The sequence below is a fragment of the Mustela lutreola genome, chromosome 5 (assembly GCF_030435805.1).
Source record: "Mustela lutreola isolate mMusLut2 chromosome 5, mMusLut2.pri, whole genome shotgun sequence".
Taxonomy (NCBI): Eukaryota; Metazoa; Chordata; class Mammalia; order Carnivora; family Mustelidae; genus Mustela; species Mustela lutreola.
Genome location: NC_081294.1, coordinates 27,131,148 through 27,339,780, shown reverse-complemented (window position 1 = coordinate 27,339,780; position 208,633 = coordinate 27,131,148). Strand labels below are relative to the sequence as shown.

At 43.8% G+C, this 208,633-nt stretch overlaps 1 protein-coding gene, 1 long non-coding RNA gene and 1 pseudogene across 8 annotated transcripts; 2 read left to right on the top strand and 1 right to left on the bottom strand.

Annotated features, from left to right (window-relative positions):
- Positions 1-988: 988 nt before the first annotated feature.
- Positions 989-144,941, bottom strand: RAI14 (retinoic acid induced 14). Of its 7 annotated transcripts, none has more exons than XM_059173759.1 (18): positions 144,872-144,941; positions 119,013-119,093; positions 54,474-54,604; positions 34,037-34,125; positions 24,377-24,441; positions 20,807-20,864; positions 20,011-20,081; positions 18,542-18,648; positions 17,619-17,797; positions 17,334-17,362; positions 16,169-16,255; positions 15,176-15,262; positions 12,457-12,514; positions 9,411-9,529; positions 7,209-8,744; positions 5,943-6,092; positions 2,833-2,898; positions 989-2,245 (listed from the first exon to the last, which is right to left on the bottom strand). In XM_059173759.1, the coding sequence occupies exons 2-18, from the start codon at positions 119,046-119,048 to the stop codon at positions 2,168-2,170; spliced, it is 2,946 nt and encodes a 981-aa protein (XP_059029742.1). In that variant the 5' UTR covers positions 119,049-119,093; positions 144,872-144,941; the 3' UTR covers positions 989-2,167. The 7 variants fall into 7 exon arrangements, with proteins under 7 accessions (XP_059029742.1, XP_059029743.1, XP_059029741.1 ...); XM_059173760.1 differs by lacking the exon at positions 144,872-144,941 and adding an exon at positions 143,507-143,639; XM_059173758.1 differs by lacking the exon at positions 144,872-144,941 and adding an exon at positions 143,043-143,178.
- Positions 88,341-91,521, top strand: LOC131831642 (uncharacterized). Its single transcript, XR_009353741.1, has 2 exons — positions 88,341-88,635; positions 89,851-91,521. It is a non-coding gene; the product is annotated as an uncharacterized LOC131831642 (long non-coding RNA).
- LOC131831641 (large ribosomal subunit protein eL31-like) lies at positions 141,020-141,381 on the top strand (annotated as a pseudogene).
- Positions 144,942-208,633: the final 63,692 nt, after the last annotated feature.

The window sequence follows — 208,633 nt, the reverse complement described above, 5'->3', positions numbered from 1 at the left end:
TAGGGGCTGAGCTTGGGGCCCACCCGAGAGGCAGTTTTGAACTGAAGAGCCATGAGACAGCTGTGCACTAGGGGCTGAGCTTGGGGCCGAGGTGCTAATCACCGGACCTAAAATAAGGGTCCTCCTGGGTTATCTGGGTGGGCGCCATGTAATCAGAGGGGTTGTCTAAAGTGGACAGGGGAGTCCAAGTCCGAGATTAAAGATGCTACGTCATGGCAGGGAGGTGACAGAGGACCACTGCTTGCCACAGCTTGTGACTCGGTTAAAAAACACCATCACACCCCAGCGCTACTGACCCACTCCTCGGGAGCCACATACATATGCTCATGAATGCACCAAAACTCAACAACAGAGATGCAAAATGAAACAAAGTTTATTTTCTGCAATACCTTCTGTAAATTACAAAGGCAAAAATGCTAAAACTACAGTATATAACTTTTCAATATTTAACCGGAGTACTTATAATAAATATGCATCCTGAAACAAGATGAAAGGCTACACTTTGTCAGGCATCCTACAAAATGTCTCAAGTTTTATACTCTGCAGCATTTCTGCGTGGGGGCAGGAGCAGGGAGGGCTGCTTGTATTAAGGGCTGTGACAAAAAGTCCTTTTCACATTTCTTTGGAGCATTTTCGAAACGGCTGAACTATAAACAACTTCAGAAAAGCAACACCAAGCTTGAAAGCCATTTCTGCTTTGCTGTCCTTGGTCCTCGTCCAATAGAGATGAACATATCTTCCCCAACAGCCGAGCACCCTGTGCGCCCAGGCGGCCCTACGGTGCGTGGGGCCCTGTCAGGCCAGGCCTCTGCCCCTTCAGTTACACACGTCGGAGCGGTCTGTGCTTAGCCGACATCCCTCCTTAACAAAATGCCATAAGGAAGCTGCAGGCAAGTTTAAACACTTTTAACCTGAAAGTAAAGTGAACAGAAATATCCCCCCACAAACACCTTTGCTCTGCACCATCATGTGTACCGTATGGGGAAAAGAAATCGGTACTAACAGTCCCTCCCAGGATCGTTTATGGGCGCTGGTAATGCTGGGGCATTCAAAGATTCGGGGTAAAAGGGAAGGTTTACCGTATTCAGAAATGTGCTACAGTTCTAAGGACACAATGGCAGAAAGTCTAGGGATACCGGTGGCAGCTCACGTAGAGGTTGGAATAGGAATAAATACATAACCACCCCTGGCTATAGCGGAAAACTCTGAAGAAAGAGTTAGGCTTTTAAAAAAGTTGCAAGCACGGTTACCTAAAAATACTTTGTTAATACAGTCTAATGTAGATTTTGCTTATTTGGGGGTTTAGCTATGAAAACATCTTTAAGAGCCAATAAAAATATTGTAGAGAAAAAAACAACACTTTTAAAAAATTGAGGTTATGAACCATGAGGCATTTCATTTGTCTGTAAACACGCAGTTTACTGTCCCTTGTTGAAACACCAATGTCTGGATTCCTGAGCTTCACGGATAACAGCAGGAGGCCAGTTTGCATAGAAAATCTGCAATATGTCAACAATTTGCTTAAAAAGAACTTCTCAGGGCAATCGGCTTTTGTCTTTCAGCTTCAGATTTGAGTGAACAGGGCTCACCACACCGTGGGGCCTGGGACCGAGGCGCAGCAAGCAACGTGATGAGCTTTCTAAGGCAGATGGGGGGAACGACGGAATAAGTTTTAGAATCCACAGGATATCATGATAAAGGCTCTTCAGCCTGCATGCCACAGAACTAGAGCCAGACTAATTGGATCGGAAGCTGAATCGTGTTTTAGGATTGGAAACCAAAGGCAAGAAGAGCCCCCCAGTGCTGAACACCCCGGCTTGAGTGCGGGAACGAAAGCAACCAAGGCCGTCCGCTGGCCAGCCACTGACGGGGGCGCCCACCGGCCAGCACCAGGACCAGACCCCCGGGTGTGGCTGACCCCAGCTCCGGAATCTGAAGGGCTAACACCGTGTGTCACCTGTGCTGCTCTGAAGTCTCTAAGCAGTTCGGAGGACAGTCTTCCCCGGGGCCTCAGAAAGTCTTCAGAAAGCTGCCTTTGGAAAGGGAAAAAGCTCTGCGAGGCTGCGGGGCAGAGCACGAGTGAGGGCAATGGCAGTGGTTGCCAACAACTCCAGATCTAACACAAAGATGGACAACAAGGGGGCAGTGTCCTGCCAAGGAATCCATTTTACTTCTTCTGGGACTGGTTTTTACACATGGTAAGGATTTGCTTCAGTACTTTCTGGACATCTTCATCCATCTGGCCCTAGGAAATGCAACCAAAAGACAATCATTAGAATCGAAGTTGAGTCCTGGCAGTCTCCCCGAGGGAATGAGATGGCTGGCTGAGATGAAGCCCTTGGCTTTCCCCCAAATCATCCAAATCCAAAGGAATGTTAGTCCTATCACTTCCCACATTTCTGTGTGGGACTGAGAGAAAGAGGGCCCTGTGCTTTTCCCTCTGGAGGCTGATGAGGCTGGATCTACCAGACCCACCAGCAAAAGGTTTCTGGGTCTCAGCTGCAAATGTAAGCCCAGCTAGCCAAGCCGCCTAGAGTCATGGGGGTGAGAGCGTGCTGACGGCTGTGAGAATACGGGTGGGCCTGAAAACGAAGCCTGGGCTGCTGCTCCTGGTGGGGGTAACAGCCCCTTCCTCCTCCATTTCTCAACAAATGCTGAGGCTACTTTCCAACAATGGCGTCGGGCTCCCGACAAAATCCAAAGCAAAGCAATGAGCTTTTTAAAACTTCTCAATGTAAACGATTCCCCCCTAATTTTCATTTGTTCTACTAGGTGAATGACAGGAGTCTGGGTGACATCTGCTCTGGTGTTTCTTTAGGATATTCAGCATACCTGCACAGCATACAGAAGATGCATTCTGTAAACAGATATGACCTCCTGGTGTTGTTTCTTACATTCCTGGGAAGAGACAATGTGACAGTGTTAAGAGCTTAGGAGACCGGTAAAGAACAAAACCAAATACCTATGAGAAAACTGTGGCCAAATGCTACCCAAAATTACTTCCTTCAGCAAATGCTAGCATATGAGGCTTTTAAAACCGTTGTGGGCTCACTGGGTTGTATATTTCTGAATACCTATCGCTATTCTCAGGGAAACATTTGCTGATATTCTTCAAGGGGGACGAATCCACCTATTTCATATTTTGGCATGTCAACCTTAGAAGAAAATCTATGAAAAAGCAGTTGTTACGTAATCCCACCTTTGTTGCAAAAAATATATGTATACATACTTATGCAAATACACAGTCACATTCACACAAAGTAAATGGTGCAAAGAAACTATCAAATGCAAAAGGGGACCATCTCTGAGTGGTTGGATTATGGACCATTTTTATTTATAGAAACTTTTCCAGAGTCTTCTGTATTTTCCAACTTTTCCACAATAACCAAATATTTATTAATTTTAAAAATCTGTTCTTTTGAAAGGAGCTACTGTTCTTTCCCTATACAGCCAATCATAGAGTCCCCCAGGGAGCTCAGTTACTCAGCTGTCGGTATACTGGTGTACCCCGGAAACCAACAGGGTGGTGGCACCAGTCTCAGCCGGTTCCTCAGTACAGCTGTTCATGCTTGTTTCTCCTGGTTGAGCTATTGTTCCAATTCCTCTCAGTAACCGTTTCAAGAATCTTCACTCGCCTCTGAACTTTTCTGAGGAGATGGTTTTCCATGACGAAAACTGAGACTATCATCTACAAATTACTTCCAAAGTCTACAAAAGCCCATCAGTACCCTTCTCACCTCCTTCCCACGAGTGTCGGAATATGAGGTGTCCTTCCTATTCGAGGAGAACCTTGGAAACCTCAGTCCTTTGATGGTCACGCCATTAGAAGGTGGGCTTAGGACCTTCCTCTGTGTCATTTCCTCTCAGCTTTTAGATACCTCCACTCAATCATTTAAAACTTCGTCTTCTGATCACCATCCTCCTTTCCATCCTTGTTTCTGTCATCATTTGGGTGACTGCGATATCCACATGCCTGAGCCCCAAACACCTCGGTCTCTCAGTTTCCTCAACGTCCACCTCAATGACTTGCTCCTCCTCCTCGCAGCCATGCACTCTCAAGGTCACAGCCCTGTCTCTGTCATTGCCTCTGAAATCTTGAAAGAGAGCACCTCACCCTCTGGTCACCAGATCCTTTCTTTCTAGCAAATCTACTTTAGGCTTCCCCTGCCTCCTGCTATGGTTCTTCAGCCCCATCAGATACTTGGCCCCTTGGTCACTTTTCTAGGCAGCCCACTGAGGTTCAGATTCCATCCATCACTCCACTGGGACTGTCCCTGCCGAGGCTGCCAAGGGCCATCTAAATGCCACATCCCATTCCTTGCTGCCTCGTACCTATCCATTTGAGACTCAGCACAAGCATCACATCCTACAGGAAGCTTTTCGAGACATTTCCTCTGTATGCCCGGAGCATGCTGGTCTTCTCTCTACCAGTGGAGGCTGACCACACTGAGAATATGGAAAGTTCACTGAGTATAAACTCGGTGAAGGCGGGAACTGTGTCATATTCACTTTTAGATCATTGGCGCCATACATTAAAGGTGTTGAAAATTGTAAAAACGATTGTATGAACCATCAGCATTTTGTCTACAAGTCTGAAAACCACTTCATCAGAAAAATGACCTGCGGAACCCAACAGGGAGCCTCTTCCCCTCCCCTGATCGCTCCTTCACTGCTAGAGCTGATAACACAAAAAAGCTGGTTTTGTACTCTGGCCAGCCAGCGTTAAGGATTGCAGAAACCTGAATCCACCAGTATCAAGTCTGTACTGAAGAAATCCTACATCCCAGGTCCCGCCTGTCAACAAAACTAGTGATACTCCACGGCAGATGAACCCTTGGCTTCACGTGGAAAAGGTAACATCTCATGTCAACTAAAACCTTAAATGCAAGGGGAGGTGAAATGGTGGCCCTCCAAAGATATCCACGCAACAATGGCCGGAACCTGTGGAATATTACTTCTGTGGTGACAGGAACCTTGCTGTTGTGATTAAGTTAAGGATCTTGAGAGGGAGGAAAAGTTTATACTGACTATCCAGGTATCACTTAAGTGTAATCACAAGAGTCCTTATAAGAGAGAAGGACTGGGAGATGGGAGGGCAGAGCCAGAGGTGGAGTGATATGCTTTGAACTGGAGGTAGGACCCATGAGCCAAGGAATTTGGGTATCCTCTAAAAGCTAGTGAAGGCAAGGAAATGGATTCTCCCCTAGAGTTTCTAGAAGGAACCAACCTTGCTGGTACCTTGCCTTTAGTGAAATAGATTTCATACTTATCTCCAGAATTTTTTTTTTAAAGATTTTTATTCATTTGAGAGAGAGAGAGAGAGAGAGAAGGAGCGTGAGCAAGCGCGATGCGGGGGAGGGGAAAGAGCAGAGGCGGAGGGGAGAGGGATAAGGGCACTCTGCTGAGCACAGAGCTCCACGCAGCTCCAGCCCAGGCTCCTGCGATCACTACCTGAACCGAAAACCAAAAGTGACACTTAACTGACTGAACCACTCAGGCACCCCGGGTCTCCAGAATCTTAAGAGCACAGATTCTTGTTTTAAACCAGGTTTGTGCTGGTCTGTTCCAATAGCCATGGGAAATAAATACAGTTATGAGAGGACTTTCCCAGGTCAGACAAGGAGAGGGGCCAAGCAGCAGCTTCAGGTGCACAGACACACACCCATCAGAGGTCCCGGCCCCTAGTAAGTTCTTGCCGCTGCCGGACACTGTGGTAGAAAGCCAGAGTGGGGGGCACAATCCGTGGATGTGTAACCATGAGGCCTGAGCCACGGTCCTGCCAATTCCTCTCTTAGAGATAGAGGTGACTCACCTTGTTGCAGGTGATGCCTGGGACTCTTCTCCCCCAGCCCAGATATGCAGGTGACATAATCTGCCTGGCCTGGCCAGCCATCCCCTGCCCTCCCACCCCCACCGCAGGCAGCGGAGAGAAGCCCACTCACAGCCAGCTGGTTCTGGAGCTGTTTGACCTGCTGCTGCAGCGCCTCGAGCTGCTGACTCTGCCTCTTGGACGAGCTCGCGGAGTAGGAGAGCTGCGAGAGGCTGTTCAGGGCCTCCTTCAACTTGGTGACTTCCTTTGACATCTCACTGATCTGGCGAGAAAGGAAAACTATCAGTAGGCAAGAAAGGGCCTGCCGAAGCAAAATTCCAGAGAGTTCTAAGCCTTCAACAATGGCCTCTTGTTGGCCTCTGGGCCAACAAGACTTTGGAAGAGTTTCTTTTTTATTTTTTAAGGAAAGTCCATAAAGTGAAATCGGTAACAAAATCAGCAACCCCACATGGCCCTCTAAGGCCATTCTATTCAAATAAGGGCCCAGATTAAATGTGTACTTTGAGGCATGAGGGTAACAAACGCTAAGGCACTCATTTCCTTTTTTACTCTGGAAGGGGGTATTGTTGAAAAAAGAAATCAGAACCAGGAATGTTGGGCATTCTTTATTTGGAGACAGCTATGTCTTGCTCAGTAGCACTGACACAGGCAGTCAGGAAGCAGTTCCGGGAACCCTGATTTCTCTGGGCATCTTGCTTCAAAGTAGTCACAACTCCTCCCTGCAACCCGGCCTCTGCCTTCTGACTCCCTGACCCCTTGGCCTTGGAAGCTCTTTTTGAAATCTTCATTGTATTAAAGGAATAAATGACCCCCAGTGCTCTGACCAGTGCCCCCCAGAACACCTGACCCCGGGATGCAGAGGGCATTCAGGCTCCGCCCTCTTTCCCGAGCCCCCCTTTGTTTTCCTCCTTCCTCCAAGCCACACCCAGCCGGTGTCTAATCACCTACTCCCCACACACCCCCTCCTGTCCACCTTTGCCAGGGAGAGCCAAGCAGGACAGTTCTTCCACTGACTCAGGAAAGCTCCCGGGGCTTAGGGAAGCAGGATGAAGTCTGGGAGTATTTGGGTTTCCTTATCATGGAAGAATCTGTCTGGATTCCATGAGCCCTGCCACTAGGCAAAGTTTCTGTAAAATCATTTTAAAAGAGAAAACAGGTGCCACATAGGTGAAAAAGGCTTTAAGGAGACTGACAGACGACTCACTTTTTTAAATAGAAATGTCCAACCTACTACTCTTAATGTGGTCATGGGGACAGAGGGAGTCACGTGGAGAGCTTTTGTGCCTTCACAACAGGTCTGTGCTAACCAACGCTAAAAACATTAACCACAGTAAAGGCCTGCTAACTAGAAACGCAACAGCAATGGAAGCCCACCAACCTTCTTGTCTTTATCCTCCTCCAGTCTGGAAGAGCTCTCCGACTGTCTCTTCCTTTCTGCCAGCTCTTCCTGAGCGTCCTGGAGCTGTTGCCGGAGTTCATCCGCTTCCTGCTCTTTGGCCTTTAGGAGAGCCTGAATATTCTCCTTTTCCCTTTTCGTTTGTGACACCTCGCTTCTCGTCTGTGTGAGCTCCAAATGGGCCTTCTCTTTCTCTTTTACCGAATCCTTCAATTTTGAGGCCAACACACTCACCTCGCCTTCTAACGACGACTGCAGCTTTGCGTAGGCGGACCTGGGCACCATGGCGTCGGTCATGGCAGCCTTCTCTTCCAGGAGCTGCTTCTCCAGCCTTGCCACCTCTCCTTCCTTGCTGGCAAGGTGCTCTTTAAGACTGCTGATTTTTTCCTCCATCTCTTTGGCCGTTGCCCGCAGTGTGGTTATCACTTGCAAATGTTCCGTGATGGACACAGAGTTCTCTTTCTGGGCGTCCACGAGCTGTTTGAGCTGGGTCAACTCATGCAACACCTTTGAGTACTGAGACTTCATTTCGGATAGCGCCTCTTCCGCCTTAGCTCTGGATACGTTCGTCACGTGCAGCAGTTTCTCATGCTCCGCTTTATGGATATAGTCGGCCGTCACGTCTTCTAGAGACTTCCTCTTCCTGTAATCCTCCAGCTCGGCCTGGGCTTCTTTGTACAGCTGGGACAGCTCGCTCACCTGTTTGTTGAGTTCATCTATCATCCTGTTCATGGCCTCTTTCATGTCCCCAGCTTCGTCGCCAGCGTCTTGGGTGACCTGACTCTTCAGGGCATCTTTTAATTTCATGATTTCTTCTTGGGCCTCTTGGTACTTCTCAAACAAAAATGCTTTCTCCTTATTCATGTTCTCAATAACAGAGCAGTATGAGCTTTTCATTTCCTCGTACTCTTCTATAGGAGGCTTAATAACCATATCTTTCTCCCTCTCTATAAGTTTTTCTTCCAACTCTCTCACCTTCTCTTTATTTCTTTCACTTTCTTCCACCGCATTCTGGAGGTCCTGCTTTAGCACATCTATTTCCTCCTCGGTGATCCTCAGTTCCCGGAGATGTGAATAACTGTCCACGCTTTCGGGCGAGACGAGGCCCAGTTTCATCTGCTTCTGCACGTTGAGGACTTCTTTCATGGCCTCCTCGTACTTGCTCTGGGTTTCTTTCAGTTTCTGGCTGAGGTCAGAGCCGTTCTCGGAAATCTCCGCACTGTTGACGCACACCGATTCGGCCCTTCTGGACCGGAGCTCGGCCTGGAGCTGCTGCTTCTCTGCTTCGGAGCTCTCCAGCCTCTTCTGCAGGTCCTGCAGGATCTCTTGTAGTTGCTGAATTCGGCCATCGCCGTCGAGAGTGGATCTACTCGCAGACTGTGGTAAGACAGGGGGAGATGATTTGGAGTCTGAGAGAGAGGTGTCACTGGGTTTGCCCAGGGGTGGGGCCAGGTCCGTCTGAGTGGAATGGTAGGAGTCAAAGCTCACGTCTGCTTCTGCCTCCTTGGGTGATTTGGCCTGGGAAAAAAGGCAAGAAGGGAATGGCACCAAAGATGAAGTCAGGTGAGCAAGCAATGGGAAGGAGAGAACAAATCCAGAGCTTCTGTATGGGAGAATCGCAGGGTCCCTTTTGTACTTGTGCCCCGTGACAAAATACTGTCCAGGACATGAGAGGCAGATTAATGACACGAAGCTTATTCTGTCCTCTAATTAGGACCGCTGATGTGTGCCACTTTCGAAACACAAGATTTGTGTTGGTTCTAAAGCCTCTGACTCATAATTTTTCTTTTGCTTCTCATATTATTGCAGTTACCAAAAGGGGAGATGGGCACAAGTACAGCTTGTTCTTACTGAAGATCTTAAATCCGCTAAATGATCAGCTCTACTACATGAATGGGTAATTACACGTGCACTAGCACACATATACATGTATGTCATCTATAACAGACTAAGTATATAATCATATGTAATTGACCAATTTAGCAATTTACAGAAAGGGAGTTAATGAATACCTCTTCTTTCAACAAAGACATAATTTGAAACTATAAAATACTTGAGGCTAACTATATTTTAAAAAAGAAGAAACTTTTGGAGATGTTTAAAACAAAGTATCATCTGACTAACCTGAAAAAAAGCCATAGTCTGACCCTACAAAGAGTCCGTGGTAGCAATCTCTGTGCCCACCTGTAATTTATCCTGTAATTCCTTATTGTGCAAGGTAAGAGAAGCGACTTTTGCTTGCAACAGGGCAAGAAGATCTTGTTGGTCAGCTTCAGAACTTACATCCAATAAGCTATCAGCACCTTGGAAAAGTGAAAAGCAATTTACAATAATATTTTAAAAAATCAAACCAGTCTTTCTCTGACCTTTAACCAAGTGGCTTTCTACCTAATCCAGGGCTTCTTCCTGGTCCTGATGATGAATGAAAGCCCCTAGCTTGCAGGTAAATGAACAGCAATTCTCAGGTCCTGGGCTTTCCTTCCTGGGGTCTTCCCAGCACAGGACCAGATGCCTGGAGACATCATAAGCTCATCTGAAAACTGATGGGATTTGCTCATACATTTTCCATTCACCTGATTAAGTGTCATATCTGGGTTGTTTTTTGTTCCTCCCATGCCTAGTAAGTCCCATTTCTGTGAATCCTTTCAGAAATGTCCTGGTTCACTTTTTATCCCTACCACTGTTCCTCTAGTTCAAACTTTATCACTGGCTCAAAAACCCTGCAAACAGCCCAGAAACAAAGCACGCACACGCTCTCGCATGTCCCCCTACCCAATAGTAAAAATAGAGCCTTGCCCAGGCTAATCTTCCTGAAACATGCTTTGATAGGGTTAGTCCTGTGGTTCAAGTGCTTTAATCACTCTCTCTCTCCAGAATTGATCTCCAGACTCCTTCCTCTGGGTTAATGTCTCCATCATCTGGTGCCAGCGTACTTTTTCAGGCATATGGCCCATGATCTCTAAAAACACATCTTCCTCAGATTCCAACTTTCCATCATCCCCCTCTAGATTCTCAACACAAGGTTGCTGTGTAATTCTTCCTGCAGATGACTGCCCCTGCAGCATCTCTTGTTGGCAAGGTCACTTGTAGGCATCTTTCAGGACCCACGTCAAACTTTGCCTCTTCCTCACAGCATTGGATGACCCAATGACTGGGGACCCCACCATGAAATGGTCTGCTCTGAATCCCACAATCCTACTCTTGGTAGGATTTTTTTTTTTACATCCTCGTGATTATCATGCTGAAATGGCACCCAAAGCTATGCTACTCAACGTGGCTCACTGAGACAAAAACCTTGTTCCAGAATGTCATTCAGCACACCGCCTCCTTCATGCAGTGTTCCTATGGGGGAGAAGAAAAGACTACTGGACAAAACAGTGTGCTTAGCAGTATTGCTGGATGGCTTTCTGGTGCAAATTCCTTACTTCCTGTAGACTGGCAACAGTTAACAGACCACCGTCTGAACGGCACTGACCTCCATTCTTCACTGTTATTTTATTATTTTCTCACAGCCATTTAATCCAAAGATGAAAAATTTAATCTTAATTTGGAAGGACGCAAAAAGACATTTCTTCCTAGAAATGCTTACTTCAACGTCTGGTGCCTAAACCACAGCTTTATTAAAGAGTCTCCTTGACATAATGTATGGTGAGTTTAGAATAAACCAGAGGACTGAGAACATGACAGTAATTCTAAGCTACAGAAAGTACTTCTCAAATACAAAGGAGGAGCGTGTGGGTGACTCGTTGGTTGAGTGTCTAACTCTTGGCTTCAGCTCAGGTCATGATCTCAGGGTCCTAAGATTGAGCCCTGCCATCGGGCTCCGGGCTCAACAGGAAGTCTCCTTGAGATTCTCTACCCCCCGCCCCTCCCCCTGCTTGCATACACATACTCTCTAAAATAATGTTTTTAAGATTTTATTTATTTGAGAGAGAGAGAGGTGAGAGACAGCATGAGAGGGGAGAAGGTCAGATGGAGTAGATTCCCCGTGGAGCTGGGAGCCTAATGCAGGACTCGATCCCAGGACTCCGGGACTACAACCTGAGCCAAAGGCAGTCGCCCAACCAACTGAGCCACCCAGGTGCCCTAAAATAAATTAAAATAAATAAATAAAATAAAATAAAATAAAATAAAATGGATGGTTTTTAAAGAATAGAATGTAACAAGTATTCAGTTAACATGGATCAGTGCCAGGATGGGTATTTCTAAATTCTGTAAGCTAAAAGTGCCAAACACATGAAATGCATAATAGGGTTAAGAAAGTGAATGCTGCAGCCAAAGGAGATTTTGAAATCCTTTACATGACATTTTAAATGGTCTCTAGGGATACTGCACTATATTCTTGGAGAGTAAACCCCTGGGATGGACTCTTAAGGCAATGAATTAAACCCTGTCTTGGTGACGAGAGTATGACTGTGTGTGAATTCATTAACACTGTGTCTTTGCATATATCTATTTAAAAACTAAAGTAGGAAAGTTAGACTGTGAAGCCATGGAGGGGCTCAGCTGGCTCTCCCTTCAGTAGATAACCTACTGCCTAGTGGCAAGGAGTGCTGCAAAACAGTGTTTTATTTAAAATGTGGGGGGGGGGGTGCCTGGGTGACTCAGTCTGATAAGCGAGGGACTCTTGGTTTGCGCATATAGGTCATGATCTCAGGATCATGGGACTGAGCCCCAGGTTGGGTTCTGCATTCAGGGGGAAGTCTGCTTGAATATTCTCTCCCTCTGCACCCCCACTTGCGTATGCACACACTCTCTCTCTAAAATAAATACGCAAATCTTTAAAATAAAATAAAACGCGTAAAAGAGAATACCCAGGCTATTGTAATTTCAGAGCTGATTTTGTAATACACAAATAACCGTATCTGGCAGCAGGTCTAATAACTGCCATAGTTCTAGTAAAGAGACAGTAAATGATATTTCCAGATACCCACAGTAACTGTAAGGTGACCTGACATTATCTGTGAAGTCTCTTGTTGGAGAGATGGACAAATGAAAACGGATATATATTTTTTCACATCCACGCTTAGAGACTCCTTAAAATCCAGGTGAAAGCCTCCAGAAGTAGAGAAAGTGTCAGTCTGTGTAGTATCGGCAGCTGTGGGCTGGGAGGCACCCCAGGGTTCTCCGACCTTCCTGCACTCCCTCCCGGCTTGCCCTTTGCTCTCTTTAAACAGCCATGGACTACAGACCTGTCAAAGGAACAGAAACAGCTGCCCCTTCATCTTACCTGTAGTGCTGTCACTTAGTCTGTCTTTGTTCCCCCGTATAGAACTGATCTCAGCCTGCTGGAACACAAAAATAACTTAAAAGAATATTCCTGACTGCAGTATTCCACAAGAGAAGCAAGCAAATACTCCTCCCTGAGTTGACACAGAACAGTTACCCTTCTAGAAAAAGTGAGAAAATCCCCAGGAAAGAAAATACTTTAAAATATAAGTGAATAAAAGTGACAATTATCTACTGAGATATGATCTCTAAAATGTTAGGTTCCAGAGCTTATACTCTCAAAATATTTTTCGGAAATTTCACTTAATAAGTATAATACAAATATCTTTTAATAATATTATAATAACTTTATATCTGTGCCCTAAAACTTGAGATGGCAAATATTACTTTCATAATAAAGTCAAATACAAGTTTCACCTGTCTGGGTAATACATTGAATAAAATACATTACAAGTATTTTTTTAGCTTTACTTTTTTAATAAATTAACTGCTATTAGTTTATGATTATTAATATTTCTAAGAGAAATTGGAGTAAGTAAGAAATTGTCGGGGAAGATAAACGTAATTTTATAAGGGAATAAAAAGTTTTACAGTCATGGATTGGCAATCCCCTGAAGATTTCCTCTAAACTTTTACCCCTGAATATCTGTTCTGGTAAATACATTGCAAAAATCCTTGCAACTTCAAAGCCAGGCTTTCATTTCAAAACAAAATACAAGGAGTTGCCAGAAATTACTATGTTTCATTCCGATGAGCCATAGACCTGATAAGAGAGATAAGTTTTCAGCAAAGGAACTTCTGTGAAAGCCGAAATGCTAAAAATAAAGTGGCTCATTTTTGGCAAGCACTTATCTTTGCAAAAAGCTGTCTTTTCACTTTATAAAAATAGATGTTTAATTTTTAACCACCTTAAGGTACAATAAACGGCATCCACTTAAAGTTTACGGTGTGAGGAGTTCTGGTAGATACACACCCATGGAGCCAGCACCGTAATCGAGACACAGAATGTTTCCATCAACTCTACAAGTTTTCTCCTGCTCCAACACAGCCAGTCCCTGCCCACCTATCCCCAGGCAACCGCCGCTCGCCTTTTAGCATGATCGAGAATTCCTGTAAACGGAATGTCATGGGTATGAATTTGTGTCAGGCTTCTTTCAATCAGCACGATGACTTTCAGATTCACCTACATTGCTGCGGGGACAGCTCTGCATTTTTTTATGGTTAGGCAATAATTAATCATATGGACGTATCTCATTATCCTCAACCTCTCGCTTGCTGACAGATATCTGGATTGTTTCTAGTTTTGGGATATGCGAATAAAGCTAATACAAACATTTGTGTATATAATTTTTTGAGATACACATTTTAATTTCTCTTGGCTAAACATCGATGAGTGGACGGTTAGATCATATGTTAGGTGTGTGATCAACTTTTAAACTGTCAGTTTCCCGATTTTGCCACTTTACATTCCTACCAACAGAGTAGGACAATTCTAGGTTCTTCCACATCATCACCAACATCTGTTATTTTTAAACTTTAGCCATTCTAAATGGTGTTGCTTTTTATCTTTTGTGTGTGTGCGGGGGGGGGGTGGGGAGGTGGCAGCTAAAGAAATGAGTCTTTTTACACTCTACTTCTGAAAATTGTAATTTGTGATACTATTCTTTGGAATGAGTTGCATCCTTTGAGCCATAATTACATTAGAAGATAGCAGGGTACTAATTGTAAGAACATAACTCTCTTTCCTTTCCTTGCATAGATATTCATCTTAAGAATTTATTTCTTATAGAAATAAGAGTTTATAAACTCTAAAAAAGAATTTATAAACTCGAAAGTGGGGGAAATGTCAGATTGACAGAATCTTTTTCAAATTGTTGTGCATCCAAGTTCAAAGAAAATCCATCTTTAGTGATTCTTAGATGGGGGAAAGCAATATACAATGATACCACTGCAATTTCATTTTAACAATTACAAATTTTGGGACGCCTGGGTGGCTCAGTTGGTTAAGCAGCTGCCTTCGGCTCAGGTCATGATCCCAGCGTCCTGGGATCGAGTCCCACATCGGGCTCCTTGCTCAGCGGGGAGCCTGCTTCTCCCTCTGCCTCTGCCTGCCATTCTGTCTGCCTGTGCTTGTTCTCTCCCTCTCTCTCTCTCTGATAAATAAATAAAATCTTTAAAAAAAAAAAAAAAAAAAAACAATTACAAATTTTATTTTCTTTCCAAGTGTAATTTCCTAATGACGGTTAGGTAAACAGATAGTAAATTGAAATATCCTCCCACTTCTAAAAATACTTTCCAACAGCAAATGTGGAGAATCAGGTAGCATGGATTTTCTAAAATTAATGCACATTAATTAAAAAAACAATTAAAAATATATGATTACTTGTCAGTAAGACATCAGAGAATAATCAACAGGTTTTTCTTTTTTGATTGGCATTATATCAACTAGATTTAGTAAGAAGACGGGCTATCAGTTTTTATCTTTGTCCCTTTTTCTAAAAGGAAGAAAATTAGTTATTACTTAATTAATGTAATTTATTCATTCTTTTCTTTCTGTGTGGAGCCCAGACCAGGAGAAATAATTAGTGTGGTGCTTTATGATGAAAAGGTGGTGAACCAATTGCTGGGAAGTCTATTCTGTTTTGCCCAATGCGTACCACTTAAATCCATCTATTCTGTATCTTAAGATTCAAAATTAATTGGACACAGAAGGGAATTACCTTGAAGGGTGGTTCGGCAAAAAACACGGCTTCCTTTCCCGAAAGTGGTGTTGAAGTTATTGATCTTGGGGAAGACACATCACTTAACTTAAAAAACAAAATGAAAATCACAGATAAAGAATGCTTCTTCAAGGTCTTTTCTTCTCCAGTGCCACGGAATTCACCTACTTAACCAATGCAAACAAATCTAACAGTAACTGTCCTTAGTCTCAATGAATTCATGGGTATTTTCAACTTAATGCAGCCCCTCAAAAGACTTTCTGAAAGTTTGCAGAGTATAACTAAGTAACTCTGTTCCTTTAGACACAAGAAGCAATTTTCAAAACCTATCAAACCTCTGTGGCATGTTGAAAATATTATCAGAGACTATGCTCACATAATTACTATAACTTATCAGAGGAGATATTCCTCTCAACTACTTGAGAGATTTCACAGACATTTGAGCTTCCTCCTCTAGGCAACAGTCACTATAAGCTCAGAAATGAGAGCCACTTTTAATATTAGCCAACTTTGCATGTAATTAGAAAGGCAAATATATTTTAGCAGAGTTTTAAGAAACCAACTAAAATTCATCTTCAGTTAACTGCCTCACCAGCTACCCATTCTCCCTGCCGTTATTTGAGCTATTAATGTGAGGTCCTAAAAGTAGACTGAGCTTCACCTAAGGAAGCAGTTTCTGTCATAAGATTTTGAGAAACTTCCCTGAGGCTTTTATTTATTTTTATTTTTTTTTTCTTGAGGCTTTTAAAAAAAGACACTGTTCAATTCCTCAGCCTTGCAATAAATAAGAATCAACATTATTTCCCTACTAATAGTCAAAATCCTTTATACCGCTATCTGTGATTTAAAATCAGTATGGAAAACTTCAAATATGCATTTAAGAGTCAATTCTAAAACATTTCTTTTGGGCCTAAACACAAAATGACAAAAATCACAGCTTTTGGTTGTTGTTGGCTTAAGGTTTGTTCACTGTTGGTTTGCTTTTGTCTTTACCTGGGTAGGACTGATAGGAGGTGGTGGAGCTTTGCGTTTTTTTGGAGTTCCACTTCTTTCTGAGCTTATTTTAGAGACTTGATCATGCTGGAAGTTATCACAGTCCAAAGAACGGAGGTGGGTTAGTTCGGTTAGTAAAGTCTGAACAAACAGCTTCATCAAACAAATGAGAAAAACCTGAACAGTTCATGCATTTCTTACTTTATCAAGATCTGACACCTGCTACCAACATAAAAATAAGTAATATGCATGCTCCAAGTGTTCTTCCAGCAGCCCATGCTTTAATAGCCAGAAAATATAAAACACAAGACAAAACCAGATTAAGTTGGTGTAGAGAACTGGGAAAGTGGAAGATGGACAGCTGTCTGCCCTAGTTTAGAACCCAGGATACATTCCTCATCTAGCTTCCATCTTGATGCAAAGTGGTGGTATTTCCACCACTTTGCATTATTTCCACTCCTTTTCTTAAAGAATGTTGATATGGGAGCAAGGGGAAATGTCATCTCTGAATCTCTGAAGGTTATAAATAAGTAGCCCAGTTAGTACCTAATAAATTCAGTATCGACTATTTCCTGTTGATGATACTTTCTGAAGAATTTTCACATATAAGTAAATAAATATAATAGCCAACTATACAATTCATCAAAAAAGGAAACAACATTAATGATGTTTTTAGGAGAAAACTCCAAAATCACAGGGCAATCTTCTCAATTTCTGTCTGTAATTCTAATGGCATTTTAGAAGAGTTCCAATTAAAATGAAAGGACAAGCTAAACCTCTTATGTTCATTAAATATCTAACACTGCCATGGGCAGAGGTCTAAAATCCATGGGCTACACAAATATTTAAAATATCATTATTTGTTCACAGAGTTAACCAAACATTTTTACACTGACAGAAAATATTAGTACATTTCAGGAAAAGATGAATATATAAGTAGCAAGTTTTAAAGTCACATGCTTTGGCAACAGGGTAAACCATTAAGGAAACCTTTACCATCTTCTAATGACGAATCATTTATTCTAAAGATTTTTTTTTTACTCCTTAAGTATTTTCAACATAGTTTTTGTCACTTTTCTAGTGGACTACAGAGTGGTTTAATCAGGACATTTTCAGAGTCCCACAAGCTATGATGACAAAAAAATACTCTCCCAAAGATAAATACCTGCTTTGGTTTTGTTGGTGTCTTTGAATCTGTAGAGGAAAAAGTGAGAAAAAAACAAAACAAAACTGTAAGAACCATAACTCACATCCACTTTCAGTGGGAGATACTCACACACACACACTCAACACCCATAACACAACAAACACAATATTTAACATTTCATTTTTCTTCAAGAATATGTTTAAAAGAATAATAGAATAGATCATATTGCACACATTCCTTTACCCTTTGGGGAAAATGGAGTGGATAAATTTAAAACAACACTGGCTATTTTCTTTCACATACCAGAATCCTGAGAGATTTTTGATAATAGAAGGCTTTGAATTCCTGCATTTTCTGAGAGTTTGGAATAATGTAAGGCATTGTGTCCAAGAGAATCTACAAGGTTTAGGTCTGCACCCTTTTTAATTAAGGCTTCCACGATATTAGAGCTGCTGATCTCACAGGCCAGCATGAGAGCAGTTCTAAAGAGAAAAGGAGACACCAAATTAGTACTAACACAATGGGAAAACACTTTCTTGGGAAGTCATCTATCTTAAAAACAAGGGAAAGAGATTAAGTGCAGTTAAACACATATACACTTAATCTTCTAGGGAATTTGAAATGTAGTGCTAGCGAGATGAAATCAGGTATTTTTTTTAAAAAATTTCAGATTAAATCAGAACATTAAACCATATTAGGTCAAATAACATAGATATAATCTTCTAAACATAATCTAAATATGACGGAATTTAATATGACTGGCACAAATCATGTTCTCCTCTCACATCAGGCATTTTAAAGTACCTATAAGTCATTATGACTATTTTAAAAGCAGCCGATATGTTTACTCTTATTTAATTTTGCACAAAAAGCCATTGGAAATGGCCTAGTCACTTTAGTATTCAATAATCTCATCATAGACTCAATGATGTTCCCAGTGGAAACAATATATTAAAATTTTTTTTAAGTCCAAACAGATTCCAGATAATCAAAAGAGGCAGGAGGGGTGCCTGGCTGGCTCAGTCAGTAGGGCACGTGGCTTTCGATCTCAGGATCATGAGTTTAAGCCCCATACTGGGTACAGAGTTTACTTTAAAAAAAAAAGAGGCAAAAAATGAAAAATTAAAACCACTTTCTAACAAATGATCCAAAAGAAAGCTATGTTATTTTGAGACTCCCAGAATGTGGATATCGCCAAAATCCCGTGATTTCTATTTCTGTGGTACCTTCCATTTTTGTCCCTGGAATTTATATCTGCTCCGTGGTCCAGGAGAAAGCGACAGACCTCACTGTGGCCATTTTGTACTGCAAGCAGCAGTGGTATATTCCCGTCCTAGGAGACAAACGGAGACGTTTTGTAGCTCAGACACCAAAGGCCAGAAGGCAAAGGCCCTTGTTCTTCGTACATTTATTCCTGAGCCGTCCTGCCACTGTGACAGTTTGTGTCCCCACTGTGTGCCATTACATCTCTGCACAGCTCTTCTTAGGGAGCGGCACCAACTGTCAGCTTTTCCTCAGGAACCTCAGCCTCTTGGGTGGCTTGTTGCCTCGGTGACCATCACTCAGTCTGGCGATGATGTGAGAGAGAGGGAACACCGAGTATGTAAAGGCTCAAGGCAAGTATATCGTGTTTACTGAGGGATGACTCTGTTTCCACAGGGCACTGGCAGCTCCTTCTGAGCCAACTACACGCTTCCTACCATTCCTCCGACTACTTGTCAGAGGTACATGCTTTCATGACCTTACAGGTAACAAACAGAACATAAATTAAGAGCCTGTCTATTCCTGACACCTGACTAGATAAAAGATCAATGGAAAGAGTGATTAAAGATGACAACTGGCATTCCTTTTAAACAAGAAAATGATGTTGAATCACTATATTACACACTTGGAACTAACGTAACACTGAATGTTAACTACCCTGGAATTAAAATTTTTAAAAAATTAAAAAATAAAAAAGGCAAAAATAAAAAAGAAACAAATAAAATATAGCCAGTGGTTTTAATAGGAGGATTTTTAAAAATATAATTGCTGCTTAAAGATTGAGTCTCTATTTAAAATTGAATTTCAGATACATTTCTAAAAAGTTATCTTTGTGAACTTAAAATACTTTCTGGTTATGAAGTACTGAGATTCAGGGAGTGGGAATTTATCTACAAATTTTATATACTCCCCTAGCAATATTCCCACTAGGTATAATGCATGCATGTCAATTCCCATTCTATGGCAGGAAATTGAACTTTCTAACCAGGAGTGACTTGTAAACTTACTCTCAAAATAGCCCAACAAGGTTAAAATAGGCTAGAAGCAATCTTTGAAGTTGGGAAACCCTAACCAAGAGAGTACCGAAGATGATCCATGGGAAAGAACACAACTAACAGAACTTCTGTTTAGACTTACTTCTTATTTCTACAAACCAAGAAAGTAAGCCTTATTAATATTTAGGCTGATGGCAGACAAGCTCAGAAATAAATATATACATCTGGAAATGCATGTTGCAAAAATGTCTTATTAATGATTTAGGGACCAATGGGGAAAATAATCGAATCCATTTGGCAGAAGAGAACCCAGGTTGGAAAGTACTAGCCTTGCCAAACAATTAGGTCTCTAAATGTCCTCGTGACATTCAGGAGTAGCCCAGAGCACTCTAGAAACCCCTGTTCATCTCCACCTCCAGAAGCTGCCCAATACTCACCAAATCCTTGAGGTTTATGGGGCTTTTGTGCTCACAAAGAGCCTGCACGGCTTGAAGGCAGCCTTGTGCCGCTGGGGGAAGGAAGCAAACAACCACAGCCCATCACAATGCTGCCGGCACAAGGAAAAGCATCAAACACTTTCAGGATGGAACGTTCGTGTCCCACCCAGCTTGCCTATGTTACCCTAGTTGCGCTGAAGAGAAATGGCATCAGGAAGGTTAAGTAAGGTGTTCTCAGTTATTGTTAAATTTCCATATTTCCAGTTGCCCTCGTGCAAATATTCAGTTTAGCGTTTTATAGGACTAGCTTGTCCATCACTAGCACTGATGGAAATTTATAAATGTCATCATTCCTGAGCTCTGTGTCAGTGTTTTAGTACTCGGAGGTATGCTGACAGATAATGACAGACAGTAAGACAGAACACTGATAAATAAAAGTGGGATTTCTTTTGTGCCCCAAATCAAAAAAATCTGTATCACACATTACATGAAATCTGCGAATGCTTAAGAACACCTCTTAGTTTAAATAAGAAGCTTGCGTTAATTAAAATGTAATAACCATGACAATTTTTACTGACAGTTTGGCAGGCAACTGATGAATTCTAGATGTGTTCCTTGATAAAACTCTACACGTTCTGCAAATTGAGGGTAATGGAAATTCTAGGAATGCAGACAGACAACAGCATCAGAAATAAAATGGTAAAAGACCACAGGTTGAATGAGGAAAAGGAAAATTTAGTTTGTTTGTTTGTTTGTTTGTTTTTGGTGGCAGAAGATAAATGAGACTGAAAGTCACCTGCATAATGTAAAGCTGTTTTCCCAGAACTGTCAACGCTCTCGGCTGGGCATTTAGACTAGAAGACAAAAATAAATAAATACACATAATAAAATTCAGTTCTGTTTAGTTTATCCTTTTCCAGCAAGGTTATGATATGTCTTATTAGGAAAAGTATAAATAGGAGTAAGCCCCGATTGCTGTGCTCTAGCCTACAGTCCCCTACTGGGGCGCTGGGAACGGGACTCATTTCCACATAATGGTGACCCAGGCAAAAGGTCACCCCTTTGTTGTTCTGGCCGGCCTGTCCTCTCTCTCACACTGGCACCCCATGACCAGCAGACCATCCCCACCAGCTAACACATATGCTCTAGGAGTTCTCATCTTTCCCCCCATTTCCTGCCCTAATTCTCTAACCCCCTTCACAAAACCAACTTTCTGTCAAGAACGGCCCATGTGCAACCCATGCTCTCTCACTTCCCATTCACCTCCAAACCCGGGGCAGCTGCGTGCTCTTCTCCAGACTCCACGGAGATGGCCCTAGTTGGTCACCACCAACCTTCATGTTTCCCATGACAACAGACATGTGTGTCTTCCTCTTACTGCGATCCATGCCCTTCTCCAAGGGTTCCTAACTCTCAGCTCCTGGAGCCCACACTAGCCTGACCCCCAACCCCTAGAACCCTGTTCTGGCCACTCCCCCTCTGTTAGCCAAACAGAACCTTAGGGTTCCTCGCTGCTCTCCTCCTTCATGATCTCCTCCACACCCATCTAGAGGCTGATGACTCTCAAATGAAAATTGTAACAATAACCACCACAACAGCATGTATTAGCTATCGCGGGCTGGGCACTCTTCATGGAACCGTCTTTGGGCTCCTCACCACCCTAGGGAGATACTATTAACACTCGCATCTTCACCTGAGGAAACTGAGATACAAAGTAGTTGATAATTTGCTCAAGTCACAGGAAGTGGCAGAGCCAGGACTCAAACCCCTTTCCCAAATGGCACTGGATTAGAGCCTGTGATCTTATCCGCACACAACAGACATCAGCTCCCAGCACCCGTCTGGACGTCCCACTGGCTACTTCACATTCCTGCTCGTGTAGGCACCTCAAACTAAACTTCCTAAGCCCAGCCTAAACTTCGGTTTCCTGTCCCTGACACTTCCCTTTGTCAACAACACCATCACGGAACCAGTCAACGGGCCAGAGACCATGGGATCGTCTCCCTCCCCTCCACCGCCATGTCTTGTCAATACTGTTCCCCCTCCCCACCCACCACAAGCAAGCCAGCACTCTCTCATCCAGACAAGCGGTGGCGGCCTCCCAGTGCTCTCCGCAGCTCTGCCTTTGGCCCTATTCTCTGTAGGACTAGAGTGATCCTTTAAAACTGTGAATATCATCAGGCCTTCCTTAAAAGCCACAGTTCCACGCCGCGCTCAGATGAGTTACAGTCGTCTATCAAGCCACACAGGCCGGCTCTCTGTGTCCTGCTTTCTCCTCACGTGTTTTGCCCCAGCTTTCTTTGCTCCCTGACTAGAGCCCTTCCTCTGACTAGAGCCCCTCCTACCAGAGGCCTGGGTACTTGCTCTTTTGTCTGCCTGAGATGCTTTTCCCTTGACTCTTTCCATCATTTTCAGTTTAAATATCACCTCCTCCAGGAGGCCTTCCCTGAATATCCACCCAACATTCCCCTCCCTCAGTTCTCTGTTAGTTTTCTTCAAGATGTGCAATTTATGAGATGTGCCCTGGGGATTTGTTTACAAGATGGCCAGTTCCACCGGGAGAGGGGTTGCACTGTTCTCTGCTCATGAGCATATACTCGATACTAGACACAGTGCATCGTGCCTGTGGGGGCACTTGTAAAAGGGGGGGCACTAGGGAGCTCTTGGGGGAGGGAGAGAGTTCATTTGAATTTGAAGAATCTCACAAGAATCTCTGTGCTCAGAACTTTAAAATGGCAGCCACTGGAGAAGAGACGCCTAGAGAGCCTAGAGGGGATTAAGTACAGAGGGTAAGGCAGGGCAGGAGGTAGCAAGAGTCCCCTCACAGAGGGCAGGGGATGCCAGGGCACATGTGAAGAATTGGCTAGAGAGGTCCAGGACGCAAGGAAAGCAGCCCATTAGTAGGACATCAAAGCCTCAGGTTTTAGCAACTATTCAGAAAGAAGACCAGCAAGTCTGCAAGTTAGGGGCAAGAACAGGCAATGTCAGAGTGAAATGTCTGTCTGCCCTTCAGTGGTAAGAAGAATGGAGATCAAGTTACGACTTACCATGCCTTGGCCTAATTTTAGACTAGCACAAGGAAGTGTTTAAAGGCTTCAAAGATTCCAGAGAAAAACCAATCCATTTGCATAACCAGATATAAAATTACATTAGAGGCTAGAATATCTGTTCCCTGCCAATGAGGACTTCCAGCTTGTCAAGTTCATTCTTCTTGAAAATCAGAGCCAGATGCAAAGTCTGGATAGCCAAGCCAGACTGGGAATGTAGATTTAAAATACAAGTAAGTTAAAGAAATTAAGGGAAGGCCAAGGGTATGGAGGCAGGATGCTGGGACAAGTCAGTGATCTGTCATTTACCCAGAGTGCCGGGTCTCAGAGACGTCCTAGTTAACCGTTTCTAGAGAGATGCCTCATAATAAAAACAAAAATAATAATCACAATCCCAGATGTTGATCTATTTTTTTGAATTTCACTTCAAAGACCTGTTAAGGTGATGCACGGCATTGGTGGTAGCCTGCATCATGATTAATGCAAGACAAGAAGCTGTGTGATCAACAGAGCGCAGCAAGTTGAAGAATGTGACCACATTTTGACATTAGAATTGCAAAGCCAAATTAAAGCAAGATGCCAGGTCCCACACGGCGCCCACGAAGGCTGAGATAACAGTGCAGCGGAACAGTCCTCCAAGCGCAGATTTTATTGCTCTGTGCCCTTCCTGAAAACCACCAGCCTGCATTCTGACTGGCAACCACTGGATGTTATGGTATGGACCGAGATCGAGAGTTCATTAAATATTCATCTTTAAAGATTTACAGACGTTGTCCCCCTCCACGATCGTCATAAATGGGCAAGCTTGGCAAACCAGGGAGTTGGCTTCAAATCATAAGGAAGAGTAAAACCAAGAACTTAAACAAAAACTAAGAGCCGAAAGCTCATTAAGAGATACACAGAAGGAAATAATGGTTCTATTTCTCAAGGAGAGTAGTATTCTACCAATGACAGAAGGAGAGGCTACCAGGAGATTGGAAATCCCATATTGCAAAGATCTCCAAGAGCAAGGAAGAAGTTTTTAAAAATGGACTGTGTGAAGGATACAAGGCTTTCAGAAAAGAAAATGGGGAGCTGAATAAAGGAGAGAAAAAGGCTGGATCCCCGGAAGACACTCCAACTTCTTCCCAGTGCAAGTGCTATGGGAATAACGCACTCCTTGGTTAGCATTTCAAGAATGAGGCCTGTTACACACGCAGATTCTGGGATGGTATTTAAAGGAGCGTGCGTGTGTTTGTTCTTTCACAGATGAGGGTACTCGTAAATTTAAAAACTGGCATCATTTTAAACATTTATCCTATGAGGGTATTCCCTGTTACCTGAAGGAGCTTCCGGATGCATTCATGGTGGCTGTTCTTGGCTGCGAGGTGCAAAGCACTGTGTCCTAAATGGAGGATAAAAAGAAAATTTTTTTTGGAAAAAAAGGTCACACATTTTAAATCCCTTTCCAATCTCTGTAAGGAAGACAACTATGAGGAAATAAACTGGTCTCCAACAAAGACGGGATTGTTACTCTCGAGGGGAAGGCCTCAGCTTCTTATCTGTAAAGTTCAGTGACAAAAGAGCGGAGAACACAGAGCATCCCACCCACTGGCTAACATTCAGGGTCTACTCCAAAGCTGTTCTCTCGGGGTGCCATTAAATCTGAGCTAGAAGCTTGCAAGCGACTCACGATAGGGAGCTCAGCTCTGCTTCCGGCTGTCAGTATGGACGCCAAATGTCCTGCACGCACACCGGGCTACGACCACCACAGGCCCAGGAGCCCAAGCGAAGCCGCTTGTACCTCAGCTGAGAACGTTCGAAACGCCCACACACTTAAATCCCGATTTTGGATCTTTCATATTTCCCTCTCCTCCAAATGTGCTCCAGCCCCTGCATGGAAATTACCTGGAGTTTTCAGACACTCAAAATCCTTCTGTGGAAGAAGGGAGAGAGCTGTAAAACCAGTAATACTCCATGGAAGTGGTATTTCTTTACGTTCCCTTCACAGAACGGGAGCCCGACATGAGGCCCTCTGATGCCTTGGAGGTCAGCTTCGGGAAATCCTCATGCGGGACCCAACTCTCGCCGCTGTCTAATGAGCCACAGAATTTCTGTGGAAGAGGGCCTGAGGGGCGGCCTCCGCAGAAGGTATGGCTCCCAGCCCGGCAGGCTCCCACCGGAGGCCCTGCCCCGCTGCTCCGGGCTGAGCTGGGAATGGCTTCCTGCAGATCACCACAGGCTTACTCTCTCACCACAGACGCCCCCGAAAGGGTGCTTTTGAATGAGGTCTTCCTTGGCCTCCACTTTCAAAATTCCCATTCCTCCGCCCTTTTAATCCTTACTCCCTGCTTCATTCCTGTTCTTTAGGGCACTGAGCACCGGCCCACACTCCCTTGCCACCCCACCCCCTCCACACACACATATATACAACACACATATACCACACAATGCACATACCACACAGCACACACATACCATACAACACACACATCAAACAACACATACATACCACACACACACACACACACACACACACACTGATGGAGATGCCTGTGTTTCTTTCCCCACTAGAGTATAAATTCACTGAGGACAGGAAGTTCTATCTCATTCCCGGTGTTGTCTCTAGTCCAGCACCGACAGTGCTTAGCAGGTTCTTAATACACACTTGTTAATTTGAATTAGAGGGTATACTCCTTCCAAATGTCTGGGGAGGTGGTTTGAGGGGAGGGAACCAAAATTACCACTGCTAGCCAACCCAGCACACATAGTTAACTCTTAAATCCTTCATTTCCCAAACCTTTTGGCCAAGATATGCCCAATGTAACACCTGTAAACAATGCATACTTTGGGATGTGCTTCCAACATGGTTCCTTAGCCTCGGCGCTATTGATATTTCAAGCTGTGTATGTTGAGGGGAGGGAGGCTGTCCTATACATTTTAAGGTAATAAGCAGTACCTCTGGTCTCTACCCATTATATGTCCATTTCTAACGATTAGAAATGTCTCCAGACATTGCCAGATACCCCTTGGGAGCAAAAATCACCCCAGGTAAAAACCACTGGCTTAGAGGGTGGTCTACAGGGTGGTCCAGGCTCCAAATATCGTTTCTGCTTTTTTTTTTTTAAAGATTTTATTTATTTCACAGAGATCACAAATAGGCAGAGAGGCAGGTAGAGAGAGAGAGGAAGGGAAGCAGGCTCCCCGCTGAGCGGAGAGCCCGATGTGGGGCTCGATCCCAGGACCCTAAGATCATGACCCGAGCCGAAGGCAGAGGCCTTAATCCACTGAGCCACCCAGGCGTCCCTCGTTTCTGCTTTTTAAAACAGTCTTAACTCTGTAACTCTAACTAAAAAAAAAAAAATTATTATTATTTTTTTTAAGATTCTATTTATTTCAGGGGCGCCTGGGTGGTTCAGTGGATTAAGGCCTCTGCCTTCGGCTCGGGTCATGATCCCAGAGTCCTGGGATCGAGCCCCGCTTCCTCCTCTCTCTCTGCCTGCCTCTTTGCCTACTTGTGATCTCTGTCTGTCAAATAAACAAATGAAATCTTAAAAAAAAAAAAAAAAGATTCTATTTATTTCAGAGAGAACGAGAATGCACACGTGCACAAGTGGGAAGGGAAGGAAGAGGGAGAAGAAGAAGCAGGCTCCGTGCTAAGCAGGGAGTCCGATGCGGGGTTCGATCCGCGTATGTGGAGGACCTGAGCCGAAGGCAGACTCTTAACTGACTGAGTCACCAAGTCTCCCCCTGACTATAAATCTTTAATTATTAGAGAATCAAACTGCTAGGAAATACATACTTAAAAATTAAAGGGTTTTAGGATCCCAGTGAGCTGCACAAAAGCACATGTAAGGTCAGAAAATCAGATTCCTACTTTTCTGAGACCAGCTGAACTAAAGGATTCTAAGGGTATCGTGAGGGGGAGCTGTTTAGATGGTAAAGAACACATAGAGGCAGGAAACCCTCTAACCCCGCCCAAATGGGTGAGGATGAGGAAGATCAGGAATGGAGACCCTTGGAAGTAGGAAGACCAACCTCTTCTCTTCCTCTGCCTCCTTTCCCTGCATGAGACCCCCTCCTTCCAGGATATGCACTGCATCATAGAGTTCGGTAACAATATGCATTAAATAGGCTTCGGTGGGCTAGCCAGGCCCCCAACTGTCATCTGTAGTGTTTCTAAGGACAAACACATCCTGAATTTTAAACACATGCCTTGCAGATGAACTTCTGGAAGCCCTCCTGACCGTAAGTAGAAGGTTGATTATGTCACGTGTGAAGTGCGTGAGCTTTCGTCTGTGCGGTGGACAGAAGCTATTCTACATAAGGAGCACCCACTGGAAAAAGACACAATTCTCCAGAGACAAGAGGTAGGGAGATTTAAACAACTCAGCGATAAAATACACCACAGGGCTTCACTGCACTCCAAGTGTTCTAGTCATACCTGGAAGTAAGTGCTGTGTTTCTAAAGAAACACAATTCTTTTATTCCCTGGCCCTGTGTGATGTTTTTCTAAACCAGGAGCACAGCAGTCTTTTCAATTCAAATAGTCTCAAAATCCAAATAATACATCATTCTCTAGACGTTACACTGAAGTGAGAGGTCCCTCACTGCTATGGTTAAAACAAAATCTTCTTTCCAAATGCAAATTTTTCTGGAGAGAATACATTGTGTTAGCGACAGAATCTCAGTGCAATGAGACAGTGTCTAAGTCTGACCCCATTCAGCTGTGGATCTGTCTGGAATATCAGGAAACAAATTCCCAAAAATAAATAATATGGCAACCCTAATCCAGGACATTCTGGCAGAACTCTGCCTGTAAGTAGAAAGACGAGTGTTATTTGTAAGTCCAGAGTTGCAGACTATTACAGGTAGTATAAAAATCCTATTAATGAAAGGAAGTCTAAAACGATGGCCCAGGAGCACCTGGCCAGATCCATCAGTAGAACGGGTGACTCCTGAACTTGGGGTCATGAGTGTTGAGTCCCACACTGGGTGGTGAGATGACTTTAAAAAATAAAAATAAAAGTAAAACGGATGGCACAGCCATTCTCGCCATGGAACGCCTTCTCCCCAGTGACCTCAGACAATAACCATTTACTCAATTCTTTAAGATCACTGGAGAAAACAGAAAAGAATTAACGAACAGAGGACTTATTAATGTACTCTTCAAGTATATGTGAAAAATTTTGAGACTAATGAAGTCAGAAGATACAGATAAGCTAACAAGGGCAAAGTCTGAAAAATCATAGTTTTAGATAATATAAAAAGCTTTAGAAAAAGAGAATAATACTCAACTAGATAAGATTTAAAATATTTTCTTAGAAATCAGAGTTTCAGAATGCTGACCATACTTAAACAACAAAAGTATAAACAAAAGTATAAATCTGGTTCTTATTTATAATTTTAAATTTTAAATTTTAATTTAAATTATAAATTTAAATTTTAAATTTTAAATATATTTAAACATCATTAGTCTTAGTAATCCTCAACTTTTCATCAAATTGTCATCACTGAAGTGCAGGTCCATTTACCTTGTTATATCCTCAGGAGAGGATCCAAATATGAAAGATGTATTTATAACCACTATTTTTACTATTAGTTAATGGGATTATCCTTTAGTCCCCCTAGTATAGATCTGTACAGCATTCCATATAGAATTAAAAGACTTCCTTGCATGGGTATATACCATCTGAAATACTTTCATAGTGAGGTTAGGTTGATGGTTGTATATGGCTGACCTTTCTTACTGCCCATACACAGGTCCATAGCAAGTAAAGTACTACAGATCATATAATCCTATCTTGTTTGTTTGTTTTTCCTTATTCCAAATGAAAATACGAAATACACTTCCTTGGCTATAATTTGCACTTACAGTTGAATCAACCCATTCTCTTAAATGCCTAAATTCTAAGATGGATAGATACTACCTTGTGTGTCTTTACATGGTATCAAATTTGAGTGGGATTGGGGGAGCACCAAGAAAGTCTACCTGGACTTTCTTCAAAACAAAAACCTCAATAAGCCCTTGGAAACCCCAGAAAGAAGTCAGGGTTTTCAAGCATTCCGTCTTCTCAAGACCATGCATTCTGAGGTTTGCATACCTCAGTTCTCACTCTCCTAAGTTGCTCTTCTTCTGTGAAAAAGGACATTTTATTTTGAAGGTTAAGTGTGCAAAGGGATCAGAGAAAATTTCAGCTATGGGTATGAGATACAAAATGAACATTATCCTCTAACCCCTGCCTCTACCCCCTTGTGTGACAAAACCTTTGGTATTTTTAACTGGCCACAGTGCTGCCTAGATTCCCCAGCTTCCCAGAAAGCCAAGTGTGGCCACAGATCACACTCTGTCCAATGAGATCTAAGTGTGTGTCATTCATGGGCTGTGCTTGTCCTTACCCTTGTGGCTACTGGGACACAGACTCGGGGGAAGCCATCCTGGGCCACAAGGACCAGAGCCACACCCCGGATGGTGGAGCAACCACATCTGAATCCTTCACAGGGCGGAGCTGAGGTGCCATACCCATTTGTAACTTTCAACTGAGAGAGAGAAAATTCTATGTGTTTAAACCACTCTTACTTCGGTATCCTCTCCCATTGCGCCAAATGTATGCACACACTAATACAGGCGGTCTGAAAGCTTCAGGGAAGCACTGATAACAAACAGAAGAATCTTTGGTCTTCTTCAATCTCCTGTTCATGCTTCTGTTCAATCTTGCCTCCTCCTCCAAGGTGCTAAATGCAGGTATCACCACTCCCGACCCTCAAAAAAATCCCAAAAGCCCATTTTACTATTTATCCGGAAGAAATGTTTTCTAAGGAAACAGACAGAAATGCCAATCCTTACATCGGTGAAGAACCAGAGCAAACAAAATAAAAGATGCTAGACAAGTAACATAGATCCACTTCCAAGATGGCGCCGTGAGCTCGGGAGCCAGCTTTCCCCACGTGATCAGGACATGCCCCTGTGGTGGTGTTGGCAAACAGGCAAGTAAGGAATGGGGGAACCTACAAAACCAAAAACGTACAGTCACGAGCTTCTACCAGTCTGGGTTTTCTTTTTCTGATTTGTACCATGAAAGCAGCTGGCTTGGTGATTATAAAAAACATAAAGATGCGAAACCTTTTCAAAAGTCTCACGTGTAAAAGATAATAAAGGTGTTGTGGTGAAGTGGGAGTCATCACGATCATCTAGAAGCCAAACGCTGGGAACCCTAACGGTGTCCTGGGCACTGGGACGGCCACACTGACCATCTCACTGAAGCCTCAAAGGACATTCATCTAAAATGATAGGATTGTTCTTGTATTGGAACCATACCCAAGGCCTTATCTTCTGACAGTGCTTTGCTTGTAAGATCACTTATAAAGCATCCATAAAAATTCTCTGGTCAGACTTCTAAAAGTTTCATGTGGAAAGATAGTTGTTTAAAAAAAAAAAAAGTAGTTAAAAATACTTTGCTTCTTAAAACCCCTTTTCAAATCTAGTCACTGGTTTTAAAAATAGGAAATTATACCAGTTCAGTCATCCTGTAGCCTTGGTAGATAACACTAATAAAAAGGGTCAGCATAGTATATTTTGAAAGGTTTTTTCCCAAAAATTGTTACAGGGCAGTGTGATGTACAGTTAACAGATTCCTGCACCAGTTCTCAGTGGGTTTTTGGATTGAAGTTGGCCATTTCTCATTAATAATGTGGCAGTGTTTAAGTAGGTTTACTAAAAAAAATAACATTTCTAAGAGCTGAGCCATTTAGTTCCTCCCTCAACCACCATAAAAGGCACAGTGACTAATGAATTGTTCTGTTCTTCCTTCCTTTCCTTTTTCCTTTCCTTTTCTTTCTTTCTTTTGGGATTTTATTTATTTATTGGATAGAGAAGAGTGAGAGAGAGAAAGCAGGGGGAGAGGAAGAGGGAGAGGAGGAAGCAGGCTCCCTGCTGAGCAGGGCCTGATGTGGGGCTTGATCTCAGGACCCTGGGATCATGACCTGAGGCAAAGGCAGACGCTTAATGACTGAGCCACCCAGGTGCCCCTGTGCTGTTCTCTCCTGAGAGAGAAAGATGGGGGTAGGTGATACAGCAACCCGAAGGACTCAGGCACGGGCAGTAAAAGCCGTCATGTTTACCTTGTTTGTTGCGAAGGACAAAGTCTGAGGAGTGTTGTTGCTCTAGATAACACAACCAACATCTCCCTGTACATTTTCCTTGCAGCCTTTTCCTTCTTTTGTTCCTACCTTTCTCTGCATGCTTTCAAAGAAATCGTGAGAGGTCAGTGTCTCATTCAGACAAAAGTAAAATGATAAGCCTAAAGATCGAAGTGCTACCCTCATTGCTAAAAATGTTAGTGGGGAGGGAAGTGACTGGCAGGTTTGAGACATTTTTACCTCATCGAATGTCTGGACAATGTTCTGGGCCCACACAGTGCCGTGGAGTCCACTAATTTCTACCAGGGTTAAAAAAAGATGGAGTGTGGCAGTGCCCACTGACCGGCACAGAGAGCAGCCGGGAAGAGTCTGCAGTGTCCCCTCTGGTGTTGCTTATGGGAGATGGTGTCATCTTAGTCAGCAAGGCAGTGGGGGCTACACTAGGGTGTCCAGGTCTCAAAGACCGACACTTCATCAGGCTCTTAAAAACTGAGTTAGTGCTCTGGTAGGAAATAAAGACTCTCCCCAATGTGTTATACGATGGCACAATAATGTTAAGAGCTTTAAGTGTCTGAAATGATACTGGTGGAATTTTGGAGGGCGGGGGAGGCAACCTGTAGAGTATATTATATAATGTGATCTCAACTACGTAAAACTGTGCCAGGAAAAATCTGGAAGGAAATGTAGAAAAATAGTAAAAGTTTTCTCTTCTTGTTAAGAGTAGAAGCAATGGGAGGGGTGCCTGGGTGAATCAGGCTGCTGAGCAACTGACTCTGGTTTCAACTTGGGTTACAGTCTCAGGGTCCTGGGATTGAACCCCATAGTGGGCTCCATGCTCAGCAGGGAATCGGCTTGCGGATTCTCTCCTTCTCCCTATACCCCTCATCCCACTTGCACTCTCTCTCTCTCAAATAAATAAATAACATCTTAAAAAAAAAAAAAAGTAAAAGCACTGGTTAACTTCTCAGTAGTTTTCTATATTTCTTTAATCTTCTACACTAAGCATTAGAGAAACATATTTTCCCTATTAAAAAAAGACAGGGGAAGAGATATTTGGTTATGATAGAGATAACTAGATTCCTATTTCTTTTTTAAAAAGATTTATTTATTTATTTGGGGGGGGGAGCAAATACATACATGGGGTGGAGGGGCAGAGGGAGAGGGAGAGAGAGTCTTAAGTAGACTCTGCACTGAGGGTGGAGCCTAATATAGGACTTGATCTCACAACCCTAAGATCACGACCTGAGCAAAACCAAGAGTCCAATGCCTAACCATCTGTTCCACCCAGGTCACCCTAATTTATTTTTTAACATCCAATGCAATTAAACGAATCTGTATTATAGCTCTGATTTATTCACTCAAACTAATTCCTTTAGATTAGGAAAACTCCATCTACTTACAATGATACACTTCTCATCAAGGGTACTTAGGTGATCACACTGCCCTTGCCTATACATAGCATGACTTTTAAGGTTATAACAATTAACTTTTAAAACAAACAAAATTAAGGACGACTTTAATCAGTACAACATAAATCAGCATCTCCCTTCAGGTAGTTACTTAAGGAAACCATTCTTTCATTGGTATCGACAACTCTCAAAGGTTTTCTGGGAGGTTTGTTTTTGGTTTTGGGGTTTTTTTGTTTTGTTTTGTTTGGAGCTTTCTGTGGTACTGCTCAGGAAAATCACTCTGTTTCTTCAATCACTCTCTATTTTTGACCAAAAATGGTTTTACCAGTTTGATACCTCAGTTACCTGACTTGACTTTAAGTGGCTTTTAGCCTGTCCTAAAAAAACAGATCTGTTCTCAAAGGATAAAGATCCCCTAACACTGAGATTTGGGAAAAAAAAAAAAAAAAGTAATGCCACAGACTTTTTGAAAATAATTCTAAAACAAAGTCCTCCAACCATATTTTGAGTATTACCATTCTCACAACACATGACTGACCTCCCCCTTCCAAATGATTACTCTGAGGTGGCCAGTGTGTTGGGGGTGAGGGAGAAGGGATCCTTTACTGATGAATGCAAAGCCTAGATAAAGACTATGGAAATAGACTGATTTCATGTTCCAGTAAAAACTAACAAAGGCCTGTCAGAAGGCAGAGGTTTTGAAGTACAATAGAGAAATGAAAAGCCATCAGTAGGCGCTTTGATCTAGCCAGCAGGGGCAGAACCCCAGGCTGGAGACACCAGGGGCTCCTTCTTGTAGAACAATGTTCATAGAAGACATGACTACACTTTCTTCTCTCTCCATTTGCCTTGTTCATCATAGAGCAACACTGGCTTCACATTAGAATCACCTGGGAAGCTTTATAAAAAATCCCAGTTGGCTAGCAAACTTGACAATGGAATCTGAATCTCAGAAGAGAGAGAGTGTGGGTATATATGTGTGGGGGTTTACTCCTGCCCTCCCCGGTGACTCAGAGGCACTGAAGCACGATAAGGGGTGAGGAGACATGGGGCAGCTGGTCCAGAGGAAGACCATGGCTTCTATCCAGAGCTCACCTCAGCTGTCTGACCAAATGAGCTCCTAAGCAACACACCACATTTCATCATCTCATACGATGATTTGTAAAGAATAAAAATTACAAAATATTGTCCATACATATAATCAAAGAAAATGATATTTTAAAACACAGAATAAGAAGCATATAGTTTCTAGTTGGCTGACCACATACAAGATGGAAACACTTGTAAAGGCACAAATGATGAAACCACGTCAGAGCTTAGTCATTAGCGGTGATCCTAGGTTCTTCTTTTGGCGTATCTGCAGACTGGAAATTCTCCACCATGAACGTGTCTCACCTTTGTGATACCTACTATTGTGCTGGCCTGTTGGTTTAAGAGATAAAGACCACATACCGGCAGCATCTTGGGCAGTCACGTCCACGCCATGTGTCATCATGACCCTGAGGCATTCCACATGCCCTTTCGTAGCGGCAAGATGAAAGCTGGAAGAGAGGTAAACACAATCGCCTTAAGATCTCCACTCTCGGGAGTCCAACCCCAATAATACTTTTTGCCTCTTCATGTACACTTTCTCTCACCTGAGCTCCACAACCACCCAGTGAGGAGGTATTATTAGCAACCTCGCTTTAAAGATGAGGAAACTTGAGGCTCCAAGGGGTCTGATAATTTGCTCAGTGACCCTTTTTATTAAGTAAGGGAACAGGAGCTAGATCTTGGGTTTTCCAACCTACAGACCAGGCTTGAAAGAGATGAGATTCTACTATATAATTCATCTCTTTAAGAAACATGAGAGCCCAAATTAGAGTTAATTCCTAAACAATAAGTAATTTATCAACTTTTTTCTGTTGTCTAGTGCTTTCACCAAAGCCATTATTTCTAAGTAACGTACTCTATAAAGAGAAACCTAAGCAGAACAATGATCACGGTCCTTGGACAACATCAGTGTCAAATCCACTGTCGTGCTGTAGCTGAATGATGGTAGTTGTACACAGCTTTTGTTAGTGGCTAGTATGTACCAACCACCTTCTCATTTTTACACATCATCTCTTTTCCTTCTCATAATAGCCTTTGGAGGTGAGTCCTGTCACTGTGTCCATTAGATGGCAGGTGTCTGTACTCAGTCAGGTGGAAACCGCATAAAGGAAAGCCCATAATTGGGCTCCAGTATTCACTGATACTTGGGGGTTCAAACCATGCTCGGCATGTACAGACTCACCATTTAGTGAAGGGATTGCATCGTAATGCCACACCAATCATCCCTGAGGACCCCAAGGGTGAAGAGCACTTCTACAGGCAGAAGTAAAGGACAATTCCACTGGGCATTTGGACTCAGAGGTGAGAAGGCCAAAACCTTGGGAAGATCTCCTCCCTATAGAAGGAGGTTAATGAACCTTCCACTTCTTCCCCTGTCTCAGTTCTATTTGTGGGAGTTACTTTCTCAGGATACTTGTCATGCAGCATTTTACCTGTGAGTTAACACCGTTAAGGTTGTATTTGGGACAGGACCTTTAACTGGGGCCCACAGTCTCACCCAAATTGCAAATCCATGACCTACACTAACGCAGAACCCCAATCTTCTTGACCCCATGCCTCTGCTCTGAAGCATGAGGCTGAGTGAAGGTGGGCAGATCAGCAAAGAGGACACATCAGGTCTGGTTGCAGATCAGCCATACCTTAGCTATGTATCTTGGGGAAGTCAACTTGACTCTATGACTCTAAATTTCCTTCATTATCAAGTGCTGGGATTACGTCAGGTGATATCTGCTACTTCCTCCAGCTCTAACAACCTTAACTTCGTTGGCTCTAATCACACCAACCATTTCTGCATTTGTGTAGCAATTTGTGTGTCATGTTTCCTTCTAGCCAAATCGACTTCGTGGATGATTCCACAGTACGGTCCAACTTTGATCATACGGAGGGACGTGGGACTGTGGTAACTTGTTTTCATGGAACTCCTGGTTAAATACAACTCAACCAAAAAACCTCCCTAGAAGGCAGTACAGTGAAACCCTTGTTTCAGCATTGTTGGGCTAACCTAATTTATAGTAAGTCACCTTCAGGCAAAGTTTCTTTTAACTGATCTGGCTGGAACGTTTCTAAAATTTTTTTAGCATAAGTAACAGTGTATGTAACATGTAACATGTATGTTACATGCCCTGGAGGACATGAAGTCACCATTAAGAACCTCAATTATTGATCTCACCCTCTTAAGGCTCTTAATCTGCATGCCCATGCCCCAGATTATTAATCCCTAATATTCATTAATATTTCTCTTCTTTTCTTCATGTCTGTATGTTTGCTTCTAAGATGTTCACTCTGCCATCTTCTATGACCAGGGGAGAACTAAATCAACTACCTGAGCAAGACAGCCCTATCCTATGCTAGAGATAAAAGTACCAGGATTAGTAATTAGCATGCACACATACAATATATACATACAAGTGTACAGATATGTAACGTCCGATTAAAGTACAACATATGTAAAGAAAACATCACATATCACAATTATAGGGCCTGCTCATTTTCACAAATGGAATATACCCATTTTATTTTCATAAGGACACAGACACGGCCAGAGACCCAGAAGTCCTCCTGGTATCTCCTGCCAGCACTCCCGAAAGCTCTCCACGGGTCCCTTCTAGTTACTAACCCCCCTGCGCATGTGTTATTTGTATTTTTCCTACTCTGAGGCTTCCTGGAGTGTCACTGGGTTGCATACAATATTCCCAGGGGGTTGAAATTACAGAGACATGTGATGAGGAAGCATGACTGTACGTTTCTGCTATACATTGATAGAGGGGATCTGACGAAGGTGCAATACTATTCCACAGATGTAGGGTTCAGGATCTTTATTTAGAAGGTCAAGAATTGTAACAAGAATTGTAAGAAGGCAGGAGAACTGAGGTGCTAGGAAGTTGGGCTCAAAATTCAATCGTAGGCAGAACCTTTCTTAGACATTTCTTTTTAAAATAAAAGTCCTTATACCCATCTTTGATGGCTGTAACACATTTTACTGAGGGATCCAGTTAGTTAAGGTTTCACTGCATATGATTTAATAAATTGTGTGTGTGTGTGCATGGCTTCATTGTACTGTCTCTCATTACAGTCTGGATCAGGGAGTGACTTTTTTCCCTCTATTCTGGGAACCCTCCATCTATTCTCCTGCAGACTACTGTGTCCTACTGAGAAAACAGAATAATGAGATGCTTTCACCACTCTATCCCCATATATTTGACCCAAAATTTCAGCACTCACCCCTCTATAGATAAAATGAACAAAGTACTAATAATTAGAAATAGATTATGTAAGGACAGCTATTCATGTTTGTAATTTTATACCGCATGATGTTTTTAGCTAGTAAAATCATTCTTAATTGTTGTGATTCAACTAAATATATCATGATTTCAAGGTGTTTCTCAGACAAAGGGGATGGGCATGAAAAGCAGGAAAGGGAAGAATTGATCACTTTAGCCAGAAGTTTCTAATTCATTTTTCCAGACAAAGAATTCCACTATGGATCATCATCCTGAGTACGTATTTCCAGGAAATGCGCACAAAGCCAAGAAACACAACATGTAAGTTTGCTCTTAGGGAATATTTACTAATGCTGTGCATCATCTGTTTGCCTCTCCAGATCTGCCCTCCGCCTTTACCCCCTGGGTCAGTGGCCCCGGAAGCACTCCTTTTATGGACTGCGTTCAATGGGCTGCCTTATCCTCTGGCTTCTGGTTGGGTTCCACTAATGGGAGGCACTTATGAGAGATAGGAGGATGAGAAGGGAGAGTTCAGGGCGTTATCCTCTCTGCTCCTTCCCTGCCAGGCCACACACACTGGCTCTCAAGACTATGAAATTCACAGCTCTGGGGGCCAGTTGCCCTGAAGCTGTAGCTCTCTCTTGGTTTTGGGAACTACTCTCTCTCTCTCTCTCTCTCTCTCTCTCTCTCGTACTCTCGGTCCCTTCACGTGGGGGGAGAGGGGCCCGAAGGAGGGGGGAGAATGCTGGAACAGATTCCCACTGTTACCGGCTCAAAGTTCCTTTCCCAACCCTGCTGATTTAACCCTGACCACAATTTTGTAAATACTTCCTTTCTTAAAGGGTCATCCATGATCCTACCTGAGGGGGCTCCTTCTTATTGGGACCTTAGAGGACACCACTGACACCAGGGTATTCTGTGTGTGACCATCCACAGGGTGAACTGTTACGTTCCTCTGGACATTATTTGATTAAATATTTACAGGGGCAAACTACGGCTTTTTGAAAAAGGTTTTATCCCACAGGTAATTCACTACTTAAGAGAGTCGGGCATTTTGGCTAAAAAGCTTTGATGGGAGAATGTGCCAAATCACATTAATTATACAGAATATGATATGGGACTTCAAAAGAGTTTTCGGATATAGTGTCAGGCCAAAGTAGAAATCCGTTTAAAAGATTAAAAAATACAGCTCTGGAAGGATCAGGAAAACAATGGACTTAAATGAACACCACATGCAGTCCAGAATACCCCACCGTGTGATCAAGAAATGCTAAAATTGAGATTTTAAACTGGATTTGGTCTTGAAAGACTATCCACAATATATATGAGCACATATAGTTGTACGGGCTACAACTAGGTTCTCAAATTGAGAATGCTTTCATAAGTTCTATGCAATACACTGTGGAATAACATGGTTCTTCAGTAGTGAGTTGGAAGCAAAAAAAGGTTTAGTAAAATCTTCAATACCATATGCTATATTCTACATTCTGTTTATATACTGTATGGTACTCTACACAGTATATACTAACTGTATCTACTACTCTACTGCACTATAAAATAATCTGTGAACTACATTCAGAAAGAGGAAATACAACCATCAAGACATGTAGCTATTTTGGTATCCGTTGACCACTCTAACTCCTTAAAATAATGTCCCTCTTATCTAATGTGTCGCTGCCACAGAATTTGTCAGAAACTCATTTTACTACCTGACTTGGGACATAGGGTCTATAACGTGAGTTTGCTAAACCAACTACCACATAAAAGAAAACCAAAATGACCAAAATGACCATTGTACTTAGTTTTTAGTTTTTAGTTTTTAGTTTTATTAGTAATCTCTATGCCCAACACAGGGCTCGAACTCACAACCTTCACCAAGATCAACAGTCGCATGCTCTACCCACTAACCTTCACCAAGATCAACAGTCGTATGCTCTACCCACTAAGCTAGCCAGGTGCCCTTAGCTTTTGTCCTGTTTTTATGTAAACTATAAAAATGCAAGAGAAATAAGGCACAGATGAGGCAATGACATGACTTTGTCAGCAACCTCCCAGCAACCCATCTCTTATACACGGGAGCACTAAGAACTAGTTGCCTTACCCTTGAACAGCAACCAACTACCAGCAAAAAGAGTTGTGCCATTGTGTTTAATCCTCCTTAGAGAGAAAGCGGCTGGAAGACAGAGCCCTGTCTTCTTTCTCTCATTCCCCATCTCTGTCCCTAGAAAGAAGTTCTTAATCAGGAGTGGAGTAAATGCCACTATACAGAAGGGTAAGATGGGAAAATGACATCGCTGTTATTGTTGCGTATTTAGTTTGGACAACCAATCATTTTAAAGTTTTTAACTTCAGAATCTCCTTATAGCCATGATTTTGAAAATTAAACAAACCTTCTAACATTACAGCTTTCCTAGAGCTTAGAGGAATGACAAATATATGTAGTCAGATGAGAAAGTATAACCAAAAAATGGGATACTGGGGAGGTAAGACATGTAATATTTAAGGACTCAAACTGAGTGGGTTTCAGTCTGTGCTTTGCCATTTATTAGCATGTGATCTTGGGCAAGAGGTCTCCATAACTCAGTTTCCACATCTGTAAAATGGGCTGTGACGGATCAATGACTTACAAGGAAGAGCACTTAGCAAAATACGAAGCACATGGTAAATTGCCCCCTCCCTCCTCCCCCCACCCTGCCCCGCAAACCACCACTTGCTAGGGCCTCATCAGCAAAAGGCAAGGCTAAGAGTCCAGGATGTGTTGCTTCATAAAAGGATTTGTTTCAATGCTCTAGAAAAGATGGGCTAGAAGTTAAATCAGAACCAGCACTGCTTAGGAAATAAAGAAGGAAAGGGAAAGAATAAAACTGATATGCCTCTCCAATGAATGAAAACTCAGGAACAAAGTTGTAGACGACAAAAAAAGCCATCCAAAGACCAGCTTTGTCTGAAGCTCACACGAGCTGCTAACATTCTGGCACCTTTCACGGAAGTGATAATCCACAAAACAGGATTTGGCAGCAGCGAGTCATTAGCATTTAGCCTCTGAATGGGAACAAAAAGCAGGGCCAATTTTTAATAAGATACTCAAGGGGGAAGTTGGGTTCAGTTGGGTGGAAAAACATGATTAGTCACTGGCAGAACCCGGATTTGTAAATGACAGTGAGTAGGTTTCTTTTCTTACCCAGTGACTGGTAAATGGAGGCGTCCTGGGTGGCAGCCATCCAGGTGACTAGCGGGTTGGGGGCCGCCCTGTCTGGATTGCAGGTGGGCATCTAGGGGTTACCGAAGGCTTAGGGAGAAGATGGTGCCCCCAGTCAGCACACAACTCATGAAGAGCTTGGATCGCAGCCTCTAATGTCCTGGGTCCTGGATGGCTGGTAATGGAAAACACCTCCAAAGAGAGTTTGCAGATCTGGGGGAGGCTGGGGGAGGCAAAGTAGTATAGGTGATAAACGCCACCCTCTCACGCCAAAACAGTCCCGACAAAGTTAATTCTCAGGCCTTGGAGCTAACCCAAGTATCGGATAGTTTTCATATTTCCAGATTTGTATATTTTTGTAAGTACTCCTATAGCTAAATAAATCAACTCACTCATATATTTATACTACGATACCAGGGTATTTATGTGCCAGACAGTGTGCTGAGCATGAGAAACACATGGCAAATAAACAAAGCCCTCATGGGCTTTCTCATGGGGTTTCTCTAAAGAGAAGCCAGTGGTTCTTACTGGGGGTGACTCTGCCCTATCGAAGGGACATCAGGCAACATCTGGAGATATTTTTGATCATTCCTGGGGTGGGTGGTAGGTGGTGGGCGTATTCTACTGGCATCTGATGTGTAAAGGCCAGAGATGCTGCGAAACCTCCTATGATGCACAGGACAGCTCCCAAAGACAATTATCTAGTCCAAAATGCTAATAATGTCAATATGTCAAAATATCGACAGGGCCCAGGTTAAGAAACTCTGATAAACCATAAAAAAAAAAATGTATAATGCTAAAATATAATTCTATTAAAACAAATTAAAGACAGAGAAAACAACATGAGTCGCTTTTAATCTTTTTATTGAGCTATAATTCATATATCATAAAATTCACCATTTTAGAATGTGCAATTCAGTTGTTTGCAGTATATTCACAGAGTTGTGCAACCATCATTACTATCTAATTCCAGAACATTCTCACTGCCCTAAACAAATCCATATGCCCATTAGGAGTCACTTCCTGTTCCCATGTTCCCCTAAGCCTGGCAATCACTAAGCTACCTTCTGGCTCTATGGATCTGCCTGTTCTGGACATTTCACCAAGACAGAATCATATACAATAGGTGCCCTTTTATGTCTGGCTTGTTTTATGTTTGGCATATTTTCGAGGCTCATCCATGTTGTAGCATGTATCTCTACTTCATCCCTTTCTTAAAAATATTCCATTGTATGGACAGGTCATATGTTCTTTATCGATTTGATGGTTATGGACATTTGGGTTGTTTCTACTTATCGTTTATGATGTATCCGTACCTCTAGAGCTTTCCTGTGCAAGCATTTGTGTAGACACCAGAGGGTATATACCTTGGAGTGGAACTGCTGGCCCTGTGGCACCCGCACTGACCTGAGAAGCCCCTGACTAGTTTGTAAAGCAGAAACACCATTTTACAATGCCAGCAACGATACAGGAGGGCTCCAATCTTTCTGCATTCCAGCCAAGACTTGCTATTGCCTGGCAAATTTTAATTTAAGAGATGGGAATTTAATTACAACCTAAATTTTCCAGAGAAGCAACGTTTAAGTCTTTCTTAATGAACCCTTTGAAGTAGTTATTTCAGTTAATTATCAGCTGAAATTTCTCCTTAGAGGAATATAAAAGAGTAAACGCAGAACAAATTCAGAATATCCATTATCTCCACGTGGACTTTTACTCCTCATTAAAAATAGGTGTGGTCTTTCTTTTTGAAGACAAGAAACGTCATTCAAGGCTCTATATATCCTAGGAGAGAGATTTTATTGGCTTGTTTCTCTCTTCAGACCGGTCAAGAATTCAGTGAAAGAGGAAGAAAGGGTATAAAAGTTTTCTACCTGCTCCTCTGACCCCCACCCCTCTCAGCCCGGTGACAGGGACTCTCGTCACTGCCCAGGGACACAGCAGGGTAGGCTCTCCAAGAGCCTAAGTCTGAGCTACTCAGAGTCAAGTTCACAGACCAGGATCTCATTAGAAATGTAGGCTCCCAGGCCCCACGCCACGTCTCCTGAATCCAGAGCCGTGTTTACAACTTGCCAGCTGATCCACCTGCACATTCAAGTTGGAGAACCCCCATTCCCAGTGGAGGACAAGTTAAGAACCTCACACTACCATTTTTGCCACACTGCCCGTTGTTTCAAAGCTCTTGGGAAGGCACAATCCCCTTGGGCTTAAAACCAATCTTGTGGGGTATGTTCCACAAAAAAAAGGAATCTACACTCTTTTAAGTTTCATTGTAATAGGGAATGTTCAGCGTTGCTTCTACAACTCCACTGGGCCATTGCACAGAGAAGTAACTGAAAGGAGCACACACAGAGCAGCCTGAAGACTTACATAATACCACTTTGATCCCTTTGCTGCTTACTGATACCAGGAATTTCTCTGCATTTGTCACTTGGAAAGTTCCCAAGGTTTCTGTGCTTATGAGTTTGGTGACTCCCGATCTCTCTGGCCTCCACAACGAGTTCTGCTTTAACGCATTACATCCCTCAGCCAGCCCAAGGGAAGGATAACGATTATCCCCATTTCTCCCAAGAAGGACTTGGAAACGTTAGCACAGAGGAGTTTGGTAACTTGCCCCAAGTCCCAGCACTACAAAGCAGGGGAACTAACCGAGGCATTCTGCCTCTACGGCTGGCACAGTATCACCGTGTGGGGTAATCACACCATGTTAAATCATGGGCAATGTGGGAAACACTGCAATTTTTAAACACTGCTCTTTAAAAAAACAATGTTGAGGGGCGCCTGGGTGGCTCAGTGGGTTAAGCCTTGCCTTCGGCTCAGGTCCTGATCTCAGAGTCCTGGGATCGAGCCCCGCATGGGTTCTCTGCTCAGCGGGGAACCCTCTCTCTCTCTCTGCCTGCTTCTCTGTCCACCTGTGATCTCTGTCTGTCAAATAAATAAATAAAATCTTAAAAAAAATAAATGAATGAAAATTTAAAAATAATGAAAAACAATGTTGATCCTTTAAAAAAAAAAAGAAAAAAAGAAGTATTTGATCAAAAAAGCAAATACGGTCTCCTCAGTGGGGCAGATTCGGGTTGCGCGTGCTCCCGGACGGCTGGGAAAGCAGTCTCAGCGCTGAAGCAAACAGAGCCCGCCACGGAGCTTCCATTTCCTACAAAAGCACTCAGCGAGTTGTGCAAACCTTCCCGAAATAAATAAATGCCTCGGAACAAGACTGAAATATTTCTCCAGGCTCTTAACCCGAAGAGGATTTGAGCTGTTGCTCTGCAGAAGCCCATGAGTGATGGCCTGGAAAGTTCCTTCTATCTTCCAGAGTAATAAACAATTCTTCTGGTTTCTGACTGCCAGCTGAAACATATATTTGGAGGAAATACAAACTCACAAGCCTCCTTTTAGAACAACTCCAATTTTTTTCAGTGTACTCATTCATAGAGAACTTCTCTCAAACCCAACTGCTGCCCTTCACTGCAACCCCAGCTCCCGATCCCAAAGGGGCTGACAGGTCAAGAATGCAACAGGCTGGGGCACTTGGGTGGCTCAGTGGGTTAAAGCCTCTGCCTTCGGCTCAGGTCATGATCCCAGGGTCCTGGGATAGAGCCCCACATCAGGCTCTCTGCTCAGCAGGGAACCTGCTTCCCTTCCTCTCTCTCTCTGCCTGCCTCTCTGCCTACTTGTGATCTCTGAGTGTCAAATAAATAAATAAAATCTTTAAAAAAAAAAAAAAGAATGCAACAGGCTGGCCATCTCATTCAGCCCTCCCACACCTCCCACTGCCTCTGCAACCAACTCTCACTCCTCAAGTCAAGCAAACAAACCCTCATGCCCACACAAAGAAATAACCACACAGCAAACGGTACCGGCAAGAGCCACATCCAGAGTCCAGAGGGTTAGGAGGTTCCAGAAGGATAGGCTGATCCAACATCCTCATTTCCCAGATGGTGACACTGAGGCTCAGAGAGGTTAGTAAAAATATGTAAAAGAGCAGGACTTGAATTCTCAGCCCTGGCTTGAAGAGCAGTTTCTCTAGAATAAACACATATCTCCTTCTTTCCTTTTAAAACCCTTTATTTCCATGTGGTCCATATATACAATGGAATATTATGCAGCCATCAGAAAGGCTGAATACCCACTATGTGCACTGATATGGATGGAACTGGAGGGGATCATGCTGAGTGAAATAAGTCAAGCAGAGAAAGACGATCAGCAGATGGTTTCACTGATACGTGGAATGTTAAGGAATAGCACGGAGGACCATAGGTGAAGGGAGGAGAATTTGAAGGGGGAGAAATCAGAGAGGGAGACGAACCATGAGAGATTATGGACCCTCGGAAACCAACTGGTTTTGTGGGGAACGGGGGGGAGCAGGGTGATGGGTATTGAGGAGGGCGCATGATGTGATGAGCACTGGGTGTTATATGCAGCTAATGAATCACTGAACACATCAAAAACTAATGATGTACTATACAGTGGCTAACTGAACATAATAAAAAAAGAAACAAACAAACCAAAAAAAAAAAAAAAAAACCCTTTATTTTCCAGAGAGAAGTTGCTATGGTCAGTGAGGTTCAGAAACATTTCATGGCAATAATAACCAGCTTCCCATCATCCTAGAGCGCTTCAGCATCTCCCAAACACCTAAAAATCACCTATCCTTTAATTGCGTTCTTTTGGTGAGACCTATTTCTGGAGGGGGAAGAAAGGATATTAAGTCATATTAAATCAAGGAAGCTAAGTTATTCAGAATAAGGATGTCATTCCAAGTCCTTCCTCTGACCCTCCAGGCTTTACCTGAGGGGGTCTGGCTTCCACTCTGACCTCGCCTTGTAGCTCTCCCCCTGTTTACTGGGCACATCAAACGCTCTCACAACTCAGGGCCTTTGCACCTTGCTGTTCCCTCCCCTGGAACACCAGTTCCAGGAAAGTGCATGGCCTGACCTCTGATTCCACTCAGCAATCCGTTCTGGGGAAGGGGTCTGCTCAAAGAGGCCCTCCTTTTCCAAGCTGATTCAATGTGGCCTCTGGCCCCTTCATTCCCTTCTGCGCACCTGGTATTACATTAAAGAAGCACGCGTCATCTGCCCCAGCTGACCGCACCTTCCACGCAGGCACAGACTTTGTCTTGCCTGTTGCAATTTTCATGGTACGTAGATGTGATTTTTTTTTTTTTTTGATAATGCAAACCTTTAGTTTTGAATTTGCTTTTCCAATCTGAAGTTGCTGTGTTTCCTTAAACCAAGGCACACACATAAGCTGGCATGACAGTGTTTTTCTCAGGTTGTAATCTCAAAACTTAGGTTATGAGAAGTTTGATTTTGTCTCCCAACATCGTATCATACTGTGATTCTCAAAGCGTGGTCCACAAAACAGCAGGATCACATCACCTGATGTATTTGTTAGAAATACAGATTCTTAGGATCCTGTCCAGACCCTGGGGTGGAGGCAGCGGTATGTTTTAAGAAGTTCTTCCCAGGTGATTCTGAGACATATTCCATTTTTAGAACATCTGCATGACAGGAAGAAGTGTGAACTCTTTTTTTCAGTGTTCTTTGGTTTGGGTCTCTACTCTGCCATTCTCAAATATGGCACAGTGAACGGACTCAAATTCACTGGCCTCTGTTTACTCATCTGGTCCCTATGATCAAATGAGACTTAACTCACACTAGGTACTACGGGGGGATAATCCTTAATCCTACAAGATCTGGATCTCCATTTCAGATTATAATCTGAGGGTTAGGAAGGCAGGACTATCTAAGAGCATCTAGTTATAAAAGCCTTGAAAATCAGAATTCTACCCAATCCCAGAGATCAACTCTACAGGCAACAGAGACAAACGCCTGCAGGCAGGGTAGTGCCACCATGTGGCTCCCAGCCATTTCAGAAGCAGCTCCAGCAGGGACCTGCTCACCGCCTCTGTTAGCAATTGATGTGGCAGAAAGTTTGAGGAAAGCAAACACTGGCTGCCTTCTCTCGCTCGATGTTTCAGATAGATATAATAAAAGGTGATTGAGGGACGCCTGGGTGGCTCAGTTGGTTAAGCCACTGCCTTCGGCTCAGGTCATGATCCCAGCGTCCTGGGATCGAGTCCCACATCGGGCTCCTTGCTTGGCAGGGAGCCTGCTTCTCCCTCTGCCTCTTCCTGCCACTCTGTCTGCCTGTGCTTGCTCTCGCTTCTCTCTCTATGACAAATAAATAAATAAAATAAAATCTTAAAAAAAAAAAAAAAAAAAAGAGTCACACCCCTAACCAAATGAGCCACCCACGTGCATTAAAAAAAAAATAAATAAAAGGTGATTGGCATAAAGAAAATAAAGGGTGTAAAAATAGGATTACTGTCCTTTAAGTGCTTACCATGTGCAAACGGAATCAGCAGTGGGGTTTCAGGGACAGAGCTCTCCTGGGGACAAGGCAGAGAGGCACGGGGTGGTTGGGGAGGCGGCAGTACTGAGATGAAAGACCACATACTCAGAGCTAAGAAACTCCATGACATTTAAGCTGGGCATTGGTTCTTTTCCTGCAGGATTGTTTGGTTTCATAAATGTGATCTGGAAATAGCACTTGGGCATTATGAAATCTCCATTAGGACAATGATTTGTCTCTTACATTCATGAAAGATCCCCAGACTCTAGAACCTAGAGCCTAGAATGGGGGTGATTTGCACTAATTCCCAAAGCTTTCTGACCCACACTCTCTGCTCATAAAGTACACCAGGGTGACTGAGAGCATCGTACAAGAAAAACCTATGGGAAACTGACAGGGTCTTTAAAATGGTGAAGGAATGAACAGTTTTTTTGAAAGAATGACACACAGAAAAGTCCCTAGCCGGGCAGTGGGACATGCAATATTAACATGGTTAATAACATCTCCTTTCTTTTAACTGGATAAGATTGGGCTCTAACCCTGATAGTCTAACAACAGGGATAAGATATGTACAGAGGTAACCAAGACCCATCATATCCCTGGAGGTTTAAGGGGGCAACAGTGAGAGCAAGCTCAGCCACTTTGGAAATTAGGAAAGGCTTCATAAAACTGGGCCTTGAATGGTACCATGGCTTGGTGGATGAGTGGTGGTTGGGGGTCGGGGGATTTTGGAAAGTGCGAATTTCAGGACCCCAGGTGAGAAAGTGCAAGTGTTTCTCAAGACCGGGCACTTGCCAAGGGATCTTACAGGCCTCCGACTGTAAGGTGCCTGGCTGCTGTCAGCATGAGAACCTCCTGCTCCAGGAGGGCCCCCCCAACACCACCTGTCTCTCTCTCTCTCTCTTTCTCTCTCAGGTTTAGAATGAGCAGAAGTCACTGCATGCACTGAATCCATGCCCATCCGCCCCTGCTCTGCTCTCTATCACACAGAACCACATTTCCCAGGCTCTCCTGACCTCTGAGTGTGGGGGTCATCCAGCCAGAGGAGGATATGGCCGGAGAAATGGAAGGAAGAGAAAAAGCCAGACTCCCTCAACCTTGAGCCACAATGACCCATTTGTGTGTCTGAAGTCCTTCACTCTCAATATCCTTAACCCAGCTTCAAAAAGGTTTAAACTGAAAAATCCTGTGATCCTACCCATTCCTGATCAACGTTGGAAGGTTTTTTTTTTTTTTAAGATTTTTAAGTAATCTCTACACCCAGCTTGGGGCCCGACCTCCAAACCCTGACATCATATGCTCTGCCAACTGAGCCTGCCGGGCACCCCTATCAATGTAATTCTTAATTTTCAAGTCTATTCTCATCAATTCGCACTACTGTGGTTTCAAGTCTTCCTTTCAAAGCACAATTCTGCATTAAGATCTGCTCAGCTTTAACATACAATATACTATTTCTCTTTAAAAACCCGGTGTCTTATGTTACTTTAACACAATTGACCTTAAGCCCAAATTGTCATTTTATTTTGCGCACAAGCATTACGTATACGTATATGTACACGTGTGCCTGCTGGGAGTGGGAGGTGGGGTGGGAACCACCATGGCTCCCTGGGCCTTCCCCAGCCCACCTGGAACCCACCACTGGGTAAAGCCTGTCAGGAAGCTGGGGGCTATGGAACCTAGGGTCTCAGTGTGGAATGTTACAACAGGAGTTCTCAGTCACCTGGGTGCCTTAAAAAACTCCACACCTTCTGAACCCCCCACCTCTCACATAGGTGTGTTTGAGGGTCACATCAGCATTTTCAAAGCTGTCCCGGTGATTCTGATGGCACTGAAACTCCAATAAGCTCTTAGAGAAGGGAAGGAAACCGTAATTGTGATGTCACTGCTTTCCTTTTCAATGTGGGAAAGGCTCTATTCACGCTATGATCAACACCTACACTGTCCTCCTAGACCCCATACCCACCGCAGTCCGCCCCGTCCACTTCTCAAGGCCGCCTGACATCGCACCCCAGGCAGGAAATGTTTCTGGGCTACTGCGGTGAGGCACCGGCTCTCCCCAGATCGAACCCCTTGCAGTTAGTATTTTGTAGTTCGACACCTAATCATTGTCCCATGTTTTCACTCGTCTTGTCTTCTCCGACACTTGTCTTATCTTCTCGTAGATGCTACGTATTTTGTGGGCTAAGGTGATTTTTCTTCCTTCTTTTGTGTATGCTTACAAGAGTTTGGAACATGCAGGAAAGGGAGTAAGTACCTCCCAACTGGTAGGTTAATTGAACAAACATTTGGGCACAGTGGCAGGTAGGAACAGAAGTTTTATCACCTTCAAAAATCTATGTGGCCCGAAGCAAAGTGGATATGCAATAGAGCGATTAAACCCTTCAGTTTATCCCTCTGTCAGATACCAATAGGGTTTTATGAACGATCTAGGGTGACTTTGCCTGGAAGGCAACTTCCCAGGGAAGGAGGCTGCGGTTAGGCACCAAGTATGTAGCAGTTTTAGGTAAATGAGTTTGGTGGCCCTCTGTGAGAGCTGGAGAAGGCAGCCCAGACAGCGTGATTTGCTGTCTATGACGGAACTGCTGTATCCCTGCTCTGAGAAAACAGGAAAATAGTGCAACTAGCCTCCAGACAGAGAAACCCTTTATTGTCCTGATTTGAATTCAAAGACTACCTCCTCTATTTTATATTTAAGCTCCATGGAGTCATCTAAAAACACGAGCACAAATTTTTGCTTTCAAAACAAAAAGATCAGGTTTCTGAAATGTGGACCACGTATCCTCACCCTATATATGTCTATACACACATGCCTGGGTGGTATTTCTTCAAATACCATAGTCCCAGCAGTGATTATATTTAGTCTGGTTGTTCCTAAGGCAAACATACATAACTTTAATTAAATGCATATCTAAATGTGGGGGGAAGCATCTTGAAGCAATTAGGCTGTTCTATGGTAAGAGTTTTTAGGGCAATGATATCCTGCCACTTCCTCACCTCCACCATGGAGAGAGAACAGATGGGTCAGGGAAGCCAAGCCTGACCCCATAAACACAGGCTGCAGCTATAATTCTCTGCCTTGCTCTATTGTGTTCTCTTCTGGCCCCAAACAGCACCCTTCTTTTACTTAGTCCTAAATGAATTCCAGTCATTCGATTGCTTTTTTTTTTTTTAAACCCCTCTCTGATCAGTTTTAGAGGCAAAAAATTTTCAGACAAAGTTTCTTCGCTTTCCCTAAAGGAAATGTGGCAGAAAGAAACTCAAAGTCTGAAGAATTACCAAACCACCCTTCTGGTCATTGACTTTGGGTTATGGAGGCTTCTGGAGAATGTCCACCAAGATGGCGGCTGTTGCCACCTCATTATTTCCCAGGGTTAGCTGGTTCTCTAGGTAGTAAAGGCTGAGTATTTTTCTCTTTCAACTGTACTGGAAGCAGGGAGAAGGGCAGCTTCAGGTTCTGCTGTCTACCAGAATAGTTCTTTCCCCCTTGAACCCCAAGTTAATCTACTCCTAATCAATTTATCCATGAGGTATCACTACAAAGAGTGTTTTCTCCATAAATGTCATGCTAAAAAGACATTCCACAAAAACTGACTGAATGCCTCTTCTCTGCCAGGAATTGTGGGAGACCCCAACACAACAACAAAAATCATTCTTGACAAGACAGATTCTTGTCTTTAGGGAGCTTACTCTGTTATAAGGGATCCAACCCTTTCAGACAACAAAGGGGGTTTTTCAAAGCTCTACAGCCTTTTCTGTTGTTCTTATTCTTTTGGTAGAATAAGTCAAGCTGTAATCAAGATTCCAGGATTTCAGAGAGAAGAAAAATTTTAAAGGGACTGAGAACATCAGAGCAGAGGCCTTCTGGACTGGACACCAAACCTGGGCCAACAGGAGGGGAGGGCAGGGAGCCAACAGCCCTGCCTCCAGAAGAAGGCCAAGGACAAGAGTAATGGCAGTGGGAGGCAAGTGGAGTCACGGCAGGGCCAGTGGGAGGGGCTGGAAAGCCCAAATCAGGACAAGGTTGTCTAGCAAGAGGGAGAAACATTGTCCATTACCTCAACAGAACTATAAAATGGGTTAGTACAAAAGCTTGTTAGAAAGGAGGCCTCCAGCATAATTGGGTAGGCAGGGGGATAAGTCAAAGAGTAAACCCAAAGGAGTAGGCAGAGAATGAAGCAAGGACCTAACCAAGTGTGTGCCTGGCCTTACCCTTTGGAGACAGCTGCCAACCCCTCCATACATGTCCACAAACAAACGCTAAGCCAGCAAACTCCACGGGGCCAATGCGGCCAAGAGTTTCAGCAGAGGGGACGCGTTGCCTCGCTCTGCCACGGACTCAGTTACTAGCCTGCATGCTACCCAACCAATGCATGTGGCGAGAACGGGACAGGACAAAGAAGAAGTCTCCACAGGTCGAGAAAAATCTTCAAACGTGAGGGAGACACAGGTGTACTCGGGCAGGAATGCATGGATTCGACTAACCCAAACATGGAAGTGCAGACCTCCAGCAGTGAGGGGACAGAAGCCAAGGGAACAACACCGCTTGGGGTTCCTGTTAACAACAGAGCTCTGGGCCAGGCATGATTCCATGCCGCCAAAGGGACAGGAGGCATGGTGTCCAACCCCACAGCGCCCCCTTCTTCTGGATACCAGAACTACCACGTTTGAATGAAACTATGAAGCGAGATAGACTGAACCCCGTGCGGCCTCTGACAATTCAGCCCTTGCAGTTATCACTTAGCAACTTTAATCATCATAAGGACTATGCCAAGCAGAAAAATTAAATGTTAACAGATGATTATTTATGAAAAATCTTCCACTGAAAAAATAATGAAAGACCTTCTCTTCCTTTTTTTAATAGTTCCTCTTTCTACACAGAAGTCATCAAAGCAAAAAAAGAAAAGAAAAGAAAAGAAAAAAGCAGACTTGTAATTATGAAGGCAAGGGTAGAACTTAGAACTGGTTCTGGAGTTAATTCAGGGAGAGGCAGATCCCATGAGCCTTGGTTTTACCATCTGCAAAACAGAGGGGGTGATTTTGGTCTGTCATACTCACTGCTGTCATTAAAAGAAAAGAGAATGGGGCGCCTGGGTGGCTCAGCAGATTAGGCATCTGCCTTTATTTAGCTCAGGTCATGATTTCGGGGTCCTAGATCAGGCCCCACATCGGGCTCTGAGCAGGGAGCCTTATTCTCCCTCTCCTCCCTGCTTGTGCTTTCTCAAATAAATGAATAAAATCTTTAAGAAAGATAATAGAATGAAGAACTGATCTCTGCTACAGCAAGGATGAACTCTGAAAACCTTACACTTGGTTAAAAAAAAAAAAAAACCCACAGCCAAGGGGTCCAATAGTATGATTCCATTTATATTAAATCTCCGGAATAGGCAAATCCACAGAGACAGAAAGCAGATTAGTGGTTGCCAGGGGAAGGGAGGCAGGCTGAGGAGGGTCACTGCTTCGGGAGCCCAAGGTTTCCTTTTGGGACAATGAAGAATTTCTGGAACTAAAGGTTGATGGTCACACAACATTGGGAATGCACTTAATGTCAATGAAAAGACTACTTTAAAATGGTTAAGATGGTAAGGTTGATGTTATGTATATTTTCCCACAACAAGAGAGAGAAATTAACTACCTGGCCATCTACTCGACCCATAATTAACATCTTATTAACAAAAGGTACAAGTTTATTAACACTTGTGGCTAAGCTGCTAACCTAAATTTTCCACTTTCTTTTTTGTGAGTATTGTCTTGGACAAAACTATCAGAAACATCTATCTGCCGTCTCTCTCGGAGGGATGTAGGAGACTGTGGGAGCTGGGATCAGCAGGAGCCCAGGGACAAGAAGCAGACAAGAGTCCAAAACTCTCATAGCAAGTTTAGGAGTGTGGCCTCTGCCTCTGATGCTCAGAAGCCCGGACTCCAAATGGGGCTTCCTGGGGAAAAGGGTAATTAACGCATTTGAGAAATCTTTTTTGAGTATCTGTAAGGGGAGCAGGGGGCTAGATGGTGTCACTATAGGGATGAGCTATAAGGTAAAAAGACCCTTCCGTCAAGGAAATTACAATCTAGACTGCAAGAGGGTTAAGATCAAAGCATTATGTAAGGTTGAGTAGGCAACTCATTCAATAGGATCATTGGCCCACCCTGCTTCCCGCCTCAGAATCCACCAGGACATGGCCCTGGGCCCCACACCCGAGACACGGGCCTCTGCAAAGTTGGGAAGTCAAACTCAGGCTGACAGCGAGGAGCTCAACCTGGGGCTTCAGTGGAGAGCACAAGCCTGGCTCCTAGGGAACCAGACTCCAGTCTGAGTGAGAACACTTCCCTCTTCCCCTTGCCTATCACCGAGCCTGACTGACCCTCAACAACGGAACTGGTGTCCAGGCTGCAGGATTCAGCGGGTTCCAGGAAGAGCATTTCATTGATAAAATTTTCAAATGTGAGGCTCAATCTTCTCCTGAAAATTTGCCTTTTATTCTCACTATCTGTCAATCAATCTAGAGTCAATCTCGTCTCTGGATGATGGTGCTCTCTGGCTGAACTGGATGGGATGCTTTGAAAAATACTGATCCCTAGGCCTCTCCGAGGATGACATGTTTCTGAACATTTGGAGTGCCTGTGGCATCAGTGTGTTTTTAAAGTACCCCACGTGAGTCTTGGCCAGGAGCTGCCAGGATCAAGAAGCCACTCATCGAGGAGAGGAAAGAAAGGGAACTGGCTCGATCAGGTTCCTACTGGGGGCCATCGCCAGCTCTTTACATAGGGTGCCTATAGCTATGAGGTGCCCCTTTCCTAATCTCCTGGAACGGTTCCGCCTGCGATCATAATGGGCCCTAGAAGCAGCGCTCCACCTTGGAGGGACAAGTGATTAGGAACAGAAACCCCAGCTTCCTTGCCCCTTGGGTTGGGTAACTCTCAGGCATATCTGGAACCTGGGTATGAACACTAGTTCTGCAAGGGGCCAGAGAGTCAGTATGCTGAGGTTTGTAAGCCTTAACTCCTCCGATCTGCCTTTGCAGGACAGAAGCAACCACGGCCAATGCTACGTAATGGATTTGGCTCTATTGCGCCCCCCAAAAAACTTTATTTACAAAAACAGACTGTGGGCCAGAGGCCAACCCCTCCTCTGAGTCTAAAAAGAGACTCCCAAAGGTCTTAGCAGGATGGGGTTCCAGCTGCCCATAGCACGAGCCCGTCAGTAACAAACCATTGGGCTTTCAGGCCTTCCTGTGTGCTCCTGGGAGCGCTGGCTAGAGAAACAGCTCACACTCAAATCTTTGTCTCAGAACCTGCTTTTGGAGGTGCCTAACCAAAGTCAGGATCTTGTTTTATATTCAGAATGACCCTAGTGGTTAGATATTATCATCTCCCATTGCAACTGAATAAATTAAGATTCAAAGAGTTCATGACTCATGAGTGACGAAGTCCAGATTAGAAGTCGGCTTAGCTACAAAGTCAATGACCTCTCTACAGTATGACCAGAGTAAGCACGGATACAGATAAACACACACGCGCGCGCAGACACACACGCACACCCCTTAATCAAATCTGTAATTCTAATTATGGCAGGCAAGAGTACCAGCAACGGCAAAGTATAATGCAAAATTCACACGACTCATGTAATCACTGATCAACATTAAGGAAGGGGTTTTAAAAGAAGTAACAATATAAATAATAAGGCCTGAGGGCTATGAAAAAATTACCCTCTTTTATGCTGTTTCTAATGTCGGACAGAATTCCTTCCCCACGTATCACTTGGTTCTATTTCGTCTCTGGTGCAATCTTTGGTTACACCTGAAAACAAACATAGCCACTGACGGTAAAGCCCAGTGTGCAATTTGGAACTTGAAAATCTCCTCCTACCCATTTTAACATGAGGGGTAGGAACCGGAGACGACAGTCATTTCACAAAGTCTCCGTCAAGGCATTTGTGAAGTTCCCTCATGGATCCCAAGGACTCCAGAGAACACTCTCGAGAAGCCAGAATCGCTACAGTTAGCAACCAATCTTTTGAGCTTACGCGGTCTTGCCCTCGCTGTCGTGCTTGGTGGCACTGGCCCCCTTCTTGCCCAGCAGGGAGGCCACCTTCTCGGGATCCCCATTCTCCACAGCCTGCAGCAGCCGGTCATCATTCTTGTTCCACTCGTTGGTCTGCGGAGCAAAGGGGAGACGCAGAGCTAGTGAACAACAGTGGCCGCAGTCACACTGACCAGCAGGACCCCAGTGCTCCCGGTCCCCACCCTCCCGTCACTGAAATCAAAAGCTGTCCCCAAATCGGATACCTTCCCCTTCACTGGGGAGACATTCAAGAAGACCGGTTTCCCAAAGGAAAACATTAGTGGAACAGCAGCTGGTCAGCAAACCCTGAAATAAAGCCCCTTCTTCTCAGTGAGGCTGGGAAAATGAAGCCACTCGAAAAGACCTCGAGGCAAGTTTACACATTAGCTTGTTTGCAGCTAAACTCTGACAGCTGGCTCCTCAGGATACTGGCCTTTGACCCGGGCCACAGCTCACTGGGCCCACGGTGTTACAGAACCAAACCGGCCCACAGCCCAAGGTTACACACAGGGTTTATTTACACACAGCTCTTCGCCTGCTTTCATTGCCACTCTTTCTGGCCTGTTCCCTGGGCCTTGACTTTTGAGCTGCATAATGATTTTAAGTAGCTATCCGGGCTACCAACTCAACAAAGTATCATCAGAAACAAAACTTCAGGGCGCCTGGGTGGCTCAGTGGGTTAAGTCTCTGCCTTCAGCTCAAGTCATGATCTCAGGGTCCTGGGATCAAGCCCAGCATTGAGCTCTCTGCTCAGCGGGGAGCCTGCTTTCCCCCGGCCCTGCCTGCCTCCCTGCCTACTTGTGATGTCTCTGTCAAATAAATAAATAAAATCTTTAAAAGAAAAACAAACAAACAAACAAACAAACAAAAGAAACAAAACTTCTTCCTGAGTGACTTCTTAAACATCAAGTGGCTTGGAGCAAAGCCTCCACCAATGCCAAGCCCAAGCCTCAGACAGAATCATTCTGTGAACCACAGCAACAATAAAGCTTTCATGTGCATAAAAACCGGTTTTTACTCTTACAAAGGAAAAGAGGAGATCTCCATACAAGAGCAAATGGGCCTTGAGTAGAAGAAGGCCAGGAAGTTTCACATGTGAAAAGGAAGCAGTGAACCACTGAAGCCTTTGGAACAGAGGAGAGAATAAAATCAGTCACTGAAGAAGAGTCATGGGGAGGTGCAGGAGGTATACAGGATTAATTCAGGAAGATGAGATCCTGGGGCACATTTTGGGGCCTCTGGGTCACTCTGCAGGCCGGCCTGCCCTCCAGATCTCTCCTAGTTAAGCCTACTTTCCAGCCCCCCTTGCTGTGGATACCAGCACCCTTAGGGAGATTCCTTCACCCTCCCTAGAACTTTCTGCAGGGCTCTCTTGCTTCCTCATGACCTCTTAAGATCAAAAACCTCCAGGCATTTCATTTTAAAGGTTTGCCCATGGACCACTGCATGGAAGCCGATGGAAGAGATACTAGAAATTTAACAGTTAACAAAAAGGAAATTTTACAGGACTACAACCTTCCATGGCCCAAGCAGCATGTTCCCAATCTCTGCACTGATATAACTGGGAAACCCAACAGGGCTCCACTTTCTGAGACAGCAAAGGTGGGTCTACAAGATGTCCCAGACACCCCTCCAACCCCAGCCTTAAAGAAAGCCACAGGTCATGGAGGAGTAAAACAGAGGTGCACAAGGTTAAGGTAAAGAATCTGTTTTGAGGCTCAGGACTGGGCCCTTCCCATTTCTCAGGACTCTGTCCTCCCCAGAGCCACCACTGAGTGCGAGAACATAAGAATGAGGAAATAGGTTGATATGAAAATCAGAAGTCTGTCCTCTAGGCTGCATGAACTAGATTGATACATCCATGCTATGGACGTTAAGTCACCCCAAACCTCTCAATGTTGGGTCGGGGGGCTCCGGGAATGCAGGATGAACAACAGGAATGACTGCTGGGGCGCAGTCGTCCAGCCTCTCCATCCCCCCAGCCCTTTTCCTTAACCCTTGACTCTCCTACCAAAATGATGTATGCCCAGGTCACATCTCCATAGGTAACCCGATACCTATGCAAGAAACAGAAGTATCAGGACCCCCAACGCCATACCCTCCAATCACCAAATACCCTACCATATATGGACGTGGACCCATGCCCTACCTTGGCCCGATAAAAGACCCCCGCCAACTTCCTCAACTTCCCCTTTCCTAGTCGTGGAACCTCGCCCGAGAGTGCCCACCTCCTCCCAGCACGACTTTCCTGGCTCCCCTTCTCCCGAGCCCTGAAACTTCGCCAGAGAGTGCCTTAGATAAATCTTGCCTTGAGCTGACCTTGCCTGGTGTTGTGTTTACCTCACCTGCGAAACTTTATACTCAGTGCCTCAGTTTCCCAGGGCTTTGGACCAGATGACTAATCTGATTCAAGCTCAAAATGCTTAATCTATAAATGCCCCCCAACCAAACTTTGCTGAAGATTATTCTAGAACAGTATTGTCTTGGTTCATGGAAATGTTTTATATCTGTACTGGATGAACTAATAAGCAAGTTATCCTCACCCAGAGAAGATTTTGTTCCTCAGGGGACATGTGACAATCTAGGCAGACATTTTTGATTGTTGTGACTAGATGCTCCTTGCCTCTACTAGGTGGGGTGAGGGATGCTGCTAAACATTCCACATGGCATAGGATGGCCCCCACCCCACCCCAGCAAAGAATTATCAGGCCCAAACGGTCAATATCACATTAGCCACATGCGGCAGCTGAGCAGTGGAAATGTGACTTGTGTATCTAAGGAATTGAATGGTTAAGTTTAGACTTCAAGTGCCAGTAGCTGGAGGCTATCATATAGGACAGCGCAGCTCTACATGACAGCTCTCTAAATATTTTTAATAAGTTAAGAATGCATCTATGCCAATGTCATCCACACTTCTGCAACTATCAATACACTCACAGAGATGACATTAGGTTTTATCTTCAATGATAAACCAGACATACTACTGCAGAAGAGCAACAAAACATACACTGCCTCAAGCACGGGCCTTTGTTGGTAGAATGCGAAGTTTTACTTAAGAGCAAAACGTAGCAAACACCAAGAAACAGACTGACACCAAGAAACAGACTGAAGTTTATTTCCCCCAGACAGCATTTGACAAGCCAAAACAAAACAAAAATTCATCAAAGTACATTCAGGACCAAAGGTTCCTATCTACATGATCCCAAAGCCACATTATTAGTGCTATCTTTAAATCCTTCCCTAATTTCAACTGACCAAATTAAAACTGGATTGGGAAGATCAAAAGGATATTAAGCCTCAGAGGATATGACCAAAAGTACTTAAGCAAAGAAAGGCCACATGAAAGGATTTTCCTTTTCAGTGCTGCTAAGGCACTCAACTTGGGTAAAGAAAAATCTGGTTCTACGGATTCCCTAAAATTAGTTACATGTGGATATTTAGAGAGTTGTTTCTAGAGGGCACAGCAAGAAAGATGCCCCCCATCACCACCTCCGGAGGACAAGGTCAACGGCACATCCCTTGAGATCTAAAATCCTTCTCTTTTATCTAGTTTCTCCTTATTGCAGGCCAAAAGTTACTTGTCTGTTAGAACAGATGAGATGGACAGAACATGGCTACCCACACACAAAGATTTAATAAATAATCCACACCACCGTTCAAATGTCTGTGCTGCAGATGGGGTTCATGGTAAGTGGCAGGAAGGAAATGGATGCTATACATATTGGCCTTAGAGTCTGAGCCAAGAGAACAGTTCAAAACAAACCAGGAAGGCAGGAGCAAACCTGAGGAAGAACTGGGGGAGAACATAGACCACTGGATGGGAAATGAGAAAGAAGAGTTTACTGTTAATTTTTCCAAGTATGCTAAAAGTGGAGGCAAAAAGGATCCCAGCTTGTCCTCTAACCCTCTAACCTCTCTCTAACCCTCTCTCTAACCTCTCTCTAATCTCTAAATCCAGATTTTGAAATGACATTACCCAGACTGTCAGCCAGCACTCACAAGCAGGTGACGTTAACATGACTGAGCTCTCTAGTCCTGGGCCAGGTGAGCAGTGATACTCATAGGCATTCTGATATGCACGGGCTGTACCATGTTTCTTCCAGAAAGCATGGCTTTCAAGGTGCTATCACCTTCTTCTCCTAAACCCGTCCGTGGAGATTATCCCTGTATTTTCTCCCATAAAACCATTCTACCCAGTGCTGCATTCCACACCAAAAATTCCATGGCCATCACAAGATGAGATAAAACAGATGTTTAATAAATACTTTTAATGTCTGTGCTCTGTGAGAATCCAGAAGCAAATTCTTCTCTTCCCTCTATTCCTCTGCTGAGTGATACTAAACTGAAACCAAGCATCAAAAGTTATCTTGGCCAATCTACTGTCTCACAGGAGGGCTGGCCAGAGTAAGGTTGTGATATTGTATTATGAGAATAATAGGTTTGGTTCTGCCCCTGGTTCCTAGCACTGGAGCTTCTAAAATCCATGAATTTCCCAAATGATAGGGGCAAAGTGTATCTTTTGTTATTCATAATAAGCCCCCTTACATGAGCTAATGGTATTAGGGGCTGGAAGCCCCTAAATAGCTTCAGGATGGGGACTGGTTGGCAGGGGAATCAGCCATGTTTAATTAGAGGGTTAGAACTCTGAGCCCTAACTCCACCTCCAGGTTAGAGACTGAGTCAATCAGCAATGGCCAATGACTTAATCCATTATGACTATAAAATGGAACCTCCAGAAAGACTTAACCCACTCTGAAGCCAGAGGGTTGAACTTCGAGGTTGGTGAACACATTGAGGCGCTGGGGGGACGATGACACTGGAGAGGGAGTAGAAGTGTTGCACGTATGCACCTACACACACATCTCCATCTTGCCCTGTGCGTTTCTTCCATTTGGCTGTTCCTGATTTGTATTCTTATGATAAACTTAGTAATACTAAGCAAAGTGCCTGAGTTCTGTGAGCCATCTCACAAATGATCAAATCTGAGGAGTGGGCTGTGGGAACACCCCCCCCCCCCAACAACAACAACTTTATAGCTAGCTGTTCAAATGTCCAGTTGGCCAGGGACTTGCAAACAGTATTTGAAATGGAAGCAATTTTGTGGGACTGAGCCCCTTAACTTGGGGTCTGACGATACTGTAAGGTCATTAGTGTCAGAACTGAAGTGCACTGCTGGGACACCTTGCTGGTGCCGAAAGAGTTGGAGGATTGGCTGTGGGTACAGAGAAAACCATTTGGTGTCAGAAGCAGATCATATGATAGGTGAAGTTGGAAATTTTGCCATAACAACCCAATGTAATTCATTCATACTCTAGAATCGGGACAGGTTTCTAGAGCCCATCACCACACAAACATCCCATTCCCCCCTCACCGCTTCCCATGGAAATCCCCTCCTTTAAGTGGCACTCCCTCCCACAGAGCTGCTTAGCTCTGCCTCCATCCACACTGGGTTCCTGGTACCCTCAGAATGGTGCTATCAACCTGCAAGCGGGTTCATCCCACATCTACAAAAAATGAGCTTGGAGAAAAACAGCAAACATCAGATGCTATCATATTTAATTAAGTTAAATGTTTTATGAGAGTTTTGATAATGTATACATCCTGGGTGGTGACATAAAATATATATTTGTACTGGGGACTCCCGAGAAAACACATCGGATGCCACTGCTTTAGAATGTTCTGTCATGCCATCCGCCTATGAAAAGGTTTCCTTCTAAAGACTACCTGGAGCCCTGCAGGCTCTTCAAGCCCTAGGTGGTAGTCTCTGTCTGCTTCTCTCCTCCATGATGTCTCAGCGGGCCACCTACTCAGCTGCCTGAAGCCCACAGTCTAGACTCGGTGAAATATTGTGTCCTTTGTTCCAGAGCTCGGTGCCTGCTTGTTTTTGTTTCCCTGTCTTTGCCTCCCTGAAGGCACTGACAACAGCCTTTATTTCTTGCCCCTCTGGTACCTAACACATGCTCGGTACGTGTTGCTGATTTTAGCTGGAATACCCTCCTCTTCCTTAACCTAAATCTCTCTTGTCTTAGCAATTTTTTTTTTTTTGCAATTATTAAACTTTCATTCTTTAGCAAACAACTATTCATGTTTTGGGTATTTTTTTTTAATAGGCTAAATAAATCCAACTCCCTTAACTATTCTACTCCCTTAAATATTCTAAAGCCAATTGTCCAATATTTTAATCATAGGTACACTTTTTCCGAGCCTCTTCATAACCACGGGCCAGGTCTTATCAACTCATCGGGGTGAACCCACTGTCTCCCAGTCACGAGAATCACCCATGCCTCCTCCTGGAGACTCTGATCCCCGAGATCTCAGTCAGCACCCTGAACTCAGGTTCAAGTGTGCTCTTTGATTCTTAGTCCAAGTCTGGGGACAAGTGGAAATTATGCAAAGGCTACCCACAGAAGCATGAAGGAAGGGGGTGGGAGACAAAAAGAATTCTTTACTTTCTCCTTGTAGGACTAAATATTTTGTCTCTCACAAAAGCTTAATACATATTATGCTTTCCCTGAGAGTCGCACATGCACCTTGTGTCTAAGATGTGTAGAAGAATTTTAACAAAGGCATTACTCATAACAGGCAGAAATGAGAAATAATCAAATGTCCAATAACAGAAGAAACATTAAAACCTATCAAGCAACAGAAGGAACAAAGTACAGCAGCACACAACAGGGACGGAGAAAAAAACAAGATGGCTGAAAGAGCACGACGTAGAACACTACAGTCCGCTATATGGAGACGTGGGTGACAACAGGGAAGACAGAGCCCTCTGGTTAGGGATGCGTGCTTGGAGGGTAAACCGATGAAGAAAAGCAAGGACCAGTCTGCCTTAAGAGTCAGAATAGGGATTGGAAGGGAGGCCATCTGAGGAGGGAGGGACACCTGGGAGTATCCTAGGGTCCTGTGCTCTAGCTTGTGACCTGGTTAGTGGTTCCACAGAGGTTCACTTGTTAAATGCTACATTCTTGTTTCATGCACCTATCTCTATATGTGATTTATTTCACACACTCGCGCACGCGCACTGTTTAGAAAGAAGGCTTGTGGTTCACTTTCTGGTCAAATCAACAGAGCGCGGAGTGCCTCTGGACAGTCTGTGTTCTACGCACGTGGTTTCCTCGTGTCTAAAAAGGAAGGCAGCAGCCTGGAGCCAAAATCTGCTTCTGGAAGAGGTCTCCCCGATCCCTTTGAGAATCTGCTCAAATTACGGGCTCTTCTCAGAATAAGGCACAAACACGCCAGAGCTCGCACACAATTCATAAGGGTCTTTGGCTTAAATCCTTATCCCCAGTCCACCAATAAGCGAAAGTCCAGAACTGCTGGTGTAGAATGAGAAACGGCTTCAGAGGTTAGTGCTTTTGAGCTGGAATCCCAGCTCCCCACCTCCCACCTAAGTGATCTTGAGCAGGTTATGCGCGTTTCCTTACCTGCAAAATGGGAGGATCTCGCTTCCTTGCAAATTATCCCGAGAATTAAATGTACATGAAGGGCCTGACACAGACTAGGAACTCCAAAAATGGTGACTATTATTATTGAAATAGATCTTCTGTGCTGTTTCTTTGTGATTCATGCTCTATGAATCTTTTAATATTTACAGCTTAGAACTGATGGTCCATTACCCTTTCAGAGGCAGGTAATGCCTTCGTGCAAATTTAAATTTGTAAATTTTCTACTGCAGTTCCTAAAAATAACATTTTAAAGGGCCCTAGAGAAAACATTCGCAGACATGAAATTAACTATCTTATTGAACATGGCTCAGCTTTCCAGGAGACTGTTTAAACAGATGCTAGTTCAACAGAGCACATTTAGGCCATATTTGCAAGTTATAGGAAGCCATATGTTATGCTGCAGAGACATGTGTAATGTGTCAGCTATGAAGGGCAGCACGTGGGAAAGGCAGACCTTACCTACAGTGTAAGCTCCAAACATTCCTGCTAATTTATCACAAATGAGATTTTCAATGGCTGGCCTCTAAGTTTCCTATTCATCAAATCATTTCCAAATGACACTACTTGCTTACAAGTTTTCTCTCGAAGCTCGGCCTTTGGAAAGCCTTGCCTGCCTCCTGCAAGGATAGCAGACACCATGTCGACCGCGTGATGAACGCTGAGGCTTTGGTGACTGGCAATGTCTGCGGTCAGCCAGACATGGCATCACCTTCTTTTATTTTGGTTTAATCATTAGGAAGTGAAAAACCAGTGGAAACTCACTGGTCACAGACATCTGGCTAGTAGGCAAGTTTGAGTTTGGAATAGGTCAACCCAACCAAAATAATCCAGGGCACAGAGCAATCTCAGAAGAGAAAGAGTTTCTTTGACTTTCTGTAGGAAAGACACTAAAACCCTAATCATCACCAATTAGCACAGCTCCTGTTGTATGGCTGTGCTTTGGGAGCCATCTGGACAAGCTTATTTGAGAGATTATCTTTGGAAATGATGCATTTTTCTCCCTCTAGTTTACGAAGTGCAGACTATTTTGCCAATATAATCAGAAAGATGAAAGTTACACAAAGTAGACCGTGTTTTCACTAGAAAGTTTTCAGATTAGTACCATCCAGAGGGAAAAAAGGAAGAAGAAAGAAGAAAAAGAGCACATCTTCATATTTTAGGACAGAGGACAAGAAACCAGCAAGCCACAGGCCCGATGATATTTTCTCATCAATTGCATAGAAAATTCCATAGCTGTTACATTCATTCATTCACCCAACAACTATTTTGTACTTTTTAAATAGTTGGCATAGTTCTTCCTGAATTTTCCATGTAGATAAAGTAAAGCAATGTGAGAAATATGTCAACAAGACAAAACAGGATATGAGAATGATAAAGTGAGCCATACCGTGAATCACAACAAAAGAAGGGAGGGTCTTTTCATGTAGGCAGATAGGGAAGGCTTTTTTAACTGGATAATGAACTATGCCTTGCAGTGGGTAATATTTAGGTTAATGGAGAGAAGACAAGAAATAATGATTGAAAAATACAAGAGATATTCAGTAAACAGTGAGTTGATCCAAGAGAGGCCTTGGAATCAATGGAACAGCAAGAAAATGTCCAGTCCATCATGACATAAACACTAGACCATTTCACAGAGCCCAGCAGTTTCATAAAGAACTTTCCAATCATGTTAATCACTTCAGACCAATACTTATGAAGAAGTTCATCTAAAATGGGTTGGCCCTCTCCCCACACCTCTACTTTAGATTATTCACACACACAGGTCACTCGTCTCTGTCACCCACCCTGAAATCCATCCCCTTTCCCTCAATGGACTGCGTCAGTGATTCCTGAGGTCTTTCCACACAAACACTAAATTCTGTGTCTTGGACATAATGCATAATTCTAAGCACCTCCATCCAGATACAGGCTGGTCTCTCTGCCCCACCCCTTCACCAGGTACCCTATTCCCACTTCCCATTGCTCCTAGCTCTTCCTAGCCACCTGGACCAGGTTAGTTCCTCTAGTTAGGCTCACTCATGCTTCTCTTCCACAGCACTCAGTAGAACTGTAATTAAGTAGTATTTCTGAAGTATCTTTAGAGGTCTGCAGACCATCCCCCACTCACCAGAGTAGGAGTTCCAGGGCATGGCCAATGGCCAGCATCTGTCTTGTTCACCACTAAACCCCTGGCCTCCTGCCCACCCATCGCCTGCCAGATGGTAAGGGCTCAATTCAGAGCTGTTTGTTGAACAGCTTTGTTTTCCCCCTACTTCTTAGGAGCCACTGTAGATTAAACCCTTCTCCACTGATGCCTTTGTCCCAGTCTACAAATGTCCTGAAAGTCTCCACAATCCTATCAGATTCATTTCGTTGACTACGCTGACCAATGTTAAAATGTTATATTTAAAAATCATGTCACAAGCTATAGTGAGCGCTGTGAACTGTGTAAGACTGATGAATCACAGATCTGTACCTCTGAAACAAATAATACATTATCTGTTAATTTAAAAAAAAAATCATGCTACAAGAGGTAAAAGCAGTCTCAAGGGGGTGGAGGTAAGTTTGGCGATAGGTCAAATCACCTTTATCTTTCAGGGGAAAAAATGATTCTAACCAAGTCAACGGAGTTGAAGCACTCATTTATGTGGTGTTTGGGGGACTGCAAGAGGCCAGAAACTCTGGGAAGTCCTCGACAGAGAAAGATGGATATGCAGTAACCTCAGCTCTAAAGGAGTTCACAACTTTTTTTTTTTTTTTTTTTTTTAACAATTGTATTAATTTGAGAGAGACCAAGATGCGGTGGGAGAAGAAGTCCACTTGTTTTCTGGCTTCTGTTTTCTTGGGGAACCAAGAGGTGAAGTGTGTGGGGTCCATGGTGGGCGACAAAGCTGGAACGATGTTCCCAATAGGCTTGAGGGGACTGTTGAATGAGAAAGAAAACCCACTTGAAATGAATAAAGGGGTTTTCCAGCAGTCCCGGAAGTCCAGCCAAGAGTGGGAATGGCAACTCCATGCATAATCCAACTGGGACTGCTGTGTGCTTTTCCCCTGGAAGCCCTGGGAAGGACAGGAACAAGGGGTGGTTAGCTTGAGGACTGAAGACTAGAAAGATGGGTGAGGCAGACATTCCGGGATCAAGAGCACAGGGGGTGCCGGTGAGCAGATATGTGAAGTGACTGTGGGAGCAGGGATAAGAATGAGGTCTAGGAGTCACAAGGTTGGAGAGCGAATGGGTCGTGCCTTATAAATGGCTTCATGGGATTTGCTGAGTTTCTGCTATGTGCCCCTCCCTTCCAGGGGCCATAAGGAACGGATTTAAGTCATTATAATCACGTACACTGGGTTGAATCGTGTCCTCACACAATGCTCATGCCCTCCCTGAACTTCAGGGTACAGCCTTACTTTGAAATAGGCTCTTTGCACACGTAATCAAGTTAAGATGAGGTCATCGTGGGTTAGGGCGGGGCCCACGTCTGGTGAAAGGTGTCTTTCTAAGGAGAAAGAGAGATGAAGACAGGAGACAGAGAGGAAGGCCAAGTGATGCCAGAGACACAAATCCGGAATTTGGTGCCATCAAGCAAGGACTGCTGGAGAGCACCAGGGGCTAAAGAGGCAAGGAAGGCGTCTTCTCAGAGCCGTTAGTGGGCATACGGCCTTGCTGCCACCTTGATTTTGGGTTTCCAGCCTCCATTTAACTGACAAGGAAACTGAAGTCCAGAAAACAGAAGAATTTCACCCAAATTTACAAGGCCAGAAAGTAAAAGAGTCAAAATTCAAAGCCCAGACCTTCAGTGCCCTTTCTACTTCAGTGCTGCCCCTCGCCCCCACCCCTAACCCCCTCCTCCCGATGCCCATCACACGGAGCAGGGCCAGGCAGAACAAACTTCACAGTGTGGTGGGCTGCATGTGCCCGAGGGCAAGACCACAGTCTGGTGACACTGCGACCAGGAACTCTGGGCTTTGAGTCCCTTGTAAATGCAGGAACCACCTCTAAAGCAGACATTATTATGAAATCTGTAGTCCTACAAAAGCATTTAAAGGAGGATTATTTACTTTGGAAGCATGTTCACAGAAAGACCTCCTTGAACAGTAAGCTCTTTCATGATTTTAATAGAGTTTATTATATAATCATATATAATACAGGTCCAGGTGTATTATATAATCACATATAGGATAGGTATGGACACACATAAATGGGATTTGGTTGATGGAAAGAAATACTCACTGCTTAAAGGGCAGTGCGTGTGTAACAATGACCATCTCAAGGCCAGAGCAACAGGATGCTTGGAGACATGTGTGGCTAGAATTCAAGCAAACATCGTAAGTACTTTTCGCATGTTTTTGAGCTTGATAAGCAGCCACAACCCCAGAGCTTTGCTCTTTACCCAAGTGGAACCAGACCGATTTCACAGATGAAATGATTTCATTCACAAAGTCTTAAGTCAAACGCTTAGATGCACGTCAGGTATCTGAACGGCCAGGGTAGAGGATCGGGGTGATCTCTGGTCATGATCATGCCCAGGTGTCATTCTACAAGGCCACACATCAGACTCCCCAACGTCTCTTTGAAAAAAATATGAATACAAACTTTAAAAATGCTCTGTGGGATTCTGTTCAGCCAGAACTTTTCTTCCTGTTACAACAACAAAGATGACAAACCAGCCTGACAGTAACCAAGTTGGCATCTGTTAAAATGCTGAACTAGACAAGACAGTGAATCAACATTCCTATCTTTCTGCATGTCCACTCTTAATAAGCATCCACGGGCAATCAAGATGCCCCCCTGCAGAGAGAAATGGGCCTGAACCAAGCTCCCTGCACCCTCCTTCAGATGAGCCCCTCAGCCCGATGCCCCTGCCTCGGTTAGCAGTGCGGGCACCCAAGCCATAGGGCCCCTCTTCTCTCCCTCCACCTCTCCAGTCCATCAGCTGCTACGGCTGCCCTCCTGGTTCCCTTGCACTGACCTGGTTTCCATTCCTATGGCCAATGCCTTCACTCCACCTCCTCCACCTCAATACCCTTTGGGTTCGGACTTTTGCCAGGCATCATGCTAGACACTTTAGATGGGGCTCTCCTCTTTCCCAAGCTCCTGGGGCACATGGACAGGTTCAGAGCACCAGGAGAGGTTCTGACATTAATCCTGGTTTATCAGAGACACTTCAGTAGCCTTCCCCTCCCCCCACCTTTCCTTTAGGGCTCTTTATAAGCCACTTCAGAAGATTATCCTACTGTTGAGATGATCCCACAGATGCTGAGTTAACAGAAAGTACTGGATCAAAGTCTGAGAGCAGGAGTGAAGCCAGGTCACCACCAAAAAAATTCCCAGCAGAATACTATAAAAAGAAAATGAGTCCTTTTTAGTAGCCTTGAATTCTTTACATTTCAGTTTAGGAACATTAGCTATTGGTGTTTTTAGTAAAACATTTGTCTTTCTAATTATAGGTATTAAAATAAATATTTACATTTGAATTTAAGATAATCAAGGGAGATTTTGTTGATCTAATTTCTCTAACTGCCTGTGGAAAACAAATCACGGATGTCAATCCTTTGAGGTGTATCTGTGTCCCATCTCATTGACTCTGAGCTGACTCGCTAACAGAACATAGCTACGATGACACTCTCTGACTCTCAGTGATAGGTCAGAAAAGGCCATACAATTTGCAGCTGGCTTTCTGGGAATGGACACACTCTCTCTGCCGACTGTCACGCTGTGAGACAGCCAAAGCCAAGTGCAAAGCCATACACAAGCGTCCCAGGTTGAGTGCACCATCTGACCGTCTCAGCCCTGCTGCCATATATGTGACTAAAGAAGTGTCCATCCCGATGACTCTAGTCCCCAGGCTGCGAGTGACCCTCAGGCTTCAACCTGAGTCCCCATCTGAGTCCCCATCTGAGTCCCCATCTGAGTCCCCGACATCTTCAAGTACAGACCTTCCTGCTGCCGCTCGGGCAGCCTGTCTGAACACGTGACCCATCATCTGTGCGCGTAACACAAAAAAGTTTTCGTGCCATGGATTTCCAGGTCATTTGTGACACAGCAACAGTAACTGGGACCTTCTTTGTCCAATATTCTTCCAATTTAAGCAGAAGAAGGCTATTTCTAGGCCAGCAGCCATGCTGTGTTGTACTAAAACTGTGGTTTCATCCTTAGTTCCTGGACTCCTGTCCTGGTTCTTTAGTTCTCTTCTAAGTTCAAAGCTTAGCCATCCTTCTGCTCCTGCGAGCGTGGAGGAGGTGTTATGGGTCTTTCTCCTCCATTTGGGTCTCCTGCTCTCTTTCCTACCTGGAAAGCGCGCCAACAAACAGGACTCTCAAGGTTCTGGATTCCTGGAACCCTGCCCCAGCGCCAAGGCTGCCTCTGCAGGCTCCCAGCAGCCCAGGCCCTGTTTGATTTGCGCGGCTCTTTTATATTCAGATCTAGCTACCGCCTGTTTTTGTAGATTCCAGCGGATTCACATTACTCCTTTGCTTTAAAATGTTTAAATGAAGAAACTATTTGGTGCCCAGAGCATCTGTAAAGTTAATGAGCGCGGAGGCAGGAGAAGCGATGCTCTAGAAGGAACGGGGGTGCCACGGCTCCGCATCCCAGCTCTTCCTCCTGTCTGTAGTCATCCACCGCCAAAAAAAAAAGGTTCTGCGTGGTGGAAGCTTTCAGTGCGTGACTGCAGGCAAGCCGGCTCGCTATGCTGGACTCCTTTTCCCATCCCGAAAGCAGGCATATTAATTGTTGGCTTGTTTAACCTGATGAGGTATGAGAGTAAGCTATGCTTTGTTTTGGCTTTATTTTTTATTTAAAAAATGTAGACCCTCCTTATTCCTTGGGGGGGGGGGGAGAAATGGGTAAAAGGGGGCATACTTTTTTTTTTTTTTTTAATAGAAAATCAATAACCTCTTCACTGGCCTTTCTGTTTCCAGTTACCCCCACTTGCTTTCTCCCTTCTCCTTCCTCTCTCCCATCCCTGTCTCCCACTTCCCTGCTAATTAAAGCCTTTCGCCTGCCACTCTAGCTCACTTTCCTATATAAAGTCAGCTATGGCTGTCCCTGGCCAACAGGAGACCCCATGTTTTTTAGTGCACCCTCCTACACACAACTCAAGACTTTTCTTAATCCAGTTTCAAATCTTAAATTCCACTCTGCTCTGCTCCCCCCACCCGAGCCCCTGCCATACCCCACACTAAAGCTTGGAGCTTTAGCCATCTCCGATTCCTCATTTGTAAAAGGCGAAAGATTTATGCGATCTGAAGAGAAACCAGAGTATGCCGATTCCTCATTTGTAAAAGAGAAGATAGCAGTACATTTAAAAATATTTGATTCCCCGAACAGATCATCTTTGAAGGCAGAAATTTTCATCATCTTCCAAAATGACTCCCCTAATAAATCTCTGAATATTCTTTAATGACTCAGTAATTAAAAAAGAACTTTCCTCCAACCGGAGGGGACCATCCATTTGTTCCAAATTCATCACTACTATTCCAAATTTCTAAAGTGACTTAAATAATCAAAATACTACAGACATCTAAGCACACTTGTCTAATGTTATCAGAGGTTAATTTTAAGTAGTCTGGATATTTTAATATATTTGAGGCAAGAGACACCACTGATTTATTTATGCCAAAATACATAGTTCTCAAGAAAGGGCATATCTGTTATAGCCTTTCTACACTCCAATAATAGCAAGCCCAAAATAAACGCTAATATCCACCCACAGGGGAAAATATCTGGTTCCAAGAAGTTATTTCTTCCTGACATCTAAAGGCAGAGGGCAGCGTTTTTTAAGAGCTCAAGATGAGGGGCTATGATGTTTATCATCAGTCTGATTTCACTAAGGCATCACACGAACTTGTATCTAGATGGCCGTCTTGCACGGCCAGTCCCTGGAAGACATAGGGCTCCCAAGGAAAGCCCAAGAACATGTGACTCTGGAACTGTGCATTTCTTGGTAAGAGAAACAGAAAAACCCAAACTAAGGACACTAGCAAATACTTAAAACTTTGGAAAATTTAACAATGTTCCTATTTGTGAAGGCTCATTCATTACCCTTTTGGATACCACAAGGGACTCTTCTGAACTGTCTTGCCTTAGAATTTTATGACTGAGCTAGATGCCAAGTAAACGCACAGAAAAATCACCGGAAGGGACCAACTTCAGTCATGCAATACTGGAATTCTACTGTGTCGTCTTGGGCTATGGATTTTGACCTTAACATATAGGTCAAGAATCTGCAGTTTGAAAATATACCAAAAATAAATGAGTTCATTTATTATTAAAACAATGAAATAATGGGGCACCTGGGTGGCTCAGTTAGTTAAGCATCTGCCCTTGGCTCAGGTCATGATCCCAGGGTCCTAGGCTGGAGCCCCATGTTGGGCTCCCTGCTCAGCGGGGAGCCTGCTTCTCCCTCTCCTGCTCCCCCTGCTTGTGCTCTCTCTCTCAAATAAATAAACTCTTTAAAGAAAAAAAAAAAAAAAACAATGAAATAAAAACACAGATGGTTTTGAAATTTTGAAGCTCCATTTTCCAGGATATGCTACATACAACTTACTACCACTTAAAATAATTTCTACTAAAAGTCACTTGGTGTACCTCTACTGGTGTCCCATAGAATATGAGTTCAGGGACAGGGCTCACAGGTCTTAGATCTGTATCCCAGGCATCTAGCACAGGATCCGATGTGGCCAGTGATGAATAAATGCTTCTCAAGTGAATGAGTGTTTGCCTGAGCAAAGATACCAGCAAAGCCCGGAGCTTTTTCAAAGATAATGTTGCTAGTAAAAATACTAAGGAAGTAGCCAGCTCTTCTGGTTCCCTCAAGGTAGTCTTTCCTCTTCTCCACTGCGACAATTTAAATGTTATCTTGACATTTTCCTCTTGACACCTCCCTGCACTGGCAGCCATCAGCCGCCTTCCTTCTCTCCATTCCAACAAATCCAAACTCCTTACACCATCAGATTTCCAATCTCAGTCCCACTTGTTGAAATGCAGAACAGCTCCGATCCACCTCGGAGAGCTTGGGCAAGTGACCTAAGCCCTGTGTGCCTCGACAGTAAGATAAGAAGTCATCAGAGTAACCTCTACCATAGAGTCATCGGGAGAGCTGAATGAATCCAATATCTGCTAACTATTCAGAACAGTGTCTGGCACGTGGTAAGCATTCAGTAAGTGTTAGCTAATGTGGTTATTATTCACACTCCTCAGGGAATGCCCACTGCTTTATTTTCAATAGTGGTTCTCTTCCTCTAGGATTGGCTGATGTTCACATTCACAGTATACGCCCAAGGCCAAGCCCAGATTTCCTGACTGGCTAAAGAACAGATGAGATCGGCTGTACACTGTAGGCAATCCAGCAGTTCCAGCTGCAGCTCTATTTGAAGCCAAGCTACCAAAGTGGTTTGGACCCTGGGAAAATGCATCAATGCCTTAAATATCTTGAGCGGCGTATCAGTTTCCTGTTAGAACGAACTGCAGCCTCTAAATGAAGGGAAAGCTTGTATCTGCACAGGAAACTATGGAAAGAGGATATCCACAAGCCAGACTTCAGGGAATTTCTTACAGATTTAGGCAGATCGGATAAGTCTAAGGAAAAGCCAAGAGGACCAAGGACAGATATCCCAGGAAAACTCTACTCCTAGTGCCCAACTCAGAGGGATCAAGGGTGATGGCAAGGGTGGGCCACCATGGAGTACCCCACGTGCTAACAAGACACTGAAGAAGCACAAAGGACCAGCAGCGCAGGCATGTGTGGCCAGAGCCTAAGGAAGGCAACTGTGCCCAGCCCAGAAGGGGATGCTGCCCCAGTGAATTCCAAGCATCCACTGCCAGTGAACTTGGCATAGATCGGTTTCCTGTTGCAGTCAGCTGATCCATAACCTCCTTAAGCTATCAGACTTCCGAATGGCAAAGTGTAGACTGACAACTGTTAAGTTTCCTTTCTTTTTATTTTCTGGCCGGGGCTGGGGTGGGGAGAGGTCGGGGGACACTGAAATATTTGAACAGGAATCTTAAAATATCTGATAGAACCCATCTCTTCCCTCAGTTCCAGATGATCACAGCCTTCACTCTATAAATATTAGCTGAGAGAAACAGCACAGGCCCTAAGTAAAGCTCCCCACAGTCCACAGTCCAAAGGAAGAGAATGTCTTTGAGAATCAGAGCACATTTATTCCTGTGACAGAATGAGTCTTTAAGAAACCAGAGAGGTTTCCTAACGTGTGCTTTCAACTAGATTCAGGAGAAAAATAGGTCTATGAAATTTCCCAATAGAACAATCTGGAATCAAAGAAGACTACATGGAGATACCAAATTTAAAATGGGTTGGGAACAGGGAAGAGAAGACCAAAAAATCTAGAAGATTTGAAATTAAAGGAAAGGACAAACATAACTTGAAGGAAAAAAGACAGTAAGGAGGAGAGGAAAAAATATTTTAAAAGGATCCAGGCAACATAATGTATGTTGGAGAAATCTGAACAAAGTTAAGAAATAAGAGAATAAAAGCAAATTACCCTGAGCTAAAGAAAAGATTATCAAGAAAATGAAATGAGTCTCTAAGCAGTAGCTAGAATGAGTGAGAGGGAAGGCTGGGAGGGAAGAGACATTATCTGAAGACACATTTTGTTGACTTTTTTTTTTTTTTAATATGAAGGATAGAGATAAAAAAAAAAAAACCATTGGTATCCAGATAGAAACTGCTTATTTTCAAAGTCTCCCAAATCAGGCTGGCTCACATTTCTCCAAAACTCTGAATACCCAGAAGACAACGGACCACCACCAACAGAGTTCTGAGAGGAATCAAGCATCACAGAGCAATTTTATCTAACCTACCGTCCTTCAGCTGCGCAGAAAGCAGAAACACGTTCTTAAACACGCAAAGATCAAGAATACACTTACTTAAATGCTCCTGTAGAACTTTTCAAAGACATGGCCCAGTTAGCCAAGGTATGAATAAAGTAAGAATACAAAAATCTAGAAATTTTGGTTGACATAAATGTCATGTAACAAAGAAGAAAGTTGTTCATGTGACTATCAAACAATGAAGATGTAAACTATACTTGGAACCTGAAAACAGGAATGCAAGGCTGATTGCCATTACTCTAGACCAGGCTTTTAGACTTGAAGTTTCAAAATGTCAGACCACCATATGTTCCACCAATAGCCTCTCCTTACATAAAGGGTATTCTGCTGGAAGGTGGTGATCTTGGGATGAATGACAGGGATTAATTCAGATAACCCTGTGATTCCCCCCTAGTATTTATAAAAGCCAAACCATTCTCGGGACCTGCCTCCAACATTTTAGGCTACTACTACTTTCTTGAAGTTCTCAAAAATCCTAGCAGTCCAGCTTAAATACCACTACCTCTACCCCCAGCACATCCTGCCCTTTATTAGAATGATTTGCCTGCTTATCCCACCTCAGAATTGTTCTGTTTGTAGGGACTATATCAATTATAATACTTAGAACATAAATGGGATTCTACAGATTTTACACAATCAAGTAAAATGTCAGCAAACGCTAAAAATCCATTTTTAGGGGAAAAGGAAAAAGAGAGGGAATCAAGCTATGTGACTCATAACTACAGAGAACAAACAGGGTTACTGGAGGGAGGAGGGGGGGGATGGGCTGGATGGGTGGTGGGCATTAAGGAGGGCACTTGTGATGAGCACTGGGTGTTTTATGTAAGTGACGAATCACTAAATCCACTCCAGAAACCAATACTGTACTGTGTGTTGACTAAAATTTAAATTTAAAAAATATAAAATTTTTCATGGGGCACCTGGGTGGCTCAGTCTGTTGGGCGTCTGCCTTTGGCTCAGGTCATGACCCCAGGTCATGACTGCCTTTGGCTCAGGTCATGATCCTCAGGTCATGATTGAGTCCCACATGGGGCTCCCTGCTCACCGGGGAGTCTGCTTCTCCCTCTCCCTCTGCCCCTTCCCTGCTCGTGCACACACTCTCTCTCTCTCAAGTAAATATTCCTTTAAAAATACATATGTAAGATTTTCAATATACGAACTAAAGTTAATTCTCAGAAAATTTTTCATATTACACTAAGGAACTTTTGTGCCTTTTCTCACCACGATCTGAATTTATTCACACCCACACTGTACACAGACTTTCATGTAAATACTCTAATTTAAACTGAATTTCAATATACCTAATCAAAAGGCTTCCCAAGGTGAGTCCATAACTGTGGAATTTTAGGCAAGCTTGGCATCAAAAATATTTAGATTTCTCCCACATTACTATGCATACCCCAGCTCTGTCCCTGTCCCTTCAGAAGAGGTTAAAAGCCACCTGTCCCAAAGAGCAATTGTGCAGTTAAAACAAGATAATGCAGGAAAACCACATACAATGTACCTTGCACATATTAAGTCCTAAATAAATGTCTCCTTGTCATAATTACCTGTATCATCACCTCACTTTGTGCCAGGCCTAGAGGTACCACAGGAAATTAGACTCCAATGCAGGTTCCTAACCCCCACAGCATATAGGTTGATATTTAACTGTCCAGACTGAGAGATACAGATCTGTGATGCCACCATTTCTCCGCCTGCTGAAACTCCATTCTGATTTATGAAGCTGTAGGCACTTAAACCCTTTGGAAATAATTTCCCTGAAACACTTTAGTGATTCCATTAAATTACAAAATAGTCAGGCTATAAGACAGATAGCATTTGGAGGCTCTTACTACGAGTTAAGAGTATTCACATTTTCTAGTCCTCAGACTGAAGGCTATAACATGATTTTTTAAAGTTACTCAGAAGATTTATATTGTAATAAAGGAATTTTTCCAAATTACTACATGCATTTATAAATGCCAAATAATATTCAGGACGTTCAGCTGTTGAAATATAAGCCAGATTGCAGAATAAAGTATTACTTACAAGGCCAAGTATGAAAAAAAACCAAAAGCTTTAATGTTCGGAGACTATGAAATATCAAAAGAAAATCATCTGTAATTAAGGACATAAGCCATCTAAAAAGATGAAAGAGGGGATACAACCATATATTCTAACTTTTCATTAATCGTCCAATACCTTTCAAAAATATTTTTACAGGGGAGCCTGGGTGGCACAGTCCATTGAGCAACTGACTCTTGGTTTTGGCTGGGGTCATGATTTTGGGGTTGTGGGATCAAGCCCCACGTCGGGCTCCTTGCTCAGCAGGGAGTTCTTCGACTCTCTCCCTCTCCCTCGGCATCCCCACCCCGCGCACTTGCATGCCTGCTCCCTCTCTCAAATGAGTAAAAAGGTCTTTAAAAAAATATTTTTATATATGTAAAAAGATTCCTTATTAAAAGGTCAAAAACCACAGAAAAGTAAAAATAAAATAAAATCATGTTTTCTTAATTTTTTTGTATTTGACCAACTTATTTCTCTGCATATAGCAAATGTTATGCCCTATAAGCTACTTTTCTCACCAGGTAATATGTGCTGAACACTTTCCGCGAACAGTAAGGAGCTCTGTCAAAAGTTTTACAGTGAAAATGGTAGTGAGCACCTAGGTTGTTAGCAGCTTTACATGGCTCACGGCTCTGTCTTGAACATCTTTGAACATTCATGTCCAATTAGTGATTTCAGAAATAAATGAGATAATGCACAAATGCTGCTGGAATATTCTCGGCCTGCGAGTTAATCTCCCCAATTCATAAGATTACAATTTGTTTTTAACCCTTCAGACCACTTAGGATGTAACTCAACATACATGCTTTTCCTTCAGCCAAAATGCCTCTAGTATCTAAGTGTCTGTGAAAATCCTGGTATAATTTCTCCCACTGCCTCAGAACTGGAGATCAAAGCCCACTGCTGAGGACAGCGGCCACTAAGTTGACCCAATTTCTAATAAAATTGGGGTCCTATACCTCCTCCAGAGTAATGGAGACAGCCCTGTTAATAGCAGCTTCCTGGTCTCTCAGAATACCGGGGACAGGGAGAGGAAGAGTTTCTTGAGGACTTGGGGGCCATATTCTTCCAGGCTCCACAACCTTTCCAGCTCATTCCCCTGCCCACAAATCTGTGGAGATATCAAATGAATTATCCAGAGAGATGGAAGGTGTCTGCAAGAAGAGAGACCAACATCTCTTCCACTGGTTGCCATTTACTCAGAGACTGGTTGATTCCCTCTGTGTCCTTCAGAGCAGAAGAGAAGGGAATTGGAGAGATAGGAGGGAAGATAGAAGGAGAGGGAGGGGACACCAGGGAAGAAGCCAACACATCCAGTTTGGAGAGACAAGGTCAAGTGACTTTCCTAGGACTCAAATAATACCATGTGACAAAGCCTGCCTGAAGCCATACTGCTCATACCTAACCAAGATGGCTGCCATGGGGTAAGAGGTCCTCATCACAGAAGTGTCCAACCAGAGGCAGAGCCCCTGAGTCAGGGAGCAGAGACCTGGGATGTGCTGAGCCAGCTGCTAGCCAGAGACACAGACTCAATGAGCAGCATGAAAAGACAGCATCTGCTGGCAGTGAAGTGTAAGGATGTCCACCTTCCCTGCCTTATTCCAAGTGCTTCTTTTCTGTCCCCAGACTGGAGGAGGGCTGCTAGACACCAGATAAGCGACAGGAAGAAAGAGCAAAAGAAGACACCTCAACTCTCCCTTTACTTCAAAGGTTGTGAGTCAGGGTCAAGTTGCCCTGGGGAAAAAGGAGATTTAAATCAGTTTAAAGATTGATTTTTTTTTTAAGATTTTGGCAGTCGTCCAACCAACTGAGCCACCCAGGCATCCCAAGATTGATTTTTAAAACTGGATTCATCTCTGGAAGTTTATGGAAGTTGCACGTTATGAAGGGAGGAATGGGAGACTCAGCCTGGCAGGGCTGAACGTGAAGACTGAAGAAATAACCTTTTCAAAGTTATACCTCTTGGACATGAGACAGTTTGATACTGACAACTTGACTGCAGTTAAATGCATGTATTCAATAGGGGATTTATCACACTGGGTTAGGCCTGGGCTCAGAATCTGGCTTGGCCCATTCATTCATTTATTCATTCACTCAGTAGATAGTGGCTGGGCACCTTCTGTGCCCTGGACAGAGCTATGAACCAGAGTGACAAAGGCCCAGTGCTCTGGAAAGCTAAATTCTGGCCACCTGTGCAATTCTGGAAAATCCCTGCACGTTCTTCAGCCTCAGATTCGTTATGGCTACTTGTTCTCATATTCTCTCCCCACTGCCCACTGACTGGCTTCTAAAAATCTTGGAAATTAAGTATAGGGTTGTTGCTTTTGTTCTGGATTTTTTTGTTTTGTTTTGTTTTGTTTTTAAGCAACATACATGCCAGACAACGAAACTGAAATGAACAGCCTGTGGTTCAGAAACTCAATCCCAAAACCACATGGAAGCTTCCAAACACAGAGGACTTTCACCAGGCGCTCAGACGAGGGTACGTGGCTGAGGATGAAGTCAGTAATAGCTGGGGCTGGGCGCCAATTATAGCCTTATTATCACTGTTTTTGGGTATCAGAGAGAAAAATCTTCTAAGTACCAAAACAGGCTATACTAAATAGACTTTAAAATATCAAGCCGGGTAAATATTTTGTAAAACTAAATGCTAAGTACTTTGTCAGGTGAGAGAGACCCAGAAGAATGGTCTCAGTCAAGTCAGGGACAGTAATTCAACACATCCAGTACTACTGTCACCATCTACGTATATCACCAAATCCACGGGCCACATTTTTCTGGTTACTTGTAGACAGTAAGACCCCAGTCTGTAGGCTCTAGCTTAGCATCACTGCACAGCAGGCCACAGACCCCTGCCTTCATGCCCAAATGCCACCTCCCTTGACGAGAGGCCTCTCTGGGTCAGTCCCTGGAAGGCTCTCAGTCCCTAAGCCCTGTGCTGGACCTGCACGTTGTCGCAACGAAGCATCTCCCAGGCACCTCCGTATGGGGACTGTGATGCTCTCCTTGCCACAAATTTAAGAAACAGAAAAAAGCAGGTCGGTGAGGCACTCGCTCCACTATGCACTCCTCCTGCCCCCAATCTTTCATCCTTGAGCACGACATGCCACCTGGGCCGTGTCTGGACTTCTGGAAGGTCAGGCCATTCGTCACTTGGGTTAATCCTCAACTTCCCTGCTTTGAAAACATGCAAACTTCACCCAGCCCGTGCCATGTCCAGGCTTTCAAGTATCTTCTGTCAACATAGGAGACGACAAAGTTCACAAGGAAAGGTTACCAGAGGATCTGCAACCTAACGGGTCCTTTCCTTAACTCAGGTTTCCCAAACTGTTTCCCAAAATGTTGCTTGCTCTTCTTTATTCTCGCTCCCTTTTTCTTTTGAGTCCTGCAGAAAGGAAGCACTTAGGTAATTCAGGGCCAAGAAAGTGGATAATGGAAAAGCAAGATGGAGGACAACTTTGCCAGTGACCTCCACGTAGCCAGGTCAGAAAACGCAAAATCGCCCATGGCTCCAAGACACCAAAGTTATTTTCTTTTACTTTTTCTAAAACAATTAAGTAAATGTATAAAAACGCAAATAAAGAAATGGCTTCTACAAGAGTTCATCTAGACCATATAACTACAAAATAACTGACCCTTTACTTAAAACAAAACTAACCCCCCCCCCAAATATTACTTTGTTCAATAAAGTCTCTTTGTTCTCGGTGAAGATTAAATAATGCAGTTTAAAAATACCTGGGTATATTTTCTCAATTCGCAACACTACATAGTTTCATGAAGTTGTTTTTCTTTTTTTAAAAAACTTTTTAAATTTATCTGACAAAAGCAGGGGGAGCAGCAGAGGGATAGGGAGAAACAGACTCCCTGCTGAGCACGGAGCCTGACTCGGGGCTCGATTCCAGGACCCTGAGACCGCATCCCGAGCCGAAGGCAGACGCCCAACCATCTGAACCACTCAGGCGCCCCTCATGTTGAACATTTAAAAAATATATAACCACATAATAGAAAACTTCAAAAAGAGAGACAAGAGGAATACCCACACCCATAATTTGATACTCTCCCAAAAACAAAGCTGAACACTTAGCTTTATTTCCTTTTGGCCAACTTTCCTAAGTATTTCTTTTCTAGCACAACTGACTTTTGCCCTGCTTTCTTCCACTCTGAGTTGATTAAATGCAACCTGGGGCACCTGGCTGGCTCACACCGAGAAGCATGCGATGCTTGATGAGGGTCATGAGTTCAAGCACCATGTTTGGGGTAGAGATTACTTAAGTTAAAAAAAAAAAAAAAAAAAAAAAAAAAACCCACCCAAAAACTTTAAAAAAGAAAAGCAACCTTGTATGGCAATAAATTGTTATTTTATAAGATATGTAAAATTCCATACATTATTTTAAAAAAATTCACACTCTTTTGTTGTCTAACATTTAGGTTATTTTCAAGGAGGAAATAGAAAGCACACAGCCAGGAACGCATCTGTGCACATCATTTTCAAAGATATCTTAGATAAAACTGCTTTCCATAAAAGGACATTAGAAAAGTATGAGAGCACTGGGTATTATCACTGTACACAATGTTCATAATGCTAGAACAATGGGCAAAAACCAGCAAGTTTTTTAAATTATGTTTAATATTTAAATATACCTAAGAGTAAAGAAAGTAACTTATCTTCTTCAGTGACTATTAACTGGTAGCTGTCTCCTTTCATTTGTACTCCCATTTGATTGACTGACTGATTGATGATTAAAGATTTTTAAAATGTCTTTGTCAGAGAGAGTACACGTACAAGAAGTGGGAGAAGAAAGAAGAGGGAGAAGCAGGCTCCCCCACTGTGCAGGGAGCCCAATGCAGGGCTCAATCTCAGGACCCTGGGATGCTGACCTGAGCCAAAGGCAGACCAGCAACTGACTGAGCCACCCAAGTGTTCCTACACACCCATTTTTTTATTTTTATTTATTTATTTTTTTTAAAGATTTTATTTATTTATTTGTCAGAGAGACAGCGAGTGAGAGCGAGCACAGGCAGACAGGGAGGCAGGCAGAGTCAGAGGGAGAAGCAGGCTCCCTGCGGAGCAAGGAGCCCGATGTGGGACTCGATCCCAGGACGCTGGGATCACGACCTGAGCCGAAGGCAGCTGCTTAACCAACTGAGCCACCCAGGCGTCCTTACACACCCATTTTTAAATACCTCCCTCCCTAGATCATCTGTGGTAAATCCCAGATCACACAGCACAACTTCAATAAGTATTTCAACATGTCTCTACACAATAAGAACTTTTTTTTAGAACATGAGCACAATACCTTATCATAGCTTAGAAAATTATAACAATACCTAAATCCATCAAATATGCAGTCAATGTCCAAATTCTCCCTATGTCTCAGATTATTTTTGGTCTGTTGGAATCAGAATACAAACACGTTTCCTGCAATGTAAATGGTGGTTCTGTCTCTTCAGTCTCCATCTGTAGGTTCACCTCACTTCCCACCCATTTTTGTTGTTTTTGGTGTTCTACCCTGTTTTTCTTTACTTGTTGAAGAAATGAGGTCACTGCCCTACGGAGTTTATGCCGACTGAATCTCATAAAAACATTTAACATGTTTCTCTTTGTCCCGATTTTCTCTGAATTCAATTTTGGGGCAACAATAAATACTTCATGGGACGGGCCGTGTACTTCCATCAGAAAGCACAAAATAGCGGTTGCCTCTTGTTTGAAGTTGGTGGAGTCTTTGGGTTTTGTGTATTTTTAACTCTTTATTATAAAAAAATTACAAACATTTTTTAAAGATTTGAACCAAAAAAGAGGAAAGAATGTGATGAATCCCCATATAAACATCAGTCAGCTTCACCGAATAAATCAACATGTTTCCCTCCCCTTTATTTTATCCAGAGCCTTCCCTCAGTTCCTTTCCTTCCCAACTTAGACCATTCTGAAGCAAACTCCAAACATGGTATATTTTCATCTCTCAGTACTTCAGCATATATCTCTAAAAGACAGCGGCTTCTTGGGGCCCTGAGTGGCACAGTCGGTTAACCGCCCAAGTCTTGGTTTGGGCTCAGGTCCTGATCTCAGGGTCCAGGGATCGGGCCCTGAAGTGGCCTCAGCACAGAGTCTGCTTAGGACTCCCCCCCCCCTTTCACTCTGCTCCTCTCCCTGCTCAGACGCACACAAATTCTCGCTCTCTTTCCCTCTCAAATAAATAAGGTCATTAAATTAAAAGACAGGGATTTAAAAAAAAAAATACCATTATCATTACATCTAAGAGAGCACAAGCAAAGAGGGGCAGAGGGAGAAGCAGATTCCCCAATGAACAGGGAGCCCAATGTGGCGCTCTATCCCAGGACCCTGAGATCAGGACCTGAGCCAATGGCAGATGCTTAAACTGACTGAGCCATCCAGGCGCCCCTACCTACACCTAAGACTTTTGAGAATAATTTCCTGATATCATCAAACATCTGACCAGTTCTCACATTTCTCTGACCGTTGATTAAGACATTTTTGTCTCATTTATTTTAATTGGCAGGGTTTGATTACTGGCAAGTGAAAACACCATTCAATGTGGTCAGTTACTGGCTGTGAATTGTCTTCTGATGTCCTCTGCTTGCTCTGAATTGAGTTGATGGCTTGACAATAATAAAGATGGATGGCCACTTCTGCCACAAATATTTTCTGGGTCTGTTACTTGCCTACTAATAGGATGCGGAGAGGGGCAGTGTGCCTTCCCATCCATCCAATACCAAGGAAGTTAAAGCTAATTTAAGTGTACTTTGTGATTCTTTCTACTGCTTCTGTGCTCAGAAGGCCTTCCTTCTTTCAAAGATATAATGAATATTCAACTCCATTTTTTTTCTAGTTTCTCTAAGTAATCTGTGTTAAGTACATTCCAGTCTTATATCCTTAGAAAGCTATTTGGTTTTTATAAACCAAGAATTTACTTCCATGATCCTTAAATCACAAACAATAGGAAAAAAAAGGGGGCACGGGAAGGGTTCAGGAAAGTGGTACATTCCTAAATGATTTGAATTCTTTTGCAAAATATCTATAGATTTTCACTTGCTCCTAAAGAAGAATAACCATCCCTTCTAGAGAAAGGGGAACCCTGTCACCTAGTTTTAAAGCACTCTAAATAAATAATTAGGGTGTTAATTAGTTTTGTGCAAGAAAGAAAAGTAGCGATGGATTTAAATCACAATGAATATGGTAGGGGGAGGGGCGGTTTCTCGGTTCCTTCTTTAACAGTTACCAACACATTTTAAATAGACGGGGCCCTTTTAAAAGGAGGGCATTTATGCTGCCTAAGTATGGTTACCTAGGAGACCCCCACCTCTCCATTCTACCAGAGCCTGTGGCCTCAGAAAGGCAGCTTCAATTTAATAGACGGCTACTTTTCTGGGCTTCAATCGAATGGACAGTAGGACAGAAGAAAAATTCAAACATTACCTCAACTAGATTTTTAAGCAGGAATTCCCACGGTAGCAAAGCAGGATAATGATGCAAATCCTTTCCCCCCCGCAAAAAAACTAAGTTATAGGTCTCATAGGTTTCCTATATTCTGATTAAGATACCAAGGCAAAAAAAGCATAGACCAAGTGACTTATGAAACAATTGTAGCAAGTGTTGGATTCTGAAGCATAATGTGAACAGCACTTAGCCCACACTGGACATCACACTTACTACTTGTATCATGAACAGACATGTAGACATAATGAGCACACTAGGTTTGAACGTGTGGTCAACTCATTCCTAGGGGCGCCCGGGGGGCTCAGTCCTTAAGCGTCTGTAATCCCAGGGTCCTACATAGGGCTCCCGGCTCTGCAGGGGGCCTGGTTCTCCCTCTTCCATTCCCCTTGCTTGTGTTCCCTCTCTTGCTGTCTCTTTGTCAAATAAATAAACAAAATTTAAACAAAAAAACTTACTCCTATATTAAAACAAAAAGCTGGTTAAAAAGGTCAAGTGAGGCTATCCATGTAAGAACACAACACTATTAATAAAATCATGTGAAAAGTGTGTTTTTATTAAATCATCTGAAATCCCACTTTTCTTACTTCCAAAGTAAGCCCAGCTACCACATTTGCATTAACACCACGTGATGGCTAACTTTCCATGTCAACTTAGCTAGGCAGATATTGAGTCAAACACCAGTCTGGATGTTGCTGGGAAGGTATTTGTTGGATGTGATCAACGATCCAATCAGCAGACTCTGAATGAAGCAGATTATTCTCCATAATATAGGTGGGCCTCATCCAATCAGTTGAAGACCATAAAAGAGAAGTCTGGGATGCCCGCAAAAAGGAATTCTCACATCAGACTTGAAAATGTGTTCTTAACTTCTCCCTGGGTCTGCAGCCTGCTGGCCTGCCCTGCAGATTTCGCACTCGCCAGCCATGTAACTGTGTTAGCCAACCCCTCAGAATCCAGATAGGCAGACAGGCAGGAAGAGGTGCTATCCCTGCTGGTTCTCTAGAGAGACCTGACTCCTACAGACCATCGCCACCACTGGACAGCTGTCCAATAAAAGTAAAATTAAGTTTGTATTTATCTGGCTATTTTCACATTATATAAGCATAGTCAGATTTTCATTAAAATTCAAGGTCACGGTTTACCAAAGCTGCCACTAATCCCACAGACTGAGTGGCTTACACAACAGAAATTTTCTCACCCTTCTGGAAGCTGGAAAGTCCCAGATCAAGGAGCCAGCAGGACTGGTGGCTTCTGAGGCCTCTCCCCTCAGATGGTGATGGCCACCTTTTTGCAGTGTTCTCCATGGTCTTTTCTATAAGCCTGGGTAGCCCTGGTGTCTGTGTGTGTGTGTCCACATCTCCGAAACCAGCAGGACTGGGTTAGGGCCTGCACTAAAGTTTTCACTGTAACTTAGTCACCTTTTCAAAGGGCCGAGCTAATACAGTCATATTCAGCACCCCCAGGGGTTAGGCTTCTGCCTATGAATGGGGGGGTGTCTAAAATTTGGCCCATAACATTCTGCCTATTTGGAAAAATCTGATTTAACATATATGCTCCAAGGCATACCTGAAACTCACTCTGGGGAACTCACTCTGCTTTCCTCCAGAGCAGTCAAAAGTATCCGGTCAAGAAAAACACACAAACATTAGCAGAGAAAGTAAGGAGATGATTTAAATAACAGCCCTAAACCCAAGACATAAAGACAGACCTTCTTCATTTGAGGCACTGATTTGTCACGTGGACAATATTTTGTGTCCTGCTCAGGTGTAGCAAGCAAAAGGGACGCACTGGAGCCTGTTTAACGATCCTCCCCACACTGCTGGTAATGAGGAAATCGGCCACCAACCCCTCTCTAAGTCCAGAGCGGGGCGTGATGCAAAATCCTTGTAAATAGAGATTAAAGATGTAGTTCTGACCACGAGCTGTTCAGTCTCCACATCTGACAGGCAATTATCCGTGGGCATCCAAGGGACACTGCGGGCCTTGGAAAAGACAGAGCAAGAAGAGAAGGGCAAGGCAGTAGGAAGACAAGAAAATAGAAAAGAGGTGAGAGAGAGCGGACCCATAGAGGAAGAAGACAAGAAAGAGAAAAGGAAAGGCTGGGGAGCGGGCTGGAGGGAAGGCGCCTGGGTGGCTCAGTCTGTTAAGCATTTGCCTTTGGCTCAGGTCATGATCGCAGGGCCCTGGCATTGAGTCCCGCATCAGGCCACCCGCTCAGAAGGAGTCTGCTTCTCCCTCCGCCTCTCCCCACTGTGCATGCGCTATCTCAAATAAATAAAATCTGAAGAAAAGAAAAGGCTGGGAAGGCAGGTCTCTGTCTCTTTTCTCAGTGACACTGCACCACTTGAGTCCCACCACTGACTGATGGCAAAAAGTGCCAGAACTTAACCGTGAGTACACGTGCACACTGGCCAAGACCCTTTGCCATGGTTATTCCTCACGCACCCCAAACAGCTTGGTGAGACCTCACAGAAGTAGCATTATTTTTATTTGACAGAGAAAAAACCCCGAGACAGTCATGAAGAAGTACTTGCAGAGTCTGGAAGCAGTGGGACGTTTTATAGGCTAACGGTACCCCACAGAAAAGATAAGAACTACAGCTTCTTTTTACCCCACCATCCGTCCCTCCGACTTCCTGGTTCATACAGAATTGAACTATGGGATATATGTGCATTTTAAAAATTCTGTGTTCACTCTTTGTCTACAAAATTTCTTTTTCTGGCTTATCCTCTTAAGAGTTTAATTTAGCTTTAAGAGTATCTCACTTCAAACAAGCGCAGGCAGAGGTGGTGGAGAAATGATTATTTACTGGGAAAAATGAAAGTAATAATACCAGAAGAACCCAGATCCCAGAGAAGCCAGGTTTTTCCTCTCTCCAGAGGTGAACTTCCAAACACTCCAACTTTTCTAGAACGATGAGAGGTAAAAAAATAAATCACAGGGAAACGTGTAATTGACTGTTCGTTAACGGGGGCAAGGTATGAGAGGTACAGGAAATGGCTCTTGTCGCGAAATATGGTTATAGCACTAGAAGAAGGAAGGAGTCCACCCTTGGCTTCCTGTATGTGTCCAGCACCTCTGAGTTCAGTTACCAACAAGCCACTGGCAACCAGACACATTTCAGTGGCTTTTAGTTAAAAACCCAGGCTCAGGTTCAAAGCTGAAAAGTGATACCTGTCCTGGGACAGAGTTCAAGCCCCTGTATTCCCGGCCTTTATGTTAAGGTCTTGGCTTTTGGTTAATTGCATCTGCTGGCATGCTACTGCAGTAACCCAAGGAACACTCGTGCTAGAAACTTCTGGAAGCTCCTCTGCCTATAAACGTACAGACTGCTCATATACTGTGGCACACTTTATGGCACTTAGCCAGATTTCTGTTCCCAGCTGCTTCCAGAACTTCGCCACCTGCATCCAAGAGGCAGAGTCTGTTTCTCCTCCCTTTGCATCTGGGCATGACTTCATGACAGTTCTGACTGACAGAAGGTGGCAGAAGTGACACCATGTCACTTCTGGGACTAGGTTAGAAAAAGTGACATGGTTTCTGTCTGGTTCTTTCTCAGGACACTTCTCTTGAAATCCAGCTACCGTACTGTGAGGAAGCCCAGGCCACACAGGGGATGTTAGCATTTGGGCCAAAAGCCTCAGCTTAAGGTCTCAGCGGAAAGCCAGCATCAGCAACAGACAATAAGCAAGTGAGCCCTCAGGTGACTCCCACCCGGGGGACCCATCCCAAGAATCTGTGACGGTAATAAATGTTTGCCTCAAGCCACTAAGATTAGTTGTCACTTGTTAAACAGACCTAGTAACTGGAATGTTCGATATAGCTCAAGCTTAATACCCACGGCAGAAAAAAATCATGTGATTGTAACCATTTCTGGCCTTGGGTCTGTCCTGGAGATAAGGATGAGCAGGCAGGAGGGAAACACCCACACTGACGTGCCCTCTTCCTTGTGCCAGGCGTGCTGGGAGGTCCAAGAAAACGTCAAGTCCTCCCAAAGCCTATGAGGTTTAAGTGCGATGTCCATTTAAAGAGGAGGAAGCAGAGGCATAGAAAGTTTTCGTAACTTACCCAGAAATCATACAGGAAGTATGGGAGTGGGACGTCGGAACCCATGATCTGCCCGGCTTAAATTTTCTACTCTCCCAGTAGAGCTCCACTCGGGTGGGGAATGAGAAAATCCCATTAATCCATGAGCACTAGTCATCGTGTGTAATGTGTCCCCCAGCCACAAACAATTAGCAAATATAGTAAATTTCATAGTTACAATTCAAATTCATGTCACATTATTGATCTTGGTTTTCATTATGATCTTGGTATTGGTTATATATCTTCTTGACCAACAGATACTAATAAAATAGTTGCTAGAAGTTAAAGGCCCATGAATTTTCTAGATTTGTATCAGAACAGGGTTTTCATGCTTAAAAATGTCAGGAACCACCAACTGTACACCTCCTTGTGTGTGATTAACATTCATGCCTGGTAAATTGGAAAACTGTGTTACCGCAGGAAAACAGCTGTGAATGACCAACATTCCATCCGTGTTTATTTAATAAAGGTGGTTACCAAGGGATCACTCTTAAATAGTGGGCTTTGAGTGGAGAGGTCCCCTCAGCTGTAACTCATTAATTTGCTAATTGCTCTTCCCACTGAGCACTGGCCAGCATTCATCCCCAGCTCATGGTGATGTATGTGCCTTTCCACTTTGCACACATGGCAGCAAGTGACAGGGATGGCGGCCAGAGAAGAATGAGCCTTTCTCCATCCTCTCCCAGCCTTGCCCCTGTCCTTCAGGATATCCTACTAAGCAAGCATTCACTTCCTGCAGGGTTGGGAGGAGGTGGTGAGAGATCTAGGAACAACTTCATTACCCATCAGGAACGCTGAGCAAGTTCACAGCCCTCCCTGAGACAGGGAAGCCAGTTTAGATCAGATCTGTGTGCAGGAAGCAAGAATGCTGGTATTTAACGCTCCTTAGAAAAGCCTCCTTCAACAAAAGACAGACAACTCCACTGTAGTCCTGTAGTCCTTTGCTCTCAAAGTCACGGGGGAAGCCTAGTGAAATGCAGAGGCCGCCCCAGACTGAGCAAAGGGGAATGCGGGGAGCAGGTGGGGTCAAGTCCCTTCCTAGGCTGCTCCTCAGAGCTCACACCCTTCAGAAAGCCTCGCTTGGGGAGGCAAGTCCTACCGTGTGACCAACCCCAGGCTCCTCCTGCTACCACAAGCTCTTAAATCACTGCATTCCACAAGGTTTTTTTCTTCCCCAAATGGGGGAGAAAAAAGAGGGGAATTAAAATACCTATTGAAGTTGGTCTGTGTCAAAACAGCAAAGAAATCCAACTCCTAAAAACTACATTAAAATCGCACCTAGGGAGACGCCTGGGTGGCTCAGTTGGTTAAGCAGCTGCCTTCGGCTCAGGTCATGATCCCAGCGTCCTGGGATGGAGTCCCACATTGGGCTCCTTGCTCAGCAGGGAGACTGCTTCTCCCTCTGCCTCTGCCTGCCATTCTGTCTGCCTGTGCTCGCTCTCTCTCTCTCTCTCTGACAAATAAATAAAATCTAAAAAAAAAAAAAAAAATCGCACCTAGGGGCACCTGGGTGGCTCAGTGGGTTCAAGCCTCTGCCTTCGGCTCAGGTCATGACCCCAGGATCCTGGGATGGAGCCTACTTCCTCCTCTCTCTCTCTGCCTACCTGCGATCTCGCTCTGTCAAATAAATAAATAAAATCTTTAAAAAAAAATCACACCTAGATTTTTAAAATCTATCGTGCCTACATTCCAAAACCCATGATTTCTACTTGTAAGCTGTTCAGCTCCAGTGAAGTGGGGAGAGAAGAAAACAAGAAATGGGCTTTTAAAACTCTTAAGTCTTATTATTATTTATTTTAGCCATGCGAAACAACTTAAAGATACTCTTTTAAGTAACTCTAAAATATACAGGCTAGGGGCGCCTGGGTGGCTCAGTGGGTTAAAGCCTCTGCCTTTGGCTCAGGTCATGATCTCAGGTGTCGGAGGCAGGCCCCTGGCCAGGGCAGCCTCCGCCATTATAAGATGGCGCCTGGCTAGTTGCCATGTTAGGATTGCCTCGTGAGACTAAGCGGAACGCCCAAAGAGGAAGTAAACAGCATTGGTTGCTAGCGAAGTTGTTCGTTTAGGTGCACAGCCTGATTCGCTCCCTCCTGTACCCTGCTCGCTGATTAGTCATGTAAGCGTATATAAGTATGTAGACTTGCGGAAATAGAGAGAAGATGCATCCGAACCGGGGCGTCTTGTCGCCCTTGCGGGGCGAGGGCGATAAATGGCGCCCGCACCCGGGAACTAAAAAAAGGAATCTTGCAAGGTAATCCGCAGGAAAGCGGGGAGTAAAGGTCCGCAGGTAAGCGGGGACATTAGCCACGTTCAAAAGTGGGAATTCCGTGGTAAAGCGGGGAGTAAAAATAGAAAAACCTTGTAAGGGAGAAGTCCGCAGGTAAGCGGGGTAAAACCACGACAAAAGTGGTGGGAAACTTGTACAAGACCGCAACAAGAAGCGGGGCGGCCTTAGAGCTGGGATTTAGCGAGTCCGCAATAGAAGCGGGGTGGCCTTAGAGCCGGAATTTAGCGGTGAGTCTTTAACGTCTGCGTCTGTTGTCTGTGTGTTCATAATGGGATCTGAAGTATCTAAAGTGCGGTTGGAAGGGTCTTTAGAAGACCTGCTGAAAGCCAATGGACCTCCACTAAAAGCAAAAACTGCTTGGGCCTTTTTGAATACAGTGGAAAAGGCGGCTCCATGGTTCCTAGATGAAGGCTTGCTAAACATACCTCAATGGGACCACTTAGGGGAGGATTTGAAGAAACAGGATGCTTTAACTCTTCGCCTCAAATTTAACATAACAAAAGCACAGGCATGGGACATAGTAGTCTCCTGCAGAAATTGCGTGATCTTACTACCTGCACCGACCTTGGGGGTTAATCCTAAGGGTTTGTTACCTAATCATATATGGCATATGGATGTCACACATGTTTCAGAATTTGGAAAGTTAAGATATGTTCATGTCATGTCTATTCCAGAGCTACCTGCTCTGGAATAATTTTCGCCTCAATGCATACAGGGGAAAAATCCAGAGATGTTATCGCCCATTGCCTACAGGCTTTCGCGCCATGGGGAAAGCCACACCAATTAAAGACAAATAATGGTCCAGGCTACACCTCACAACCCTTTAAAGCCTTCCTACAACAACTTGACATTCACTTGATACATGGAATACCCTATAACCCACAAGGACAGAGTGTTGTGGAGCACGCGCATCTTACAATAAAAAATGCGCTTTATAAACAAATAGGGGGAATAGGGGACACCTTCAGGTCCCCTAAAGATAAGCTCAACACCATTCTCTTTATTTTGAATTTTTTAACGTTGGACAAAACGGGTAAATCAGCTGCAGACAGACATGCAAGTGATGCTGCTGCTTCCCCTAAGCCTTTAGTACTTTGGAAGGACATCCTCACAGGAAAGTGGAATGGACCAGATCCAGTGTTAGTATGGAGTAGAGGGTCTGTATGTGTTTTTCCACAGGAAAAGGAGGCTCCAATTTGGATCCCAGAGCGGCTGGTGCGTGCAGCCTTGCCTCCAAACACCAGTCATGATGCTGAAGATGCTGATGATAACTCTGGGGATGCTACACCTCCTGTGGCAGACTCAAGCCAGAGAGCTGTGGGCAGTGGTTAAAGCATGGCCATATCCTTTACCAGTGACTAACTCTTCTCTCATATTCCCTCCTCTCCCTTTGATGCATGGCAGGTCTGTAACTTGCTAGGAGCATGTACTAATATCTCAGTAGTGTCCATGTTAAATGGTGGCAAATTCCTCAACTGTTCTTATAAACAAAATGACTCTAGTACCTTTGAGACAACAGTTAATGTGTCTTGTCCCAATAATATTACTTATCAGCCCACTCCCATATGGGTCTCGCCACCATTCCTTTTCCTCGTAACAAATGCTAGCGAGCTGAATGATACGTTGAATTGCACTAAGAATTGCTATCTTTCCCAGTGCTGGAATGTCACGGCCTTCAAGCTGGCTGTGATTATGCGTATCCCTACCCATGTTCCTATCCCAGTTTCCATTTCAGAGGACAAGTTACCGGTGGTGCTATCCAGAAAGAAGAGAGATTTTGGTATCACAGCCGCCGTTGTGACAGCATTGGCTATATCTACAGCAGCTGCCAAGGCAGCAGCAGTCTCGCTTGCTACAACTATACCCACTGCGGAAGCTCTGAACACCTTGCAGAAGGAATGGCGGCTGCCCTTCAAACACAGACTCTGATCAATGTACATCTGCAAGCAGGAATCCTGATAGTCAACCAGAGAGTGGATTTGGTTCAAGAACAAGTGGACATATGGGGGGCCCTATTGGGACTGGGATGTATAGTACCCTTCCCGGCAATTTGTGTAACTCCCATAGCCTATACTAATATGAGTGACTAACAGAATGTCTCCCGACAGCTCTCCCAATACTTGCGGGGGAATTAGTCCGCAGAATTCCAAAACTATACTCAGCACCTGCTACTAGGCATAACAAGGATAAATAACACCAGAGTTGAGCTTGCAACCCTCCCAGAGATAATCAAAACATTGCAAGATGTGTTAACCTTTATGAAACAATGAGCTAGCCTAATTGGTCTGATGATAATCCTCGTAGTGGGCTTGATTCTGCTAGTAAGGAAACTGCAAATTTGGAGGCGACAGCAACATAGGCAACAGCAAGCCATGGTGCAGGCCTTGTTAGCTATCGAGTCTGGAACATCCCCCCAAGTGTGGCTAAGTATGCTGGATCGGTAGTCAACGATGGGTAAGATTGGTGGGGGAAATATACCAACCTAAGACAGGACGCAGATCATTGATATCTGCCATCTGATGACGGGTAAGGATATTCCCCGCCACTGACAACCTAAGACAGGCACGATCCCTGCCATAAAAGAAAAAAGGGGGAGATGACGGAGGCAGGCCCCTGGCCAGGGCAGCCTCCGCCATTATAAGATGGCGCCTAGCTAGTTGCCATGTTAGGATTGCCTTGTGAGACTAAGCGGAACGCCCAAAGAGGAAGTAAACAGCATTGGTTGCTAGCGAAGTTGTTCGTTTAGGTGCACAGCCTGATTCGCTCCCTCCTGTACCCTGCTCGCTGATTGGTCATGTAAGCGTATATAAGTATGTAGACTTGCGGAAATAGAGAGAAGATGCATCCGAACCAGGGTTCTTGTCGTCCTTGCGGGGCGAGGGCGATACTCAGGGTCCTGGGATGGAGCCCTGCATTGGGCTCTCTGCTCAGTGGGGAGCCTGCTTCCTCCTATCTCTATCTGCCTACTTGTGATCTCTGTCAAATAAATAAAATCTTTAAAAAATAAAATAAAATATACAGGCTAAAAATAACCCAACAACTAACCACCATTTAATTCGTAAGTGAAGGAAAAGCCTTTCATCTTACTAAGTACGAGAGCAGACTCCATTACACACCCATGTAATAAATGTAGAACTTTAAGAGTCACATATTGGCCATAGGCAGTCAAAGAACATTTTCCCCATCCTAGAGAGGAAGCAGTGCCCCAATTACAAGGGATATATGGCTGGGCAGAGGACAAGGAGGAAGCTTTAGCCTGAGGGTCTCCCATCCTTGCCTAGAACCTCACCAACCTCCCAACCATGGAGGAAGGCTGAAGAGAACAAGTCTCATGGATCTCTGGTCTAACCAGGCTCTCTCTCTTTCCTTCTAAAGAAAAAGGACCTAGAAAGCAGGAGGAGGAAGTGGAAGGTCACAAAATGTGGGAGAACAGATATTATAAGAAATTAACTTCAAATGTATAATTAGCTATCCATAAGAGAAGAGCTGCTGAACTTCCTCGGAGTCTTTTCTGAATGGAGGCAGAAATGTGGACCCAAGAGGTACAAGGGAATAGCCACTGAAGGAGTCACGTCCAAGAAGGCTCTGCCTCACCCAGGTTATCATATCCAAATTCCCACTTATCTCAAAAGACGGGGGCGTGGGAATCCACACATATGTGCCTTTCTGGTGAGAGACTGCGTGGCTCAGCTGGTTAAGCATCTGACTCTTGATTTCAGCTCAGGTCATGATCTCAGAGTCTGGAGACTGAGCCCCCTGTCGGGTCATACTGAGCATGGAGCCTGCAAGGGATTCTCACTCTCCCTCCCCTGTACGCACTCATGCACTTTCTCAAAAACCACCACCAAAACCAAACCAAACCAAACAAAACCCCAATGCCTTTCCTGTAATACAGAGACTGTATCCTATTTGCTGCCTATTTGTCTCATCCTTTGCCACAAATAAGTCCAGATGTATGTTATCGGGCCTTTCCAAGGTCAGAGTTCTTTATGGACTTCAGATTCCTAGAGGACAGGAAATATGGTTGTTTTTCTTGTACTGTACTGCAATTACCCAAATACTACATACAAATACATAAATTTCTACCAGGAAGTTCCTTTAAAAATTTTTTTTAAAAAAATTAAAAACTTCATTTCCTTCAAAGTATCTGGCCTTGTAAGGATTCTGGGAAGACTCATGAAAATCCTAATTTATGAACTGAGGTAACTGATTCACTCATCCATTTATTCATTCATTCAACAAAGATTTCCTGAGCACCTCTTAGGTGCCAGACCAGGGATTCAGCAGTGCGCTAGCCAAAGCCTGCATCCTCATGGCGCTTCTGCTCTAGGAAAAGAAACAGGTCATAAACAAATACATGTACCACAGATAAACAAGTATTATGTCAAAGGTGAGACATGTTCAGTAAGTGAGGATAAGAAGTGACAGAGTATACAATTTTACATGGGGAAGCTGGGACATCAAGAAAGACCTCTCTGGGGGCACCTGGGTGGCTCAGTGGGTTAAAGCCTCTGCCTTCAGCTCAGGTCATGATCTCAGGGTCCTGGGATCGAGCCCCGCATGGGGCTCTCTGCTCAGCAGGGAGCGTGCCTCCCCCTCTCTCTCTGCCTGCCTCTCTGCCTACTTGTGATTTCTGTCTGTCAAATAAATAAATAAATACATACATACATACATACATACATACATACCTTAAAAAAAAAAAAAAAAAAGAAAGACCTCTCTGGGGTCTGAGCAAAGGTCCAGGTAAGGGAGACCTGAAGATACCTGGGGAAGAGCATTCCAGGCTGGGAACAGCAAGGAAAGGCCTTGAGGCTAAGAAGGGCACAAGGAAATGCAAATGAATGTGTTCACCCTGCAAATGCCCCACTTGTGAGGTCAGTGGGGAGTGAGGGGGAGGTGGGGGGCAGGGTGTGTATGGGGTGCGGGTGAATTGCTTGTGGTTTTGGGATGGGAAGCCGCTGAAGGACTCTGGACACAGTACTGACCAAAAAGATCTCTCTAGCCACTGCGAGCAAAAGGAGAAGTAGGGAGGCCCAATCCCCAGGAAGACACGGGTATTGCCTGGACCAGATGCTAACAGGACAACGAGGGACAATTTGCGGACCTATTCTGAAGACAAAACTACTCGGTTTTGCTCTTGCGACAGATGTCAGGTATTTGAAACAGACAAGCTTGGAGTCGAATCCCGAATCCCGACTCTGCCACCTACCGGAGCTGTGGGACCTCAGGGGGGATGCATTAATTTCTCTGAGTCTCGGTTTGTTCTGTAAAATGGAGATAATACTACTTTCACCACAAAGGTATAAAAGTGCTCAAGAGAAGCACCTATTGCAATACCTCGGTACTACTTTAAAAAAATCCACTTTTATCTCTAACCCAAATAACCTCTGACCTCAACAAAACAACATTCTTGTAGGGAAAGGTCAGGAGAGTTTTCATGGTCCCAAGATCCCCTTCCCAGATCTACCCTTGCTCTGATGGCCAGGGCTAACTTTCATTACACATTTATCCTTTCAGTCCAGATGTTATTTTCAAGGTTGAGTTCTTACACTTCTAATCTTAATAGAATCAGCAACCACCACCCATGTCCCTTATCAGAGAGCTGGACACAGGCAGCAAGTGCAAAATAGAATCCTGGGGCGAAGAATTTCTGACAATGCCAGGAAGGTATTTGGAATAGTATTTCTAATTGCACGTTCAAGTCTTCTGCTATGGAAGTCAACAAAAGAGGGCTACTCATTATCACACACTGCCCGTTTAAAGCTGGGAGCTCTTGCTTGCCTCCTTTCCTGGCCAATCATTACCATTAAGCCAGTATTTCTAACTTATGTCAACATAGGAGCAAGATCACATGACCTTGAAATAACAAGAAGTGAAACCACTCAGCCCTGAAAATCAAAAAGGAAATCATTCTCTCTTCTTGGCTAGAATGCCCAGTAGAATTGTGTACATACACTTCATTGTGTTCCCTCCCCTTCTCCATCCCAATTAACCCAATGTCACATGAACATGGTTTCCTCCCTAAAAATTTGAAATTATTTTGCAAACCTCATTTGTGCTTAATGTGACTTAACAGCTTTTCTAAAGAACAATGGGTTAAGGAACAGAAACCATTAAGTGGAGGTTTAAAATGATAGTAATAGATTAAAAATAATAAATAAATCTGATAATAGAGCTTTTATAGTTGAAAATTAGAAATCTATTTCATGAATTCACATTATAAAAAAATTTCAAAAATTAAAAAAAAAGAATTCAAACACAGTTTTTTTTTTTTTTAAGATTTTATTTATTTGACAGAGATCTCAAGTAGGCAGAGGCAGGCAGAGAGAGAGGAAGGGGAGCAGGCTCCCTGCTGAGTGAGAACCTGATGTGGGGCTCGATCCCAGGACCCTGACATCATGACCTGAGCCAAAGGCAGAGGCTTTAACCCACTGAGCCACTCAGGCGCCCCCAAACACAGTTTTAACAGAACTATACCTCATTATTCAAAAGGAAAACTCAAATAGAGCCATAAAGATCAGAAGAGTAGGATCATCTCAGGAAATTATATCCAAGAAAAACATCTAAACTTCCTATTAAACAGATCACTGATGATGATGAAAAAAAAAGTCAAACCTGAGTGTCTTCCTTTTTAAAAGTTTTATTCTGGGGTGGGGGGGCGGAGGGGGATGCCTGGGTGGCTCAGTCAGTTAAAGCATCCAACTCTTGGTTTCAGCTCAGGGCATGATCTCAGGGTCGTGGGATGGAGCCTCACGTCAGGCGCTGCACTCAGCACAGAGTCTGCTTGTCCCTTTCCCTCTGCTCCTCCCCCCGTTCATGCATGCTTTCTCTCTCAAATAAAACCTTTAAAAAATAAACAAAAATAAGTTTTCTTTAACAGCAGTATTAGACAGTACTTCGTTCCAGTGTCTTTGCATATGTTTTATTTTCAGAATACAATGTGTTCACACAAGCCCCCCTCTCTTTTGAATAGAAATGGCAGCCACCAGAGTTCACATGCACCAAAAGACACATATCATGTCCTTTAACCTCATGATGACCCACAAGGTAGGCACAGAGATACTGTCACAAAGCCAAGTTTACTGTAGGATTTGTGGCCAAAACTCATCAGCTTCATTTGTTATACTCACTGCCCATTGCTATGGCATGAACCACAGTCAAACCCTGCTCTGCCATCCCTAACTTATCAAAAGAATCCCTCCTCTTGCCTCTTATTACCATTTGCCCCCATTTAATAGAATGGAACTATCCATTGCCTTTTATCTCTTTCTCATCTGGATGTCCAAAGGGTTTCCAAGTCTACTTCAAAACCTCTTGAATCTATCTAGTCCTTTCTGTCCTTGTGCAGCTTTCTTTTTCTTTTATCCCTTCTCACCTAAGTAACCACCTGCTAACCTATTCTTCCTATGGCCAGACCTAATATCCTCCAAGTCACCTACATTACCCCTCCCACACTAAATTTCCTAAAAGCAAGCATCTAGGACATTACTTAAAAGCCATTAATGACTCCCTAACTAAAGAAGTGAAACACAATCACTTCACCCTAGAAACTCATGGAGCTAGATGCCCCCAAATCCATTTTCTCCCCACTATCTTCCCACAAGGCCACCTCACTACAGACAGAGTGGACCAGGAGACACATCTCACACGGTCCACCTCCACACCTTTGGAAAGGCTAGAGTGGACTCTATCAAGAATGACCTCAGTAGGGGCACCTGGGTGGCTCAGTGGTTAAATCCTCTGCCTTCAACTCAGGTCATGATCCTAGGGTCGTGGGATCGAGCCCCACATTGGGGCTCAGCAGGGAGCCTGCTTCCCCCCAACCCCTGGCTGCCTCTCTGCCTACTTGTGATCTCTTTCTGTCAAATAAATAAAGAAAATCTTAAAAAAAAAAATTTAAAAAGAATGATCTCAGTCCCACCTCTCTGGGAATTCTGCCCATCTGGCAAGATCCTTCCTTTGAGTGAGTCTGCCCTTCCCCTTCCTAACCCTTCTTTTGGGTAGGAGTTATCTTCTTGGAACCCCTTCGCCACTGCCTTGTTCTCCGATCTCATTCCCTGTTATCATTTCCCTCATCCTGACCTACCTCCGTCACCACCTGCATTGTAGGTCTCAGAAGAAAGACACTGTGACTTGCTCACCCTGGCATCTCTCAGAGTCCTCAGGAAGTGCTCAGAAAATGCTTCTTTGATTTATCTGAAAAGCCACTTTGCAAAGATGATGCTTTCCTCTGAACCTTTAAAGCATGTATCTTGTATCACTTATGCAGCACTTCGATACTGCCCTGAATATTAACTCTTCCACATGCAGATATCCCATATCCCCAGTGAAAAGTACAGGTTCTTGGAAGGCAAAGACCATGTCTCACTTTTCACATATGGACCTTGCATCGAAGGTACTAAATATGTGTTCTTATAATATTTGTGTGATCTCCCCCAATAAAGTTGCATTTCTCCAAGGTTGTTCTCTTCCTCAAGGTACGTACTCCAGGGTTTTATAGTAAAAAATATTATCATATCACCCCCCACCACACACACACACACACACAACCTCTCCCCCCACATACACTCTTTTCTTAGAGATTTACAGTGTACATTAAAGCCTCATGGAGACTGAGCAGTCCTGTAATAAAGAAATCGAAACAGAACATTTGGAAACTTACTTGACACAAGGAAACTTCTCCCGCTGATACATCTGTTAACATCTAGCAGTGCCACTTGGAGAAATCAACCTAAAGCATCTGAGGCAACATCTATGTATAACTAAGTGCCAGTGAATAACATACATAAGATGTTTTATGGTTTATATTTTATAGCATACTTTCAATACATTATTATAACTGCTCTCCCTCAATAACCAGACTCATATGCAGGAAAATTATAAGGAAGGGAAAAATCTCAGTCTTCCTTTCCTCCAATCCCCTCTACTTCTCACTCAACATTCCTTTGTTCATGCATGAGATCAACTGAAAATTCCTTTTCTTTAATCCTGTGAGACACTAAAGATACAAGGTGACTCAGTGTCTTCTTCCCTTCAAGGGACTTGTTCCAGTCTTTTAGAACTGAGAGGGTCCGTAAGTATAAATTCCAAATCGTACTCTTGGGGTAAGGAAGGTAGGTTTTAGGGTCAGGAAATCTACCTTGAAGACACAAAGGCCACTTGATAAATAAGACTTTAGCTTGAAGGAAACTCAAAGTTCCAAACTTAGGGCTGTATCAATAAGGATTAGGTTTGACTGCATATGAAAGAAAACCCAAAATAATAGTGGCTTAAACAAGACAGAAGTATAAACTGAGTATAAATATACAAACAGAGTCTGAGAGGAGCCCAGACCTGATAGGACAGCTCCAAGGACATCTGAGATTGGGGCTCTCTTTAACTGTTCCACCAACCTAATACAAGGCTTCCATCTTTAAGATCACCTCAAGGTCCAAAATGGCAGCTGGAATGCTAACCATCAAGTATTTATTCCAAGAAGCAGGGTAAGGGGTGGGGTGGGGGTTTAGAGAAAAAGATGATGGATTAGGCAAAAAACATATAGCTTTCAGCAGAAAGATAAGATACCCTTGTGGAGCCTTTCTCCAATCCATGTCATATCTTATTGACCAGAACCTGGTCACACAGCCAAAACCAGCTCAGAGAATGCTGCAAAATATGGTCTTTTAGTTGAGTACGCTGCATCCCCAATTTTTTTAATGGAGTCCTATTACTAAGAAAGAAAAGTAGAAAATATATCGGGTAGCCTACTAGCAATCTCTACCATAAGGAAAAAGATATTAGAATCCTACTACCTTCAAACACTGGTCAGATGCCCTTTCATCCCATGTTTCTCAAGCTCATTCATTGATAAGAATCACCCGCAAGCAATGGGTGGTGAAGGGGTGGGAGAGGAGACCCTCACTCAAATATAGATTCCCAGGCTCCACCCAGACCTACTGAACCAGAATCTCTAGGGAGAGGACCTGGGGTTCCCTGTTTTTAGCAAGCACCCTAGGTGATTCTTATCATCAAGCAAGTATGGGAAACAATGAAATCTAATCTTCCAACCAACTGGGCAGTCTCTGCAAATTCCTGAGCTTTGGGGCCTCGGAAGCAGTCCGTCCACCCTAGAGCAGCAAGAGACGTAGATGTTCTTTCTCATAGTGAGGCCTATGAGGGCCTACTCCCTGGGACAGAGACCAACGGTGTCTCACCATAAAGAAATTACAAAAGCAATTATGAATCAAGCAACCAAGTGCTTTCGCCAGCCAGATCTGTTACACGAAAAATGAGATCACATAAAAACAGCCCATTTCCTTACCGAAAGCTTTAGGAGGATTGTTTTCCAATTTTTCAGTCTTACTTTATCGACTAGGACATGAGTGTGACAAATTTTAGAGTCTCTCAGGCTCCTTAGCGCCCACAGTGTGTCAGGCAGCACTCCAGCAGGGTGGCCTGAAATTGACTGAGGGCCTTTAGCTTATGAATAGAAAGGTTTCTCTTTGAGAACTCAAGATGAAAGCTATAGATGGAAAGGTACAGTGCCCTTGGTAACATTTAGAAGTCAACCGTTTTGTACTGTTTCCCCTGTCCATTGTGACATCCTTCCTCCAAACAAAGATACTGAGGACATGTTAGTTACTTTCTACTCCAACCATCTTAGCAGTTCTGAAACCAAGGGGGACCTCAGGACAAATGTGATGGATGAACTCTAGGACTGCAGGGGGTTTTGATTTCATTTGCTCTCACACCCAGGCTAAAACTGAGAAAATCTGGTGAGTGCTGGGGTGGGGGGTTGGGGTGGTGTTTAATTATATCAGAAACCATTTATATCTGGCATGACCTTTCCATGGGAGATTTCAAACTATGGTTTGAGGTTTCTTTATAAGTGAAGAATTAAATCCTCGGAATGTAACGAATCAAAGCATGAAACATATTCAAGAGAGACTGTCTTTCACCTACTGGTGTTATGTTTTGAATTTTCTCCAAAAAAAAAAAAAATAGAAAGTCCTAAACTTCAAGACCACAGAAGATGACCTTACATGGAAATAGGATCTTTGCAGAGGAAGTTAAAACGAGGTCAGCAGGGTAGGCATCATTCCAAAGACTGCTGTCCTCACAGGGGAAATCTGGACAGAGAGACACGTATGGAGGGAAGTCAGCCATACAAAGATGGAGGACTGGAGTGAGGTATCTACAGACCGGACTGCCTGAAGATCGCTGCTCACTGCAAGACACAAGGAGGATGTGAGGAAGACGGGTTTCAGAGGAACATAGTCCTGTCCACATCTTGATTTCAGACCTACCCCCCACAACTGTGACACAAGAAATCTCTATTGCACGGAATCCACCCAGCTTATGGCACTTTGTTCAGCCCTAGTAAATGAATACAGTCAGCTTAGTGGGGATACATTTCTTCACCAAGGTCAAATTCTTTACCCCTGGTCTAAGACTGCTGGTATTTGCCTACACAACGCTGAGTGTAGAACAAAAGAAATGCAAATGCAAGACCACTTGAAAATAATGTAAACATAGGCTTTAAATTACATTTACTTTCTCCAGGATGGTTTGAAATCCAAGTTCCTCCACTCACCATCAATGTGGGGTGGGGGGAGGGGCACTACTATAAGGCCTCTCAGATCAGGAAGATCTACAACACTGCTTCCTTCCTACAAGACAGCTTTTTATCCTGGATTGGTGGTTCTAAACACTTTCTGCTCAGGATAATCTTCAGAGGAGCCTTAAAAATACCCAGGCCAGAATGTCTTTTTTGTCTACTGTTAGAGGGAGTTAAGAACTGCCCAAGAATATATGGGTAAAAGGCTGTGTGTGTGTGTTTATAAATAGAGGGAAGAGATAACCCTCTAACTCAGAAATACTAGGAAAACCCATCCTTTGTGAAATTGACATTAAGTAGCCATTGACTTTGAAAGTTGACTTTAGAAATCAAATTTCTATATAATTGTTCCACCACTATCTGATGGGCAATGTTTTAACTAAATGACTCCACACAGGTCTCCGGCATGTAATTTTATCTGTGACATAATAGTCATTTATATTCAATCCTACCCCTCCATAGTTTTAATAGAACATGAAATTTTATTGTTTAAAAAAAAATCTACTGATATTTTCACTATTGCAACTTTGGCAAGACATCCAATTATCTATATCCAAAGGTATCCACCACCATTGAAATAGGTTCCAAGTAAATTTCAGAAAAGATTTTTGCTTTGGTAGAAAGGGCAAGGTAATTATTTGATAGTTGTTCAACAGCTGGCATGATTATATATGGTCAGTACTCTGCAGACTTCTTAAAAACACTGGCATTATCTTTCATAACTGTTTTGTTAAATATGGTTCTAAAGAATATATTAAATTCTATCTTCAGTGATATGTAGGTAAAACTCAGAAGGCAGCTTAGCCATTTTATACCACCTAATCTCTTGACGAGCTAACTTTTCTTTCCTCCACTTCAGAAACCAAACAAATTCATAAATACAGTAGACCAAAAAGACATCAAGAGCCTTTTTCTTCCTTCCTTCCGCTTTCTCTCTTCCTGCCTCTATCTCAACTTCTCTCCTCTTGACATTTGTTCAAAGCTTTGATTTTTTTTCCCCTTTGACAGAAGGTCAGAGACGGAGATTTCCTGTCTACAGCTCTGCTTTGTGCTTAAGGAAATGTGAAAAAAGACCTGCATATTTCAAAGGAGGTCATTAGAGCCACTATACACAATAGGATCACGTTCTTTCCTCCCTGTTTGTCCTTCCTGCGTAGAGATTACAAGAAATGTCATGGGCAAGAGGAAGAGGAGGATACACTTTGACTAGGTACCGAGCGAGCCTTGAACACACACCAATTAAGACGCAGATCCTCTCTTCCAGATGCCCGTGGGACTTTGCACAACTGCAGTAAAAATAAATGTACTGCTCTCGGACTCCATTACAGAAGCAATTACCAGTGGACTCAGAGATGGATGGGAGCGGAGGGGGTTACAAAAAGAGACCTGAACAGGAAATACAGAACTTTAAAGCTTAATGAGACTTCGGAGAGCACCTTATTTTACCCACGTGGAAACCCAGGGAGGGGTACGGACTTGCAGAGCCGAGATCAGTAAACATAGCCTGCTGTTCAGGGCCGCAAAACCGCCTGCCCAGTCTTTCTTGACGCCATTCGGGAGGAACAGCAAGAGGCTGAGCCAGCCTCTTTGCCTCTCTGGCCTAGTGTTTTACATATTTATCACGTCTTAATAGGCTGTAATTGACGGGGGATGGTGAAAGCTGGAGGTCTTGATTGAGTTAGGGCCTCTTGTTAAAAAGAGGGAAAGTTTTTTCTGGAGTGGAAAGAAGATACTTCTCACGAAATGGAATCCACAGCACAAAGTTCAAGGTCAAAGAGCCACATGTGGCCCATTCAGAGGGGCCCGTCAGATGGCACAGATAACCTGGACTTTCATGCAAACAAAAACACTCCTGCTGTAACAGAAGCCAGCAAGACAGCAAGCGACACAGGTCAGGCGTGAAGAGCTTCATGGTACTTGGCAAAACAGAATCACCGACAATAGGCCCAACACCAACGGGATGATGTTCTGAAACGAAAATCCCTTCTGCAAATCCAGGACTCCATGTCTCAAGCACCAGCTTTAAAATGTCAACACCGTGTCTAAATATCAGCCTCAAATCCATTACTCAGCCTGAGATATTTTGAGTAAGGGCCCACCAAATATGGGAAAAATCCCATAAAGCCAGGAAAAAAAAACCCTTAAGTGACATTCTATTTATGTTTACTTTATCAGTTATCTCATTGTGTCCAGTTTAATGAGTAACTTTTAATATGGGAAGATATACGCATTCCACGGGTCATATAAAACCAAGGCTGCTGAAGTGGGCGATTTAACATTTCAAGGAAACGTATGAATTATGTGAAGGTCAAGTCCCTTTTTTAAAAGTATATTAGGAGGCATAACAAAAATAAGGAAGTGGTTATAAATCTGAGTTCCAAGAATGGTAACTCCCTCGTATGGACAGAGAAAAACAGTGGGATAGAACAATTACATTCCTATGCTACGAGAACACTGAAACAGAAGAAAACACACACACACACACAGGCTAAAATCACATTGAAAAAATGTATTTCATTGAGATGCTCCATATTGAAATGAGTGTGGCTTACCCAGAGTTCAAATGTCCCTTGAGTTCAGAGAGCAAAAGGCAGGATATCACTTATTTAAACACAGAGCTTATTTGCACACATAGAAAGAAAAAAGGAAAGTGGCCACAAACTGGTCCCACAAGGCAGAACCTCAGTGGACTGGTCGGCTCCAGACCATGAAGAGGAGCTGGCAGTGTTAAGGGAAAGAGCTCAGGTGACCAGTGTTCAGTCACATCCATTCCTACAGATGTGAGCGCTGTCTTTTTTCAATTTCTGGTTCTCCTATTAGGGTCTAATACCGTGCTATCCAAGAGAAATTTAATGTAAGCCACATTTTACGTTTTTTGATAGCCATATTTTAAAAAATTAAAAGAGCTGAAATTAATTACCTTTGATAAAACTCAATAAAACCAAAATATTATCCTTTCAGCATGAAATCACGATGAAATGAACATGAAAGCGATTAACGGGATAGTTTACATTCTTTTCTCAGGACACGCCATCAAAATCTTGCACGTTTCCAGGAAGTACATCTCAATTCCGATGCTACATTTTTATCAGAAATACCTGACATGCATTTACAGTTCATGAGATTGACCCTCAAAAAAAAAAAAAAAAAAAAAAAAAAATTCACACACTCAAGTTGTTGTTCCAATAAGAAGTTTCCCAATATCAAAAACACACAAGTGTTCTAATATCTGAAGTGAGTATTCTAAAATGTTCATTTATTAAATAAATAAAATTTAAAATTCGCTTTGTCAGTCAGGCAAGCTACATTTCCAGTGCTAAACAGACGCATGTGTAGGTAGGTGGCCACAGGCATGGACAACACAAGTGTGTCCCACCCTCTCAGAAGTCATCTCGGTTTCCAACTTCCCACGGGATAGAAGTCAGGCAACAAAACAAACTCAAAGTCAGTCCATAGGAAGATAAAAATAATTTCCTCATTACCCAAAACCTTTATGAACTCCAGCTTACGGAATACCGAAAAAGAACAAATATTAGTTCTTCAAGAAACAGATTTCCCGGATGAGCTCTATAACCGGGGATAGAAAGTATCTGAGAAAGGGAAATGAGTATCTTGTGCAGTTTTGTCTTATTTAGTCTTCACAATACCCTTAGGAGGGAGGTATTTTTTCTAAAATTCTTGTTTTTACTAAATAGGAAACCGGCTCAGACTGTTTCGGTCTGAGCATAGGAATGTAATTGTTCTATCCCACTGTTAAGAGATAGTTAAGTGGAGCACACAGAATCTCAGCTTAACTAATGAAAGAGACCAACTTTTAGGAGATCCTGGATTTTGTCACAAAACCCAGCCCAGGGAGTCAAGTAATTCTGGATCCTGCCTCCCTAGGAGAGATCAAAAGACAGACAAAGCATACTAATGGGAGTATGCATCTGCACACCCCTCCATTTTTATTCAAAGTGCCATGATCTATAAACCCTTCACCTGAAATGCAGATCTCTTTCGCAGATCTCTCTCGCAGGACACAGAATCTGGGGGTGGAGCCTAGTGATCAGCAGTTGCAAAGGCTTTGCGGGTGACGGTCCCCTATAGTGAAGTTGACAACTATAGGGCCAGATTAGACCTGATCTTCACTTTGCACCAGAATTTCCTGGCGGGGCGTGGGGAGGGCTTGGTTGGGTCCTGCTCCTAGAACTTCCAGGGAGGTAGATCTGGGATGAACCTAGGAATGTACACGTCTAACAATGTCTCCAGGATCGCGGATGGTCCCAGCATCACACTTGGAAAACGACAGAACTATAGAAAAGATAAATGTATGTAAGCCAAAAGAAAAGAACCACACAAATTCTCTTTAGGAATCTGCTCGTTAGGGCAATTTACTAGTCCTGAAAAGTAACGGATGGGATGAGAGAGGTGCTGGATGTCACCGGTCGTAGCCCCTCCTCTTACTTTCAGGTCAGAATACGTGAACATGTACACCTAAACCTTTAGACCTTTTTACCTTAAGCTACTGATGCTGAAACCTCAGGGCCCCTCACATGTACAGGTTCTTCCAAGGCCTAGAAGTATGTGCGCTCTCTCTTCTCTCCTTATCTCTCTCTCACACACACACACTTTTGGTATTTCTTTGTAAACAAGGAGTCCCGTGTATTTTTGTATAAACTGTAGGTTTCCCCAAACTTGGATCTGCCTTTGGAGACCACTTATCCCTATTCATATCCTTCCGGATTATTTTCCTAGGAAGAGAAAAAATATTAAGATTTTTAAACATCACAAATCTGCTTAGCACTTGCTTTTATCCCTTAACATATGAAACTGCTTTAATAGACTGATGCAAGTTTTTAATAGCTTTGTAATATGTACTCCAAAAAGACACTCAGCCAGCAGCTTTATTATAATACGTGATTTCCAGTTTTTATGGATGTAAAAGTATCGCCCTGGTGAATAGCCTTAGAACTAAATATTTTTGCCCTTTCCTATTTCCTCAGTATTCCTCTGAGTAGAAGTGTTGATACGTACCATATGCATTTGTTTCTCATTTGTTGTAATTATAATGTCATATAATTTTGTAACTTGAATCTCTCTCCACTTAACTTATCATAGGCACTTTCCCAGTTGCTACATAATTTAAGCTTAACACATTTAAGGACTCTAGAACATTCTTCTCCATGGATGTAAAATAATATATTTGCCTACTCCTGCAAAATTTGGGTTACTCTTCATTTTTTTTTCCTTAAATAATACTACAAAAACACTCCACATTTCCCACGAGTTCCTTCACAGAGTTTCCCTTAAGCAGGCCAAAAATTGCAACAAGGGCTAACCCAATAGTATTGTTTACAAAACAGAGGTTTGTGGTAAAGTGAAATGTGTAAGCAGGGTTCACAAGGGGCTGGAAAGTATCAGAATCTCAAAGATAAGGAACGGTCACTACATTCTACCTGGGGCCTAAACGGGAGAACTCTGTCTTGAGGGTTTACTTGAACCGTCTGAAGAATTCTTTCAAAACTAGGAGTAAGCTCTCCAGAATCTTTTTGACAAACGTTAGCAAAATGACTCATAAACTGAGTCACTGACCCATAAAAACTGAATAAGAATCCCAGCATCCTTTAAATGAGGTTGAAACAGCTGCCCCATCATAACCAGGGCCCAAGCACTGTTCTGTTTCTGGTAACAAGGAGCCCTGTTCTTAATAATATCAGGCTCTCTTGCGACCAAAGACACAGATGGCAGCCAGTAAACTGGATTTAAACCTGGATAATTTTTGCCTATGGAACACAGGCTAGTTAATTAATGAGCCTACCCCAAAGCTCCTGACTGGTCTCCTTAGCGCAGCCCTCAAAGCATTTAAGCTAAGGAGTTAGGGATACAAAATCATTTCGCAGTTTGGGCACAAAACAAGTCCACAAATGCGTTGTACAGAACAAGCCAGGCCCTCCAATAATACTCGCCAGTGTCAAGTACAATCAAAAGTCGCGAAGAGGACATTCAAACCATACTCAAGGGCACCCATGCAGAAAATCCTCCTGCCCTTCTGTTTCGGGTTCATGACGTGGGGAGAGTAATAAGTACTGAGCGAAGAGGGGCCAGGGGACTGAGGGGTGATGATGAACTGTGGGTATTCTCATGTTGCTCTTATTCATTCCGTGATACCGCTGATACCGCTGACCACGTCAGGGACCGTGAGCTCATCCTATCATGACCCAGACTGCCACCCACCACTCAAAGCCACACAGATGGGGCTTTACACTCAAAAAGGCAGGAATCCATAGTAACAGACTCCCACAGCCGTGGGGCTTAACTCGCGGAACACTCTCACCCACACCAGAGCTTAACAAAACCACCCAACTTCCCACTACTGGCAGGGCAGAGTCAAAGGCCCCAACACCTGTCCCAGCCCTGGAACCACCCCGGGGCTACCATCGGTGCCCCAGATCTTCACAACCACAACTAGCCTTGTCTAATTCATACCCTTTGTCATTTTTTTCCCATCAGAAAACAATACAAACCCTAAGTCTCAGGGTCCAATTTGCATGAGGTCCTCCCCCTCTGATGGACCCATCCCTCCTTAAAACAAGTCTAACCACTTTGCTTTCTCTGTTCTCCACCCAGCTCTTATCTCTGGCACCAAAGGCTTTCTGGCTAATCCTCTGTGTCTGGCTCACAAGCCTCACTGGAACAGGGTTTGGTCAAAGTTTCCCCATGATTATCACCTGTCAGTTGCCACAGGAAAATTGTAGGGGAGACCGTGAAATCCAATCACAGGCTTCACTTGGCTGGCTGAGATCAGGGTTGTTTTTTGTTTGTTTGTTTGTTTGTTTGTTTGAATCTCTGGCAGCAACCCCCTCTTCCCTGGAGGGGCAGGTGTGGTTTCTGCCCCCAGCAACCCGGGAAGTTCCTCCCCCCCACCACCACCTACTTTCCCTCTGGGATTTGGAGAAGTGTTAGAAACTGAATTATGGGTTGAATTCCATCATTCCTGCCTAAGTCTTAACCCTCACCCAATACATCTTGCAACTGTTTGGAAACAAGGGTTGTGGCAGATGTAATTACTTACGGTGAAGTCATTCTGGAAGGAGGAAGGTGGGCTCCTAACCCAACAGGACTGCTGTCCTTCTCAAAAGCAGACATTGGGACAGACAGACCATGGGAAGATGAAGGCAGACATAAGCCAGGGAACAACAATGCCTGCCAGCGAGCCACCGGAAGCATGCAGAGGGCATGGAATGGCATCTCCCTCGAGCCTCACACCTCAATCTCAGCTGTCCCTCCCCTACAAGTGTGCAAGCAAAGCCTCTTTTTTTTTTTAAAGATTTTATTTATTTATTTGACACTCAGAGATCACAAGTAGGCAGAGAGGCAGGCAAGGAGAGAGAGGAAGGGAAGCAGGCTCCCTGCTGAGCAGAGAGCCAGATGTGGAGCTCGATCCCAGGACCCTGAGATCATGATCTGAGCGAGGGCAGAGGCTTAACCCACTGAGCCACCCAGGCGCCTCCAGACAAAGTCTCTTTATTGCTTAAGACGATCCATTGGTACTACTTGCTAACGAACTAACACGGCAAGTCACCAGGTCAGTTTTCTCATCTGTAAAATGGGGAAATGAATGGCCATTCACTAACAAAGAGGAATAAATTATAATTTGTTAAATTGCTTAGATAACCCCTGACACAGAAGTGCATTTTAATATTAAGTAAATAGTCTCCTTTTTTTTTTTTTTAAATCAAGTGGATTCTTTTTTTTTTTTGCTTCCTACCATCTCTTCCCACCAAATGGCACAGTGAAATGCAAGTACAATAAAAAGCCCACACCAGGGGCGCCTGGGTGGCTCAGTGGGTTAAGCCACTGCCTTCGGCTCGGGTCATGATCTCAGGGTCCTGGGATGGAGTCCCGCATCGGGCTCTCTGCTCAGCAGGGAGCCTGCTTCCTCCTCTCTCTCTCTCTCTGCCTGCCTCTCTGCCTACTTGTGATCTCTCTCTGTCAAATAAATAAATAAAATCTTAAAAAAAAAAAAAAAAAAAAAGCCCACACCAGATTTCTCAGGAGATGAGGGTCACTCACACTTGGCTGGCACGCCCAGAACAGGGTGTGGCCCCTGGTGTAGTAAAGGAGTCCAGATTTCCTCCCCGCTCTTCATCTACACCCACACAAAGCACCACATTCCTCCCCACCCCTGCAGCAGCCCCCACCCCAGCGTAGGCCCTTGTCCTGGCCCTTTTTTCTGGGTGGTCTCTTGAAACACCCATTGTCCTTCTGCCCAAAATGCAATCTTCATTAAGCTTCACTCTTCCGCTTCAGCCATTAACCCCTAGCCTTCAGTGTTGTGCAGTCCATCCCTCCTGTCATCTGACTTTATATCCTGTCCTTTACCCACGTTCGTCTCCCTCTTAAGTTAGCACCCCCCACCTCCACACCAGTCCTGGTTTCCTCTGGCAATCCTAACCTACGCAGTCAGAAGCCCAACCCCAAATCCACCTCCTCTGTGAAACTCCCATGGTGTTTATCACCTGCACTCCTGATGTTGTGAAGGCCACAAGCCTTGTACAGCTGTTTCGTGCACATGAGTCCTGGGGCTGTCTGGAGAGTTAACTTTGGAGACCATTCATCACATACCACTGAAGACCTCACTGCTACCAGACACTGGGGTCACTGGTAACATTAGCAACCATTTACTGAGAACGTACTACTTCCCAGATTTTATCCTCATCCTCATGATGATGCTAAGGGTAGGGCTGGCATCACCCAGGTTCACAGATAAGAAGCCCAAAGATCAGAGAGATAATATAACTTGCCCAAGATCACACAGGCAATAAGAAACAAAACTGGGACAAAATAGAAGATAGGACTGAGAAATAGTACAATGGATCGGCTATAACCAGAGCCACAGAATATGGATTAAGGCATTGTCCATTTGGAAGGAGGTCAAAAATTATCACATATATAGGACTAAGTATACACACACACACACACACACTGACATTCTTCCAAATGGACAATGCCTTAATCACCATTATTTGGATATATAACTCTATGTCTTTTTAGATCTGTATCTCTGAAGGCAGAGCTGTTCAATACTTTAATGACTTAAAGAGGCATGCCGACCAAGTCTATAGAGGAAAAAAAATATATATGTATATATATATATTTAAATACATATTTTTATATTTATAAATTTTATATTTTGTATATTTATAAATATATAATATAAACATATAATAATATTATATATAATATATAAATATAAAATTATATATATATAATAATATATTATATGTATTTATATATATATATTATAAGAATCAGAATTTCAAATGATGCAAACACACGTAGAGCAACAGACTTAACCAAACACAATTAATTTTAACTGGGATAATAGATAAATAGAGTGCCCTGAATTTGGGTTCAAATATCCAACAGGACAAGCCCATGAAAAAAAAGATAGGACTTTGCAAGCAAAAGCAGTAGAAAAGAATAAAAAGTAAACCAGACAGGAATCAAGAGGGGACTGCAGCTGCGGAGAAAAACACGATGGTAGCATATATCAAGCAAGCTATATGCCTGGGATACAGAAATGCCACTATTTTAAGTTCTTTGGGGACAAATCTGAAGTTCTGCTCAGAATTCTAAGCCCCACAGTTTTAAGACTCCAAGTGGCACAGATGGGTAGAGGAAATCAATCAATATGAGAATCCTCAGCTTTCCATTTCATAAACTGCAAGCCGACTGAATGCACGTGCTCAGTGTAACCTAAAACCGAGGTTGTAACGGGGTAATTGGAGGCTGACAGCATTCCCAGACTGTCTTAGGAAGGTGTGGATCAGGTCTGGACAGTTCCTATCTGGAGAAGCAATCCCAAAATACTGGCTGAAAAATAACATTCTTCATCAGGCTCCCGTTAATCCCAGAGCTTATCAAGGCAGGTCACCTGACACAGGATCCCACCCAAAAGAAGAAGTCTGATGGATAAGCTAATGTCACCAGCTGGTAGCACTCAAGGCAGTTTACATTTCTAACATGGAAAAGGCATTAATTTCCCTGAAACGACATGTTGCAAGCGTCTTGCACCAACAGGACAATGGGGAATTGGCAAGTAGCAACCACTATTCCCCTCTGGGGTAAAAAAGAATCAAAATGAAGAACATTCAGCACACCCTTCTCATCCAACTCCCACACAAGGTTCACCATGGAGAGCGCTTGTGGCTGAGTAGACTCATTTTCTAGGGCTGCCTCAAAGGGGTACCTCAACCGGATGGTTGGAACACGAGCAATATATTGTCTTACGTTCCCAAGGCTAGACATCAAGGTGTCCGCAGGGCTGGTTCCTTCTGAGGGCTGTTCATGCCTCTCTCCACACTTCAAGTGGTTTTCCCACAATCTCTGGCAGTCCCCGGCTTTAAGCAGCAACACCCACATCCCTGCCTGCATATTCCCACGGTGTTCTCCCAGTGTCTTCCCAGTTTTCCCTCTGTACACGTCTGTCTCTGTGTCTAAATCTCTGCTTTTTAGAAGGACGCCAGTCATACTGGATTACAGCCTACCCTAATGACCTCATTTTTACAATAAGTTGATTACTTCTATAGAGATCCTATTTCCAAAAAGGTCGCATTCTGAGGCACTGGAGGGTAGGACTTCGATATATCTTTTTGGGGCAAAGCGGGGGAGAAGCAGGAAACTCAGCCACAGCCCTGAGTTCATCTTCCCCAGTGTCCATTCCACCTGCCTCTCTGGACTTAGCCAGTTTTGTGGCTGCCAGCTGGAGGAGAGGTTCCCTGCGTCCCTTGCAGCTAGACAAGGGCATGTGACTAAGTTCCAGTCGCTTCCATGCGAGGGCAAGGATGTGCGAACCTTCAGGGTCACAGCCCTTAAAAAGGAAAATGCCTAAGCTCCTTTCTCACTCTACCCAAGTCTGAAGGAGCCAGAAATATGCAACAGAAACAGCACACCCTAGACCAGTGCTGCCCAGAAGAATTATAATGCAAGATTTTCAAGCTTCTGGGAGGCTTATTTAAAAAATAAAAAGGGTGGGTGCCCAGGTGGCTCAGAGGGTTAAGCCTCTGCCTTCGGCTCAGGTCATGGTCTCAGGGTCCTGGGATTGAGCCCCTCGTTGGACTCTCTGCTCAGCAGGGTGCCTACTTCCTCCCCCTCTCTCTGCCTGCCATTCTGCCTACTTGTGATCTCAGTCAAATAGATAAAATCTTAAAAAAATTTTAAAAATAAAAAAGAACAATGAAATGAATCTTAAATATTTACTTAATCTAATATGTCCAGAATATGAGCACTTCAGTAGTAGAATGATGAAAAAAATTGAGATATTTTATGTGCTTTTTCTAGTGCTAAGCCTCTGAAGTCTGGTGTGTATTTTACAATTACAGCATATCTTAATTTGGACTAGCCACATCTTGAATGGTCACAAGCCACATGTGGCAACTGGCTACTGCGATGTAAGGTGTAGCTCTGGAGGGCGGCAAAAGGACATCATTAGTTCTGGGTCCCTGGATGAATCTATGGGGCACCACTATCCTGCTGGCTCTGGAGTCCTTGAAACTTTAGGAAAACAACTTCTATCTCATTGGATTTCAGGACATTGTGTTATAACAGCTTATCCCATATCAATAATGTCCACTGGACCTCACAGAAGGACCCTGGAGCTTTTCAGTTATGTAACAACCCTTCCAAGAATGGACAGCTCCATGAATTCACACTGACTCCTATGAAAAGCCCACCAAAAAAAGTAGCCCCAGTCTGAAAAGTTGCCATAGCAACCTTGTCAGCATTGGGAAAGTCATCTCAGAATAAACCCATCCAAGGAGAACATGGGGTTCCTCAGAGTGTCTCTTGTTCTAGTCCCACATTATAAATCTCTTCGTTCCCCAGCCTACAGGACAGCCCAGGGGGAAAAGCAGGAGGTGGAGAACATCAGATCATTTGGCTTCCCAAGAAAATCAAAATCAAATCCTTTCGGAAAATACTGTCCAAAAAGTTAAAATGTTTTTCATTAATGCAATAAAAACCACCCTAAGAACTGGGCCATCAAGCCGATCACAACGTGAGGACTTTCCTTGTTTAAAAGGAGGCAGGCACCCAAACAAAAGGGAAGTCAAGGCTAGTCACCTCATCTTATAGACTATGTTGGGCCCTTAGCTAATGCGGACACAGACTGCTATATAAATGAAAATAATCACCTCTACGCAGCAAAGATTTCTGGGTGGAAACTCAACAGAAAAGCACTGCAGGAAGAATCCAGAAGCAACTCTTATTTCACTCCCAAGGAAAAGTTATATACAAGAATTTGTCACCCAAACAACATCAAGGTCAGCAAGAGTTCCAAATGATTAGGTAATTAATTCTGAATACAGCGATAAGAAGTAAAAACCTACATGATTCATTGCTTATGTAGACTCTCAGATTTCCCCAAGTTTGGGGGCCAGGTTTGGAGTTTCACAATCGTCTCCAGCTACATCTGGAACAGATCAAGTTTAACCAAGATTTCCTGGACTTACAGTCTGGGGGAGCCAGAATGCAGCTGTGACCAGGTAGGCAGCAAGGAAGCTCTATTTAGAAATTGACATGTTTGGTTTGGTTTTGTGATATCGACATGTTTGCCAGCTCCAGTAGAAGAGGAGAAGTAGCATCTGTTCTCTCCTGCTTTAAAAGTTAAGGCTGCGATGTATTTGCCTCCCAGGAAACAACCAACTCAAGGTTTTCCCTGATCCTCCTCTGCCCTGGGAATGCCACGAACGCTGGTGAGCTCTGCCACTACAGACAGCGTTCTCAGGATGCAAAGTCATTGCCTGGGTCTTCGTGCTTAGGGAGACAGAGCAGAATTCATCTCATGCTGTTTCAGGCTTTGGAATTTGGGGAAGAGAATGCCCTGGGTCAGCAAGTGTGTGTAGCGGTCAACAGCACACACTCTGGAGGCCAGAAAAAGCAGAGTTCAGACCACTCTGCCATTCATCAACTATGTGACTTTGGAGAAGCTACTTAACTTCCCTTGACATTCATTTCTTCCTCTGTGAAATGTTATTAGAACAATGGTCTTAACTGGAAAAAGTATGGTAAGCATTACACGATAAAGAGCAGGTGAAAGCCTCAGTACGGTGGCTGGCATGTAGCAAGCATTCAATAAAGGAGCGCTCTTCTCATTTCTGTTGTCCTTGGTCAGCGATCCATATGTTTACTCTTGCAATGCATATTATGCATTAGGCACATTTAAAAAAAAAAAAAAACGGGACACTCCAGCCTCCCTCTCTTAGACACTGAACATAATCTGCAAGAAACTATGGCACTGAAGTCATAAGCACACATGCCGGGGGGCGGGGGCAGCAAAGCTTCAGAGAATCTTCTCTTAAATGGAGAAGCAAGGAGGTATCCTTTGGGTTGAATTGTGTTCCACTGCCCACCCCCTTCCCTTACTCCCCACCAGAACTGATGCATTGAAGTTGTGAAGCACCTCAGAAATGGACCCAATCTGGAGATGGGGTCTTTACAGAGGTAAGGAGTCAAGTTAAACTGAGGTCAGTAGGGCGGGCCCTACCTAATCCCACAGAATCGTGTCCCTACAACAAGGGGAGATCTGGACACAGAGACGCGCCTCCAAGGAGAGTCATGTCTAAAGAGGGAGGCGGAGATCAGGTGATGCGTCTATGAGCCGGTGATTGCCAGAAAACCATGAGAAGCCAGGAAAGGCTTGGAACAAACTGGCCTTCACAGCCCTCCCGGGAACCAGCCCCACTGACACCCTGAACCCAGACTTGCAGCCTCCAGAACTGGGAGACAAGACATTTCAGTTGTTCGAGGCCCTGGGCCTGTGTTTACAGCAACCCTAGGAAATTAATACAAGGTGAAACGGGGTAGCAGGCAGATTCCCCATTCAGAAGGGCTCACAAGACCTGGAAAATATGTAGCATGACACAAACCTGATCAAATTTCTCTCCAGAAGTTTACGAGAGTCTCATACCTCCACCCAAAAAGGTCATCTCTGCTGTATTTTGACATTATGTCTGCTGAAAAAGAGGCTTAGCTTTACAAAAGATTTGGCCAAGGTTCTTCAGTCAACAGAGAGACTTGGATTTTAAATATTCCCATTGTGTGTGTGTGTGTGTGTGTGTGTGTGTGTCTGTGTGTGTGTGCGTGCACACGCGCATACATGGTGGGGAGGGAGACTCGGGTGTCTGTAAAACCTTATTATAAATGACCAAAAACTCCCTGGGGAGAAAAAGAAGAAAACCACCTTGGCAGAGATGTGGATGATCGACCTTCCTAAGAACAGTTCTCTCACACAGGCAACAAATTCAGACTCCTGTCTGAGCAGGATGTGTCTGGTTCCTCCAGAGTCACAGGCCATGTGCATTTCTTTGGCTGAAAGCTGCAATCATTAGTAGCTGCTACCTAAAGAAATGCCACCGATTTCATAGCTCATGGAGCCAGCCATTTTGAACTGGCTGCCTTGACCTCCCCCACCCCCATGGAATGTCCACTGCTTCCCTATTACAATGAAAAACGTAATTAGGAACAAATCTTTCCTAAAATTAAACCCACGCCCCCAATGTAAACTTTGAAGGCCTCAGTCATGTCTAAGAGGCATTTCTCAAGATTCGTTACAAAGATCTTTCAACCCCATTTCCCATCCCTCAGGCTCCACTCATTTCACTCAAGGCACCAAAAATTGGCATTGACAAAGAAATTCCAGAAGCCTGAGCATTTTCTTAACAAAGAGAAATCCCAACCTTCTTGGCCTCATTTCTCATGATGACAGCTCATTTTTCCATGTGGAACCGAGTACTGGTGGCTGCAAAAATTTAAAGAGGTAAAGAAGCCACTTGCAAACTCTAGTCATAAAAGATATAAATAATGAGGATTTAAAACTCTGTGCTCATTTTATAAGCATAAAAGTCAAGCATGTCCATTTTTAAAACGAGAGTGAAAATTTATAATGTTTTTATTAAAAGACTCAGCCATGCCACAGGCTCTCTCCTGGGTTCTTGGAAGTATGACTGTTTTGCACGTCAAGGGCAAGTTTCTGAAACGGAGCCTCCCCACTGTGCTCTGGGGCTGGCTCCCCCAGCACTCCCCTCCCCAGCATTCCTCTCCCCCTGCACTCACAGCCAATGTTCCAAATCCTGGAGGCCTGAAGGGAAAAATCTCCCCCTCTGTAAAGCTCCCCCAATCTCTCCATTTCCAATGACTCAACCCCTCCGAAAACGGACAGCATTCATCATCCAGACCCTGCAATCTGACAACTGGTTGTACCATCACTGCGGAAGGCCCCCTTTACTCTCTGCATCACATCCGGTTTGTATTTCGCCTTGGTTGTTTCCTGCGTGGACTTTTTCTCCTCCTGTCTTGGTTTGTGAGTTTTTTCAAGACAAGAGGTGCACCTCACATTTCTCCTCTATGTTCTCTAGAATCTAACCCAAGTTTAAGGATGCCCAAAATAAAGTTATACATGTCAAGTGAAAGACGTCATCCACCGAAGGGCAAGCGCTGAGCTCCGTAATTCTCTGACTCCTGTGGGTTCCTGCAGGCTCCCAAGTGTGCACGGAGAGCAACGGGACAATGACAGTCCCTAACCACAGCCCAGAGAGCTGGGCTCGTCCCCCTGTTATACTCACATAAACCTGCTCTTGACCGGGTAGACAGCTGAGTCAAAAGTGTTCCGGGAAGGACACCAGGATTAAATCTCTACACGCATGATGGTCCTGGAGTGGCACGGTGACCTTAAGGCCATCCAGGAGGGCCTCCTTTGGGCCACTCTTGTCCTTTCTCACTCCTTGCTCTCAATGGCCTCCAACTGATCGGCCACAGACCTCCCAGGAACAGGCTGGCTGAAATGCGATCATACCATTGGGTCACCTGCCTTCTTTTGATGAAAGCACAAACATGATCTGCTTCCCTCTTCTCTCCTACCTCCCAGAAATACAAAGAACCCTTTCTTCCCTCTACTCCCTTCAGCCTCACACAAAGACAAGCAAGAAAATTTGATGGCTGGTGGTTTAGGATTGTTATTTCAGAGAGACCACTCACTTCCGGTAAGGAAGATTCCAGTTCGGCTCATTTAACTAAATATAAATCATTTGAAACTTGTTTTTCGCTTAGTAAGTGATGTGTATGTGCATAAACATATGCCAAAAAGTTCAAACCACAAGACACACATTGGAAACCAAGCCTACCTGCTCCATTCACCCCAGCTTCCCCCTTTGAGGCAGCAACTGTTACCAGATTATTCTGCCCTCCAGACCAGAGACACTTTACAAACCCTATTTTTTTTTATCAGGGGTTTCAGATTAAGATAAAGGAATCAGCATTTACCCTGCATCACCTGAATGCCAGGCCCTATGCTTTGTGTTTTACATACATCAGCACATTTAACCTTCATGACAACTCGGTAAGGTTCACATGATTTTCCCCATCTTCAGGTGAGGAACCTGAGGGTCAGGAAGGTAAGAGACTTGCCGAAGGGCACCAAACTGGATCCAAAGTCACTCTTCCAAGCTCCTGCCTGGAGTCAACGGGTTCCAAAGTCAACTCTCCATTCAACTTTCGTTTTAGGAGGCCTGTGCTTTGGAATGGGGCTGCCATGGCAGAAAAATGGATGGTACAAAGTAGAGCTCTGAGAATCCAGACAAGTTACTATACCTTCCTAGGTTTCCATTTCTCCGGCTGTAAAAATGAGTCTAATGGTAATACCTAACATGTACGGTTCAATGAATTTCACCCAATGAGCTTTGCATTGTACCTGACCGAGGTCAGTCCTTCCTCATGGTTAGTTATCACATGGCTGATGAACAAACTGATACACAGACCCCAAATTTGATATTTTGATCAAATATGAAAAGCCATTTGACACCGTCTGGCCTCATGATAACAATCTCCTTTGCTCCAGAAGCTGCATCTCTAACATTTCTTCTCTTAGCACCAAATTCCAAAAGCACAGTCTTCTTCCTGCCAAATCCCAGCAGCTTTTAATAATGTTATTACTGTGGATTCTTAATCGCGGAAATAGTCCCATTTTTATTTAAAAACCTCGATTCCAGCAACACTCTCCCTCCTACCACCAGTATTTAATTTTTTAAACCCAACGTTTATGTGTCTTGTCATTTCCCCCCGCCCCTGTTCATATATCCCGGAACTCTAGATGGATTAAATTTTGCTAAAATAATCTCAGCTTGTATAAATGGAAGCTACCCAAATTTCCTTAGAATGGAAAAGACATTTGTTAACCTGGTCACAAGACGTACAAACCCATATCTGCTGCTTGACTTTTCCCTCCTCACTGAAAGCCACAGGAGCTCTGCTGGCTTGGGTATCATGGGGCCAGCAGATGGGGAGGCTGAAGGGGTTTCTCAGGGGAGCAGCAGGGGCAAGAGGCTAAGGAAGTCAGATGACCAAGGCTCTCAGGGGCCAGGGGCAAAGTGGAGGCCTCTGGCCAAGTCACTTCACATTTTCTGAGTTCCACTTAACTTACCTCAAGAATGCGAAGGTAAAAAACCCAATTTTTCCCTAAAATCCCTTTCTAGCTCTAACCTCTAAGTGAGAGAAAAATTTGCAACCATCCCACAGGCATCTTAACTAGTCTGGGCCCCATCAGCACAAAAGATAAGCTTCAGCCAAAAGGAGCTGTATGCCTATGGCCTGTTAGCCATCAAAGGTACAGCCTCCATTTATTTTAAAAACTGGGGTGTGTTGGGGCACCTGGGTGGCTCAGTGGGTTAAAGCCTCTGCCTTCAGCTCAGGTCATGATCTCAGGGTCCTGGGATCGAGCCCCACATCGTGCTCTCTGCTAAGCAGGGAGCCTGCTTCCCTCTCTCTCTCTGCCTGCCTCTCTGCCTACTTGCGATCTCTGTCCATCAAGTAAATAAATAAAATCTTTTTTAAAAAAATTAAAAAAACAAAACAAAACAAAAATGGGGGTGTGTCAACCTGTCCTAGAATTCATGGCAAAACGATAAAAATCCAGGTTCACCTCTGGTTACTTCATTTTAAAGGAGAGCCAAGCAAGCTCTGGATGAGGGTTGACATATCTTAGCTTCCATCTGATGTCCTGCCATGAATTTCTCCCATTCAACAATTCTGTTCAAAGCATCCAGAGTCCCAGCGGGGTTTCAGAAGTGACCTTGCATTAAGACACCACGTGTATAAGAATGTTATGCTATTTTTCTCCAGTTTCTCCTCTTGGAGACTTCGTTTCATACCCCGACATCGGAACTGGTTCCTCCAACCCAAAATCTTATACGATGGATAACAAATGAGTAAGAACCCCAGGAATTCAGGGGGAGTCAAGGTGCAGGCAGCAAGAGATACTGTTGTTTTACCACAAAAACCTTAACAGAGAGTTTGAAAAAACAAAAACAAAAACCTTCTTAAAGCCAAAGATGAACCAAGCTAACACGTAATTCCTTAACTACTCTCACCAGGCCATCTTCCTCCAAAACAGACATTCTGAATCAGATTTGGGGGACTTTAGAAATGCCAAGGTTTTTACCAATTCTTTTCTTTAAGATGTTGGAATGGACTGTTTCTTTCTCTACAAGGCACAGACTGCAGGACTGAAGAAGTCATTTTCAAAAGCTATGGACACAAACAGCACAAAGCGCGCCATTCACAAGAGCCACCCAGAGCTGAGGGCCAGGGCGCTTCTGGTTCCTGTAGCTGATTAACTCAGGGCCTTATCACGGTGGGAGTGGAGAGCTGTGACTCCTGCCCCAGGAGAGGGAGCGTGGAGCCGACAGACGGTGAGTCACCACCTACTTACATCGCTCTTCCTGAACTTGGCTTTCAAGCTCTTCATGTTTAGTCCAGTCAGCTTTCCCAAGCTCTAGAGATTTTTCAACACCTAAGCAGAGAATGGGAAAAAAAAAAAAAAAAAAAAAATTAAATCTTTAGGTTCCCAAATAAACCCCACAGATATTCCCTCCTGATGAGATGATGACTTTTTGGCCGCGGGCCATCGGGACTGAGTTAGGAAGATGTTCAGAATCAGAAGCTAAGAAGTGGTAAAGAACATGTTATTTCCCCTCGCTGTAGTCCCTAGAACCTTCTGACACTCTCAAGTTCACCAAAACTTTATTAAATGTCAGCTTCCCCAAGGTTAAAAGTAGAATGAGTTTCCCGTCACTGTACAAGAGGAGCTGCATGCCGCAAGGGTTCATGGTACGATCACTCCATCGCCTCCTTTTGAAGGGCCACGATAGTAAGGAGTGACAAGGAAAACAGTTCATATTCCAGATGCCATTCATTCCCTATTTATTTTTCTCAGCGTGGCTTCTCTTTTTTTTTTTTTTTTTTTCCCCTCCCAAATGCAGGCTCAGGGCAGTTAGTAAAAAATACCAGGAACAACAAAACCTCCCTCTTCAAAGACCTCATTCTGCAGGAAGCCACTCTAAACAATGAAAAAGGCTCCCATCCTCCAAACCCAAGGTCTCGAGGGACCAAAGGATTCCCAGTTGGAGCTGGCAAACTCTTAGGAAATGACCTCCTTGAGGAGGTCTGAGGTCTCCTGGAAAGTGAATGTAATTTAAAAAAAAAAATACATATGTACTTTTTCCCCCCAGGGAAGGTAGTTCCCAGTTTTCACTGGATTCTGCAAGGAGTTGTCACCCTTCAGAAGTTAAGACGGTTGATCCAAGCTAAGTCCCGAGGTGGTGATGGAACCTCAGAGACATTAGGAAACCCGAGCTCAGTGGACTGCCTTTCCCATTGCCCTACGAGTCCAAAACTAAAACCAAAACACAGAATCCTGTGCTAAAATATAGTATAGACTATCTTTTCCACCCTCAAAAATTGGAAAATTACAGAGCATGGAACCTTTGCATTTAAGCCAAAAGGGCAAGAAAATCTAGGTGCAAGTTCCCAGCACACAGGAAGCGCTCAATAAATGTCACGTCAAGCCTCACCTGACAAAGTGAGAACAGACGAACTTGAACAGTACGAGCCATTAGAGCACCAAGGAATAGCACTTCCATGTTTAATCGCAGCTGGCCTTTCATTTTCAAAAAGCCTTTCAAGGCCATCTCCTGTTCCTCCACCATCTTATTCTGGACCAAAGACTAAACTTATTCTGGACTAAACTGAAAAATACAAGCAACTGAGTGGCTATACTCATCCCTCCTCGGGTCCTCATCATGGCCTCCAGAAGTCGTCCAGCGATATTCTGGCTTGTATTCTAACATTGTTTACTTTCATTTTTGCCGCTGTCATTAAACAGGGCTTGGGACAGATGGGGCAAAAACCCAGATAATCATAAAGCACTTGGATGACATTAATCTGGAGGCCACACCCCACTGCAGTCTCACTGGGGTCCTTTTCCATCTTCCCAGCCTGAGCAGGCGTGACTGTGTTGCCTTGGAAACCACACAGGCTGTAATTAGACCTTGTTAATTGCCCAGCATTTAACCAGAGGCTGGGCTGGTACCTGAACAGCGGAGTGCAAATTCCAGGACAGCTTCTCGCTATTGGCTGGTAGGTATGAATCCGAATCAGAAGGCCCTGGGGACAATTTCCTAAATGCAAAATCCTAGTCCACATCTTGTGGAAACAACTTCAGGGAGCGGGGCCCAGGCATCTCCCTGTTTGTATCTTTTGCGCAGTGAGGTCTGAGAATCTCGAAGTGAGGTAGATGAGGCAGGGAACCCAACTGTCAAAGTGCAGGATTATACAACAGACATTTTTCATGTTATAGCAAACCACCTTTTGATGAATCCAAGCAGAAATCATGGTAATCAGACACTCACAAACTGCCACGGGCTCATGGTTCTCCATGAAAACAGTAATCAGCCTTTGAGTTCAACTCCTTCCACCTTTGGGTAAAGGGTCAATAACCAAGGAGCCCAATCCATGTAACAGGAAAGGGAGAAAAGAGAAGCCAAGGCTTTCGGAGTCCACAAACTGTGTAGCCCACCAAGGGAGAACCACCCAAAGCATTCCTTCGGTTGTAGGACACAGTGTCTTAGACAATGGTGGGTTAAGATGTTTATCTGAGTTCATGGGGGTTTTTGTGGGTGTTGTGCTTTTTCCTATGTGCTTGTTTTGTCTTTTTTTTTTTTTTTAATTATGGCAGTGAGAACATGCAAACTCCTATTTGAAGAAGATTAAGTAAATAAAGCACTTAATTCCCAAAATTCCCAGGAGCAGATATTAGCTGTGAAGTGCAGGTCTTCCTGGAGTCATGGGTCTGGGTGTGTGATAGCTGGGTGGTCCATGGGTACAACTCCCAGATGAAAGAGGTACAGGTCAAGGGTAAAGAGGTTCTGGAAATTTTTAGAAACAAGAACTATAGCCCGGGGGGTAATTAAAGTTAGTAAAAGGTCACTGTTTTCCTGCTATTCATGGAAGGATCTAGCACCTGGAAGTCATGACGAACGGGAAGCAAGCTGCCCCTGACACGATGCTGGATTCTGTGTGCCCCGGCATCTTCTCTTCCCCAAGAAGACCCATGGGCAAATCAGGGACTGAACTTCCTTGGGTCTGCTGAAATCTCACAGGCCCAATTCCCAAATCCAAACTTCCAAATCCCAAATTAGGTGACAGCCTGTCTTGACAACAAGTGACATCAGTATATCTTGGCTACACTGATAGCAGTCCTTGGACCAGCCACTTGCTCAAGACAACTCAGTTCAAAAGAGCTGCAGTGAAAGTGAATCAGCTGTGCACCAGCCTAACCAGTATAGCACAAACCGAGGGCGAAGGGTCACACATATATGGGAAAAGTTGTAAGGACTCTTATTCCAAGAATAAAACACATCTACCCACTGCGCAGAAGTATTAGTTTACTAATATTTGCCTGCTGAATCCAGAAGAAATCACTGGAGCCACCTGGGTAGCTCAGTTAAGCATCTGACTATTGATTTCAGCCAGAGGAGCAGAATAAAGATCAGTTCATGATCTCAGGGTCATGAGACTGTGGCCCACATTGGGGGGGGGGGGGGGGGGGGGTTCATGCTCAGCAGGAGTCTGCTTAGAGATTCTCCCCCTCTGCCCCTCCCCCTGCTCACATGCTCTCTAAAATAAATAAATAAATAAAATCTTTAAAAAGAAAAAAAAACCTAGTAATTCCTGGAAACATGGCTTCCATCGCTGGTCACCAGTTATCATGTGACATCAAGTCAACTGGTGAGGATAGAACAGGGCAGAGATGCACAACCCTGTTGCCCTCTCACCTGAAAGCCAACATCCAACGAATGAGGTTTATTAACCCATTTTCCCTTCAAAAATAATGTAGCTCTCAATCAAAGCTAAGCATGAGCAACCTCTATCAGCTATAATTCTAGCCTATATCAAAAAACCTTGATATTAACCTGTACAGCTTTATCATGAAGGTTAGATTTTTTTGAGTATTAAAAATAACTTACAACAAATACAGGGTTTCCTTTGGGGAGATGCTGAATCTATTGTTATGGCTTCACAACCTGGGAACATACCAAAACTATTCAACTGTACACTCAAGTGGGTTAAGTGAAAACGTGAATTGTATCTCAACAAAGCATGCTTGCGTACACACGCGCTCTCGCTCTCTCTCTCGTATACACACACACACATACAGATATGATCTCCACTACCTTCCCTCATCCTTAGCCTTATGAAAATTCCAGGTTAGAAATTTCTGGACCAAACTAAAAAAGAACTTCAAAGGAACAAAGGTTAGCAAGCAATGCCCTTAACGCTAAAATGTGTTTGCCCCTAGATTTTCTTTATTTAGCTATTTCCCTACCATAACCCACCCAAAATGAAGTGGTCAGAAAGCTCCTCTATCTTCAAGTTACGCCCACCCCCACGCACCCCCACGCACCCCCACCTAGGACCCACGGATTATTCCATAAGGCAACACAGCCAATTCTGTCAGCCCGGGAGAGTCCTCTTGGAAGAGCCAGGTATTCTGATTGCATAATCAGAAGTAGGGCTTGGAAATCTTTTTTTTTAAATCTCCTCAGGTGATTTGGATGTTCAGCTCGACTGGGGAGACACTGTTCTAGACCCAGGGATAGTAGACCTGTAACGGACACTTTGACTAGAGACGTGGTTCCAGGAGGTAGGAGAGATCATTATTGTCAAGCCTCAGATGTGTTTGAATCTGTCACAATCCCGGGGTGTGCAGCAGTCGGGAACGGAGGTCGGGGGGACGGGAGCCCTCCACACTGGAAATCTCGGAGAGCACCAAGCTGGCTCCCCATGGCCACTGGGCGCACTATGAACGCACAAAGGCAAATGGCAGCTGCACGCAGGGGCCCGTTTTCTTGCATCACAAGGACACACCAGGTGCAAGGGCAGTGGTGTATGGTCAATCCCTGGGAATCACTGGGGCAGCCAGAGGAGCAGAATAAAGAACAACGTCTTCTGCCTGCGGACTCCTTCCATCGCGGAATGTGGAGAGGCTTCTACAGCAACACGGTAACACTGACCCAAGCTAAGCCTCCAAGATTGGCTTCAGGGTATGGTTTGGTTTTTTGAGAAAATTCAGACTCACCCTCCAAAGCACTGAATAAAACCTTGAACAAATGTAAGGAACTAAAATTAAAATACTTCTCGGCTGGCCGGCACCTACCTCTTCCCCCTCAAGTGCTTGTTTCCTCAGACAATAATCTCTCTGCAACAAAGAAGGAATTTCGACCAAAAGCTGTATAAACACTCCATCCTCTCAGTCTGGCAAAACAAACACATTCTATAAAAGGTCTCTCCGGGTCAACTTTCCCCAGAAATTGACCTTGACAACACACACAGCACCTCATCCCAGCCAAATGGTTCCCAGGGTCAGAAGCTGCTTGAAGTCTCTGCCTGTGCCTACCACTCTCCACAGCTTCGGAATAAAGAACATCAAATGGGAACCAGAAGCCAGTAAGTACTGTTCCCCCTCACCTGACTTCTTCCACAGCAGATACGTGCTTATCCCGGTAAGACGGAATTTTAAACACACATTTAGGTTATGAGAGCCCTCAGAAGGATTCAAAGCCCACCAAGGATATGACATCTCGTAATTCGGGTGTCAAATACTGCAGGAATTCAAAGAGTGGAAATCTTCAAGGGCCAGGAAAAAATCAGAGATGTCTTCGTAACATGGCCTTAAAGGAAACTCAGGGTTTGGGCAAGCTGATGAGGAGAGGGTATCTTGTCTAAGCTTTCCCACAAAAGACATGTCCATCTCAGATTTGCGACAGTCAGACACCGGTCCAATCTCGTTAAGCAGTCCTATAAGCTTCTCTGGGGGCGACAGGGGGGCGTTGAGTAGATGTAGTGGGAATCATGGCATGGCAGGGTCCTTCCAAAGAAAGATCTTCTCCCAATCTCCACATACTCCGACCCTTTTACAACCTGGATATGAATGAGGGGTTCAAGACTCCCATTATCAGCTTTCCACAAATTTGAAAATGTACATCTCAGGCTGCTTATTTACTTTGGGATGGAGGATTTTTAGGGTAGGATTTTCATTTTGCTTATACTCTGTCACCGGCCGTCAGCGTACAATCATATTCATGAATGAATATGTAGAACAAAGATACAGGTTAGGCACCTGAATAGCCATTACACTTCACTCCTTTGACCTCGGCAAAGCCCTCTTTGGTCCCAGATGCACTGGATTAGTGGCACTTGGATCTGAGTGAAGGCAACAGGATTAGATTTCACCACTACACAGAACGATAAGTTGAAAAAAGAAAAGAAGAGAAAAAAGAACATTTGGTCAATGAAGTCTTGCCAAGCTGCCCCTTTTTAAACCATCCTGCCTGCCCTCCTCTCCTGGGCTACACTCCTCACACAGCAGCCTCCCAACCACAGACCTTAGCCCAGAGAACCGCCCATTTTGAATAATGGAATGTGACAGTCAACTGAGAACAAGGACCATCAGACAGAACTTCCTGGGGCAAGTTCTCAGGATAGAGATTTTATCAGCCTCATAGGAGAGCCCAAGGGGCAGGCCAAGGTTCCTCCCAAACCAACACGCCCATCCTCCCCCCCCTTCTGTTACTTGGCCTGAGATTCTACCACTTCTACTCAAAGAGCTGCTCAATAAGGAAAAAGTCCATCCTAAATCGGTGCAACCCTTCAACTCCAACTTGAGCAAGACTCTCCACAGTCAACCCTCAAGTTCACGACGGCTGAACAAGTCAACGGTCAATGAACGAATGGATACTCAGTGCTAAACTGGAAACATGAAGATACAGAAGAGATTTCCTTCCAAAGCAAGCAGCCAGGACCAGATGCAGATTTTCAAAGGATTTCGCTCAAAAACTGGTAACAGAAAGGGTCAGAGTGTGTGGAGACTGGGGAGGATCTCCCCCACCATGCCCAACTTCTCCCCTCCAATTCACCCCCCTAACCCTGGGAGTTACACAAGGCCTGATAGCAAGATGCCAGGAGAAAGTGAGGAGAGAGATCTTCTTATGGTGGGGAGCATTCTGCAATGTATACAAATACTGAATCATTACACCACACACCCAAAACCAATATGAGGTAAATCAATTATACCTCAATTTAAAAAAAAAAAAAAAAAAAAGGTACTTTGCAGTTGAAATTGCAGAATTTTTTAAAATTGAAGTCCTAGATTTCATCCAGAGGCAAGGGACATACTACCTTTAAAGAATAAAATTCAGAGTGGGGTATTAAAGAAAGCTGCTTTAGGATTACATCTTAGGATGTGGCGCCTGGGTGGCTCAGTGGGTTAAAGCCTCTGCTTTTGGCTCACGTCGTGATCCCAGGGTCCTGGGATCAAGCCCTGTGTTGGGCTCTCTACTCAGTGGGGAGCCTGCTTCCCCCTCTCTCTTTCTGCCTGCCTCTCTGCCTACTTGTGATCTCTGTCTGTCAAATAAATAAATAAAAATCTTTAAAAAAAAATAGGATTATATCTTCGGAGGCTTATCTATTCAGCAAACCAGATACTTACCAATAAATAAAGGAATGTGTAAAACACGCAAATTCTACCTGGCATTAAATACGGCCCGGGTGATTTTATAGATGTCATCGTTTTTATGAACTAAGGTTCAGGCTTGTTAAAAGAGTGCCCAGATGATAAGAAAGGGAAAAGTTTAGGGGGAAAAAGACATAAGCAATAGTTTCATTTTGGCAGTGAATCCTTTCTAAAATGCACTAATATCTCACTTTTTCCCAAGAAAATGAATGACCACATTCAATTCTAAAATTGTAAATGTCATTCGGATACCATATCATAATAGTCATGTGGTAAAACTCTCTTGAGAGCGTTAATCTCCCCCAATGTAGTCACAACTTGCCTGTATCTAGAGGAGGACGTTTCTCCAGAGACACAAATACATCATTCTTCTTTAAAAATCACACCTGCTGTCAACCAAAACCGATCTAGGTGCGTGAATGAGTTGGGTCAGCGGCACCGAGGCAGAGTCGGCCAGGACTCTGGCAACATGACTGTCTAGTTGGTCAAATCTGCTACTCACGTGCTCCGGGAAGCCCACCCAAGGAAAAGCCCCAAAGTTACCTCAAGCCCTAAATCCACCCAATTTAAAAAGCACAGGCTGAATCAACACTAACTACTTCTGGAATACAAAAATCATGCTAGGGCAAAAAGACTCCACTGGATTATCCCTCACGTTGAGATTATTTTTAGATCTCTCAAATGCCCTTTCTTTTCCATGTTCCTAAATCTTTGGTGTTGACGTCAACAGCACCATCTAAACATATGACTGTTCATCTTTCCAGAGAAAAGGCTGCGCTGCACTGCATTCGCTAATCATCAACCCCAAGCGGTAAGGCACACGTTATGCACCTTAGCTTCTTCCTTCCAGTCTGTGCCTGGGGCTTCAACCATCTGGAAACCCAAAAGAACTGATCAAGTTTAAGAATACAGGTCCAATCCTCAAACGGTACTGGTAAAAATAGAAAATGTGGAAAGCCAGAAGTCACTGTGGCAAGCAGTTTGGCAGTTTCTTACGAAGTTAAATATAAAGTTATCACACAACCCTGCAATTCTACTCCTCCTTGATCTCGCCAAGAGGAATGAAAACATATGTCCGCACAAAGTTGTACACCAATGGTGACAGCAGCGGTATTCGTGCTTAGGAAGAGGTGGGAGCTACTCAAAGAGCCACCAGCTAGGTAAATAAACTGTGGCCTTCCAACAGGATGGAATGCTAGCCAGTGCTCAAAAGGAATGAAACATCAGCATGCCTTGCAACACGGATGGAACTTAAAACCCTGTGCTAAGGGAAGGTCACCCATAAAAGATCACATGTTGTGAGATTCCATTTGTAGGACGGGGTCTAAAAAAGGCAACTTTATAGAGACCAAGTAGATTAGGATCGTCTGGAAGTGGGAACAGCGGTTGCCGATGGGCATGAGGGATCTCACTGGGGGGAGGGAAGCAGTTTCAAACGGGATTGTGGTAATGACTGTACAACTATACGATTCCAAAAATGATTAAACTGTGGACTGAAACTGGTAAATTTTATGAAATACCCTCATGCGGTCTTTTAAATGTCAAAGACAAAAAGTGAGAAGGAGGGCCATCTGTAAACTTAAAGAGTGAAAAATCCTTAGAGGAATTGAGAGGGTAGCTTTCATCCATGGTTATATTTAATTTGTGTTTTTACTCTAGAAAGACTTACTTGTCAAACATTGACTTACCGCCTGTTTCATTGGTTTCGAAATGGGGAGGACTCGGACTCTCCACATTCTGGAATGCTGAAAATGTCATTACAGTGATCCCAATGGCTCTGTTGAGCGAGCCGAATTTCTATACCCATTACATCCAGTGCCTCAAATACTTCTCAGAATATAGATTATGTGAACTCCAGGGGCCTCGGCGCAGGAGTAGAGGGTAGATGGAGAGCACAGAATTATTTCTGCTGCCCCAACTATCATGTCTGAACACTGCTTCAATATCATGCATTCAAAATTCCATGCTTCAGCAGCTCTTTCTGCCCACAGGTCCCATCCCTGTGGTTTCGTTAAAAACAAAACAAAACAACAACAACAACAACAACAACAACAAAAAACCCTTTGGCATCAAAAAGCATGTTCCTCATCTCTCGTCCAACAGAGAGGGGGTGTCTGCTCGCTCGAAGGCAAGGCTCTTCATTCCCTTTGACAGAAGGGTGTCACCTTGCGTGCTGCAGTGGGCCTACAACCCCAGTGCCCAACCTTCTCCTGAGAACTGCACCCCACTTCTGCAGAAACACTGTCCCTCCGGCCAGGCTATATTCTGGCCATAGCTGTCCCCCGAGCAATGGGAATGGGTCTTCAGCAAGGCTACTGGGAGACCCCCCAACCCGGGATTTTTAGGAGGGAAGATGAAGGGGAAAGGGGAGGGAAAGAAGAGGGAAGAAGAGGAAGGAGGAAGGGAAGGGAGAAAAAGAACCAAGGAGGCTCCCTGATTCCAGGGATCCCTGAGGTCTGGCAGCGGCCATCCCCTTTAAGCACAGGATCTGGGGTCCCATGAGCCAAGACACTCCCCTTCTAGCCCAAGCTGAGTGTCTGTCACTTGCCATCTAAGAGGAGAGACAAACCCTTCTCACCTCCTGGATCTTGCTCAGGCTGGCATCCCAGATGCCCCAGGCAAAGGGGGCCTAGAACTTCAACAGCCTCTGGTGACCTGTACCTCTATCTGTTCAGTTCATTTCTGATCAGGAGCTAAATTCTCTTCAGGGACCTACAGAAGGGCTGAACACAACAGATGACCTACCACATGTCCCCCCTCGAGCCCCTTGGTAAAGAAGAGCATTTTTATCATTCATTTGGCCATCAGGTGCTCCCTGCTCTGTTCTGCCTCAGGCAGCAGGCCCCCACCCACCCCTACCCGATGCACTCCCACCACCCTTCACCTCTGCCGTAGCAGTCACCCCCAGAAGACCTTTGCAGGGGCCCAGGGTGGATCTTCAGGGCTATTTCCATTCTGAGAGCATGCTGCTCTTTGACCCTCCTACAGGAACCAGCCCACAAGGGAAAGGATCACCCTGACCTGCGAATACATAGCATTAAAACTATTTTAAAGCCCTCACGAAATAAAAAGCCACTGTACCAGCTGGGTCCAAGAGGGACCCCACGCTGCTAACGAGGTGGACCTTACCCCCTCTGCTCCCCAGGGGTCCTGGCTCCACAGAACTGAGGGTAGACCCAGGAGGGAGACAAGGAAGCTGCTCACCGAGCTGAGGCTAAGGATGAGTAAGAAAACAGTAGACAATGAGGAAGCTGCCCTGGGGTAAGGGGTGCAGGGCTGGGGCTCAGCTGGACCAGGAGGCCTCAGGTCCAAAGATAATCCCCAGGCAGTTAATCCTTGAATACCAAAGATCTGGCAGGCAAACACCCTGTCACTCACCCTAATGTAGTCTAAACAGGACACCTGCGAGTGGCTGGATGGAGGGCCCTACCCCAGGGGCTGTGCCCGCCTGGATCTGCCACACTTCGACACCGTCAAGGGACATGGGAAAGCCCTTGCAATCTTTTTTCATCAGCAGCCCCAGCCTGCTCCACGCCTGTGCCATATGGGACCGGGCGGGACGGGGGGGGGGGGGGGGGGGGGAGGGTAGCTAGCACCACCTGCCTAGTGAAGGCTGAATGCAATACCCTGGACCTTTTATCTTTCAATGTCCAACCACTTTCTGTGTTTAGGGATAAGAAACAAACAGCATTAACATGGAAGATGGGAATGCTTCCATGAAAAAGAACAAGGATTAAACATGTCCCCCCATGCCCTACACGTCCGCAGAGCCACGTACTTTGTACCTGATGCTAGGAAGGTTTACAGAAGGAAAATGTCGTGGCTGTGCAAGAACTTGCAATTTAAGGAGAAAAATAAGAAACCTATACTGTCTTACTTGCTCATAGGCCCTGAAAAGCAACTATAGGCCAAGGACATAGGGATGGAGAATTGTGGCTCATACCCAAACCCACCTACAAGAGAAAGGTCTATGCAGATCAGTGCCCTTGCACAAAAGCAGAGAGATACAGATTTGTCAGCCCAAAACACAAATGTCCACGTGTAATCAGTTTTTGATAAAGCTATTCTGTTTCTCTAAAGAAATGCTAGAAGCTAAGGACAAAATCCCAGGTAACGGGTAAAGACTCCGGGAAGCTTCAGTGTGTTTTCTGGGGCATCCCCGGGGTCAGATGGTACTAGGGTCAGAGGAACCACAAAAGGACATATTGTTTCGATCAGTGCCATCCAACCCATGTGGCTAATGAGCCACTGAAATGAGCCTAGTACAAACTGGTGTACTTGCTAAGTGGAAAACACAACGGATTTCCCAGACTTACTCTGGAAAGAGACTGTCGACTCTATCATTAAGAAGTTTTACACCAAATACATATTGAGAATGTTCTGGATACACTGGGTATCCAGTGTATCCAGTGTACACTGGGTAAAATCACATATTTCACTACAATTCATTTCATTTGTTTCTTTTGCTGTGAGAAAGCTGAAGATGGCCCGTGTGGCTTGTCCCTGTGGCTTGCTCCTACTGCTCTCAGCCCGTGAGGACTGAGTCTTCCTTCCAAGGCCATGATGGCAGCAAGCACTTAGCACTAAGACAGCACTTGGTGTCCTACAAACAAGGCAGGCAGAAAATGAAGCAGAAAATGTATGTTACCATGTTGTCATGCTCAACGTGCTTTTAATTTCATAAAATCTCCAACTCAGATCTAGTAAATACTCCACGTTCTGACTTTAAAAGATTCATTCTGCCACGTGGAGAAGGAAGGGTGAACCAACGGTGTCATGTCACTCGAGACTGATGGACTTCTGGCAAACTCAATGAGTACACGGCTCCAACGGTCCAGAAAAGAGGTCTAGATTTTTCTCTAGCAACAGCTGGACGCTTTTGCAGAGCACTTCCCAGGGGATTTAACTCACTCATCATTTCTTTCTGAGGGCCACCGTCTTCACTGGAACAGAGCTTTATTGCTCTGTGCCTGGATTAGGACAGACACCAGACAAGTTGTCTGGAGAGACTGAAGAACTTGGTTTTTTTGGTTGTTGTTGTTTTTGAGGATTTTATTTGACAGATGAGAAAGAAAGAGAGCACAAGCAGTGGGAGCAACAGATGGAGAGAGAGAAGCAGACCCCCTGCAGAGCAGGGAGCCTGACATGGGGTTTGATCCCAGGACCCTGGGGGATCATGGCCTGAGCCAAAGGCATTTGCTTAACCAACTGAGCCACCCAGGTGCCCCGAGATTGAGGAACTTGTTAATATAATTGGGAATAAGACCGGTCACTACAAAAGGAAAAATACCTTCATCTTTTCCACATTACCTGGTGATGTAATAATAGAAGGGCTAGATGAAGGGGTTAGGATACAGGGACATATTGTAAATGAAACAGAAGATGCTAGGCAGGTGTGTTTTTGTGACAGGGCAACCCGTCCTCATTGCTGTGGGTTACAAGGGCCCTTATAATCCTACTGGTTAGTCTCTCAGCACTTCTGTAAAGGCAGGCAGATAAGGAATGTGCTAACACTAGGAGGCAGAATAACAGCCACAAGAACTCTCTTTTACTTAAATGATGACTGCAAAATTTTTTCACTTCACAATTTTTTTTTTTTTTTTTTTTGCTATTTCATTATGAATGAGTCTTTACTCATTTAATGCTTCTACCCTTAGGAATTAGATGCTATTGTCATTATTGCTGGTTTCCAGATTAGGAGACTGCAGCCCAGAAAGTTTATTTGGCTAAAATGGCACAATTCATAAACGGAGGCTGGATTTCAACTCCGCTTCTGAGCCCAAAATTCCGTTCTGAGCCCAAGACACTGGGCTGCCTATTAAATGCAACATTAGTAACAGGAAAAAATATACAGTGGAAAAAAGACAGTCTCTTCAATAAATGGTGCTGGGAAAACTGGACAACTATATGTAGAAGAATGAAACTCAACCATTCTCTTACACCGTACACAAAGATAAACTCAAAATGGAAAAAAGACCTCAACGTGAGACAGGAATCCATCAGAATCCTAGAGGAGAATATAGACAGTAACCTCTTCGATATCAGCCACAGAAACTTCTTTCAAGATATGTCTCCAAAGGCAAAGGAAACAAAAGCGAAAATGAACTTTTGGGACTTCATCAAAATCAAAAGCTTCTGCACAGCAAAGGAAACAGCCAACAAAACAAAGAGGCAACCCATGGAATGGGAGAAGATATTTGCAAATGACAGTACAGACAAAAGGTTGATATCCAGGATCTATAAAGAACTTCTCAAACTCAACACACACAAACCAGATAATCGTATCAAAAAGTGGGCAGAAGACATGAACAGACAATTCTCCAATGAAGACATACAAATGGCTACCAGACACATGAAAAAATGTTCATCATCACTAGCCATCAGGGAGATTCAAATTAAAACCACATTGAGATATCACCTTACACCAGTTAGAATGGCCAAAATTAGCAAGACCGGAAACAACATGTGTTGGAGAGGATGTGGAGAAAGGGGAACCCTCTTACACTGTTGGTGAGAATACAAGTTGGTGCAGCCACTTTGGAGAACAGTGTGGAGATTCCTCAAGAAATTAAAAATAGAGCTTCCCTATGACCCTGCAATTGCACTACTGGGTATTTACCCCAAAGATACAGATGTCGTGAAAAGAAGGGCCATCTGTACCCCAATGTTTATAGCAGCAATGGCCATGGTCGCCAACTGTGGAAAGAACCAAGATGCCCTTCAACAGACGAATGGGTAAGGAAGATGTGGTCCATGTACACTATGGAGTACTATGCCTCCATCAGAAAGGACAAATACCCAACTTTTGTAGCAACATGGACAGGACTGGAAGAGATTATGCTGAGTGAAATAAGTCAAGCAGAGAGTCAATTATCATATGGTTTCACTTATTTGTGGAGCATAACAAATAGCATGGAGGACAAGGGGAGATAGAGAGGAGAAGGGAGTTGAGGGAAATAGGAAGGGAGGTGAACCATGAGAGACTGTGGACTCTGAAAAACAATCTGAGGGTTTTGAAGGGGTGGGGGGTGGGAGGTTGGGGGAACCAGGTGGTGGGTATTGTAGAGGGCACGGATTGCATAGAGCAGTGGGTGTGGTGCAAAAACAATGAATACTGTTACACTGAAAATAAATTCTTAAAAAATAAAATAAATAAATAAATAAAAATGGAAAAAAAAAAAAGCAACACTAGTAAAAATAACAATTAAAAAAAAAATGTTGAGCCAAGAGACAACCTTTTTACTACTTAAAAATTTAGTTGCCTTTAAAGATGGAACAGTTCTCCGATCTGCAGCTGGCACTCGCAAAGCTCCTTCTAAGAAGTCTGAATGGATTGCCTTGAAAAAGGCATTCTTCTGGCTGTTGGCCCTCATACACATACCCCTGCCTCATTCCAGGGGAGGGTAGCATTTTTATTCCTTTGTCCTTTTCATTTGCAGAGCTTACCCGTGACAAGTACACTTAAGGAACTCACCAGTCAAAAAAGTCCTTTTCCGTACAGCTTTCCTAAAGACACCAAGTCAGTAACAGACAAAATGTAAAAATGATTACAGACCAGCGAAATGGCTATTTTTAAACTCAGCTGAGCTGGTCAGCTACAGCTTTGGGTGGAGGTTTCCCTGGTTTGGCAACAATCTGGAAAAGCAGAACTTCTAGATACTTAGATGCTTCTCTAGGATTAGGCCATTTCTGCTCCTTAAGAAATTATTCTAATATCCTGTACAACAGCTCTTGCCAAGCTACACAGAAATGAAATATGGCAATTCTTCAAGATTAAAAGCACCAATATAATAAAACCAGAATCCTACCACCCATCAGCCAGCCAGCCAGGAAGGAGGCAGGGAGTACAGGTGCTATTTCTTCGGAAAGCCAAAGCCAGGAGCAGCCGGGGCCAGCCGCCAGCTGCCGCCCCAGGCCGATGCTGATATCTCCAGGATAGGCTGAGCAGTCCGCTCTGTCTCCCTCTGCCACCTTGGATATAAACACCCACTTGCCATGTAATGGGAATCAAATGCGCTTTGTTCCAAGGGGGATGCACTTAAAATAATCAGGGGTTGTTTCAAGAAGAGGAAGAAAGCAAGCTTGTCGCCAAACAAGACACAAACGGTAACACAGCCATCAACAGATGGGCCGGGAGACAGGCGGGGGATAGGAGGCATTTTGAGGAGATTTCTCTTTCTGGCTTCCGGAGGCTCTGGAGGAAAGGGATAGAAAAAGTAAACAAACGGCACACCAAACATGGTGTAAAGTAGCACAGCACAGAAAGAATCTAATTAGGGAGGATGTGGTCAAGATTGCTGAATGGATGTCTCTAGGATGTTAGCAGCAAAAATGAGTTTTTCCTTTAAAAGATGTCCTAGGGAATCCCAAATGGTATATGGAGATTGGTTATAGCTTCTCTGCCTATATTTTAAATAGTTTTTCCAATTTAAAAAAAGCTCCTAGGAAAGAAATGTGAAACTTTTTTTTTAATCAGGGGAGAGAGAGGATATAGCTCCTTGCCCTGCCCCAAATCTAAGTCTACAAAAACGAAGATCCAAGAAGGTTCTGAGAGCCCTGAAAGCAACTTGCTCCCATGATGAATGTGGACTCGGTGGGCCTGAAAGGAAATTCGGCTGGAGAGAACCGTAAGCTACTCGCCACCACCCAAGGTGGCTCATGCAGGACCTCAGGGCCCTGGCCTGTTTTTTAATTTTGGCTGCCTTTTTCTGGGGGCAGGGTGGAGGGGAGCACTCCACTGTCCATGAGCCTTTGCCTCACCAGTTCCTGCATCTTCTGGGTGGCTGGGAAGAGACCACTCCAAGCCGTGAAATGACTACAGGTCATGATCATCCATGGCCGGTTAGTGCTCTTTCATTTTTGAAAAACGATCCATCACCAGCATGTCAACTTTCATAGAAGGAGATGGTCAAATTACATGAGCAGTCTTGTCCAATTAAGAGACGCAGCACAGACACTAACTCACTGACAAAGCCTGACAAATATTTGTTCATGGGATTCTCGCTCAGCAGTTATGCTAAGGGACTGGGTTCTGGTCCCTTCATATCCCTGCTCAATGCCATCTGCCGGATCTGGGATTCCCCACTGGTCTCCAACCCAGCTTATCCAAATCTATACCAGTCTTCTTCACAGAGATCAACCAGAATTAGCTACACAGAGGACTCCCAAGGTCATGGTCTGCATCAGAGAAAGATAGAAAAGGATGTTTAGAAGCTCTGTGCCCTAAGCAGCCAGAATGAAGATTTATCTGGCTCTGCCTCTTACTGTGTAACTTTCTAAGGGGTCATTTCTCTTCCCTAGGCCTCAGTCCAGCTATGAAATGAGTTCCCCCATCACTAACACTCTGCCTTACTATAGTGCAATGCCAATGTGTTAGCCTGGTTCAGACGATAAGCTCCAGGACGGCAGATTATCACCCTTCACCCACGGATCTTCCAACACTGTTTCCATCAACAGGGATTGTGCACAGGAAATGGGACAATGAGTAAGACCAGCCTGGACCCCCAGAAGCGGGCAACCTAGGAGCACAGTGCAGAGCAGAGAAGGTGCTCAATGCATTGAACAGACTGGTTTAATTGCATCACTTGCCCAGTTAACAGGCAGGTATGTGTATCCCTTTGGGCCCAATTTCTGACTGAAGAGACGGAGGAGATCACCTCCAGTGGACTGTGACTGACGGAGCTCCTGTGCGTGGCTAACAATGGCAGGACCTCCTTCCAGTGTCTGCTACTTTCCATGGAAGAATTTTCTCTGGAAGAGCAGGCTTCCAGCTGAGGGTCAACTTCCCAACTAGGAAACGTGGCCCTGTCTCCCTCCGGTTTCTTGGAGGCAGCCCCATCAAGCTGGGAGGCCAAGATGAGCAGAACAGAGCATGCTGGGAAGATTTCCTCCACCAGACAGACCCCAGATTTATCCTGGGAGCTTAGGAGTATTGTTAGGCAGAGCCCCGGGATGTCTTCATTCCCCACTACAACAGCCAGGAAAGAAACTATTGCCACAGGAAAGCAGAAGACAGTGGAGGCCCAACCCCTAGACCAAGAAACAGGTTGTCCTTGGGGTGAGAAACTCAAGACCCATACTTAGAATTCATCAGATCTCTGTGAAACAGTCAGACTACCCATCCCCACAGGACTTCTGAACGCCATTCTGTTGCATCCAGTAGAAATGGTTCCTAAAACCGGTCAGTGGTATGTCAGTGGGTCGGCAGTGACTGGTTTTCCAACTGAGGTTATAATTCTGTTCACTCATGTAAAACAGGTTATCAGATATGGGGATCATCCCCATATGGTGACACGTGACAGAAAACAGACCCCTAGTAATTGTACTGCTCATGCTTAAGACATGTAAAGGTAAACAGCATACATTTAATAAGATTTTCTAAGTCTTTTCATAGATCTTGGGCTTTTAATCTGGAGAGTCCAAAGAGGTTGGTAAATGGGCTTGTAACACAGGGAGTTCTGTGCTCTTGAAACTGACAAAGACTATGAATGTATAGCATCACTGCATATGAGCAAATTTCTCCCTAGGAAAAACGGTCCAAAACCTGTTGTCAGTTTTGCAAGTGTCCACCTTTGATCCAAAAACATTAGAAATCACTGCTAGATGGCCTTCCCCGGTTTGCAAAATGGACTCCTCTTGGAGGAAAACACTTCACTCTGTGCTGCCCTAGAGCGAAAGGAAGCCGCTCAGCCTTGTACTCCTCACCAGTGAGCTCTGCCAGAGTTTCTTTTTGGGCTGAGTTTCTATCCCTGCAGCCAGCAAAAAGAACTGGACAGATGTAGTGAACAGAGTCTAGTAGATTGCTGCTATGGCTTTTTTTTTTTGGTCACTTAGCATTTTAAAAAGAAAAAAATAAAACATTCTGGATTCAACGGAATTCATCTAGAAACCATAAAAGAAAAAAGCAAAGAGAAGCCTGACTTTGTTCCTTGCCAATCACAATACCTAACAAGAATAAGAAAAGTTGAGTTGCATAAAAAAGTAAATAAATGATTGTGAGGGAAATGGATACAATAGAAGAATTGCTTATGTTAGGTTACTTGGTAATAAACTTCTGTCTTCACTAAGTGTCAACTTAAGGAAAAAAAAGAAAAAATGTGTTTTCATCCACTGTACAAGTGACCTTCTTGGACCACAAGCTTTTCTCACAATCAGATTCTGATCATTAGAAGGAGATGAACAAATCATGAGCAACTCCAAAGGCTTCCCCTTGCCCAGGGGTGACCACTGGTCATGGTATTTATACAGCATGTCACTGTATACCCAGTGAACACCATTTCCTACAGAAGAAACTGAACCAGATAGCAGGTCCGGTTAGACCAGGTGACCCACCACCCATACCCTGCTGGAGAAGCAGTCAAAACACAACATGCAGACTCATCCTAAGGGGAGATAACTAAGCCTTAGAGAGGTGAAATGTCTTTACTTTGGGAAAGAGGAGACCTACGTCTTCTGAACTTCAACCTGCATCTTGCTAACCACCTCCATGCCTCTCCTCTGCCATTGGATCATTAAATTCTAGACTAGGACAGCTAAATATCTGAAGACCTCCAGGGGAAGCTTTATGACCCGTGTGTGTGTGTGTAAGTCAATAAACGTTAATCACTTCCTATGTGACAGATACTCTACTGGACACATGGAACACAAAGCTGAAGAATGAAGCAGACTTCCCTCCTTCAAAGAGAAGAAGTTGTTTTGAAACATATAGTTAAGTCTGTAAAGTTACTTATTAAAATACTGACTAAAGGGTGGACTTGGCTTCTGCTCAGATCCTGATCTCAAGGGCTGGAGATCCAGCCCCACCTGGCCCCTGCCTTTGGTGTGGAATCTGCTAGGGTTAGAGAAACCCTCTCCCTCTGCTCCTCCCTGCCCCGCCCCCCTGCACTCACATAGGCATGCTCTCCTATTAATGTTAAAAAATAAAATAAAATATTAAATGTACTGAAACCCATCAATGAGTCTGATGTCAAAGACTAGCTTTCTGTTCACTGCAGATGGCTGGAGTTGAGAAACTGATGGCTGATTAACAATCCTTCTCTTTCATTAAACCACCTGTACTTTTCAGTTCATGGGTAGTGATAAACCAAGAACAAGATAAATCATGTAGCATCTTGACAATAAATAATTGTAAGCTTACAATTTTTAGCTTAAAGTTTAACCCTCTCTCGGTCCAAAACAAACTGATTTCTTTCAATATAATTTTATTACAAAGGATACAATGGTTGTACTTTTATACACTAGTGATTTTTTTTAAAAGGATACCATCAGTATCATATACCCATATATTTCATAGGGAAAAGAAACCTGGCTCCTTTTCCCTATCCACCCACTTAAAATACACCCGAGAGGCCTTTGATATATTTAGCTTTGTTTTGTCAACTCCTATATTCATCACGCAAGGTACAGAAAACTCAGTTGGCTTCTAGCAAAATAACACGACACTAGAACAGTGAATGTTTTTAGTAACAGCAGTTAAGGATTTTATGACGTGACAATTTTTTAAATATTCCTAGGGACCCTACTGTATACTGGTTGCTTCTTATCTTCAGATTAAGATCATCTTCCCACCCCACCTCGCCCCCACAAAAGACCTCACTATGAATGTACAGTCAGCAAAGATGAGTATACCCCATACAAACAGTTCAGAGAAGTATGCTCTCTAGTCCTAGAAATTCAGGGTGGTTGGCATTACTTGAGACCACTGTGGGACTGTCTGGGCAGATGCCGTGTGGAATGCAGGCAGTCTTCCACATTTAAAATGTTGGAAAGCGAAGTTATCGAGAAGAGGAAAGATGGGTGTGCTTCCAAGCGTCGTGTTACTTATGGTATCTTCTGAATTCAGGTGGCAGCAAGTGTTGGCAGGAAAAATGGACGAGAACTTTGTAGGATAAACCACATCTAAAATGAAGTGCTTTCTTTATAAGATGTTCTGTCTCTTATCCTGATGGCACCAGTAAATACGACCTCTTAGGGGAACCCCCTTACACCTGTGGGGCCGCCTGCACCATGGAGGATTTCCCAAAATGTACTGAAAGAGAAATTCTAAGTAGAAAAACACACAAAGAGCATTATATTCATTCGTACATCTGAGGAACTCCTGTTTGTCAACATGGCCCTAGGCACAAGAACTATGGCAGTGAACAAGAGAGACAGAGTTCCCGTCTTCCCTGAGTTTCTATTCTACTAAGGAGACTAATACAGATCAAAATATACATCAAGCTAGAAGGTGTTAGGTGCCATGGAGAGGTCGGGGGAGAAAACAGAAGAGGGGCGGGGAGTGCTGGAAGAGGCAGCTAATGGGACAGACACTTGAGTAAAGCCCAGGGGGACTGAGGGACACAGCCATGGAGATGATCTAGGGGCAGAGTGGTCCAGACAGTAGGACAGCAAACCCAAGGGCTGAGGCAAGAATGTGCCTGGAAACTTGAAGAAATAATGAGGAAGCAAGAGTGTTTAAATGCCTTAAATTGCTTCCAAATTAAAGGGTTACAATTTGGGGCAAAATGTCAACACACTTCATAAACTCTCCGAGTAAGCTTTCACAAAGGCATGTCTCTGCTCTAACTAATGTCACCAAGCTTGACAAAATGAAAAAGAGAGGGCTGAATGAGTGATCTGGGGTTATGCTGCTAGTGATGCCTGAGAAAACACTTGGGAACAAGTATCCCAAACTCAGCACCACAGTCCACCTCATGCTTCACCTTTACCATTAAGAGGCACTTTTCTTAATCAAGAAAATATAAATTGTGAAAACAAAACAAAATAATCTAACACTCTTAGAGCTAAAAAAAAAAAAAAAAAGGTCAAATTCACTTTTTTCATTCAACAGGTAAGCAAGAGAGACCCTATGTACACCCTACATTTTTGTTGAGGAATGAAACAATAAACACTGCATTACCTAGACCCCACCTGCCAGCAATGAATGGGATAGGTGTAGAACAAACAGATCTCTGATGTTTGTAATAGCATTGTTACCCTAAAAAATAAAAAAATAAATAAAATTTTTAAAAACGGAAAACAGATCGACTGCCTCGACTGTCCTTAGCAGAAAAAGTGTAACAGTGAAAACTTGGAAATCTTCTAATTTTCTCTTGGCAAAGGAATTCATATACTAGGATTTATTCATACACTGGAATTCTCTGTAGCCCCTAAAACAAATTAAGAGCTACATGCGCCTCAATACAGTGACAAATTTAAAAATGCAAGCAGTATGTAGAGAGGGAATTATGCCTTTTACTTAGAATATGAAATACACAAGCTCACAGATATTGCTTATGAATAGAGAATATACCAAAGTACCAAAACATGTTTGGAAACTGCGCACTAACTTCACTTTTAGAGGTCACCTGGGAACGGAGGAAGAGGAGGAGGGATGGAAAAAAATTTCAGTTGCGGTTTACTTTTATTAAGGGAGATATGAAGCAAATATGGAGCTATTAGCAACTTTTTTTTAAATTAGCAACTCTTAAACACAAGTAGTGTCTATTATGCATGTGTGAAATAGTTCATATTCATTTTCATTCTGAAAGGAAAAAGGAAGAGACAAATTTTCTCCATCAATTCCATTAACTGCAAGCCACGTTTCCTTAACCTCAGTTTCTCCACCTGTAAAATGGAGGTGATGCAAGGCGTACCTGCCTTGAAGAGGCTTTTGGAGATAGCGCCTCAATGACAGGGGCACTATCATGTCCCCACGGAGTCTCCATGGCCCAGCATCCACTCACTCTATTCAATTTCACAAAGAGTAATGAGATTTTTCACAACAGGGTTACAACCCCCCCCCCCCCCCGCCAAAGCCATAAAACAAGTCTAAGGCATGTAAATGCTACAATAAATTAATGAAGCCTTTCCAACCAGGGCCTGGCAGAATGACTCCCTCAAACAAGAGTGGCACGAAGGGCCATTCTGCCATCATCTCTGCCAGAGAATACAGCACTGACATTCGCAAGTGCATCCATGGAGTCAGCTTCAAGAGGCGTGCCCCTTGGGCACGCAAAGAGATCTAGAAATCTGCCATGAAGGAGGTGGAAACTCCAGATGTGCTCATGGACCCCAGGCTCAACAAAGCCAAAGGAATAAGGAATATCCCATACCACATCCATCTGTGGTTGTCCCAAAAAAAAAACGATACGAGGATGGGGATTCACCAAACAAGCTGTACACGCTGGTTACCTGTGCACCTCTCCCCATTTCCAAAAATCTACAGACAGTTCAGGTGAATGAGAACTAATCGCTGATTGTCAAATAGAGGTATAAAACAAAACAAAACAAAACAAAAAAATTAGTGAAGCATTTCAATGAATGGAGATGAAAAAACCCAGGATCCCCCAGCACAGGACTACCTCTCCCAATTCGTGTTGCACAAGCACTGGTTAAAAATCATAAGAACTGGATAAACTTCCTCACTTTAAAGTCTATGCTCTTACAAAAGCCCAAGGGGGAAAAAAAGACACCGGTTAGGCATCATTAAGAACAGAGATCAGATTACATCCATCAGCAATAAAACTCCCAGCCACACCTGTGAACAGGTGGAAGCCAGAGCAATCAAAACCCAGCCTCCCTGTGATACACCAGGTCTTCTCCGACTTAGTTCAAACCACAAGGTGAGGCTCTCCTCTCTAGATGAGCTTCTGCTGAGCCCGACCGATGGACAAACCAGCTCCTCCCCTTCGGGCCCTTACAGTTCGGAAATCACGTTCTCCAGAAAACTGGCAACCGTTCCCTATCCCAGCCAGCTTGGTAGTCTCCTCTCCCAGAAGGAAAACGGAGACCCAAGCAAATCACCTGTGCGCCTGCGGCCGCGAGAACCCGCTGGTCCTGGTGCGCGGCCTTGAACCCCAGATGCGCCCTGACTGCTGGAAATAAAGTTGCACGGACCCGGGTTCCTTGGAGCGGCGCCAGCCTGGACCTATAGCCCAGGCTCCAGCCCCTGGGAGGCCACTTGTAACTCCTCCCTTTCTCACTGGTCTCCATCTGTCCCGTCAGTCGGCTGCCTTCCTGGGCTTTGAGCCCCCTCCACAAAAGGGGAGTGTGAGGTCCAAACGCAAAGGAGAGCGTGTACCAGGGGGCAGCAGGAGAACCCTAAAAACTGCAGAAACTAAAGCACGGCCACAACCTGCCTGAGCCGGCAGCTAAGGGAAGGTGAGATGGAGAAGATACCCACCCACCTGGGCAGAGGCTGGGGTAGATGGCCGGCGGGCGGGCTCCCCTCTCCCGAAGTCCCAGCTGCCCCGAGTCGGCCCCAACTCCAGCATCCCGCCCCCCTCCTCGAAAATGCGGAGGGGAAAAGGATACGAAGAGCGAGGGGCACTAGCAGGCCCGCACCCCCGGGCCCGCCGAAGGGCTCCCCAGAGTCAGAAAAGGAACAATAGCAGACCCTCGGTCGCCGGATCCACCCGGAGTCTCCCGCTTGCGCCTCCCTCCCCAGCTCCTCCAAGTTCTGCGCGGAGGCGGCTCGAGCCCAAGAGCGCGGCGGCGGGAGGGGGGCGGCGCGGGGCGGGCCAGGCAGGTAGGACCCGGGGCTGACTCCGCGCCCCCCAGCACCCGGGCCGGGCTGGCCATTCATTCCCGCCCGCGCTCCCTCCGCCGCCCCTGCCCCGCGCCCTGCCGCCGCCCGCCCGCGAGTGGAGGGGGTCGGGCAGGAGAAAAGCCCGCTCCCAACTTGCCCCGGTCTTCCCTCCGACTCGGGTCCCCACAGCCTCCCCGCCCTCCGCAGACAGTCGGCGGCCGGCGGCAGACAAGGGAGCGGTGGCGGGACCCTCGCTGCCAGCCCGCTAAGCCGCTCCAGCGCCCGGCGCGGCGCCCCTCGCCGCGCCCCAGACACAAAGGCGGGGCGGCGAGCCGGGACCCCGCTCCGGGGAGCCTCCCCGACTCTCGGCGCCGCGCACTCACCCCATCGAGGCGGACGCTCCGGGGACCCGCCGGCTGCGCCACTCCGCCCGCCGCTTCCCCAGGAAAACGCGGCCGCCGGGCTCGCTTCCTGCTCGGCTTCCTGCGCCTCGGTCCCTCCTCCTCCCCCCGCTGCGGGGGTCAGTGGGCGCCGCGGCTCCCGGGCTGGGCGGGCGGGGCGGGGGCAGCGGCAGCACCACCACGTGGCCGCCCGGCGCCGGCCCCCGCCGACCTGGATCCCGCGGGAGCGAGAAGGGAGGTGCTCGCCTCTCCCCTCCCCTTCCACCCCGCGCGGCCCCAAATTCCGCGAGTCAGGTGACCCGGCCCCGCGGCCCGGCCGGGACCTGCGGGAAGTGCTGGCGGCCGCCGCCGCCCCTGCGCCCGCACGCCCCGGGCGTTCCTGGCTGACTTCTAGTCTCCGGGGCTCGGGGACCTTTGCCCGCGGCTGTGCTCCAGCATCATCACACCTGAAGTCCGTGGGCAGCGCCCGCGCTCGAACCCCAGGGCTTGGGACCGGTGCGATCCCGAAGACTGTTCCTCTCTGGGCAACTTCCAAAGTCGTCTGTGGTCGTCGGGGTGTTTTATAAAAAGGCACGGATCCGAGCGCCGTCTTCACCAGCCAGATCGGTTATGCTTTCCGGAATTACCGAACAGAAAGTAAAGCAGATTCCGCTCCTTCTCCGGACGGACCGAACGGTCGGGTGGAGGGACCGCTAGCACTCATCAGGTGGCAGGGAAAGCGCCCGCGTGAAGCTGGGAGACATCTACCGCGGGGCGAGAGGCACGGGTGGGGCCGCCCCCCGAAGTCGCGTCTGGGATGCGGGCAGGGAAGGCCTTACCCGCCGCCGCACCCCAGGCTCCCCGCGGCGTCTCCCTCTTCTCAGCCCACTAAAACCGGCGTTTGAATCTTAATGGACTCTCCCGTGATTTCCAAGGATTTCAAAATTTCCAACCTACTCTTTTAATGTGGGACGGCTTTTCGATTCGTTCTAGTCAGGCTAACCAGCTCTGGCTTAGAAAGTCCTTATTCACCAAAGCCCCTCCCTTCTCCGGGTTAGCTCTGCATCCTTACCCAGGGCAGGAAGCCTTTTACAATAAATGACAAGAGTCTTTTGGTGGGATCCACAGTTAAGTCAGTTGAACTTAAGAAAGGAAGGAAGGGAGGGAAAAGAAAGAAAAGAAAGAAAGAAATCTGTTCCAATGGAAGTGAAATTCACCCTAACAGTTGAGTGTCTAAGGTCTTGGTTGCATCTTGATGGTCTCCTCCTTAGAATTTCTTTGTCTCCCCCCTTCCCAAGGGAACAACCTGTTTTAGCTTTAACAGGTTAATTCTCAAACACGGAGCAAAAGCTCTGTAACTGTGAACTGTGAAGGAACCCTAGTATGGTCTTTCCTAAATCATACATCAGAGATTCTTTTGAAAAGTGATGAATAGCCCATTTCGAGCAAAGCAGACAGATTGCCCTGTCCTTTATGCCTCTGGAATAAAATGACACTCTAAAAAGAAATGTGAGCTGCCAAACTTCTGGTTTGTTTGATGCTGGCCATTTCTACCACACAGTTTTTTACTATAGTTGATATTAATGCTGTGACACTGAGGGTGAACGAATATGGTCACTTGTGTGTTTTCTGTTCTGAGCTCAGTCTCCAAGCAGGTACAGGGTTCACCATGCTCTCTTTGAAAGTGAACATGTACGTATTTATAGGAACACCTGACTAGTTGGAGGAATTTAGTATCAAGCAACATTAAACAATAATTCTTTTTTTCTTTTTTTTTTTTTGCTTTTACACTGCCACCGTGCCCTGTCCTGGCCACTTACCTCGGAACTTACCTGCCTGTGTCGGCTCTGTGGCTCTCGGTGGTGGCTTTTGTGCTTATTCTCCTTGATTTATAATCCCACCCTTAGACATCAGCAAGTCCAACTCTGGGTGTGGGGTTGCTGTGGAGGGAAGGACTCTTACAGTTAGGCTGATATGCCAAGATTCTTTTCCAAATCCCTCCTTCCCTGAAACTCAAACATCTCCTTCACATGAAGTTGTGCCACCTGCCAGAAGACTTGATGGTCAGCTACAGGACTGAACACAGTCTTCTCATAGATTTGGTTTGCTTTTTCCCCAGGCCTTTTAGAAATGCTAACTCATTCAGGATACATTGAACACATCCTTTAACAGAGACTAGGCCCACGAAAAAAGGTTTGAGAGAAGGCAACAAGAATGAAATGATAATCTAAACTGCAAAGAGAGTTGTTAAACCATTCTTGGGAGGAACAGCATGTTGTATTTTATTTAATAGGTGAACTGCCGTCAAACCAAGGTAATAAGAACAAAGCGACCATGTTTCCTGCTCCCTCTTATATTAACTTGCCTTTTAAGCTTCACCAAGTGTTTGAACCTCTCCTGGTCCCATTTTCCCAATCAGTAAAAAAACAGCATTGAACTACATGGCTTCTGAGAATTTTTTTTCAGCTTTAACATCCTAAGCCCATTCTCTTAATCTGAGGAGCCATCGCCAACAGTATTGTCTTTACATTCTATGGCAAAGCATCCTTCTCTAATTGCTCTAACAGGTCAATCTTCTCATAGCTACAAGATTGTAAAAATCCTGCCATCCAGGATTTAGCAGGACCCATTGAAAGGAATTGATTGCTAGAACCAAATTTTCATTTTTGAAATTAAAAAAATATCACAACCCGGGCACCTGGGTGGCTCAGTTGGTTGGGCGACTGCCTTCGGCTCGGGTCATGATCTTGGGGTCCCCGGATCGGGTCCCACATCAGGCCCTCCGCTCATCAGGGAGCTGGCTTCTCCCTCTGCTCCTTGCCCCTTTCATGCTCGCTCTCTCTCTCTCAAATAAATAAAATCTTTAGAAAAAAAAAAAATCACGTCCCTCTTTCTTGCTGCTCCATCCCTTATCTTTTTTGTCTCTCCCCACATTAGGAATTTCTTAAGTCTGGGGAACCAGGGCTCAGACTAGTTGCAATAGTAAGAAAATGTCCCTAACAGAGGAAATAGAGGTAGGTACCACTCCAGAGCCAAAAAGTAACCCTTTGCTTTACTTGGCTTTTGGTCAGGATCTGACTGCACTTCTGGGTCTCGTTAGAGGCAGCGTGATTTACAGGAATGTGACGATATTGGCTCCAGTCCAGAGAGTGGAACAAAAACACAATCAGAAGGTTGGAGGAGATGATCTGCAGGAAAAAAAATATATATTCATAAAAAAACCACTTTTTGTATTTTCTTTGGGATGTTTCCAAATAGGAAACTGCGACATGGGAGAAATTAATAAAACAACTTTAATATAGCATCTTAATAACTTAATAAGGCCATAATAATAAAGTAGACTAGAAACACTGAGCACTTGAAATGTCATTAGTCCAAACTGAGATGTGCCATACATGCAAAATATATACCATATTTCAAAGACGTAAGATAGAGAACAGAAGTATCTCACTAATAATTTTGATATTAATTACATATTGAAGTGTTACTAGTTTGGATGTATTAGGATAAATATATTAGCACCAACTTCACTCATTTCTTTTTACTTTTTTTAAGATTTTATTTTTAAGCAATCTGCATACCCAAAGTGGGGCTTAAACTCACAACTCCGAGATCAAGTCACACACTCCATCAACTGAGCCAGCCGGGTGCCCTTTGTTTTACTTTTTAAAATGTGGTTAACTAGAAAGTTAAAAATTACTCCTGTATTATATTTCTGTTGGATAAAACTACTAAAGGGTTTGAAGTTAGCATCTAAGACACATTTAGCATCTACTCCATACGATGTATTTTTCTAAGTGTTATTTACAGAACTATGGTGGCCACATACTTAATTATTCAATCTGGGACACTTTTGACACTTTATTTTAGTTATGTATTTGACAGAGGGAGACTCAGCAAGAGAGGGAACACAAGTAGGGGAAGTGAGAGAGGGAGAAGCAGGCTTCCTGCTGATCAGTCAATCCCAGGACCCATGGGGTCATGTCCTAAGCTGAAGCCAGATGCTTAACAACTGAGCCACCCAGACACCCCCACTTTTGACACTTTTCAGATGAAAGGGGGCAGGAAAATTCCAAACCAGCCAGGATACCAGCAAAAACTGGTATTGTCCTGAGCAATCTGAGATGGAAGGCCACCCTAATGTTAGGTCATTTAATCTTTATATTGGGGAGAAAAAATTTTCTCTGCCCTTCAAAGTCCTTCTAGCCAGTCTAAGAATCAAACAGACATGAGACAGATTAACAGGAGGAAATCACATTTAGTTTTGGACATACAGAGAACCCCCACAGACATAAAATTCCAAGACAGCCAGATAACACAAAGCTTCTATGAGCTAAGAAGAGGGGTAGGAGTCTGAGGACACAACAGAGAGGAAGACCACTAGAAGGAACGTGAGAGATGACATTTTGAAAACAAGGCTGTCGTCTTATGCAGGTAAGCTTCTTAGGTAAAGAGGAATCTCTGTTAATAGATCTCTTCCTGGTACAGGCAGGCAGTTGAGGGGGAGGTAAAGGGCTTTTCCTGAATCTGCTGGGTTTTTACTGCTATTGATTCAAAATAATCTTTACACTGGGGCGCCTCGGTGGCTCAGTGGGTTAAGGCCTCTGCCTTCGGCTCAGGTCGTGGTGCCAGGGTCCTGGGATCGAGCCCTGTGTCAGGCTCTCTGCTCAGCGGTGACCCTGCCTCCCTTCCTCTCTCTGCCTACCTGTGATCTCCGTCTGTCAAATAAATAAATACAATCTTTAAAAAAATAATAATAATAATCTTTATACCAAAGTGCTCCATCTTAGGGCTGTCTGTCCTTGGCTCCTGTGGTTATATCAATCCTGTAAGTCCCATTATTATCCCTTCTGGGCACTTAAGGGAACCAGAGCACAGAGAGATTAAGTAACTTGCCTAAAGTCCCACAGCTAACGACAGTGTTGAGTTTCAAATTAGGGCAGTCTGGCTCTAGAACCTTCACTCTTGACTGCTGTGCAACAGTGCCTGCTAAACAAAGACCTACTATAGATCAAGAGTTTAACAGATGCAAGGTTTTTCTTAATACAGAAACTTGGATGGAGTATTAACCTATTTTTATAGATGTGGAAACTGAGTTTCACACATATCCGGTAAATTGCCCAAATCACAGAGCCAGAAAAGTGGCACCAAGAGTCATAGTTTGGGATGCCCAGCTCCAGAGTGGTCCCCCTAGCCACTACTCTATATTGCCCTCAGGCCACGACAATTTATAGACCAGTTATGTATTGATCTCATGACTTCTCCCAATTCTGGCAGAGGCCTGGATAAGAGGACTGGAACCCAAACGAGATCAACTTTAGAACAGGCAACAGGCACCAAAAGCTCAGTCTTGGTGGTCTCTCCTTTCTGAGAAGAAACCTTTAAAGATAATCTAAATAGCCATTCATGCCACCAAGTTGGCTGTTCTTCTGTGTATGTCAGAAATTCCAGAAAATGCTCTCCCTTTAAAGCAGTGGAGGAGGGCATCATGAGGAATTCACGAACATTGAGAAGGCAGTTACTTAGTTAGCAGAAGACTAAGAGAAAAAGTATTCATGAAGTTCCATAGGCACAAGCAATAATATGGGATGTAAATCCATGGGTTTGCCGGGTGCATATTTTCTTTCTTCCTTGGCAGTGGGTTGTAACTTTGGCAACCTGTTAGAATTACCTGTCTTTAAAAAAAATCACCACTTGCCTGGGCCCCATACCCTAGGATACTGATTAAAGTGGCCTGGTGTGGGATCCAGGCATTGTGATTTTGTTTTTTGGGATATTTTTTGGTTTTTTTTTGTTTGTTTGTTTGTTTTGTTTTTTTAAGATTTATTGAGAACGCGAGAGCAAGCGAGAGAGAGAGAGAGAGAGAGAGAGAGAGAAAGAGCACAATGGGAGAGGCAGAGGGAGGAGAGAGGAGGAGAGAAGATCTCAAGCAGACTGTGCTGAGCATGGAGCATTGAGCCATGCAGGGTTCCATCTCACAATCCTGAGATCACTCACTACCTGAGCCCAAACCAGGTGGGACACTTAACTGACTGGGCCACTCGGGTGCCCCCATGCATGGGTATTTTCTACTCTCTCCCTAGGTTATCATAACGTAGGGCCAGGCTTTACTGGCTGTCGCAGTCATGTCTGGAGCACCCCATTCTTGGTTTAGCATTACCAACAAAAATGAGATTAGGTGAGCGGGCAGGGATGGCTCTAGCAATGGGCCTTGCAAAAGTCAATGCTCCAGAAGGATTTCTTGCCAGAGTGATTCTAAACCAAGCCACTGTTTTTCTTGGCCTGGGACACTTGTTTTCTGTTACGGCATTAAATCTGAGCTCCAAGATTTTTGTCGCGTTCATTGAGATCAACGTCTGCCAATGAGATGTTTTAATTCATGTTCCTTCCTTATCTGAATGGTGTACCCATAATAAATCTGGGTACTACTTTTGCTGATGAGTTATTTGGCATCTGTTACAGCTTCTTGCTTGTGTTTTTCAAAGGCGTTGTGGCCACTTAGCTTCTGTTATTCATTTTCACTTTTGCATTTGTGTTTGCTCTCTTTAAAATCCTTGGTAGATGACATGATGAAGTAGATGGCTTGTTGTTCTCAAGATCAGTCTTCCAACTATGCAAGTGAACACATTTTTAAGATTCATTTTCCACAGCAGACTGTTAATGCTTAAGATATATGCCTACAGTACTGTGAAGATATTTAACAAAATTCCACAAGTCCTTTGTTTGTTTTGCCTCGATACAAATTCCTCCACTATCCACATATGCGCCTTAAACAGGTTTCTCGCATTCAGGATGGAGGGTCTTCTAAGGTAAAGTTATCATTCTTCCTTTGCCTTTGTTTTTCTAAGACAACCCCATAATGTATTGTTCTAGACTTCCTGTTTGAGTTTCAGAACAAGAAGATTCAGATCATGAAAATGTTTTGGACTGTCCTGTGATATGCCAGAAGAGAGGAAAAGGATGGAATTGGGGAGCCAGAAAGATCACAGTGTAAATTCTCCCTCAAAAGGGATGAAGTAGGACAAGGAAGGTCCACAGAATCCACAGAAGCCAGTAAAAGCAGGGAAAAGGCCGTGGTGACTTCCTCCCTTGGATTCCTAGAACCCTTAGAGCACAAATGCCAAGAAAACAAATTGGTTTCACAATAATAGACCGATGGACAGGAGGACAGCAGAGTTCTGGTGTTAAGGATATCGAGGTCACTGTTGGCCACCCAGAGGGGAGTTTCTTCTTTAGAGTTATGTAAAAAGGAAGGAAACTTTGGAGGCCATTTGAGAGTATCAGAAGACTAAGTTGGCACTGAATTAGTCTGGGAAATTTGCCACCAAAAGACCTAAGGGTCATGGACAAAGAGAAGGAGGTGGAGGTCTGAGTCGTTCTCATATTTGCTTGTGGGCTTCTGGGAAGTATTTTAAAACATTTCTATTTAAATGGTGACCTTGAGGACTCTTCATTCACATCCAACATAACTCGCTCATATTAAGAAATATAAATTATGAGAACATTCAGTGCGTTGCTTCTCATCCTGATTCTCCCTCCTTGACTGCCCTGCCTTCTGCTCCAAGTCTGGGCATTCTAACTTGCATGCTTGATTCAGAGGGGTGGGAATGATTCAAGGTTAGGAGACACCTTGGAGAAATTTTAAAGTGGAATGTGTGAGGTCAGTTCTGCAGAAGAACCGGTGAGAACAGAGGAGCTCTAGGAGGGCAGGAGTCCTCCCAGCATGGCCTAGAGAACAGGCTTCTCCAGCCAGAAACCACTGGCAGCTTCGGGGCAGCAATTATGACTGACCTTCCTTTTATTTTCTCTTGGTTCTTAAACATGGAGTAAAAATGCAAATTGAAAGAATTTTTAAAAACAGGAACAAAGAATAAATAGTCTGTCAGGAAGTGTTTTGGAACCCGGACTTCTCCACTTCCAAGTAGTACAATTTGTAGCAGGTCACTTAATCTCTCTTGGCCTCAGTTTCTTCATTTCCCAGCTGGGTGTAATGTTAGTACCAGCCTCTTGGGTTATCTTGGAGATGAAATAAGTAATATACATGAAGCATATACAACAGTTCCTAGCACAGAGTAAGAGCTAAATAAATAATATTGATAATTATTACTAATGTAAAGAAGCATATGAGATTCTTTGAACCCAAAGCAAAATAAAATAGTGGTGTATATCAAAATCAATTCAACCATTATTAAAACTGTCATCACCAGGACACCTGGGTGGCTTGGTGGGTTAAGTGTCTGCCCTTGGCTCAAGCCATGATCCCAGGGTTTTGGGATCAAGCCCCACATCAGGGTCCCTGCTCATTGGAGAGCCTGCTTCTACCTCTCCCTCTGCTGCTCCCCATCTTGTGCGCTTGCTCTCTCTATCTCTCTCTCTCTGTCAAGTAAATAAAGTCCTTAGGAAAAAAAATTTTTTTAATGTTATCACATATAGTTTAAACATTCCTATGGTACTATTTACTAAGTCTTATATGGAAATTTTGTCAACTAATCTATAAGGTATAGGATTGAACACACATAGAAAAGAAACATATGAGCATATGAGGTGTTTTCTACCTTCAAAGAGCTTCCAACCTACCTGGAGAGATGGTCTATAGAATACAAGGACAAAGAGTCACCAAAAGAAGACAGAAGATGAGTTCATATTGCTTTCTAGTATTTTGATGCTCTTCTGTGGTTCTGCCAAGCCATATTACCTGGTAAAAAGTATCCTTGGAAATGTGAGCCTTTTTATTCTGCTGAAATATTAGGGAGCAGTGTGTTAGGGGAACCAAAATACAAGTAACCCATCCCTACCCCTAGAGATTCCTAGTATAACGTGCAGCCTGAGTTAACATTGACTGCTATGTGGCTTCCATGCTAATAAATAATGTGACTGACACACCGCTGGTGTCAGAATTAGCTGTCTGTACCAGTGATAACAGTGCCTATTACCAGATAACCGTGGCTTTAACACAATGAGGGCTTGTTTCCCTCATATTTTGAAAAGTCGCTTGCTTTTAGATCAGTAACTCAAGGTGGTCATGTCTGAGGTCTTTGTGATTCTCTAGGTTTTCCTTCATTAGAAGACAGTTGCCCACTTATACCATCCATCCTGTGTTCAGGCAGAAAGAAGGGGAAGAGTAGACAGCTGGCAGAATCTACTCTCTAGGGAGATTTTCTGAAAGCCGCCCCAACATCTCAATTTTATTGGCCAAACTGTGTCACATGGTCACCATCATCTGAAAGAAAGGGAAGAAAATATAGATTTTTTAGCTGGGTGCATTGTACACCAAATAAAATTGAGGTTTTACTGATAAAAGAATTGGGAAGAATAGATATTGCATCTATCTATTGATGTAAAACAAAGAACCTCAAAACTTTAGTGTCTTAAAAACAACAATATAATTTAATTTATTGTTTCTTGTGATTCTATGGGTTGACCAGGTGATAGAGGTATATGGTATAAACTGGGGTACCAGGATGGCCAAAAGGCATAACATGGCCTCATTCCTACAACAGGTAGTTAGTGTTGGTCCCTGGCTAGAGTTCAGGTAGGGATTGGATGAGACCTCAATTCTTCTCAGGGTTCCTTGGGCTTTCTCATGGACTAGTAGCTTCATTCCAAGATGGAGTGTCCAAGAAGATGAGCCTCAACGTACAAGGCCTACACTTACACCATGCTTGTTGTTGTCCCATTAGCCAAAGCTGATCACATGGCCAAGTCCAGAGTCAAAGTGGGAAGGAACTACACAAAATCATAAATGCCAGGAATCACAGTTCATTGGGAACCACCAAACTACCAGGAGGCCATAGGGTTGGCATCGAGCCATCTCTGCCAAAGCGTCTTTTGATAGTAGGTTAAAATTTATCAGTGCTTATTTTGAAGCAAATGTAGAGCCAAATAAGCATTAACTCTGAAGATTCTGACAACCTGGGGGGGTACGTACTCGTTTCCATTTAGATGAGGAAATAGATTAGGAAAGGTTAAGAAACTTGCCCAAGGTCACAGAGTAAGAAAACACCAGGGCTGGAACTTGAACCCAACCTGAACACTCAGCTTGGACAGTTTGGGGGCACACTCTGGCTGCAGGGAGATAGCAGAAAAATCAAGTGACAGGGATCTAATAAAATAGCTATTTTAAAAAGAGTCTCTTCACGGGGTGCCTGGATGGTTTAGTCATTAAGCGTCTGCCTTTGGCTTGGGTCATGTTCCCAGGGTCCTGGAATCAAGCCCTTAACCTGGCTCCTACTCAGTGGGAAGCCTGCTTCCCCCTCTCCCACTCCCCCTGCTTGTGTTCCCCTGCTCCCCCATTAAATAAATTTTTAAAATATTTATTTTTTTTTATTTTATTTTTTAATTTATTTGACACAGAAAGAGAGAGGTCACTAGTAGGCAGAGAGGCAAGCAGAGAGAGACGGGGAAGCAGGCTCCCTGTTGAGCAGGGTGCCCAATGTGGGGCTCGATCCCAGGACCCTGGGGTCATGACCTGAGCTGAAGGCAGAGTATTAACCCACTGAGCCACCCAGGTTTTTTTTTTTTTTTTTTAAAGGGGGGGTTTTTTCATGCTTTTAAGATTTTTTTTTTAACTTTTATTTGACACACAGAGAGAGAGATCACAAGCAGGCAGAGAGAGAGGGGGAAGCAGGCTCCCTGCTGAGCAGACAGCCCGATGCGGGGCTCAATCCTAGGACCCTGAGATCATGACCTGAGCCCAAGGCAGAGGCTTAACCCACTGAACCACCCAGGCACCCCTCTTCATGCTTTTAAATACCATTGTCTGTCTTCTTCTTCTTTAGCAGGTACAGATAGAAAAGTGTGATATCTCTGCCCATCAGAGTCTAGGCAGAAGGGCTATATCAAGAGAGTGCCCACTAGCTCCTTTGTCAGGTATCTAATGTCCACGAAGTGTACGTAACCGGAAACAGAGGTTAAGACACGCATTAGGCAGGAGGAATTGGATGGCTACGTTTGGCCTCAGGAAGACATGAGGAAGAAGTTTGACATGGAGGAGTCTGGTTTAAGGAATCCTTCAAAGGCATTCTGAAAGGGGAAAAAAAAAAAAAGATAAAGTTTACTGGACTTAAACACCTGGACAAGTATGTCAAAGGTGAATCGCCCTAACATTGTAAAAACACCTCCCCCTTATGTAGATCATAGTGCAGACGCTATACTTTAAAAGTGTGTTTCTCAAAGTGTCATTTATGAATTCATGTGCAGAAATAATGACTCAGTATGACCAGTAGGTGGGTCAGAAAATCTGCATGTTTAAGGAACGTCCCAAGTGACTCGTCTATACAATAAGCTACCAAATTACTGATTTAAAGTGTTCTTTCAGGATGATGACATTAAAAACGGTGCTTTTCAAGCTTTAATGTGTATGTGAATCCCTGGGATCTCTTTGAAAAGGGAGATTCTGATGCAGAAGGTCTGAAGAAAGCCTTGAGATTCTGCATTTCCTGCAAGTTCCCAGTGATGCTGCTGATCCGAGGAACCAGGCCGACTGAGTAGCAAAGCTTTAAAACATTGGAGGAAAGAACAAACCCTTTGGGGGCTGGAAATTTGGGGGGCAGATATAGACAGTAAGAGTGAAGGTAAGAGGTCCCACTGCCATCCACAGAATGTCACTGCTCTTTCCAAAAGACTGGTCACTATTAGAGGAAGGATGTGGCAGCAATAGAGAGAGCTTAGCGATGTTCAAAGGGCCTCCCAGGTCAAGGTGAGATAGACGGGCCGTGCAACAGGAAACAATTATGAAGGTGTTTTTCTAATAAATCTGGTCTCGGGTATCTGAGGCTCTATGAAAAGAGTTCGAAGAATCTCAAAGAGTGAGATAAATTGGACTAAATGAGCACAGATGTTTCGAGGACCTCAACTCATAAGATGCGAGAATACACAATTTGTATTCAACAGAGTTTATTTTCTTCCAACCCTTGTTTTTTCTTGGTATTGCATTGTTGGTAAGTGGAAGGAAGAGACTGGTGTTATACATTATATACTAGTTGACTTTTAAAAAGTGTATTTTTAGTCCTTGCAAATGAGCCTGGATTCCTCATTAGGCAGTGCCTTCTCCTTCCAAAGGTGAGCTAGCTTCTGCACTTGCGTGACAGAGTGGCTTGCACTGATACCGCTTGTTAGAGTCCACAAAGCACTTTTATACCCACTTATCCCATTTTACCTCCCAGTTACAAGCAACAAGTAAGGCTTTAATCGCTATCCTATTTGCAGATTTTTGAAAAACCAAGTTACAGAGTTTTAGGGATTTGTCTAAGTGGCAGGGCCAAAATTAGGACCCTTGTGTATGATCTGTTTGCTACAGTGCAATTACTTATGGCAAACAGTACAATATTTCTATGGATTATTGGAGTCTCACTCGCATACACAAAGGAAAGGAGGCTCTGTGTTCCACTAAACTGAAGCAAGAGCCCAGCTTCCTCCCATGCAACAGAAGGCCTGAGGGGTTGCAGAAGCCCCAGCCTCCAGAGCCTGGGAATGTGTTTCTCCCTCCAGCAACAGAGCCGACTGGAAATTCTAACGAATGCTTCCCTACGAACACATAAAAACACTGAATAATAATACCAAACACTTGGTTAAAAGCCCAGTTAAATTTATAAGAAAGTAAATGCGATTCAGAGGAGGCAAGAAAAAAGTTGAAACCAGAGAGGTCAGCAAACCCTGAAGCATAGGGCTGCTTTGGGGGCATTGTTGATCCTGGGAGCTTGGTTCTCCATGGCAGAACTCAAGTCCTATGGGAATGAGAACCGAGATCCTGAGAAAAGCTAGGGGTCTCAAACATCTATACTCTCAAGAAAAAAGGTTGGGCTAGGGAAAGAATTCATCCTTTTGGAAAAAGAAAACCAACAGGGTAATGTGTTTGTCTCAGGCCTGCATCAAAGAGATGAAAAACAGACAAACGAACAAGTCTTTACTGAGAATTTATAATTCCAAGCCTATCTTCCTGGAGGTTAAGTGTTTGCTCCACTTAGATTGCCTGGGACATACCAGATAGAAAAATGATCTTTTTTTTTTTTTTTTTTTTTTTTTTTTTTTTAGAAAAGTAATCTTAAAAGTACTTCTAGTTTATAACACCCCAAGGTACCAGGTATAGAGAGGAATGTATCTTTAACCTAGACCCTTCAAGCGTCCTACACTGAAGAGGAGACTTATATGAACCAAAAACTAAAAATTAGGGATATCTGGGTGGCTCAGTCAGTTATGTGTCCAGCCTGGTTTTGGCTCAGGTCATGATCTCTTGGTCATGGGATTGATCATCTCATGGGACTCTGCTCTCCTCATGGAGTCTGCTTCAGATTCTTTCTCCCCATCCCTCCCCTTATACCCCTCCTATCTCTCTCTCTCTAAAATAAATAAAATATTTTTAAAATTTTTTAAAAATTAGAAACACACAAGAAATTAAGCCACCATAAATTGGGCTCAGCAGAAACAGTAAAAGATAGAATTATATTGCAGTAACCTCAAGCATAGGATTATCTAATACAGAAATAAATATGAAATACTTAAAATATTTATGAAGAGAGAGAACTTAGACATAAGAAACTAACAAAAGACCATCAAGAATAAATAGGCAGTTTTGAAAACAACCAAACAGAATTTCCAGAAATGTAAACTATAGTAACTGAGATTTAAAATACAAAGAGTGGATTAAAAGACAGATGAACCACAGCTAAAGAGTGAATTAATAAATTGGAAGAAAAGACTGAAGAATCCCTTTACAATGCCGTAAAAGAGATAAAAGTATGGAAGCTATTAAATTGAGGCTAAGAGATATGGAGGAAGATAGAGATATTGAAAATATATTTAATTAGAGTTCCAGAAAGAGAGATTAGACAGAGGGGAAGTAAAGGCAATACACGAAGCAAAAATAAAAACCGTGAATTGGTGAGAGTCATGATTTCTCAGATTGGAAAAATACAACAAATCCCAGCCAAGATAAATAAAAATAAATTCATTACTACAAACGTTATAATGAAACTTTAGAAAGCTAAAGACAAAAGATCATAAAAAGTACCAGAGAGAAAGGAGAGATCCTAACCTAAAAGAAACAATAATTAGATACCAGTCTTCTCAATAGCAACAAGAGAATCCAGAATCAAAGGGATGAAGGAAAATAAATTATCTTGGAATTGTATACCTTGCTAAACTATCAACCAAGAAACGGGGTAAAATTAAGGCATTTTAAATAGAATGTAGAGAGATATCCTCATACTCTGGGAACTTATAAGCCTCTTCAGGGGATCCTCAGTGCCTGTCTCTGTACAGATCTCCCTAATCATAAAAATTATAGAAAGTGCTGTGCCTACATTTTATCATATTGGCATCATTTTAAAAATTATTCGGGTGCACAGGTTCCTGAAAAGGAAAACCTGGAGTAGATGACACTGTGTGCTTATCTATGGAATCAAGCTATTCATTTTGTACCCTCACTTTCTGGCAATTTTTTGAATAATACATCAAAGTCACACAAATGGTGTTGGGAGAAGTTTCCAGAGGAGAAATATGTGAAGGGCAGGAAGTTCAGGCAGTTGTACTTAATATTCATTGTTGTGACCTGACCGAGGAGTTTCCAGTTTTCTAATATGTGCTAAAAATCCATGTTATGGGCTGTCTTTTGTCTCCCCTATATTTATACGTTGACACCCTAACCCCTAGTACCTCAAAATGTGACTGTTTTTGGAGATAGGACTTTAAAGAGATAAGTAAGTTAAAATGAGGCCATTAGGGTGGGCCCAAATCCGATTGGATTACTAGCCTTATAATAAGAGATGATGGGGAGGCACAGAGAAACACCAGGGGTGAGCAGGGTGAACGTGCACAGACAGACAGACTCTCTGCATGCCGAAGAGGGAGGCTCAGCAGAAACCAGTCCTGCCCACACCTGGATCTTGGACTTCCAGCTTCCAAAACTCTGAGGAAAGAAATGTCTGTTGTTTAAGCTGCCCGGTCTGTGGTATTTTGTTATGACAGCCCAAGTAAGCTAAGACAGCCCACTTTTCTTCTTTCGGTATACCCCTTCCCTCCATTGGCAGTACTTATCAAAAGGCTCTGCTTTTTGTCACTGAACACAAAGTTTTCACTTTTCTGGGTTGAAATTAATCTTCCAGATAACTGATATAACATGGTCTTTTAGATGTTCTCCCCTTCAGACTCTTCTAGAATGCCCATGCTCTGCTTTGCACCAGCAACTGGGCAGTCCTATCGGCTGGCTGACCACAATCACGTTCAGTCCTGGGCCTGAGGGAGACCTCTAAAGATCTCTCCCCACTCTCTTTCTATAGAATTCCTCCTTGTACTCCTTCTCTAACCCAGGAATCCTGTGGGGCAGAAGATTGATATTCCCCCGCTGTGTCATGATCTGTCTCCTGCGCCATCCATACCACACATGCTCACTTTTTTGTTGTTGTTGTTGTTCCTAGGAGCTTGCAATGCTTCTTAGGATTGAGATGAATAAGATGTTGAAAGCCCAGGCCAGACAGTTCCCCACCCCAGAAACGGAAACTTTGGGAAACAACATTTCTTACACTTAGCACCAGAGGCCTGCCACAGAGTGTGAAGGAATGCAGGGCACTCCCACTGCAGCTAGACATGGGAAGGGCTTTTTGAGCCTTGAGACTTGTAGACAAATGTAGCACAACTCAAAAAGTTCTAAATTCCTGAGTATTGTTTTGATATTATTTGCTGGACTATTTTGGTCTCAATAGAATTTTGAATGTTAAAGTTAATAGCATATCTAATATAATATTGCAGCCCAGGTCAAATTCCTAGGGTTTTTTCTTTAAACAATGGTACTTGGAGCCTGTGGTTTCTCAAGATACCTCAGGGGCTTGGAACTCTGAAGAGGGGCCCCTCATTCTTGCTTTAACTCTTATGGCTCCAATTCTACTTGGGTCCTAATCCCAACCCACTACTTTTCCTCTTAACTCAAATACTTAGAGAAGGTAATTCTGAAGTTCCCACAAATATTCACTGCTTGGTCCTGTGGGAAGACTGTGTATCCTTACCGTGATGAATTGAGATGTGGACATAAGCCTTGTTTTGGGCAGTGGAATATGAATGCAAGTGGCCTGTGTTACTTCCAGGTAGAAAACTTAAAACCCTGTGTGTGAGTTATTATATTCCCCCCCCCCCCCACACACACACAAAATCCCCACCTCCATCTTGGAAATCATGGAGGTAGAGTGGAGATGAGCCTCCATTAGCCTTGGGTTCTTGAGTGACTACAATGTGAAAAACCCCTGCCAATCCCCATGGGAAATGTAGTGGGAGTGGGAGATGAACTTGGTTGTTTTAAACTACTGAGGCTTTCAGGTTGTTTGTTAAATGCAACACTACTGGGCTTGTCTTGATTAATGCAATAAATAGTCTACAGGCATTATACATTAAAGCAATTTAAGTATATAACATCTTTTATTTAAAGTTGTATTCTGAAAAATTGTGTGTACTAATAAAAGGGAACAAAGATGTATTAATAACAAAGGGGTGTTACCTCCTTCACCCCCAATAGCTTACAAATTGGACATCAAACTGTCTCAGTTCAACTCTCCTAGGGCAGATCTGGTTGGGGGTCCACAAACTTTGTAGAGGGCCAGATTGTGAACATTTTTAGATGGTTGTCCATATGATCTCTGTTGCCACTGGAGCTCAAATGCGGCTGTAGACAATGTATAAACTAGTAGGTGTGGCTGTGTTGCAATACAACTTTATTTATTGAAACAAGCAGCTGCTTACCCTTGGCCTGGGGCACAGAGACCCAGTATAGAGACCAGGCTGTGACCTTCAGATCTCTGAATCCCTGCCAATCCCTCTTTTCCCAAGCTTTATTGCAATATAATTGACACATAACTTTATGCAAGCTTATGAAAATCAACATAGTGAGTTGATATACTTACATATTGCAAAATGATTATCACCATAGCGTTAGCCAATACCTCCATCATGTCATATAATTGTCGTTTCTTTTTTGTGGTAAGAACATACAAGATCTACTCATATAAACTCTTAAGTATATAATACAGTATTATTAACAATAATCACCATATGAGGTCCCCAGAACTTATTCATCTTATACCTTACACCTTTGAACCAACATCTCCCCATTCCCCCACTGGTCCCACCCCACTACTCTTTCTGTGAGTTTAGCTTTTGTAGATTACACAAGTAAGTGATATCATGTGGTATTTGTCTTACTCCGTCTGCCTCATTTCCCTTATCCTAATGCCCTTGAGGCTCATCCATATTGTTGTAAATGGCAGGATCCTTCTTTCTCATGGCTGAATAATATTCCATGGCATATATATGCCCTATCTTCTTTATAAATTTATCTCTTGATGGACACTTAGGTTGTTTACCTTTCCCAGCTCTTGTGAAAAAATGCTGCAGTGAACCTGGGAGTCCACGTATCATTTTTCAAGATTCTGTTTTCATTTCCTTTGAATATATTCTCAGAATTGGGATTGCTGGGTCACATGGGAGTTCTGTCTTGAATTTTTTAAGGAACCTCAGCACCTCTATACTGTTTTCGATAGTGGCTGCACCGATTTAAAATCTCACCAACAGTGCACAAGGGTTCTTGTTTTCTTCACATCTTTGCCAATGCTTATTATTTCTTGTCTTTTTGATAATAGCCATTCTAACAGGTGTTTGGCAGTATCTTGTTGTTGTTTTGATTTGCATTTCCCTAATGATTAGTTATACTAGTGAGCACCTGTTCACACACCTGTTGGCCATTTATGTCTCTTTTTAATTGAGATGTAATTGACATGTGACCTTATATTAACTTCAGAGATACAATGAAATGATTCAATACATGTCTATTCAGTTCCCCTGTCCATTTTTTAAAAATCAAGTTGTTTGGGATTTTTTGGTATTGAGTTGTATGAGTTCTTTATATATTTTGGAAATTAATCCCTTACAGATGTGTAGTTTGCAAATAATTCCTTTCATTCCATACATTGTCTTTTAATTTTGTTGACTTTATTTTGCTGCACAGAAGCCGTTTAGTTTGAGGTAGTCCTACCTGTCGATATTTGCTTTTGACTTTTGCCGCTTCTTTTAGTGTCATAGCCAATAAAAGTATTGCCAAGACCAACGTCAAGGGTTTTTTTTCCCTTCTTTTTTTTTCCCCTAGTTCTACAGTTTGGGGTTTTCCAAAGAGTTTGGTCCTTAATTCATTTTGAGTTAATTTTTGTGAGTGGTATACAATATGGGTCCAATTTCAGTCTTCTGTATGTGGCTACCAAGTTTTCCCTAAATTTATTTAATTTATTTAATTAAATGTACTTAATTTACTTAATTGAGGAGACTATCCTTACCTTATTGGGTATTCTTGGTCCCTTGTCAAATATTAGCTACTTGTATATGTCCTCTCAACCACTCCTGAGGATCTAAATCGGGTGGCCAAATACATTCATTATGTAGTCATTCATTCATTCATTCCCTCAACAGTGGTCCTTCGATAACCATCTATGTCCTAGCCAATGTGTCCAGGTGTTGGGGACAGAGTAGAAAAGAAAACTGAGACGATCTCTGCTAGGACTTAGAGAAAAGTGCAGGGTAACTCACAATAGTGGAAAAAAGGTAATTTGCAGTAAAAGTAAGTGCTATGAGTAGAAGAAGGTGGCATAACCTAACAGCTGACCAACATTAGATCCAGTGTCACAGAAGGGCTCCCTGAAAAGGTGACATTTGAGCTGGGACCTACAGGTCCAACTAGATAAGCAGAACTGAGGTGGTTCTCGGCTCCCCTTCTTTCTCCCAAAACATGCTTAGTGTCATCTGAAACTCTGTTTCTCCAACTGGAAGAAACAGCCTTAAAGTGCAAAAGCGTGGTAGAGGTCCCTTTTAGTGTGAATGGCCAATCCATTCCTGGGTGTGTATGATGACCGGTCATCATACACTTGTTTGACTGGCCAGGTGGGGTCAGGAGCAGAGGGATAGAACCTGTGTGACTCCTGCCTGGAATCAGAGCCCGCCCATCAGGGGGATCCAGACCAGGTTTGCATTCCCAGCTCCCCACCTGGGCTGTAGAAAGCCAAGCACGGTCCTCTGAGTGAGAGAAAGTGAAGAGAATTTGAGGGAGGGTATTTCTTTCCTGAGTAGGAAAAGACCGCCAAAAAGACTTGGGCAAGAGAGGAACAGCCTCAAATTCTCCATCCCTTTCATATTTTCTCCTAACCTTAGGCTGCCTTGCTGCCACATTTTTTACAGAAATTTTGTTTGCTTCTTTGTTTTACCGTGTGGGGTTTCCAGAGGTCTGTTATGAAGAGCTGACTACCCTTATCCTTCTATCCCATACAGCAACACACTTCGTAAATTCTCAATCAGTGCATGCCATTTGATCACTTTCCTTGGTAATTATGTTCTGGAAATAGAAGTAGCATATTACTGAGCTTCATGATTATTTCCCTCCCTATAATAGGCTTTTATGCCTCATAAACAGTTATGGTTAACCAAAGAAAAGGAGAATCTATTGTCATTTTGGGGTTTTCTCTAAGTGTATTTTTAGAGTCTATTTAAATGTATAAGAAAAAAAGATATTTAATTGAAGGGTTTTGCTTGGAAGATGGGGAGAGAATCCTTTCTTCAGGGTCTCACCACTTTCCATGGTCTCACCACTCTGAACCAGGAGAAGAAAGACCCATAATTGATGTTTCCGTCACCCGCTAAGGAGAAACCAAGACTGGGATGGAGAATTTCTGCCTCCGCTCCAAATCCTTGCTAGCTGGGATAAGGAGACTACTATTTATTTATGGGACAAAAGGCATTTTGAAAGTCTGAGCCTTTCCTGTGACGGGATGCCTCTGATGTTTTAGGCTGGCCATTCTGGGAAACATGGACCGTTTTTATGTGCTGAGGAGAACATTCAACATATTATTCATTTTTAACTGTTGTAAATGAAGTATCACAGAGCCTCTCTTACTAATGAGATCCTTTCCCCAAAGCCCCTCAATACATATCATGTTATCTTTTGCTTTGGAAAAACTGTTTTTAAGAACTCAGAGTAAGGAGTCGGAGCCAAAACAGCGTAAGTGTTGACAAGGATGATGTCTGGAGCCAGGCTTGGTGGCATTGAATCCCAGAGCTACCGCCGCTGGCTGGCTGCAAGACTCAGAGCAAGTCTCCGTCTTCCAGAACCTCAGTTTCTCATCTATATAATGGGGCCAATAAGAGAACCTGCCTTATTGAGGATTTTGTGAAGATTAAATAAAAAACAAGTAAAGCACTCACCCCAGTGTCTGGCACATAGGCAGCTCCGTGCAACTGTCAACAGCGGTTAGATCATGACTGCTTCCCTTCTGATGATATATTTCTAGGAAGACGATTATTTTTCCTCTTTTCTTTCTAAAACACCAGAGAGTCACTGAACACTAACCTCTGTGGCTGAAGGGCAATTTTGCAATGAAACAATCTCTAGACTTCATTGTTCTAAACCTCTACGCCATATCACAGGATTCTAAAACCACTTTTAAAGCATTCCACATTTCAGTGGTAGTATGATGTGCAGTATTTTAAAAAGCAGAGAGTTTTCAGATGGGGGATTAGGTTACAGATTCATGTGTAATGTACAGAAAGAAACTCTATTCTTTTTTAGGGGGTTGGTTCCGTTCCTGGTTTATACATCAATTTCCTCTTCCTGTGCAAACCCAGACAGCTCACATTCCTGCACAACTTTATGGTTCTTGGTGTTTCTGTGGAAACAACCACTGAGGAAGTGGTATTTCCCAGGCTAAGAGCCTCCCATTAAGTTTTCTTGGCAAGATGAGAGAAGGGTGTTTCAGATACATAAAACCCATAATTTTAGCATGATCGCCAGATAATAAAGATAATAATAGAGTTGTAGAGCTTTAGAACTAGAAGAACATTAGATCCCATCTAGACCAACCCCCTCATTTTACAGATGAGTAAGTACCTTATGCTTGGACCATATTTTGCAGTCCTAAAAGGTTTTTGGCAAAGATTATGTCATTTGCCTTCCCAAAGACTCCTTAAAGGTAGTCAGAAGGTAGGCATTACTTATCTCCACTTTGTAAGTGGAGAAACTAAGGCTTTAGGAACTTTGTCTCAGCGACGGAAGGAGTCCATCAATAGACACATCTATGACCCAGGCTTTTGACACTGCAGCTTGACGCCTCTCGGGACTTTGTATGTCTATTAGAACAATCAAGACTTCAGTTTTCCCAGGCTTGATACTTTGGGACTTTGAAACCCTGTTGAGAGCAGAACAAACTCTAAGCCCAGCACTGTGTTGCATGAGGCCCTCGGGCCTGTCTCTTCTTTATTCTCACCTCTTTGCTGTAGCTGGTTTCTACTTTTTGCTGTAGCAACTTTAAAGGCAGTTACAACTGTTTAGAACATCTTTCCAACTTACTTTTTTCACCCTAACTTTTTTTTTTTTTTAAGAATGAGTCTGAGATGCTCAACCTTTTCTTCCTGTCCCAATGCTCCCTTCTTGAAAACCTACCTGGTATTAGTTCTAGAAAAGCCGGGTGGGGGGTGGGGGGAAAGTGTTTACACACAATATGACTTTACCCAATCTGATTTTACCAGATGTGGCCATGAAATCTGGATAGAGAAGAATGAAGAGATATGTAGATCTAAGAAGAGATAAGAGCCCATGGGGTACCAGAGAGACTGAGGAAAATAGAAAAAGATGTTATCTTTGTTCTGGATAACATTACATTGCATGTCGCCAAACCCTCAGCTTCCATGAGATGCTCTGGTATGATTCTGAGTCTCCCCTTGACAGTAGTGTTCTGGTAAACCAGCTCTTCAAACAAACAGCAAAGCATTGATTTTTAGTGTTTGCCAATATCTAGGGTATAAATAGGCCCATCATGGCCTGTTTCAAGCTATCATGATATTAGTGAATGCAGAATAAGAGAGATATGCCCTTTGTGAGCTTCTATGAGCTAGGTCTAGCTCTCTGCTGCGTTGGGCTTAAGCTAAGTGAATGGGTTCCTATTCCTTGCAACCAAATAATGTGTTATATTAAATTGAAACGCTGTTGATTGGCTACTTTATTTGTCACAATAAAGGAAAAAACACTGCTTTTTAAACTATACATTAAGGCATAGTTTAAGGATAGTCCTCTGGGGGGTGACTCAGTACCACTAGCCTCTGCTCCTCTGACACGTTCTCGTTTCTATTCCTTTGGGCTTAGCAACTTACCCTGCCTTTAGCTGTGTTGCTAAGTGTGTGCTCCGTGATTTTTTCTTTGGTATCTTAGCAACAAAATGTAACAGCTTCATTTGCTTGCGGGTATCTTCTTGAGTCGAGGAAAATACGTGCCACTTTGTGAGAAAATACAGAACTGGGGACGTTCTACTGGTGATAGATATCTGCTTTCTTAATGCCAATGTATGGTCTTTCACTCTGTTCCCATACTTTTCTGTGTAGGCCATAACTTTTTGCTTTCACATTCAATCACAGGTAATTTCTTGAAGACATTTTAAACAGCAATTAAACTCCACATTAAACATTGAAAATAGCTCAGATGAACTGATGTCAAAATGACAAGTTTGTTCCTGTGCCCGTAATGACAAGGAATGTCATAGTAACCTGGCTGGCCCACGACTACTGTGGCTCCGTGGATTATAGGACAAATCCTAGTTTCAGAGATGCTGTAATGTAGAAAAGAGTGCACTTTAGAATCAAGGAAAAGTGGGAAACTCTATTGCAGAAAACAATTTGGCTCAGCTACCACTCCCCCTGGAAAGTCTTTCCTAGCCATCTTTCACTCATCATTTGGAGTTAGGCTAAGACCCCTCCTGGCATTCTCTTGCATCCCACACGTATCATCACGATTTCATCAAATGCGGAGTAGGGAAGATGTGCAGGGTCCTCGTTATCTGTTATCCCAAGAAATGTTATCTGTGATAACTCTTTGGGTCCACAGAACATAGTACAGTGGCTGGCACACAGTCGGTGCTCGGTAAGGGCTGAATGATTGATTTCTGAATCCTGGGAGAGGCTTTCTCTTTCAGGTCAGCAGTGTGCGAGGTTCTGAGTAGGACAACTCCTGGGTGTCCCAGGGCCTCTCTTGTAGCAAAACCACTCTCTGACCATCCCTCCTACTCATGTGGAAACGTCAGACCGCACTGTCCCCTTGCTTACATTCTCCACCCGCCCCCCACAGTGCCCTTGATATGGAAAACCAAGTCCTATTAAAATTCTACTAAGTCATAATGACATCATGTTTACTCATCTCAGATAGTTTATGGCTTTTTATAAGGAAATAGGAAGGAACGAACTCACAGAAGAGGATCTTGAAAATAATTTGGGGCTGGTGTGAGGACATTTTTGAGTGGACCTGCTTTTCAGAGTCCCTAAAATCATACCACTTAAGTGATTGCCCGATTCATTTTCTATCCTAATTTGGGGTCATGATGTACTAATTTAAACTGTGTCTGTATCATCTCTAGGCTCTAGTCACCCACTTTGGGAGTCTTTCCGCCATATTGATGGGATTAAGTTGGGACCTGCATAGGTGATCCACCCCAACCTGTAGGAGAAGCTGGATCCACATGCTCTGAACTCAAACATGTCTTAGGATCTCACAGCCAAGGGTCACAAAACCCATCAAATCATTGTGAGATCTTGTTTTCTTAAATGAGAAAAATCCTCTGCCTCTTCCAGATCTTAATTCCTGCTCTCCTTCTTGAGTACCTCCTATCTCTCTCCTCTATTTATTTCCCAAAACTTCCAAAAATACAAGTCAGCAAGACTTACTTATTTTTCTCACAATACTCTTCTCCAGACTCTGCTCTATCTTCCAAGCACTATCTTGAATTAGGAAAGTCAAAGAAAGAAATACCAGGTATAGATACCAATCAAATAAGCAAACAACAGAAATTCAGAAAATTACTATAGTTTTCCTGGTTTTGGTGTCTTGCACACTGAGATTTTGGAAGACTATCAAAGGATGGGAAATGGGACCCAGTCCAACTTGTAGTGCTTGTGATTTAATGTTCAGACAGAGGTGGGTGGGGGAATCTCTCCCCTGCTTCAAAAAGGCAAAAAATAGGCCTCTAGTAACTCTCCCTCTACACGGACAGTCCGTGTAGAAGAAACCTCAAGAATGAAACATTTAATTACAACCAAACACGGGGGAACCAAGGAATGAGTTCTATTTTATGTGAATTCTCCCTACAAAGGAAGGCAGCTCCTCCCAAATTTTGTAAGAGATCGGCGACAAGTAGGATTTTTATTTTCTTAAATTTCTGGGTGCAGTGAGAAATTAATTTAAAGAACCCTCCTCACTTAGGTTTTAAAAGCGAATAGGTAGGTGCAGGCTCACCATGCCCCAGGGAGCTTTCCGGCGGCTGAACACTCCTGGAGCTTTTGTAAGGACTTAATTTCATGGCTATTCCAGTCACTTGCTTAACTTTAATAGTTCCCATCTGTAACCTCAAGAAGGCAGGTAAAAGCAATGAATGGACGTGATGCGGGTGTCACTGGCGAGTCTGTCAGTGCAGAGCGAGGTCAGCGACGGGGACACGGGAGGGGCCGGTGGCCTCCCCGCACCTCTCGTGACAACCGTCTTTGCTAACGGTCTCTCTTGGTGATCGCCAGCAGCCTCCTCCAGACGTAAGTGGCCAGAGGACACCGTCTTGAGGAAGTCGTCCGGGCGGGGGTCTTCCTGGGTGGGTGTTTGGGTCGCAGACTGCGCAGCCAGAGGAGAGGGCGTCCACGTGGACGCGGACAGGCTAAGGGTTTCAGCGCCGCGCGGCGGGCTCCCCTGCGTGTCCTGCTCCTTGGGCCTCCGCGGGCTCCCTCCACCCGGCTCTCCCCCTCTTCTCTGCCCCGCACTCTCCCCTCTCCTGCCCAACCAGCAAAGCCAAAGTAATCTTTGAAGGCCATAAAGCAACTTCCTGCTTCAGACATTTCAATAGTTCGCATCACGCTCAGAATCACACTCCGTCTCCTTATCTCAGCCGGCAGGGCCCGCGGACATCTGGCCACTCGCTTCCCCTCCACCTCCTGTCACACCAGCCTTTTTCTGGTTCCAGCCAGGGACCTCTCTCTCGTTCCTGAACATGCCACCCCTTCCCTCCTCAGGGCCGGGGCCCTTGTCCCCTCCGCCTGGACTAGCACCACGCACGTCACCACCGTTGTCATCCGTCAAGTGTCAGCCGGAGTGGCGCGGCCTCTCCCGGGCCACCCAGTCAGAGACAGCAACCCTGCCCCAATCCCTCTCTGCCCTCTTGGCAAGTCTTACCCTTACTTAGTTTTCCGGCCATATTGTTCCAGTTTCCCTGACAGAGTGTAAGGACACGGGGATAGGGACTTTATTTTGAACAGCCTGGCGGCCTTAGCATGAAGCCTGGGGCCGCAGGTAGGCAACAAGGCCTTGCTGAGCAACTGAGTCCTTAAATTGTTCGGCCCCGTGTCTCTCAGGCCTTAGCCAAGCTCTCTTCCTCTCCTTCAGGATCTGACTCTGAATTCATGCCTCCTGGGAAGCCCTCCCACTTCCAGACCCCTTCTTCCCAACTCCCTTCTGTAATTTGTACCAGTTCTCCGCCTTCTCCTCCTTTTTTTTTTTTGAGAGGGCTGTGTTCTAAACAAGGTCTAATACATTACCAGAACTTCCAAGTGTCAAACGATACATGTGAAACAATGGAAAATTTTATTGCCGTGGAGCGCTGACCTTTTGTCAGTCCAGTTGCAGCATCCATATGTTATTGCTTAGTTAAGTCACAGGCAGCAGCATGTATTCTGGAACTTTCTTCAGTGTGTGTATGTGTGTGTGTGTGTGTGTGTGTGTTTCAGATAATTGACTCCAAGTGTGCCTCAAGTTCACTATTCATTTTCTGGCTTCTCTTGTGGTTCTTAAGACAGGATATTACATAAACCTAGGATTCCAAAATACGTTCTTCTGATATTTATTATTAGAAACACTTAGTTTTAGAACTACAGTTCACCTTCAGAGGAATTTAAATTGCTTTTACACACATGGTGCTATTGGAATCATCGACTACGAGACTCAACCCTCCTCTGTGTACCTATTTTTACAGTTCGCAAAACACGTTTGAATTATTGATCTCATTTAACCCTCACAACCTGGGGAACTGTCAGTGGAAAACTGGCCTCCCTTTTTACAGGGGAGGAAACCAGCTCAGAGTGGTTGGGAACCCCGAACTGTGTCCCCAGTTGACCAGATATCCAGGGTGAAGCCCTTACCTCATCACCATTGCAATATAATTTTCATAGCATAATTAAGTGACTCTGTAAAACACGACCCTCAAAAGTCTTAATTACAGTTAATTAACATAGGTGTGAATACAGATCACAACCTGCTGAAGAAACAAGCTCTTTTCATCAAGAACAGGTTTCTGAGGTTTTCCTCATATTGATCTACATTTTTCCCCCCACCCCCTTATGGATTCTCCGGACAGGAAGGGTCCAAAGTCCAGTCAGTTTTTGATGTTCTTTAGATAACTAGCATTTTTTTTTTTTTTAAGATTTTACTTACTTGTTTGACAGAGACAGCCAGAGAGGGAACACAAGCAGGGGTAGTAAGAGAGGGAGAAGACTCCCCACTGAGCAGGAAGTGGGGCTCTATCCCAGGGTCCTGGGATCATGTTGTGAGTTGAAGGCAGGCGCTTAACGACTGAACCACCCAGGAGCTCCTAGATACCTCGCATTTTTATGTGGGGTTTATTGGAGTCTAGTCAGAAGCAATAGAACTTAATGCTTCCGTTCAACCTTGTAGGCTCATCATGGACAGATCTGTTTTCTCCCACCAGTTCCAAAATGTTGCCAAAGCCCCCTCCTTTAGGACCCCTCAGTGGCCCAGGGATGATTTGCACGTGGGGTCCGAGTATGTGGTATGTGGGTCTATACTGGGGAAATGTATCTGGGAAAATTATGCCAAGGATAAGTTAAATCATATCTCAAGGTCATCTTCAAAGCCTTCTGTTGCAAGGCAGTTGGAATATAAAACATCACTTAAAATAAATGAGCTACAACTATGGGCAGACGATCTTTTCTCTAACTCATGATTTATTATAATGGTCATTAAAACGGAGGGGTTATTAAGCTTGTCCAATTCAAAGGACTGTCACATACCTTTGGCGTAAAGATAGAAGGGATGATATTTTCCTTTTTAAAGAAACATTTTGTACACATGTACAATGTGAGCCTAGATACAGGAAAGCAAACTATTTCCTTCTAAGAGAACACAGGATACATATTTAGCACCTGATCACTTCCTTTTTGTTATATATCCCAGTGGCTACTATTTAGGGTAATAACCCTCTAATAATTATGATATATATATAATCTTTAAAAAAAAAACAGTTTACAAAGTTCTTTGTATTACTTTATTTTATTCTCCCGTCAACCCTGTGAGCATCATTATCTTTGATGACCATGCAGGAGACCAAGACCCAGAGCCATTAAGTAGCTTTTTCCAGACCACCTCATGCTTCAATAACAGAAAAACTCAAACCATGATTTCAGACTCTGCAATGCCGGCTTTCCACGATGGTCATGCACTGTGAGAGCCTTTTAGTAGAGTTTTCGGCAACATTCAAGTTGGAAGAAGAGAAAATGCTAAATACTAATGACATATCACTTTTGAGCCCTCATCACCGCTAAATTCCTAGCAACAAATTTCTAATTGACTTGTTAATGAATTGGCCAAGATAATCCTCCTATTAGATAAAAGCTGCTAAATAATTGGAAATTAGCTGCTTTTATTTCAAGGATGTGTGAAACCTGTGCCTGGCCTCCTGGCTGTGCTAGGGGAGAGAAGGAAGCTGATTTGATACTAGTGAGGTTTTCTTGGCCCTTCTCCCCTTCCCCCCCAATCTGAACAGACACAGACACACTCTGGAACAGTGCGGCCATTATTACAACACGTCAGAATTAAAATTCTGACGATACCGAATTTAGTCCTCAGATATTAGAAAACAAATTGTGTTAGCTTGATGGTAACTTGTCCCTGTTTAAACGCTTTCGTTTCTGGGTCCCATTTTCAGAGTCAAGAACAAACTCATTTGTCCACACTTGGCAAATGAACAGACTTGGTAAGAATTAGAAAGGAGGCTGGTGCCAGGATATCTTCTTTGGTGTGCGACCTGAGCAGTGGCCCAGGGTCCCCATGCTCAGCAAGGCCTGCTCTTGCTTAATGATCTGTGGTCGCCATCTTGAAATCCTTGTTTTGAGCAAGGGGCTCTTCATGTTCATTTTGCACTTGGCCCCTCAAATTATGCAGCTGGTCTGCTTGGTGTCACAGGACATTATCCTCAGAGATAGTGATCCTGACAGGTCAGAGTGCGGCCAAGATTTTAGGTCTCCCCAAAGAATTTGGGGATAAGCCAGCATACTGCTGACCAATCCAAAAAAGTATGGGGTCAGGACTACCCAGGAGCCACAGAGCTTCTAGTCCTTAGCAAGGGCAGAGGGTACTGCCCACCCCCTGGCAGAAGGTTCCAGCTTAGTTGAAACCAGTGAGATGGAGGCCTGGTGCTGTTCCTCCCCCTTGTCAGGAAAATATGGAATGCCTCCAGGAATATAATACTAGTCCCTTGTTTGCAGCCCTTTTCCAATATACCTACTTAACCTATTTAACAGAGTGTCAGATGTGGTCGGATGGGAAACAGTTTCAATAACCAACGTGATACAAGCATTGGGATTTTTAAAAAACTCTTTCAGGGGTGCCTGGGTGGCTCAGATGGTTGAGTGTCTGCCTTCAGCTTCAGTCATGGTCTCCAGGTCCTGCGGTCGAGCCCCATATTAGGCTCCTAGGTCAGTGGGGGAGCCTGCTCCTCCCTTTCCCTCTGCCTCTCCTCCTGCTTGTGCTCTCTCTGTCTCTCTCTCTCTCAAATGAATAAATAAAATCTTTTTAAAAATTAAAATTAAAGATAAAAAACTTGTATTTTAGAAAGCATTTTTTTATTTAAAAAATTCTCACATTTTTCCTTATTATAAAGCAATATTCATTGAGAAACATATTTCATTACTTAGGAGGAGAAAAAAATTAAAAATCACCCATAGTCTCACTCACAAGAAGTGATAATCATTAATGTTTTAATACACATATATGCATATATATGCTTAAAAAAACATATGGGGTTACACTGTATTTGGAAGTAAACAGTTGTTTTTCTTTTCATTTAATATTTTGAGAATATTATGATCCCATACCATCTTATGGTATGATCCCATACCATTAAATATTTTACTACTGCATCACATTAAATCTACCATGATTTTAATCACATTTCCAATTTATTTATTTATTTATTTTTTAAAAGATTTTATTTATTTATTTGACAGAGAGAAATTACAAGTACACTGAGAGGCAGGCAGAGAGAGAGAGAGAGAAGGAAGCAGGATCCCTGCTGAGCAGAGAGCCCGATGCGGGACTCGATCCTAAGACCCTGAGATCATGACCCGAGCCGAAGGCAGTGGCTTAACCCACTGAGCCACCCAGGCGCCCCACACATTTCCAATTTATTGAACTAAGCTCTATGGCTTGATATTTAGATTGATACTCATTTTTTGCTATTTTAAACAGTGCTGTGATGAACAGATGTGTAGCTAAATTTTTGCCATTATCCATGCCTACTGTTTTAGAATAATTTTCTGGAAATAAGTTATCTGGGTAGAAGACATGAGCATACTGAGAGAAGCTTGTGCAATTGCCTTGCAGGACTGTTGTCCCAGTCTCCATTCCTATCAGCAGTGTCTACAAGACTGGGAAGTGTGTTTAGAGTCCTACAGAGACCCAGTTTTGTGAGTGGGTAGGAGGTCGTGATTCACACCCAGCCAAGGCTCCTTCTGGACTCTCGTGGAATTTCTAGAGCTGCAAAGGGTCCATAGGATGGGGGTGTAAATGACAGTCGTTTTTATGATTTGTAGTCTAGGCAACTAGTGTGAGGTGAAAATTATCCTGAAGAGATGACCGCCAAGAGGTTATCCAGATATTTTATTTGCCTATAATTATACCTTTTGATTATATATAACAGCATGATCACATGAGGCTAAATCAAAGATTTATAAAAATTGCACTAAACCCATATCCCGTAATTTGAAAAACAAAGCACAACAAAACAAGCCTTTGTGTTTTTTTGTTCCTTATTCAACCATTAGTAATTGTTGGTTAGTTTGGATCCCCTGCCCCTCCCTCTTTCCAGCTACCCTTAAGACTTTTCTTTTTTGTCCGAAGCAGAGGTCCTGAGGTAATTTCGACCATTCAAAAATGAGTTCCCTAAACTTCAGCCTAACCTTTGTAAATAAAAAGTCCAGCTCAGATCTCTTTCGTGTTTATAAACACTGAGCCTCCTAATCCCCAAGTCTCTTTTTGTATCAGATTTCTCTTTTGGGAATCCATAGGTAATTCTTCTCCACCAAACAAGTTTGCCTCTAGGCTTCTGGAAAAAATCAATATGAGGGAAACACAAGTAAATCTACCGGAAGTGAGGCTGGAATTTAGAGGCTCAGTCAATCATGGCAGCCCTCATATTTATTTATTATCGGCAGAGATTTTATTATTGTACTATAGGGGTGATAGATACAGAAAAGAATCTGAATTCTCAAAAATTATAGATCACAGAGGGTCTGCCTAGCAAGTTGATGTGTGATGTGGAGTATCATTAAAGGTAAAGCTCTCTTGTGGGTTATGGGGGATCCTTGAGGGACATGCTTTAATGTCAGGAAGACATTAAACCAAGACCCACCAATAAGCCAGGCAGGCCTGTCCAGTGACTAGTGATTTGGGTGTGTGTTTTGTTTACTTTCCGACACAAAAACCTGCAATATAATCATATAACCTCTGGGGTGGGCAGTCTTAGAATTCCCAGGATACAATGGCTGATTCTTTTTAAAATGCATGTAAAATGAAGTGACCGTTTATCATTCATAAGATGTATGTTATTTTCCTGATCTCGTCTCTTCTGACTCTTTCTCTTGATGTCCCTGCGTTCTGTTTCCAGCTGCCCGCCTACACTAATTTTCTTTGCTTTTAGAGCTTACTCACACATCTCCTTTTAGTTTTCTTTGTAACAACTCCAACACATTTCTTTTTACATTTGTGATTGTTGCTTAGCTTTCCTCCCTCGTTTTTTCCACCAAACCCTGTTTATTTTCATTCTTTCCCCAATGCTCCGATTTCTCTCCATGCCTGTCACGTTTAATTGAGGTTTGGGGCATGATTAAGATGAAGAAAGTCTTTTCTTCTCCTGCTCTAAAAGGAAAGTGCCGCTATATAGTTTCAGCTTATCCCAGATTACTACCTGTCTTGAATAAGATCCCCAATTCCGTCCTTTATAAATCCAACTAAAGCACAGCTTTGTGCTCTGCGTAGAACACAGCAGAGACAAGCAGTTTCAAGATTTGTTGTTCTGAATTCCCAGTGCTGCTTTCTTAAATGTGATGAAACATCCTTATTACCAGTTTTCCCCTTTTCTTCTCTCACTGCCCTGTTCTTGATGGATGTTTTAAGCGAGAGTTTGCCCTTTTCATCAAAGGGGAAATTAGAAGGCCTAGGCTCACCAATTGGAACCAAAAAATTGTTCAAAGAGAGGCATTAAACTCAAATTATCACCCCAAGAAGCTCTCTCATTTGTGGAATAAAATGAACTTGAATGGGCATTGCAAAAGAATTCTGGAACAGTGAATTGTTCGGAAATGTAGTTTGCGTGTAGTTTGCTTGTGTGTCCTTGTCACTGGACATGAACGGAACACTGTCATCTTATTTGAGGTCTTGCTCAAGTCCATTCTTGAATAAGCCTGTGTGTATGGGGGGGTGTGTGGATAATGTGAATTCTAAAATATAGAGTATATCTCAGACTCTCCACTGAGTCATTTCCTTGTTCTCATTAACTGGTTTAGACCCAACTACACGGTGGAAAGCTATTTTTATGTATTTGCTCACAACGGAGAGATCTCACACAAGATTTAGAAAACACGATTTGGCAGTTTAAAAAAGAGAAAAAGATGCCTTACTGTATCCGATTAAGTGAGGTCAACAACATGTTTCACATTTTGAGATCATCTCTGCTGTCTAAAATCTTCATAGATAGGTTAAGAATAATTGGGGGATGAAACAGAGCTTGGAGAGAAAGATGATCTTCTATCATTTTCCTTCTATTGTATCTTCCTGGGGATATATTTTTCTTTGGGCTTGACTTTTTCATGGTAGGCTGGATTAAAGCTCTATCAGACATAAGGGCTCGGCAATAAAATGTGACTCACCTCTCCACTCCATTGTAAACATCGTGAAGGCAATAACTCAAGTGTGCGGCTGACTCAGTAATTGCCCAGCATCATCTTTATTGAAATTATCCAGCAATCTAGAAATTAGGAGTGAAATAACCCATGAAGTCATTCTGACCCAGCTATTCTGAGCCAAGGTAGGAGTCTTTTCTAGGCCCTTTTTCTATTACTCTTTCAATTTCGTTTTATAATCACTAGGCATGCAACAACACTCATTAATTTGGCAAACTTCTGTTCCAACTGGCTATCATTAAAAATACAGAGTAGACCACTAAGAGGCACAGCAGATATCCTGAAATGAGGTAGCATTTATTTTTCAGAGAAATAACAGATTGGAAGCCAGTCTGTGAAAGCCAGGAAAATCCATAGAATGGTTGAAGGTGGTTGTTTACAAAGTCTGGTCTTGTTGATGTCAGAGGTAGGGTATCAAGGTTTACAAGGGACAGAATTTGTCCTGGCATTGTGCCTGGGGCAGTGGAGAAAGCTCTGTGTGTATGAAGGCAAGGACTCCCCACTGAGTCTTCTTCTCCCTCTTTGATGTCAGTGCTGGGCATGGCGCAAAAGAAGATGGGAAAGGTGGCGTCAGGGGTGGAGGGTGGGGAGCTTAGCTTGGTTTAACTGTTTTCTAAAATGTCATGAGTCAAATAGCTCTCCTAACTCTTAAAGGTCCATAGATTCATCATGAAGGAAAATTGGAAACCATTTAGTTCAACATCCCACGGCAAGAAGAAAATCCTTTCTAGGGCATTATTGACATGTGAGCAGCTGGCTTGCATTTGAATACCCCAGGGGCACTAGCTTGCCAGGGAGCCCATTCATTCTACTCTCAGATGCCTATGTTTGTTTTTCATGATCAGGCATAATTTGCTTCTTCGGAGCCTTCATCTGATTAAGCCCTCAGTAAAATTTAGCTCTTACTGTGGTTATTGTTATTGGCTTTTTTTGTTCGTTTGTTTTATTTTGTTTTTTAAATTCATGAAAAACACCTAAAGGCTATCAAGACTTTCATTTCTTCTCAGGGCTAATTTTTTCCATTGTTTAAACTCACAGCTTGGTTCCCAGATCCCTTACCGTCCTGGCTCCTCCCTCTTTCTTTCTCTCCCCCCCCCCCCCCCCGCCCCGCCTTGCTTGCCACATCATTCACCAGCCACCCGGGCAGTGACCAGTGCTTCTTGTGACCAACTCCCTTTGACATTTCCTGGCTCAATTCATTCCAAAGAAAGGTCCCTTTCATTTCTCTGCTCTGTGCTTATCAGAGACAAATGCCTAAAGCAGAAGACTGAGATTGTGTTGGTTGACATGGGTGAAAAATAAATATAGGCACATAAAGAAGAGCTCGATCCCCAGTAGCATTTATTTGCTGAAGGAGAGCTGGGGTAGGGAAAGTGATTTTAAACAAATGATCAGGGATGCAGCAAGCTCGTATTTAGAAGGAATTTGTTAATATTAAATAGAAATTATGGAAGATAGCAAGCTTTCTTTTTGTATTATTTATTTACACATTGCTGTTTATTCATCAAAAACCAAAACAAATTAATCTTCATTTTTGGAAACAAAGCCATCTCTAGATCAAATAAGCTGTCAAAGAATAAGAGACTCATGGAGGATTAAAAAAAATAGTGTGTTTTTCACTGCAGGTATTAGGTTTTTAAGTTGTTCTTGGACGATCTGTGGGAAAAACAGAGCAGAACCAGATTCTCCTTTCTTGAAGTAGGCAATACAAAAATGAAACTAATAAGAAAGTAGAAAGCCCTTCTAAGCTTGATTAAATTACCAGTGGTGAAGGGATAGTTTCTGAATGGTATTGGTACCTACCCATTATTAAGTAACACAAGTAAAGGATGCCCTAACTAATAACGTACCATTGCAGGACATAGTTTTCAAGTTATTCTCTTAATATTGGTGATGAGTTTGAGCTAAGTGATCCCTATTCTCTTGGCCAGTTCCTCTTGTTCTCAATGATACATATTTGCCAAACGGATAGCTAGAGCAAGGTTTGTTACAATTTGTACAGGGAAACTGAGATCTGGATTGCTAGTTGAGTAGAAGGTGTTGGTTGTGTCAAAAGCTAAACTTGGGCTGGGGCCATGGGCATGGGGAACAGAAGGTATAACCTGGAAAAGCCTGCTCACTGCAAGTGAGCCAGCCCAGGGAAAGTGCTATTTATTGATAGGGTTCTTTATTGCCGGTACAAAGAGTAGTTTTACCTGGTGCTCCTAGACCAGCTGAAGGAGCAGGAGGCTGGCTGAGGACAAAGCAAAAGCTGGCGCCTTGCACCCCCCCCTTCACCCACTCCCCTCCATATGTGTAGCATTCCTCAGGCACCCCTGACTGCCATAAAACGATAAATAGTTAACTTGCAGAGATCACAGTCCTGCAAGGTAGGAGTCTCCCCTGGTTTGCAAATATCCTTGAGATTTACAACAAAGAAGTTACCTTATCAATAGCCCTAATGTCACCCTCCCCTCCATGAGAAACGGAAGGAGGCGGAGGTAGAAGGAAAAGTAAATAAAGTTAAATTTCTTTTAAACCAAAATCTCATTAACAGGGATGCTTGATAGCAGGAATGTAACATTCCACCAGGAGACTCCCAATTGTGTTCAAACTATCAATCAATAAGCTCAGCCCCACCCGAAACTTGTTTGTATCTGTCTATAAAAATCCTGCACCGACCCAGCTCTGGACCTCTCGGTGTTATCGGCAACGAGCGCCGCAGAGGTCCAGGTTCGAACCTGCAATAAACGACCCTTGCTGATTGGCTTTGACTCACGTCTCTGGTGGTCTTTTAAGGTGGGGGTAATATTCAATTGGCATTTCACAGCAAGCACCGGGGTCTACAGTCTTCTTGAAACTCAGGAACATAGTCCATGGGAACCAAGCGGGCAAACTTGCAGCAGACATTATTGGTTTCCATTCATCCCCTTCCTTTTTCCTCAGAGGACCCTGATTTTGTGTGGGTACCTCCCCTGTGCTCCCAGGGAGGCTGGCCCCAGCCCCAGGGCATGAACTGTGATTGGCTCAAATCAATTGCGGCAGCCTCTTTTTCACAGGAGCACACAAAGAGATTCTGGCCAGTGAGAAAAAAGAAAAGAAGTCTACACTGGGTCCTTTTGAAAAGGACTGTTCAGACACACCTAGGGAAAGATAATTGGCCATTCTGTTAGGCATCATCGCCTCTGGACAGGATGGCTGGAAGAGCAACATAAGGGGAGCTAGCTTGAGGATAAAACCCACATGTTGAGCACGACTGAGCAGACAGATGGCAACACATGGGGTCTGAGGTTAGACCTGGAACACGGAATTAACCAACCACAGAGCTACCTGTGAGGGAGTGAACAGTCTCCAAAATTTGTATGTTGAAGTCTTAATCCCCAGTACCTTAAAATGTGATTCTGTTGGGAGACAGGGCCTTCAAAGAGGTAACTAAGGTCAAATAAGTTCAGATGAGAAGGCCCTAATCCGATCTGACTAGTGTCTATGTGAGAGGAGATTAGGACACACAGAAGAAGCACCAGGGGTGCAAGTGTGAGACAAAGAGAGAGGCCTCAGAAGAAACCACACCATCAACACCTTGATCTCAGACTTCCAGCCTCCAGGACTGTTGAAAACATCTGTTGTGTAAGCCCCCCAGTCTGTTTTGTTCTGTTATGGCAGTCCTTGTAAACAAATACACTGCCTTTCCTTGGGCCTGCCTTTGGCCTTTGGCCGTACAATTTTTCTATTTGTTTGAGTGGGGTTTTCTGTTCTAACAGGGTTGTTGAAAACACACTAGGAAGATCCTGTAGCAATATTTTTCTATTGCCAGTGGAAGCCAGTGTGAAGATAGGAGATGTAGCTATAACATCTAACACTGAGAGCTAGAGCTCCATAGAAGACCATCTTGTTTACTGTGGTAAACATGGGGAGTATCAAGTCATGAGTGGTCAGGAGGAAGCTAAAGATGTCAGGGGCGTGGTGGTATTTTAATTTTTCCCCAAATGCCAGCGAAGGGCTTTGGTCTCTGCTCTCCCAACCTTCCCATAATTGGACCTGATGATGGAGCCTCATAAGGATATAGTTAGTGGTCAGAGGACAGAATGAAGCCGACTGTCCATGCGGGGGTTTAGACTAATGACTATGACCTCAGCTAACCTAGCAAATTAACTAGCAACAGATGAAAAACAAATTTTGACCAGCTTCAGGGAATGAGAATTTATAACATCTTAGGTAGTAGTTAGAATAGGACAGCATAAAACCTACTGCATTTTATGGGTCTCCCCCTACTAATTTAGGTTATCCCAAGTCCTAACTTCAAAGCAGGAAGTTGGGCAACCACTTGGTAAAGACAGACTGACTGCCAACATGTAAGTATTATATAGCTTACATATATCCTTGGGCTTAGCTCTGAGCTATGAAATAAATGTTTCTCTCATGATTAATGTAGAGTGCGTTTGTTGAACCAACTATATTTTTCTAGATAGTAGTTGTCGGGTTGACCATAGCCACATCATTTCAAGATATCAATGCTTTGATTCAAATAGCTCCTCTTTGGTCTTCCTGTCTCCAGAATATTCCCTTCAAACCCATTCTGCTCCCTGATGAAGCTTCCTAAGCTCACTTTATTTCTCCTCTCACCTCCAACACATTCACGTGGCTCTAAAGTTAATGAAAACAACCTTCCTAGGCTTCAATCCTGTATTCCTTCTCTGAAAGTTCCTGTATCCCAGAGGTAGGCCCCAGGAGTCATGTTAATTCAATATGTCATCAATTCTCTCATTGTAGTGGGAATGGACATGCAGATTCTCTCTCACAGAAATTTGGAATTGGAAGTCAAAGATGCTGTTAGCTTCTGCTGGCCAGGCTGACTGAGATGTAAATGTGTGAATGGTGGGGTGAATTGTCTTATATATTCATAGGGAACAACGACAACAACAAAAATCTTATTTGCAGAGGGAAAGGATGAGAAGGATCTGCAGAGAGAAGCCAAGTTGAAAAAAAGGACACGAGCAGAGTGGACTTGACGACTCCAATTTAGGAAGCCTGTGGTACTAGCTCTTGAGAGCTTTGCATTGCTGGTTCCAAGCCTTGGGGAAACCCAGTTGGCCACGCTGCCATTAGGTTCCTCCTGGTCCCTTTGTTTTTAGGTGAGCTCACTTCCTTTGGCTTACACTATTTTAAATAGCTTTCTGTTATTTGCATCCAAAACCATTTGGGACAAGATAAAGGTAAAGTTCTAAATTTTTGGCTTGATATTCAGCATTATCCGCAATTCAGCCATTCTGTATGGTTTTTGTCTCCATATCTCTCTGCCATCCTACATGGAACTTCATTCTCACCAGTCTGCTCTCTTTCCTCCTCTCACACCTTACACATTTCTGACTTGTTTCATATTTCTTCCACTTAAAATGCTCTCCTTCTTCTCGGACTACTTAGACTGTACACTTTTTTTTTTTTTTTTTAGATTTTGTTTGTTTATTTGACAGATAAATCACAAGTAGACAGAGAGTCAGGCAGAGAGAAAGGGGAAAGCAGGCTCCTTGCTGAGCAGAGAACCTGATGCGGGGCTCGATCCCAGGGCCCTGAGATCATGACCTGAGCCAAAGGCAGAGGCTTGATCCACTGAGCTACCCAGGCACCCCAACCCTACACATTTTTCATGGTCAATTCAAGTTTGCCCTTTTATGGAAAGTCTTGTATAAGCTTCCCTGCTTGCAAAATGTCTCCTTCTTTTAAACTTCCGTAGTGCTTGTTATTTCTGTTTTCATGTAGCAGTAGGTCATGGCTATGAAGAAAAACATGATGAAACACCTTGATGACAGAAACTCTATTATTCAAATCTGGAAATAATATGGGAGACCAAGGACTGTATCCTTGGATGTCAGAACAAGCGAGTAGTGGCAAACATATATTTAAGTATTACCATTAGTAAAATGGTAAAATGGATATTACCATTAATATCCAGTCTGTTGGGAAACATGAATGTGCCTGTTCTTATGAATTAGTTTAGCTTAATCAACAGTACCCACACTGAGTGTGATAAAACAATTAGATGAGAAGGGATAGAGATGGAAAAATAAGAGGCTATGAAGGAGAAGATGGACAGTGAGGTATTGGAGAAGATGGAGATTGATAGGACAAGGAAGAGGAGATGTGGAGGCTCTTTCTTCCTCCTCCTCACCTTTCAGGTAAAATAAACGTCAACCCTGACTCTCTCACTAGTTCCTCTCTCAGAAAGAGAGGGGGAGGAGAAGTTAAGAGTGGGAAGTGAATAACGAACAGCAGAAGGACAAGGAGGACAAGAACCACGGACTCCCCCAGGGGAAGACAGACTTAGAATCCCTAGCCTCCAACCCAGGGTGACATAGTCCAGTCTTTACGACAAGAATTAACCTGTAGTGACAGATTAGTCTTTTTAATAATGAACACATGAATTCTTACAGACCTGCCTACTCAACAACATTCACTTAAAAAATATTTATTGCATCTTTTATTATCAGATGGTTTCCTAGCATATCAAGTAGTCACACTCGTCTCATTGCATGTTATAGAAACCCACAACCTCCATCTGATAACTCAAACAATAAACATCAGTTAGCCACAGCCATCTTGATGAAGCTGCCTTTTTGAGTCACCATTAACCTTTTGTCCATGAGAAACTTCCTCACCCCTGTCTGCCTCTGGGGTTTTCCAAGGCTAATGCTCCATGATTGGTAGCTGGGCTTAGGTCCTTTTTTCTCTGTACCCCTTCCCAAGAGTTGCTTAAGATAACCAACTACATGAGTTTGCTTAGATGTATCTCCTAGTTGCCATCTAGAGACAGCACCGTAGCTTTTGAAGCCCAGGACATATCATGTTTTGTGTCTAGGAGCTCTCCTCTGACATCTTTATTCAGTTGTATCAGAAGATCCAAGACAGTCTGAAGGAGAAAGGAAGTCACACTCCTGTGTGCCAGTCCTGTTCACGGAAAGGTGAAAAGATCACAGCATTGCTTTTCTTTCTTCTAGTCTAAACCTGTATGGAGGCCAACTCTGAACCAAACATTGACCTCAAGTAGCCCACAGCCTAATGGGAAAACACCCTGGAGAATTTACAGATCATATAGATGAATACTAACTTCTTTGTCTATAGAACGACTTATACAAATAGAAAGCTACCTTCTCTATCAGCTCCCTATTTCCCACTCCCTGTATTTTCCCCAGTTCTCTTACTTCATTGTATCTTAAAGGAGGCATGAACTATGTTGTAAAGGAGGGCTCTACATGTGTGCACACGTGCGTGTGTGTGTGTGTGTGCATGTAAGAGAGAAGTGTTCTGATTTAATGGTTCGTTTTTAAGAAAGTAAAACCTATCTCTTACCACAAAGCTATGCTCCTAGATTCTGCTCCATGTTTTCCCTTCAGATTCCAGCCAAATATATAAGGCCCATTTCTTAGCCTTTCTCTCTCTCCTGAGAAGTGAGCATGTGCTGGCTGCTGTCTGTCGTTTGGGAGACATCTTTCATTCAGTCTGTATCTCTACCTGTGGGATGAACAAAGAGCATTTCCAAGGGCTGCAGATATTATGCTCCATCTGGGTGTGCTGGAAGCTGTGTTGCCTTGCCTGAGGCCCAGCAGAGCCATTTTGTTCCTTAAGTGGACACATTTATGTTCTGTTTTTACTCCACCCTCCATCAAGGTCACAGCACCCTTAGTGGGTGCAAACTGGTAATCCCAAGGAAAGAAGTGTTCTGGGGGCTTCTTTGTATTTTCAGTTGTGTCAGTTTGGGATGCTGAAGAAGTTAAGCATCATCCCTCAAGTCTAACCAAATTTGGTATGTTGCTCCTGGACTTTAAATTCCTTTAATTGGAGGATTTTAGCTGCCAGGTTATCTAGTTGAGCTTCTATGATTCACTGTCCAAATCCAAGTCACAGTTCTGTGATGAAATAAGAGACTATTTTTTTTCTCCAAGACTCAGATACCACCGATATGACTGAAAGTTTCATGGCAAGGGAAGTTCCCAGCCTGTCATGTGTCAATCGACTCAGCCTAGAATAGCAGAGCAGGGAATTTGGGATTCACAGAGGTATGGGCCCAATGTTTAATGCTTGCAAGCTCTTTGGCAGGTGTTTGTTAATTGACTAATACAGTCTTAACACCAGATGTCATCTTTTCAGATTCTCATTTTCCTTCCCATAGATATTGGTGAATCCATGTCTCATTAAAAAAAAAAAGTTGTCAATTACAGAATGCCATCAATGATTTGGAAAATAACGTGAACCCTCCCTCACGGACTGGCTATATAATTTGCAGGACCCAGAACAAAATGAAGATACAAGAACCCTTGTGTAAAAGTTATTAAGAATTTCAAGATGGGGAGCTCCTGGGGGGCACAGTTGGTTAAGCATCTGCCTTCAGCCCAGGTCATGATGCTGAGGTTCTGGACCGAGCCCTGCATGGGGCTCCCTGCTCAGTGGGGAGCCTGCTTCTCCCTCTCCCTCTGCCCACCCTCACTCGTGCTCTCTCACTCTCTGTCAAATGAATAAATAAATAAAATCTTTTGTAAACAGAATTTTAAGATGGGAAGTACAGAACATTAAACCAAATGTGGGGCCCCCTCAGTTTATAGATTGGACCCCATGAAGCAGGCACTAGACTGTCATCTGCTTAACATGCGTGAGTGCTGGGGCACCTGGGTGGCTCAGTGGGTTAAGGCCTCTGCCTTCAGCTCGGGTCATATCCCAGGGTCCTGGGATTGAGCCCCATATAGGGCTCTCTGCTTGGCAGGGAGCCTGATTCCTCCTCTCTCTCTCTGCCTGCCTCTCTGCCTACTTGTGATTTCTGTCTGTCAAATAAATAAATAAAATCTTTAAAACAAAACAAAACATGCGTGAGTGCTTATAGTTACCAGACCCTGGGCCTCTCTGTCACATATATCTACTCTCAGCAACCATGAGCTTCTGGGAGGTTTCCTAACTTGCTCAAGATCATATGCAAAAGACAGTATACATGCCAGTTTTCCCCCACTAGACAGAATCTAGGTCACTTCTGAACAATATCTTACAATACACAGTCTTGTATGATTTTCCCTCATCGAGTTACATGGATAATAATCATTCACACAAACCAAGAACTTACGACGCATCGAGCAATGTTCTAGTTGTTTTAGGTGTCTTCACACATTTAATGCCCATCAGTGAGTTCATGTAGCTTCGTTCAGGATTTGGACAAAAGTGGAAAGCACAACTCAAAGGTGACCTGAAGAGATTTTAATGAAGGGACTACTTTCACAGGTGTAGGTAGGGTTAGAAGGATCTTCAAGGAGTATGGTTATTTCTGGAACCAGCAGGAACAGGAAACTGTTAATGTTCTAGGCTGGAAGGAGCAAGGAGAAAGGGCAGAGTCACATCTTCAGCTATGGCAGACAAGCTACCTATTAGATGCTGGGGCCACGGTCAAGGGAGGCTGCCTCTGTCCAAATCCCTGTAAGGAGTGGTGGCCTGGAGTACAGATATTTCAACCCCCTTTCTTGTCCTCACATCTCCTGCCCAGGGCCTCCCTGTGGCTAACCGAAGAGAGCCGATGGGCTAAAGTCTCTAGAGGTCAGCCTCCCAAGACATAGAGCAGATACAGAGTGGTAAAGACACCTGGAGAAAAAAAGCAGATTATTATCTCCATTTTACAGATGATGAAAGGAGACAGGCTGAGTAACTTGTTCCAAGTCATACAGGTACCAAGTAGCAAAGCCAGGATTCAAATACAGTGAGTCTCAGGGCATAACAGAAGCATTCAGTGCTGTTGTTCTAGAACAGGTCCTCAAATGGCACAGAGGCCTACTACGTGGTAATAGGTGATCCAATAGCAGACTCGTGTATTTGGAACATCATAATCAGGGAAAACCAGCCCAAACAAATAAAATGGAATTTTAATTGTTATAAATGTGTGTGATTGGATCACCTTTAAGGTGAAGAATAATTGGGATGAGGGCTACAAAGCATTGCCTAGGAAATGGTTTTGGGGGATCTGGTCTCAAGAAAGAAGAAAAGTGGTTTGTTGTTAGTGGCATTAATTTCAAAGCAAATAAGTAATTCTGAAACAGAGTCAAAAGCACTTGAAAAGTTCTGGGGCGCCTGTGTGGCTCAGTCAGTTAAGCATTTGCCTTCGGCTCAGGTCATGATCCCGGGATCCTGGGATCGAGTCCCGCATTGGACTTCCTACTCAGTGGGGAGTCCACTTCTCCCTTTGCCTGCTATTCCCCCTGCTTGTGCGCACACTCTCGCTGTCAAATAAATTAACAAAATCTTTAAAAAAAAAAAAGAAAGAAAAACACTTGAAAAGTTCAATTCCTTAAATAGGCCCATATTCTTCCCCAAATGCTGTCCTTTGTAGCTTGTTGAGATCACATATTAATTCAGCCAGTACGTGTCAAGAGCCTTCTGTGTGTCCCGTGTTGTTCTAGATGCTGGGATTCAGCCATGGACACAACAGATAAAATCTCTACTCTCAAGGCACTTCAACTCTAGTGGCAGCAGACAGACAATAAACAGCGAATAAATATGTGATAGAGCTAAGAAGAAAAGTCAAACAGTAAGGACAGAGAGGGACGGGACAGGGAGGCAGACACTAATATCAATTATCATGAAAACTCTCTCTGATGAGGGTACATTTGTCCTGTGTGCAGCTGTGAACCATAGCCCAGTTACACTGACATGCATGCTAGATCTGGAAGGAACCACAGGGAAGCTCACATTCTTTTTTTTTTTTTTTTTTTTTTTTTTTGTCTTATAGAGAGAGACACAGCAAGAGAGGGAACACAAGCAGGGCGAGTAGGAGAGGGAGAAGCAGGCTCCCCCTCCGAGCAGGGAGCCTGAAGCAAGGCTGAGGACTCTGGGATCATGACCTGAGCCAAAGGCAGACGCCCAGCAGCTGAGCCACCCAGGCCCCCGATGCTCACATTCTATAAAGAAAGTTTTATCTCTTTCTGTCATTATTTATTTTATTATTCCTCTTAATATTTTATTTATTTATTTGTCAGAGAGGGATAGAGAGGGAGAGAGAGAGAGAAAAAGCAGAGGGAGTAGCAGGCAGAGGGAGAGGGAGAAGCAGCCTCCCCACTGGGCAGGGAGCCCGAAGCAGGTTTCGATCCAAGAAGCCCGAGATCATGACCTGAGCTGACGCTTAACCCACTGAGCCACCCAGGAGCAGTTCACTGAGGCTTCCTGAGGTCAGCTTCCAGACAAGCTCACACTCAGAGTGGCTGGGTCAGAATATGAATCTTGATAGTTTGGCCTCGGAGCCCTTGCCTTTAACAATTACATGTGAATTAAAGAATTACCCCATGAATATAAAGATGCTAAAAAGGAGGGAAAGAATTCAGATATCTTTAAAAGGAGTCCCTAAATCAAGTAATTCTACCTTCACAAACTCTTATGGCCAAGTGTGACGTTTTTACAAAGTAGTACTTCATTTGGTATAAATCTCTGTGGGAGAGTCAGTGGCCACTCCTCTGGAGGTCTCTTTTCTTTCTTCTTTCTTTTCTTTTCTAGTGAAATGTGAATCTGTGCATTTAATATTTTACTTTTTGTTTACATTTGAAAAAATGCGATTGCAGGACACTTGAAGGAGAGCTCCCTACCCCTCCAAAAACAAAACAAAACAAAACAAAACAAGTAGATGTGTAAAGCAAAATTGTTTTTCTTCTTTCACTGTTTCTACCAACCAGATGAAAAGTTGTCTCCAACACAGAGCAAAAGTCTTGACTTCCTCCACATCCAAAGCAACATTAGGATTTCTGTGAATTATCTTCAGCCTCAGAGAGAGGAAAAGAGATTATGAGGAAGCAGGAAAGGCTCCCGTGTCCTATCTCCTTTCAACAGGCCCGGGGAGGCTGTGGCATTTTTCTTCTCTGTCCTCCCTCCATCCTCTGTCCACCGTGTTCAAAGCCTTTCAGTCCAATTTGGAGTCTGAGTTGAGCTGAACAAAAACCACTCTGAGGGGTGCCTGGGTGGCTCAGTGGGTTCAGCTTCTGCCATCAGCTCAGGTCATGATCTCAGGGTCCTGGGATCAAGCCCCACATTGGGCTTTCTGCTTGGTGGGGAGCCTGCTTCCTCCTCTGTCTCTACCTGCCTCTGCCTCCTTATGGTCTCTCCCTGTCAAATAAATAAATAAAATATTAAAAATAAAACCAAAACACTCTGAATAGGAGGAAGAGTTTTGATCTGGAGACTGTGAACTTGTGTGTCTATCAGCTCTGACATGGCCGGCACTTTCTGTTGGTATCAAAGGCCACTTCTTCAGAGGTCACCACTCATGGGTGGTTGGAGGCAGTGGGGTCCGTCATGCTGGTTGTGGTGTGCATATTGAAGCCCAGCATAGATAGCTTCCCCAACTGATCAGATCCCAGGTGACCCAGGCTAAGTTCTTCAGCGGACCATGGGGTTCTGGTTTCCCTGGTCAGAGGCTATGCTGGGTCACTTTCCTTTTCTAGATCCTTCCCGGTGAGCAGATGAAGAACTGGGTATCCTTCCAGATGACAAGGGCTGAAGGCACAGACTTAGCTCTTCGCAAGAGTCATGGGAGAATTTCAAGCAATTAGGGACTTCCTATTGTACATTCAAATTTTAAATTAAGGAGTTTTGGTCAACAATGAGGAATAAGAACAACAGAACACCAGCTGACAATGGCTTGGGAAGAAGTTTGCAGTTTTCTTAGAGTAGGAGGCCCTTGCCTGTGAGCCACAACATCCAGATCTGAGCTTTGTGGCCTGGAACACTGAAATGGGGCCAGCCTGATATGCAGAGGGGGCCTGGTGGGGTGTGAGAGTCCAAAGCTGCCATCATGAGTCCATCACCAGATCACGTCTTGGTTATCTCATAAACCATACGGGCAGGAAAATGTATAGCCCAACTTGGAGACTCTGTTGTCTGGAGGTCTGGTTTGAGTCCCAGCCCCACCACCACTTGGCATGACTTAAGACCTCTCTGGAACTCAGCACCCATCATCTGTAAAAGGGGGACCATAGTTCTCTCAGTCAGGCTCCCAGCAAAACACACATGCATTCTCAACATGAGGAGTTTAATAAAGATACTACTTGACAAAGTGGGAAGGACTAGGGGAAACCAAGAAAGGGCAGTGAAGCACCCCAGAGCTGGCAATGTAAGGGGAGCCAGTGCTGCCCCTGGGCCCTGGGGTGTTACCAGAATGGAGAGTAAGTACAGATTTGCCTGCAGGCTCAGTGGAGGAACACTGCCACTGTCATTTCATAGACCTGAGGTTATACCACTTCCTGGATATTGGTGCCTCGTCCCAGAGGCCCCAGGGCCCTAACCCACTTGGGATCCAGAGTGCAAAGGAGTCAGACTGAAGCCATCCCTAAAAGCTAGCTCCTGGGGTATGAAGCAGAGTACAGAATGACAGAAAATGCCACATGGTTAGACAGAGACTATCCATCTCAACAACAAGAACTCCTTGATAGGACTGTTGTGAGATTCAAGAAATTACTGTAGAGAAATTCTTAGAGCAATGCAGGCACGTAGGAAGCATTATTATTATATCCCTAATATTTCTCTGTGCCCTTTAGCAACCAGCTTCTTGCAAGATGGATGGAGCTATTCCTTATGTGTCTAACACCAGCCTAGCTCCTGCTTCCTGGAGAATCTCTCTGCCAAGGCCAGATGTCAGCTCATCTCTGGGCATTGCTCTTACAGGACACTGTTCTTCTGCTTTATCTCTGAGGCAAGGAACACGGGCCATGAGCCTCTGGTATGTCAATTCTACCTGGACAGTCTTTCCTTCTCACCAGAGAAAATAAATCTCCTCCCAAAAGATAAGCACAAGTCCACCCAGCTGGGGCTGATGGGATGGATGGTAAGCCTACACTTACTTCCTGTTTCTTTATCAGTTCATGATTGAGGGTCAAAGATCTTCTACTGTGATCCTACTCAGTTCCAGAATTGAATCTTGCGTCCTACCTGTTCCAGAGCCCGGTAGTAATTTACATTGCTACCATCTATTAGATATCTTAATTATGGACCAAATTAAGGCTTCTTACATATTTTACAACATTTACTACTTAACAGTAACTCTATGGAGTATTAGTGTCCCGATTTTGCAAGTAAGGAAACGGAGGCTCAGAGGTTTCCCCTACACAGTGAAAGGCTAGCAGCATCGAGGTTAGGCCCACTCCAAAGGCCTTTCCACCACACGGTGATGTCAGTGGACCCACCTGAATCATGCATTTTCTTCTAAGCTTTTTCTAACCATAAAATACATGTAAGCAGAGGAAATGGGCTTTCCATCCTTGAAAAGCTTATCCTATTCATGGAAGACAAGATTCACATAAATGGAGCAATTGGAAAATGTTCCATAGGTGTGTCAAACCAGGTGCTAATTTGAGAATCACAAACTCTACATAGTGGGAGAGCTCCAAGAAAGGGAAGAAGTATGAGGAAGAAGTCATGGAGAAGTAGATTTTTGATGGGGAGGTATAGTCTGCAGAGAGAGATAAGGAATGTCTATGAAGAAGAGGTCAAGGGAGAAAGAGAAGGTAGGCAGAGAAAAGGCCAGCCAGTGGAAGAGAAAACAGATCTAACCAGAGGAGAGAGGTCTAGGAAGCAGTTGGTAATAGTGGTAGTGGGTAATGCGGAGGAGGAAGAACGAGGAAGTCTTAAGAGCTATGAAGAGGAATTTAGACTCAGCGTGGAAGCAAAGGACCTCCTGGTATTTGTGGAGGGTACCGGAAAAAGGAAGAAGAGTGTTGGGAAGGTGGAGACTTCAGGAGTAAAGGAAGGGACTGAAGGGAAAGAAACGAAGACATGCTTATGCAAAATACCAAGAACTGAGGCAGAGGGAGAGAGTTGGAACCATCCTTCCAAAGAAGGACTAGCCAGACGTGGCAAGGAAATAGAGTGGACGAGACAGGGATGACTTCGTTTGTTTCCATCATGGTCACTAAAGGGGATGGGGCACAGATGGGGACAATCATCTGTACATTCTGTGCATTTAAACAACCTGGACAGAGGTTCCCTAAAAGGAATAAACACTGCCCCTCTGATCAGAGAAGCCAAATTTACCTTTCCTTTTTGTGGGGAAGGGGGATATTAAGTTTTACAAAAAAGCTCCTAGATCTTGCCTTCTGATAAGTTAGAGAAAGTTTTGAGTAAATGCCTCTCAACTTAAAGGCGCCCTCTGTATGTCCTGAGCTGTGTTTGACTTTGGATTGGGCATTCAGGAGCCTGGGAATGGGAAGAAGGAGGGTGCCCCACCAACTTTCCATGCGGGAGTTGTGTCAATGTGTTCTTGCTGGTCTAAAGGAGAAATCTAAACAAGTTTAATTTTTTTGTCTTGTTGAATCTTGAGGAATTCAAAATATGTCCTTATTAATCAACCAGTCAAACACTATTTACTCAATGAGCAAAAGTCTTGATCCCCTTTGACCCTGGAAAGGATTTGTACTCATAGCTTCCCTTGGCCTAGGTTCATTAAAATACGCACTTTCATTTTTGTTAAGATGTCTAAAGAATCATTTCCACCAAACTGTTGCCACCAGCAAATTGTGAAAGCCATGATCTTTCCATGAAGATCTTATACTTCCTTGATATCTAGTCCTTTTGTTAATATAGGTGCCTTTTTGCAAGATAAACAATAAAGAAAATTAATAAAATAAAATAATAGACTTCACTTCTCTGAACGGGGTGGGGGGCAGTTTCATTTCCTTTTAAGGAATCCTCAATTCAAGTTGTTAAATACACACGACTTATAAATAACTCTTCTCCCTACCTATCCCCTTCTTCCTTATTTATTGAGCACCAGATGAGAGCTGGATTTATTTGTTCTTACAAGCCTTTAAAATATTTCTTTCTATTTTATACAAATTAAGGGAAACTGTTATTCTTCCGTGAAAGCAAACAACATACTTCAGTTTGAAGTATGCCTCATGTTGTGTGACATTTCTTCCCAAGAATTTTGGTGTGTGTGTGTGTATGTGTGTGTGTGTGCATGTTGGTGGTGTGTGGGGGTGGGGTAGCAGGATTGGGCAGAGGAAAGGGAGGGCGATGTAAAGTTTTCTGAGAACTTGATGTGGTGAGTACGGGACATCAGTCCTTGAAGAGATAACAAGTGCTCACTTTAAAATGATTGCTCCCATGTAGTCTCTATCAAACTTTTGAAGAGGCTTTATAAGACCAGACATAAAGAGGCATTTCCTGATTAGCTGTCAGGAATACTATGTGTCTACAGACATGAATCACATCCCTTCTTTGTACATTCCATTTCACAACAGGAACATGAGAAGTACCCGCCCAGTCCTTACCAGCTCCAGGGAGACGGGGGAGCTAACTAGCCTCCCTCTTGTGGGATGTTGACCTGAATGCCATGTTCATCTGGGCTGCGACAGAGCCTAGCACCAAGACCAGAGGAACTGGAACCTAGTTGGTTCTATGGCATGGATAGCTCAGTGAAGAAACTCTGCTCCGTGGTGAAGAGAGGGCCATGGATTTTCCCCATGTACTAGGACTTTTGAAAGCATCTGAGTCACTGGAGTTAAGGAACATGACCAGTACTCTAAAGCTTCTGTCAGAATTAGCCATCTGAATTCCCCTTTTCTTCTTTTCCATCAGATGCTGCCATTTTCCTTTCTTACTTTTTTTTTTAAAACTGAAGTATAGTTGACACACAATGTTACATTAGTTTCAGGTGCACAAAAAAGAACATGTTGCTACATAATTATAATGATTGACAAGTGTATACATTCTGCTGAGCTCACCATGAGAATAGCTATCATCTATCACTCTACAACCCTATTACAATACCTTCGATTATATCCCTATTCTGTACCTCTCACCCCTGTGACTTACTATTTGCCTTTCCTATTTTGAATGCAGATGGATGGTGGAACAGCTTCCTATTTCAGCAGGAAGGGAATGTAGAGCTTCTAGCCAGACTGCAAACATATCCGTTTTTGTTTCCTTCATTTGTATGGCATTGCACAGTTTTCCATGGAAGTTCTGGATCAATGTTTCCTAGCATTGAGCAACTATTATATATGCCTTCACCACTGACTTCTTGGTTTGGATTTCTTTTTTTTTTTTTTTTTAAAGATTTTATTTATTTATTTGACAGACAGAGATCACAAGTAGGCAGAGAGGCAGGCAGAGAGAGAGAGAGGAGGAAGCAGGCTCCCTGCTGAGCAGAGAGCCCAATGTGGGGCTCGATCCCAGGACCCTGGGATCATGACCCGAGCCGAAGGCAGAGGCTTTAACCCACTGAGCCACCCAGGCACCCTTGGTTTGGATTTCTGATCCATCATTTTGGCAGGGTCTTTGGGATAGCGTGCTTCCTACTAGTACTTGCCTACCTATTTCTCTTTCCAAGGATCCTAGGTCTAGCAACAGCAGAGTTGTACCCACCCCTAAGGCCAAAGGGACAGGGTAAGGAGAGGTTACTGCAACTTGGAGGGGAAGGGAGTATTGTAGAGCAGGCTACCTAGAGAAGAGTAATGATGTTTTGATGGGAGAGAAGAGAACTTCTCCTCTTTTCTTCCCTTCTCATCAGCTGGTGTTCCCATTGGCCAAATTCAAGAGGAAGTCCAGGGTCATAGGAACCCTGTCAAGGTGGTAACATTCACAATTTCCATTTTGGAGACAAGAAACTCAGACAGTGTAGGTGACTTTTCCAAATTGTAAGGCGAGAATCTGAATCTAGACACATGTGACTCCAAACTCATATTTGTAAGTCACTATACTAGATTCTTTATCTATAGGATAAGTTTTTGTTTTAACCCTCAAATCTAATATTTTAATTCCTTGCCCACCTGCCTCAAAGTCCAATTTGCATAGAACCTCAGAACTTTCTACAACTTGTGACTACATCATATTGTCTGGATCCTGCCTCCCAATGTTACCTTGATTCCCCTTGTCTTATTAACTAAGTATCTGTTCACCAACACCACTTATATTACTAACATTTCCTATGGGAACTGGATAGTTCTTTTCGGAATCAAGGCTGTTGTACACACAAGTCACAGGGTTCCCAAGTATCCAACCAAATTCCATAAATGAATGTATTATCCTGCCAGATGCTAGGTGTATGCTAGCAAAAACCAACAGGTAGAATGATTAACCTTAAGAAAGAATTCCAAAGATGAATAACAAAATATTCGGAGGTGTTTGTTGGTACGTTATTATAATGGTGAAGCATTAGAAGCACCATGAGCACCCAACAACAGGGGGATTGCTAGTACGGGTGGCACTCATTAAATACTGGTGGGGAGAGCTTTAAGCTCCCCTTGCTAATTTTTTGGGTTCTGATGGAGTTTTAGAGTATATTTCTTTCTTTTCTTCTCCTTCTCCTTCTTCTTCTTTTTAAGTAAGCTCCATGTCCAGCATGAAGCCCACTGAAGGGCTTGAACTCATGACTCTGAAATCAAGACCTGAGCTGAGATGCTCAGAGTCAGATACTTAACCAACTGAGGCTCCCAGGTGCCCCCCTATCTTTTTTTTTTTTTTTAAGTAGGCTCCCCAACAATAGAGCTTTAGGGCACATTTTTGGACAAAGCTCATAGGGGATGCATTTGGGCTAAGAGGGAACAGTTAAAAACTCTTCTTCATCCTTTTGGCCTTCAGTGGACAGGATTAGGCAAGTTGAGAGTGGTTTCCTCTTAGGAGGATTCCCTGTCCTGGGAAAACCTAACGAGATGAAACTGCAGCCCAGGGACAGGAGTAAGTGGTTGGGGAACTCTGCTGTGGGCCTGAAGGGCAAAGTGTTTTTTTTGAGATATCCTTAGATGCTTCTTTTTACCATCAGATTGGTAAGGCCTGGAGGGTTGAGAAAATGGTGTGACCCAGGGAAAAGTAGGCAAGGATGATTCGATTCTTTTTTAGTATGGCATGAAGTAGAGTATTAAAAGTCTGTGACTCACCCATGTCCAGCCCAGCTCCCTCCAGATAGGAGCAGAGGCCAACAGAGTAGGACGTATTCTTTGCCCAGAGTGGCTCATCTCAACACTTTCCAAAAGCAGCAGCTCTCCAGGCATGATCCATAGACCTTGGGGGGTGTCTGGGACCCTTTCAGGAGAGTTGCAAGCTCAGACCATCTTCCTAATAACTCTATGATGTTGTTTACATTTTTAACTGAATGGTACAAAAGCAGAGGTAAATAAAGTGCTAGCATGATTTCAAACATTGGCTTTATGCTTTAATACACTGTGGTATTAAAACCACATATTTTACCAGCATACACTCACAATTAAGAAAAGAGCCAGCTTCACATAAAAACATCTTCTTAATATTATGTGTGATGCAATGGGCAAGTATACATAAAGCATTTCTGCTACAGACCTAAGTGCACTGGCTGTCATTTAAAAAAAAAAAAAGTACATTGCAACCATTTGAGTTACAAGCTGAACTAACATTTTTCAGGGAACACCATTTTTCCTTGACAGAATGACTGAAAAACTATGATTATTCAGGTGAGTGTATTTGGCAGATGTTTTTTCAAAAGTGAATCAAGTGAGTCTATTAGTTCAAGGCAAATAACTAGTGTCATGTGTTGCTAATAATAAGATTCAAGCTTTTAAGCAAAAGATTTTTGGAAAGCTTTTGCTTGCACTATGAGCTTGAACGCTTCCCAACACTTAAAGACTTTTCTGATAAGTCAGTGGTGATATGAACAAATGTGATTTCTTAAATACTTTAAAATAAAATGTGTCAACATTGGGAAGCTCTGTATATCTCGATGAACAAAATATTCCAATTAACCAATGCCTGATGTTTCAAAGTCATGTATGAATCAAAGATCCATTCCAGCAGCAAGATAGGAAAATAGATTTTAATGTAGCAGATATGAAAAGTTCATTGATACTGTTCAGATTCTACATTGCCACTAATCTTTAATGAACTCCCACTTGTCAAGTTTTGGGTAACAAACAGCATCTGCAATTATTTGAAAGGCTATTAAGATAGTCCTCTCTTTTCCGATTACACATCTGTCCGAGGCTGGATTTTCTTCATATACTGCAATCAAAGCAACATATTACAACAGATTGAATGCAGAAGTAATGAGAATCCAGATGTCTTTTATTAAACCAGACTTTAAAGAAATTTGCAAAAATGTGAAACAGTGCCAGTCTTGTCACTAAATTTTCTCTTGTTTTGGAAAGTCTGGTCACTTTGTCATAAAAAGATGTTATTTATGATAATGTGTAATGGAAGTTACTATTATTTTTTTTTTTTGAAGTTACTATTATTTTTAATAAATATATATAAACATTTTTAAAAGTTCATGGTTTTCATTTGGAAGCCAGTAAATATTGATACATTTAACCCACACCAAAAAGTTGCTCTGACGTCTTCCGTCATGTGTAAGAGTGTGAAGAGGTCACAAAAATTTAAGAAATGTATTTATTTATTAATGAGAGAGAAGGAGAGAACGAGCAAGAGAGCATGAGCAGGGGAAATAGGGTCCCCTCAAAGCAGGAAGCCGGAGATGGGCCTCGGTCCCAGGATCCTGGGGTCATGACCTGAGCCAAAGCCAGATACTTAACCCACTGAGCCATCCAGGTGACTCCATTAAGAGAAAGGTTAAAGGGAGAATGCAAACCTATGTGTAGCATAACTCTATCCCAACTACAAAGTACATACCCGCAGGCAAGGACTGGACTTTGAAAACAGAGAAGCAAAATGTTCGGATGGTGGGATTCTGCTGGATAGATTTTCTTTGATGTTATTATAATAATATTTTAGCAATTTCAAAAAGTCTGATTAAAAACACCCCTATACACAGCAAAAGCAGCATTTTTCCAGGAAATTCGAAAAGTAACAATCCTCCAAGTTTTCCCCCAGTTGTTAACTTGATGGTGCCAGGAAGGTCTCCACACTGTTTTGCAAGAGGGAAAATTTCACTTCTTAGATTGTTCTCAAGGCAATGGCCATGAGGACTCAATTTCTCTCCCATGCCCCTTGAAGGACATAAGCAGATTGCACAGAGGATTGAGCTGTCTTTGCACATAGCTACTGAGCAGGAAGCAGTTAGCACCTGGCTTTGTTTCCAGTAGCCTGACCCACTGCTCACTGCGGCCCAGAGGCGAGCTGGACCATGTCCACCAGCGACTGTGAGTGAAGTTACATGAAGCTGCCTGTGAATGAAATTTCTGGGAGCTGCAAGTTCTGTACGCAGAGCAGAGAACAGGAGGGACAGGTACACTGCAGGCCACCCCGCAAATGGCTGGCTGTCAGCTAGCAGCAGCAACCCTGGGAGCACGGCCCTGAGCTAGTGAACGCACTTCCAAGCTGGTGGGAGCACCTGCGCCCCAGGAGCACCAGAGTTGGTGGCCTGTTTGGATCTGCCAAATGGGGAGAGGTGGTCTTTGATGCTTGCTTGTAAATATGACCTGTTTTTTCTTTTAGTTCAATGACTTCATTCATTCATTCAATACACTAATGGGCTTACTATGGGGTTATCTCTTCTATGGGTCTAGGAGTACAGGAGGGAACAAGCCAGACAATCTCACCCTCCAGAATTCACATTCTAGAGAAGAGAGACAGAACATCACTAAAATCATTAAGTGACATGAAAGTCATGACAGTATATCAGATGGTGATAAGTGCCATAAAGAAAGATAAAGCAGGGGGAGGTGGAGGTGAGCGTGTGAGGGTGGGTGTGAGGGTCTCAGGAAAGCCTCGCTGAAAAGACGGAACAGGAGCAAAGACCTCTTCAAAGTTATCATAGGAATTAAAAATAAAGGTATAAAATGACAGCAGGAAGTACCTACTCTCCCATTTTAACATGGCTGCTTCATTGGCATCCTTCCCACGGTCTTCTCTGCATGTATGAACAGACACCACTTTTTCTAAGGTAGACGTGTGCTTGTATGTGCGGGCATGGAAGTCTTACTCCCTCACTTTCCAGTGCCTCCCCAGCACCTTTCCATGTTGCTTACCAGATCCACACCCTTCCTTTAATCCATGCCAGAAGATGGGTGAGGGTTCAGCATAATGGAGAGCCCAGGGCCTCACCCCGGTTCTGCCCCTTAAGTGAGCTCTCGGTGTCCCAGTTTCTTCGCCAGTAAGATGAGGATGCAGGATTTAACTTATGGGGTCATCTGAGAGGAAGGGAGTGATTTCATCTGTGTGAAGCAGGCTGTGTCCGTAACTCAGATGAGAGATGGTGACTTGAACTCGAAGGGCAGGCAAGGGAGGTGATTAGAAGATACCTGATTTAGGGCATTACAAGGATGGCCCACTAGGCTTGGGCACAGAGGTGCTGCTAATTTGGATGGGGGAGGCCAGGAGCACACATCTGGGGGGCAGGAGGGTGGATAACTTGCTTTGGGCCTTATTATCTCTATTATCATGACCCTTTGTTCTCAACGCTACCTCCTCCATCTAGACCTTGTCCCTCTAAGACCAGACTCTGGCAACAGTGTGTGCCCACAGGAGCCCTGCTTCCAGGACCTTCCTGCTAATCCCTCCTGTGGCTCTTCCCTCCCTTCCTCGAGTCCTCCTGACCACACCCACACTTCAGTCCCGCTCACCCTTCAAAGCAACACCCAAGCACCACCTTCTATGGTAAGCTCTTTCCCTTCTGAATTTTGATACAGATTAAGTCCCTCAATCCTTTCGTTTTTAGTATGTTACTCACTTTTCCTTTCAAAAATGCCTTCTTTTTCTTCTGCTGTTCCCTGAACCGTTGCTGACAGAACGCTCAAGACGGGGACAGCATCGGGCACTGCCAAGTGGAGTGTTTGGGGATGTGGGTGTGGCAAGGTGGGGATTTGGAGGAGCTCGTAGGGGACAAGAACAACAAAGGAAAAACTCCACACACCCCATCTTCCAGAGTTATTAAGATTTTAAGATGATGGCAGCCATGCACGATGGAAGCATGGGGCCTTCTGAGGGTAGGAGGTGGGGAGGGCCCATGGAGCCCTGAAGGGGCTGTCTCCTGCCTTTGGCCTCTGTTGTATCCTTAGGTAAACTTAACCTCTGATAGCATTTTTCCTGTTGCAATACATAAATGTTTTTAGAAAAGTCATTTGCTTTTTGGCTTCTTTTCTCTTTCATGAAGATGCTCTGCTCTCCAACTTGCCAGGCCAAAAATAGAGCCCACTTGAAGAGTGAAATGAAACTCAGGATCCTGCTGATAACTATGATGTCTTCAAAACAAACAGAACAGCTATAAAGATAGTTTATGGGCTCCTTAAAAATCCCCAACCACAGCAGCAGCCGTGGGATAGGGAGTGTCATGTTAGAGAAACTCTGTAATGCGTAAGGGTGAACCTGGCCTTCCCCAGGGACATAGTGGCCCAGGGGCCTGAGGCAGCACTGGGATGTTTCTCAGAGTGTGCAGGGAAATGGGGGGTATCCCCAGAGGGGCTTATGGAAAAAGGGGAGTCATGGGGGTGCCTGGGCAACCATGAAAGTTTAGCTGGCTTTTGAGGGGAAGATAATTCTACAGGGCTGGCCCCCAAGTCTGCTTCCCTTTCTCCCCAAATCTCATGCTGCCACTGGTAGATGGAGAGTAAGGAAAGCAGGCCCCAGCCTGAGAATTGTCTTTCACAAGAACTTCCCAGAATCAGAACTTTCCAGAACTTTCCAAAAGTCAACCTGATTTTTATCTAGCTGGTCTTTTGTGTCCTGGTGTCTGAGCCCCCGTGGACTCAGGACTCCAGTACCTGGCATTTGCCTTTAGATACATAGTTCTACATCCCTGAGTCTGATGTTCCAAAAAGACTGCGAATGCCTGATGGGCAGGAAGCTGAGCTTTTCATTTTTTTTTTTTTTTTAAGATCCACCAATCAGTAGAGGAGATACTCAAAATCTATTAACATATTGTCTGATCAGTGGTCCCAGGAGATAACTCCTTAGAGGTGATAGCTTAATTGGCCAATTTTACTTGTAGCAGTGATGGGAGGGGACACACAATGACCCAGCTAGCCTACCTTAAGAAATCCAATTATTCCTAGAATGTTATAGCCGGAAGGACCTCATTTTCATAATGAGACAAGAGTTCTAGATGGTGACAAGGATTTTCCCAGCCCAGGGAGACTAACGCCCTCCCCTCCCCCCATACTGCTCCTTCCCTCCTTGCTCCCCACGCGCCCCCGCACCCCTGCTCTGTGAGGCTCTGATGTCAGCCCCTGGGGCACATGCTAACCTGTTCTAGGTACAGAACTTACTTCCTCTCTGAGTAAAGCGTAGCTTTCATGATGGCAAATGGGGCACCAGCCTTCTAAAGGTAAAAGGCTGTCCCTACCCTGCATGTATGTGCTGTCAGAGATGCCAGAGCTCCTGGGAAAGGAAGGGAAGAAGCCAGGACATGTAGGAGGAGCTCAGAAGTAGCACCTTACGGAGGAAGTCCTGGCTAGGCTCCCTGCCAAGAATGCACCCCCTGTGATACCTCAGGTCCTACAGCACGAGATGTCATGCATCACGGAGCCACTGGGGTGGACCTGCATTCTCTTTAGGCTCCATCAGTCTCAGGTTGGAGGCAAGAGGTGGATCTCATTTTGCCCTCCCCGAGTATGGGAGCTCTGGGAGGGTTGAGGGAGCACATCTGAAGATGGGAAGCTTTAATGGTGTAGGACCCATGTCCACAGGTGTCTTATTGAAGTCCTTACAACAGCATGTGAGTGCTCAATACCCAGAGACTCAGAGGCTAAAAATTGAATGGATAAGAATTAAAAACTTTCATCTACTTCAGAAGTGTATGTTGGCTCGCCCAGTTCTCAGGCAAGGAAGACAAAGCCCCATAAGCTGGGGTGTTGGAATCAATTTTTAGCTCCTTGACTGTATGTTCTTGTCCCTTCAATTCAGCCAGCTGTCTCGCCAGTTTTACTGTCCTATGTTGTACTTCATGTCACTCCTCTGCTCAAGAACATGCTATGGCTCCCCATTACCAGTTGAACCAAGTTCACTATTATGATTAGGTTTTAAGATCATCTGACTCTGACATACATTCAGGATCCTATGGGCTAGAATCTAAAAATCAAGATAAACATCACCCTGTACGTTACCACTATAAACATGGGAGCCCTAGGGAAGGATCCCTGTTCCTATGGAATTTGACCTGAGCTTTGTGTGCCTCGGAACTTTAACTGCTGTTGGTCAATCATTTAAAAATCTTGGAGACCACTGGTTTTTACAATGAGTTTGCCAAACATGAAAAGTGTGTATTTAAAAACTATATAAAAATGTAATCCATTTGAGCAGAAAAATTCCACTTTTCTATGTACCTTCGTTTTCACTCCATTATTTCTTCATGGCATCATAATAGGGTAGATGTTCTCCTTTTCTTGCAAATGAGGCTAAGGCTTGCTGAGGCTTCCTTGTGCATAGGGACAAAAAGGGAGTCATTCCCTGGACACTGATCAATGTTCTTGCTGCTCTTTGTACAACCATGCAACAGTCCATGGCTTGTCTGTCTGTCCCTACAAGGTCTAATTCTGTAATTAAAACATGAGATGGGAAAGTCAGATCTGCTGGTGTTCAGGCAATAGCTTCCTTCTGTCCAAGGCAGCACCACTCTGGGGAACATCAGGATTCCAGGACACCAGACCTCACTCTCAGAAATGGCTAGGAGGGCTGGCCTCCACCGCCCAGAGCCTCGAAGCCCCAGAGTAAATGAGTGCTTCTGCTGCATTTTTGGTCTCTGGGCTCTTTGTCCACTTGTTCCTGTTTGCCAAGTCCAAGCCTAGACGTCCTCCGAAAACTCACTTCTTTTACGAAATGAACACTAAACTCCAGTGAAGACAAACCTTTCAGGAAAGTCCCTAAACTGCAGTGCTGAAGAGAGCCAGTGAAGGGGGGCAGAGATGGGGGAAAAGAAAAGCAAGTAGGGAAGCAAGAACTAGGAACTTGGTTTTAAAGACAGGGAACCTCTTCAAGAATTATGGTCTCAGGAGCCAAGGACACCATTTTGATGACTCAGCCACTTTTTGACCATAAAGGCAATACATTTTTGTACATTAGCTTTATTTATTTAATTAAATTTTTTTTTAGGTTTTTTTTTTTTTTTTTTTTTTTTTTTTTTGAGAGAGAGATTGAACAGGAAGCAGAGGGAGACTTGGGCTCCCTGCTGAGCAGGGAACCCAACGTAGGACTTGATCCCAGAACCATGAGATCATGACCTGACCTGAAGGCAGACACTTACTGATTGAGCCACCCAGGTGCCCCCCGTGCATTAGCTTTTTAATTTATTTTTATTTATTTTAATCTAGTAAAGTGTCCTTTAGGAACTCAACCGTCCAGTGAACTCAAGCTGAAAGTTCATTGAAAGGGCTCCCACAAGTGCTTTTTCCAGGATGGTGCATCCATGCGGCAGGTGAGGGTATGACTCTGTGGCTGGCTTAAGTAGCACCAGGCCTCTCAGCCCCAGAGGGGACTGGCCATAAGAGCATAGGGACAGTAGCTGGCCTCTGCCCTAGGATGCCGCTACCGTCCACTCTTCCCTGACACAGCTCTGTCCTTTTGCACTTAGAGAACGCTGTATGTAGGTCCTTTAAAGCTCCGAATTAGCATTCCCTCCATCCTAGAAGGGACCCCATTTTAAACGCTTCATCGAGCAAGGCCTATACTTCCAGTTCATGTTTTAGGAAAGTTCCTCAGAAAAGGGTTACCCTCATCAGGGGAGTTTCTAGGGGTGGGAGGAATTGGGGCACCAAAAAGAAGGACAAAGGGTCTGCAGATCAGGATGAGAGAAGAAAGGTGAGCTATTGACAGGCGGGAGGACCAGGGGTGAGACCTCCAGCCACGAGGTCCCTAAATTTATTTGTGCCATGGAACCTCTGTCTGCCTAGTGAAGCCTACATTCCCTTTGTTGGAACAAGATTCTTAAATGCATAAAACAAAAATCATAGGATTATAAAGCAGACCTCTATCATATCAAAATATTTATCTAAAAGCTTAAGAGAGATTTGTGATAAAATAACACAGGTGCATCTTTGCCAATGCATTGAACAAGATCTAGTGATGAGTCTTTTAATGATCTTCTTTTAGAGGTGGTGATGTTAGTAAATGCTATTGACAACAGCTACCCTATGTTACGAAAACATCTTTGATTTAACTGGTAAAAAAAGTTCTAGGATTACTGCAGTCCCGTGGTTTGTTGCCAGTTATAAGTTCCTTATAATTGAAGGAAGTGCTGAATATCCATTTGAGGTTAGTGAAAACAAAGTTGCAATTTTTTTCCATCCAGCTACATGAAAATGGTGACTTATCTCTGCAGAACTCTTGTGGTTCTGTTGGCCTCTTGGGAAAGAACTTCTCTGCAGAGATTCAGAATTGCCTGGACAAATCCAGTGGGGACAAGGAGTAGGTCCTCAGATGCTGTAAATCACACAGGCAGCTTGGCTGTTTGTTAACTGCTGTACGTGAAAAGCTTGGGCAGAGGTTCTCATTTAATTTCTCATGCTCGCTTTATAAAAAATCATTATTTGAAATTCATTAAAATGTACCCACAGCTCACAAATTGCACACAACTGAATTCACGAAAAGGGTTGTTACGAAGAAGTTGCCAAAGTGGATGCACGAGAGCCATTGGTGTCCCTGAACAGTGTTCAGGAGAAGAGCTGTTGCTCCCTAAGTGGTTCACTTTGAGCTCATCTCCAGCTGCTTTGGAGACCGGTGTTTAGATGCTGGCAGCCTTCCACGAGGGTGTCATCGGGACATAGCTTTCCTGTGGAGGGGGTTTGGGAGCTGAACAACCACAGAGATCAGAAGGCGCGCATTGGGATGGTTTTCTTCCCACATTGCTTTTCCTCCCCTGTTCTGGGTTCTTCCAACTCTTTAAACAAGCAATTCCTCAGGTCAGCTCTGCAAACCTCTTGTTCCAAGTGCCTATAAATGGTACCAAGGAAGGGAGTAGGGCCAGGTGGCGTTCTGATGGGTACAACAAGTCTTTTTTTTTTTTTTTTTGTAAGATTTTATTTATTTATTTAACAGAGAAAGATACAGTGAGAGAGGGAACACAAACTGGGACAGAGGGAGAGAGAGAAGCAGGCTTTCCGCTTACAGGAACTCAATCCCAGGACCCTGGGATCATGGCCTGAGCTGAAGGCAGACCCTTAACTGTCTGAGCCACCAAGGTGCCCCAGGTACAATAAGTCTTGAGGTTGAGAGCCATTGCTCCAAAGTTGCCAACACATCTTGCTCCAGCTGACCATGCTGGTGGCAGTGAGGGGGACAAAGAGAGGAGATCTATTGCCTCCCTTTAAGAAAACTCTTATTAGGGGCATCTGGGTGGCTTGGTAGGTTAATCGTCTGCTTTGGCTTGGATCATGATCCCAGGGTCCTGGGGTGGAGTCCCATGTCGCTCCCAGCTCAGCAGGGAGTCTATTTGTCCCTCTCCCTCTGCTGCTCCCCTCTACCCCACACTTGTGCTCTCTCTTAAATAAGTAAAATCTTAAAAACAAAACAAAACAAAACCTCCCATCGAGAACCTATTGAGCTGTGTGAGTTCCTAATACATCTTGGATATTCACCTTTTATCAGAAGATGGTTTGCAAATATTTTCTCCCATTCTGTAGGCTGTCTTTTCCTTTTGTGGATTGTTTCTGCAGCTGTGCAGAAGCTTTTTAGTGTGATGTAGTCCTATATATTGATTTTTGCCTTTGTTGCTTGTGCTTTTAGTGTCGTAGCCAAAAATATCATCACCAAGATCAATGTCAAGGAATTATTTCCTTCTAGGAGATTTATGGTTTCAGTTCTTACATTTAAGTCTTTAATCCATTTCAAATTAATCATGAGTGCTTTAAGATAGGAGTTTCAGTCTTAAGATAGGAGGTTTCAGTCTTTTGTGCATGGATGTCCAATTTTTTCCAGCACCATTTATTGAAGACACTGTCTTTTCTTTTTTGAATATTCTTGACTCCCTTGTCAAATATTAGTTTACCATATATGCAAGGCTTATTTCTGGGTTCTCAATTCTGTTCCACTGGTCCATTTGCCTGTTTTTAATGCCACAAACTATTCTGATTATTATAACTTTTTAATATAGTTTGAAAAAAGAAAGTGTGGTTCCTCTAGCTTTGTTATTCTTCCTCAAGATGACTTTGTTAGTTGGAGTCTTTGTGGTTTGATACAAATTGTATAAACAGTGCACCACAGCTGCTGATCCCAGGACCTATAATAAAATCTAACACGTGACTGTTTACTAATAAAAAGTCAAACTCTGCTGTTTTACATATTGTCTTATAGAATTCTTTATTTAATACCTAAGAAGTGGATATTGTTACTACAGATAATCAATGGATATTATTACATATTTTATAAAGGAAAATAAACATAATTGGCAAAGTAAAGGAGTTGGAGCTTAAACCTATGGGGACAGGCTTAGTGTATTATGGAAGGATTCTTATATTTACACAACAACCCTCCTTTTTTAAAATAAAGAGCAGTGTCTTCCATACTTGTAAAAATTAACTTATAGATCACGAACAATTAGAAAGGCTGAATATAAAGTAGCCTAAAGTTGGAATTTTAAGAAGTATGGGTCCTCGAATCTGAAGGAAGAATTTCCGCGTAGTTCAAAATCATTTTCGTTTGACTTTCGAGCAAAGCCCCAGGATGCAAGTTCAGGTAAAGTGATTAAGGGTCCCTTTTCCCCCCAGCTGCCAGGACACACTCAGCTTTAAATAGTTTCTTTAACAAAACAGCCACTTTTTATTAAATAACCGATGAGCAGTCAAGTTCAGTTTAAAACCGAGTTTTTAAGTTTTCTCAGCGATTCCCAAACCACTTTTGAAATCCAGAACAGGCACAAATCAAGGCACGAAATCCTCTGTGTCATCTTTGCTATCTTGTCATTATCAAGAGACGCAGTGTCCCTGCAGCCTGTGACGTCGCCTCCTCTAACGCAGCTGTTTGGTTGCGTGACCCAGGGTATGGCCACTGATGTCATGCGCTGCATCAGGCAGAGAGCACTGGCTTGGAGACTTGGGTCTGCTGGGTGACCTTGAAGAAATCACTTACTAACCTCCATGACTCTTATTGTTCTCCAGCTGTAAAATGAAATTGGCATTGCCTGTTCCGTGAGCTCATCGAGTGGATGGCTGGAGAGATCTATGAGGAAGCCCTTGACAGATGGTGGCGTTCTACCGTTCCAGTAACCCCATGAGGCCTGACGAGTATTGCTCCTTGCAGAAAAAGCTTTAGGGAATTCTGTCTCTGAAGGAGTCAAGCCACAACTCTCTTCCTTCTTAATCAGCAGCTGAGCTGCTCACCTCTCAGCATCAGCACATACACATTTGTGTGGTTATTTATCTTGTTAAGTTTCCCCTGTAAGTTGGGGAGTACCTTTGGGGCAGAAGGTCTGCCTGAGTTAATTCCGGTCCCTAGTGCCTCCATGGACCTTATGAACAGAAAGCAGAAAATACAGGCGGCTGGTAACGTTTATCGAACACGAACCAGGTGCCCAGAACTGTTCCAAGCGCTCCACACTGATGAATGAACATGATCTTCACAGTAAGCCTTTGAAGTCAGGACTGTCATTACCCCCATTTTCAAGGTGAGGAGTTGGAGGTAAAGAAAGGGAAGAAACCCACAGGGTGCGAGGCAGGGCTGGCAGGAGCTGATACAGCTCCTTGCTGATACAGCAAACGGCAGTCTAAAAAACCACTCTGCTTTCTAAATGTTCAAGATGAGCCCCTGCAGGTGGGAATGAAGAGGGTTTCTGCAGTCCTCTGACTTTGCCTACAGCACTTTCCCTTCTGTACTGGCTGAACAGTGTACCCCTCCCCAACAAACTCACGTAACCAGAGCCTCAGGATGGAAAAGGGACAGCTAGAGAGTAAACCACCAGAACCTAGGAGAGAGGCACAGAATGACTCCAAAGGAATCAGCCTTGCTCACATTGGATGTCAGAGAGCTGGCCTGCAGAACCGGTGAATACATTCCCCTTGTTTTAAACCACCCCATCTGTGACACTTGGTTCAGCAGCCCTAGGAAACCAATACACAATCTTCCTCTTTCTCTGCTTTCCAGTGAAGTGAAGGAAATATTGCACAGATGATGCAAAAACCCAAGAATCTGAGGCTTGGGGGGTTTCATTTTGCATTAGCTCATTTCCTTTTTCTCTGATTAAACCTCATAGAAAATCAGCCCACTCAGATGAAGCAACAGTGGCATTGTCTTGTGGGCCATTATCTCTCGGTAAAGTAACACCAGTTCCCAAAAGTGGGCTGTTTGGACAGTCCATCTTCATTAATCTACCAATAGTGCCGTGAAGTGTAAATGGGCACTTACTTCTGTTTCTTTGTGGCGGTGTGTGTGTGTGTGGGGGCATGGTTGGAGAGAGGTCATTCTAGCCCAAGAACTCGAATTGGTCTGTGAAAAAAAAAAAGAGAGAGAGAGAGAGAACTGTAATTTCAAATGTCTGCTCTGATACTGGGGAGCAGAGTCCTGTGTCCAATGGCTGGTTTAACTGACTGTTAGCAAAGTTCCGTGCCAGAGTCTAGGCTTGGGAAGAGGCTGGAGGTTGCTCAGTTTCTTGGCATGACTGAGAATAAGAAATTTTACTTAGAGATATTGTGGAACAGGGTGAGAGAGAGGCCCAGACACTGCCCAGAGAGGTCACCTTGCAGAGATCTTGGCTGGTGGGCTTGGCCAAGATCTACTTTTACAGAGGAGGCATAGCTGGTATATATTCTATTTTAAGTTGTACTGTGTGAGACTAGACATAAATGCCCACTCTAGTTGCTTCGAACCTTCAGAAAAAGTGTCCTGAATACACAGCCCTGCATTAGTTATCCTTTGCAGGAAAGGAGGGGTTCTCAGAAGCACAAGGGGAGATGGACATAGAATTGAGGTGCACTGAAGAGGAAACCCAGAAGAGGGAGTGGAAGACAGAACAACCAGGAACCAGCAGCTGTTTCTACATCTCATCTTCTTGAAACACTTCCCACACTTTGTGAGCTTGGAGGTTAAGTCCATCTTGACTAAGTCCTAAAGCTAGCAGTCTTTAAGGGCTACTGTCAGGCTACTGATATCTAGGTCTCACCTGTGCTGAGGGCCAGTGGTGGGAAAGGTGTACTGGGGACACATAGGCTTATGGGACCTATGAGCTTACCATACAGAGAGGCAAAAGCCAGGCTAACCATAATAGGAACGCCTTAATGGAAGAATCAACAAAGAGCTCCGTGGCTTCAGAAAGAAGAGAAAGAGAAGAAAAAGAGCACTTCTGGCCAGAGTGATCAAGGGAGTAAAGGGGGACCTATAAGCTTAGATTCTAATTGGTAGAATAGAGGGGTGTGTGTGTGTGTGTGTGTGTGTGTGTGTGTGTGATATTCCAGGCAGGCCACAGAGGACACAGCTCACATGGGTTGTAATGGGAGGGGTGCCCTCTGGAGTTGTGCTGTGGGTAGTCCTCTTCCAGATGCAGCTTATGGTACTAATCAAAAAGTGGGGCGGGGGTAGTGGAGGGAACTCCTGCAGCTCCGTTCTTCTCAATAAAGCAGAAAAGGAGCAGAGAAGTGGTAGGCTGGTAATTGGATGAGCATGAGAAGTATTTGTGAGGAAAAGATAGGGTTAAGAAAAATAAAACAGAACAGAAATCAACCCAGGTTGGGGGGGGTGGTGCTGCTGGAGGAGCTCTGGCAGACTGGAAGTGGGGAGAAACAGATTAGGACTTGAGCATTTCCTTGACGTGTCCTTAGGGTCTGTACTGGTTTCCAATGGCTACTCTAACAAATTAGCACAATTTATTCTTCCACCGCACTGGTAGCCAAAAGTCTGAAATCAGTTTCACTGGGCCCAAATTGATGCTTTGGTAGGATCTGGGTGATCTGTTCTTTGCCTTTTCTGACTTCGGATGGCTACCAGCATCCCCTGACTTGTGAACACATCAGTCCCGTCTCTGCCTCTATGGTCACATCGCCGCCTTCTCTTCTGTCCATGTGTAATAAAATCTCCCTCTGCTTCCCTCTTAGATGGTAATTTGTAATTGCATTACAGGCCCAGCCAGATAATCCAGAATACTATCCTCACCTCAACATCCTGAACTTAATCACATCTGGAAAGATTTTTCCTTTGCCATGTATGTTAACATTGACAGGTTCCAGGGATTAGGACCTGATATCTTTGGGAGCCACTATTAAACCTATCACAGGGTCAGGGAGAGCAGAAAACTGAAAGCCACAGAAAGGCACTGGAGAAGGGCACTCTTGGACTGTAGCTGGGCTGATGGCCGATAGGAAACGTCTGGAAACAAAATCTTCACCAAGGCATATTTGGGTTGGGGGTGGAGGGTAGGCAACTCTTCATAGGCCTGACTCCTGGGTACCTAGAATTGTGGTCATTTCTCTTTTCAAAATTCCCAGAAGAGCCATTGCCTTTAAATTCCTGACCAGTTTCACAAGACACACTACAGATCACACAAAGTGGAGGAAAAGATGCAGAAAAGCAGCCCTCTTTGGTCATGAATTTGAAAGGCTTAC

Excerpts from the sequence above, each read along its gene's own strand:
- RAI14 (XM_059173756.1), bottom strand. The coding sequence starts at position 54,789 with ATGTTTTCCTTTGGGAAACCGGTCTTCTTGAATGTCTCCCCAGTGAAG. Across the intron at positions 16,256-17,333 it reads CACCAACAAAACCAAAGCAG|CATGATCAAGTCTCTAAAAT; the intron begins GTATTTATCTTT and ends GATAACTTCCAG. Across the intron at positions 8,745-9,410 it reads AATTACAGGATAAATTACAG|GCCAAATCACCCAAGGAGGC; the intron begins GTGGGCACAGAG and ends CTTTTTTCCCAG.